Here is a 266,397-nt window from a genome sequence, read left to right as displayed (position 1 = left end):
GCTGGCTTGACCGTTAAAGGGTGCTGTAACCCCCAAAGTACACTCCAGTCCAAACCAAAAAAAAAATGATTTTCTGTGTTTGTGAATTGTGTGCGCAGTAGCCGCACGTGCATCAACAAAGTAGTGCCAAGTGTGCGCCTGTGTCATAAGTAAAGGGCCGGCTGGCTTGACCGTTAAAGGGTGCTGTAACCCCCAAAGTACACTCCAGTCCAAACCAAAAAAAAAATTATTTTCTGTGTTTGTGAATTGTGTGCGCAGTAGCCGCACGTGCATCAACAAAGTAGTGCCAAGCGTGCGCCTGTGTCATAAGTAAAGGGCCGGCTGGCTTGACCGTTAAGGGTGCTGTAACCCCCGAAAGTACACTCCAAACCAAAAAAATATATATTTTCTGTGTTTGTGACTTGTGTGCACTGTGGCTGCACGTGCATCAACAAAGGAGCAGCGCCAAGCGTGCGCCTGTGTCCCATAAGTAAAGAGCCGGCTGGCTCATTTCTTAAAGGGTGGTGTAACCCACAAAGTGCACTACTCTCCAGCAAAAATAAAAAAATATTTTCTGTGTTTGTGTGCGCTTTAGCCGCACGTATATATATCAATATAACATAAATGGAGGACCAAACTTTCTCCGATAAAAATAAAATAGGGAAAGATCAAGAACCACTTCCTCCTAGTGCTGTTGCTGCTGCTGGGAGTTGTTCATCATCCCAGAGAGGAAGTAGGAACATCACTACTTTTACTAAACAATTGACCCTCCAACAGTCCCTAGCGATGAGGATGAAGTACGACAGCAGTCATCCTGAAGCAAAACGTATAACTGAGGCCTTGACTGCTATGTTGGTGCTAGACGTGCGTCCGGTATCTGACATTAGTGCAGTGGGATTTAGACAATTGATGGAGGTAGTGTGTCCTCGGTTCCAAATCCCGTCTAGATTCCACCTGCATCCTCAAAGCAGCAGCGACAAGCGTGCGTCTGTCTGTTAAAGGGTGGTGACACCCTCAAAGTGTGCTACACAAACAATTAAAATATTGTTCTTTTTTTTTCTGTCTTTGTGAATTGTGTGGGCTGTAGCCGCACCTGCATCCTTAAAGCAGCAGCGACAAGCGTGCGTCTGTCTGTTAAAGGGTGGTGACACCCTCAAAGTGTGCTACACAAACAATTAAAATATTGTTATTTTTTCTGTCTTTGTGAATTGTGTGGGCTGTAGCCGCACCTGCATCCTTAAAGCAGCAGCGACAAGCGTGCGTCTGTCTGTTAAAGGGTGGTGACACCCTCAAAGTGTGCTACACAAACAATTAAAATATTGTTCTTTTTTTTTTGGTCTTTGTGAAATGTGTGGGCTGTAGCCGCACCTGCATCCTTAAAGCAGCAGCGACAAGCGTGCGTCTGTCTGTTAAAGGGTGGTGACACCATCAAAGTGTGCTACACAAACAATAAAAATATTCTTCTTCTTTTTTCTGTCTATGTGAATTGTGTGGGCTGTAGCCGCACCTGCATCCTTAAAGCAGCAGCGACAAGCGTGCGTCTGTCTGTTAAAGGGTGGTGACACATTCAAAGTGTGCTACACAAACAATAAAAATATTCTTCTTCTTTTTTCTGTCTATGTGAATTGTGTGGGCTGTAGCCGCACCTGCATCCTTAAAGCAGCAGCGACAAGCGTGCGTCTGTCTGTTAAAGGGTGGTGACACCTCAAAGTGTTCTACACAAACAATTAAAATATTGTTCTTTTTTTTTCGGTCTTTGTGAAATGTGTGGGCTGTAGCCGCACCTGCATCCTTAAAGCAGCAGCGACAAGCGTGCGTCTGTCTGTTAAAGGGTGGTGTAACTCTCAAAGTGCTCCAAAAAATAAAAAACTATTTTTTTAATGTGTTTGTGACTTGTGTGCGATGTAGCCGCACTTGCATCCTCAAAGCAGCAGCGACAAGCGTGCGTCTGTCTGTTAAAGGGTGGTGACACCCTCAAAGTGTGCTACACAAACAATAAAAATATTCTTCTTTTTTCTGTCTTTGTGAATTGTGTGGGCTGTAGCCGCACCTGCATCCTTAAAGCAGCAGCGACAAGCGTGCGTCTGTCTGTTAAAGGGTGGTGACACCCTCAAAGTGTGCTACACAAACAATTAAAATATTGTTCTTTTTTTTTCGGTCTTTGTGAAATGTGTGGGCTGTAGCCGCACCTGCATCCTTAAAGCAGCAGCGACAAGCGTGCGTCTGTCTGTTAAGGGTGGTGACACCCTCAAAGTGTGCTACACAAACAATAAAAATATTCTTCTTCTTTTTTCTGTCTTTGTGAATTGTGTGGGCTGTAGCCGCACTTGCATACTCAAAGCAGCAGCGACAAGCGTGCGTCTGTCTGTTAAAGGGTGGTGTAACCCTCAAAGTGTGCTCCACAAACAATAAAAATATTCTTTTTTTTTTTCTGTCTTTGTGAATTGTGTGGGCTGTAGCCGCACTTGAATCCTCAAAGCAGCAGCGACAAGCGTGCGTCTGTCTGTTAAAGGATTACATCGGTGACAGCATCCAAGTAGGCATGTCAGACAGTCCGTACCTGTACTGGCAGGAAAAAGAAGCAATTTGGAGGTCCCTGTACAAACTGGCTCTATTTTACCTGAGTTGCCCCCCCTCCAGTGTGTACTCCGAAAGAGTGTTTAGTGCAGCCGGGAACCTTGTCAGCGAAAGGCGTAGGAGGTTGCTTCCACAAAATGTGGAGAAGATGATGTTCATAAAATGAATTATCAACTCTTCCAGGGAGACCAGCCTCCAGAACGTACAGAGGGACCTGTGGTTCCAGCAGGGACGAATTAATACTCTGTGAGGATGAGGATGTACACACTGAAGAGGGTGAGGAATCGGTGGATGAGGAGGATGAGGATGACATCTTGCCTCCGTAGAGCCAGTTTGTGCAGGGACAGATAAATTGCCAGCTTGTTTTGTGGGGGCCCAAACGAACCAATCATTTCAGCCACAGTTGTGTGGCAGACCCTGGTGCTGAAATGATTGGTTTGTTAAAGTGTGCATGTCCTGTTTATACAACATAAGGGTGGGTGGGAGGGCCCAAGGACAATTCCATCTTGCACTTCTTTTTTTTCTTTGCATTATGTACAGTTTGGGGCCTAGTTTTTCAATGCCATCCTGTCTGCCACTGCAGTTTCATGCCTAGATGGGTCACGTGTTTGTGCCGCCCACTCGTGTCACTTAGCATAGTCATCCAGCTACCTCGGTGCAACCTTTTGGACATAAAAACACTATTGTGAGGTGTGAGGTATTCAGAATAGACTGGAAATGAGTGGAAATTAAGGTTATTGAGGTTAATAATAGCATAGGAGCAGAAAAACCTACAAATTCTGTGATTTTAGCTGTTTTTATGCTTTTTAAAAAAAAAATACAGATCCAAAACACAAAACCCAGAACCCAAAACACGGAAGGGTGGTTTTGGCAAAACCAATCCAGATCCAAAACACGAAGAAAGATCCAGATCCAAAACCAAAACACAAAACACGAAAAGTGGCCGGTGCACACCCCTAATATATATATATATATATATAATGTGTGTGTGTAACTGTGTATATATATGAATACACACACATGCGTTCATATATACACACACACACACATATATGTATATATATATATATATATATAGACACATACATACATACACAAATATATGTATATCTTTACATACATATGTGTGTGTATAAATATATATATATATATATATATATTATATAAAAATTGCGCGGCACACTCCTTCCCATATAATCACAGGCTGCCGCGGTGCACGCTGTAGTATCCACATACATAAACTCCATAGAGCAGCACTCAGGCTGCATACGTTGATATGTATGCACCCTGACGAAGGGCATTAAAGCCTGAAACGTTGTTTCAGTAAAGCCTTTGAGGAGTCGTTTTTCATCAGACCGCTGAGTGCTGCTCTTTGGAGTTTATGCGTGTATGTATATAATACCCCAAAAATAAAGGCGGCACTCAGAGGCTTCAGTAACAGGTGAACCAAACACCCACTCCGGGGTGACTTCAATGAAACATCAGACAAAGGTCAACGTTTCGGGGACCGTATCCCCTTTCTCAAGACAACATATATAATATATGCAGGTGAAAATAATGGCGACTGTCTGAGTCTTAAGAAAAACAATACTTATATTATTAATTCATCTAGCCAGCGTTTCAAGGGTGCTGTACAGCAGCATGAATTAGGAATGAAAGTATAGTGCTATGGATTGTTTAAGAGAGGGGGCCCCTAAACCGGTATCTTGCCTAGGGCCCCATGAGGTCTAAATCCGGCTCTGTTTACATGTATGTTTTGGAGGCAAATTACGCAGACCACACAATAGGCAATGTAAGTGTGGATACTGTAGGTGTTATTGCATGCACAATGGTTATTGTATCAGTTGTTTAATAGGACACCAAAACACTAATAAATGTAAGAAATTGCAGGAAGAATTTGTCCCAATGCACAATAGTTTGCTTATGTTAAGTCATATATATTGTATTAGTGTAAAATGTTGGAGATTAAGAGCCTGATTCAGACCCGGACGCTATTTGCGGCCGCTCGCTGGCTAAAAGGGGCCGGCTATTTAAATCATGCTCTCGCACTGCATCGCGTAAAGCCGCCCACTAAGTAATAGCGAGCGGCCACACTATGCGCTCGCACCTGTATAAAGATGCCCCTTTGCCACTCGCAACACACGTAATTTCCGGCAGTTGGAGGATTAATCGGGAACATCGAGAGCCATTGGAGCTGCTCGCAGCGCTTGTGGTAGCCTTTTCCCACCACAAAATTGTGAGCAGTTCTGGCTAAAATACAACCCAGTCACGTGTGTAATGACACTACTTTGCTAATTATGCACACCCATTAAACGCCGTTCTGACAGTCGGGCACGCCTGCGTTCGCAAATCCACACCCCCGTTTACAAGCACTTTCCCCTGTTACCAACCACAAATGGCACTATCTGTCACTCAAAATAGCGGCCCGACTGCGGGCTACGGGTGAGCACTTTCCTATCGCAATGACTGGTTTGCGCACGTGCACTACGCCTCATATGCATGCGCAGATTGCAAATAATCGCTCAATGCGAGCGAGTGCAGCATAGCGTCCGGGTCTGAATCAGGCTTTTTCTGAACACAATGGTTTGGTGGTAAATGGCAATTTCCTTCTAACGGAATGTGGTCACATCCTATATGGAAATATAGTCATTATAATGTAAACTGTTTTGCAAGTTCTAGCCTGTATTTCAGCACTCGTGTCATGTGGTGCGCCTGTCATTTCCTGATCCTCCTGCACTAGTGACAGATTATTCCTGTGTAGTCAGGTGAGATGGAGAGTTAGAAGCAGGAGCATTGCAACCAGACATGAAATACCTAGGACTGTTATGGACCTAAGTGGCGCACACAATTTTATTTATTTTCCTAACACCGTTTATGTATATATTTCTCTCTAATATCATATGATGTAATGTGATGTGATGCCATTTAACCATGAGGAACCAGTTTTTAGTAAGTACTGAAATTCAGATGTGCCTGAATTTCACTATAATACATCATTAGCGGATATTTAAAAAAACAAAAATACTTAGGGGCATATTCAATTGGGCGCAAGGTTTAGCGAGGAAAAAACCTTGCGCTGCTCGTGCCCAAATTTGGATTACCCCGATACTTGCAGGGTAATCCAAATCCAAATTTCAGCTCTGAAATCCCCACGCCGTGTAAAAAAAAAAAATATATATATATTCTGCACTTACCTCCGGTGGTCTCCGCGGCTTCCGGTAGCCTCTCCTCTATCTTCCCACTGAAGAGGGAGCTGCTGGGAGGCTCCAGGGGCTGGTTGGAGGGGCAAGGGCTGCTGGGAGATGTAGTTCTCCCAGTGCCCATTCCAGAGGGCACTCTTACACTGTGGGGGCCACACACACTGGGGGTCACACACACACAACACACACACAACACTCACACACACTCACTTATACACACTTTTACCCCTTTTACACCAGAGCAAAAACTTGGGTTATTGCTGGGTCTACCTGGGTCGCAGCTCAGTGTAAAAGGGTCACTGAAAAATAACCCAGGTCAAGTGACCCAGCACCAGGTAGCTACCAGGGTCGGACCCAGGATAGACCTGGGTAATGGTGCAATGTAAACGGCACAACCTGGGTTATCCGACCTGCGTCATGCCTAAAATTAGCTGATTGGTAGTTGTGTAGCAGTCACCTCCCACTGTTTATGACCTCACAAGTTTAGCAGCAGGGCAAATCTAGGTTCAGTGTGAACAGGGCTGACCTGAGAATAACACAGATTGATGGTGCTGTGTAAACGGTGTCTGACCTGGGTTGGAACCATGTCTGAAAACCCAGGTCGGACCCCGGTTTTTGGTGGAAAAGAGGTATTACAAACACTCACACACACTGAAATGCTCACCCTGCTGCAGAAGACCTGGCTTCCGACGCTGAATGCAGTCCACAGCGGTGCAGATGGTAAGTAATTATGGACAAATTAAGCTAATTGGAAACTTCCAATTGTTTAATTAGTTCTCGGTAGGGGGGGCGGGGGGGGGCGGTGGTTGGGTGCCGCCAGGGTCCCAGAGCAAGTCCCACTGATTTTTCCTAAAATTAACGATTTCAGGAAGAATCACACTTGCTCTGGGGGTGCGAGAATAAAAACCTCCCGGCGCGTGAAAAAATAAAAAATTCCACACCTAATTGAATAGCAAAAATACTGCACCTGCAGGAAAAACCTTGCAGGTGCGGGATTTTTGCTTTTCTTGCCCACAATTGAATATGTCCCTTATGGGGGGCATCCACTAGACGATAAAGTTGAACGATAATGATAAAATCGTTCGATAATCATTCGATAATCGTTCAAACATCGTTTGAACATCGTTTGCAAATCGTGCAGTAATTGTTTCTAACGATGTACGATGCGCGCTCCCGCTGGTCGTTTCATCGTCTCCTCCATCGACTGAACATGCAGGTCAATTTCACTTGATTGCTTACAAATCGTTTCCACATCGTTTACACATCGTTCACGCTGAACGATCAAACGATGAACCACTATCTGCCCACTATAGCTGAAAGGGAGCTCCGTCGTGCGCATGCGCCAGACGCGACGAGCGAAGGAAAGTCCTTCGCTCGTTGTGTCTGATCAAAGGGGGCGTGCTGTCGATGTTGATTGACAGCACGCCCCCTTTGGTGGGCGTGCCAGGGGCGTGCCTCCCTGACGGGGGCGTTCCCACGGGAACGCCTCCCGTCAGAAGCCGGCCCACTGACATCACTAGTGATGTCAGTGGGAGTGATTTTGGCTCTGATAGAGCCAAAATCACTCCGGGGCTTGCGGTTGAAAACCTCAACCGCAGGCTCCGGCTTGCAGTTTCGATGGTCGCGATGGTCAAGACCATCGCGGCCATCAAACTGCACGCTCGTATAGGCTGTGGGTGGTTACCCACAGCTATACGAGCGTCCAGGAGGACGCTCCATTTTTATGGAGGGCGGCCCTCATTCAGAGCGTGCGCTCTGCTCAGAGCGTACGGCTCTGAATGAGGGCCATTGTTCAGAGTGTAAGATCAAATTTCAGGGGAAACTTCAAGGGAAAATCGTTAAGAGGTTGGACAGGGATAAAATCGTCTAGTGGATGCCCCCCATTAGGGTGTAATTCTGAGCTGGGAGCAAAGCCAAATAAAGCAAGTACTTTGCACCTTGGCAAAACAATGTTGCACTGCAGGTGGGGCAGATGTAAAATGTGCAGAGATTAAGAACTGGGAGGGGTGTGTCTAAGATCAAATCTAAAATGCAGTATAAAAATAAAGCTGCCTAGTATATGTGTGCTACATGCAAAAGTAATCAGTATTTACCCTGCATGCAAAAAGAATAAATGTATTTGCACCCCTTGCACTTCAACATGGTATGTTCCAGACACAAAGTGGAGCAGTTTTTCATTCTAATCATCCAACTAGTTGGCTGGTTAGAATGACAAACTGCCCCAATCAGTGACTCTGTACATCTGTGTGCTCTAGTCAGTGACTCTGGACATCTCTGTGTGCCCCAGTCTGTGACTCTGTACATCTCTCTGTGCCCCAGTCTGTGACTCTGTACATCTCTGTGTACCTCAGTCAGTGACTCTGTACATCTCTGTGTGCCCCAGTCTGTAGCCAGGGGCGTAGGGAGGGCGGTTCCACTGGAGCGCGAGCTCCAGGCGCCTTAGTTACCAAAGGGCGCCCTGCAGTCGGACTCCGAAGCAGCTGTCAAGTAGCTGACAGCCTGTGCCGGGTCCGCAGCAGCAACAGCAGCGTCCTGTCCTGCCTTCCTGCTCTAGTGAGAGACTCCCGAGTCCTGGTCACTAAAGGAGCTTGTGTTGAGCCCTGATTGGTGGAGCACATGTTCATCTAACCCCAGCAGGGGGCGGGGCTACAGCAGCATGTCGAGGAAGAACTAAGCTGCAAGGTCAACATTAAGGTAAGAGAGGTTATACCCCAGTAGTTATGTCCAGGGCCGGCTCTAGGGGTGTTCGACCTGAGCGGTCGCACAGGGGCACCACCTATAGAGGGCGCACCCCTCCCCAACATCCCGATTTCAGCGGGACATTACTATCCCGCTGTTCCACCCGTGGGCCGAAGTGGCCAGCGGGTGGTTAAATCGGGAGGTTGGGACCCCCACCGCTGCAACTCTGAATGGATGCTGTGCACATGCACGCAGCATCCATTCAGTGACAGAGGAGGGCTGGGGGAAGCCCAGCTAATGAGGCTCCCCCAAGCCTGACGTTATTTGGAGGTGGACACATCTTCTAATAACGTCACGCAGGGGGTGTGGCCTATGGTAATGAGGCCACGCCCCCATTTTTGGTCACGCGTGGAGGGGGCCAGCATGGGGTGCACCGACCCCTGGAGCCAGCCCTGGTTTTGTCTATCACCCTCCCCTGCCTGTATGTACTGTATGTGTGTCCCTTCCTGCCTGTATGTGTGTATGTATATGTGACCCTTCCTGCCTGTATGTGTGACCCTCCCTGCCTGTATGTAATGTATGTGTGTATGTGTGACCCTTCCTGCCTGTATGTACTGTGTGTGTGACCCTTCCTGCCTGTATGTACTATATGTGTGACTCTTCCTGTCTATATGTACTGTATGTGTGTATGTGTGACCCTTCCTGCCTGTATGTACTGTATGTGTGACCCTTCCTGCCTGTATGTACTGTATGTGTGTCCCTCCCTGCCTGTATGTACTGTGCTGTATGTGTGTCCCTTCCTGCCTGTATGTACTGTAAAATGTATGTGTATATGTGTCCCTCCCTGCCTGTATATACTGTATGCGTGTCCCTTTCTGCCTGTATGTACTGTATGTGTGTATGTGTGTCCCTTCCTGCCTGTATGTATGTGTGTATTGTGACACAGCCGGGATAGGGGTCCCTCTCCTGGGGTAGATGGACTCCCTCTTTACACACACTGCAGCTGTAGAGACAGGATACAAGTCAGGGGTTCTCGTACAAACTGGTCGGAGCCAGTCTTTATTGTACCAAATGAATATAAACATAAACAAAACATAAACATAAGTCCTAGCCCGGCTGGGCACTAGCTACACAGCAGATATACCCTCTCTATAATAATGGTAGGGCCTATTGCCCTCACCATCAACAAAACACGTGCACAATACTTACAAGGATTATCACCAAGTGTTTCTGAACAGGCTAGTCTGCCTGCTCTCACAGGTGTGAGACACTCAACCACAAACAAACCATGCTTATATCAGCCATTTCCAGCTAATGAGCCTGTTACCAGACTGAAAGGCCCAAAACCTGGAGTGGCCTGTGGATGGAGCCCTCCCTCTCCTCACATCCACACCCCCAGGACCCAAACCGGCTTTTCCAAAAGCCGATACTCTGGTCTGCTTACAAAACAGACTTCTCCTGGGGATTTTTAGAACACATAGGCCAAAAACCTAGGACAAATGTACCTGCTATTGACCACTTTACCAGTGCTTCTATCACAGTATGTACTGTATGTGTGACCCTTCCTGTCTGTGTATGTATGTATGTATGTATGTATGTGTGTATGTATGTATGTATGTACTGTATGTGTGACCCTTCTTGCCTGTGTGTGTATGTATGTATGTGTGTATGTATGTATGTGACCCTGCCTGTATGTGTGTGTCTATGTATGTATGAATGTGTGACCCTGCCTGCATGTGTATGTATGTCTTAGTGTATGTATGTATGTATGCATCTGTCTGTGACCCTGCCTGTATTTGTATATATTTGTATGTATGTGTGACCCTGCCATGTATGTATGTGTATATATGTAGTGGTTATATTATATAGCGTATACTCTTTTTTTTGGGGGGGGCACGGCAGCACGCTCGTGCTCTGGGCACCCTGGCCACATGCTACACCTCTGTCTGTAGCCTCTGTACATCTCTCTGTGCCCCAGTCTGTGACTCTGTACATCTCTGTGTGCCTCAGTCAGTGACTCTGTGCAGAGGCGGGCTGGGGGGCAGGGTGCCATCTGCCCCCGGGCCAGTACAATCTTGACACTTTGGGGCCACCCACAGGCAGCCAGCGGCCTCGCTCTGTCTTGCTGTCAGTCGGGAAGCATTCTCTGCCTGCTCCTCGGCCGGCGACAGCAATGATCCCACCATGTGCCTGTGTCCCGGCCACTCGCTGCAGTGAAAGGGCAGCATATCTCTGGCAGCACCAGCGGCACTGTGTGCAGCAGGGACCTGGCTGGGAGCGCGACGCTGTGTGCAGCAGGGACCCGACTGGTAGAGCGACGTTGACCTCGTGACATCATGTTACGCGCCCTGCCGCAAAGAGGACCCGCCAACCACCCGGGAGAGGACCAGCTACCAGAGGACCATTTAAATGGTAAGACTCAGAGAGGGGGACAGAGTCTGTAAAGTCAGGAGGCTGGAAAGTAAGAGGGGCAGGAGTCTGGAAAGAGGGAGGGGGGGAGGAGGCTGGAAAGAGAGGGTTAGCAGGCTGGAAATAGAGGGGGGGCAGGAGGCTGGAAAGAGGGGGGCAGGAGGCTGGAAAGAGAGGGGCAGGTGGCTGGCAAGACAAGGGTGCAGGAGGCTGGCAAGACAAGGGTACAGGAGGCTGGAAAAACAAAGGGGCAGGAGGCTAGAAAGACAAGGGGGAGGAAGGCTGTAGCATGAAGAGCTTGGCAGAGACTTGTTGGGTGAGGTGGAGGTTGGGGCACATGCGACAAGGAGAGAACGACAGGAGGGTATATGTGACATGGGGAGAATAAGTAGGGCACATGTCACAAAAATTAGGGCGCGAGCACAAGCCCTTTTACAGACGACCCAGCTGCTCTTAAGGTACCTGTACTGCCCAGTTAGCACAAATACCACTTCCACCCTTCTCAAGTGCTTCACCTATTTTACTCCTGGTACAGTCTGCAGAATGCTGGTTCTCTCCTGTTTCAGTGCTTATGTAATAACAGGCTGAGGTGTTGTTACCACAGGGCATATTACGCTCTGGAAAGAGCTCGCTCAATGTTTTTCCTGATGTTTAGGTGTCGGCAGGATGCTGGATATGTAGGGGAGCAGGAGGCTGGAAAGATAGGGGGCAGGTAGCTGGAAAGGGATGCCATCAGTATCCTGGCAGCCGTGATGCCGGCAATGATATCACCGACGCCAGAATCCTGACACATATCACAATCCCGTCACCAACATCCCAGCCGCCTGGATACCAAAGGTAAGTAGCGGGGTGGGGGGAGGGTTAGGGTGCGGGGTTAGGCACTAGGGGGAGGATTAGGGTTAGGCACCAAGGGGGGAGGGTTAGGTTTAGAGTGTGGGGAGGGGGAGGTTAGGTTCAGGCACTGGGTGGGGAGGTTAGGGCTAGGAACCAAAGAGGGAGGGTTAACATACCCCTAAACAACCCCTGTTAGTATGCTAGCCCTGTCAGGATGCCGGTGTCAGGATACTGCCCGCATCCCATACCGATTCCACTGGAAAGATAAAGGGGCAGGGGGCTGGTAAGATAAGGGGGCGGGAGGCTGGAAAGACAAGGGGGCAGGAGACTGGAGTGCCATAAGGCAGGAAGCTCAGGTGACATGGGCAGGAAGTGACACAGGCGCTTCAATGACATGGCAAGCTTGAGGTGAAACCGAGCTGGAGGCGACACAGGGCAGGGGCAGGAGAGATACAGGAGGCTAGAGGGGATATGGGGCTGGAGATGACATAGGGAGCTGAAGGTGATACCGAGCAGGAGGCTGGAGAGACACATGTGGATGGAGGGGATATGTGGCAGTAGGTGACACAGGGAACAGGAGGCTGGAAGAGATGGCAGGAAGCTGGAATGGGATCTGGAGGTGACACAGCGAGCAGGAGGATGGAGGAGACACATGGCAGGAAGCTGGAATGGGATCTGGAGGTGACACAGGGAGCAGGAGGCTGAAGATGACACGGGACATGTAGCTGGAAAGACACGGGGAGAGATGAGACATGAAGCAGGAGGCCGGAGGGGACACAGGTGGCGAATCTGATTGAACTTTTGTTGTATAATAATGACACTAGTTATATTCCTACACAAACAGGCATCTTCTGGACAATGGGATTTCCAACATGAATAGTGAAGACACCGTCTGCCCAGAGAGTATCAATTTCTTCAGAGGTTCCACGTCGCATAGAAACCACCAGATAGGTAAGGTCAGGTGTGTTTTTGTTTTGTATTCACATGCTGTGCCTGTGCCAAATATATTAGAATTGCACATAGTACATGTGCCAGGGAATTGCAGAGAGAGAGTGCAATGAGCTGCAAAACAAAAGATGTGTAAAAGCAACTCCACACATGACATCTTTTGTGTTGCAGATTATTGCTCTGTTCTCTCTCTACAATTAAAACCCCCCAGCACATGTACTATGTGCAATTCTATTTGACACAGGAACTACAGTATGCAAACAGTCCAGTCACAGTGATCCCCCCCCTCCCATGTCTTTCTCACTGCCCCCATCTCATCTTGCCCAGTGTCCCCCACCATCTCGCTGACTCCCCCATCCCAGTGTCTACCCACTTCCATCCCCAACCAGCCCACTGCCCCTCAAAAATAACCCCCCTAGCCAGTCCATTCAGTGTCCCTCCATTATTCAGCCCAGTGTACCCCTTCTTCAGCCTAGTGTTCCCCACCATCTGTGCCCTCTTTCCATCCAGCATAGTGCCCCCCATATATCACACGCTGCCCCTCCCCATTATCCTCTACCTGTCACCCACTGCCTTTCACTCTCTACCTGGCGTCTCCCACTGCTCCTCCCTGACACCCTATTTCTGGCGTCACCCACTGCCTCTCTCTGTCACATTTATGTCTGATGAGAGTATTATCATCCAAACCATAGGAATGGTTAATTGTAAAAGTCACCAAAAGCTGAAATAATACGGTCTGAATTTTATAGAAGTCACTAGAATGTTCTCTTTAATATGTATGGGTTACTCATAATACTCTCGGGGCCTGATTCAGACCCGCTCGCAAGCGTGTCGATGGTGGCCCAGTGTGCACTCGCAAGCCCCGGAGCGAGCGCAAAAAGAGTTCGCTCCGGGACTCACTACAAAAGGGGCGGCTGTCGATGTTGATCGACAGGTCGCCTCATTTTGTAGGCATGGCGGGGGGGTGGCTTCACAAACGGAGGCGTTCCTATGCGAACGCCTGCCATTTGTGGGCGGCCCCACTGACATCACCAGTGATGTCAGTGAGAGAGCTTCCGGCTCTATTTGAGCCAGAAGCTCTCTGGGGTTTGCGGCCACGAGACCATACCACAAGGGTCTCGTCGCAAGCCCAATGGTCGCGATGGTCTTGACCATCGCGACCATCATCATGGCCGCTCGCAATAGCTGTGGGTGGTGACCCACAGCTATGCGAGCGGCCAAGAGGCCGCAACTAAAAAAACCTGCGCCCGCCCTGATTCAGAGCGAGCACTCGCTTTTTGCGAGCGCCTCTGAATCAGGCCCTCTGTTCTCTCACTAGAATACTTTGTGGATTGTGTAGAGGTTATTGTAATAATATCTGTAATTTTATAGAAGTCACTGGTAGAAAGGCGGGGGCCACATGCTTATGTTTGCCCCCCCAGGTTGAAAGTTGCCAGCGAGCCCCTGCTGTGTGCCCCAGTCAGTGACTCTGTACATCTCTGTGTGCCCCAGTCTGTGACTCTGTACATCTCTGTGTACCCCGGTCAGTGACTCTGTACATCTCTGTGTACCCCGGTCAGTGACTCTGTATATCCCTGTATGTTCCAGGCAGTGACTCTGTACATCTCTGTGTGGCCTTGTCAGTGACTTTGTGAGTTTCTGTGTGCCCCAGTATGAGGCCCTGTGAGTTTCTGTGTGCTTCTATGGAGCAGATTCAGTGTGGAAGCTGCCGGGACCTGCTCTAGAGTCAGTGTAGGTACGAACATGCATAAATGTGGCAGATTGTGAGCACAGGATACTCGGTGCCTGTCCTGATCTGCCCATATTGATGCAGCCTCCGTCCCCTGATCCACATTGAGCTGTGGTATCCTGCCCATCAGACTGTCAGGTAAGGCAAACAGGTATTAATGTTAGGATACTTGGTTAGTGTAGTAGTGGTGAGTGTATACATTTCCAGGGAGCATGAAAAGTAAAGCTCTGTATATTAGCATTTAGTTACTTCCTTCCAGTCCCAAGATGAGATGAGACAGAGTTGTGTACAGGGGCAGATTGGGCCGGACAGGGGCTGGACGAATGAGGCTGAGAGACACACTGGGGCTGGGGGAATGAAGCTGAGAGACACACTGAGGCTCGGGAGTGGGGTTGAGAGACACACTAGGACTGGGGAAAGGGGCTGAGCGACACACTGGGGCTGTGGAAATGAGGCTGAGACACACTGTTGCTGGGGAATTGAGGCTGAGACAGACAAGGGCTGGGGGAATGAGGCTGAGAGACACAGGGGTTGGGGGAATGAGACTGTGTGACACACTGGGGCTGGAGTAGACTGAGAGACACACTGGGGCTGGTGGCATAAGACTGAGACACACTGGGGATTAGAGACACACTGGGGCTGGGGAAATGGGACTGAGAGACACACTGGGGCTGGGGAAGTGGGACTGAGAGACACACTGGGGCTGGAGGCATGAGGATGAGACACACTGGGACTGGGGGCATGAGGCTGAGACACACAGGGGTAGGACGAATGAGGCGGAGACACACGGGCTGGGGAAATGAGGCTGAGAGACACAGGGGCTGGGCGAATGAGAGAGAAACACACTGCAGCTGGAGGTTGAGAGATACACTAGGGCTGGGGAATGAGACTGATAGACACACGGGGTGGGGAATGGGGCTTAGAGAAACACTGGCTGGGGAATGGGGCTGAGAAACAAAATGGGGTGGGGGAATGACGCTGAGACACACTGGGGCTGAGAGACACACTTGGACTCGGCAATGACGCTGAGAGACACACTGGGGCTGGTTAATGGTACTGAGAGACACACTGTGGCTGGGGAATGGGGCTGTGAAACACACTGGGGCTGGAGAATGGGCTGGGAGACACACTGGGGCTGGAGAAATAAGGCTGAGAAACACTGGGGCTGGGAGAATGAAGTTGAGATACACATGGGCTGGAGGAATGAGGCTGAGACACGGGCTGGAGGAATGAGACTGAGACACACAGGAGCTGGGGAAATGAGGCTGAGAGGCAAAAGGTCTGGAGGAAAGAGGCTGAGAGACACAAGGGCTGGGGGAAAGAGGCTGATAGACACAGGGGCTGGGGAAAAGAGGCCGAGAGACACAGGGGTCCTGGAGAGCCACGCAGGGGGCCTGTAAAGATGAAGGGGGACCTAAAGAGACACAGGGGATCCTGAAGAAAGACAAGAGGGCCTGGAGATGGAAAGACACAGGGGAGCCTGGAGAGACACAAGGGGGCCTGGGGATGAAGAGACACAGGGTGCCAGGAGAGATGTGAGGGGCGTGGAGAATCACAAGGGGTCTGGAGAGAGCCAGGGGGGCCTGGGGACGGAGAGACATAGGGGAGTCTGGAGTAACACAGGGGGCCTGGAGAGACACAGAAATTGATCTGGGAAATTCACATTTTGCCCTGCACAAAAACTTCTGTTACTATATATTATCTGGTTAATCCTCAGTTATGATGACATAGGTTATATTTCTACGTAAACAGTCATCTTCCAGACAATGTGATATCCTACATAAATAGTGAATACTGGCTGAAGACGCTGCCCAGTGAGGCTCAAATTCTGCAGAGGTTCCCCGTTGCAGAGAAACCACCATACAGGTAAGAAAACACTTTCAATCTGACTGGCCTATACCTAGTGCAGAGGGATGGGGAATGTATCATCCACTAAGAGTTCTGTTGCCAGCCCTGATCTCCTCAGTGGCTTGCAACAGCCCCTCCTGGCCCTAAGAAGAGGGAGTATCCTCCACTCCTCCACAGACCCCACCCCCTCAACAGACCCGCCCCCATTAGAGCTGCTTCCTGAAATTTCCCAGGCTGGTTTTCCATCACAATCCACCACTTGTGATACTTCTGCATTGCATTTAGCCCCGCTGTGTTTATGTGCAGTGAGAACAGAGGCATGTGCCTTTGTGGCATAGATGTTACAGTAACATATCACCAGTATTTTGTTTTATGTGATTGTTTTTCCCCTCTGTTTCCTGTTCAGACCACCATTTCCATCACTGCTTACCTTGTCCTGTCTGGTATGTATTTCTCATTGACAGGATACTCCTTTTATAGGCTCATACATTGTGCACTGGTTGTTCTGATTTTGCAGATCAATTTTCTCATGGGGGATACTGTATTCTGGTCTTCTATGGCCTGGGGCTTTATTTTACCCAGACTCTATACTCCTTCGTTTTATGCCTCCTATATGTGCGCTCGCACAGTGGGCCTGATTCAGAGCCGCTCGTAAGCGGCCGCTCGTTCGCTGTGAGCGAAGTTCGCACAACTGCGCATGCGTATGGGTCATAATGCGCATGTGTAAACCAGTCATTAAGGTCGGAAATCGAGCACTCGCAAAACAGCGAGGGGCTGCTAATTTGATTGACAGAATGTACCGTTTGTGGGTGGTAACAGGGGAAGGTGCTTGAAAACGGGGGAGTGGAGATCCGAACGCAGGCGTGCCTAACGGTCAAAAGGGCGTTTAATGGGAGTGCATAATTAGTAAAGGAGCGTCATCGACCACGTCACTTGGTTGTCTTTTAGCCTGAACTGCTCGCAGTGATTGCGGTAGGATAAACCTACCACAAGCACTGCGAGCAGCTCAGATGCCTTTCGATGTACCCGATTAATCAAATAAATACCGGAGATGACGTGTGATGTTAACGGCAAAGGGGCGTCTTTACAAAATAGCGAGCGCATTTTTCGTTCGCTCGCTCAGACATAGAGGCGTCAACAAACCGCAATGAGTGAGCGCTCGATTTAAATAGCCGGCCCCTTTTTAGGAACGACCATCCGCAAATAGCGTCCGGCTCTGAATCAGGCCCAGTGTTATGACTTCTAACCACTGTCAGTGCTCGTATTATTTGCAGGGATCTCATTTATTATTACTATGATCACCAGTCCTGCTCTATATTTATTTTGGGTGCTGGAAAATGGTCTGTCTAGGGAATTCTCTCACAGTGTTAGTGTGTCTGGATTGGAATAGTGTGTGTATGGGGCGCCTATGTCTCCAGCCAGCTCTTAGTGAGAGGACTGCTTATTGCCTACATCTACTTGGGCCATAGTTTTCAAATCTTGAAATATGGTGACACAGGAATAGCAATGGCAGCATAAGAGACACGGGAGATAAAAGAATATGTAAAGAGCTACATCATATACAACAACAACACTAATGAAAATTGTAGTAAAAAATGTATCCTCATCCTTGTTTTCATCTCAGTCAGCCAACGGAGATCCTGGCCTCTACACTCCCCCCCAACGGCATGCCTCCTCCTACCCGCCCCAAAACAGCGGCAGACTGTCAGTGATTGACAGTCTGCTGCCGAATTTCATGTGTTATAGCAGACCTGTACTGTACATTCACAGTACAGGTCTGACGAATGAGCAGATTCCCGACTATCAGGAATCTGCATTCAGCAGTGCTCTAGCTTGCACGGCTGAATTAGGCACAATGGGCCTCATTCAGAGGCGGTCGTAGGATGCAAGCGGTCGCTCAGAAACAGGGTGGCGGCTTGCATCCTGAACGGCCGCCTCCATGTCGGTCGTTAGGCTGTGGGTTAACACCCACAGCTCTAACGACCGCTAAGGGAGATGGTCGCGATGGTCAAGACCATCGCGACCATCGGGGCTTTCGACGAGACCCTAGGGTAGGGTCTCATCAACCTTAAGCCCCAGGGAGCTTCCTGCTCTGTTTGAGCAGGAAGCTCCCCACTGACATCACTGATGATGTCAGTGGGGACGCCCACAAAACGGCAAGCGTTCCGAAAGGAACGCTTCCGTTTGGCCGGGCACGCCCCCTGCCCGCCCAGCAAACGGAGCAAGCTGTCAATCAACATCCACAGCTCGCTCCGTCTGCTTCGAGCCCGCTAACGACGGGTGATCCGTTGTTAGCGGGGGCTCACGCATGCGCACGACGGAGCCGTCTCCGTCGTGCGCATGCCCTGTGGACCAACATCGAGATGGTTGCGAGCGCTCAGCGCTCGCGACCGACTCTGAATAAGGTCCAATGTGTGAAAAGCATGTTCTTACAGATTCCCAGTAGTAGATTGTAGTACGTATTTTATGATTGTTCATAGTGTACTAAGCATTACTGAGGCCTAAAAAAGAGTGATATTAGAAAGGCCATACAGAAGGATAAAGGCATAAGTCACGAAAGCAAAGAAACAAAATCAGATGAGAGATGGTTTCAGTGACACGGGAGGGAGGGAAACATTCCCAGAGAGGGTTGGGTACGGGATGCCGATGCACACGTGACCGGTGGTCAGAATGCCGACACCGGAATCCCGACTGGTTTGCAATGCTGACACCTGGAGGTAAGTTGTCTAACCCTTCCCTCCAAACCTACCCCTAACCCCCCCCTCCTGCAGCCTAAGCCTAAACCTCCCCCCCGCAGCCTAACCCTAACTGCTTCCCCCTCCTGCATCCTAACCATAACCCTGCCCCACACGCAACCTAACCCTAACCCTCCTAGTATTTAACCATAACCTCTAACCAAAAACCCAACCCTCCTGCTGACCCGAATACTTACCGTCAGGATGTCAGTGGTCGGAATGCCGAGAACGGGTTTCTGACCCGTCGGGATTCCGGCACCTGCATTCTGAGTGCCAGTATCCTGATCCTCAGGATGCCAACTACATTCCCACAGCGGAGAACAAATTACCTTTATACTTATGAGTGTGGCAGAAGCTTAGTAATGTTCTAGCTCAGAGCTGTGTTTAGAGATTATTATTGTCAGAATTGTGTTTGTAGAGCAATGTGTTATGGAACTGAAGTTTATTATAAACTAGCGACCCACCCTGGCTTCACACGGAGCAATTTCTTCTCGCCAAAGCCCCCTGCAACTCATAACAACCTACACCATGTCACCACAATCCCCTGTATCTCACCACAACCCCATGCTTCTCACTCCTGCCCCCTACATCTCACCAGTGTCCCCACAATGCCCACTGCTGCTGCTCTGGAACTGGCTGGGGCCCTGCCACTAGGATGTGCAGGGAAGGGCAAAAGGATCAAGGATGAGAGATTTGTACTGCAGCTACCGTAAGCATATTCAGCAGAATGTCCCCGAGGCTGGAGCACCTGTGCATGTTTCCTCAGCTTCCATGCGCGCCCCTCCCCAGCTGCCAAACATGGCAATGAGCAATGTTCCCTATATATCCTGGGCTTCCTGTTGAGCTTCCTCGCTGTGGTATCCCTGTCCGAAAATAGTGCTGACTTCCATGGGAGGTGCCTTCTGTTTACAGAGTGCGTGTTGCTGAGCAGGAACATCATGCTGGAGAGGGAGCACTTTATGGTGGAGGAGTGGTGGCCGGAGTCTGCCTGTTTTTGTTCCGATGGTAGTGTTTTTACCATTTGATGGTGGCCATCTGGTGTTTGCCACTATCGAATGGAATCATTCCATGGTGTTCTGATGGTTGTTGTTTTTTTTTAAATTCCTGATAGCTATGCCTCCCCTGGCTACTCTATTTGCATCAGGGCATCTTCATGGATTTGTTGTAAGCTGTCTCTCACTCACTGTCTGCCTTAGCCATGACCCTGCTCAGTCCCTGACTCCCTCTCCTCTTTGGGCTGCTGCTATGAAACATTGCTATCTCTAATTGGCTCTCACAGTCTGTTGCTGTTTCAGCACCCTGGCCAGCTCCTTTACAGCATCTTGGTACAATATTTTTTCCCGTGACTTTGCTTCACTAACATCATCACTGCTTGGCTCCCTTTTGTCACAGATAAATGGTTCATACACCTAAACCTTCCTCGACCAATGCTGTAGAGAACAGTGAAAACCCATCAAAATCCGTGCAGTGGTTTAAGAGATTAGCCCGAACCAGCAGGTAGACCCCTAAACCGGGGACTCTATATTATATCTATATAGAGAGAGAGATTTCATTTTGTGTTCTAAACCCAGACTTTTGTTATAGTACATTATGCCCATATTGTTTTCCTTACTATACATGGGTCTGCATATGACGTGTGTAGAGTTGATGCATGTGGTAAAAGACATGTCTTGTCTTGTTATTATCTGGTTGAGTAGATGCACTCTTACCACTTTTTGTAGCTAATTTATCCATTCGGTATATACAAAATCACTTAAATTAATTGGACATGTACACTTAAATTATATACAATAGCAATTTATTGGTAAACAAATAAAGTTTGTTGTCTAAACACAACATTTTTTGGTGGTATCTACTAAAGGAAGCGACAGGAAGAAGAAAAAATAGAAAATCATATTTTTTTCAGTTTACTTAATACCACAAACTCTTTTTCCTTCCACCCCTCACTCTCTCCGTCCCCCATGTGTCCTGTATACAGCACATTCTCCCTTGTGTCTACTATACAATGAGCTACAGAAAAAAAGGGGATTTTCCCTCCAGCACACTACAGCAAAAACAAAAATACTTGAATCCTACATGATAATAGAAATTCAGAGGTATTGGTTTACATACATTTGCAAATATATGAATAAGCGCTGGGCCAAACGTCAAGGCTCCTCTATACCAGCGTCCCTAACATTATGGGGTTCACGTCCGAGACGCAGGGAACCCCAAAAGAATCCAGCCAAGGACCATCCCCAGGGCATCACACGAATAATGGAAAAAAGGGTGAAAGTGAAGTGTAAAGTATAGTTGTGTAAAGATAAATCAATAAGTGTTAATGGTAAGGGGTTAAAATGACATAAATAATAGACAAACAAATAGAAAGGTGATAAAAAAAATATCTGTGAATTAAGTGGTGATGCCCTGAAAAAAGGCCCAGCCAGAGCAACCTTGGGGGCCCCACGCCCAAACACTCACCCCAAAATAATTGTTGCTACCTAATAGTAGCACCCACTCTGGGTCATATAATTACAAATTAATGTACTGCATAATAACAGTACATGTATAAGCTGAGAGCAGACTCACCTAGAAGGTACCCCAGAAACCTCCTAATGGCACTATTCAGACCAACACATCCTCCCAATGCTGGCTCCTTTCATGCCTCACAGAACTGCAAACAAAAAGTATGGTGGTCGCTCACATCAACTTAATGACATTGCACAGGTGCTCGTAAAGGGTGGGGTTTACACTGAGCTACAGAAAAAAAAGGGGATTTTCCCTCCAGCACACTGCAGCAAAAACAAAAATACTTGAATCCTACATGATAATAGAAATTCAGAGGTATTGGTTTACATATATTTGCAAATATATGAATAAGCGCTGGGCCAAACATCAAGGCTCCTCTGTACCAGCGTCCCTAACATTATGGGGTTCACGTCCGAGATGCAGGGAACCCCAAAAGAATCCAGCCAAGGACCATCCCCAGGGCATCACACGAATAATGGAAAAAAGGGTGAAAGTGAAGTGTAAAGTATAGTTGTGTAAAGATAAATCAATAAGTGTTAATGGTAAGGGGTTAAAATGACATAAATAATAGACAAACAAATAGAAAGGTGATAAAAAAATATCTGTGAATTAAGTGGTGATGCCCTGAAAAAAGGCCCAGCCAGAGCAACCTTGGGGGCCCCACGCCCAAACGCTCACCCCAAAATAATTGTTGCTACCTAATAGTAGCACCCACTCTGGGTCATATAATTACAAATTAATGTACTGTATAATAACATAACATACACCAAAGTATGGTGGTCGCTCACATCAACTTAATGACATTGCACAGGTGCTCGTAAACCAATACCTCTGAATTTCTATTATCATGTAGGATTCAAGTATTTTTGTTTTTGCTGCAGTGTGCTGGAGGGAAAATCCCCTTTTTTTTCTGTAGCTCAGTGTAAACCCCACCCTTTACGAGCACCTGTGCAATGTCATTAAGTTGATGTGAGCGACCACCATACTTTTTGTCTACTATACAATACAGAGCACTCTCCCCCTATGTCCTTTATACAGTGCAGAGTCCCGCCCCTGAGTTCTTAAAGTCCTTATAAGCTTTTGGTCCTTGGCCATAGGTGCAGGAACGGGAAGGGGGGCAAACATTTGAGAGTCGGTATATGTGCTGGGTTGTAGGGAGCAAGGTTACCAAGGGGCCATGCATGGAGCTATTCCCCTTTCTAGCTGCTCCACCTCCTCCCTCTGAACAACCCTTCTTGGCCCGTCTCCTCCTCCCTCCACCTAGCTCTAACCCCTACAGTGTCTAGTAATTGCGAGCTGGCCCCTCTTCTGGGACCAACCCTGTGGCCTTCTCCCTCCCACTTTATATATTCCTCCCCTCTTACCCCTCAGCTCCCGCTTAAGACTTTACCTCTCCCATCTTGAACCCACATACCTCTCCCCGTTTGCGGCACCCCCCCATGTGGTGCCACTAAACCCCCCCACGACAGCCCAGACCCTCCCCCATCGTTACATATGTATGTGTGTATATATTTATATTAATATAGGGGTGCCAAAATGAAATTATATTTTGCCACCCACCCTGAAAACATTCTGTCACCCCTGGCCATAGTAATTGCTAACTTTGCCCTCCACAAATGCTGGTCCTAAGAGATATGTCCTCCAGTTTATAAATAAATGCTAATAATATTAATAATAGTAAATAAATCAGTTATGACCAAAACCAAGTGCAAAACTATATGCTGTTTATAATTTAATGATTGAATACATTTTAACCATGCATGTGGTGTAGAACTGTTATAATTGACCAGAAACACTCCTAACAATATGTAACCAATTAATGGAGTGCAGCACAACAGATCCCTGATAATGATTAGCAGATGGAATGATAGGAAGTTGAGCTCTGTCCATATGCCACCATTTCTCCCAGCAGCCATATCCTCAGATGTGATCTGCTCCACCAGTTGCTTTCGGCTTCTCTACAGCCCCTTCTCCTTTGCTCTCTCTCCGTCCCTCAGGTACCGCGTCCTCCCCATCACTATCATAGACCTGTCCCCTGTGCCTCAGGCGGAATTTATCCCGGGGACTAGAGTCTGCATCACTGAATGATTCACTGGTGCGAATGGTGGAGCTTAGCTTCAATCGACGGAACCGGGGAGAAGGCTGATTTGAAACACTGGCAGAACTTTTACTGCGACGAAGAACCACGGGGTGTGCTGAGGAGTAATATTATACATATTGATGAGATTAAAAGTAAATAATATAAATATTCCCCCAATTATGACTATCCTGTTAACACCTTAATGATTAAGGCACACTAACTGTAGAGGATTTAAGGATAGCCATACTTGAGCACAGGTTACTTAATTAGTACCTCAGTTATTTTGATTTAATCATCTGTGCTTTAGCATAGATAACATTAAAACCAAGACTGTTAGGCTGGGTACACACATAAAGATTTTCTGTCCAACCATCCAACTAGTTGATTGGTTGGAATGAAAATCTGGTAACGTATGGGAGTAACTGATGATCAGCAATTTGCTCCTAAATGCCAGAAAACAGATGAAATTGGTCGTCAGACAAGTTTGTTAAATGTTTGATCTAAACAATTTTGTTCAAACAACAGTTTTTGTCCATTTTCCGGCGTTTGGGAGCAAATTACTGATTGTCATTTGCTTTCATACCTTACCAGATTTTCATTCCAACCAATCAACTAGTTCACAGGTTCTCAAACTCGGTCCTCAGGACCCCAAACAGTGCATGTTTTCCATGTCTCCACACAAGTGACATAATTGGCTCCACCTGTGGACCTTTTAAAATGTGTCATTGAGTAATGATTACACCTGTGCACCTGCTGGGTGACCTGCAAAACGTGAACTGTGTGGGGTCCTGAGGACCGAGTTTGAGAACCACTGAACTAGTTGGATGGTTGGACAGAAAATCTTTACGTGTGTATACAGCTTAAGTGTGCCTTGAGAACCGAGGTTGGGAATCACTGATTTAACTTTTTATGCATTTACTTTTTTTTTGCTGAAAAAAAAAATCTATATATATTTTTTTGTTTTAACTGCCTTTGTTTGTATTTCGTGGGCAGGGGGGAAAGAAAATCACCAAAAAATAATATTTTTCTATTAAATACTTCACATAGTTTTTCTTACACATATATTGTAAATACAATAAATCATCGTTTTTGTTTTTGTACAGATCTGATCTACTATTGTGACAGTATTCATATGAACATGTCATTTTTTTTCACAAAATTGCAACTATCAATTTTAATAGGAACACGGTTAACTTAAGCCATTTGCTTTAAAAAGGTTGCAAACTTCCAAAGTGACTCCTAATATCTTTTCTAATTACATTAGGGAGCACATTTGTTATAAGACGTTTTCAGTTTGGAACAAAACAAGCTGCTTGTCTACAGTCACTGACTATACATTCCATTCCTAATGCTTTCAGAATAAGTCATGTCATTGTTACAAGTCGCGGTCACGACTTGTTTTCTGCTAGCAGTTTACTTCTTACTGATGCTATTGTTCCAGCGCCGTCGGTTGCTAGGCGATCGGCACGCCTCAGGAAGTGACATGCTATCCATAGCACAGCATGATTGGATGATATTCTTATTTCAACTCACTGGACTTTTGCCGCCTCGCCGACTATAGCGTATCTGTGGGTTCCCTCGGCTCGGATGCATGGTCAGCGTTCTGTACCTCCTCGTGGTGAAGATATTGGTTTTTCCGTAGTGTCTTCCATGCTATCTCCGGCTCTCCAGCTTCCCTACGGCTTCCTAGTCGCACCTATACCACCGTGCTGCATTCTGCTCTCCAAGCCGTAGCACTGACTACCTACTCCTCTACCATCGGCTTTTGCTGCACCTTTGCCGCACCAGCAGCTTCCGTGCTGTCCTCGCCTCTCCAGCTTCTCTATGGCTTCCTAGCCACACCTATACCTCCGTGCTGCCATTGGCTCTCTAAGCAGCAGCACCGACTACCTACTCCTTTACCATCGGCTCTTACCGCACCTTTGCCGCACCAGCAGCTTCCGTGCTGTCCTTGGCTCTCCAGCTTCTTCTACGGCTTCCTAGCCGCACCAATATTACCGCGCTGCCAATGGCTCTCAAAGCCGTAGCACCTACTACCAACTCTGCCATTGGCACACAAGCCGCATCGTTGGCACATTTAGCGCATCATCGGCACACTTGCCGCACCATTGGCTGCCAAAGCCGCAGAATCTACTATTAACTGTCTAACATCGGCTATTGCTGCACCATTGACACACAAGCCGCACCATTGGCACATTTGCCACATCATCAGGCACATTTGCCACACCATTGGCTCCCAAAGCCGCATAATCTACTATTAACTGTCAACCATTGGCTATTGCCACACCATTGGCACACAAGCCACACCATCTGCACTTTTGCTGCATCATCAGCACTTTTGCTGCACCATCGGCTCCCAAAGCCACAGCATCTCCTATTAACTGTCTACCATCGGCTATTGCCGCATCATCAGCACACAAGCAGCACCATCTGCACATTTGCCGCACCATCGGCTCTCAAAGCCGCAGCACTCATTATCAGCTTCCTACCATCGGCTCTTGCCGCACCATTGGCACATTTGCCACATCATCAGCACATTTGCCGCATCATTGGCACACAAGCCGCACCTTTATAAACTATACCAGTAATGCTTCCTGTACAAGACTCTTTTTCCTCTTTTCCTCATCACAGGATTCTAGTCGAAACTCCTGTACGCTGCTACTACTCTGAGCAGTAGTCCAGATGGCCGCCTAAGTACCGGTGAGCAATTCATCTCTAAGGGAACAACGGGCGGTTGTTAGTGGTGGAAAACCTCATAGCCTGATTTCTAGATGGCTTACTAGGAGTGGTCACTGGAATTCATAACATTATAGTCGGCCCAAGAAAGAATATATCAGACTGATAGCTTCGGCTAACATGGAACAGATGCAGAACCCTGCCCAGGTGCTTGCAGCTCAAATTCAAGTTCTCATCCAGAAGGTCAAGTAGCTCTCCTTATGTGTTGAAGAGAGCCGTTCTCCTGTTCTTCTAGTTCCTCTCCGAGCACCGAAAATGAACTTGCCAGATCGGTTTTCTGGGGCTCGCTGACAGTTTTTAAACTTCCACAAAATTTGCAAACTTTACTTTAGGCTTCGTACAGTCTCTTTAGGGACGTAGCTGCAATGAGTGGGACTGGTAATCTCTCTCCTTCAGGGGGATCCACAGACTTGAGCCTTCGGATTGCCCTCAACCCATGCTGCATTACAGACAGTTGATGCCTTCTTCACGGTCTAAATTGCGTTCCCTCAAACAGGGTCAGAAGTCGGCAGAAGATTACTCCTTAGAATTCCGCAGATGGGCAACAGACTTGGGTTGGAATGATCCGGCTCTATGCAGCCAATACCGCCTTTCTGAGGCCATCAAGGACATTTTCGTTCAGCATTTTCCTTCTGAGTCCTTGGATGATCTCATGCAACAGGCCATGAGGATTGACCGGCGTCTACGGGAACAAAGACGAGAACAGAACCTTTCCACCAGGTCTCCTCATTCTCTCCTTCGGACACAGAAGAGCCTATGCAGATTGGTGCATCTTGCCTATCACCTTAGGAGAGATGCAGTAGATGGTCTCTAGGCCTCTGTATGTATTGCGGAGACAAGGAGCATACATGAATAATTGTCTGCTCTAACCGGTAAAAGGCAAGGCCTAGGTGTTCGGGAGGAATTGCACTTAGGTCTGGCTCCCATTTCCTCCAAAAACTCAATGCTAGTTCCCGCAGCCATCCAACTTGCTAACTCCACTCTGACTACTTTGGCATTTTTGGATAGTGGGGCGGCAGGCAACTTCATGGATTTCCTTTTCTTCCGCAAACTGGGTGTACCAGTTATCCCTTTGGATCAGAAAATCCCTCTGGATGGAGGATTGATTTTGTCAGGTCATGTTACGTTTAAAATGCCTCCTCTCCGTTTGTCAGCTGGAATTTTGCATTCAGAGACCATGTCTTTCTATCTCCTCCATTGTCCCTTGGCCCCTGTCATTCTCGGTCTCCCCTGGCTCAGTGATCATAACCCCATAGTAGATTGGTCCTCTAGGGAAATCATAAAATGGAGCCATGCCTGTCAGACCCAATGTCTAGCACTCCCTGTTCGGACAGTTCAACCTGCAGTTGCTGAGATTTCAACGATGTTTTTTCCAAGGGTGCCAAATTACCCAAAGGCCGGTTGTATTCCCTTTCTGTTCCAGAGGATAAAGCCATGAGGGATTACATCGAGGACGCCTTGGCAAAAGGATTTATCCATCCCTCTAAGTCACCAGTGGGAGCGGGTTTCTTCTTTGTGGAGAAGAAGGACGGATCTCTCCGTCCCTGTATTGATTACAGGGGTTCAAACAATATCATCATTAAAAACTCCTACCCACTGCCTCTCATCTCGGTACTCTTTGATCAGCTGCGCCAGGCTTTTCAAACATTGACCTACGAGGAGCATACAACCTCATCCGCATCAGAAGTGGAGATGAGTGGAAGATGGCCTTTAGTACCCATTCTGGACATTATGAGTACCTGGTCATGCCGTTTGGCCTCTCCAATGCTCTGGCAGTCTTCCAGGATCTCATCAATGATGTCTTTCGGGAATTCCTAGGGATATTTGTTGTCTTGTATCTGGGTGACATACTCATTTTTTCCCAGTTGCTGGACCAACATCATCAGCATGTACGCCTAGTTCTTCAGAAATTACGGGAAAACCACCTCTATGCTAAACTGGAGAAGTGTGATTTTGATGTCACCCAGATTTCCTTCCTTGGCTATGTCATCCGATTCTCCATGGATCCAAGTAAAGTGGAGGCTATTCAAAAGTGGGTCCAGCTGCCTTCCCTCAAATCGATTCAGCGCTTTCTCCAACTATTACCGCAGATTCAGCAAATCTTTTTCCACCATCGTTGCGCCCATTGTTGAATTGACCAAAAAAGGAGCGGACACCTTTAATTGGTCAGCCAAATTAATCCATGCTTTTGTAGCTCTTAAGCTCGCATTCACTCAGGCCCCAGTGTTCGGTATCCCATTCCGGATCTTCCGTTCATCCTTGAAGTGGATGCCTCAGAAGTTGGAGCCGGAGCCATTCTGCACCTTCGGTATCCCCATTCTTTTGTGTCACAGGGCAACATCCGAGGGCAAACTCTTTCGACTCCAGTTCACCAGCTGAACCGTCTCTCTCTCGGCTCCACTATATTTGGAGTAAGGTTCATCAAAGCCTTCAGAAGGTATCTCTCTGCTCCAAAAATTCTGCTGACAAGCATCGGAGGTCATGTGAATGTAAGAAAGGCGACTTGGTTTGGCTCTCCACCAAAAACATTAAACATCCTCCAACCTACGCAGAAGTTGGGACCTTGGTTCATTGGTCTGTTTTCTATCATTTCACAGGTGAACCCGGTTGCCTTTAAACTTCAATTACCCAACTCTCTCCGTATCAACAATACCTTCCACTGTTCCTTGCTCAAGCCGGTCTTCTGTTCAGCCAAGTTAAAACCTAGGTTCTCATCCAGGCCTGCTTCAGTTATGGTCCACGGTCAACATGAGTTTGTAGTGGGGAAGATCTTGAACTCTAGAATTTCCAGGGGTCATCTGCAGTTCTTGGTCCACTGGAAGGGCTATGGTCCGGAGGAACCCTCCTGGGTTCCTGAAACTGCTCTGCATGTTGCCAGGTTAAAGAGAAATTTCCCGGACAAACCAGGTTCTGGGGGTTCTTCAACCCAGCGTCAAGTGGAGTACTGTTACAAGTTGCGGTCACAACTTGTTTTCTCTTAGCAGTTTACCTCTTACTGACGCTATTGTTCCAGCGCCGTCGGTTGCTAGGCGATCGGCACGCCTCAGAAAGTGACATGCTATTCATAGCACAGCATGATTGGATGGTATTCTTATACCCCTTTACCACCGTGCTGCCATCGGCACTCCAAGTCGCAGCACCGACTACCTACTCCTCTACCATCGGCTCTTGACGCACCTTTGGCACCTTTGCCACACCAGCAGCTTCCGTGCTGTCCCTGGCTCTCCAGCTTATTCTATGGCTCCCTAGCCGCACCAATACTACTGCGCTGCCATCGGCTCTCAAAGTCACAGCACCTACTACCGACTCTGCCATCGGCACACAAGCCATACGGTTGGCACATTTGCCACAACATCTGCACACTTGCCGCACCATCGGCTTCCAAAGCTGCAGCATCTACTATTAACTGTCTACCACCGGCTATTGCTGCACCATCGGCACACAAACCGCACCATCGCCACATTTGCTGCATCATCGGCACACTTGCCACACCATTGGCTCCCAAACCAGCAGAATCTACTATTAACTATCTACCATTGGCTATTGCCACACCATTGGCACACAAGCCGCACCATTGGCACATTTGCAGCATCATCCGCACATTTGCCGCACCATCGGCTCCCAAAGCCACAGCATCTACTATTCAACTGTCTACCATCGGCACACAAGCCGCATCATCGGCATGTTTGTCGCACCATCGACTTCCAAAGCCGCAGCATCTCATATTAACTGTCTACCATCGGTTATTGCCGCACCATCGGCTCTCAAAGCCGCAGAACTTATTATCAGCTTCCTACCATCGGCTCTTGCCGCACCATCGGCACATTTGCCGCATCATCGGCACATTGGCCTCACCATTGGCACACAAGCCGCACCTCTCTAATCTATACCATTAATTCTACCTGTAAAAGACTCTTTCCCTCATCACAGGATTCCAGTCAACACTCCTGTAAGCTGCTACTACTCCGAGCAGTAAGTCCAGGCGGCCACCTAAGTACTGGTGAGCAATTCATCTCTAAGGGAACAACGGGCGGTTGTTAGTGGCGGAAAACTAGAACTCAGGAAAAGCCTGAGGGGGTCATTCAGACCCGCGCGTGAGCAAAGGTCACTCGCAAGCGGGTCGATTTTGTGCGAATGCGCACGACGGAGGGAGCTCCGTCGTGCGCATGCGCGAGACCCGGCGAGCGACGAGAAATACGTCGCTCGGGGTCTCGCACCAAAGGGGGCGTGCTGTCAACGGTGAGTGACAGCACGCCCCCTTTGGTGGGCGTGCCGGGGGCGTGGCTGTCAGACGGAGGCATTCCCATGGGAATGCCTACTGTCTGAGTCCGGACCCACTGACATCAGTAATGATGTCAGTGGGAGTGATTTGGGCTCTGATAGAGCCAAAATCACTCCTGGGCTTGCGGCAGCGAGACCCTACCGCAGGGTCTCGTCGCAAACCCGATGGTCGTGATGGTCTTTGACCATCGCGACCATCATCATGGACGCTCGCATAAGCTGTGGGTGGTAACCCACAGCTATGCGAGCATCCAAAAGGCCGCTCCACATTTAAATAGGACGGCCCTGATTCAGAGCGAGCGCTCTGGTCAGAGCGTTCAGCTCTGAATCAGGCCCTGAGTTCTAGATGGCTTACTACGAGTGGTCACTGGAATTCATACCAGTCATAGAATTGACATCATTATCCGACTATAATATAAATGAGGATGTCAGTAATATATAAGATGTATATTAATCCTACAGCAAAGCAATTTGTGATTCAACCATGCTAATTAAAACAATAATGGCTCCATACTTTTAGTTGGGCTCTCTGGCTCCATAGTGTGCTCTTTGGGAGGGCTCAGAAAGCGAGGGGTCTCTCCAGGACCTTTTGAAGGCTTATCTTTGGTCTTTAGGAGCCTCTTCATTTTATCAGCAATCCAGTTACCTCTCCTGTGACTGCAAATAAGGAAAAAGCGTTATGTAACCACAGATTTCCTATGTATTGCTCCTACCTATCAGTAGAAAGAACCGTGCAAAACTCTAATACAATATTATACGGTAAGTATGCATATTATACTAAGCAACATAATATAATAGAAAAAATGAAAATAGTTTTAATGAATATTGTCATCAAGGTAAAGGGCCTATGTAGCAATAATCATGGCAGTGCTGTGATTATTTTCAATCTGTATTGAGGCATTTTATTTCATGTTTTACGAAAATATCCACCCTATAGGGTCTATTCATCATCACTTCATTTCTACAAAAGCAGGTGAAAATGAAAATTTTCACCTGCTTTTGTAGAAAATAAGAGTTATGGTAGACTTACCTTTTTTAATTATTTTTCTTCTAGGTCCATAGGGTCCACAGGGATACCATGGGGAAATGTGGTTTGAGTAATCCAGGCACCAAACAGTTAAGCTTTCTGCTCCCAGGATGCTTTGGGTCCTCCTCCACATATACCCCGCCCCTGGCCACAGGCATTCAGTTTTGTAAACAAGTCCAAGGCCGTAGAAGAAAAGAGGAGAAGGAAGGACAATGTACACCAGAAACACTCTCACAGAAGATGAAGGAATCCGTGACCGAGAGAAAAATTACCCAATGAAGCCAGGTGCGTCAGGGTGGGTGCCATGTGGACCTTATGAACCTTGAAGAAAAGAGTTAACAAAAGTAAGTCTACTGTAACTCTTATTTTCTTCTTCAGGGTCCATAGGGGGTCCAGAGGGATACCATGGGGATGTCCTAAAGCAGTTCCCTTAAGGGTGGGGATGCTCCTGAGCAGAAAGGATTATCCGCTGCCCAAAGGAAGCATCCTGAGAGGTAAAGGAGTCAAAGGTGTAGAACTTAAGAAAGGTGTGGACAGAAGACCACGTGGCTAGCTTGCACAATTGTTCAGCAAAGGCACCATGTCGAAACGCCAACAATGGTCCCACAGACCGAGTAGAATGTACTGTCACCGTGTTTGGAACAGGAAGATCAGCCTGCATGTAAGGCTGAGAGATAGTCATGTGCAGCCATCAAGCCAGAGTTTGTTTGTTAGCTAGCGAGCCTCATTTGTGAAAACTATACAACACAAAAAGCATGTCTGGTTTTCTAAAAGAGTTTGTATGATCCACATAGATGCGGAGAGCATGACCACATCCAGGATGGATTCACCTACAGAAGGGTCTGAAGACTGGAAGGCTGGAACCACAATCTCTTAATTCACATGAAAACAGGATACTACCTTAGGAAGACTGGTGTCCGTGGTGAGTAGCACCCAATTTGGAATCTAGAATGGGCGACCCTTGTCCAGAGGCCTGGAGTGGAACTGAGCTTATTCCACCAAGTCGAAGGTGGATAGCATTGACCCCAGGAACTGAATACCCTTCGCTTGTGAAGCAATTAGCGCACTTGCAATAATAGGGCCAAAATCTTGTCCCCTGGCAGATTCACCCTTTGTGTCTGAGAATCCAGAAGTGCCCCCAGATGTACCATACGCTGTATTGGAGAAAGGGAGGACTTCTTGCAATTGATGATCCAGCCGTGCGTCTTTAGGCAGGCAATGGTCAGTTGGAGATGGTGTTGTAAAACAACTGGAGACTGTGTCAATATCAGGAGGTCATCCGAGTATGCCAGTATTCTCACTCCCTGACGCCTGAGATGGGCTGTCATAACCGCCCGTGTCCGACTCCTTCTGCCAGACGCAGGGGCTCTTGTGCGCATGCGTGATCTGTAGGTCATGCAGGCGCACTTGCTTCACTGCTCCGAGCGCATATCGCTCGCAAGTGGGTCGATGGTCAGGGCAGTGCGTGCTCACTGCGCGTGCCCCGGAGCGAGTGAGAACTTCACTCGCTCAGGACTCGCAGCAAAACGGGGCGGCTGTCGATGTTGATCGAAAGCTCGCCCCGTTTTGTAGGCGGGTCGGGGGGGGTGGCTGCACAAACGGAGGCGTTCGTTTGTGGGCAGCCCTACTGACATCACATGTGATGTCAGTAGTGAACTTTTATTAGAGCAGGAAGCTCACTGGGGCTTGCGGTGGACGAGACCCTACCACAAGGGTCTTGTCGCAAGCCCGATGGTCGCGATAATCGCGACCATCGCCAAGCCGCCCGCTAAAGCTGTGGGTGGTCACCCACAGCTTAGCGAGCGGCCTGGAGGCCGGCTTTAAAAAAAAAAAAACGCCCTGATTCAGAGCATGCGCTCGCAAATAGCAAGCTCCTCTGAATCAGGGCCTATGGCCTCTGTGGCTGCGGCTTTGCATCTGGGAACGCTCTGACACACCCATAACAGACCCATGAGACAGACCCATGAGACGGACCACTTTTGCATTCACTTCTAGCCTTCTCCCAGTCACTGCCCAGAAACGCCCATCAGTTTTCTGCCCCATTGCTGATACCATCTCTCCAGCGCGCACCAGCACCTTTGTGTGTACACTCTGTGTAACACATGCGCCGTAGAGGTTTTCTGAGTGTTTGCACATACTCAGTAGCAAATAATTGCTTAACTCCGTGAACATGGCAGTGCGTGTGGATTGTGCTTCGGAATCAGGCCCAAAGTGATTACCACTTTTTGAAACCTGGCAGGGCTGAATTACAGACAAGGTACAGGCTGCCACCTAGGGCCCGGTGAGACCCTTTGGGCCCAATTGCCAGCAGCCGATGTTAAACATTAAAGCCCTTTCTTTCTCAATAAACTGTGCCTGGCTGGAGGGGGCTATAGAATCTTAGGCCCTCATTCAGAGCCGTACGCTCTGAGCAGAGCGCACGCTCTGAATGAGGGCCGGCCTCCATAATTATGGAGCGTCCTCCTGGACGCTCGTATAGCTGTGGGTCACCACCCACAGCCTATACGAGCGTGCAGTTTGATGGCTGCGATGGTCTTGACCATCGCGACCATCGCCACTGCGAGCCAGAGCCTGCGGTTGAGGTTTTCAACCGCAAGGCCCGGAGTGATTTTGGCTCTATCAGAGCCAAAATCACTCCCACCACTAGTGATGTCAGTGGGCCGGCTTCTGATGGTAGGCGTTCCCTTGGGAACGCCCCCGTCAGGGAGGCACGCCCCCGGCACGCCCACCAAAGGGGGCGTGCTGTCAATCAACATCGACAGCACGCCCACTTTGATCAGACACAACGAGCGAAGGAAAGTCCTTCGCTCGTCGCGTCTGGCGCATGTGCACGACGGAGCTCCCGCCGTCTTGCGCATGCGCAGTGCACAACATCGACCCACTTGCGAGCGGACAGCCGCTTGCGAGTGGGTCTGAATCAGGCCCTTAGTTATCTGTAATATGTAATCAACCAAGTACAACCTAATTTGTGTAGTAAATTAGGCAGGAGGAGCTTTACTGTTCTAAAAGAAATTCTTCCATGTTAGCGTGTGCAAGTGACATTTCTGACTGAATGCAAATTCATACAATTAGATTTATCTGTATCCTTGTTTTAGCACTTCTCTTCTAATATACAGACAGCATATTACCTAGAAAAGAAAGTATATAATAGATAGATAATTACTGTTTAATCCTTCTGTACATACAGCATCTTGTGGGGAAGCTAATTACTGATGACGGCTTAGTTGTTGGACGTATCAAATTGCTCCTAGTCTACTGTACAAAGACTGATCTCATGTAACAGGTGCAGAGGAAGAAATGTGATGTGTTCCTGCCAGCACACTCATAATAATTCTCTTACCGCAGTGTGACTGAGGTGCGGGTTCTAATATAATTGTGCTTATACCCGCATTAGTGCCAGTGAGAAGATTTATGTGTGTTTGTTTTAGGGATGTGCAGGCTCGGATAGGTTCGAATTTTCCAGCCAAGTTCGTATTTTTCCCGCCGAAAATCGGGTCTCAGAAAGAGGCAAAATTTTATCTTTTATGGACAAACATCATCATTCCCGGACAGAAGTCCATGGAAGATGATGTTTGTCCATGAAGGATGACATTTTGCCTCTTTCTGAGACCCGATTTTTGGCGGAAAAAATCTGAACTTTGCGGGAAAATTCGAACCTATCTGAGCCTGCACATCCCTAGTTTATTTATCTACAGTTTTAGTCTAAAATGATTGTGTTTAAAGACATACATCCAAATGGAATACAGTTAATATCCCAACACATGGGATGCCTGCGCTTAGAATACCGTTGCCGGAATCCCGACACCTGTCAGAATCCCAGCGCCGGCATCCGAACCGCCAGCATCCCAACTGCCGGCATGCTGACGGTAAGTAGCGGGGTTAAGGGTTAGGTACTAGGTGGAGGGTTAGGGTTAGGCACTAAGGGGGAGGGTTAGGTTTAGAGTGCGGGGAAGATGAGGTTAGGTGTAGGCACTAGGGGGGAGGTTAGGTTTAGGCACTGGGGAAGGAGGGTTAGGGGTAGGGAGAGGGGGAGGGTTAGGATAACGACCAACAGGTGTCGGTATCCTAACCCTGTCAGGATGCTGGCGTCGGGATTCTGACTGCTGGGATCCAGACCGCCAGCATCCCATACCCAACCCGTTCAAACAGTTTATATTCAAATGTTGGGGAGCGGTGTGTAGGGTAATAAATATGGTATGGATGATTTGAATGAGAAGGGCAGGGGCAAACTGATATCTTGCCTAGGGCCCCATGAGATCTTAATCCAGATCTAGAGCTTTGTACTGTACATAGCGTCAGACTGCTGTCCCCATTGATAATAATGGGGACTGCGTCTGAAGTGCTAATTAGCCTCTTGAAGGGGATCTGTGTGATATCTGTTGGATTAGGCTATTGCTACAGAGCCATGATACTTAAATCATGCAGTTTATGCATGAATTTAAGTAAGTAAAGTAAAAGAGGGCTAGATACATATGCTTCTTAATCCACAAGGAGTTGCAAATGGGAAGGGTGTCTAGTAGCCTTTCGCTTAGGACCTCTATAAAGAGACTTTACCTGTGTACGGCTGGAGCTGGTTCCAAAACTCTATACTGATCCATGATCTTGTCGAGTAGTTTTTGTTTTTCATGTTTTAGCTCTGTGAGTTTTTCTCTAAGGATGAAACAAAGGCAGTCATTGTAATATATACTGTACATGCTTTATTTCATTGTTCACAGTTTAAATGAAATGTGACAAAATCCAATAGGGCCATTTACTGCTTTTATACACAGGAGGAGGGAGCCAATGCAGGAACAGAGGAAGAATAAAGCACAATTTCCTCATAGACTAAGATTAGACAGATAATAGAAATTGTAAATTGTAAAGAATATAAATATGGCACTTTATTGGGTGTAAGTGAGCCTATATCACACTCAGGTATACCCTAAAACCAAATACAATATATGGAGGTGGTGTGATGTAGTGGCACTACCATATATAGCCAAAACAATAATCACAAGCAAATCCCAAGCATTAAAACTGTCATAAAAAGTAGACTTGGTGAAAGAGTAATAAGACACAAAGGTCCTGATTCATATTTGGGAATAGAGGGCCTGATTCAGCAAGGAATGAAAGTGTGCGCAAGCACGCACTCGGCCGCTGCGAATATATGCTAATCAATGCATACGCACGGCAACCGCAGCAGAAGACTCAGACGCCCAGCACTACACAATGCCGCCCACTTCTCTTTACTGAAAGCTTGAGTAGTCCGCAAGACAGCGGAAACATCTGTAACATGAAGAACCATCGGACCTGATCTCGTGCAGGATTTTGGCCACTTCCTGCGTACATCGAGTTGTCTGGCTGCGGATGCCGCCGCACTGCCTTAATTATGCATGCCAATATAACGGCATCCCAACGCACAGGCACGCCTGCATTCGCTCGTCCACCCCCTGTCACCACCCACAAACGGCACTTCCTGTCAATCAATATTGGAAGGGTCTGCAATGCATACACACTGCATGTAGCCTGCGTACCCTTACCCACTCACACTGGCTAGTTCACGCACGCGCAGTGCGATGCATACGCATGCGCAGTGCGACAACATCAGCTGGGTGCATGCGAATTCTCATCTGCGTTCCTTGCTGAATCAGTACGATATAGCAAGTAACTGTGTACCTGGACAAACCATATTGCAATACAAGGGGTACAAACAAATACATACATGTTTTTGCATGCAGAGTAAATACTGGCTACTTTTGCATGTAGCCCACAAATGCTGGACAGCTTTATATTAACTCTGCAATTTAGATATCAGTTTGGACACATCCCTCCCAAATCTAACTCTCTCTGCACCAGTGGCGTATCTATAATTGGTGCAGTGTGTGCGGGGCACACGGGCCCCCGGGTCCAGGGGGGCCCGGCACTGCACACCCTGCACCCATATTATTTTAAACTTACCTGTCCGTGGTCCCGCGGCAGGCGCCAGCGCTGCTCAGAACACCGGAAAATGGCCACCACGGACATTTTTCTGGTGTTCTGCGCATGTGCAATAGACTCCGGGCACACTCTTGTGCCCAGAGTCTACTAATGCTCCGGCGGCTGGCCAGCCGCGTCAGTCGGCTGCCGGCCACCGGAGAGAGATGAGGGGCCCTGCACGGGGAATGCACACGGGCCCCCTCCTCTCTTAAGATGCCCCTGCTCTGCACATTTTACACCTGCCCCACCTGCAGTGCACCATGGTTTTACCAAGATGTACAGTTACTTGCTATATCTTACTCTATTCCCAAATCTGAATCAGGCCCAAAGGTGAGATATGCTAAGGTAAAAACTGGAGTAAAGCCCCCCAAAATCCAGTTTCTAGGGGTTTACAGCATATCACATATGTACCAAATTCCAGAATACGATACATTGTGGAGTTTGGCCCTCATTCAGAGCCGTACGCTCTGAGCAGAGCGCACGCTCTGAATGAGGGCCGCCCTCGATAATTATGGAGCGTCCTCCTGGACGCTCGTATAGCTGTGGGTCACCACCCACAGCCTATACGAGCGTGCAGTTTGATGGCCGCGATGGTCTTGACCATCGCGACCATCGCCACTGCGAGCCGGAGCCTGCGGTTGAGTTTTTCAACCGCAAGGCCCGGAGTGATTTTGGCTCTATCAGAGCCAAAATCACTCCCACTGACATCACTAGTGATGTCAGTGGGCCGGCTTCTGACGGTAGGCGTTCCCTTGGGAACGCCCCCGTCAGGGAGGCACGCCCCCGGCACGCCCACCAAAGGGGGCGTGCTGTCAATCAACATCGACAGCACGCCCCCTTTGATCAGACACAACGAGCGAAGGAAAGTCCTTCGCTCGTCGCGTCTGGCGCATGCGCACGACGTAGCTCCCGCCGTCGTGCGCATGCGCAGTGCACAACATCGACCCACTTGCGAGCGGACAGCCGCTTGCGAGTGGGTCTGAATCAGGCCCTTTGTTCCCAGTGGGTAATGCCGTCTTGTGATAGCATTGCCCAATAGAAGCCTATGGGCTTCTTTTTGCGACGCATCCTTAGAGGGATCCAATCGGATCCCTCCCAACTCTCCCTGTGGAACGTGCGTTATTCTGCGCATGTGTAGAATGACAGAGGGACTTCTGGGTCATAAACCAGGAAGTCCCTCTATCGCAAAGGAGAGTTCTTACAAGGAGAGCTGTCCTTTGTCTTTTTCTAGGTATTATCACCAGTATGTACCTGATAATTAGCTGTATGTACTGCATCGGGATACGGTGCTTAGCACATCCCACTCAAAATGTTATACAGTAATAATCCAATCGACAAAAACATATCTCACAGTGAAGTGTGAGTAAATATAAGGATTTCAATTGTGTAAAGGTACGTTCTTATATCTAAAGAATTGCATCTGAAGACAGATTCTTCACTCTCTTTTGAAAAGCAAACAAGCATATATTAAATTTAAATGGTGTTTCTGTGTCTTTGTAGGTCAGACCTGACTGATTACAGCATACTGAGAAGTAGTATGTAATATGAAAAGTTGTTTGTTTATAAAATGTACATTTTGATCATTCTTAGGGGTAAATTTACTAAGATTTGAGTCTGATCGAGTTTTTTTTTTCAACTTGATTAGCATAGCAGAAACTTGGGTGATTTGAGGCTCTTGAAACTCACAAATTTACTAAGAAGTGAGTTTAGCTGAGAGTGAGTTTTCCGATGGTGAAGCAGATCGAGATATCTCCCCCGAGTAGCAAGTTTAGATGAGATTACTCACCCGATATTGCAGTGTTTTCTCTCTGCAAAACTCTCCCGAGCAAGCAGCCTGCAAATATCAGTGAGATATGTGAAAGCTGCTTGTGTGTTATACCTGTTAATAAAGGTAAATTGAATAAAAAAAATTACATAGGGCCCCTCCCCCCCAAAAAAAAAAAACATAACCAGCCCCGGACTGCTCAGCCAGTCCTGATTCCTAAATTTACGGGGAAAAATGTGTAGTGTTCCCCCATGATTTAGGAACCAGCACCTGACTGCAGGGCCAGTCCTGGTTTTAAATACAGGGGGAAAAAATGTATAGGGGTCCCCCTATATTTAAAACCAGCACTGGACCCAAACTGACCTGGATGTAATGCCACAGCCAGGAGACCCTATCACATTACAGGGGAACCCTACATGTTTTTTCCCTTAATATTAGGAACCAGGACTGGCTGAGCAGTCCTGGGCTGGTTATGCTTTTTGGGGGGGATCCTACGCCTTTTTTCTTTTAAACTTAACCCTTTTTAGACTATTTACAGGCAGAAACATACATGGATCACACTGATCTGTGTATGTTTCTGGCAAACTCGCAGCTCACAGACAGGTGAATTGATTTCACATTTTTTTTTACAAGAGTATTGCCCATTCTCATGAGAGTTTACAAACTCTCATCTTGGTAAATTCCTGAATCCTATCTTCACTAATGAAAAGTTACTAGAGTTTGGGCGATGGTGAAGTGAAGAGAGTTTGCTAACTATCCAGTATTTTCCCGTAGCAAAGGAGATTTCTCTCCCGAGTTTGTCATTAGTAAATTTGCGAGTGGAAAAAAATGCCCAAACTCTCCAGAGATTGCTAACTTGACCAAACTCGAATCTTAGTAAATGTACCCCTTAGTACCTACAAAGGTAAATGTCTCTCTTAGTAATCCATCACTAAAGTGCACTTCTTGATATAAGTGTGTTCAAAGATTCCAGTCTTTCATTTGTTCAGAGACATAGGGCCTAATTCAGACCCACTCGCGAGCGGCTGTCCTCTCGCAAGTGGATCGATGTTCTGCACTGAGCATGCGCACGACGGAGGGAGCTCTGTCGTGCGCATGTGCCAGACGCGACGAGCGAAGGACTTTCCTTCGCTCGTTGTGTCTGATCAAAGGGGGCGTGCTGTCGATGTTAATTGACAGCACGCCCCCTTTGGTGGGCGTGCTGGGGGTGTGCCTCCCTGACGGGGGCGTTCCTAAGGGAACGCCTACCGTCAGAAGCCGGCCCACTGACATCACTAGTGATGTCAGTGGGAGTGATTTTGGCTCTGATAGAGCCAAAATCACTCCGGGCCTTGCGGTTGAAAACCTCAACCGCAGGCTCCGGCTCGCAGTTTCGATGGTCGCGATGGTCAAGACCAACGCGGCCATCAAACTGCACGCTCGTATAGGCTGTGGGTGGTGACCCACAGCTATGCGAGCGTCCAGGAGGACGCTCCATAGTTATGGAGGACGGCCCTCATTCAGAGCGTGCGCTCTGCTCAGAGCGTACGGCTCTGAATGAGGGCCATGGTCTCTGCGGGTGTGTGGAATATATGATCATCTGCTTTCTGCTGTGAACACATGTTTGTATTAGGGTGTTTATAGTTTACATGAATGCCTTGGTATGTCATAACTATAGGAACCTCTGTGGGACTAGCGACATGTTGATGGTCACAATGGGACGGATTAATTCTGTGCTCTCCGAACTTTGGAGAGCTGGAACTGGCCAAATATTACATGAGGCCGGCCAATGCATGGGTGAGCATAAATATATATTGATTGGGACATTTTTTTTTATGTACTAACTTCTGTACTGACATATATGATGGGCCATTTAACCCTATTTTAGGAGGCATGTTCTACCATTCAGGATATGTTGCGTTCCTTATGAACGTTTATTACCAGTACAAAGAGGAAATCAAACTATCCCTACCATCTATAGCATACAGGAACAACAAAGTGCATTGTAATTGCCTGTTCCAATGTATTTAAAAATAATAAAAAATACTTGATACTTAAGTCCTGTATTGGGCCAAATGTAATAGGGTAAGAGATTATAAAATGTGAGAGATTAGCAGTAAACTCTCAGACTTTTAAACTTGGCCAATGTAATAAAGCCCGAAAACATGCAAAATCGCCTGTTTTTAGACTAAAAAAACCTCTCACAATTTAAACTCTCATCCAGATGTCTTCCCATTTTCAAGATAAAACTCGACAAATGTGACAGTTTACTGCTAGACTCTCACATTTTCTAAACTTCCACCCTATTACATTTGGCCCACTGTTTTAAGTATAGTGCTTACTTTTTTTCTTGTTAGTATATTTACTAAATTGTTTTAAAGAGATGTCGACATCATACCTGTCAACATTGTTACTATCGACCTTTTTACTACATCCCATAATATATGCTTCTATGAATACACAGGTTATAATTAGAGATGTGCCGTTCGGTTTTACTCGGATATGCTCGGAAAACTCAAAAACGGCATCTTATTGGCTAGCCGGCTGTCATGTGTTTTAGATAGCTGATAAGAGAAATCCGAACTAATACAAACTTGCGATAATTTGGCAATAAGAACGGAATAAAACTGAACCCGCACATCTCTAGTTATAATAAATATTTTGTTTTTATATATTCCCAATACACTATTCCCAAGTGCTGGTTCTTTTTGTGTTTCTTTGCTCTTTATTGGCAATTTAATTTGAACCTTTCCAACACACACACAGACACACACAGACACAGACACACACACACACAGACACAGACACACACACAGACACACACGCAACAGAGAACTGAAAGAAATAAAAAAATGAGGCGAGACACATCTCTCTATGTGTAAATTAGCCCTTCTATACGTAGCAGGACTCCGATGTATTTATTGTGAAGATCAATCTGGCTATAGGGTTAGAGGTTAGCCGTACCTGTAGCACCTCTCCTCCTCCTGTCTCAGAGCGCCACTCTCAAGGCTCCGCTCTAATAACTCACGATTATCTTGGCTCAGAGAATTTATCTGAGACAGCAAAAGGTTACTCTGGTCTTGAAGAGAGAGTTTCACCTGGGACAACACCTGAAAGACAAAGGGACAGTTATCTAGTGACCTGTGTAACCACAAACTCAGACAGCAGCACAGTTTCTGAAAAACCAACCTGGCACTGATCGGAAAGAGCCGTATTGCTGATCTCCAGGCGCTGCACGCTCTCTTTCAGTTCCAAGCGCTCTCTGTCTAGCTGCTCTCGCTCTCTCTGCTCAGCTCCCAGCTGTCTCTTCATTTCTCTCAGCTCTGATATTTTATCACTACAAGTCTTCTCAAATCGGGACAGCTCTTCTTGAAGCCTGCAAGAGCAAAACATGATGGCAGCACTTATTCATTGTCTGCTACATTTACCTGACCCATAAATCTAACATTTTACCTGACCTATTCAAAGAGTGTCAACAATGATTTCTGCTGGCAGAAGCCTCTGCTGATCCAATCCATGTCTAGCTATCTGCATGGCTATGTGCTCGTAAGTACATTGATTAGTCATGCAACTATAACAAAGAGATTAAGGTGATTATTTAAGAAACATGTTAGAGTCACCCTGCAGCCTGCACAATTCCACTAAGAGGCTAGGCCATTGGGGAAGCTACAGCCAAAGATTGTGAATAGCACAATAGTTTATCCTATCAATAGAAACCCAGGTTTGCCAATTCGCTCACCTCTTTTGCTCCTCCTGCAGTTTCTGGTTTTCCATCTGCAATTCTTGCATCCTTTCCATCTGCTCTTGCAGTTTTCTCTGCTGCTCCTGCTGTACCTGCTCTCCCTGTATAGAGAGCTGGGAAAACCTGGCAGAGATCCATCAACAAAGTATGTGATACAAAGCATCAACAAACCACATACATACTGTATATATAATCCACTTACAGACACCTATGAGGTGCTTTTCCTACAGCAACAATAATTTGTGCAAATACTTATGTGTATACCTAGGGGGTAAATTTACTAAGGTGAGAGTTTTTAGAAGTGGCAACCAATCAGATTCTACTTAACATTTAACTAGCACTTCTAGAAGATAATATCTAGAATCTGATTGGTTGCTATGGGCAACATCTCCACTTCCAAAAAAACTCACTTTAGTAAATGTACCCGATAGTAGGAACCATGAAAGAAAATGATATAGTTATTAGGGAGTAATGTCATTGCTACCATCCCCACCTGTCTCCATTCCTCTGCTACCAACCACTCCATTCTCTTTGTATTTACCTACTGCCCAAGTACCACACACACAGGATCTAATTAACAATGCAAATTCAATAAGTAGCACAAATCACCTTAGCTTTGCACTTTGATTTTTGCCTAGATGATCTGCCCTGTACGTATCTAGGTATGTACCTATGCTACACTCTCAGGAGATGCCTCCACAGCCTAGAAGTTCTCTCAGGTGTACAAATCTGTGGGGGGTCACTGTGCCAATGCCCAACCTCCTGCCACTTTACAACCATCCCTTTAACAAAATAAGGACCAGATTCTTAGATGGACGGTAATGCAATCGCAACTGCATTCTCTCATGGATCACAGCTGCTATGATAAATCCTTCCATAGCATAGCCGAGCATAGGGATGCCCACTGCTACCTTCTCATACCCGTTTGATAATGTGCAACAGTGTAAACATCGGAACCATTGACGCACATGAAACGGCATTCACACGGTCAGACACGCCTGCGTTTTTCTAACCACCCCCCAGTTACCTCCCACAAACGCTGACTACCTGTCACTCACTTTGTGAGTGGTTACTCTGTACGAACGTAATCGCATTGCAATCGCTGCACGTGCACAGTGCTGTGTTCACGCATGTGCAAAAGCAAACAATTCCTCATTCTGCGCAAATATTGGCATTGCGTCTGTCTTTGAATCAAGCCCCAAATCTTCAACATCTTCCTGCTTGGTTTGGTCTTATTATTGGAAAATTACACCTAGAACTATACTTCTCTGCTGAAGTATAGCAGTAAGGTGTAAAATGTGTATCATTAATAGTATAGGACAATACCCCATGTCCAGAATTCAAGTCCCTATTCAGAGCAGAAATGCCCAACCGCCCCTCTGCACAGCAATGAACACCCTAAAGGTGCACCCTTATCACCCTTCATCTAATTGCTGTACACATGAAAATCTAATGTTTACACTGCTCTTAGTACATAACTAGGAATGATGTCACTTTACCTAATACCTTCTCTTGTCTGGAAGAACCTCCCCCCTCTGTATTTGCTGCCAATCAGCTTCTAACTGTCATTTCAGAGACTGTTCTAGATAAATGACTGTCATAAGCTGATTGGTTGCTTTGACCAACTTCTCCACTTTATTTCTCTCCAAGGCTTGTTACATCTCCCCCTTATTCATTAAATATGTTCAAGCTTATGTGTTCTAAGTTAGCAGAGAACCCTGGTGAGACACTTCTGTACATGATTGCCCTACCTCTCCTGTAGTTCCCGATGTTCTTGTTTCAGTAATCTCATAGCACTCCGACCTCGACGCAGCTCTCTTTGTACTCTTTCCAATTCTCCCTCCTGCCTTTGCAAGTCCCTGAGTAGGGAGTCATGACGTCCCTGCAACTCCGATCTCTCTCTTCGTACTCCGTGTAGTTCTAGCAGAAGCAAGGATAGGGGAGATTCGGTGGCAGCAAGAGGAGAATAAGTGGATATGGACTCAGATTCATTTTTGTCGGGAGGTACAAAAACACTGTGGTCAGATGCAGGAGGCTGAGTTGATTGAGGAGGAATGACTGATTGAGGAGCAGAGGCCAACAAAGTTAATTGAGTAGATGAGGGAAGAGGGAGGACAGATGCAGTTGTCTCTAAAGAAGGAGACGCTGGAAACTTGGGGAAAGGAGAAACAGAAACATCATTTGTGGTTCCAAAGCAAAAGGGAAAACTGGCAGAATCAGATATTGTTAATGGTTTAGAATTTCTTTCATCCAGTTGTCTACTTAATTTTGGTTCCTTGCTTTCCTCAGGCACTGGTCTTATGTCTGTAGTAGTTACTTGCAGGTGTATTTTATGGGGTTCTAATTCTTTAAAATTGCTTCCTGATTTAGTGTCTTCCATTTTCCTCTTGTGACATGTTCTCCCCCCAGTTTTCTGTTCCATTTGCCTTCTGAGAGCCAGGATGTCCTCAGCACTTTCATGCAGTTGTCTCTGCAGAAGTTCTGTTACCTTATTGCCCTCATCCAGTTTAACCTTAAGAGACTGCTCATATATCTCCCTCTCTTTCAGCTGTTTTATTAGAGAATGTTCCTTTCCTGTGCATTCTTCTAGCTGTATTTTAAGTGCTTGTATGTCAACTTCTTTTTCTTTGAGTAGTTTCTGTGAAATCCCTGCTTCCTCTGCACTTGCTTGAAGTTGCTTTATGAGACTTTGTGCCTGCTCATCCTTCTGCTGATCTTGTCTATCCGGCTGCTCATTTTCTTCATGAATCAGCCTGGCCAAGGATTCTGTCTTTTTGTTCATTTCAACTAGCTGCTTCTTCAGTATTTGGATCTCTGCATTGTCATTTAGTTGTCTATCTTTGGATTGTATACTTATCTTATCTAGTTGCCTCTTCAAAGTCAGCCTCTCTCTCTCACTTCCTTCCAGCTGGATCCTCCATGAGTGTTCCTGCTCAGCACTCTGTTGTAACTGTCTCCTGAGAAATTGCAGTTCTGCACTGTTCTCCTCCAGCTGTCTCTTGAGTAACTGCTCCCTTTCTTCTAAGCGTCTGTTCAGTAAAAAGTTCTCCCCACTTCTCTCCTCTAGCTGTCTTTTCTGTGAGTCTATTTCGTCTACATTTTTTTGAAGCTGTCTCTTTAGGGATTCTATCTCCTCTGTCTTTTCTTGAATCTGTCTGTTTATTGAGTGTTCGAACGTCTCATTCTCTTTCAACTGTCTCTTCAGGGACTGTATTTCTTCAGCATTCTCTTTCAATTGCAGGTGACATGACTGTCTTTCTCTTGCATCTTCTTCCATCTGTCTCTGTTGCACCTTTCTCCGTCCTTCATTTTCCTCCAGGTGCCTTTTTAGTAGCTGCAGCTCCCAATCACTCTCTTCCAGCTTTCTGTTTAAGGACTGCTGCTTTCCATTGCTCTCATCTAAATGTCTTTTTTGGGTTAGTATCTCTTCTTCTTTTTCTTGAAGCTGTCTCTGGAGGGCTTGTTTGTCTACCTTGCTATCTTCAATATTTCTTAGTAAATTCCCTTCTTTGTCTGCACTTGCTTGGATCTGTCTAGTTAGACTTTCTATTTGGTCAGACATCTCCCGAAGCTGGTTCCTTAGTACAGTTGACTCTGCTGACAGAGTCTGCAGAGCGCTGTTCTCTACTGCGTGCTCTTGCAGTTGTTGCTGAAGGCATTTCTCATCCATGTCTTTAAGCAGTTTTTTTAATGACTGTACCACTGTATCTTTTTCTTGTAGCTGTCTCTGTAATTTCTTAATTTTTTCAGAACTTTCTTCCAGTTTCCTACCCAGGGATTGCTTTTCTCTTTCATTCTGCTCCAGTTGCCGCTTCAATAACTGTTCCTCACTGGAGGCCTCTTGTAACTGTTTTTGAAGAAACTGGATGGAGACTGTGCTCTCCTCCAGCTGCCTCTTCACTAACTGCTCTATGCCCTCTATTTTCTCCATGTTTCTCTTGAGTTGCTGCACTTCTCCTGTTCTTTCGTCCAGCTGCCTTTTCAATATCTGTTCTAATGCTTCTCTTTTTGTCAGGTTTTGCCTGAGTTCTTGTACTTCTCCTGTTCTCTCTTCCAGTTGACTTTTTGCTATTTGCTCTAGTTGTTCTTCCTTGGCCAAGTTCTGCTTGAGATCCTTGACCTCCCTCGTTCTCTCTTCCAGCTGTGTCTTCAGTAGCTGTTCTATTTCCTCTCCTTTTTCCAAGCTTCTCTTCAGCATTTTCACCTCTCCTGTCTTCTCATCCAGCTGAATTTCCACCAACTTCTGGGATTCCTCTTTTTTTTCCAAGTTTCGGGTGAGTTTATGCATCTCCTTATTCCTTCCTTCCAGCTGCCTCCTCATTAGCTGCTCTGTTTGTTCTCTTTTGTCCAGGTTTCTTTTAAGCATTTGTACCTCACCTGTCCTCTCTTCTAGCTGTTGCTTCACTAACTGCTCCAACTCTTCTCTATTTCCCAAGTTTTTTCTAAGCAACTCTATTTCCCCTGCTCTCTCTTCCAGTTGTTTTTTCCATAACAGCTCTACTTCATCTTTCTTTTCTAAGTTCATCCTGAGATTTTGTACCTCCACCGTTCTCTCTTCCTGTTGTCTTCTGAGTGACTCACTTTCCTTTGCACTCTCTTCAAACTGTTTTTTTAATGTTTGCTCCTCTTTTTCTTCAAGATGCATCTTTATGGAGTGCATGTCTCTTGTGCTGGCTGCCAGTTGTCTTTTAAGAGATTGCATTTCCTCAGAACTTTCTTGCAGGTGCTGTGTTAGAGAATGTGACTCTTTTACATCGGACAGTTGTTGTTTTATTAACTGTATTTCTACAGCTTTCTCATAAATTTGTCTCTGCTGGACTGTGTTCTCTGTTTCTTTTTCCTCTAACTGTTTCTTTAACGATTGTATTTCACAAATGCCCAATTCAAACTTTGCTTTTATTGACTGTACCTCTGCAGCACTTATTTCCAGTTGTGTCTGTAGCGATTGTAACTCTCGACCACTCAATTCTAGCTGTGCCTTCAGTGATTGTAACTCAGCAGCATTCACTTCCAATTGAGTCTTCAGTGACTGTTCATTTCCATAACTTAATTCCTGCTGTGCCTTAAGTGATTGTACGACTCCAGCATTCAATTCCAGTTGTTTTTTTAGTGATTGTTTCTCCCCAGCGCTTACTTCCAATTGTGCCTTTACTGATTGTACCTCTTCAGAACTCTGTTCCAGTTGTGTCTTCAATGACTGTTCCTTTCCAGAACTCAATTCTAGCTGTGCCTTTAGTGATTGAACCACTCCAACATTCAATTCCATTTGTGTCTTAAGTGATTGTTCATTTTCATAACTCAATTCTAGCTTCACCTTTAGTGATTGTTTTTCTTCAGCACTCAATTGCAATTGTCTCTTCAGTGATTGTACCTCCTCGGTGTTCAGTTCCAATTGTACCTTTAGTGAATGTATCTCCCCAATGCTCAATTCTAGCTGTGTCTTTAATAACTGAATTTCTGTATCATACTTTAGCTGTGCATTAATTGATTGTACATCTCCAGGACTCAAGTCCAACTGTGTCTTTAATGCTTGCTCCTTTCCATTTCTCAAGTTCAGCTGTGTCTTTAGTGACTGTACCTCTCCATCCCTACATTCTAGCTGTGTCTTTAGTGACTGTACCTCTCCATCCTTACATTCCAGATGTGTCTTTAGTGACTGTACCTCTACACTACTCGATTCCAGCCGTGTCTGCAATGACTGTAACTCTCCAGAACTCTGTTCCAAATGTCTCTGGTTCGCACTCTTAAAACTGTCTACATATTTCCCCGGTGATTGGTCCCCTTGAGAACTTTCTTCCAGTTGGTTCTGCACTAATTGCACAGCACAATGAATGTCTTCCAGCTGTTTATTCTGTATAAGATTGTCTCTTGCATTATCTTCCAACAGCACCTGCGGTTGTTCAGTGTCATTGCCTGCTTTTTTTGATACGGTGAGTAGCTGTTCACCTGTAGCCATTTTTTGGCAGTATTGTGACTGCTCCTGCACAACACTGTCTTCTGGTTTCTTCCTGTCCTTCTGGTTTCTGTCTCCATCTCCCAATAGATCTTTATCCACTAAGCTGCCCCCATCTGGCTCCTACAGAATGAAATACGAAAAACTTCAAGATAATGCCTTAGAGGAAGCCATAGTAGTTTCCCTATTCAAAGAGAACTGCAATCTCTAAAGTTATTTCATTCACACCCCTCCCTTTCCCCAAATTAGTTGAACTGAAGGGATCCATTCCTATCTCTGTTTATTAACCACCCCCAACCATTACACCAGGATAACACATTGAGCATTTGGTGGCAGTCATGTGCACTTGGCAAATGGTTGTGTTTCCCGAGGAGGAATCACACATTCAAATAGATGGGGGAACAGGGTTTGATAACATTTTATTGGAGACTGGAATTATCCTTTACATCTTATTATACTAACACTGTGATTTGATTATTTCATCCCCAAGACTACCAATCACACCTCTCACATTTACTCAGTAATTGTCACATGGTCTAGCATGTATTATCATATCTGTATTATTTCCATATGCCCACTTTCTTACTCTTTTTGATGCTGGATTTGCTCTCACCTCTCTGATACATAAATCTCGTAGCCGGTCCGAGATCTGACTTTCATGCTTCTGCCCTGTATGTCCCATGTTTTCCACTTCCACGGTCTCTCCAGTAAAGGCCTGCAGCCTTTCTCTCAGCACCTGGTTTTCTCTCTCCAAACGTAACAGAGCTTGGGACAGCTCTGAGCTTAGGTCTAAAACTGTAAAAAATAAATGAAAAGTAAATGATGGAGGTTTGCACATGAAAATAAACAACAGAAGGTTCTGATTTTGTGAAGTAAATTATTATCCTATAGTTACATAGTAAGGATAAAGACACAGGATCATGAAGTTGAATGTTGGGTATAGGGCAATTAAAACCCGACAACAACTCTTTAACCAATAAATAACAACTAGACTATGCTACAACTGACAAAGTGTTATCAAGTAATATATTTTCATTAAAGATGTGTGCAAACCCCGTATTTTGGTTTTAATTTATAGTCGTATTTTGGTTTTGCCAAAACCACACTCACATCATGTTCTGGTTTTGTATCTGGATTTTTTTGTAAAAATATTATAAAAACAGCTAAAATCATGTACGGGTTGAGTCTCCCATATCCAAAATGCTTGGGACAAGGGGTATTTTGGATATCAGAATATTCCGTATTTTGAAATAATTGCATACCGTGATGATATATCTTTTTCGATAGGACCCAAATCTAAATACAGAAAGCATTTATGTTGTATATACACCTTATACACACAGCCTGCAGGTACTGTAGTTTTATACAATATTTTCAATAATTTTGTGGCTCAAACAAAGTTTGTGTACATACATGAAATTTATTAATGTTTCATATACACCTTATACACACAGCCTGAAGGTGATGTTATACAATATGTTTAATAATTTTATGCCTTAAACAAAGTTTGTGTTCATTGATCCAACAAAAAGCAAAGGTTTCACTATCTCAGTCATTCTAAAAATATTCCGTATTTCGGAATATTTGGATATGGGAGACTCAACCTGTAATTTAATCCAGCTTTTGTTCCTACAGTATTATTAACCTCAATAATTTGAATTTCCAGTAAGCTCCTGTCAATTTTGACCACATCCCAGCTCACAATATTGTTTACCAATATTGGCCAAAGGCTGGTTAAACTAAGTAACTGAGCAGCGGCACGAACATATGTCAGTTTAAAAGAATATACCGTGTTTCCCCGATAATAAGACACTGTCTTATTTTTTTTTTTTGGTCAAAAAAACACCATAGGGCTTATTTTCGGGGTATAGCTTATTTCCAGCCCCCCTGTTGATGAATACAGCCTGTGCCTCTCTCTACCCCCCTGTTGTTGAATGCAGCCTATGCCTCTCCCTCCCCCCCTGTTGTTGAATGCAGCCTGTGCCTCTCTCTCCCCCCCTGTTGAATACAGCCTGTGCCTCTCCAGTCCCCTCCCACCCCCCCACCCCGGTTTGGAATGCAGCCTGTCCCTCTCCCTGTTGATTGCAGCCATTTCCCCACTTACCTTTACAATAAGAAGAATCCGGAGGTGGTTCCTTCCTCCACAATCCGTGGCTCCTCCGATGTCCACCTCGCAATTCAGAGTCGCGCTGTGACGTCATGACGTCACACGCGCTGACTCCAAAACAAGCTTTATTGAAAGCTTGTTTTGGAGTCTGACTACGGTACTGTAAGCTGGTGGAGGAGCGGCCCGAGGGGGCCGGGCAGCCTCCTCCAGCTCTATCATTTAGTATTTCATGCGGGGGCATTTTAGTGTAGTGCAGGGTCCGGGAAAAATTTGGATTTTATTAGGTCTTATTTTCGGGGTAGGGCTTATTTTGGACCATTCTTCAAAAGTAAGGATAGGTCTTATTTTCAGAGTAGGTCTAATTATCGGAGAAACACGGTAGCACATCTATGAAACATTGGTAGACAGGATGGCAGTTTAATAAACTACACAACCCCATAGAAAGAAAGTAGTAGATTGATTGATTGAGAAAATGTAATTTTAGAAGTGGCCTTGTGAGATTTGTTTTGCAGCAACTGAGAAGAGAAAAGGCCATAAAAGAATACAATGATGTCATTAATATAGCCAAGGATTCCTGACAAGGATAGCAAGAGAAGCTGACCATACTAGCTCCCCTCCCTCCTTCCTAATTAGGCAACAACCTCTGTAGTACATTTATGAGGTGCATCAGAGAGTCTGAGTATAAGGGGAACTAGCTCAGAGGCCCAAGGCCAGTACAGGGAAATGGATGTGATGTATGTAGTGGAAGACAGGTAATGCATTGGTTGATTGATTGATTTATTTATTAAGACAATTTAATTTGAGACGTGGCCTTGCAAGATCTGCTTTCCAGAAACTGAGAAGAGAAAAGGCCATGAAAAAATAAAATGTTGTTGTTAATATAGCCAAGGCTTTCCGACAAGGGTTGCAAAAAAAGCTGGCCATACCCCCCTCCCTCCTTCCCAATTGGGTAACAAACTCCATAGTACATTTATGATATACACCAGAGAGTCTAATTATGAGGGGAACTAGTTCAGATGCCCGAGGGCAGTACAGGGAAATGGAGGTGGAGTATGTAGTGGAAAGCAGGTAAAAAAAATTATCTATTGTTCAAGTAAAAAAATGACAATTAAGGTGTGGCCTTGTATCATTTTGTTAATTTTACTAAATAATATTAAATATGCTTCATAATTCTGTTAATTGTTTTATATTTTGCGAGGCACCACATTATTTCTGGTTAAAAATGTGTTTTAAATTAGTTATGTGTTAGAGCAATATAACCAATACAAATGTTTGTCTATGTAAAAAAGCCCATTACCAGTGCCCCCCAAAAATACAGCCCATAATGAAAAGAAAAGCTTTCCATAATGGAATTGTCCTTGGGGCCTTCCACCCACCCTTATGTTGCATACTAAAAAGGACATGCACAGTTTAACTAACCAAGCAGTTCAGCAACATGGACTGCCACTTTTGTGGGATTAAGGTGGCTAACAGCGTTGTTAATCATCTCTGCACTGGGAAGATGTCATTATCATCCTCACCCTCATGAGTGTAAACATCACACCCAATATTGGCTCATCCCCACTGGAATCCACGCTGTGTGCTGGGCTGCTGTGAGGGAGGGGGGGGGCGGCGTCGGACTCGGGCCCCCGCCGGGCCCCTCAGGAAGCCCGGGCCCGGGTAGTCTGTACCCGCTCCCCCCCCTCTCGGCGCCCCTGGTGCCGAGCGGCAGGGCCATGTATGAACGGTCATAACGCATGACCGTTCGGCCGGCTGTAGCTGTCGTTATCGACAGCTACAGCCTGGCACCAGCCTATCCCAACAGCAGGGACAGCGCTGTCCCTGCGGCGGCTGCCAGCTCCACACGTGGATCTCATGATACTTGCGAGATCCCGCGTATGCTCAGTGGAGCCGGCCGGGAAGAGACACAGCGCATCAGCACTAGGTTGATGCGCTCAGGGGCGTAGAGAGCCACGCCGGGCCCCGGTAAAGAGGGGGCGTGACCTAATTTCAGAAGGTGTGGCCACGCCCCCTTAAAAAAAAAAAGAGTTTTGCAGCGCCACGAAGCCCGGGCTCGGGTAAACTCTACCCACTCCCCCCCCTCTCGGCGCCCCTGGATGCGCTGCGGTCTCTAACAGGTAGCGCCGGAGGGGGTAGTTAACGCTCCCCCTCTCCGGCCGATGAGATGTTCTTACATCTCATCGGTAGTGCTTCCTGCTTCGCCTCGGTAAACAGGCGAAGCGGGAAGCGGTACATGCCGCTATAATACATCTACCTCCTTGGCTGATCAATTGATCAGTCAATATATCTGACAGTGTGTACCCAGCATTATAGAAGTCTCTGTACTTTGTTGCAGTTGGCGGCAAAGGTCTTCCTCAGAATTTGTAGTTCATTTTTATGATCATGAGTTTTTCCACATTATAAGGAATTAGCCTCCTATGCCGATCGCTCAGAAGGTTCCTGGCTGTGCTAACTGCTAAACACTCTTTCCGAGTATACACTGGAGGGTGGGCAGCTTAAGGACACCAACGCTAGTTTGTACAAGAGGCTCCAAATTGCATTTATTTCCTCCCCATAATCAAAAGGACTGTGAGACATGCTAAGTTGTACATTGTCATTAAAATAATCCACCACTATCCTATTAATATTTAGGGGCGTTTCAGTTCTGTGTGTTGACAGCGATTGGAGGGAGCTTACCGGAACTATTTAATTCAGTGTGCTGTTAGGGCGACTAAAGGAGGGTGCGAGGAGAAATCTGATTAAAGTGCCAGCTGCGTGGCTGTTTTCCGACTTAGCGCAGCACTAACAGGCTTGCGGCCAGCACTATAGTCAGAAATGCCGGTTCTCACGATTAAACACTCTGACCAGATATCAAAATTGTGTTTACTTTGGTGCGCTGAGTTGACACATCATCCACATCCCCAGTGGGTCTCTTGGAAAAGATCAGTTTTTTCCTGGCAGAACTTTTGCAGGAGAAACTGAAGCAGAAGACGTCATCGTGTCATGTGCAATTTGAGCTGACAACTTGCTGGCAAGGAGTTCTTTACAACTCTTAAGATCTGTGTCAGTTAGAAAAACATTTTGAATGACTTAAACCTAGGATCAAGCATGGTTGCCAAAATGTAGTGATCCAATTGCAAGATCTTAACAACTGTTTGGTCCTGGCGAAGAAAATAGAGAAGCTGATCTATAAGTCCAACATACACTATGTAGACAAACGTGACTGGACACCTCCATGCAAGTGAAATGCATGCCATGCATACCATTGCACACAAGTTTCAAATGGCCACTAATGTAGAGGTTTTGACAAGAACAATTCATAGGGAGGCCCATGCACTTGCAGTTCTATGGAAACAACTAATGTTTTCATCAGGACAACAATGCCACCTGTCATGTTTTAGGGCGACACTGGGCTGGTATACAGAAAATTCGGTAATCTGGACGGACTGGCCAGCTCAGAGTTCAGATCATAACCCCATTGAGAACCTCTGGGACGAATTGGAGCGCCAGGTGTGCTCTAGTGTCTTAGTTGGTGTGAGGATACGGGGTTCTCTCAATCACCCAGACACCGAGCAGATGAAACCAAAGTGATGGTTTATTTTTCTACAGCACACAGAAATAAATAATATATAAGGACAAGAGATAAATACAGTGAACAGACAATTTGCAGGTAGCAGTCCAGATAGGGCCAGTCTCAGCAGCGTATAGTCCCAGAACAATTCCACGAAATAGCTAGAGATGCACAGTCTCACCGGAGAAACTATTACCCAATCCACACAGCAGTAATAGCGTATTCGTCCACCCCAGCATTTCCAGGATACGACCCAGTCAAAACTATCACCAATTACACAGCAGTGAATAGCGTTTGAGTCCATCCAAGCATTTCCAGGATCCCACACAGTAGAAACTATCACAGATCACACAGCAGTGATATAGTATTCATCCACACAGAATTTCCAAATGTATACATCCACACAGGACAGGCGATGCGTTCCACTAAGCACCTTGGCAGAAAGTCCCTTCTTAGCCAAGGTCAGTGACCAACATGCGGAGCTGCCTTTGGTGACTTCTTTTGAAAGCTTCCAATTTCCCACGGTTCTTGTGACCACCCAGGGGAGTTGCACCGTTCCCTGATTGGTGTGGGTCTCTTATATCCGACCTCCCCCAGATATTACTTCCCTGACGAACACCTGCTGGGTTGGCTCTGTCCAGTCTGCCAGACTCCAGTGAGACACAAAAGGCAGGCAAATGGAAGGAGGTGTACGTCCAGAGTGTCCCCTGTGGAGGTAGAAATTAACTCAGGAGGTCTTTTGTGCTGTGAGGTGTTACATTGCTCTACTGGTTATGAATAAAACAGACATATGGACAAGGCTAAACATAAGGTCTTTTGTTCTGTGAATGAACACACATACACTAGCAGACAGGTAGGGGAACACAAAGGGCTAAAAAGTTAATTAATCACTGCAGGGACTGAGATGCTGTAAATACATTTTTAACACATATCTCATTTCCTTAACGTTGGTCACTGTACTTGAGGCGGAATGGCAAAACATACCGCCTGCTGTTGTCCAGGAACTTGTGGACAGTTTGCCAATAAGGGTGTCTGCAGTAATCACTGCACGTGGTGGACCTACAAAGTACTGATGTCAATAAAATCTCTTTGATTTATTTGCTGTCAGTGCCCAAACACTTTTGTCTACATAGTGCACTTACTGAAATATCTTTGTTTCATCTACTTCTTCAGTTTTTCTAGCTACTTTTCCAGTAGGTTTATTAAGGCAATCACCTGACTCAAGCTGGCAGTGTTTGAACTCACTTCATTTGTTACTACTTCAATTGGTTTCAGTATCTTACATAAAACAGAGGGCCTGATTCAGACCCGCTCGCGAGTGCTCGCAAGCGGGTCGATGTTGCCCAAGTGCGCATGCGCACGACGGAGGCGGCTCCGTCGTGCGCATGCACGAGACCCGAATAACGATGGCCAAGCCATCGTTATGGGTCTCGCACCAAAGGGGGCATGCTGTCGATGTTGATTGACAGCACGCCCCCTTTGGTGGGCATGGCGGGGGCGTGGCTGCCCAGATGGAGGCATTCCCATGGGAACGCCTACCGTCTGGGGCCGGCCCCACTGACATCACTAGTGATGTCAGTAGGAGTGCTTTTGGCTCTGATAGAGCCAAAAGCACTCCAGGGCTTGCGGCAGCGAGACCCTACCGCAGGGTCTCGTCACAAGCCCGATGGTCGTGATGGTCTTGACCATCGCGACCATCATTTTGGCCGCTCACTATAGCTGTGGGTGGTCACCCACAGCTATGCGAGCGGCCAGGAGGCCGCTCCAAATAATAAGAGGGCCGGCCCTGATTCAGAGCGAACGCTCTGTCAGAGCGTCCGGCTCTAAATTAGGGCCAGAGTGTTTTCTCCAGTGTGTTAGACTAAGGTACAGTACATTCTCCTTCCTCTCCCTATGTAATGGTTTGTTGTGTAGGTTTGGATGATTTGTTGCTGTTCCTCTATTCGCTAAAGCATATAAAGGATAGAATTCCATCTGGTTACTACCTCTTGCTTCAGTTGGTGGCATGGCAATTGAACTGTTCATGCGTTGCTAAATGCTGAAAATGTCCACAATATTTTCTAGACACAGAGAGCATCTTCTGCAAGCCCGTTTAAATTTTTAAAACATTTTGAACCATCAAGTTTACTTACCCAGGTGTAATTCTCTCACAATGGGCCTGATTCACTACCGTATGCAACTGCGATTATGCACACAATCGGCCGATTGTTACATTCTGCGCATGTGTATGCATCGCAGTGAGTGTGCACAAACTAGCTACTGCGATAGGGACTGCGATTGCAGTGACTAGACAGACCCATCGCAGAGTGATTGACAGGAAGTGCCGTTTGTGGTCAGACGAACGCAGGCGTGCCAGTGCGTTTCAATGCTGTCGCAAGGGCATGCATCAATTATCCACTACAATGCCCTACGCAGTCTGAGGTCTCATAGTGTGCATGGTTATTAGCAATTTTGAGTAAGGTCAGACCTTGTGAGTGTGTGCATGAGGCTGCGATGGTACTCGATTGTACCGATGGTTTCACAGTCTTGCTAAACATTACGGATGTGTGGTAAGTAAAGTGGGCGTGCTTGTGTAGTGTTGCGAGGGAATAGCGATCACAATGAATTAGCATACTATCACAGTTGAACTGCGTGCATAATAGCTATTACATTCACAGTTGCATACGGTAGTGAATCAGGACCAATGTTACATGCGTTATCAGAAATGTCAAATCCTGAGGAGAGTCCTAGCAGGGTAAGCCATTTTTATATAATATCTCTGAGTTTTACTAACAGGTTGATACCGGTATGCCTCTTAGTGAAGCCGATGATACAGAGAGTAGCCTGGCTGTGAATGAGCTGGCGTTCTGTGTTAGATGCTGCTGCTGAAGGCGATACACCCGCCCAGTGGGCTGGCACAGTCATGTAATTTTTGTTTGACCAGTAGCACTTGTCCACATATCTGTGGTTAAGTGGATAGTGGGTACAATGGCATTTTTTAGGCCAAGAACTAGTTTTCTTTTAACGTCACGGTACAGGCGAGGATCTGCTGTTCTTGTACAATGGAATTGAGATGGAATTTGTTGTTGGGGACACAGGACCTCAATTAACTATCTAAAACCACATGCATTGATGGTAGATATTGGATGCAGATCTAATGCTAGCATAGCTGCCATGGCTTCAGTGATCCGCTGAGCAACTGGATGGCTGCTTTCATACTTGCTTCCTCTTGCAAAGGATTGTTTCACAGTCAATTGTTGTTTAAAACTAATCTTCTTGGTCCCCTTTTGGGATGAAAATTCACCCCGCAGCAGCAGCAGCCCTAGCGTGCAAGGATTCTTCTGGGGAATCTTGGACAGGGGAGGAGCCCGCTAGCCTTCCTAAATTGGATGCAGGAGGACTACCTTCGATTATTAAAGCATTAATGAGGAGATTGATGATGAAGGTGTTGGCGGTGGAGATTACATGAGCTGGGATCTAGCTGAGAGCTAGGAGTTAGCTGATGCTGGACTGCTTCTTATTATTTTACCAAATTTTTTAGCTTTTTCCAAAAGTGGTGGTTGACTTTATTTGACACAAACAACATCATCAACATCCTCATCAGTGTCAGATACACAAATATCCCCCCACCCTGTCGCACTTCCACAGCAGCATCCTCAATTTCTATGTTACCATCTTTACTTGCTGCTCATTCCCACACTTGCAGAGGGTGCAGAAATGGTGGAAGGAGACTTCTCTAAGAGTAAAGGGTCAGAAATATCAGACTCACCCATATCACTCGTGGATACACTTAGGGGTATATTTACTAATGTGAGAGTTTTCAGAAGTGGGGATGTTGCCCATAGCAACCAATCAGATTCTACTTAACATTAATCTATCACCTTCTAGAAGATAATAGCTAGAATCTGATTGGTTGCTATGGGCAATATCTCCACTTTTAAAAACCCACACTTTAGTAAATATACCCCTTAGAGTGAGGTGTTTCCTGTGAGGTTTTAGAAGATGCCTGACTATATTTGGCCACAGCTTCTGCAATAGGCATTTTAGTGCATGAAACATCATTAGCAGGACCACCACCAGTGTGTGTGATTTTGTGGATGGAAAATTGCCAATTTTAAGTCTTTCAGCAGTATTTTCTCCCTTTCTTATTAGAGGTGATGTTTATTTTAACATTGAGAAATATTGTTTAGATTTCAGGTGCCCTTTCTTAAACTTTATTTCCCCTGTACCACCTTAGTAGATGTTGAAGTACTACCATGACTGCTGCCAGAGCACTAGTACTGAGTTGCTGCTCCTGCTCTTCTATCGACTGATCCATATCGACTCACAGTGTTCCTAGTATAAGAGTGGCACCTTAATGATGTTATATTTTTTAGCACACAAGTTTTATCATTTTAATTTTTGATAACAGTGCCTGAACACACAACCAGGGGCTCCGAGAGGGAGGGGAGTGAGCACTAATTACTGGAGGGGCCCGGTGAGGGACCGCGTCCGACAACACCCCCCCTCCCTTCTACCTGTCAGCAGCCCAGCACACGCTGCTGTGTGCTGGGCTGCAGTGGAAGACTGTAGCAGCAGTCTCCTTTGTCTGTGGTGGGGGAGCAATCACACTCACCGCACCCCCGCCTGGATTTGCGCCGGGCTGAGGGGGTCACAGCGCCCCCTCCCTGATGGGTAGCACCGCAAATAAATGTGTTTTCTTATTTTTATCCCGAATGGGGCATGGCCACACATCCAGTGATTAGGTCACGCCCCTTCCCCTGGGCCCAGGCTGGCTCTCTACGGCCCTGCACACAACATAGTGCCTCACAGCACCCCTAGTAATGGTGGCACCCTAATGGCATAATATTTTTTAACACACAAGTGCTATATTATTTTAAAAAATGTAACAGTGCCTGAAGGCCCTCAACAAGCTGCCTCACAGAGCCGCTAGTATAAGCTGGGTGGTACCCTAAAAATTAAGTTATATTTTTGAATGCACAAGTTTTATATTATTTTTATTATTTTTTACTGTGCAAAAACACTCAACAAACTGCCTCACAGTGCCAGAGTATAAGCCGGGTGGCACCCTAATAGTAACGATGACGTTATAATAGTCTTTTTTTTGTTTGATAAAACCGTGCCCCAGTAGACTTTTTAAGTAACACAGTGCTGCAGTCCACTCCTATGGCATTTATTTTGTGCCTCACAGAGTGCTGCAGCCAGCCCACAGTACACAGTGTTCCTGCCTTAACACAACAGTGCTCCTAATCGTTTTTGTTTTTTTGCATACAAAGTGCCCCTATACCAACACTCTATCCCTCCGGTCTCCATTGTGAAATGGCGGCTCAACACAAGGAAGGGACTTTAATATGCAATCCAAAACACGCGAGATCCCGCACCAGGAAGATGCCACTTTCCCTTGTTTTGGGATCTGAGCCTGGCATGAAGACCTGAGCCCTGGCTTGGTTCAACCCGGAACCCCTAAGTTCGGGTGTGTTCAGTTTCCACGGATTCAGTTTCCACGGAAACCGGACCGCACATCTCTAATTTTCATATTGCAATTATCAATACTTACATTCAACATCTGTCTCCTGTCTCTCCCAGCAAGTGACATGCTCTCTTTCCCATTTTGAGACCGTCTCTCCTTCGGTCTCATACACTCTTTCCCAAACTTGAGATGCCTCCTCCCTTAGTATTCGTATCTCCTCTGCTAAAGTTAGGTTATCCTGGAGCAGGCACTGCACTCTTTGCGACTCTGAGTCTCTCTCCTGCAAGACAGATTCAGTCTCATAAAGAAAAGATACAAATAACAAATAAGCAAGGCATTCCCAATAAGACATACAAGGCCTCAATCAGAGTTCAATGTAAACGAAGGTTACGCCTTTTTGCCTACTCAATTTGCTCTCTTTTTACCGGCACATATGCGTCTTTTTGTGATGTGCGTCTTTCTGTGATGTGCGTTGTTTGCCTTGGCAGCTCGGTAGCATTTTACACTAGTTACAATTCCATACGCCAAGGAGACCGGAACTGAGGTTGGAGGGGTGTATAGATGCAGCCAATTATGATAAGGGCATGTCAACATGATATGCAGCTACGATGAACAAGACACTGATGCAAATTATACTAATGCTGCAGGAGGCATCTGAGGATAAAAGACGCCCACTACAATAAGGCATCACAGATCCAAATGCTGCATCCGAAGATGCAGCATCAGATCACTGTTGCGACCATCAGTCACAACATTGGCCATCTAACTAAGCCTAAGGCTACTCAGACTGGCTGTCTCAGCTCAATAGCCGAGGCCAGCAAAACTGCATTGGAAGACTCAGACACTGGCCTCACCACTCAAAGAAAATGGGGCCGACCCGCCCTCGTTTTCAGGAACGCTGACCGATGCCATCCATTTCCCACCCCCAATCGGCAGCAGCATGTCAATTATACTGCGGTTTAAGGGCACCGTGACCGTAGTCGCAGAAAGAGACCTGCACATGCGCAGAGCAGATCCTGTGCACATGTAGATACGCCAACTATCTCTGAATCAGGCCTTGTTACTATAGTTATGTAAAGCAAGAAATCAGCTTGAGAGCTCCCCAAACACGATCAATTCTCAGAATTAAATTAAATTAATCTAAACAATTCAGAATTTCAGGAATAAAACACATTTTTGTTCAGTGTTGGCAGTGGGGTAAAATAAATAAGGATAAAGGGTACATAAAGCATTTACTGTAATATTTTGGTGGATGGGGTGCGGTATAGTAGCTACATGAGCCAGTAGTTACTTTATCGGTGTCAGGGGGTTGAGCTAGACGGAACCAATGAATCTTGGTTGATCACTCGTACACAAAAGAGCAGAAATTAGAGGGTTTCACATTGTCCAACACCCAAAATTCAATCATTCTTCTAAGCATAGTAATCTTAGCCAGGCTAGACAATGAACCTGAAGGCTCCTAAACCATTTCCATACAGAAGATAGGAAAATAGAATAATAAATCAGTATACACTGCTAACCTGCCACGTGTGGGCTAATGTGTGTTTGGAATCCAAGATGTGAGAAAACGCCAATGGTTTATAATGAATCATTCATCTAACATAAAAGTGAAGGGAATCTTTGTAGTTACATTTCCTATAATCTGCTCACAGAACCGGGGCCTATATTGCTGTTTATACGGACAAATGTCGGATGTCCAGATACAAGTTAACATAGAGCATGATGATGATACACATCTAAGCACAGAACATAGCACATCATTCTCAAAAGTTCTGGGAAAGACAATTGAGTGTCATTTCCATACTTCATCCAGTCTTGAACAGGCTTTTTAAATGACTCAAATATTCTCATGTTTAATACATGGAAATATGAGAAAGGTGATTTTATTGTGCTGGGATATTATATAATGTATGAATATTATACCATTTCAGCTCTCTTGAGTCTCTCTTCTAGCGAGTGCTTTTCCCTCTCACACATGCGCAGTTTCTCAGAACGCTCTCTTTCTGCAGAAAGCTGATGCTCTAACACTTCTTTATCTTCCAGTAGACTCCTTGTGAATTCTTTCTCCTCCTGTAAGTAGACTCCAGATTAAGGCTCTGCTTTCAAATATCACTGGCTTCCACATTTGTTATTTAGCTTAAAAATGTTTGTAAAGTGCTTTATTATAACACATTACATTCTCTCCCCAGTGATGTATCCAATATTATAATATTCAGCAACTGTATGTCTCAATATCTCAATACAGAACTAGCTTGGTGGCACAGAAATAAATATATATATATTTATATATACATATATATATAATATATATATATATATATATATATATATATATATATATATATATATATACAAAGTATAGACGGCGGCACTCACAGGTCTTTCACTTCAATTAACGTACAGGACTCCTTAGGTCATATTCCAACGTTTAAATCTCATTTATTCGAGATTTTCCCTGAGGAGTCCTGTACGTTAATTGAAGTGAAAGACCTGTGAGTGCCGCCGTCTATACTTTGTTTTATCTGCCACGGAGGATAACAACCCCCGGGGAGGGCACCAAGGCAAGGTATATAGCCAGCTAACACGGAGTGCCGGTTTGTTCTATTGTATATATATATATATAATATATATATATATATATAATATATATATATATATATATATATATAGTACTGTACATACATACATAGACACATATACATATATAAATAATTTAGGAATATATTTATGTTATTCGCCTTGACTTGGCAGACCTGCAAGGAACGCTGGTAGATGTCCATGGTGCGCAGTTTATCTGTGAGAGTGTTTACTTGGGCTTCCGAGCGTCGCGAGCGCTCTCTCAGTGCATCAGCCTCATCACGGTAACCACGAGAGAGAGCAGCCAATTGAGAGAACTCACGGACCTATGAAAGAGTAAGGAACTAAGATATCAGTGCATTGCTATGGCAATAGAAGTAACGTTAAATGTTAGAGAAAGAAAAAATTATAAAATACTTGAAACTTTATATTTTCCTAAAAATAGATTTCATGTGCAAGTAGACTAACTGAATTAGGGGCATATGTATCAAAGCTTGATGGGAGATAAAAAAAATTGTGAAATATAAATCACCAACCAATTAGCTCCAAACTATAATTTCTTAAACACAGCCTGCAAAATGTAAGTTAGAAGCTGATTGGTTGGTGATATATATCTCACATCAAGCTTTGATATATGCCCCTTAGTGTGTAGTAAATTTATATGCAAATAAGAGAGGCAACGGTTCAGCCGTATCACACGTAATCCAGTCATACTAACACTATAGAATGCGAATTGCTGCCTCTCCTGGTTACATATATATTTACTGCACTCTATTTTATGAGAACTATCAGTTTGAGCGCTTCTGTGTTATCCACTTGTGTGTTTAGTAACTCAGCTATTTAAATGACCATCATTTAGGAATGCTCCTGCACATACATTTAATATGGGGGCAATTCAATTGTTGGTTGCTCCCATCTAAACTGCACAAGAGATATTGAATTGTTTGCGTGACCAGCCCTTTTCTCATGAGAGAATGCACGGGATTAGCCGCATGAAGCAGCAATAAATGCAGCCTTGGGTCGGATCGTGCAAAGCAACTGAATGGCTCCTGTGCAGTTTAGACGGGAGCTACAGGTGCTACAGTACAAACAACTGAATCGTCCCCATGGCGTTTCTATTCTGACTCCACATCTCTCCAGTAACGTAGCTAACTATTAGCAAGGGATGTAGTCAGCATGTTGACAATCACAATTTGGACAGGTAAAGGTGCATACTGTAATAGTAAGACTATTAGAGAAAAATAAAAATGGCACCTCACACTTTTTTTTGGTTGGTATATAACCAGAGGCGTCAAAGGGTCTGGTGACACCCGGTGCGCACTCTGACTATACCTGTGCGCCGGAGGCACCCTCGCGTCTGAAAGGAGGCATGACCTAAAATAAAGGGCATGGCCTCACGGGGGATCCTGATTACTTCACTCTGGGGGCATCCCAGCATCGCCAGAGATGTTGGGCTGTAAGTACTGTCGGCTCTCCTTCTATGACAGGAGCCGGGTGCTGCAGGGGAATGTCACGCTGCAGCACCCGGCTCCTGTCATGGCATTTTGGTGTCACCCCTTCCGTGGGTGACACCCGGGTGAGGCCCACAGCCCCGCACCACCCTCATGACGCCACTGTATATAACCCCAAGGAAAAAAAGAGCGGGCACTATAATTATATGCTACAAAGGGAGGATGACACAATGAGGAAGGATTGATGAATATATAACTTACATCATCATCTAGATCAGTGGTTCTTAAACTCGGTTCTCAGGACCCCACACAGGTCATGTTTTGCAGATCACCCAGCAGGTGCACAGGTGTATTCATTACTCACTGACATGTTTTAAGAGATCCACAGGTGGAGCTAATTATTTCACTTGTGTTTCTGTGAGGAGACCTGGAAAACATGCACTGTTTGAGAACCTGTGATCTAGATATTATACTGTACCTGCTGATGCATTTTCCTTAACTCCACCTCCAGCAGCTGCACTTGCTGCTGACTGTCAAGTAATTCCTCAGACTTTTCTTCCCTTTGGAAACAGAAAGAGAGAGGTAAACATTACACAGTAATCTGCTCTATGTTATACTTACAGTGCACTAGTCACCTGAGTGATTACTAGTGATCTGATTACAATAAGTATTAGTGCAACCTGCTAAATGTTTTCCCTGTAAATGATGTACTGTGCACCTTCTTAGCCTATTGTATCATAGAACTCCACCAAGTAGCAGCTCCTTATTCACAAAAGAGAGACGTGTACTAATCCTTGGAGGGAGATAAAGTGGAGAGAGATAAAGTACCAACCAATCAGCTCATACTTGTCTTCTTTCAAACTGTGGGTGGGATGCGGCAAGGCGACAAATGCGCTCTAACCCCAAAAATGCGGGTTTGACCGCATTTCTCATATGCACCAAGCCCCAGAATGCGATGCTTGGTTGTGGTGGCAAGCTCCATCTTCCTGATGGCGTTACCCATAGAAGCCTATGGGCTTCTTTCCGCAGGGTGCTGTAAGAGGGATCCGATCGGATTCCTCCCAGCACCCCCCTGCGGCACGCGCATCCTGAGGGGCTTCTGGGTCATAGACCCGGAAGTCCCTCCATCGCAAAGGGCCGCTCTTACCGAGAGAGCGGTCCTTTATGGTGATTGTCATGCATACCGCGTTACCAATGACTGCATGCATGCGATGACCGGCGGGATGCATCACATTCTCAGTGCTATGCGTCATGCATCCCGCCCACAGCCTGTACAGTGACAGTTAGAAGCTGATTGGTCGGTGCTTTATCTCCACTTTTTCTCTCTCCAAGGTTTGATACATCTCCCCCAAACTGTATACTTGAAAGTACAATGTACAGTACCATGTCACTAGCAGTGGCTCAAATGGCTTGGGCACCCTAACAGTTTACTTTCACCCTTCTGCTGACAGCATCTCATCCCCTTGTAAATTCTGAAGAACAGAGGAATCAGCGGATTGTCAGAAATAGAGGAGAGCTAGATCTTATATAAAAGTGACCCCTCTATAATGCTACTCACAGGAAGCCATAGCTTTGAGAAGATATCTGTGAATCAACTACGGCTTTAATGTCGATTTACAAACAGTAAGTAATGAATACATTTCATAAAGTGTCTTTTCAAAAAGAGTACGGGGAGTAAATTTACTAAGAAACGCGTCTGGCCGAGATTGCATTTTCCTGTGCGAGTTTCCACCGATTTTGCAACTCAGAGATTTACTAAAGGCAAACACACTGGTGCGAAAACACAATCATAGGCAACCAAACACGCAAATAGATGTTAATAGACCGTCGAACCAACACGCGAGTACTTTCCATAGACAGGAGTACAAGTCATCTGCCTGCCTGCGAGCTGCATGTTCTGCTGAAGCACTGCACAAATAAGTCAGATCTGTGCAGTGCTTTTGTGTATATAGTGCAGGAAACCTTGTGGGTCCTGTCATACTCTGGGAAGCGCTGTATCTACACCAGGGGTAGCCAACTCTGGTCCTCAAAAGCTATCAACAGTGCATGTTTTCCAGGTCTCCTCACAGAATCACAAGTGAAATAATTAGCTCCACCTGTGGATCTTTTCAAATGTATTAGTGAGTAATGAATACGTCTGTGCACCTGCTGGGTGTCTGGAAAACGTGAACTGTTAGTAGCTCTCGAGGACCGAGGTTGGCTACCCCAAGTCTACACTATGGGCTTGATTCATTATGGATCGCAACTGCATAAACGCACACAGTTGTGTACTGCACGTGCATTGCAGTGCGCGTGAGCGAAGGCTACACTGTGATCGCACTTCGATTACGCAGAGCACAGCAAGCCATCGCAGAGTGAGTGACAGGTAGTCAGCGTTTGGGGGTGGTGACGGAGGAGTGGTTGGAGAAACGTAGGCATGCTTGTGTGTTTGAACGTCGTTACATGGGCGTGTCTAAACTAGCCATTGTGATGGCATGCGGAGCTCGAGTATTTACAGTGTGCGACAAGGTAAGCAATTTCTAAGTAAGGTCAGGGCTGCTGTAATTCTGCGTGAAGGGCCGATGGTACTCGATGTTACCGATGTGTACACAGAACTGCAAGGTATTACGGATGTGAAATAGCGGTAGTGGGAGGCAGTGGGCATCTCTATGCTGGCAGTGCAACGGCATTGCGATAGCATTCATTAGCATATTTTCACAGCAGACCTGCATGCGATTACGGAGCTGCGATCCGTAATGAATCAGGCCTTATGTACATACAGTGCTTCTATGTCTGTGGATTAAGGTATTCAGATTGTTTTTTTTGCCAAGCCCCCTGGATCCCTACCTGGAGAAGGGGACCGACCACGCCATGATGTAGGTAAATATGTAGTGTGAGTGCGCATGAGTGTGTAATAGTTAAAATATTTGGTGTGTGAGTCTTGTCTTTATTTTTTTTTTATTTAATTCACAGTGGGGATACAGATGCCTCCGGGCACTTTCTGTCAAGGCATGGTAACACTTGTGGTTCTCCAAGTGCCACCATGCTGGGGTAGGCATGCTGGGACCAGTAGTCCCACTGTAAAGAACAATAATAATGATTATCTTTCAACATTAACCCTGACCCACCGCCAGCCCTGGGGTATTCTTGTGAGGGGGGACACATTTTTGGGGGGTCCCCACTTTCCGAGGTATCCCAGGGCTGGGATGAAAAGTTTAGGGCAGGATAATGCTTTGGCAAGGAGAACTGCGTGATGTGTGTGTCCCTGCTATGGCATTACCCCCGGCTGGTTGAGCCCGGTGCTGGTTACTGGAAATACGGGGGAACCCCACACCATTTTTCCCCAGAATTTCCAGCACCAGAATGGGCTCAGAGGTCTGGGGCTGCTTATGCTTTTTGGGGGGACCCTACACCGATTTATTTTCTATTTTTTACCTTTTATTTACACTGCTCACACACAACAGCACTGCACTGATGACACTTATCTGTGCAGTGCTCAATGGAGTCTGTTGAGAAGGGGCCAATATGACTGAGTTTGTACACGATACAACACGATCAGTATCACCATCAAATCAAAATAGACAAGCAAACACAATTTTTAGTAAATCTGTGAATTTGGTCACAAAAAACTCATACGTATCCCAGCGTTGCACAGTGTGTTTAAATACGGCCAGACACGATTCTTAGTAAATTTACCCCAGGTGTGCAATATATTTAATATGCACAAATGACTAGTACATAAGTCCATGCCTACATCATGATTTTGGCAACTGCTTCCAAAAAATGGGGATGTGAATATTTTTGCATGAATGTGGATCCCACAGGCAATTATCATGGTGGAAATTACAAAAACTGTATCTTAAAGTCCTAGATTTTATTACACGGGTATTTGTACACATTTGCTGTCTTACATCATCAAATGCACCTGGCTATCATATTAATTGTAAAAGAAAACGCCTGACTACCAGTAAAAGAATACCAGTCATTTCCTAGCAGAAAATGATCTTTAGTCACCCAACAGTCAGGAAATTGCTGTAAATATGAGCTCTCCACCCCTTTAAACTTAATAAAACACTTTTTTCTATAAAACAGACAAGTCCATAATAGCAGTTGTATGCAGTGGCGTAAGTTCATCCCAGACGCCCGGAGGCAAGTTATAATTTGGTGCCCCCCCTGTCACAGCCGCTGACACTGTAATGTAGCAATTTGCATGAAGACAAGGCTCTCTAGATAGACGAAGACAGCAGCTGATGGTCTGACATGGAGCTCTCCACTAGTGTATGGTGGTTTCTCAGGTGCCGTGAAGGGCCATGATGTTACAAGGTACATAGTTACAGCCCTAAGTGGGGTGAATATGTTGTGGACAATGGAGGAGGTGCCCCCTTCAGAGCTGGAGCCCGGCGGCAGGCGCCTCCATTGTCTCCCATAGTTCTGCCCCTGGTTGTATGGCAGAATTAGCCATTAGGCGTCAGGAGAGGAAAAAGTCCAGCAGGTAGACATGGCTGCTAATTGGTTTTTATTCCCTCTCATGAGAACATGCTAATTTACATGTTGTGGGGCTGATGCATCAAGGACTACATGTGACAGAGATTACAAACCATCTAACATGACCTTCTGCAAGATGGCATTGTGATATGTGTTATTCCTATGACAAGTACAAGGTCCATGAACATCATGACTGAGCTCTTCTACCTATCCTGCTCTTGGTACAGTCACACATCACTTACAGCTCCAGGCGTACACGCCGTAGTTTACTCTGTAGGTCTGCAATGTGCAGCGAGTGATTCTGCCATGTACTGGGTTCAGAGATCACATTTTGGGATACTGCTTGCAACCTGGCATCAATGGGTCTGGCCTGCTGGTCACATCGGAGTATAGATAGCCACTGTAAAGAGATGGCGGATGTAACAAACAGTTTAATAAATTAGATTTTAGAACAAAGATGGATGAAATATTTATTTTTGATTCATCTATATATTTATGTCTATATAATATTAGTGTAACTGTTTATTTCCTATAAAATAAAATACATATACAACTTTATTGCCGTCTCATTGATCACTGCTTGTCTCTCTTGTCAAAATTAATTATACTGCCTCATGGTTCACTTGGAGACAAGGAGAATTACACTGCAAGGTTTCAGTAACTTTCCTATATACACATACATACATACTGTACACACACACACACACACACACACTTTTGTTTACAAATGTTGCCTAGGGCAGTGGTAGCCAACCCTGGTCCTCAAGAGCTACCAACGGTGCATGTTTTGCAGGTCTCCTCACAGAATCACAAGTATGATAATTACCTCCACCTGTTGATCTTTTCAAATGTTAGTTAGTAATGAATACACCTGTGCACAAGCTAGGTGGTCTGGAAAACGTGAACTGTTGGTAGCGCACGAGGACCGAGGTTGGCTACCCCTGGCCTAGAGATACCTATGCTGTTTTTCTATTGGTGATTAGAATGAACTCCCGTTATGTGTCTGTCAAACACGCATGATGTGTTATTGCCTGTCTATAGAATGAGGTGCTACAGTTGCATGCCTTTTTATGCTGTGACTGCTGTACCTTGTATTGTGGACAGATGCACTAATGTTGTTTGGCTGCATGGTATAATTGCAGTTATCATTGATGATGAGATTTCACTATGAATTGTGTTGTATGGTGATGTAGTGGGTGTCTGCCCCATGTGACCTTTACAACATGTGACTGTCCTCCTTGCTGATTTGTTGCCTGATAGTGAAGCCTGGCTGTATTCCTCCTAGGTGGGTTGGGCCAATGGGGCTTGTGTTCCAGCATGGTGTGTGTACTAGGCATTAATCACATGGCTCTCACCTGGTAAGTAGCACATTTTCTGATGGCTTGAGCATTCTGTGGCATTCTATTTACCTTGATAAAGTTCCCACATGGGATCGAAACGTCGGACATAGCCTGAATATTTTGACACTGGTGGTATGTAACAAATAAAAATAACTGTTTACCTTCTGATATGGTGAGTGCCCTCTGAATTAGAATTTTTTTGTATATATACTGTATATATATATACAACCATTACAACTTTACTGTGTATGTATGTATATATATATATATATACATACATACACAGTAAAGTTGTAATGGTTGTGTCTGTACATAAATTTTTTTGGGAGAAATGTACTCCTTGGGACTGTGCATGAACGATGGAAGCGAAAAAAAAAAAATAATTCCGAATTTTTGTTTGTCTGTTCGTTTCGCCATCAAGCGAATATATGTGTTGTATGTGCATGTATGTGTTATCAATATTGTATAGCTTAGTCACCTAGAAAGAAACTGAGGTATGTATTATCTCAATGTGACATCAGGGAGAGAAGCAATAAAGGAAAAAACAGACACTTGACTCTCGGCTCGTGCAGTGTGCAGACTCCTCAAGCCAAAAATTACTAGATGGATATAAATATAATTTGGGACAAATATACTTTTAGTGACTGTTCATAAACTATGGAGACAAAAAATTTTATATTGGAATTTGCAAAGGCCCCTCAAGTCCAAAATGAATATATGTATTTAAATTTTATAAATATATATATATATACATATATATATATAATTATATATATATATATATATATATACACATTATATAAATATATATACACAATATATAACTATTTTGCATACCCGAATGCAAACAGTTATATATGCATGCATATATAAATACATAGACATATATTTCAAGATCTATTTTGCAGGAAAATCTATATATTAATCACTACTCAGGCAGCTTATCTTGACTCATGACGTTGCAGTATACATGTCAATCTAGTAGATTGCTCACCAAAATAAATACTACATATCATAGAGCCGCTGCTCATGTTACTTGCAACCTTAAAATGTTACTGTAGGTTAAGTGGCTTGCTCACAAGTTAGTAGCCCTAAGTATCTTTTTGTGTTAATCCCTGAAAAACTGCAAATATTGTATACAAAGACATTTTGGGATCAATGTCTACAATATAAAATATACATCACAATATTAGATGACACTACTGTCTTTGTAAAATAGTTCTGCTCAGTAGCGGCTCCAGGCACGGGCAAGCCGGTCCGTCGCCCGGAGCGCAACTGTATACAGCGCTGGGCCAGCACAGCCTAGCACTGGCCCTGGTACTGCTGAGCAATAACAGATATATATATATATATATATATATATATATATATATATATATATATATATATATATATATAGGATAGAAATGGCAGCGGCACTCCCAGGACATGTAATGTTAAAGAATGACACCGCACTGGGGTAGTTCGGACTGAACTACCCCAGTGTGGTGTCATTCTTTAACATTATATGTCCTGGGAGTGCCGCTGCCATTTCTATCCTATTTAGTTTTCACAAACTACAGAGGGCACCCGGGCAAGTATACAAGTCTATGTGGAGTGCTGGCTTTGTATTTGTCTATATATATATATATATATATATATATATATATATATATATATATATATACACATAAAAATAGAAACATGAAACTCAGCACTCACCATCATAAAATCACTCATCATAGTTCATAAATAATAATGGTTTTGGTTCATGGAGTTATCAATGCATTTAAGCCTTCAGCCTACATCACGGGACCCAATTGTTCTGCAGGTTCTGCACTCCTTATATAAAATATAACTGTGTTTGGTGCCCTCGCGTAGGTAATAAACATCAACTTGCAAAGTGCGGCACTCAGAACTTAAGTAAAAAGACATGGGAGGCGTGGCCTGACCGTTAATGGAGGAAGCCGCATCTCGTTAGAGCTCCGGGCCAGCACAGAGGAAATCTAGCCTCTATAGCCCCATCCCGGACAGCGGAGACCTCCGGACCCTTGCTTACCTTCCCCTGGCTTGTCACTGGCCCAGCGGGTGAGAGCTACGGAATCGGGAGGCGCAGTAGGCGCTTCCGCGGGTTGCAGCTGGCCTGCTGCCCCTTGAGCCGGGGCCTGGAACGCACAGACTGGCGGCTGTGGACTTCTGTCGTCGTCGTCTCTGTGGTGAGCGCCTGACAGAGTCCTCCCTGCCGCACACCGCGTGACCCCTCTCCGGCCCTCTAGCCACGGCTGCCCCGCTGCTGTGTCAGGGCTGGTGTTCCTGCTTCTGGTGACTCCCGGGAGACATCTCTGGGAGGAAGCCCCAGCGTCCTGAAGCCTCCGGCAGCCATCTTTGATTTCCTCCCACGCTGCTGCTGGTTATTGCTGCTGGGATACTAGCAGTGCAACCCCGCTTGCTGACAGGAATATCTGCTATCTGCTGCCTGTGACTCCCTGGAGTAAGGGGAGGGTGGTGAGTCCCTGATGGGAGATTATATTGTATCTCTATATACCACTGCTTCACCTGCTCCATTGTCACGTGACCTGTTGGCCCTTCTCTCTATGTCTGGAGCTCCTATATGACCACCTACACATACCCAGTTTATTTTTCACTAGCCTAACAGGTTCAATCCATATCAGCTACTTGCCCTGACATTTTTTACTTTTGTGCTGGTGGATATTTGCCATTTACTCTACGCTGGCTCCCTCTTGTGGTCTTCTGTGATAATTACATCAAGTACTAATTGCAGCCACAATTAGCGAACCTCCATGTGCTATTATATTTTCTGCCAGCCTCTCACACTCTTTTTTCTGAGGCTAAAATTCTCCTGGATGGTGCTTCTCTGGAGTTAAAGATGTTCGCTTAATATTATCACCCAACTTGCCTGGATTATTATTGTAGAGCCCTGTGTCTCAATTTTTATACCGTGGGTTTTTTTTTTAATTTATTTATTTTTTATTTGTATTATTTCACTATGTCGCAGAGAGGTAAGAAACCTCCACCATCCTCTGCAAATTTTTTCGGATCTAAATCCAAGGGTTCACAGAGTTCGTCATTACCCCCAGAATCCCCCTCCTCCCCTTGCTCATCCGAAGCTGGTATTGATCCTCAAATTCAAGCGGTTATGACTGGTTTGTTGGAGGGAGTTCAATCCGCATTCAAGCAAGAACTGTCAAAAGCTATAACAGAATTTAAATCAGAATTGACATCTCTTGGCAACAGAACGGAAGCGCTGGAATCTAAATCGGACGACTTATGCCGCTCCCAAAATCGTCTTGATAAAGAACTCTCTAGACTTCATGATGAGGTGGAGACACTCAAAGAAAGACATGAGGACCAAGAGAATCGTTCTCGTCGCAACAACCTACGTATCCGTAATATAGCAGAATCAGTCCTTGGTCCCTCCTTACCGTCATTTCTAAAAGACTTTTTTCAACACTTAGTTCCAGCCCTTACAAATGAAGATTGTTTATGTGATAGAGCCCATAGAGCACTCCGATCGAAGCCCTCTCCTACTCAACCTCCTAGAGACATCATAGTTCGCCTGCACTATTTTCGTTCAAAGGAAAGGATCTTGTTAGCTACTCGAGACTCTCCAGTGATACCTTTCCAAGATATGCAGTTACAAATCTTCCAGGACCTGGCTCCTTCTACTATTCAGAAACGGCGGGATCTTCAGCCAGTCACTAAGATTCTATGGCAGCATGAAATCCGATATCGCTGGGGATTCCCCTTTATGCTTCAGGTTTCAGCAAACAACACTGTGCATAGTGTCAAGGCCCTCACTCAAGGTCAAGATTTATTAGCCAAGCTTAATCTTCTTCCGACTCCGACTTGTTTTTGTTTGTTTTGTTTTGTTTCTATATATTGACACAGGTTTATGATCCCTGTATTACAGGGATTTTTGTTTGATTTGGTTTTAGCCGATCTTATATTTAAGGGTCCAGGCAGTCCTGATTCTATTGGACGGTCCTTTCACTACCCCCCATGCTCCCTTTAATATTTTTGTTTAATGTTATGTTGATTGATATTATTGCGGTCCTTGATTGGGACCCAATTTACCAGGGTTGTTACCCAAATGGGTTCTCTGTTTCACTTTTTTTTTTTGTGTGTGTGCCTTTCTTTCTCTGTGGCTCTCTTCTGTTTTTTTCCAATTTTTTTTCCTTCTGTCCCTAAGGGTGGCTCTATTTGGGCCAAATTTTTGACTCATTATATCTGTGTGTTATGTCTGTAGCACCTCTTTATATATTTTTCCATGTCTCTTAAATTGCTATCAATTAATGTAAACGGTCTTAATTCTCCTAAGAAACGTACTGTTCTCTTGGGGGCTTGTAGGAGGGAGAAAGCCGATGTTGCATTTCTACAAGAGACGCATTTTACGGGCCCGCATTCTCAGCTCCGAGGTAGGTGGTTTGCCCAGACCTTCTTTGCTTCAGCGAATTGTAAAAAATGTGGGGTAGCCATTTTAATTAGGCGTAATATCCCTTTTGTCCACGTTAAAACTGTGAGACCCAGAGGGTAGATTTCTTATAGTGATCAGTACTCTCCGTACTGAGATTTTCACTCTGGTGTCAGTGTACGCTCCTAATCAAGACCAGCCCCAATTCTTTGATTCTCTGTTCAGGCGTATTAGCAGAGTTGCGCAGGGCCATATTATTCTGTGTGGGGATTTTAATACCATTATTGACCCCCTGTTAGACAGATCGAACCCACCTTCAAACTCCTCGGGGATGTCTCTTCCTAGAGCTTCTCGTACTCTCCTGGCCTCCCTTAAACATTATGGCCTTAGTGATATCTGGCGTCTTAAACATCCTCACAGCAAAGACTACACTCATTTTTCAGCTCCACACCAACATTATTCCTGGATAGATATGATCCACATTTCCTCCACTATTACCTCTCTGGTTACGGAAGCCGGTGTTTCCCCCTTTACATGGACAGACCATGCAGGTGTCTATATTCTTTTAGATGTACATCGCTCTCCTCGTAGGAAGCGTAACTGGCGTCTTGATGACTCCCTTTTACAACATCCCCCCGCTCTGCTAGAAATAAAATTGGCGATGACCCGCTATTTTGAGGAGAATACCTCTCCTGATATTTCCTCTAGTATCCTCTGGGAAGCCCATAAGGCTACTATACGGGGTTTTCTTATTTCTAAAACCTCAGTGGTTAGGAAAGCGGCTGCGCAAGAAATTCATTCCCTTGAGTCACAAATTTCAGTACTATTGATTCAACATAAAACATCCCCTAGCGCCTCCGTGCTAACCCAAATTGAGAAACTACGAGGTCAGCTTAATGCCCTTCTGTCTCGTCGCGCTGCGCTTATCTTGCAAAAACGTTGTCAACGCTTTTATGATAAATCTGACAAAATTGATTCTTTATTAGCCAATAAACTGCGTCGCAGACAAGCATTAGGTGCGATAGACAAATTACACTCTCCGTCTTCTGGTTCTCTAACCTATGATCCTGAGGTTATGGCTGAGGAATTTCGGACCTTTTATAGTTCCCTTTATAACTTATCAGATTCTTCTTATCCCACTTCTGCTGGAGCCGAGGGGGTGCGCTCATATTTGTCCTCTACTTTCCTTCCCAGGCTCTCAGAATCCCAATTATCTACTCTCAATGACCGTATTTCAGATGAAGAGACAATAGCTGCTATTAGATCAATGCGTTCCTCTGCCGCCCCAGGCCCTGATGGGTTCACTGCCCAATATTATAAACTGTTTACAAAGGAACTTGCCCCACATCTTACATCTCTATTTAATGATATTTTGGAGGGCGCTTCTTTTGCTCCTGATATAACTCGGGCCGACATTGTAGTGATCCCTAAACCTGATCGTGATCCTACTCATTGTATTAACTATAGACCGATTTCATTATTAAACGTCGACCTGAAAATTTATGCTAAAATCTTAGCGACTCGGTTAGCTCCTTTGCTTTCTTATTTGATACATCCGGATCAGGTTGGGTTTATACCTGGACGTCAGGCATCGGATAACACCAGACGGGCCATTGATCTGATACATTCTATTCATAAAAGGAAACTTCCTTCTCTGATTTTAGCTCTAGACGCGGAGAAGGCCTTCGACCGTATTTCCTGGCCCTTCATATTTGCTGTCCTAGACAAAATGGGATTTTCAGGCAAATTTTTAGATGGCATTGTGGCACTTTACCGTTCCTCAACAGCACGAGTTTCGGTTAATGGTGTCTACTCCTCTAGTTTTGGGATAACTAACGGTACTCGGCAGGGTTGCCCTCTCTCTCCCTTAATATTTGCTCTTATTATGGAACTCCTGGTGGCAAAGATCTGTTGTAATAGAGTTATCTCGGGAGTATCCACTGGCCCCTCGGAATGTAAAATCGCATTATATGCCGACGATATTTTAGTCTCTCTCACTGACCCAGCTCGATCCCTAAATTCACTTTTACAGGAAATAAATTCATATTCCCAACACTCGGGTTATAAAATTAATGTTACCAAGACTGAAGTTCTTGATTTCTATATCCCTGCTACCCTAAAGCAAACCCTAGAGGCCATGCTCCCTTGTACCTGGCATAAAAAAAAGATTAAATATCTTGGTGTTTTCTTAACTCATCATCATCATCATCAGCTGTTTCAGACAAATTTTCCCCACCTTCTAGATTGTATTAAGTCTGATTTGTGTGACTGGTCCAATTATTTTATTTCTTGGATAGGTAGAATACATTCAGTTAAGATGAGCGTTCTCCCTCGGCTCTTGTATCTATTTCAGACCCTTCCGATCTACATTCCTCCATACGTGTTCAAATTCCTTCAGTACCAAACCTCATATTTCATATGGAACCGGAAATGCACGGGGATCAGACTAAAGTTGCTTCAGCGGCCTTCCAGGGGTGGGGGTTTGGGTATTCCTGATTTTAAAAAATATTATTATGCTCCGCAGCTCTCTCATTGTGCTCAGTGGTGTAACTTCGGTGCGGGGAAGGTCTGGGTGGCTATCGAGGCCGAGGAGCTGGGACTGGCTACTGTATCCTCCCTCTTGTGGATACCTAAGATTCATCGTCCCCGGACAGTTTCTTCTCACCATGTAATTTCCCGTTCTTTAGCAATTTGGGATTTAACCAATAGATGTTTTAAGTTAGCTCCAGCCCCATCCCCTTTGATACCACTACTTCATAATCCATCTTTTCCCCCTGGTTTATGCAAGTCATCTTTTACTGCCTGGTCATCGAATTCCTTCAGTACCAAACCTCATATTTCATATGGAACCGGAAATGCCCGGGGATCAGACTAAAGTTGCTTCAGCGGCCTTCCAGGGGTGGGGGTTTGGGTATTCCTGATTTTAAAAAATATTATTATGCTGCGCAGCTCTCTCATTGTGCTCAGTGGTGTAACTTCGGTGCGGGGAAGGTCTGGGTGGCTATCGAGGCCGAGGAGCTGGGACTGGCTACTGTATCCTCCCTCTTGTGGATACCTAAGATTCATCGTCCCCGGACAGTTTCTTCTCACCATGTAATTTCCCGTTCTTTAGCAATTTGGGATTTAACCAATAGATGTTTTAAGTTAGCTCCAGCCCCGTCCCCTTTGATACCACTACTTCATAATCCATCTTTTCCCCCTGGTTTATGCAAGTCATCTTTTACTGCCTGGTCATCGAGCAATATCTATTATGTAAATGATATCACTATAGATACTAATTTCCCACAATTTTCTGACTTCCGGGATAGAGTGGCAGTTCCATCCAAAGATTTTTTCTGGTTCCTACAAATTAGACATTTCCACTCCAAAATTAGCTCGATTCTGATTAGCAGACCTTTGACTTCTTTTGAGTCTTTATGTTGGAGAAGACCCTCCACTAGGGGTCTTATTTCTACTATTTATTCCTTACTAGGGGAAGAAATAAGCTCCAATCGAGACCCTCATGAGTTAGCGTGGGAACGGGATTTGGGACACTCTATAGATGCTGAGGATTGGACGGAGATATGGGACAATGCTGCCACCAGCTCTATTTGCGTCAAAATTAAGGAAAATGTTTATAAATTGCTATACCGATGGTATTATGTACCCACGCGGCTACAAGTAATGCTTCCCGATGCTTCGGATAGATGTTGGAGGGATTGCGGTGGATAGGGCAGTTTTTTGCATATCTGGTGGACTTGTCCCAAACTAACTAGTATATGGCAGGAGGTTCTCGCTCTCCTCTCGCACCTCTTTGATATTACGATTCCCTCTGATCCTCGGCATTTTCTACTTCTCTTGGATCTGCCTTCTCTGTCCCGGGTTCAGAATAGGTTATTCCGACATATAGTGTCTGGTATGACCTGCCAAATTGCAGCGGATTGGAAAAACCCTCATCCCTCTCCGATGCAGGCAATATTATCACGTATCTGGTATATATACAAGATGGAATATATGACAGCTTTATTACGTAATACATCCAAAACCTTTGATAAAATATGGTCCCCTTGGCTGACATACCAAAATGTTTCCTCTCCATTTAACAATTAATTTTTCCTTTTATATTTTTTCTCTATTATGTTTAGTTTGAAAGAAAGTGATCCTATATGGAGTCCACCCATTCTTTTTTACTTTTATTCTCCTTTGTCTTTCCTAAAGTCTTTCTTTTCCTTTTTCCTCTTTATTTTTTCTCTATTTTTTAAACGGATTGCCACACCGTTGCTGCAAGATTTTTCTCTTGCTTCTATATTCCTTCTTTTCTTATAATGAGAAAATTTTCTATTATATCATATTATTATTCTGAAATAGTACAGTTCCCATTATAAAAGTATGTTATGTGTTAATCCTTATTTTTGAATATTGGAATGTACTGTTTTCTCTGTGATTTGCTCAATAAAAAGAGCTTACAAAAAAAAAAGACATTACAGACCAGGAGCTGTGGCGATCAACGTTTCAGTTGTTGAACTTTCGTCAGGATCAATTGATCCTAACAAAAGTTCAATAACTGAAACGTTGATCACCACAGCTCCTGGTCTGTAGTGTTTCTGATATACAGTATATATATATATATATATATATATATATAGTATCACCCTAAAACATGAAGTGTAGCAGCAATAAATCAAAAAACTATTTCTATATACAGTATAACACTCTCCAAATATTAATTGGTGGCAGCTCTCACCCAGCAGAGATCTGCAATGGTTAGTGCAGGTAAATTGAATAGTGAAAAGTGAAGAAAATTATGCACCTAGTAGTGAGTTACAAAGTGATTCACTTAAGTGAGTGATAAACAATAAGAAATTGGTTGCCTTTAGTTTTGTTTTTTAAGTTGATAATTTGAGGGAAATTTTTCCATAATCCAATGTAAAACCAAGAAAAGAAAAAGATTAACAACATAGGTCTGATTCAGAGACGGGCGCAATGCTAGAGATTGCACATGCGTGAATGCCGCACTGCAGGAACCTTCACCGTCTTAAGATGGTGTTTGTTCCTGCAACCCCACTGCTTCCATTTGGGAAGCATTACCGGTTGCGAAGAGAGATCCGTTCGAATCCCTTCACCACTGCTCGGCTCCTTCTGCAAGAAGTTGTGCAAGTGTGAACCCAAGTTCATGCATGCCACTAGCACTGCCGAGCCAGACAGAAAGGATTTGTGGGGACAGCTGATCTCCACACCGGACCAATGTTGAATTGCTCTGGTGCATGCAGCCATACTTAATTATAGGGGACACCTGGCCCCACATAATTAACAAAATTAATAGGCCCTTTTAATAACAGTTAATGGTAAGACAAGTATTTACAAGACCATGTATTGAACAAGAGGAAGGGTGATTGGTCCTATAACTAATATATTATATAGTGTCCTTACCTCCTGAGCGTCATCCCTCTGTCTCAGGACGTCTCTGAGGTGAGCACCTAACATGTGGACCAAGTCTTCCAGGTCAGCGTGGGAGAGGTGAGATAGCTCTGGCCCTGGTAACGATAATATCTTCTGAGAATCCTGAGTCATCTTCATAGAAGAGAAGAAAGTGGAGAAACTGCTTGTAAAAAAGAATTATTACTATAAACAATGGAAACAGAGATTAAGGCATAACAAGGAGAAGAGACGATCATTTGTAAAGAAAGTAAGCTAAGGTACAGTATACTTCAGTGTCACCTCCTGTATCTTCTCTGCCAGCTTAGTCTGGAAATCCAGGTCCAGACTCCGGATACCACCAATTATTTCTTCGCGACCATCGCCCTTACGAGATACAGATGGAAGAAGTTATTGGGGGAAGACAGTAAAAAGTCCACTTGAGCAGCGGCTAATCTCTAGTTTAATAACTAGCAATTAAAAAATATTTGGAGGTCTGTGAAAAGCGGCCCATACACGGTGCAATTTTTTTACACGATGTGCACAATTTTGTTCAATCGTAACGTTCAATCGTGCACATCGTGTGTAGTTTCTGTGTGTATACGATGCCAATGCGCATCCCTGCAGTCGTATAGTTGGATCGTACATCTTACAGCAAAACAGTAAGATCTACGATCTGGAGTACAATGTGTAATACACTTCTGTGCATCATATAGTAACAATCAATTGTACACCATTTGACCACATCGTATGAAGAATTTCAAGGGAAGAATTTCAAGGGCTATCGTACAACACATCTTACCAACTTTGAATCGCACCGTGTATGGGCCGCTAAAGAGGCCTAGGACTCACTTTGCATATAGAGATAATTATATAGTGAATGTGTATGTCAGTTTACAATGACAATTCCTTAATACTTGGACGATACTGGCTGTGTTTATGTCCCCTTAGGAGGTTGGGAAATATGTGAACTTCCATGTGGAAGTCATGGGGCCAAATGTAATAGGGTGAGAGTTTAGAAAATGTGAGAGTTTAGCAGTAAACTGTCACATTGGTTGAGTTTTATCTTCAAAATGGGAAAACATCTGAATGAGATTTTAAATCTTGAGAGTTTTTTAAGTCTAAAAAAACATGCAAGTTCGCTCTTTTACTTTGTTTTTGGACTCTATTACATTGGCAAAGTTTAAAAAGTGTCAGAAACTCTCACTTTTCTAAACTCTCACCCTATTACATTTGGCCCAAGGTCTTTACTGATTTTATATAATTATGTATATATGTAAAGTTATGTTCTTTTCTGTACCATTTTGTACTTACACACTATGTTGTAAGCTTCACCCTTATGTACAATGCTGCAGATCTTTTGTGGCACCATTTAAATAACAGATAATAATTTTAACATAGACACAAAAAAAGCCCAAATCATTTGAAAATAAAGAATTTATAATAAAAAAATAAGCCTACCCCACGGCAAAATAAATTAGATTTGAAAGGACAAAAGCTACAGTATATCTCTAACTTTAATGAAATGCCTGCAAAGATTATCAATCTTTAAGGGCTTGTACGCACATGTAGTACATTGTAGTTTACAAGTTTTTTTTTTTTTTTTGTAAACTTAACACAGTTTTACAATAATAAATGTGTCAGTGCACTGTGTTAAACATGTTTAACACAGTTTATCACAGTGTTAAGTTTCCTCTTGAAACATGTTTAGTCGAATAGGTTGAAAAGTTGGATGATGACACGGATTGTCTGAAATCTTCTTTAAAGGACAAGTGAATGCCGCGGTTTTTACACTTTCACTCTCTCTCTCTCTCTGGGGAGATGTACTAAGCCTTGAAAAGTGATAAAGTGGAGAGTGATAAAGTACCAACCAATCAGCTCCTAACTGCCATTTTTCAAACACAGCCTGTAAACTGACAGTTAGGAGCTGATTGGTTGGTACTTTATTTCTCTCCACTTTTCAAGGCTAACTACGTCTCCCCGACACTCTCTCTCCCATATATATATATATATATATATATATATATATATTCACACACACACATACACACAGTATGTCCCGAACAAACTTGCATAGATACTGACTGTTTTATAATCATGTGTCACATACAGTATATCATTAATGTCACTCTGTACTCCTTAACACTGTAATTATTTTATACTCCTTTATTCACAACCCCTACTGTATTTGTTATTTGTCATGCTTCCCGTCAATCTAATTTCTGCAATGTGCAACTAAAGTAATATTTACAAATATATTTACAAATTGTACATAAAAAGGATATAGGATAGTGTGCCTTTACCTGAACCGCGGCTCCCAGCATCAGTGACATTAGCTTCTCCATTTCCTGCATGGAGACATCTAGTGGGAGAGAGGATATTGGTGGCTATATTCTGAGAAAGTCAGTATACATAATATATTCACACTGTGTATACTACACCAGGTGTAATGTACTACTGGAAGCTGCAGTGAGGGTTTCCACCAACCACAGCGACTGCTGCCATGTACTACCAGTTTATGTGCGCCAGTGGTCACTGAGAGGATATCACATTGCATGTGGCACTCTTACAATAGTCCTGGGATTTATTTCCCCGTAACTTCAATATATAACTTATTATTGCTGAGGAACCGCTCCCTTCATCCATTTTATCTTTCCCCATCTTCTGCCAGAACACTGTGCGGGGTACATTTATGTCTTTATATGAGTGAGGGGACTTTCGGTCAGTCTTTTGTTACATATCACTTTTATGTATTTATGTATTTTATTATATTAATAGAAACACTTACAAATGTACTTTTGTGCATTGTGCACCTGTAAGATGTAAAATGTGTCTTGTACATATGGGGCGTTGGAATCTACACTATCTCAGTGCTGGTGGGAAAAAAACAGTCCTTTGTGGTGTGAAAAAGGGGAGACCCTAAACCTAACCCTCCCCCCGCAGCTATCTGCTCCCGACGTCCAGCTTACCTACGATCGGTTTGCCGGGTGTTGGGATTTTGGCATGGGGCTAATGATAGGTGTCAGTATTTAGACGCCTATTATTAATCCCATGCCGGGATTTCACTGTCGGGAAGCCAACGGTTGGCATTTCGATCGTGGGGCTTCCTGACTACATCCCGTTCTGAACACTCCACAATCAGCGCACCATTGCCAGCACCATAAACCCTTGTACCAGCCTATAGCAGATGCAGTGCCTCCTTCAGAACTCTGGCTAAACATGGCCTCTGTGGCTCCAGCTCTGCGTCTGAGAACGCAACTTGGTTCACTGACACGCCCATGAGATGGGCTTTTTTTTGCACACACTTGAGGCCACCTCTCAGTCACCACCCAGGAACGGCCATGGTTTTTTGTCTCGCTGTTCCTAATGCCAGCAATCCCATACACAACAGCGTACACTTCATGGAACACTTGCGCTATAGGGATTTTCAGGATTTTTCGCACAAGCGCAGGAGCAAACAGTCGCTCAACTTCACCAACATCAGCATCAGTGTCATCTCTGAATCAAGCCCTATGTGTGGTCATTACGCTCCTACTTCAGCACTGCAGTAACGGCGAGCAGTAAGCACTGTCTGTAGGACATACTTCATGTATAGTATAAATAAGAAATGAGATACATGAGCATGTGGGCTGACCTGACACTGGGTCCTGGGCTATAAGGTGCGTGTCTGGAAGAGGCATCAGGATCATCTGCTGGAGCTCATCCTAAAACAGGTAATAATATATAAAACATATTTCAAGCATTGTACAATATATCTATATATGCCTTAATGTGTAGACAGACGTCTAAAATAAAGTCACTATTAATGGGTGTCAAGTATGGCTGATATTCCATCTCCAATATTGTATAAGTGTTGGTCTGTAAAGCATCTTTCCATTTTACACTATAATACTATTCTTTTAGCGAAAACAGCAACTTTCATCTGACTGGATGCAGTCATGAGGTCGACACTCATTATGGCCACAGTGAGTATGTCCACATATGAGTATGAGTATGTTCACATATGAGGTCCCACTTTGAATCCAATCATTTGACCACTCCCCCTCCTCATGGACCCATGAATCGCGGGATTTTCCTATAAAGGGGGTGTGGTCTAATGATGGCTATAGTCTGGCCTTGCCCCCTGAAGCTAAGAGCAGCAGCTCCTCGGCTGCTCCCGGAAAGGATTCCAGAGAAGTCGGTAAGTATGACATGCAACATACTGTAAATATTCACATACATATGTTATTACCTGGTAATAAGAACGCAGTCTCATTTTAAGGCCATGCAGATCCACATTTCCGTGGTATGGGCGGGAGTCACTAATACAGAGAGACACATTTATTCATACACAAACAATCTTTATAGCCAACTTTACATGCAAAGTCCACAATTCCATATCAAAGAAATCTCGTTATGAGAGTATGACAAAGGAAGTTTGTAATTCATATGTCTGTTTTGCCTCTATCTCTTGACAGTCATTGGAAAAGCCATGTTGCCCTGAAGGGTGCAGTTTTGAAATGTGCAGATAGATTAAGGGGTCTTAGTACTAATAAGCGTGGACCAGCCGTGATTATTATCTATCCATATCGACAGGGATATTTTTATTTTTAGGGATCTATTCATTATTATAATTATTGGGGGCCAATAATTAACATAGTAACTCACGGCTCGCCCCGGAGCAATTCATCATTGCTCCGGCCTGGAGACAGCTCATCTGAAAATCATCTGTCTCCCCAAACTGCTTCACTGCACCTTTCAGAGCAGTGAAACTTAGCACTGCCAAGTTTGACTCCACAGTACTAGAGTTCACGCAGGTGCACAAAGCCACAGCATCCGGCGGAAAGAGCCGGCAGGGGCAGAGGGATCTGAAAGGATCCTTCTTCGCAACCCAAGACTGGGCCACCTGAAGATGGCGAATGCTCCCGCAGTCAAGCTCTGGAAATATATCCTTGCGAGTTATTTTCCTGGCATTTAGGAGAAGTCTTTCACAGAAGTTAAAGGCTTCTCCCGGAAAAGCTGACACTGCGTATGCGCAAAGTATCAGCTTCCGGAGCTGGCCGGGGGCTGCGAGAGAAAGATCGAAAGATTTCTTTCCTGCCCCTGGAGCCTTCTTAGGCTTACAGTAGTTATCATAAAAATGGTTGACAGATTAATTATTTTTTTACAGTTATGGTTAGGGTTAGGCACTTACCAAAGGGTTAGGCACTTACCCAGACAGTTAGGGTTATGCACCAGGAGGGAGAGTTAGGGTTAAGCACTTACTGGAGGGTTAGGGTTAGGCACTAAAAGGGACGGTTAGGGTTAGGCACTAAAAGGGACGGTTAGGGTTAGGCACTAAAAGGGACAGTTAGGGTTAGGCACCAAGGGGGCAGTTAGGGTTAGAGTGAAGATTAGGGTTAAAAATAAAATAAAAATGTGTCGACCATTTTCATGTCGACCTTTTGACTATGTCGCCCATTTGTACCTGTCGACCTGATCACATGTCGACCTTTTGTCCGTCGATCTTTTGTCCCAGACAACCTGTTGACTCTCTAACATGTGGCGTCTATCTAAACACTGTCGATATTGGACTGTCTACTGTTAATCCACACCCTTGTGGAGCAACATGTATTCTGAGTCAGCCTGAGCCTCTGCAGGAAACTGTGCTGCTGCCATCTACTATTATATAATATATAATGATCACATATTGTACACTGAAAATCGGAAAATGGAATATAGGCAAAATATTGTCCCATAGTCAAATATAGGATCCCTACATTTACTAACATTCGATTTGCTAATCAAACGTAATCGAACTCAAAATCAAACTTTAAATCCCCAAATGAATAGAATAATGAGAGAGTCAATTTGAGCTTCTAAACACCATTTTTTTGGCTGGAAATTGCTTGTGAAGTCTTTAAAAGTTCCCAAAAGTAGTATCAGGGGCGTAACTAGTTATTTTGGGGCCCCATAGCAAAGGTGCACACAGTCACCGCTTCATGGTGGGGTTCAGGTGACATAGCCAGGCAAACAAAAAAATGTTATATATATATATATATATATATATATATATATATATATATACATATATATTATATATATTATATACACATATTTTTAAGATGAACATATATTTATGAAGAAATTATAAATCACTTTCACTTTTCTAGAGTGTGCACAAGTGATTACAATTTTTCCCCCTGTTAATTAGTGTGCATGTGATACATTTGGCCTAACAGGAAGTAATGAGGAATTTGAGTTTGACTTTGCATTCTATTTTAATGTGGATTTGAGGTTTGATTTTGGAAGGGATTTCATAAACTGAACACAAAATCCCTTCTTAAAATCGACCAAAATCGAATTCGATTTGAAAATAGAATGCAAAATTGAATATTAGTAAATGAGGGATTTGTTAAGGGATTTTGCAGTTCGATTTAAATTCGATTTCAGTCGATTTTATAGATTCATAAAATCGAATACCAAATCGAACTTTAGTAAATTTACCCCCTGGAGCCCAATCTGTCTGACCCTGTGACTTGCGTGCGGCTGAACGTGGGACCGACCTGTTGAGCCTATCACATCGAATCCGGGTGTGCCTCCGTCCCCGGGGGCACAGTCCTGCCAGCGGCGGCCTCCTCTGTAGAGTACACAACTCCCACCGCTTCTCCTATAGCTCCCTCCTGTCTGCAGCTGCGGCGACTCATCTGGCTCCTGCATTCACGCGCCCCTTCCTCCCTGCAACCTCACCCATCTGGAGTTTGTGGCCACGGCTGGAGGTTGTCTTGAGCCCACACCTACCTCCGCTCTCCTCCATTACTCTGTGACTGGCTGATGCATGCGGCTGGACTATTGATGCTGGATCCCCTGCTGACCACATGCTGCGAGTGTGATTCACCTCTTATTCCCCTCACACTATGTGGACACTGCTCCTGACCTGGAGGTGCCGTTTTGGTGCAAGATACCAGAGATTAATGGAGATCTGCTTCCTTTCAATGGAATGGGAGAAGAACAATTGCAGACCCAGCATGTACTACAGCTAAGTGTCTACTTTTATAAATTGAATCCCTGCAAGGTTTTTTTTCACCCTCGCTCTTGGATTCATATTGTTCAGACCAGCCTGCTCTTTACTTTATTATACTCTCAATCAGTTCCTCAGCTCTTTCCACAGTTGCTGGACTGGGAAGTTTAATACATCGCGCCCTACTTTCCTGGGGGGAGAAAGGCTCTACTATCCAGCCTATTACAACTTGAATACATGTCTGCTTTATACTCCTGTTTACCTTCATTATTCCATTCACTATGTTACATGCGGTTAATGTATTTTCTAATTTTTGTTTTGTGTTGTAGCTCCATCTTGAGGCTGCTAACGGTATTTTCACCACCACCATAACTTCTAGTTTCTACTCATAATATTTTTGCTGTTGCCACTACAGTAGCCTAGATAGATATGTGTCCGTCCTGGGCTACCATGTCAAGCCAATGTTTATAGTAGTCCTATAAGCAATTTTTTTGGGGGGAAGGGGAGGCTGGATCTCCACTCCTGCTACAAATTGTGAATATGTTCTTCTCTTTATAATCACTGCAAAGCACTGGAATGTAATGAATGACGAAAGGAAGGAATTCCACGCACCGTACAACTCAAGGCAAAACTCAAGTACCCCCGTTACTTCAATCTAAATTGGAACATTTTCTCACTTCTACTAGTACACCTGTTGCTACCTGGCAAAGTCAAGACCCTGCTCCTCTGTCTGATACAGACTATTCCATGGAGTCATCACCCCACTCTCCTTCCTCATCTCCCCAGGGGGACCTGGCCAACATTCTCCAACGTTTGGACTCTCTCTCCATAAAAGAGGATTTGCTGGCCTCTGAACAACGACTCCACGATGCTTTTAATAAAGACGTCTCTGCTTTACAGATGAACATCGCTCAGGTCACTGATCGCTTGGAAGACCAGGAAAAAACACTGGCGGAGTATCACCGCTCTTTTAATTCTACAGCCATGGCTCATGCCTCCAAGTTACGGCTTAATGATATGGATAACCGTGGCAAACGCAATAACTTACGGATATGGAGGATTCCAGATGATATTCAAACTCAGGACATTATTGACGTTCTCACTAAAATATTAAATTAAGTTCTTGAGCAGGTCTCAGACACTACAATAGTAATTTGATAGAGCACACAGAGCACTTAACCCAAGGAATTTGCAACGGGAGAAACCACGTGATAATGAACTTGTTCTAAGGAAAGCTCGATCTTTACAGGGCATCGATTTCAACGGTACTCCTGTACACATCTCTCAGGATATCTCCTGGCACACCCTGCAACAACGTCGTCTCCTGGTTCCATTGACTGCTGGGCTCGAGAAACGCAGATTAAAATACCGTTGTGGTTTTCCATTAAGCATTTCTTATGCCTGTTTTGTGCTATTTGGTCTCATTCGCCCCTTGCAGCATCCTACCTGCATAACCATTTGATTCTACTATGTTCCATTGTTTTGAAGCGCATTTTAAAACTTTAATGTTCATACAGTCTTTATCTGTTTGTTTTATTGTTTAACTTGCCAACGTTGCCATATTTGTTCTTTTAGGACATTCAAATTTATCTACAAATAGCTTAAACGTCTATTAATGTTTGTCTGTTTTTTTGTTCTCCCTTCCATAGTTCATTAATAGATTTCCATGGCAAGACGCTTATTTGATCACAATGTTTTCTGTTGTTGTCTATATTACTGTGTGGCGGGTTGTGGGGTTTATGCATCTGCTGACCCCTCCATATGCTTTTTTCTATTTTTTTCTACAGTTGCTTTTTTCACCGGATTTTTTTTTGTATTTGTTTTATATGCATCTGTTTTTTATTGATGTTATGCAATGTTTTTCTTTTTTTGTTATGCGGTGTCTATGTTCCTATAGTTTTTTCCCTCATTCCTCCCTCTTAACTCCTCCTAGGTCTCCACAGGGGGTGCACTCTTCCTCTATCACCCAGGTTCTAGCCTGATCTCCTCTTATGGGCCCGAGGTATTACAAAGTAATCAATGTGTTTTTCTTTTCTTTAATTATTTATTTATTTTTTCCTCCGGTCATTTGTCCATATGGCTGCTTCTGATACATTAAAACTCTTTTCTATTAATGTGAAGGGGTTAAATATCCCCGAGAAGAGGTCCCCTGTCCTTGATGAGTTTCAAAGTGAGAAGCTTGTATATTTGTACAAGAAACTCACTTCACACAGGGAAACGTCCCTTTGTTCAACCTGGAGGGCAAAACTAAAGGTGTTGCAATTTTATTTTCTAGACTCCTTCCCTTTACGGAGGTAGCCATACACAGTGTGAATGAAGGCCGAGCCTTAGTTGCTATGGGGAAACTTTCATCAAATGTGTATGCTTCCAATAGGGGACATCCTGCCTTTTTTCTTAAAGTCCTGCAATATGTTGAATCTGTGCAATAAGGTATGGTTTTTATAGGTGGAGATTTTAACTGGACATTTGACCCTACTCTGGACACCTCTAGATCTAGCTCAAATGTATCCCATGTAGATCTGTGCAAGGTAAGGAAACTTTTTCATGATCATCAGCTGTTGGATGCCTGGAGAACACAACACCCAAAAGACAAGGACTTTATCTTTTTCGTTAATCCTCATTATGTTCAATCTTGATTAGATTTTCTTTTCATTTCCCATAAACACTTACATCTCATTACACATTCAGCAATTGGTTCTATTACATGGTCAGATCATGCCCCTGTCTCCTTACACGTTCTTGTTCTGGAGTCTGCACCTAAATGTTGGTCCTGGAAATTGAATGAAAGTCTAATTCAGCTTCCTGAATATAGAAATATTGTTAATAATACTGCTGAGTATATATCCTTCAACAATACCTCTGATGTTAGCAAATGCTCCTTATGGGAAGCTCACAATTGTGTGCTTCGAGGAAAACTTATCCAATCGGGTTCCTTAACTAATAAACAAAGGGAAGTTCAGGCAGAGGCTCTCAAAGATAAAATTTGTTCACTGGAATTATCACACAAATCTTCTCTGGATGCCACTGTGGGCATTGAGATAGCACAAGCTCAATCTGATTTAAATAACTTGTTATCCGATAAGATCAAACTAGCTTTTCGGAAGTACCGATATAAGTATTTATATAAGTAAGAAGCCTGGGAAACTCCTGGCACACTGCTTGAGAGAACAAAGGACTTTAACTTTTATCTTTAAAATGAATAACTCTCAAGGCAGTCAGTTTTCTTACGTAGCAGATTGCAGATTCTTTTCAGAGGTATTATTCTGGTCTTTACTCCCTCTCTGCCCCCTTGTCCCCAGACCAACTTTTGCTATGCACTAATGAGATAGATGATCCTTTGTCTTTTATTAATTTTCCTAGCATTTCAGATGAAGCACAACTCCTTTTAGAACAACCAACATCACTAGCCGAATTGGTGTTGGCAATTAAGTCCACTCGAGCTTGTAAGAGCCCAGGCCCTGATGGGTTTACCATATCATATTATAAATTGTTCCAACCTCATCCTGCCCCTCTTTTAACACAAGCATTCAATGATGTTGATGATGTGAAATACTTTTTTTTGCTATCCACATATTTACTAAGGCCAAAACCGCTGCAAAACTGCCGTTAAAACACATTTTAGAATAGAATAGAACATGGTTGTCATTTAAAAACTGCCGCAAAACCGCCAGTAAGCCCCCCGGGGTTTAGAACCCGCCATCAAACCGCCACCAAACCACCGGGGTTTACAACCTTCTGCTTAGTAAATTTTGCCCTTTATGTCATCTCTTGGCCCATCTCTAGATACAATAAGTCCCTCTTGCGACATATGAACAGCGCAGCTAAGGCAGTTATACCAATTAAATAGAGATCAACGTTTCACCCTACTATGAAAGAATGGTTCACCCATCTAGACATGTACATGACTATGGAAGAGATTGAATTGATTTAATGTTGCCCCTTATCGATTTAATTTGTGATTGGTATAGTTTGTAGGAGATCTAGGAGGCCCTCTTTTCCTCCCTCTCCCCCTTTTTTCCCCTCCCCATTTGTCTTGTAGTGTCTCTGTACTAGTTTTGTCATTTCTTAAAACAATTGATGCAACTGTATAAGGTGTGTTGTTGATTTTATATTTTTATTGTATGTTAATCTATCTTTTGTATCTCTAAATAAAAATGTATATATATATATATATATATATATATATATATATTAGGGGTGAGCGGGTTCGGATTTCTGAAATCCGAACCCCCCCGAGCCCCCCCGATCCGAGTCCGATCCGAGTCAGGCTCGACTTTTCCCGCCTGACTCGGATCTGAAATCGAGGCAAAACGTCATCTTCCCGCCTTCCGAGTCTCGCGGGTTTTGGATCCTATATAAGGTACACACGTCGGCGCCATTTTCTCACTCGGCTGTGGACAGTGAAGAGGGAGGGTGGGAGTTAGGGCTGTGTAGTGTAGTGTAGTGTAGTGCTGCTGTTGTCCACTACTTCAAAGTCCATAGGGGCTGGCTGTGTTGTGCTGTGCTGCTGTTGTTAATAGGGGCTGTGTCCACTACTTCAAAGTCCATAGGGGCTGGCTGGACTGTGTTGTGCAGTCAGTTCTCCATAGGGGCTGTGTCCACTCCAAAGTCCTGTGCAGTGTCCCAGTCCTAAAGGAGTGCTGTAGTGTTGTCCAGGGGGTGCTCTGTCCATCAGGGGTGCTCCCCCCAAGTGCTAAAAAAATAATATATTTTCTGTGTTTGTGAATTGTGTGCGCAGTAGCCGCACGTGCATCAACAAAGTAGTGCCAAGCGTGCGCCTGTGTCATAAGTAAAGGGCCGGCTGGCTTGACCGTTAAGGGTGCTGTAACCCCCGAAAGTACACTCCAGTCCAAACCAAAAAAAAAATTATTTTCTGTGTTTGTGAATTGTGTGCGCAGTAGCCGCACGTGCATCAACAAAGTAGTGCCAAGCGTGCGCCTGTGTCATAAGTAAAGGGCCGGCTGGCTTGACCGTTAAGGGTGCTGTAACCCCCGAAAGTACACTCCAGTCCAAACCAAAAAAAAAATTATTTTCTGTGTTTGTGAATTGTGTGCGCAGTAGCCGCACGTGCATCAACAAAGTAGTGCCAAGCGTGCGCCTGTGTCATAAGTAAAGGGCCGGCTGGCTTGACTGTTAAGGGTGCTGTAACCCCCGAAAGTACACTCCAGTCCAAACCAAAAAAAATATTATTTTCTGTGTTTGTGAATTGTGTGCGCAGTAGTCGCACGTGCATCAACAAAGTAGTGCCAAGCGTGCGCCTGTGTCATAAGTAAAGGGCCGGCTGGCTTGACCGTTAAGGGTGCTGTAACCCCCGAAAGTACACTCCAGTCCAAACCAAAAAAAAAATTATTTTCTGTGTTTGTGAATTGTGTGCGCAGTAGCCGCACGTGCATCAACAAAGTAGTGCCAAGCGTGCGCCTGTGTCATAAGTAAAGGGCCGGCTGGCTTGACCGTTAAGGGTGCTGTAACCCCCGAAAGTACACTCCAGTCCAAACCAAAAAAAATATTATTTTCTGTGTTTGTGAATTGTGTGCGCAGTAGTCGCACGTGCATCAACAAAGTAGTGCCAAGCGTGCGCCTGTGTCATAAGTAAAGGGCCGGCTGGCTTGACCGTTAAAGGGTGCTGTAACCCCCAAGTACACTCCAGTCCAAACCAAAAAAAAAATTATTTTCTGTGTTTGTGAATTGTGTGCGCAGTAGCCGCACGTGCATCAACAAAGTAGTGCCAAGCGTGCGCCTGTGTCATAAGTAAAGGGCCGGCTGGCTTGACCGTTAAGGGTGCTGTAACCCCCGAAAGTACACTCCAGTCCAAACCAAAAAAAAAATTATTTTCTGTGTTTGTGAATTGTGTGCGCAGTAGCCGCACGTGCATCAACAAAGTAGTGCCAAGCGTGCGCCTGTGTCATAAGTAAAGGGCCGGCTGGCTTGACCGTTAAAGGGTGCTGTAACCCCCGAAAGTACACTCCAGTCCTAACCAAAAAAAAATTATTTTCTGTGTTTGTGAATTGTGTGCGCAGTAGCCGCACGTGCATCAACAAAGTAGTGCCAAGCGTGCGCCTGTGTCATAAGTAAAGGGCCGGCTGGCTTGACCGTTAAGGGTGCTGTAACCCCCGAAAGTACACTCCAGTCCAAACCAAAAAAAAAATTATTTTCTGTGTTTGTGAATTGTGTGCGCAGTAGCCGCACGTGCATCAACAAAGTAGTGCCAAGCGTGCGCCTGTGTCATAAGTAAAGGGCCGGCTGGCTTGACCGTTAAGGGTGCTGTAACCCCCGAAAGTACACTCCAGTCCAAACCAAAAAAAAAATTATTTTCTGTGTTTGTGAATTGTGTGCGCAGTAGCCGCACGTGCATCAACAAAGTAGTGCCAAGCGTGCGCCTGTGTCATAAGTAAAGGGCCGGCTGGCTTGACCGTTAAGGGTGCTGTAACCCCCGAAAGTACACTCCAGTCCAAACCAAAAAAAATATTATTTTCTGTGTTTGTGAATTGTGTGCGCAGTAGTCGCACGTGCATCAACAAAGTAGTGCCAAGCGTGCGCCTGTGTCATAAGTAAAGGGCCGGCTGGCTTGACCGTTAAAGGGTGCTGTAACCCCCAAGTACACTCCAGTCCAAACCAAAAAAAAAATTATTTTCTGTGTTTGTGAATTGTGTGCGCAGTAGCCGCACGTGCATCAACAAAGTAGTGCCAAGCGTGCGCCTGTGTCATAAGTAAAGGGCCGGCTGGCTTGACCGTTAAGGGTGCTGTAACCCCCGAAAGTACACTCCAGTCCAAACCAAAAAAAAAATTATTTTCTGTGTTTGTGAATTGTGTGCGCAGTAGCCGCACGTGCATCAACAAAGTAGTGCCAAGCGTGCGCCTGTGTCATAAGTAAAGGGCCGGCTGGCTTGACTGTTAAAGGGTGCTGTAACCCCCGAAAGTACACTCCAGTCCTAACCAAAAAAAAATTATTTTCTGTGTTTGTGAATTGTGTGCGCAGTAGCCGCACGTGCATCAACAAAGTAGTGCCAAGAGTGCGCCTGTGTCATAAGTAAAGGGCCGGCTGGCTTGACCGTTAAGGGTGCTGTAACCCCCGAAAGTACACTCCAGTCCAAACCAAAAAAAAAATTATTTTCTGTGTTTGTGAATTGTGTGCGCAGTAGCCGCACGTGCATCAACAAAGTAGTGCCAAGCGTGCGCCTGTGTCATAAGTAAAGGGCCGGCTGGCTTGACCGTTAAGGGTGCTGTAACCCCCGAAAGTACACTCCAGTCCAAACCAAAAAAAAATTATTTTCTGTGTTTGTGAATTGTGTGCGCAGTAGCCGCACGTGCATCAACAAAGTAGTGCCAAGCGTGCGCCTGTGTCATAAGTAAAGGGCCGGCTGGCTTGACCGTTAAGGGTGCTGTAACCCCCGAAAGTACACTCCAGTCCAAACCAAAAAAAATATTATTTTCTGTGTTTGTGAATTGTGTGCGCAGTAGTCGCACGTGCATCAACAAAGTAGTGCCAAGCGTGCGCCTGTGTCATAAGTAAAGGGCCGGCTGGCTTGACCGTTAAGGGTGCTGTAACCCCCGAAAGTACACTCCAGTCCAAACCAAAAAAAAAAATATTTTCTGTGTTTGTGAATTGTGTGCGCAGTAGCCGCACGTGCATCAACAAAGTAGTGCCAAACGTGCGCCTGTGTCATAAGTAAAGGGCCGGCTGGCTTGACCGTTAAGGGTGCTGTAACCCCCGAAAGTACACTCCAGTCCAAACCCAAAAAAAAATTATTTTCTGTGTTTGTGAATTGTGTGCGCAGTAGCCGCACGTGCATCAACAAAGTAGTGCCAAGCGTGCGCCTGTGTCATAAGTAAAGGGCCGGCTGGCTTGACCGTTAAGGGTGCTGTAACCCCCGAAAGTACACTCCAGTCCAAACCTAAAAAAAAATTATTTTCTGTGTTTGTGAATTGTGTGCGCAGTAGCCGCACGTGCATCAACAAAGTAGTGCCAAGCGTGCGCCTGTGTCATAAGTAAAGGGCCGGCTGGCTTGACCGTTAAAGGGTGCTGTAACCCCCGAAAGTACACTCCAGTCCAAACCAAAAAAAAATTATTTTCTGTGTTTGTGAATTGTGTGCGCAGTAGCCGCACGTGCATCAACAAAGTAGTGCCAAGCGTGCGCCTGTGTCATAAGTAAAGGGCCGGCTGGCTTGACCGTTAAAGGGTGCTGTAACCCCCAAAGTACACTCCAGTCCAAACCAAAAAAAAATTATTTTCTGTGTTTGTGAATTGTGTGCGCAGTAGCCGCACGTGCATCAACAAAGTAGTGCCAAGAGTGCGCCTGTGTCATAAGTAAAGGGCCGGCTGGCTTGACCGTTAAAGGGTGCTGTAACCCACAAAGTACACTCCAGTCCAAACCAAAAAAAAAATTATTTTCTGTGTTTAGCCGCACGTATATATCAAATCGATATAACATAAATGGAGGACCAAACTTTCTCCGATAAAAATAAAATAGAGAAAGATCAAGAACCACTTCCTCCTAGTGCTGAAGCTGCTGCCACTAGTCATGACATAGACGATAACATGCCATCAACGTCGTCTGCCAAGGCCGATGCCCAATGTCATAGTAGAGGGCACATACAATCCCAAATGGCAAAGTTCAGGAAAATGACCTTGAAAAAGACATTTAAATCAGCTGAAGAGAAACGTAAACTTGCCAATATGCCATTTACGACACGGAGTGGCAAGGAACGGCTAAGGTCGATCCCTAGTATGTTCATGACTAGTGGTTCAGCTTCACATGACGATGGAAGCACTCCTCCCACTAAAAAAATCAAAAGAGTTAAGCTGGCAAAAGCACAGCGAAGAACTGTGCTTTCTAAGAAGATATCACAAATCCCCAAGGAGAGTCCAAGTGTGGTGGTGGTTGCGATGCCTGACCTTCCCAGCACTGGACGGGAAGAGGTGGCTCTTTCCACCATTTGCACGCCCCCTGCAAGTGCTGAAAGGAGCACCCACAGTCCACTTGCTGATATGCAAATTGAAGATGTCACTGTTGAAGTACAACAGGATGAGGATACTGGTGTAGCTGGCGCTGAGGAGGAAGTTGGCGAGGAGGATTCTGATGGTGATGTGGTTTGTTTAAATCAGGCTCCGGGGGAGACAGTTGTTGTCCGTGGGATGAAAAAGCCCATCACGGTCATGCCTGGGCAGAAGACCAAACATTCCACCTCTTTGGTCTGGCAATATTTCTATCCAAATCCGGACAACAACTGTCTTGCCATATGTACCATATGTAAAGGTGAAATAAGTAGGGGTAGGGACGTCAACCACCTAGGAACATCCTCCCTTATACGGCACCTGCAGCGCGTTCATAAAAAGTTACTGTCAAGTTCAGAAACTTTGGCTCAGACCGTAAGCAGTCCAGGGACACCTAAATCCCGTTGTCCTGTTGTATCCAAGCGCCTGCAAACCACACCGTCAACTCCCTCCTCGTCAATTTCCTCCTTAGTCAGGATCGGAAGTAGTCCTGCAGGCCATATCACTGGCATGACTGACTCTCCTATCCGGGATTCCTCCGGAGGATCCTGCATTGCTACGCCTACTGCTGCCGCTGCTGCTGTTGCTGCTGCTGCTGGGAGTCGTTCATCATCCCAGAGAGGAAGTAGGAACACCACTACTTTTACTAAACAATTGACCCTCCAACAGTCCTTAGCGAGGAGGATGAAGTACGACAGCAGTCATCCTGAAGCAAAACGTATAACTGAGGCCTTGACTGCTATGTTGGTGTTAGACGTGCGTCCGGTATCCGCCATTAGTGCAGTGGGATTTAGACAATTGATGGAGGTAGTGTGTCCCCGGTTCCAAATCCCGTCTAGATTCCACTTCACTAGGCAGGCGATACCGAGACTGTACAGAAACGTCAGAAAAAGTGTCCTCAGTGTCCTGAAAAATGCCGTTGTACACAATGTCCACTTAACCACGGACATGTGGACAAGTGGAACAGGGCAGACTAAGGACTATATGACTGTGACAGCCCACTGGGTAGATGTATCACCTTACGCAGCAACAGCAGCAGCGTCACCAGTAGCAGCATCTCAGAAACGCCAGCTCGTTACAAGGCAGGCTACGCTGTGTATCACCGGTTTCAGTAAGAGGCACACCGCCGACAACCTCTTAGAGAAACTGAGGGAAATCATCGCCCAGTGGCTTACCCCACTTAGACTCTCCTGGGGATTTGTGATATCTGACAACGCCACCAATATTGTGCGGGCATTACATCTGGGCAAATTCCAGCACGTCCCATGTTTTGCTCACACAATAAACTTGGTGGTGCAGAATTTTCTGAAAAGCGACAGGGGCGTGCAGGAGACGCTTTGGGTGGCCCGAAAAATTTCTGGCCACTTTCGCCATTCAGCGACTGCGTGCCGAAGACTGGAGCGCCAGCAAACACTCTTGAACCTGCCCCGCCATCACCTGAAGCAAGAGGTTGTGACGCGGTGGAACTCAACCCTCTATATGCTTCAGAGGATGGAGGAGCAGCAAAAGGCCATACAAGCCTATACATCCACCTATGACATAGGCAAAGGAGGGGGTATGCACCTGACTCAAGCGCAGTGGAGAATGATTTCCGTGTTGTGCAAGGTTCTTCAGCCCTTCGAACTTGCCACACGTGAAGTCAGTTCAGACACTGCCAGCTTGAGTCAGGTCATTCCCCTCATCAGGCTTTTGCAGAAGCAGCTGGAGAAAGTGAAGGAGGAGCTAAGACGGAGCGATTCCGCTCGGCATGTGGGACTTGTGGATGAAGCCCTTCATTCGCTTTGCCAGGATTCCAGGGTGGTCAATCTGTTGAAATCAGACCACTACATTTTGGCCACCGTGCTCGATCCTAGGTTTAAAGCCTATGTGGTGTCTCTCTTTCCGGCCGACACAAGCCTGCAGAGGTGCAAAGACCTGCTGGTGAACACACTGTCAGCTGAAGCGGAACGTGACACGTCAACGGCTCCTTCTTCATTTTCTCCCGCAACTGGGGCTGCCAGGAAAAAACTTAGGTATCCTAAGCAACCCGCTGGCGGTGATGCAGGGCAGGCAGGACCAAGTTTGGACATCTGGTCCGGACTGAAGGACCTGGCAACAATTTCTGACATGTCTACTGTCACTGCATATGATACTGTCACCATTGACAGAATGGTGGAGGATTACATCGGTGACAGCATCCAAGTAGGCATGTCAGACAGTCCATACCTGTACTGGCAGGAAAAAGAGGCAATTTGGAGGCCCCTGTACAAACTGGCTCTATTTTACCTGAGTTGCCCCCCCTCCAGTGTGTACTCCGAAAGAGTGTTTAGTGCAGCCGGGAACCTTGTCAGCGAAAGGCGTAGGAGGAGAAGATGATGTTCATCAAAATGAATTATCAGGTCTTCCAGGGAGACCAGCCTCCAGAACGTACAGAGGGACCTGTGGTGGTGGATTCAAGTGGGGACGAGTTAATACTTTGTGAGGATGAGGATGTACACACTGAAGAGGGTGAGGAATCGGTGGATGAGGAGGATGAGGATGACATCTTGCCTCCGTAGAGCCAGTTTGTGCAGGGACACATTAATTGCCAGCTTGTTTTGTGGGGGCCCAAACGAACCAATCATTTCAGCCACAGTTGTGTGGCAGACCCTGGCGCTGAAATGATTGATTTGTTAAAGTGTGCATGTCCTGTTTATACAACATAAGGGTGGGTGGGAGGGCCCAAGGACAATTCCATCTTGCACCTCTTTTTTTCTTTGCATTATGTACAGTTTGGGGCCTAGTTTTTCTAACTGCCATCCTGTCTGCCACTGCAGTGTCACTCCTAGATGGGTCACGTGTTTGTGCCGCCCACTCGTGTCGCTTAGCATAGTCATCCAGCTACCTCGGTGCAACCTTTTGGACATAAAAACACTATTGTGAGGTGTGAGGTGTTCAGAATAGACTGGAAATGAGTGGAAATTAAGGTTATTGAGGTTAATAATAGCATAGGAGCAGAAAAACCTACAAATTCTGTGATTTTAGCTGTTTTTATGCTTTTTTTCAAAAAAATACAGATCCAAAACACAAAACCCAGAACCCAAAACACGGAAGGGTGGTTTTGGCAAAACCAATCCAGATCCAAAACACGAAGAAAGATCCAGATCCAAAACCAAAACACAAAACACGAAAAGTGGCCGGTGCACACCCCTAATATATATATATAAACATTACGATGCAATATTGACTGATTTATTTTGAAAAAATTTATTGAAATTCTTGACCAATAAGCCCATAGAAACATGGGGAAAGTGGACAGATAAAGGAAACAGGTGATGGAATAGAGTATGCCCACGTGGAAGATATTAGGGGAAGGTACACAAACAAAGGGCAGACATTGGATATATTTAGACATTGAAGACCTTAAGAAAATGTAAATTAATACAGGATTTGGGTAAGAGGTGGAGGGACACCAGGGAGGTGAGATATAAAATGGTTTATATAACTACTATATACAGTATTAAAGAGCATTGAATATTTATTTCACACTCTCAAAATTCCCACTTCAACCACTAATTGCTGCAATATTCGGCAATAACAAATGTAAATGGGGTTATACATAAATAGGCCCCTTACACCTTTATGCTAACCTGCACCTTCTTGCCAACGATAGATACTTTTCGCCTGATAGTTAAAAACCATAGCCCATCAAAGGTTACCCCACTGATGGACAACCCTAATTTGACTTTAGGTTTGTGTGTGTTGTTCGTGGAGAAGTGGACAAGTGGAGAAATTGCACACAGCAACCAATCAGCTTCTACCTATCATTTTATAGACTGTACTTGGCAAATGCTTGCTAGAAGTTAATTTGTTGCTGAAGGTTTGATATATTTCCCCTTTAAACACTTTTATCGTGTGACTTACATAAAGCTCATGATATAGTGCAGGGTGCCCCCTGCTGTCAGCTGCATGTACTCTCTGAGTGGATCTTTCATTGGAGATAATGGTCCATATTCAAACCCTCGATTTTGCTCAAAGTTTCGGATCTGTGAATTGAGATAAAAGTAAAAATAATAATTATTAAATTATTTAAACTGTACTATGCTCCTTTGAGTAGGCAGAGGGGAGCAGGGCCCAAAGTAGCATGGGCAGCAGCTACATAGGCACAAGGCACCTTCCCTCAGGTAGTTACATACATGGATCGTGGTACATAGAGATATTCAAGGTAACATGAATATCCACTAAGGCAGAGTTTCCCAAACTCTGCCATTACAATGCAGATTTTAAGGATATCCATGCTTGAACACATGTTACTTGTTAATACCTTAGTAAATTTGACTTAACCATCTGGATTTAAGCATGGATATCCTTAAAGCTTGGACTGTAATGGCGGAGTTTTGGAAACTCTGCCATAAGGCATCACTTCTCAAACTGTATTGCAACACTTTAGTGTGTTGTCAGTTGGTCCCTGGAATGTCACAAACAATGATTGGTGGCAAACCAGGCAATTTAATTATAATGATCTAATTACCTGATAACTGATACAGAGTCAAGAATGATAATAAATTTTACTTGTAAATAAAAATTATGAATACACATAAAAACATGAAATATACTGAGACACATTAATAAAATCGTTCAATATAAACTTGTACCAGTGATGACACTACATATAGGTGCAATCAATAAAGGTTAACAACTTCCATCTATTAGTGGCTGATGTTATGCTCTCTGGCACTTATTCCAAAAGGAGAACAATGATATATGCATATGTTGCCAGAGGACATATGGTGTCTTTATCATGTGAGTTAAGAGTATTCCGTCCAGGCTCAATTATTAATCCAATCGCATGAATCTAATTCACATGTGAAGGTAAATAAATGTCACTAAAATATTTGGTACAGTCAATGTGTCACGGCCAGGGTATTTCAGCATGGCGCTAGGCGAGTGTTACCTGTGAGGTCATTGTGGCGCGGGCTGTCTGGTGGCGGAGCTTGTGTCTGGTGGGGGGCTTTGGCTGCGCGCGTTGTTGTGCGGGCCTGTTGTCACTCTGCGCTGGTAAGGCCTGGCGGCGTCTCCATTCCGTTTGGCATGGGCGCCGCCATCTTGCCTTCTGGCCATGTGATGCGGCTGGCCAATCCTGGTGAGTCACATGTTCCCCGGCCAGTAACAGCATGGCATGGGGTATTTAGGAAGGGTCAGTGCCTTCCTTCTTTGCCAGTGCAACATGTATCTCAGCCTAGCTGAGAGGGAGTTCTCTGTGCTTATCCTGTTCCTGTGAATTCGCTGTCTGCCAGTCTGCCTGTCAGCTCCTAGCTCCCACTGGACTACCCCGCTTCCTCCTTTACCTTTGCCCATACCTGAGTGCCTGAGCCTGCTGACATCCTGCTCATTTGCTTCAGTTCACTACCTGCATACCTGGCTTGATTATTTTCAGTTCACTACCTGCATACCTGGCTTGATTATTTTCAGTTTCACTACCTGCACACCTGGACAGCTCTAATTGTTTCTACTTGGACATTAACCCATTACTCCCACCACAGAACTCTTGTGCATATTTATATATTCCTGGACTTTTATTTTCTGACATATTTTATGTCTACTTAAGCACTTATTAAAAAAACCTAGTTTTTTATTCAAACCCGCTTCTGTGATCGCTCCTGCTACCACCCCGAGTCCACAAATAACCCAGAACATAACACAATGTATTCAAAGTCAAATTGATAAATACTTTAAAGATGAAGACTGAGCGGTGTCCTGCTTACAAGACAAAGAATTTCATGTAGGAAAGGATTTAGTTGGTGCACATGCAGCGGTAAAGGGGGGTACAAGGGGTCAGACAGCACACTTATGCCGAGGGTTGACGGTGTGGGTCTCTTCAGGGGCTCCGGACCTGGCTCAATCTACCAGTGCCAAATCACTTAGGTCCGCCTCATTACAGACGTCCCCCGGTGTTCGGCACTTTCGGACTGATGCCAGCGTCTAAGTGGGGGTAAGCCGGGTTGGGCTTGTGATGGCCGGCTGCCGGGTACCCTGCCACTACGGAGACTCACCTGTGTGTTGCTCATGCCGACTGCTCCTACGTGCTGGTGCCCGATCTCCCTGCCGTCCATCTGGCTGCTTCCTTATCTCCTCTCCTACTGCTGAGCGCTCACTGGACCACGTGATCAATGCGGTGCTGGAGCTCCCATCCGAATGGCTATGTCTTGCTCTTTTTCTTTCTCTTTGGTGTGGAAAGTTTGTATGTCTATCTACCAACGCGTTTCAACCAGATGTTGGTCTTCCTCTGGGGAATGCTGTATTTCTACTCCACCGTCTGTCTTATTTAAAGGCCTTATTGATTGATGGGGGTATTCTAATTCTCCTGTAGATGTCCTGGGTTCCGTAGGGCAGGCTCCGGCCAATTATCAGATTATAAGAGCAAGGGGAGGAGAGTGTGCTTTCCCACTCTTCTCCCTGCTCCAGGACCTGCTCTGGCCAATCAGCAGAGCAAGGGGAGGTGTGCTTTCCCACTCTTCTCCCTGCTCCAGGACCCGCTCTGGCCAATCAGCAGAGCAAGGGGAGGTGTGCAGCATGGGCTTGTCAAACAAAGTCATCAGCCCCCTGCTTCCTGCAGCATCAGAGAGGAGCAAGCAGGCAGCCGCAGCAGTGCAGACATCCCAACATCATGACGTCTGTCACGGAGAGGAGCTGGGAGCAGGCAGCCACAGACTTATACCACTTTCAGACATAAGACCCTGGAAATACATGGGTGCTTCCCAGTTCTATCCACCTTGGAAATTCCCAGGTCTTAAGGCCTGATTCAGCAAGGAACGCAATTGCTTATATTCACGCAATCGACCGATTGTTGCATACTGCGCATGCATCGCAGTGCACGTGCGCTAACTAGCAACTGCGATTGGGATGGCGATCGCAGAGGCTATGCAGCTCCATGGCAGAGTGATTGACAGGAAGTGAAGTTTGTGGGTGGTGACGGGGTGGTGGTTGCGCAAATGCAGGCGTGCCAGTGCGTTGGGACGGTGTTGCAGGGGCGTGCATAAATTATCCACAGCGATACCATATGCAGCCTGAGGCCTCATAGCATGCGCAGAAGTAAGCAATCATGAGAGAGATCTGATCTGTCTTAACTGTGCGTATGGGTCCGATGTTACTTGATGTTACCGATTGTTTTGCTATATTGCCCAAGTATACGAATGTGAGTAGGGGGAAGTGAGCGTCCTTATGTTAGGCTGCGATCGCAATGCGAATGCAAACATTTACATATCACCGCTGATATTAGCAACTGCGTTACATGCGTATAAGCAGAATAGTGATCCATGCTGAATCAGGCCCTTTGTCTGAGACACCCATTCACACTACACCAAAACCCGGGAAACTTCAGGGTGGGATATGTTCACACTGAACCTGGGTCTGCCCTGGAATTTGGAGTGGATTTAAATGGAACCCTTTTTTTTTGTTCTCAGTAATGACATAATATAAAAATTAGCATTTTTAGAGTAAAGGCCACAAAGTTTGTTTGTTTCCAATGTTTTTTTTATTGAAAACCAATAAAGTTTTACATTACAATATAAGAAAATTATGAATATAGCCTCTAGAAAGTTTTGGACTATACAAAGACAAAAGTTAAACATAAAATAATACACACTTAAATTAGTTTGCTCCCCAGTCATGTGGTCCGAGTGACGGCAGTTGATGTCATCTACAGGTGCACAGAACCAACATCAACCAATGAGAACGTTTTCTGAAAACCTGGGTCTCAAAAACCTGGGTTGGATGCATTCACACTAGAGGCTACCCGGGTTGCACCTGGGAAAAACCCTGGTACAGAGCAGGGTCGTGGACTCAGGATTTCAACGTGGGTCGTTTCTGTTCAAACATAGCAAAAACCCGGGTTGATGTACAGTAAGTTCACGGCCAAAATCCTGAGTTTTTGCTGTATGTCTAAAAAGGGGTATTATACCACTTTCAGACATACGACCCGGGAATTTCCCTGCTCCAACCCAGGTTTTTCATCTCTGCAAAATCCTGTGTTTTTGCTTGAGACCCCCTTTCACACTACACCTGAGACCCGGGAAATTCCCAGGTCAATCCCTTTCAGACATAAGCCGGGCTTTTCAGTGTTTTACACAGTTTTGCCATTTAAAGAAGACACTTTGCTGGCCCACAGTAATGGCATTTTGTGCATACAGTGAGGCTCCTAGCAAAGCAGTTTATGTAATAACCTCCAAGTTATTCATCTGACTTTATGTTGTCCAAACATGTGCATATCCAATCTGATCGGACAACGACTGACTGTGCACAAAATGGCCCCACATGGGATGGTGACATTGAACAGGACAACTGATGGAAAGAGCCGACTGGATCACAGAGGAAGATGTTGCTGCTGGATGAAGATCATGGGGATTATTTCACCAATGAAGACTTTTCAGCCCTATCTCCATATGTGGGCATGGCTAATTTATCATCATTACATGAATGTGCAGAATGAGACTAAATCATTGCCCAGGTGGAAAGATGTTTTAATCTCGACAACATCAGATAATATGACTTGAAAACACTTATGAGGAGAGGTCAAGTGCAGCAGTGATCTCTCTCTATCTCTCTCTCTCTCTCTCTCTCTCTCTCTCTCTCTCCGGCTGTCGCTGATGATGTCATCAGCATGCATCAGGCAGCCCTGGCAAGCCAAATCAGTAGCTTCCATTAACGACCTGGGAGTAAAATCCCAGGTTGCACCATTCACACATAACCCGGGTTGTCTACCCGGGACATACAGTAATTGCTAGGAAAACCCTGGCCATTTGCAAGGGTGCCAACCCAGAAATGTGTTCCCGGGTTGGTGTCTTTCAGCAGTGACGTGCGGTGAGGTAAATGGCCTGGGAGGCACTGGCTAGTATCAGAGCCAGATTTACAGATACATACAGATGTGTCCACATACATCTATCCTCCATGCGTTACAAGTCGTACCACACATAACACGGGAGCTCTGTATGTCTCGGTAGCGCCAAGCGTAGTTTGTGAGAGTTTTTACCTTCAAATGTGTCTTATTCACACAGTGATGAGAATAGCTAGCACAAGCAGCTTCTGTTGATTAAAATGATATGCAGCATGTCTATGTTCTGTTTGCGACTGCGGGTGTATCTGCATGCGTAACGCTACGTTATAGTGTCAGCGGCTGTAACATTGTAACATAGCGTTTTGCATGCAGATACACCCACAGATGCACAGAGAACATAGGCATGCTGCATATCAGTTTAATCATGTGCTAACTATTCACTAAATGTGCAAATAAGACGCATTTGAAGGTAAAAAGTCGCACAAAAAGACGCTCGGCGCTCCTGAGTCACGCCACGACATGGCGCGATTAGAATGGCTGTTTAAAGCGCAAGGAGGCCAGATGTATGTGGACACTTCTGTATATGAACCCGAGGGCTCATGTGGGCATTATACAAAGGTGCAGCAGTATATAATGCTGGAAATTTGGTGAGTTTTGATCAGGGATGTGCGGCAGCGCCTCACCTGTCATACACTTTTTACTTCAGAGTTTTGACTATAAAAATGATTAGAATAATACAAATTAGATATTTATAATATTTTCTTTAGATTTTTTTCTTATCATTTTTATAGTCAAAGCTTTGGAGTATACCTAAGTATGATAGGAAAGTTTCTGCCTCACCTCACAGCACATCACTGTCTTTCTGACATAAGCAAGACCCGGGTAGATTGGCCGCGCCCTGGGAAAAAAAACATGAATCTCGCTATGTATGAAAGGGGAATTGGTAGGACTGTAGACAAAGAGAAAATTAAGATGAAAGGAGTCCTAAGGTAAGTAAACTATAATATATGAAGTGAATAGGGAGGTATGTAAAGAACCACTGGCAGTGTGGGCTTTGGGTACAATATGGTTAATAAATGAGTGGATGTCACTCTTCATTGTGTTACTGCAGAATAAAGTTTGGGAACCTCAGTTGTAATCATTGCTAGGTCTCAGAGAATGGTCTGGTGCAGAAGACCTGTAGATGAATCCTCTTTCCTTGATGTGTACTCATGGCTTTGGGGTCTGGTAGTGATATGGAATATAGACATCATCTAGATGGGGTGCAGTCTGTAATTATATAAATGGCTGTGCTTGTGTTTATGATTTAATTGTGCAAAAATTTCTGAAAATGAGGAGTATTTCTGGGAAAGAGAAGACTGAAGGTCAGAGGTACCCAAGGGAATAGGTATTACCCAAACATGACAAGCACCATAACATGAGGATCCCCAGCAGAGATATTAGTTACAACAAGTTGATGCTGCTGGAACCAATCTACACTTAGAAGTATGTATTCAGAAATGTTGGCATGACATAAAGGGAAATGGAGTCTGATTGAATGGTGCTTCCATCAACAGCAGAAATGCACTAAGGTTTCTGTAAGGAAACAGGAATATGGTACATTCAGACCAGCGCGATGTAACCATTACCTAGGATTGAGTCTGGTTTTTATGGCAGATTCTAAAAACTAAATCTAAAATTTCCTCAACTGTAACACACTGTCCACCACTGTAACATCAACAATATCTTACGTAGCATACCTATTGTAAGCCATAAATACTCAATGAGTAGCATTATAGAGGGTTAGACCAGAGGTTCCCAAACCCGTTCCTCAAGGCTCCCCAACAGTTCAGGTTTTAGAGATATCCATGGTTGAGCACAGGTGGTTAAATCAAAATGACTAAGGTACTAATTGAGTCACCTGTGCTCAACCATGGATATCTCTAAAACCTGAACTGTTGGGGAGACTTGAGGACCACCTTCAGGAACCTTTGGGTTAGACAGTCATGTGACATGTCTTTACACTATATAGGGTGTATTGAGGTTTATGGTCCACATGAGGGTCAGGAACAAGTTTAGTGGAAAACAGTAAAATGATATCATTTTGCAGGCAGACAGATGTGAGAGCCTTGGAAGTGAAGATATCCAAAAAACAGAGTAATGGCAAAACTAAAGCTGGGTACACTACAGACTATACAATGTATTTTACGATATATCATTCAGCCCCGGATTGGAACAGTTGAGGAGTAATGTCAGGTAAATTATGCAAGGGCTACTTAATATGTAGTTAGCATATTTCAGGCACTGGTAATTATATCAGCCAAGTTAAGTTTCTATTAATAGATCCTGTTTTTCTTTAGTGCAGGCATCATATATCTTATTTTGTTCTGTAGTGCAGGGATCCTATATCTTATTTTGTTCTGTAGTGCAGGGATCCTATATCTTAATTTGTTCTGTAGTGCAGGGATCCTATATCTTATTTTGTTCTGTAGTGCAGGGATCCTATATCTTATTTTGTTCTGTAGTGCAGGGATCATATATTTTATTTTGTTCTGTAGTGCAGGGATCAGGAATAAAGAATCCTGGGCCCCATTTATTAAGAATGTATAACCCCTTTAGCACTCGCTAGCGGTGATCTAAGATTACCGCTGTTTGTCACAGCCATCTTAGATTACAGTAACAAACAGTGGTAATATAAGATTACCATCTTTAGAATGCAGTCCCCATTGATGGCAATGGGGATCTCGCGCTGCTTTCCGGCTTCAGCATAGCCTTCCAGGCACTGCAGGATTCCACACTGGGTTACAGTGCCATGCACACGCGCAGACAGACTGTTGCGAATGCTCATTACACAGGAGTCCATCGCTAACAGAGTTAGGCTGCCAGCAGGTGAGCGGAGGACCTCGCTGGACCTCGCCGGAGGGGTAAGTATTGATAAATACCAGTGGCATTTTCATTAGTATCACAGTGATACTAAATGAAAAATGCCGCTGGTATTTAGCTTTGTTAATAAATGGGGTCCCCTATCTGTTGCCGTACTGCAGGGAGTTTATATAGTGTAAGGAGCCTCTTATTTCCAAGGGGAAGGCAGTGGCAGAGGTGGGGCTGGAGTATTGTCTTTTATAGCTTTCCTTGCCACCAGGTGTGTGTGAGTCATCATCACACACAGAGATGCTTTGCATCATTGAATCATATCTGGCCATGAACCTCCATTGTGCTAACGTAAGCTGGCCTAGACAATGGAGGGACGCATGTTCAGGCTGCCAGGAACCTCTGCAGACTCACCTACTGCTGCTAATGCCCCATTATGACCTCAATCGCATGGGTATGGGAGGGGCGTGCTTACAGTAGGAGCAATTGCTCCTTAAAAGGATGGCACTGAAAGAAATTGAATTTGACGGAAAATGCAAAAAAAACAAACAAACAAACAAAACAACCACACGTCAAATAATGTTGTGTTTAGTTATTGGTTATATAATTTACACAAAATTACAGTCTATTAATTATTCTCTATTATTTAAGTTATTTCCTATTTGTGGCAACACCGTTTCTTTCATAAAACTCTCTGGATGGAAGCAGACACCCAATGTTGTACACTCATACACCGCTGCTCACCAATGGAAGCTGCACAGGATGCCAGGAGCCTAAGGCCGGTTTGTTATTGGTGGATGATAATGCTTCTGCCTTATAGGAGCCACAGGCACTTCCCTCACCAACAGCTACAATTGTTATTACACGATGATATATGTATATAGTGTTCCCTTCACCTCTGGGATCATTAGCTCATTATGCATTTGTATCATGATTATCTCAATGTGTAGAGCAGTATGTTGGTGTTTCATTATATGTATAATATTTTCTTATAATCATCATTGTATACAGACAGGTATTTTAAATCAAATGTCATCACCATAATCCTAAATGATTTCATCCATTCATCATAATATACAGCAATATTAAATGACATAGGGCCTCATTTATCAACAAGTTTTATCATACGCAACGAGTGATAAAACTTGTTGCGTGTGATAATGGTGCTCCAGCCAATCAGCTCCTAGCTGTTATCTGTTGGAAAAATGACAGTTGGAAGCTAATTGGCTGATGCACCATTCATCATATGCAACAAGATTTATTACTCATTCCATATGATAAAACTTGAATTACTAAATATAAAACTTTATTGACCCTAATCCCAAACAGTATGCCGATTGAAGCACAGTGTACAGAAGCATCCCTGAAATGCCCAGCATTGTATAACACAACAGATCCGTGACCAGTCTTCCACATACTATAGCATGAGGGGATAGCAAACCATACAAACAAAGGGACTCTCACACATTTGATAACTATTTGGTGGAAATAAAATAGCCTATCTTGGGGGCACTGGAAGTAAAGTACAGTCTGCATTAGAGTGCTAAGGTCTAGCAGCTGCACCGCAGGGATCCTTGCACATCTCTATATATAGATTATGATGATGGTGTGTACTCGACGGACCTTAAACCCCTAGGCTAGGGACAGATAGAGCTGACAATGCAGGGCTTTTAAAGGGTTAAATATCTGAACTTGACTGCAGCCAATAGCTAGTGGTATGGGCGGGCTTAAGAATGGGGTTGGGCTTTGTATACTGTACTTGTTACAGACAGGGATCTGTCTCTTTTCAGTGATTTCTACTGAGCAACCCAGTTTATTGCTGGAGTGTATTTATCCTGTCTCCTTTCTATCTTTCTTTCTCCTGCCGTTTCCATTTCCTACCTATTCTCTTTCCTCTGTCCCTCCTGCTTATTTCTCTCCCTATGTCCCGCGGGTGGTGTGCGCGCTCAGTGGTCCTTGTGCCTATGGTTATATGGTACCCCCGGGTGCGCTGGGGGATCCGGCCTGCATGTCGCCAGGCCATCTTACTAAGGAGGTGCCCGTCAGCATCTCAGTTTACAGCACAGAGCAGGAGCCCGGTGATCAGCTGACTGGAGTCACAGAGCATGAGCCCAACAATCAGCCTTCCGCAGTCACAGGGGAACGCACCGGATCACCGATCCCTGTCAGAGCAGTGAAGGACTCCGTGATACAGGGGAAAGTCCATCTCCAAGTGGCGTTATTACCGCAAGGCCTCCACCCTTATTTTTTCACAATTACATTTTAGTAAATCTGAACCGATTGCATCAAAATTATGGGAAATGCGATCTGCTCACTAAAACATACGATAATTAGAGCTTGGAGAAGAATTTAGCGAATTCTCCTACAATTGCCCTTTAGTACATTTAGGTGATATTAAAATATGTGAAAAGGGTAAAAATAATATTGATAAATATACCCTTTAGCAATTTTTTTTCATGTCTATGGGCCTGATTCATCATGGATCGCAATTGCAACAGCGTACACAAATCGGCCGATGCATGCGTATGCACCACAGTGCACGTGCGCAGGTCAGCATTGCGTACACAGATACAAAGCCATCGCAGAGTGACAGGACGTCAGCATTTGGGGGTGGTGACGGGGAGTGGTTGGAGAAACGCAGGCGTGCCTGTCCGTTTGAACGCTGTTTCCTGGGCGTGAATAAATTAGCCACTGCGATGGCATACGCAGCCTGAGTACTCGCTGCGTGCGACGAGACTTGCAATTTCTGAGACAGAGCAAGAGAAAAGAAAAAGAACTCTCTATTTGGGGTCACTCTTAAATCCAAGTAAATTAATATATAACATTTAATGGATATGCATTAAAATGGTTGCCACGTTACAGTTCCTTGATGGCAATGGACAATGACATACAGGAACGAGACAAAACAAAACATATAACAATGATATATAAAAAAGCAGGGTGAAATAATTAACAACGGGGTAATGTCAGAAAAAAAGATTTAAACATGTAATCTTGTGGTGAATACTCTGAGTTAACCCACTAAAATTGCAGTCAAATACCTTAAATGAAAAAAATTGAAAGAAATATTACTAATTATTGCTACTCTCCTATACCCCTACTGACCATAGGGCCTTGATACAATTTTTTTGATTGTGGATTTCTTCTATTACACCATATATATACAGTGTTTATATTACATTATCCTGTGCTCATCTAAACCCCTCCGTTCCCCTTCCCTTGGCATTCTTATAATTTCTGAGACAGGTCAGACCTGCTGTAATTGTGCATGAGGGGTCGATGTTACTCAATGTTACCAATGTATACACAGGTGTAATGAATGTGAGATAGCGGTAGTGGGTGTCTCTATGCTGGCTGAGCAGTTGCAGACATTAGCATATTTTCACAGCACAACTGCGTGCGTAATCGCAGCTGTGATCCGTAATGAATCAGGCCCTATGTACAGTCTTTATTATAGATAGGAACAGTCCTTGGGGTATATAACTATATATATTCTTGTGTAAGTTTACAACCTGTTTCTAATCTACTCATTGTTGATTTTGTGACTTGAATTTCAGGGTAATGTGCTTCCATTTCCATGTTTGGTTCAGTGCTTAGCACAGCACTCAGATTTAGCTGTTTAACAGCAGCATGGTTGGTGTAATGGTTAGCATTACTGCCTTCCGGCACTGGGGTTGTGGGTTTGGTTGCCTCCATGGCCCTGCCAGTGTAAATTTTGTATATCATGCTACCACATACACATACTGTTTTGAAGGAGCATTTTTCTTTATTACATTTTTATTTCAGGGAGATTTCCCTTGCCAGTGATATTACCCTGTGGCTGCCGAGTGCAGTCTCCTTTCCTTTACATTATTTATGCTGTTTTATTATTTCATTTAATTTCAAATCCCCCTCTTGCTCAGCCTGGCCGTTGGAACCAGTCTGCATCCGACATCACATACCCTGGGCTTGGCACGCCTACAAAACGAGGGTGAAATGCTGCCGTTTTGTACATTGATCCTGGTCGCCGCCCCCCAAATGCAACAGCATGTCAATCATACTGCAGCTAAGGGGGGACTGCGAGCAATCATGCGGGAAATGTTCTGCACATGCGCAGATGCACATCAATCGAATATGTAAGTAAACTATCAGGTTTATGTACATATCTGAATCAGAACCATAGTGTACAGGAGAAACGATTAATTGGATACAACCCCCCAATACAATATATTGTACCATCATTCAGAATATTGCATAGGGTGTACAGTACGATCGATATCGTGTGTTCTGGGATTTAGCCTGTATGTGAGAAAGCCCCATTACAGAAGATGCCTTCAATTTGTGTATGACTCTGCATTGCATATGCTTGTAAACAACATTATTTTTAGTCAGTTTAAAAGCAGTAAAATGAATGCTTGCTCCATACCCATAATCTGATAAAGGAGAAACAGAATTGCAGGACATGACCACTATAGCAAAGTGGTTAGATTGTGACACTTTATTCAGACTGTTTCCATCAGCTTCAATCTGATCCTTTTAGATAAAAAAGAAATTCACCTAATTCAAATGGATTTGGCCACTTACATTTGATTGTATTTAATAGATGATCACAGACATACAGCAATTTTTTAGCAACCTGATATTAAAAAAAATATTATCTGATTGAATGAATGAATGGATTGTGATGTGTGGCCACTTGCAGGTACTACCAGTCCCTTCTCTTTCTCATAATCCATTTGCATTCCCCAGAACCATCTCAATCTTACTGACAAGTGAATATTCTGTAACAATGCAATATGTTGGGAGTTTGGCCTAGCGGCAAAGGATATATGATATCATTAGGGAGGAGGCGTGATGTCATTAGGGAAGGGTGTGATGTAATTTGAGGCATGATCAGGTTCAGAAAGGACAGAGAATATGGTAGAGGTGTACTTTGTGACATATGGCATCACCACACTAATTGTACAGTAGGTACTTTCAAGCTAAAAATAAGAACTTCCAAATAACCGAATAAGTAGACTGTTGGAAGTGCTACCGCATGGGAACTTCTACGTACATAGGTTTATAAAAGAGCAAAAACAAGTCCCTGTGTGGCAGTGCATTTAATGAGCTTATTTTTTATATGCAAAATATTTCAATAAACTTAAAGTACCCAGGTTGACATACAGAATATTTGAGGAACAGGAAATACAAATAATCAGAGACATCTCTGTTTAACAGACATTATTTTTATAATGCAGATTAGTAGTGATTAACTACTACAGGATCTATATAATCCCCCTTCCTACGGCTCCCATTGCAGTGTGCAACAGCACCTTAGCTAGAGCTGACGGAGACCCTGCTGGGAATGTATCCAATAGTTAGTTTGTTATATAACGGGCATAAATTCTACCTCCACGGTTGCACACCTCGTTGCTCTTAGTGCAGCGAGAAATACATTATTGTAATTATTTTAATTATTATTAATAAACTGTATTTATAGGGCGCTACACGTGCTCCGCAGTGCTCTACAGAGGTTAAAATAATAAGACAGTACAAGGTAAAGCAGTACAGTACAATACAGTGAATAAGTAACAATTATCAACACAGACACGGATGCAAGGGGTGCTATGGAAATATTCAGTGTAAGCTGAAACCTGTAGCTATTGGCATGGGTGCATATAACGGGTCTAAGTCGTAGGAATCCAAGGGCAGAGAGCCCAAGCAGGAGGTGTAGAGTGTAGCTGGTGTGCAAGAGAAGTAGGTAATGAGAACTGGAGGGTGGAGGGCCCAGCTCATGGAGTTCACAGTCTAAAGGGAAGAGGGAGACAAATGGAAGACATAAGGAGTAAGCCAGTGTATTGGGAGCTAAGGGCAGGAGCAGAGGTGAGAGGATTGAAGAGTGCAGGAGGGTGAGGTACACTACATGGTGACATGGTCAAGTGTTGGACGGATATGCTTTTATGAACAGGTGGATTTTCAGTGCCTGCTTGAAGCAAGGCAGGTTGGGGGATAGTCTGATGAAATGAGGGAGATCATTCCAATGGTGGAGGCAGCACGGGAGAAATCTTGGATTCTGGAGTGAGATGTTCTAATCAGTGGGAATGTGAAGCAGCAGTCATTGGCCGAACAGAGAGGGTGGGAGGGAGTGTGTAAGGAGATAAGGTTGGAGATGTAGAGAGCTGTGCAGTTGGAGAGGGCCTGTATGTGATGATTAGGAGTTTGAAGAAGATTCTGTAGGGGAATGGGAGCCAGTGAAGGGATTGGCAGAGAGGGGAGGCAGATGTGGATTGGCAGGAGAGAAAGATAACTATCTGCAGTGCTGAGTAGAGATTGGAGAGGAGCAAGATGGAAGCAGGAGAGTACAGTGTGAAGGTTGAAGTAGTCAATGCGAGAGGTGATCAGTGAGCGGACAAAAGTTTTGGTGATATCCTGGAAGAGGACCGGTTTGATGCAAGCAATTTTGTGTAGCTGGTACCGACAGGATAGGGCAAGATATTGAATTGAGGGGGGAAAGTGGAGAGGGAAGAGTCAAGAATGGCCCCAGGCAGCAGAATAGGGGAACAGAGGAAATAGTGGGGTTGTTGACAGTGAAAGAGAGGTCAGAAGGGGAGAAGTTTCTAGATGGAGGGAAGACAATGAGTTCAGTTTTGGTCATGTTGAGTTTGAGAAAGCACTCGGACATCCAGGACGAGAAGACAGAGACATAACTGGACACCTGAGAGAGGAGGGAATGGAAGAGATAAGAAGAGCAGAGGTAGAGTTGAGTGTCACCAGCATAGAGGTGATACTGGAGGCAAAAGGAACTGGAGTTCACCCAGAGAGGAGGTGTACAGAGAAAAGAGAGGGCCAAGGACAGAACCATAGAGGACACCCATGGGAAGGATAAATGGGGGGGGAGGTGAAGCCAGAAGTATAGACAGAGAAGGAGCTGTCAGCAAGGTAGGAGGTAAACCAAGAAAGGACAGTGTCAGAGTGGCCATGGTCTGAAGGTTGCGTTGTAGGAAAGTATGATCCATGGTGTCAAAGGCCGCAGGGAGGTCCAAGAGGGAGAAGTGGCCCTGGATTTGGCTAAGAGAAGATCGTTGGTGACATTGGCCAGAGTAGTTAGTGGAGGGGTAGAAGCCAGATTGGAGAGGATCAAGTATAAAGTTATCTCAGAGGTAGCAGATAAGACTGTACAGATAAGACAAGCCACACAAGTATTTTAGAGATGCCAGTGGAAAGGGTGAGCAAGGTGGGAGCAAGCAGTGGGGGAGAGGGAACGAAGGAGGTCAGAGGGGCTAGGATCCGGGGGCAGGTAGAGGGAGGGTCAGGATAAAATAAGGGAATGGACTTCATCTCCCATTGTGGTGGCAATAGGGTAGGTGGCTAGAGGGAGGGAAGGACGGCGTCTATTTTGGAGGTGTAAAAGGAGGCAAAGTGAATGGCATTGTGGGAGGTGGGGAGCAAAGGAGTGAATTGAATGTGGCAAAGAGGCAGTGGGGATTGTAGGACTGAGAAGAGATGAGAGACTTAAAGAATTGCTTGGCAAGGGAGAGGGCACAGCAGTAGGAAAAGAGGATGAACTTGAAGTGGAGGAAGACTGCTAAGGAGAGATAGTTTCTCCAGTGGTGTTCGGCAGTGCATGCGCATTTTAGAAGGAACCAAGTAAATTTGGTGTGCCAAGGTTGGGCTTGGAGCAGCAAAGTGGGACAGAAGAGGTGGGGGTGAGGTTGTATAAGGAGGCTGCCTGGTTAGGGCAAGCCAGGGTGGATAGAGGGGAGAGTATAGTATCAAGCGAAGAGAGAATAGTGTGGTCAAGAGCATTGCGATTGCATCTGCTGACTGTATATTTGGGCATGAGGGGTGGTGCAGGAGATGTGGTGAGAGTGAAAGAGAGGATATGGTGGTCAGAGAGTTGGAAGGGAGAAGTCAGAGAGTGCAGAAATGGGAGAAGACAAGGTCAAGGGAGTGTCTGAGACAGTGGGTGGGGGAGGAGAGGGCAAGAAGTTTGGTGGAAGCTTAGTCAGTGGGGATGTTAAAGTCTCCTAGAGTAAGGGAGGGGGGGGGGGAAGGTTCAGAGGAGATGTAGTGGGGAAGCCAGCGAGGATAAACTGGGACAGCATACAATAGTGGAGAAAGTGATAAGTTGAAGGGAGCAAATACAGCAGAAAGTAATACAAGTCGAGTCACAGATTGTTTTTTTTGTGAATCCGGACTTGGGTCTGGACGTGACAGGGACTCTGTGGATATTGGTAGAGACTGGCAGAGTCTGTGGTTACTGGTAACAATCGATGAGCAGTGGTTACTGGTAACAACAAATGCATGAGTATCGGCAGTGCGACGGACTGTGGATTTCAACTGGAACTGATAGACTGTGGATATCGGCTGGGACCGATGGAGCCAGAGGTGCAAGGTGAACTAGTACAGGAGTGCTCTTCCCTCACGCAGCAAGGGTTGTGAATACAGTTGCACTGGCAGCTTGAGACTTCCTTGGCTGCTCCTCCTATCCCCCCTGACCAGTGGGGATTGGATGCAGAAATCAGCTGACTCAGTATCATCTTCTAATTGGCAGTGATCCGATCAGCTGATCCTGGGGAAGATGGCGACGCCCTGTCTCCTGAGCACATGGAGAATGCCAGACACGGTCACCTCAGAGAGGACCCTGTTTCCTCTGACAACGCTGCACACTGGAGCTATGCAGGGAGAACGATCAGCACTAAAGGCCACCAAAATACTCAGCACGGATCGCTGAGATCCTGTAACCCGACATCGCCGGATCGGTGAAACCCAACATGTTGGATTTCACAGATATGCCAATCACGATAAAAAATTATCGTGATTGGCACATCTATGAAATTTAACATGTAGAATTTCATCGATCCTGCGATGGATCGCAGAACATCGATGTCCACCGGTTGGCATTTCCGACCGGTGGATTGACGTTTCCGATCCCATTGCAGGATCGGACGCCTGATGTATGGGGGCCTTAACTAATCAGCTAGATTGCCAAAGTCTGCCTGTACAGTAGTCAGGAGTTTGCAGCTCTCACTGGCAGAGAGACTCACAGGTGTGCAATCAGTCCAGGAGAGGAATCCAGCAGCTAGCAAACAGAGACATGCTGTAGTCTGCAGGCAAATCTGGACACCTTAACCTGCAGAGCAGGTATCACAGGACAATTAGTAAAACATAAGTCAGGATCGTGACAGAGTACAATTAAAGTTAGTACTCAAGGGTGATATGTGAAAGTAGTGGTGCATACATTAGATAGATAAAGTGCAGTTAAATTGTCAAAAATGCAGGTCAAAGAGCAGTGCAGCTAAGATTCTAAGCACAACTACAGTAGTGTATATGTCAAGGGGAATTTTCAGGAGTTTTTAAGTGTGTAGGAAGAAACTACAAATATAACCAATGTTAAACGTGCATAGGCATGAGGGTGTGGTAAAAAAAACAAATGGAAATACAGATAATAATTTTAAGGCAATAAAGGCAAAATTATGTTGGCACTGAAATGATGTAGTCAGAGATGTTTAAAAAAATAATAAAAAGCAGTCAGTAAGAGCAGCAAGCAAGGTGATAAGTCATTGTGTGCAAGCAGGGAGGTCAGTAAGGAGTGTCCAGATTATGCAGACAGCAAGTGTTTGAGATGACTCACAGTCATTTTAATGTGAGCAGTCCTTTAGGAGCAGAGTTGATAGATAGAATGTGGATCGCCCCATCTGCTGCCCACTCACAAGCCACTCTATGCCTATACACATCCATCCCTCCTCACCTCCAGCTGCACCTGTAAATCCATCTGTCCGGCCTATCTAAGCATAGGGAGCCGCCCTAACACCATCTATCCTCACCTAGAGCTGCCCATGCCCAACCCATCTCCACCCCAACCTTGTGACTCTAGGTGACAACACCCACAGTATATAAAATGTGTGCACACTTGGCGATGGATGCCAATGTGGAGACGCATGCCCACGTGTTGATGTGCACAAGATACATGATACTGCAGCATCCATCCTCAACTCACGTGATGACACAATTCCCCCCACCCCTGTAAGTAACAAAGTCCCAGGACCGACCTTTAACCTTTATTTTTTCTCTGGCCCTGTCCCTAAATTAACCAATTGGATTAATGCTACCCATTTTAATATATTTTCTTGTGGCTGGGGTTATATATATAATTTTTTTTTAATAATTATATATATATATATTCCCCCATTTATTAATGATCGCTTTTGCAACACAATCAGGGCATGACAGTACCACCCATGATCGCATTGCAAAATGCGATCATAGCAGCCAGATGTATCATCCGGGACACGGGTTCCGATGTCTCTGGAGAGCTGCCGGCCAGTGCACAGTCTCCATAGCCGGAGAGGGTTGGTGCAGATACCTCCGCCGGCTAATTATACGGTGTGTAGCCCATAGGTTACAGCCACTAATGCCATCTTCAGATGGCGTTAGCTGAGGGGGCCAATATCGGGAATGAATCACATTCCAGATATTGGTAAATTTGCCAACATCGCATCCCCCATAGAAACCTATGGGGATGCGGCTACCAGTGGTAATGGAGCGATCACAGCAGGTATCAGAGATACAGTATAGAGGAGGGCTAAACTGGGGACCCATTGTCCCGTAGGGTGGGGGCTCTGCCACGGAGACCTGTTACCGCTAGCTGTGTGGGAGTTGATATTGCTGGTAATCTTTTGACACTGGTGGAGAGGGACTATTTTTCATGGGGGAGGGAAGTGAAATTAAAACATCCCCAAGGTGTATATATTTTGTCAATAAAATATTGAAATATATTAGTAAAAATACCTTTTAAACTTAATTAAATAAAAAATTAAAAAATTCTGTGTGGTTTTGACTAAATAAATTAGTCAGTTAAGTAACATTTCAAATGTGTTGGCATTATGCAGTCGCCATATTCACTGTCAACAGTGACTGTCAAAAATATGACCACTTACTATTACTATGTCTACACTCTCAATACTGATACAATAATTGAACACTAAACATAAGAGCGTCTTGCAGACAGTGAATTGCTGAACTTGATAAACATAACTGGGTTCAGTTACTAAAATGGTGCAATGTGTATAACTGTAACACACAGCAACCATTTCATGTTATTAAATAAATGCCAGTGACAGTTTTATGAGGTGTTAATTGATGGGAATCTGCAATGTCCTGTTTCAGAAGCCACAACTTCTGTAAGTGAACACTAGTCATCATCAGAGAGAGTTTTGCAGAACAGATACTGAATTGGTTGTATAGAGATAATATTGTGCTTCTGTCTTTATACTTCATTCTTCTATTGTGTGAGGAAACGTTACTCTCAATGTACTTTTTTATATCCATGTGAATGATAACATTTACAGAAAACATCTTGCATTGTTTTTGGTGCATATTGAAGCACCAAAAATCTTTTTAAAGCAGTTATTGGTAACTCAGTATACTAGACACACCAAAATGCCCCTGACTTGTTCCAAAATTCCATCCAGAACTTATATGCCAGTCAGACCTCCTCACATGCCCCCACCTGCCACACTGATTTTCCCACATAGTCCTCTCCACATGCCCTTACCCTGTCACATACCAATCCCCCACATGCCATTCTCACCTCCCTCACTTATCTTAAAATATGTGAATAGTCAAACACCACAGGGGAATACACTGAACTCACTTCTGCTCCTCCCAATTGGTTGAGCTGCATGACTTCCCTTCATTATGCAGCCGTTGTAATGTAATGCAGGAGCCAGTTACTCCCATTCTGTCATATTCTCTGAATTAAAAATCAGAGACTGTATAGGGCGGTGCAGTGGTTACAGTTAGTGTTCCTGTCCAAGACTCCATCTGTGTGGTGTTTGTGTGTTCTCCCCATGGCTGCGTGGGTTTCCTCTGGGTGCTCCAGATTCCTCCCACACTCCAAAAACATTATGGTAGATCAATAGACTGTAAGCTCCAATAGGGCAGGGACTGATATGAATGAGTCATTATCTGCACAGCGCTGCATAAATTAGTGGTGCTATAGTGTATAAACCATACTAAGAATAAGAAATCAGAGTAGGACATTGCCTCTGAAGAAGCTGTCAGTAGACAGGGGAATGCATTAGGCCAGGGGTGGGGAACCTTTTTTCTGCTGAGGGACATTTTGATATATATTTTATTTATTATTTATTTATTAGCAGTTTCTTATATAGCGCAGCATATTCCGTTGCGCTTTACAATTGTAAGCATTAATAGAACAAAACATGGGTAATAACAGGCAGATATATAGGTAGGAAGGCCCTGCTCGCAAGCTTACAATCTATAGGGAAATAGGCTTTGATACACAAGGATAGGTGCTATATATTGCATTTTGGTCCAGCCAGAATGCACAGTTTCTTGGTTGGCTGCATGATCCAGTCACACAGGAATGTCGACCAAATGTCATTAGGATATGAGAGAAAGACGATGTGTGAGATTGTGTGTGGACTGTAAAAGGGGATGTAATTAGATATGGAAGCTATAAAGGTTATGTGGGAGGTTCTGGAATCTGATAAGCTTGCCTGAAGAGGTGAGCTTTCAGGGAACACTTGAAGGATTGGAGACTAGAGGAAAGTCTTATTGTGCGAGGTAGTTCATTCCATAGAGTGGGTGCAGCGCGAAGAAAGTCCTGTAAGCGTGAATGGGAGCAAGTAGTGCATGGGGATGAGAGACGCAGATCTTGTGCTGAGCGGAGAGGTCGGGTTGGGAGATATTTTGAGATGAGTGAAGAGATGTATGTTGGTGTGGTTTGGTTATTAGCCTTATGTGTAAGTGAAAGTATTTTGTATTGAATACGGTAGAAAACCGGCAACCAATGGAGGGACTGACAGAGCGGGGCAGCAGAAGAAGAACGTTTCACAAGGAAGATAAGCCTTGCAGCTGCATTCATAATGGATTGTAATGGTGATAGCCTGTTTTTGGGAAGACCAGTAAGGAGGCTACCTATAATAGTCAATGCGGGAATACTAAGTGCATGGATTAGAGTTGTCTTGTGTGAGATATGGTCGAATTTTGAATGTTTTTTAAATGTATGTAACATGATTTTGAAATAGATTGAATGTGGGGAACAAAGGACAGTTCAGAGTCAAGGATGACACCAAGGCAGCGAGCTTGTGTGGTGGATGGTTGTGGTATCAACAGTGATAGAGAGATCAGGTTGGTAACTGTTATTGGCCGGTGGAAATATAATTAATTCTGTTTTAGAAATATTAAGTTTCAGGTGGCGAGATGACATCCAAGATGAAATGGCAGAAAGACATTCAGTGACATGGACCAATACAGATGGAGATATATCTGGAGAGGATAGGTAGATTTGAGTATCATCCGCATACAGATGGTACTGAAATCCAAAAGAGCCGATCAGTTTGCCAAGAGAGGTGGTATAGATTGAGAATAGCAGAGGACCTAAGACAGAGCCTTGCGGTACTCCAACTGATAGAGGTAGCGAAGAGGAGGCAGAATCAGAAAAATGAACAGTAAAAGAAGAGCGATCAGATAGGTAGGAAGAAAACCAAGAAAGAGCTGTGTCCTTAAGACCTAGGGATTGCAGTGTTTGTATGAGAAGAGTGTGGTCAACAGTGTCAAAAGCAGCAGAGAGATATAGAAGAATTAGGAGTGAGTAATGGCCTTTAGCCTTGGCAGTGACAAAATCATTTACTACCTTAGTCAGTGCTGTCTCTGTGGAGTGTTGGGAACGAAGCCGGACTGAAGTGGGTCCAATAAGTTGTGTGAGTTAAGAAAGTGTGTGAGGTGGGTGTAGACAAGTCTCTCAAGTAGCTTGGAGGGGCATGGTGGCTGGGAGATAGGACGGTAATTTGAGAGAGTATTAGGGTCAGAATTTTATTTTTCAGAATGGGAGTAATCACTGCATGCTTGTACAGTGGTGGAAAGTTGCCAGTAGAGAGAGAAAGATTACAGATTTTAGTTAGGGTTGGGATAAGCACAGGAGACAGAGCTTTACTGATTTGTGAGGGTATAGGATCTAGAGGAGAGGTAATAGAGTAGGAGGATGAGAAGTGTGTAGATACTTCATCTTCGTTTGTGAGATCAAATGAAGAGAATGTGCCAGAGGATTCAGGTAGGGAATTGAGCAGGTCTCTAGCTGAGGAACAGCCTACCATTTCATTTCGGATCTTATCAATCTTGTCCCTAAAATAGGAAGCAAGATCTTGTGCACAGATAGTAGCAGGTGGTTTGGGTGATGGAGGGGTAAGAAGCAGTTTAAATGTATTAAAAAGTTGCTTGGGGTTAGAAGCTTGAGCAGAGATTAGAGATTGGAAATATGTTTGTTTGGCAGTGTCCAGAGCAGTACGATAAGAGTTGTAGATAGTCTTATATGTGAGGAAGTCAGTTGGAGTATGAGACTTTCGCCACTGACGTTCAACTTTACGTGAGAGTTTTTGTAGATGCCTTGTTAAGCTAGAATGCCACGGTTGACGTCTAACTCTACGTGGTGTGTGATGGGTAGCTGGAGCTACTTCATTGAGGGCTTTTTCTAGAATCTGGTTTAGGTGTGATGCAGCAGTCTCAGGAGAAGTGAATGTAGAAATTGGTGAAAGTTGTTGTTGTAGAGAGGTAGATAGTTGTTGCAGGTTAATGGCATTAATATTTTTACGGGTTTTAGGTTTGGTTGATTTCAATGATGTTGATGTAATGGAGGAGAGTGTGCAGGTGATAAGGTTGTGATCTGAGAGAGGGAAAGGAGCATTAGTGAAATCAGAAACTGAGCATAGTCTGGTGAATACAAGATCAAGACAGTGGCCCTCCTGATGAGTAGAGGAGTCAGTCCATTGGGAGAGGCCAAGAGAGGATGTTAAAGAGTAGTTTGGAGGCATGAGGAGATTGTGGACTGTCAATGGGGATATTGAAATCACCCATAATGATGGTGGAGATGTCTGAGAATAGAAAGTGAGGGAGCCAGGCAGAAAAGTGTTCCAGAAATTGTTGAGGTGGCCCAGGTGGGCGATAGATAACAGAAACTCGCAGAGAGAAAGGGGTGAAAGTCCTGATAGAATGTACTTCAAATTATGTAAATGTGAGTGAAGGTACCTGTGGGAGAACTGTGTATGTGAAAGATTGGTAGAGTAATATTCCTACCCCACCTCCTGTACATTTACCAGACCTGGAGGTATGTGAGAATTGTAGGTTACCATCTGAAAGTGCAACGGGGGAGACCGTGTCTGATTGTGTAAGCCATGTTTCTGTTATTGCCAGGAGGTTGAGGTTGGTTGAAATAAAGAGGTCATGGATGGATGTTAGCTTATTGCAGACAGAGCATGCATTCCATAAGGCACATTTTAGTGACTTGGATGGTGAAGGGAGGCACGCAATGTTTATGAGGTTAGCTGGATTTATAGTTCGTTGTGAGTGTGGAATGTGGGTTGGGCCTGGATTTGGTGATATATATTTGCAGGCCACACCCCTTCCATGTGATGTCACACAGGGGCGGAGGCACAATTGCCGGTGATTACAGCAATGCCCGGAGCATCCTGAGGATGCTCTGGGGAGCTGTAAGGGCAGTGGTGTGACCGTATGTAGCGTCCTAAGTATTCTACAGGCGGCACTGCTGCTTAGATTCTGGCTACGGGGTACCATTCTAGGCACCCTGCTAGCCAGATGAGGCTAGCAGAAAAAAAGCTCAGAGGGCCAGACCAAATGATTCCAGGGGCCTTATACGGCCCCCGAGCCTGAGGTTCCCATCCTTGCATTAAGCTTTCCACACCAGCACTCCTCACTATATTGGATTTATCATCTTTCTTCACTGGAAGGACTTTAATTGTCACACCACAGACCGGAACATCAATAAGTCCACTCTTTGCCGACTGCAATTTATCAGGGGATACTCGTACTAGCAAAAGGACTGCACAGGATGCAGACTATTATACACCTGCTGAGACTGCTTATTTCACCTCCTGCATTTATCCAGTTGCACTGGTAAATACATCTGTGCTTGTATATACTAAGTGACTTTTTCCCCAGTGATGGAGCCTAACCATTCTATGTAATCTGTCTGGTGGACTGAATTACGCCACACAAGAGTGGTTTTTATCTTACTGAATCCACTTACACAAGACTAAGAGGTCTACGTACTAATAATCGTGGCACTGCAACGATTATGTATCCATCTCGCCGGGAATATTTTCATTTCTAATGAAAATATCCCCGCTATGTACCAAGGGGAACTCGCAGAGACAGCGGTTGCAGTAAACGCTGTCCCCGCAAGTTATATCTCCGGCATTTAAGCGAAGTCTACCACGTGAGACTACCCCCAGGGGAAGCTGACACTACGCATGCGCACATCGTCGGCTTCCGAGGCCAGCCAGCTGCTGCGGGGGAGAGATCGAAAGATCGCTCTCCTGCCCCTGGAGCCTCCATAGACTTACAGTAAGTTTACACATCTGAAGATAGTGTAAACTACTGGGACTAAACTCTGAAAAGCTTCACTTTTTGGAGTTTAGTACATAGGGCTCAGATCGTAGTCCCCATTAACAATAATGGGGACTGCGATCTGAAGTGCTATTTACCACTTTGCCGGAGATTTCTGTGAAATCTCCTACATTGTGCTATTGGTACATAGTATCGATACATAAAATTATGCAGAAACTGCAGTTTCTGCATAATTTTATGTAAAAATAAGCTATACATATGCCCCTATGTTCTGAATATGTATCATTCATATTTCTTTTAACTTTTTTTTTTTTATACTTGCATTATTTAATTCCTATTTAGTAAATTCACCAGGTTCTGTTACAATTTTTTAGATATTACACACCTTTACCCCCCTTTTTCCTCGTAGCGTTTATTCCAAGGAGACTATATTGGTTATATGGCAGGAACTAGATGTACATATTTATATTGACGGTCATTTTTCATATTGTGTTTCACGCAGAAGTTTATTTTGGCACTTTGAAGTGACTCCAGGCAGCGCCACCTCTTTTGATACACGTAGGTTTTGCATAATGCTATACAAAGCCAGTAGGGAAGACCCTAATTTCTTTAACCTTCCTGTATACAAACACAGGCAGCTACTTTCAAGTAAACAGCAAATGAGGAAGATGTGAGGCATTACATTATTATATTTTATGTTGTCTCATGCTATAAATCCAGTTTTATTAGTGAATGGACAACATACTGTAGATATAAAAAACTAAGTGCTGGATACACTGAGGGGCCACAAACTATTGAGGTATATATGGTACTGGATCAGGCATTCACTTACAAAAGAATAGAGGTCTACATTATGAAACCAATATGGTGAACATAGATCTAGCAATGCTTTTTTGCACTTTGCTTGAACTATTTATAGGACTTTATGCATAGCCTTGTACGTGCTTACACCTTATGGAAAGATACATCATACAGACAGAAATGTACTCACGCCTACAGTATATGTAGGATCACAAGTCTATATCCTGTACCACGCACACTGACTCATAAGGTCTAGATTTTAAAATATAAATTGAAAATGTAAATATGCAGAGCAGCCATGTTCACTCTTAGTGTAAGTATATAAAACAGTGTCACAGCAATCCTCCTTACCCATGTGATCAATGCTCCGTCCATCAGGTGTTCAATGGTTCGCACCTCACGGCTTTCCATAGCTTGTGGATTAAAGTGCTGGCAGTACAGTGTGCCCCGTCTCTTACACTACTACTCCCTCACCATGTCACACATCCCGTGCACACTTCAATCCTCCTGCTGTTTCCCCTCTGTCTACTGAGCACTCCTTTACCATGTAACACTCTGTGGTTTCTTCACATACATCAGTTCCTCTCTCATTGCCTTGTTACCTCCCTTTTCTTACCACACAGACAGAATGATGCAGGAAGCCCTTCATTGCGCAGACTCTGGTAACCAAAGTTAGCCTGGAGACACCCAGCTTGGGGTAACTGTTAGCACCTGTGTTTACATCATTCTGTTATGGAGTCAGCCTTTCTCCGCGCAGCTGTATACACTGGTCAGCTATTCCCGAGTGTGTAGTCAGCTATTGTATTGGTACATGTAATATTAACCCAGTGTGTATTCATATTATTACATATTCTGTCATGTATTGTACTTTATAGTATTGTCATTGTGTGTACTATGAAAATGCATGGCATGGGAATATAAAGTAAATAGAAATGTCCTGTATTCTGTTCACTAACGTGATTGGAAAAGATGTCATTTATGTTTTCTCATTTCTAGAATATAGTGAATTTATGGGTCCAAGATTAGCCACCTAGAAAAGGACATAATACATTGCAGTCATTTTCCTGTTCCCAGAATTTCAATTTAATGCCATTGTGCCCCTTAAAATATATATGTCATGTTTATAGCGACCATCAGGCCTGATAGAATTTTATGGTGGTTTTACTTCATATCAGGATTATTTTTTTTCTTGTTTTGTTCACTCTATTTCGGTTTATGTACTTTGTAAGGTGCTGCGGACCCTTTGTGGCACCATATAAGAGGAATAACAACAGGTTGCTAATTTAAATACAAATTCAATAATCAGAAATATGAATTTAAAACACGACAAAGAAAGGCTGAAATATGGTATTTTCCGGAATGTGAGAACAATCCAAAAGTTTTATCCAGTGGGGTCAATTAAAGTACGTGCAAGTTACCATTGCAACAGCGTAGAAATTCTGGCAACAGCAGCCGATCTCGCACCCCTTGCTGATTCCTATACACCGCACAATGGGACGGTGAACAAACTTCAGCAAACCCAAAGCTATTATAAGTGTGACACAGCCACACTTACTCCCCCGGGAACGTTAAATGAATCGACCCAATGAGTTTGGCACCTATGTCATTTGCCTTTTGCAAGCTAAAACTATATTATGGCTTATATCTCAGACTGCATCAGTGATCACCAAATAGTACTCAGAGTTCATTTATTATGATGCAATTACTACTTTTATGACCTGTTCAGACTCACAGCAAATAACTAAATCTCAGATTAAGTTATCTGTAGTCAGACCATTGAAAGCTGGTTATTAGGAGTTACAGCATGGGTTAAGCGAATCCCAATGTTTTGGCCCTCTAATTCACCAAAAATCTCATAGAGGGGCCAGGCTACAAACCAAATCCTGATCCATACACACCAAGCAAACCAGAACCATGGTTATCATAACTACAAGCACACACTGATCAGGTTCTTCTCTGGTCAAGTGAGGCATTACCCTTCAGTATAAATAGGACATTAAGCACATTACAAGTATTTAATGTATTCTTTATTACGTATTGAGGTATCTGACATAACTGATCAGGATATTATTTTAGGACGTGCTATATATCTCCAAAGAGCAAAACCTAATCCTGTTTAAGCTTCGACCCATCTCACAGCTGAGACGTTATGTTTCCAGCCAGACTACATGTTAGACCTGTTCCATCTTCTTCTATGTTAACTGCTTTAACCTTCCCATTTTCAACTACAAGAGAAAACCTGAAAAAAAGAAAAAGAAAGTTAGTTATGTGACCTTCCTTCATCAGGAGGAAAATAGCTGCTTCACTGGAAACAGAAAATAAAGTTGTGTGTGTAAAGCTGCATACACAAACACAACGATTTTGTTACCAACAATTTTATGCACGATCTTCTGTCAGATTATCTGTCAGATTTTTTAAAGTGTAATGAACGATTTTTTTAAACTACAAACGATTTTTGCATATTCCCTTACTGAAAATCGTTGAGTTGACAAGTCTGACTGAACTACAAACGTGAATGCGCATGAACTATAATCGTTCATCGTTTGAACGATTTTTTCGAACGATTATCGTTAAACAATATCGTTTAACGATAATCGTTCAAAAAATCGTTGTGTGTGTATGCAGTTTAATAGAGAAAAGACAAGTCTAGATCCTACAGGATACTAACCTTGGGTTCAGCAATTAGGCTATAGAACTAGTCCCCAATGGCTAGCATTGCAATAATATGCAAGATAGTTGCAATTATGTGTGATATGCATCTACTATATCTATCAAATATAGTTCTTAATTAATTCTGGTAAGGATTCTAAATATATACTGCTGTCTTAGCTGTCAAAACACCATTCACAACTGGGTACAAACTGGACAATGTGTGTACCCAGCGATGTCAGATGCGGCGGACCTGCTGGGGGTGCCGGCAACAACAAACGACGGTGGGGGGCGCCATGCTGCATTCGGCAGCATGGCATAGTTAGCGATATCCTCAGATTGGACTGCATGTATAGACGACTGGGGATATCAGTAACAAGCCATGGGAGCGCGCATCGTTTGTTTGTAAGTGCATACACACTAGACTATTTGAACGATACAGCGTTGAAAGATATCATTATCAAATATATCGCACAGTGTGTACGGGGCTTTAAGAGTATAAACACAAGGAAAATTTGCGTACATTAATTAGGTGTTATTTATTTTTAACACTACTACTAGTTTTTAAATATTTTGCTTTGGTTTCTAAGGAACTTGTCTTATGCTGGCCATACACGCTACAATTATCGGGACGATCCGCCCGATATTCACGGATCGCCCCGATAATTGTAGCGTGTGGGGGGGCGACCGAGGGTTAAACATTGCGATGCGATATTTCCCGGTAAACTGTCGGCCGCATCGGGCAGAGTATGCCCAGCGCAGCAGACAGACAGACAGACATTTCCTGTGTTCCTTCCTACGGAAGGAACAGGGAAATGTCTCCTCCCCCGGGGGCGGAGCGCGGATGTCGGGTCGATACACTGTGAGAGAAATCTCTCAGTGTATACCGGCGACATCTGCGGCTGGCAGGCTGCCAGATAAAATGTCTGTCGGTCTGACAGGCATTTTATCTGGCCGTGTATGCCCAGCATAACTTATATTGAAAATAATTTAATATACATTAAAGGTTTTAACCCTATTCCTAAATTAGATTAGGTTGAGTGCACGTTTACTTTTAGCAACTTCTTTTCTGTAAGAATGACACCATTACTGACAGTACAGTGGCAGTACCCCGTTCATGGACATACAGCAATAATATGGCTATAGATGACAGGGTTACTAACAGCCTAGTGCAGCATTCCTTCTTTGATGGACATTAGGTGTAAATGTACTTCCTCCTGCCCTAGGCAAGCAACATTTGGTGGTGTGCAAAGGCAATTGCCTGCTGTAATCCTCATTTGTGAATACAGAAATAAGGGGGGAAAAAAAAACAACCATTAACTTTCTCTTTATACTTCTTGTAATAATTCATCACTTAGTAGCCCACGGTTATTGGTTTTAATTCTCTTGATATATATGTACCTCTTAAAAATTCTGGGATCATGCCTGCTATCTTTTGCAATTGGTTTTTCCAGCTTCAGTCTGACAGCAGCAAATGGCTTGTGACATGGTCTCGCTAAAGGTGCTACAGCACACAGATATATATATGTTGGTGACGTACTTCCAGTACTTGCCTGGTACTCTGCTGCTCTCCCTATACATGTCTGTAAGTAGCTAGGTAGTGGCTCCAGTTCAAATGCAGTGCTACTCTCCTAAATAACTGTATGTTGCCTGGAAAAATGTGTCCCATAGCTTTGCCATAGCACGTGTGTCGCATATTAGGCATTCTAGCTGGGCTCACCTCTTACAACGCTTATTTCCAAAGAGATCTTCCAGCTCCTTTTTGTCCAGAAGTAGTCCGGCAGCCTGAGGGATAATATACAGTGAACCAATGTCTGCTTAGTGGGAGAATTCAACTAGCCATGGCACCAACAGCTTTTAGCTCCTGGCTTATGAGCTCGTAGCTATACGATTACTGCCGTGGGTGTTCGTACCTCAGAAATCTATGTTAAGTGCACCCTCTGACTTACTGCACGCAGTAATTGCATAGCTCTGGGAACTTAGGGCCTGATTCAGCTTCAGAAGGAATAGCTAAGCTGCTCGCAAGCACGCCCCTTGCTGCATTATGTACCCAAGCTGCGTTGTCCAACGCAGCATCGGATACTTTGCGGGACATCGGCCGGCTAAGGTGACCCATGGGGTCACGCAGCCGGCCGCCGCAGTTGAGAAGAAGAAGTTAGGATATCTCCTTCAGCAGATGGAGATCCTGGCTATTTCCTCCCCTCCCAGTGGCGGTGACGACTCCATTTTGGGGAATGGAGGCCATCGCACCCCCTCACCGCCCACAAACGGCAGCAGACTGGCAATCACTGACACATGCGCAGAATGGATCATGTTCCTGCGCAGATTCCCGAACAGCATGCACTGCTGAATCAGGCCCTTAATTCGGAAACTATGCCTTACCACGGGATATAATTTAGCTCCAGGCACTTAACCCAGGAAAAATCCAGCAGTAAGTCCCATGGCAAATTGAATTCCTCCTTAGACATGCTACAACCTGCCTACACACCATATAACCGAATATAAACAATACATACACAAAAGTGAAAAAGTGCTTTAGGTAATGGTAGGTGGAGTCACCGTACTGTGACATCTTAGAAATGCCCAGACCTGCATCAATTGTAATCTGACATATCGTGAGTCAGTTTGATCACCACTTAGGCTGCTCATGGCAAGGAGACATGAATTATCAGCTTTCTAACGGGGAGGATGCCCGACAGATGGGACATTCCATTTCTGAAGTTGTGCGGGCATTCAACATTCCTCGATCTACTGTGTCATGTGTGTACCGGGAATACCTCATGGAAGGCAATATCACCCACCGTGGACAACGCAGTGGCCGACCACGGGTGCTTAATGATAGTGACCAGCAGCGTCTAGCCAGAATTGTCCGTGGTAACAGACAAGTGACACTGGCTCAAATCACATCCACATTCTATGCAGGAGGTACCGGATTCATATCCAGCAGGTCAGTGCAGCGTTCTTTAGCTTCCATGGGATATGGGAGCAGAAGACCAACCAGAGTGCCTCTGTTAACACTACTACACCAGACAGTGCCTCACCTGGGCTTGCAATGTTGCTAACTGGACCTTAGAGGACTGGCCACATGTGACGTGGTCACGGTTCCGGAGTGGCGCAGACCCCATGAGGCCATGGATCCCAGTTGTCAACAAGGCACTGTGGAGGCTGGTGGCGGTTCCATAATGGTGTGGGGTGCGTTCACATGGCATAGGTTGGGTCCGCTTGAAGTCATTGACCAGTAACCGCTATGTTGCATTAGCTGATGACTATTTGCAGCCCTTAATGGGCTTCATGTACCCCCACACTAATGGAATATTCCAGCAGGATAATGCTCCAAGTTGTCCAGAATTGGTTCGAGGAGCATTCTGGAGAGTTCAGATAAATGGTGTGGCCACCAAATTCACCCAACATGAACTCAATCAAGCATTTATGGGATCTGGTGGAAAGGCCTATTTGCACCCAAGATTCTGCACCTAGGAAGCTATCAAGACGGCATGGGTCACCATCTCTCCAGGGGTCTTCCGTCCACTTGTGGAATCTATGCCACATCAAGTTGCTGCACTTCGAGGGGCTAAAGGGGGCCCTGCGCAATACCAGGATCTATCCCATGGCACTTCAGTGTATGTACACAAAATAAAATGTAGACTAACTTTAATATGCTATGCAGGATCATTTTGTAGAAAAGTCTGATTTATTTTATTTTTTTAATTGTCACATTGTGTTATTAAAAACCTTAATAGTTCTAATTTATAAGACCATGTCCTGTATCTGTGTCTATTTTCTGTATGCCTGTCTGGAAGTAAAGATCTCTTGTTACAAAATAAAAGGGACACTAAAGCTAAAATACCAATTGGTCTAATAAGAAAAAGCACTTTTTATATTCCCAAATATGTTTCCACACCCAAAATGAAGAGTATTTGACAATGTATCCCCATCACTAATGAACAGTGGTCAGCTATTAGTTGCCTATAATCTTACAGAAATGGTTTTGTGCAGCACCTTGTGGGGTCATTCAAAAATCTAACAGAGCTTTCCCTTGTGACCGTATACTGCATATCACCTCCCCTCCCGATTCCGGCAGGACCAATTTGAGGGTTCTGTCCCGCCTTCCCAATGGAGGCTGCATTGTCTGCCCAGCAGAGGTATGTCATATTCACCATTGCTCTGCATAGCCCCACACATCTGCCCCTGGTATGCACGGTAGTGATAGTGTGGCTGTAGGAGGATAGGGAGTAGTTCAGCACTTTTGAGTGCTATATAGGTCATTGGAACATGACTTATAGTACCAAGGCAGAATTTATGAAACCATGGAAATACTACTTCTCTGCCCTCATGCTGCAGAGTAAACCATCTGATTGAAACAAAAACCACAAATCAATCCACTAATGTATTATCCAGTATGTTTATGCACATTAATAAAACTATGTATAAAAGGTACTGTAATCTATGTTGGCCAATCAGTGGTTTTCTTTCATTTCTAAACTCTAGCTGAATATTCCCATAGGGCAAAGCATTTATTTAGTTATTCTGTACAAAATGTTTATAAAGCTCTCCAATATGTACATATGTAAAATGAGGTTTCCTTACTAAAGCACAGGAAATAGTCTACACAAACTCATCTTATGTAAGCTAGATGGCAAAAAAAGCTGCAGACGCTGCTATAATTATTTATAGGGTGTGACTTACATACACAGAAATTACCTTGGCAAAGGCTCCCGTTGGATCAGCTAACATACAAACCTACAGAAGGATTAGACTGTTAGACAATAGATAGAGCATAACACATTACTATTATTTATACTCTTGAAAAGCATCAAAACTCTAACCATTATTTTCTGAATGAGGATAATTATGATAATGAATGTTATACTTTTTCTGATAGGATGTACAGTGTTCAACTATGTTGCTACAATATGCAAACTTATAATAGAGGATAAATGCATCTTAAAACTTATCTTGTTGCTATTACTGTCTGTTTGATCAACTAAACATATGTTGCACTATAGATAGTTGAAGGTTCTAACATTTTGCTTAACATACTAAAAACAGTTTAAACAAGCAAAAGAGTACATGCAGTAGAAAACACACATGGTTAAAAGATATAAAATGCCAAGATAGTAGTTTACTTTTAGACAACAGTCTAAAAAAAGTTTCAAAGTTTTGATGGGACATCACAGAAAGACAGGAAGTTATTCTCGTTTCCTTGTGTCCCCTGACCAAACAGGTTCCTTTGTCTTGTCCTGTCTTCTCTATTCCTCACTTTACAAACTCTGCTTGCTCTCAAAGTAGGTTAAAACACCAAATCGAGAAACATAATACGTTAAATATGATCTTTTCATGCATTCTAAAGTCAGTGTAACCGGTTACAAATTGACAGCAGTGATAGAATAGCCGATGAATCGCCTGTTCTTTCCTTGTTCACTGAGGTTACACAACACGTTCCACAGAGGTGGAAGCAAGCCAATTTCTGGAGTTACACAACAGCCTGTCTGATCTCTATTTAACTCTTGTGCTGCCTTTCCCTCTGTTCTAAAATACTATTCAGAGTCATCTACACATTTAGGGGTTTAATTACCAAGCATCAGGTTCAAAACCCAAGAGCTTCCAGTTGAAATTTAAAAGGGCATTGATTTTACTAGCTAAATATGGCTAGTAAAAAGCATTGCTCTTTTAAATTTTGGGCATACCTCTTCATGGCCTGCATAGTGGCACCTAACACAGGAGACGCAAAAATGATCATGACATTAGGAGCTAGGTAACAAGTCGAAGCTGGGAATCCAATACTAAAAAATACATGAGCCAGCAATAAATTAGAGGTCATAAAGCTTGTTTGTTCAGTAATGTACTGTTTTGCCTAGTGAGGTTTCTGCAGTCAATTGAAAAATACTATATCAGAACATAGATATGTATAATTTAATTATCCTTGATTGTTTTCTTCCGTACAGCAGATTACATGATGAATCATTCTGGAGACTATTTCAGAAAGTTTTGTTATTGGTAGAACCACCTATGTACTTTTATACCAGTATTTACAAATAAAAAGTTATTTTTCCTTTTACCTTCCCATCTGCGCCATGCACTTTCCCCCATTCTGACACAACGAAGGGATCATTGACCGAGATGCAAGCAAGAACTTCCACCCCATGGGATTTCAGATCCTCCGCCTGACTTACGTACCCCGGCAAGTGTGTCTGAGATACAGAAAAGAACAGGTATGTTAAACCCAGCAACGATTTATTCATATTCATGATGTGCTCAAGTATTCTCCTAGCTAATGAAGACCTATGTATCACAGTTTACACCATAAAGACATAGTACTGAATGCTTAACCACACAAACGCATGCCTCATTTACGAATAGGTTTACTTCAGTGCAAAACATTTTGCTTTACAAACTGGTGCAGTTTATAGAGCAAAACATGTTTATGCAAATACATACTGTGAATACAAATCTGTGTATGTGCGCTTTGCAATTCCCTATTCTTCACTCAGCCTTCTTTTCTTTGTCCACCCCCAGCAATTGTACAAAAACCATGAAAGAAACGATTGACGATATACTGATGCAGCGTCACATGGAAAATAACAGCACTGCTAAATAAGGAACACTCTGGCAGAATTTGTGGTGATAAAACCAGCAGGATTTCAGAGTGGTCATTGAAATGTTATGCAAGAGATTCTTTAAGGTTAGTATGTTCTCCCTGCGTTTCTGTGGGTTTCCTCCAGGTGCTGCGGTTTGCTACCACACTGCTTACACAAATTGTTGGGGTAATTGGTTTCTGACAAATTGAACCGTACAATGTGTGTGTGGTAGGAAATACAGGATGTAAGCTCCTCCTACCAGCCAATGTGGAAGATTAAATATTCTCCGTTAATTGCTGCGCAATATGTTGGCGCTATATGCAATAACTGTTATTAAGGTTATAAATGACGGCATTGCATCAGAGGAATTGCAAGATAAGTGGAGAAAATGCACACAAGATCGATATTTTATCTCACCACGTCATGGCTTTGCAGTAAAGATGTCATTGTGTGGAAAATTTATTACTAGATAACCAAATGTTAACTGCCTAAATTATATTATATAAATACAGTAAATCATACACTTTGTAGTACAGTCAGACTAGAGATTATAGATAACACCAGTAAATACAGTTATCTTATGTAAAATATACATTTTAGAGTTTAAAAACAAGAAAACATACAAACATATATTTAGTTAATGGATTTTGTCCATAATTTTTTTTCTTGTTAACGCATAAAAACAGTATACCACGGGTTATGGTCAACAAGTGGATTCCCTGGTAACCGGCTTATAAAAAGTATGATCCTGTGGGCCTGCCACCTACAGACAATGGAGACATATTTTGTGGGAAGAGTCTCCATATTCATGAGAACGTCACCTTCTAAACTGGCAGCTGACAGGTTGGAAGCGGATTCAGTGCATATAATAGATGCCAGCTGGGTCTGTTACTGACAGACCCTTATTGCACAAGTTCCTTCTCAGACAGCTGCAATCACAGGACAATGATCATAATCAGGTGTTCCATCTATGACAGCAAGTACAGCGAGACGGGTGCAGCCAGAAACATGATTTTAAACAATGAATCAATATTGTTAACTAGCATTTCTTTACGTGTCATTCAATGGGTCACTACCTATTGTGCCTGTTATCACTGCAGGTTTTTTTCCTCTTTTCCCCACCTTCCCGTCTCTCTCTCCCCTTTCTCAGACACTCTGCCCCTATTATCCAGTCTCAGTCTCTCTTCCCCACCTTTCTCTCAAATGTCTGTCAGCACCTGCCACCCCTCTATCCTGTGTCTGTTTTCCTTCCCACCTACTCTCTTTTTGCCCCTTAATTTCTCTGTCTGTCCTTTTCTCTCTGTCAGACCTCTTTTCATATTTATTGCCTCTAATGCTGGGCATACACTGTACAATTATCTGTCAAATCTGTCTGGTGGGATGGAAACTCTGGTCCGTTATCTAGTGTTTGGAAGCAAATTTCTATTGTCATTTGCTCCCATACATTACCAGGCTTTCATTCCAACCAGCCAGATTGGACAGATATCTGACAGATAATTGTACAGTGTATGCCCAGCATTAGGGAGGAAGTCAATTAGAAGCAAAGGGATGTAGCTCAAGCTATTCAATTGCAAATCCAGTTAAGTCAGGAGATGCCATTTTCCTCGACATATGCCTGGGGCTTAGTCGAAGTAAACTGCATTTTAGGACATAAGTGTCAACACGAAGCGGTTACCTCATGCCGTAACATCGCGACTAACCCGAGGCACTAGTTAGTGCTGATTTCTGCTGAAACCTCACAATGTGAGCAACTGAATAGCTCCAGACACTCTGGGAGCTACATCGCCTCGCTTCTAACTGAATTCTCCCTAAGTGTGATTTAGTCCCTCTTGGTTTCTTGTACAAGTTGCTGCCTCTATTCAGGCTGTGTTTATGTATTATTTTCTGCAATTTGTAATAGGGGAAATAGGGGATGGGAGGACTCGTCGCACAGGCAAAAACGATAATATAGTAATATAATTAACGGTATAGCTTTACCTATATGTACATATATCTGTACATATTCAGAAATACCACTAATCTCACCCAATAGTACCGCTGATAAAGTGGTTTAGGTAAATGAGAAGTGGTGGTGCTCACTAGAGTCATATAGCAATCAAATGAGAAAGAAAACAGAAAAAGAAACTCTGTTGTGCGAGCACTCTTATGTTAGATTGTTGTGGACAGAACATATAAGTGTGTCCTTAAAAATTAACTTTTATTATATATATCTAAAAAGAACCAGAAAAAAAAGTATACACATACACTATACCAAGTACATAAGACAATACACATAGTATAGATACAAAGTAGATAAGAAATAGATAGCACCCTGAGACTGGCGAAATATGAGAAAAATATATACAATTTAAATAGGTACCATATCAAATACATAAGACAATACACAAAATACAAATACATAAAAAGTGAAATTGTACCCTGAGACTGGCGAAATATTGGAATAATAAATACCTTGTAATAAGGTTAGTAACTAATGACTGTTCGTATAATCTTGTAGCAGTAGTACCCGAAAATATTTTAGTTAAAAATGAATAGTGGGTATGAGAAAATTCAGTAAAGTCTAGGCATAGAGTTGCTTCTCCTCCTCGCCTATGCTATGAGCTATCTATGAGGAGTGAGAGATTACCGGAGGACAAATTGCCTGTGGAAACAACAGACTAACAGGGACGTTGCTCACATTTCATTTCTGCTTTCGAGTGTCATACTTAAAGCATCGGACACTCAATGAGAGAATTACTATAATGAGATAGCCCGCAGATAATAGAAATTTCAGAAAAGTAGATAAAGTGGGTGGGATGTCACATTAAATCATATAATTACCACTTAAAACAAGGATATCAGTCACAACCACCTTTCAGACTAATGTCTGATTATTCATATATTCCTGAAAGGACCTTCCCCATTGGCTGTATATTTTATCCACAGGTCTGCTGTATGTTAATTAATCATGGATTAGAAGATGAATAATGACAAAGACAACAAGAGTGATACATACAATTCACACATAAAGAACACAGATGCTATATACTAATCTATTGCCTCTGTTGTATTCAAAAGGCAGAAGTATCCACATCTAAAATTTATTAACACCACTATGAATCACTCATATCAGTCAAAAAGTGATTTAGGTTATATGATTGGATGAAAAATTACTGTTTCTAAACATATAGTAACTGCTTTTGTATATACATCAGCAGATGCAAAAATTAAGAAGGTATATAGCTTTATGCTCAGTGTTTATCTATGATCATAGAAAATAATACTCTGTTACCATAAATTTAATGGGGGTAACATATATTCTACAAGGGTATTAAGGAAAGATAGACACAACTACCACAAATGTTTCTGTGTACATTCAATGTAATATCATCCTCTTGAACATGAAAGGGTAACAACAGTAGATGTATATAAATTCTGTAAAATCTATGTCAGGATAGAGTATGGCTCGTAGATAGAATATGGTTTCACAAATGGTTATATCTACGAGCCATACTCTATCCTGACATAGATTTTACAGAATTTATATACATCTACTGTTGTTACCCTTTCATGTTCAAGAGGATGATATTACATTGAATGTACACAGAAACATTTGTGGTAGTTGTGTCTATCTTTCCTTAATACCCTTGTAGAATATATGTTACCCCCATTAAATTTATGGTAACAGAGTATTATTTTCTATGATCATAGATAAACACTGAGCATAAAGCTATATACCTTCTTAATTTTTGCATCTGCTGATGTATATACAAAAGCAGTTACTATATGTTTAGAAACAGTAATTTTTCATCCAATCATATAACCTAAATCACTTTTTGACTGATATGAGTGATTCATAGTGGTGTTAATAAATTTTAGATGTGGATACTTCTGCCTTTTGAATACAACAGAGGCAATAGATTAGTATATAGCATCTGTGTTCTTTATGTGTGAATTGTATGTATCACTCTTGTTGTCTTTGTCATTATTCATCTTCTAATCCATGATTAATTAACATACAGCAGACCTGTGGATAAAATATACAGCCAATGGGGAAGGTCCTTTCAGGAATATATGAATAATCAGACATTAGTCTGAAAGGTGGTTGTGACTGATATCCTTGTTTTAAGTGGTAATTATATGATTTAATGTGACATCCCACCCACTTTATCTACTTTTCTGAAATTTCTATTAACTGCGGGCTATCTCATTATAGTAATTCTCTCATTGAGTGTCCGATGCTTTAAGTATGACACTCGAAAGCAGAAATGAAATGTGAGCAACGTCCCTGTTAGTCTGTTGTTTCCACAGGCAATTTGTCCTCCGGTAATCTCTCACTCCTCATAGATAGCTCATAGCATAGGCGAGGAGGAGAAGCAACTCTATGCCTAGACTTTACTGAATTTTCTCATACCCACTATTCATTTTTAACTAAAATATTTTCGGGTACTACTGCTACAAGATTATACGAACAGTCATTAGTTATTAACCTTATTACAAGGTATTTATTATTCCAATATTTCGCCAGTCTCAGGGTACAATTTCACTTTTTATGTATTTGTATTTTGTGTATTGTCTGGTATTGTCTTATGTATTTGATATGGTACCTATTTAAATTGTATATATTTTTCTCATATTTCGCCAGTCTCAGGGTGCTATCTATTTCTTATCTACTTTGTATCTATACTATGTGTATTGTCTTATGTACTTGGTATAGTGTATGTGTATACTTTTTTCTGGTTCCTTTTAGATACATATAATAAAAGTTAATTTTTAAGGACACACTTATATGTTCTGTCCACAACAATCTAACATAAGAGTGCTCGCACAACAGAGTTTCTTTTTCTGTTTTCTTTCTCATTTGGTATTATTTTCTGCGCCAGACAGACACCATGCACAATTATGTAATAGGTTTTGAACAAACCAGATACTCTTAAACTATGGTTCTATTACCCTTCAAGTCAGGGTAAATTAATTTTAAATTTGAGAAGCAACTAAACAACTAGATTTGTCAAATAAACTGCTCATCTCATGTGTCCGTTGTTCCAGTGATTAAGAAACATGTTTCTACTTATAAGTGTGGCAATAAAAAAACCACTGGAAATCAAGTAATGCCCATTTCCTCATAGGTCTTACTGAATTAAATGCGGCTACAAGTTTTCTCTGTGACGTTCTGTGCAATCACACTAAGTACAGCGTTCCTGAAATACATTCTAATGTTAGTGTGTTGGTCAGTGGGATATGCCTCTCCTATCTTCCATTCCCAGATCACACAGTGGGAATTGTCATATGCTCAACTCTATAGCTATGACAGCATGAACTCACTTTGGAGCAGCCTGGAGTGAAAGCCCCTGGAACACCAAAGAGTACACCCTTCTTGTTACCAAACACATCCCTCATGCTGGTCTTGTTTCCTGGGCCACCATCGTACACTTGGACATCTGGAAGAGGATCTCCAACCTTAAAGAGAAAGAACAAGATGACACGGTTAATAACTGCTGATGTAGCCACATGAACAAAGAAGCTTACATTGTGCATTTATAAATATTCATGACAGTCACAAGTACCATTATGTAAAAGTGACACATGAATCACCTTAGTAGCGGCACCATACCTCCTGTTCAGGTTATGTAAAATGCCTTAGATAACTATTAGCATTACTATATAATCTGTTATTTTAAAAGACAAAACTCATTCTTTGGAACATTCACACATTTCTGCCACCCTCTTTCATATTTTTACAAATGTTATCTATAGCTTTAATGTAAAGTTACTCTATATTCTGCATTTCAGAAGGGTAACAAATATACCTTTGACAATGGAGACATTTAAAAAAAATAAAAAATTATATTATATTAATATATATATATATATACACACACACACACATTATATATATATATATATATATATATATATATATATATATATACATACACATACACACACACACACACACACACACATCCACACACACGAGTTGAGTCTCCCATATCCAAATATTCCAAAATACGGAATTATTTTGGCATGACTGAGATAATGAAACCTTTGACTTTTGATGGTTCAATGTGCACAAACTTTGTCTAAGGCACAAATTATTAAAAATATTATATACAATTACCTTCAGGCTGTGTGTATAGGGTGTATATGAAACATAAAAGAATTTCATTTCTGTACACAAACCTTGCTTTAGCCACATAATTATTGAAAATATTGTATAAAATGACCTGCAGGCTGTGTGTATAAGGTGGATATAACACATAAATGTATTCTGTGAGTATATTGGGGTCCTATTTCCAAGATATTTCATTATGGTATGCAATTATTCCAAAATACAGAATATTCCGTTATCCAAAATACCCCTAGTGCCAAGTATTTTGGATATAGGAGACTCAACACAAATATATAAAACTCTTGGTTCGTTCCCTGCTCTCGAGAGAGCCCTCAGCACATTAGAAGGGCATCTAGGTGAGCAGGGAGACTAAAAAAATCTGAAGTGGTTCACTACACTAAACTAATAATTCACATGAGGAAGGAGAGAAAACTGCAGGCTCTGGTGACGACTTGTCTTTTTGCAGAGTGATATTGGGCGTGTGCCCCATCACACATCATCAAACCGCATTTCTGGCATTTAGAAGGTGAGGCTAAAGATGAATGAACAGGGGGGCTCACTGAGGGGGAATTCAGAGCTTAGGAACGAATTCCAAAGAGGGGATGGGAAGCAAACTTCACCTCCCCATAAAGAACCTACCTTTACTGACATAGATCTCCTCACATAATGTAGTGTTTGACAGAAATGCACAATTCAAACTCCCAAGCGTTAACCAACTGATAACATAGAACGGCCTCCCTCCCTTACTCAGTCCCCCTGCAAGTCTCTTCTCTGGTGACCTGTAATTACTGTCTCACATCACAATGCTTCATATGACTTGGGATATTTACAGAATACTCATCTGTACCTAGCATTGTTGCATGCCTCATATCGGTCTCTTGCCATCAAGATGATATTACCTATATTCATATAATAGTCAATTCTTGAGGACCAACCTGCTGCAATTTTTAGAGACTTACAGAAATATATGTGGCTATACCTCACAAGGTCAAGGTTCAAGAGAAGCCAGGAACTCTAGGCCTCCCACCCTCAATGTTACCTTGGACACGTCTAACACACGGTTTCAAGTGCTTCTTTTGTTGTACTGCCACCAGATACGCCGCATGTTACCTGGCTTGGTGTTACATCCCTAGCAGGTATTAGGAACACCTAGGTACATTCTACTCAGAGTACCCAGCACCTGCACCCTCTTAATTGTGCCTTGAATTGCATTTTGCACAACGATGCACTTAGAGAGCAAGATTACGTGCAGAGGTCCCTCTGTGTAAAGGCCCCCATACATTAGCAATCTGAAAATCGCAATTTAACAATTTGAAGATATATTGCCCGATGTTAGGATTTCCCAATCTAGCAATCTGCACCCATACATTACAGATCTTTTTCAGTGGTTTGCAGATCGATTGCAGCAAACACAGATCTGCCAATCTTGATAGGCCCATCATTTTACTGGTAATGGTCTGCAAATCTGCTGATCATGGTCATACACTAGCAATTTACAGCCCCAATCGATCTGTGGATTCCAACATGTTGGACAATCTCATTTAACAATTCCAATCACTTTTTGGTTGCAATCCGCGATCTGTAAAGCCCATATATTGCAGGTTTTTAAACACAAATAGATTGCAAATTGCAGAATTGCAACAATCGATTGTTGATGTATGGGGGCCTTATGGCAGCAACATACCATATTAGCCACTATAGGTGTATATATGTACTAATCCGCTCTATACATACACTGAGGAACAAAGCCATTGCTGTCTGCCCTAGAACAGAGTTACCAGTCTTTATAAATAGTGTAATCCTGTAGATGGGTCTCTGATACTGATTTATTACATATTTCAAAATTATTTTATTAAAGGTATATTTTTCCCCGTTTTAACTATTGGGGTTACAACCTTCCAAAGTCTCATACACTGTGCTCAGCCACTATGATAAGTCACTGTCACTACAGGTACTAATGACTATGAAGCCTGACACAGACAAACTCAGGGGCACATGAGAGAGCAGTGCAGGCTGTCAGTAGATATGGGCACATGTACCATCGGAGAGCCAGGGGTAAGGGAGGCACAGACATTACCTTGATTGACATAGCGCCGCTCCAAGCCTCGCTCCTATCCCACACGAAGAAGAAGAAGAAGAGCAGTAATAGAAAGCGCCGCCGCCGGTAACTGTTACCTAATCTGTGCTAAACGAAGGAGGGGCCACAGGGGGCGGTGCTATAGCTTTCCAGAGAGGAGACACGCCCATCCAAGGTGAGCGCTCAGGCCTCTGTCACTGCGCATGCGTCTTCTGGTAAAAAAATAAAATAAAAATGTATGAGACGCATGCGTGCAAAGGTGAATTACGTCATCTATGTCCCTCCCACCAGTGACAGGGCTGGCTCTGTGATTGGCGGAGGCCAAGCATCCCGGAAGTAGTAGCCGCTGTGTAACACACGTGTCTGTGTAACTAGTTACTAAAAACCAAGGGAGGAAAATGAAGCTGCTGACACACAACATGCTGCGGAGCCACGTTACCGGCGTGACCCGGGGCTTCCCGCTCATTGTCCGGGTATGCTATGTCTCCTATGTGGCATGTTATCAGTGGGGTTGTCTGTGTGCGCAGCAGTGGCCTATGCTAATGTCACTAGTACATAGTGTTACCACCTTCATGTGTCCTCGCATTGTTACTATCCCGGATTGCAGGACTGGCCCTAAGCAGCTCTACTTTCTTACCTTATATCCCCTGCTCCTTTTTATCTGCTAAAGTTGAGTATTTAAAATGTTTTTATATGGACATGCTGTGTGTACATTATGTCCTTTGGAGCTCTTTTTTATTTTATTTTATATTTTACATATTAAGGATATGGACCACCCCAATAACATAATTGTACAACCCTAACAGACCATGCAGGACAACCTTCAGGTATATTTTAGGTTCTTCTATCCAGTCTCTTACTATTGGATATTATAGTAAACAAGGGCATGGGAAATAGGTAGTAAGGTATGTGAATCATAACATTATGCAGTTATCAAGAACGGATTGGAAAATAGAACAAATAAAAACATCCAGATTATTGTTGTTTGTTTTATGCTTTTAAATGGTAAATATTGTTATGTGATCGTTGCAAAAGTGTCGCACCCAATATTTTATGTTTTATGGATTAAAAATCATATCTAGCTCCCCTGTACATATATCATGTAGCTGTACTTATTCAGATGGCCTAGGCTGCACTACTGAAGAGATGGACAACTATTAATAATACCCCTTTTACAGTACAATGCTGGGTTGCACGTGGGACTTTGTTCACGCGTCCATCCCGGGTGCGACCCAGCTGAGACCCCTTTTGGACAGGCGGCCCGATGAGGCACCGCCATTACGTGCTGTGCTGGCGCTTGGAGATGAGAGAATCTCCAAGCGCCGGCTCTTCCTATGCAGTAAACTGGACCCAGGTCGACCTTTCTTTGCAGTTAACGGGACCTGGGTCGCATCGACCCGGGATACCCGTTCACACAGCATCGCATGCCGAGTTGAACCCGTGTTCAACCCTGGCCGTGACCAGGGTTGGAATGCCTGTTTTTTTCAACCTGGCCCTTTTACACTGTGCTGCGCATTCACGTGCAATAACCTGGGTTATTGCTGGCAGTGTGAAAGGGACATTAGGTATGGCGTTAGCTATGGCAGTTAATGCCCACAACGCTATTGTGCTTCATAATCATCATGAACTGGTTCTATGTATTAATGTCTGCTACACATGAATGCAGGTCTGTGCAGTTTGGGCCATCTCAAGTAACATAAAAATAAAACCGTGTACCATGTGGGACAAATAAGACAAAAACAGCGCAGACTTGCATCCACGTAAAGTGGGAGATATTACATAATTGGGTCACTATTGGTGCTTGTTTGAACCCAAAATGTACCACTAAACTTAAAATACAGGTTACTTGTCTAAAATAGTTGCTGGACTGCTAGTTTAGCTTTTGTTACCACATAACAAATGATGATGACAAATATTTTTATGCTGTATTGACAAAATATGCCTTTGCATTGTTCATGCAGCTTTCAGGTTTATTCTCTCCACTCCCAGGAATGTACAAAAGCATGTTGGGCCCTCTTACCTTTATGTCTGTCTTTTACAACCCAGTCTTGTTCTATTAATGTTGATTCAAATTGTAAAGCACAACGGTATATGCTGCGCTATATAAAAAACTGTTAGCAAATAACTAAATATCTTTATTATATTATTGGCCCAGATTTTTCAACAACTGATATTCTTGTCATGCGTATTCAATAATATTAATTGTGACAATGCAAGTGTGCACAATTAATATTATTGAATACGCATGTCTAGGTATTAAAGGGTGATACCATTTTGACAATATAATTGCAGCAATATTTTGCTAGGCGCCTGTAAGCACCACTCACGACTTCATTTCATTGATATTCTTGTCATGACTCGTTACTAATCTTAAATGGTGCTCCATCCAATCAGTTCCTGTCATTTTTCAAACAAGTGACGGGAGCTGATTGGTTGGAGCACCATTTAAGATTATTAACGAGTGATAACAAGAATCACTCGTTGATAAATCTGGGCCTTAACTGTTCCCTCATGCAATTCTAGATGATGTGTTATTACATATTGGCTTACCATACTATCCCTGTAAACTGGGACACTCATGGGTTAAGGCCCCCATACATCAGAGATTGATTGCAGCAATCGTGCAATTTGCAATCGATTGTGTATAAAAATCTTTCCCTTTTTCAATCGATTGCAGATTGCAGAACTGCCACAATCGATTGAAAAAGGGAAAGATTTTTATACACAATCGATTGCAAATTGCACGATTGCTGCAATCAATCTCTGATGTATGGGGGCCTTTACACAGGTTCTGTGGCTGATTAAAACCAGGTTAAATGCAGGCTTGAAGTCAGCCAGCCGCAGAATCTGTACAATTCATGAGTATCCCGGTTTAAAGGGATTGTATGGTAAACCTAATTATATACCTGGCTGAGGAATCCTGCTGCAAACTCCACATATTATAACACAGGGTTTCCCAACCACGGTCCTCAAGGCACACTTAACAGTCCAGGTTTTAAGGATAGCCACACTTGAGCACAGGTGAATTAATTAGTACTTCAATTATTTTGATTTTATCACCTTTGCTCAAGCATGGATATAATTAAACCAGGCCTGGCCACACATCTAAAGATTATCTGTCCAACCAGCCAACTAGTTGATTGGTTGGAATGAAAATCTGGTAACGTATGGGAGTAAATGATGATCAGCAATTTGCTCCTAAATGCCAGAAAACAGATGAAAATTGTCGTTTAGACAAGTTTGATAAATGTTTGATCTAAACAATTTGTTCAAACAACAGTTTATGTCCATTTTCCGGCATTTGGGAGCAAATTGCTAATTGTCATTTGCTTTTATACCTTACCAGATTTTCATTCCAACCAATCAACTAGTTCACAGGTTCTCAAACTCGGTCCTCAGTTGGCTGGCTATACACATAATCTTTAGATGTGTGGCCAGCTTTAAGGTGCCCATCCACTAGACTATTAAGTTGAGCGATTGAACGATCATTCATAAATCGTTTGCAAACATGTCTAAAACGACCAGCGATGCGCGTGCCCGCTGTTAGATATCTATCATCGTGCAAACATGCTGGTCAACCTGACAATAACGTCAGGTTGAGCATGTTTGCAGATGATTGATGAACCTGCACTGAACGACTGCTCGTTCAGGCTCATCACAGACTGACAAATGACTGCACGATTACAATGTCGTAATTGTGCAGTCGTTTTCATGTCTGTTAGTGGATGGGCACCTTAAGTGTGTCTTGAGGACTGAGGTTGGGAATTGCTGTTGATTGGTTGGTGATATACATTTCACAATTTTATCTCATATCAAGCTTTGTACATATACCCCTTAGTCTAGACGTGCTTGACTCATATACTTACATATTTTGTCGTTTTACTTTTAGGCAGATGAAGTAAAACTCCATTCTGTAGACTTCAACCGAGAGTTTGTAGCTCGTATGATTCCTAAACTGGAGTGGGAGGCATTTGTTGAAACAGCAGAGAGTGTGAGTAAGCCTCCTTGCATATTTATGGACAATCAACAAGGATCATTGACCAAGCTTGCAACAGTACTTAGAGAGTGTTGTGCTTTTCTTATTTTCTATTTTTAAATGGATCAGTGCGTGTGTCTTAAGGCTCATACATACTGGACGATATATCGTTATCGTTCATATCACTCACTTTTATCGTCCAGTGTGTACGGCCCTTTACTCTATATTCCTTCCTGCACCATGCATTCTTTTTTTTTCCCAGGGCTCTGTGTTTAGGGGGGGGGGGGGGACGATTCAATTGTTTTATCGCACCTGATCCTCCGTCTACAGTGACGGGATATCCGGGGGCTGATTTGAATTTGTTTTTGGGCGTGCATGTCATGCCCAAATAGACCAAGTTTAGCCATGTAAAACAGCTAAATCAGTCTAAAGTCCTATTTAGCGCGCCCAAACCACGGATTTACTACACCTTTCTGCTCGCCACCTCAGGAGGGTGCTAGCAGAATTGTGTCCATCCGCATCATTCACACCCGAACGGAGAAACAATGAAATCTTTGTCGGGCGCCCCTTAGTCACGGCCGCGGGTGAAAACAATTGAATTGCCCCCCATGAATTATATTACTAAAGGGTGCTAGAACAATGTTAGTAATATGTAGATTATTTGGTATATTCAGTAGATTGTTACTCTGTCCAATGCTCCTCCGTATTAACCTAAATCCAGTGTATATGACCCCTTATCTTCACAATGGAACCTTGATCACCAATGTGCACTTCATACTACAGTTTCATCTTTTCAAACATGCTTTACCCTGAAAATATTGTAGCTGTAGCTTGCAGCTGTTATACTTTATACTAAATAATTAACAATGTTAAAAAAAAAAAAAACTTTGATGCTTGGTAACATAACAACACAAAGTAGGAACATTTGCAATAACATAATCTTCCTGCTTCTTTGTCTTAAGAACATACATCAGTCCCTATAACATAATGATTCACACTTGTTCCACTTCTCCTTTTTTTGTTTTTGTCCCATTTTCTTTAAACTCTGTCTTTCGAAGTGCATACCGTCTTAATGAGCAAGCAAAGCCAATTTACACATATATATTTTATTTATCATACAGAATCTTGATAAGGAATGTAATCCTACATGGGAATCTAAAGCAGAGATCTCCCTCATATTGTGTCAAATAAAATGCTGTAGGTTTCCTAGTGTAAAATAAATGGTGGGCTTTGTTATTACAGTATTTCTACACGTTTAGCTTCAAAATCGAGATGGTGAAAATTTACAAAAAAAAACAGAAAGTATTCATCATTTCCAAGTGCAGATATTTTTGAGAACACTTGCATATAGCATCCTGCTGCCTGCAACTTGTAAATGAAAACTGAAGCAAGAACATGGAGTACTACTTGCTGTTTATGCTACCATGTCAGTTGTAAATAATACCGTGCATGCCTTAATTCCATACTAGTATATATTTTCCCTATTTTTGAATTATTATTTTTTTTTTGTCTTATCCACTGTGACAAATTTATTTCAGTGTAATATGAACAGATGTTTCATTTGAAGGCTATGGTGGGGATTGTTCACTTTTGCTACCAGCACAGCTCCGCTCACCCATCCCACGTTGAGTCCATGTCTGTCTTTTGCCAGCTCAGGGGAAAAAGTACAATTATGACAATTGCAAAGGTGGTCTGATATCGGACTTAGGGCCTGATTCAGAGCTGAACGCTCTGAATCAGGACCCTCCTACCTTTTTTTGGAGCGTCCTCATGGACGCTCGCATAGCTGTGGGTTACCACCCACAGCTATAGCGAGCGTCCATGGTGATGGTCGCGATGGTCTTGACCATCGCGATCATCGGGCTTGCGACGGAGACCCTGAGGTAGGGTTTCGCTGCCGCAAGCCCTGGAGTGATTTTGGCTCTATCAGAGCCAAAATCACTCCCACTGACATCACTAGTGATGTCAGTGGGGCCGGCTTGAGACGGTAGGCGTTCCCATGGGAACGCCTCCGTCTGGCAGGCACGCCCACCAAAGGGGGCGTGCTGTCAATCAACATCAACAGCACGCCCCCTTTGGGGCGAGACCCGGAGCGACAGCTTGGCTGTCGCAGTCCGGGTCTCGCGCATGCGCACGACGGAGCTCCCTCCGTCATGCGCAGGCTCAGTGTAGAACATCGACCCGCTTGCAGGCGTACTGCCGCTCGCGAGCGGGTCTGAATGACCCCCTTAAGCTAGCCATACACCTGCACGACCAGCATATGTTCCGATTCAGCATCCGGCTCCCTGGCAGTCCCGGCAGCATATTTGTTGATTTTCTTAGCACAGGATCTATATTTTCCCTATTTTTGAATTATTATTTTTTTTCGTATGATCGATCCTGTGCCTCACGCGCTCATCAGGGTAACAGTCATTGAAATGACTTGAATTGCTGCACGATGGATCGCATGAACAAAATAAACGGCACGATCTGCACACGATACGATGGAACATATGGGCTGTACATCTGATCATAAGATCCGATTATAGGAGCTGCGGGAGCGTGCATTGGATCGTATCTTACTAAAAACACGATTTTCACAAGATCCATCATATGACTCGTCGAAAATCGGGCAATCGGCCCGAAATCATGCAGGTGTATGGCCAGCATTACATAACAAGGACACACCCATAGTATCTCATGGAAGAAGCAGTAATGTTCAATCACAAGGGAATTCTGAAGCCAGTATAATAGTTTTTCCTAGTGCCAGTTACTTAGGTGATCTTTTTATATATATTCCAGAAAATGAAAGAGTGCAGTCCATAAAATGCGGTACAAGCCCCCAGAAAATTCTTCAGTAGAATTGTTCAATTGATTAACACTGTCACAGATGGGTTCAAAGCCTGAAAATAAGTGTATGATTAAGTGCTTGTAAATTTCACTCACCTGTATACTGATGAGGGTTAAACCTGATATATCCTACAAATTAGCTTTTTCCAAATCATGTTTGAGGTCCCTCTGCGCTAAAGTGTCATTTGAACACAACCCAATAACTCTCAAGCAGTGTGTTCCAAAGCCTTGGCCAGCTAGGACTTCATTCTTACCCGTTACACCACAGCTAAAACCCGGGTTATTGCAGGATTAACCTGTGTTGCTGCTAGGTGTAAAGGGGACATGGGTTGGATTCCCAGGTTGAGTGACCTGGCAATCCAACCCGGGTAGCTTGCAGGGTTTACAGGATAACGAACCGTGTAACCCTGCAGTGTAAACTGGTTACCCGTTTTTTTCGCCGCTTGAAGATGTCATCTACAAGCGCTGGAAGAACAGTTCCACTGCACCTGTGTGCATTGTGAACGTCTCCAACCCGGGAATAGCCTGGGTCGGCGCTGCAGTGGTAGCGGGGTCTGTCCCGGACTGGAACCTTGTTCCAAATATTGGTCAGAGTCGGGACTTTAATGTAAAAGTGGTATCAGAGTTGGACAAAAATGTAAGTCACTGCTTTTTTTTTCCCCTGCAGTATTTTTTTAAACAAAGTGGACATGTGTTATTTCATGATGCATTTCTTTTGCCCTGGATACTGGTCTCCATTTTGCACTTTTGCCTCCCTGCTCTAAGGGGGTTGGGGGTGCATGTACTTGCTCCCGAAGTAGAGTAAGGGCGTGTCATCAGGAAATGCATTCCATGCCAGTCCAAGAGATAGCTAAGCTTGGGATTTAGGTAAAGTGCAGCGAGTAAACTCGTGTGTTGCTTATAGTCCTCTATTAAGGCACTTATCCACTAGACTATTAAATTGAGCGATATAACGATATCGTTCGATACTTGTTTGAAAATCGTTTGCAGAATGGTTAAAAAATGTCTTAAACAACCAGCGATGCGGCCTCCCGCTGGACGATTAGACATCTGTCATCGTACAAATATGTTGTTGAACCTGACGATATAGTCAGCTTGTACGTTTGCAGATGATTGATGTGCCTACACTGACGACTGATCGTTCAGTGTAAGCACATCACAGACAAACAACTGCACGATTACAATGTCGTAATCGTGCAGTCTTTTGCCTGTCGTATAGTGGATGTGTGCCTTAAGTCATCACTATATTTCGATCTAGTAAATGCAGCCATGGGTATGCACCACAGATGGATATCAAACCCAGTTGCATTAAATCAGTGTTCAAGTGATCTAATCATAATGCTTCGGCTGCAGTTTTCAAGGGGAAGCAGTCGGGAAGCCAACAGACGTAATCCCGACCGCTGGCTTCCCGACTGCTTAATCCCGGCAAGGCACTAATGACAGGCGTCGAAATCCCGATGCCTGTAATTAGACCTATGCCGAGAGCCCGACACCCGGCTTAACCGATCAAAGGTAAGCCGGGCGCGGACAGCCGCGGGGGGAGGGTCTTAGGTTTAGGGTTCCCGGGGGGGATTTACAGTTAGGCACCCCCCCGGAGGTTAGGTTTAGGCTAGGGGAAGGGGTGGGTTAGGGTTGATACTGATTCCTTTTGAAGTGCTAAGCATGTCTACATTTTAATGAAAAGCAAGAAAAATGAAAATATGCCACTTGTAAGATGTGCTGGAAAACAGAACACACATTCTACGCATCTACCAGCATTGTGGCCACCGAGTTTGAGAGCAAAATAATATTCTGCCTTATATATTGTCATCTTGGATTTTTCTCACTAAAGGAATTCCATATAAAAACAATCAATGCCAATGCTTAGAGTTGGAAAACACTGATTACCAATTATTTTTAATTTTTTTTTTTAATTTGAAAGTGTTCCTACCTTTGTTCCATTTTATGATAGTTTCTACTAATGCCAGTCATTCTTGCTAGTTCTAGAAGTAATTGTTTGCATTAAATAGCGGTGAAAGTAAGGGCATGTACTTTATTCATTATGATATGTGTTTTCAGTGTTCTATAATGTGTACCTATAGCACAGATTGTCCATTATCCCTTTATCTAAATATAACATTGAATAAGCTGGTTCTGGGCACTTCTCTAGTCTTTGGTGAATGTTAGCAGTATAAGCCACATGCCGGATACTCTAAAAACAGTAACTGGGTAAAACAGACTTTCTATAAATATGTTTATGGTATAACTGTATAAGATACATAATTTCATCTACTCCTATAGTCTGTGTTTATTATTCCAGTGACATTTCTGAGAGTATTTTCTGCCTGATAAGGACAATGATTTCTGCGAATAACCCCCTCATCCCCTTCCTGTTATACATTGTCCATCTATCCCAGAAATGGTCATCTCTCTAATGAAACCTTATTTGCACTGTGCTTTCCCACGTATCTAATATGTTACTACCATCTTGTTTTCTAGCTGCTTAGAGTGTATCCTTGCAAGCTCCCATTGGGAGTATATGAATCCTGATGAGTGATGTACTGTAGCTGCCTAACCTTGGTTACTATACTCCACAGCTGGGGCACGGCTCCGGTCTCCCCCGAGAACTTCTATCTGGATATGAAAGTGATGAGGAGTTCCTGAAGAGGGTTCACCATGTACTACTGGAGGTAAGACAGCCATGAGTGGAGGCAGGTGATACATGACTGTATGACACTATTGCGATCTTCCCATTTGACCTTGTTTTTATACCTGCCAGGTTGAAGTTATAGAGGGTGCTCTGAAGTGCCCAGAATCTGGCACAGAATTTCCCATCACAAGAGGAATTCCCAATATGCTCATTAACGAGGAGGAGGCCTGACAAGCTGTTTTGTCTTCTGCCTGGCCTGTAAATATTCAATCTTTTATGTTCTGCGTGTTCTAAATAAATGCTGTTTTCCTGGATGTCTGCCCATGGTTTCTTTAGGGACAGAGCTCAGGGAATAGGAGCTGAATGTAAACAAACGATTAACACGTCATGAAATCTCCCTGATGTTTATTGCAGTGCAGGCCCTTTGGAGCCATAATTGTATACAGTGATCTGTAGCTAGGTTTATAAGCGATGAGGTATGTTACATTAACACATTATAGTATAGTTCCTATATACAGGTGTGGAGGGCACAGAGAATGATTATGGCTACAAAATCCAAATACCTAAACAGGTGCAGAGGCATAGCAATATGGGTTACAGAGAGCAGAAAACCATTTATACAGGAACCATTGAATCATAAACCCGAATGAGGGTGAGGACAGAACTACAGAGGAGCAGCATGTAGTGTAGCTACAGTAAAAGACAATGCAAAATTACAAGGTCCAGACTTCATTGTGCTCCCTGTTACAGATCTAACGACACAAGACTTCCCTCATCTCCAATGCCCATGTGGTTTGTCTTTCAAACAAGTAAAACCAGGCCGACATTAAACAAAGGACACACAAGGCAGGATTCATGTGGCAGTAAATCAGATCTGCTGTAAAATGTCCACACTGTAAAATTAATGGCTGATATAGTCTTAGTGTAGTGGTTAATGTAGTGGTTATAACGCAGCATTCATTTACATATTTGCAAAATTATCAATAATTTTTTTACCCTAATGCATGGATTTTCATTTATAACAAGTGCAATTTCAAAAATGTAACGCTAAAGGTGCATACACACGTAATGATTTTGTAACCAACGATTTTCTGTCAGCTTTTCCCTTGAAAAAATTACAGATTTTTTGAACGATGAACGAATAATGTTCCTTCCCTTAATGAAAATCGTCATGTTGGACAGTCTGAAATGAACGATAACTACAAACGGGAGTGCGCATTTGTGATTGTCGTTCATCGTTGTAACTCATAAACTGAACAATTTTTTTTAACGATAATGACAAATCGTTAAAAAAAATCGTTAGATGTGTATGCACCTTAACAGTATCTAGGTTAACAGTTTGGCTTAGTAGGATGAGATTTTCATGAGCATTGTGTAGACTGTATAACAGGCAGAGCTGGGTTGCAGGCTGTGAACAAATGTGATTTATTTTTACATACGGGTTTGGTTACATTTTTTCTCACTAGTGGCCAGATGTACGAAGCTCTGAAAAGTGATAAAGTGGCGAGTGATAAACGACCAGCCACTCAGCTCCTAACTGTCATGTTACAGGCTGTGTTTGAAAAATGAGTTAGGAGTTTGTCGCTTATCACTCTCCATTTGATCACTTTCCAGAGCTTAGTACATCTGGAGGGAAAAAGTAGAAAATGATAAGCTTGAATGCTTTCACAAAGGACTGTGCTGTTGCAGGCGACTTTGGAACATATGTAGCTTTTCAAAGCTGTATGCGGTTCCAAGCTGCATTGAAAGCTCAATCGACTCATGATTGACACAAATCATTTAAAATAAACAACTTTTTTTTTTTTTTGTTTGACCCAGGACCTCATAATTATCTTTGAAAATGTATGGCAAATCCAGCTGGCCTTATCAAAGCTACTGTATGTCTCATCGATTTGTTTTCTTTCCTTTGAATAGCAAGTTAAGTTCCATTTTTAAGCTTGCGCCTGATAGTCATTTTTCTTGGCTATGAATCATTATCTCCTTTCAAACTTTCTCTGGAGAAATGCAAATGGCTACCAGGCACAGTCAGTCTGTGGTGGCTAACGGCTCATGTTGTGTAATGGCAGAGGGGATATTCCAGTGTAGAGAGAGCTTAAAGGGGTATTCCAACACATCTCTGCTCACTGCATTTTTGTCATGTGACTGTGGTTGTTAATGATAGTCCAGAACTGAAACTCACTAATAGCAGCACAAAGAAAAAAATGGAAGATGGTAAATACAAACATTCTTCTTAGAGCTTGTCATAGGACTGCTACTTAAAAAGACATACTGTAGGTACCGCAGCTATATACCGTGCCATGCTAAACAACTGTTTAATAATTCTACTTTTTATGAGAATCTACTTATTTTAATATACTAAGTTAGTGTTCACTCTAGGTCCGGCACCAATCAGGGTGGCGCGCACATGCCTGCAAAGTGGGTGTGGCCACAAGAAAAGGGGATGTCTTTAAAACACTCTCCCTTTCAATGCTCTTGGGGGCGTGCCCAGCCCTTACGGACATGCCGGGCTGCCCCCGAGCTCTCCTGTCCCTGTGAATAGAGGCCAGACACATGCACCTGTCATCTATTCAACGGTGGTAATCACTACACGGCATCCGCGGGACACTGCGCCCCACGGGTGGGGATGGCACAAAGCAGGCTGTTTTAGCGGGAAGTCCTGAAGAGGGGTAGGGCGCATTCTGCCCTTTTGAAATCGGGCAGGGCGCGGCATCCCACTACAACAGCCTAGCTACGGAGACATAGGAATATAAATTATATATGAAGCTTTGATCTCAAAATTTTAAATCGCACTAATATAAAGTGCTAAGCCTGGTGTGCTGCTTTAAATTCAGTGGTCGAATCCGCTGCTTCATAAATATACTCCACTACCTGTTTATAGCTTGGCAAATCTAATTTTAAAATAAATTGTTTCTATTTTAAATGTATCTTTAAGAAATAGTCTTTTCATACATATGGTGAGATGATAAAAGGACATATAAATCCATGAATGTTTCTTGTGCCATACTGCTATTTCAAAAGCTAAATACATGGTCTGAAAATCACCTGGATATGAATTAGTGTGAAGGTTTTTAGCAAAATAAAACCTAGTTAATTATAGCAAATTATTGATAAATCTAACCAGCACCCTTGTGGTGACTCTTTCTAGTATTTAAATAACCCTATTGAAGACTCACTTTAAATTATGTTCATCATTCACAGGTGAGCTCATCTAGTTTTCTGGGTCATTAATAACCCCACCTGTTTCCACAAATAGAAATACTGAAAACATGACATGTTGGGGGTACTTGAGGACTAGAGTTGAGAACCGCTGGTTTTGACTTGCTTTAAAGAAGCATACGATGTGATTTACACATTTCATAAAAAAAAATTAAATGACTGAAGTACAGCTTTTTGGCCTGTGTCATGTCCATTAGATTTTAGTAATGACAAGGTGTGGTTTTATATATATATATGTATATGTATGTGTATATATATATATATATATATATATATATGTATTTTATCTCCAAGGTTCAGGTCTAAACATTTAGGTGCAGTTGTCCTTTGATATCTGATTTCAGTTTTAAAATCTGCACAGGGATCTGACTAACAGGCTTTGCGGCTGGTGGGGGGGGGGACAAATAAAACATTAAGGGGTGTATAAAAAAAATGTGGTAACTGGTTTTCTGTGTTTTTTTTTTTTAGCTCTTTTTCTCTATGAAGGACATTTTTACAGAACAAATAGATGTACAGCTGTTACATAAGACATGTTTACATTCATCCATTAGTGTTGAATAGCCCCTCTGTTCATATTTAGCTGAATTTAGGGACTTTGCAGAGATTATATTTGAAAGGATATAGCTATTATGAGACACAAATGGTGGATTTCATCGAAAAGCAGGTTGTAGAGGAGATCAACGTTTTGCCGAACTATTCATCTTGTTCCACATTTGGCTGCAACGTATTTCACATTTCACCCTCTGAGGTCAGCAGTATTCCCAGTCCTACACCATACACAGCACAATGCATTGACTGATGGTGTAGCTCTGACCATAGAGTGTATATTCCAAGAAATTCTAAATACAGTGCTGGAAAGTAGAGCTCCAATATTATCTTTACATCGTCACACATCTGTGGAAAAGGCTGGTTTGCCCATGTAATATGTTGGCACATTATGCCGTGACAGGAAAATGCATTACACATGTCAGAAACCAACTTCTGTGCCCAAGCTGTTGTTGGGATTTTGTGGGAAGGCTTACAACAGGGGTAGGCAACCTGTGGCACTCCAGCTGCTGTGGAACTACACATCCCAGCGTTTCCTGTTAGTGTTACTGTTAAGGTATGCTGGATGTGTAGTTCCACAAGAGCTGGAGAGTCACAGGTTGCCTCCCTCTGGCTTACAACACTAACTTTTTATATGGTAAATATTAGGCTAAAAAGGGTAACACTATCTAAATCTGAATCTTCAGTTGAAAGTGAATTTTTTTGAAGTGATCAAATATTACTTTTCAGAGATTCACCAGGTTATTGGTGTCTATATAAGTCCAGCCACACTTTGCTCTTTTATTCAGCCTGTTTCAGATAAGCAGTTACTGTATGTTGTCAGAGTCCCTCCTCATTAATCTTCTGACATGTGAATAATGACCAGCTCGCCAAGAAAGCAATTAGACATATTTGTCTGAAAAACAGTTCACCTCAGCAGACCTGATAAAAGAGCATCATTAGTCTCTTAAGGTGGGTGCACACCTGACAGATATATCTACAGATGATGGTTGTTCATACACACTGACCAGCCATCATCGGCTTGTGCCCTCGGGTCCCGGGGCTGTGTCCCGCCTCTCACCTCGTGGCTGCCGCTGTGTGTGTACAGGTGGTCTACTGACCGCCCGTACACACCTGCGGATGGACAGATATGTCTGCAGACATAACTGTTCATCGGCTGTGCAGCACAGCCAATGCGATATGTCGGTGAACGACGACGTTCACCGACATATCGTGGGTGCACACTGGCCGACGCGCAGCAGATACATTGGCCGATCAATTGATCGACCAATATATCTTATCAGTGTGTACCCAGCTTTACAGCCAATGGGTGATCCCAATGTAGTAAACTTTACTTTCATTATTGAACTCCCCCCAAAAATCAGGAGTTATCCTTTAAGCCCATTGCACTTAATTGTATTAGAGTCCCATGCTGAATTTCAAGGGAAAATTAAATAGAATTCAAGATACTCCAAGTAGAAGAACATTCTCTAAGGGATTGTTGAGATTGGCATATTTAGCATGAAGAGAGATCACTTATCCCTCCTTCAGCATAGTCTATTTTCTAGTTGCCAACCTAAGCATCATGTATGTGGATGGACAATCCCTACAGTGCTGATTAACGGTCGGTATAGGTTCAAATGAGGAAACCACAAGCACTAAAAAATGCTTCCGGTCTGAAAAACCCTGGAGTCACAAATGTGAGTTCTACACAACAGCAAGAAATTGTTTTTCCAAAAATAAATGTAGACGCACACCTGGAAATGCGTACTCCAAACCGCATATGCAGTCCCAACAATACGGTATTTCTCTAAACGCTTTGTAAGTTAGGAACTAATGTGTCCTTACCAGGACTGCACAACCAAAAGCAAAAGGGAAGTTTAAATACAGATCGTCACTTAATAAATGACTGAGGCAAATTTTCATTAACAATAAAATGAATGAATTAACTGGCATGAAGTCATACATAATGCAGATCAGATAAAAGGAGGGACACAAGCCACCAACTTGTATTACAGCAGTTGTGCAATGTGCCCTATTGCTTATAGGGAGTAATTTACGGCTCAAGAGTATACTTGAGGGATAGAAAGACTCGCAGATCTTCTTAGGGTTTGCTTATCCTACCATAGGATATTAATACATTGCTTAATTAAACAGGAATACAGCCAAAACTCTGATCTTGTGATGAAGGATCCAGGGAACACACCTCCTCCCACTGGTCAATGCCACATGGCTTATTGTGTACATATCGCCTAAGCTGTGCATGTCCATGACTCTACTTAGCCACAGCACTTAGCTTCATGTGCCGCCACCTGTAGTATCTTCCTCGTCAGTCTATGATCTATTCCAGGAACAAATGGTGGTTGAAAAGAAAAAAAATCACTTGATTTGCAAATTCATTAAGTAGTCCCTGCTTGCGTTACACAGATGCTATGTACTGTAGCATTAAGAGGAAGTGACATGGTTCTCCTGCCATAATAGCTTCTCCATCTCCATTTTAGTCCATCATGGCCTCCAGCATCTCCAGAAAGAGCTTGTGCATAGGGACAGTCCCTTCTTCTCGCAGGGCATGGAAGTGTTGGAGGACTCTGCCAGCAGTCTGTCGCAACAGGGGGAGTGTGAGAAGTAGTTTTCCATCACGACAGGGTTCCTCGGGGTGACGATTAGACTCATACTCGCTGAGTGCTTCCTGTAGAGCATCGCGGAGACGCAGAACTGCATCTGGATCTTCAATGTGTACAGAGTCTATGATGAGAACAAGCATGTATGAGACACTAGAACAACTGTTACCTAGCCTGCAGCTGAAGAAACTTCATTTTATGAGAATTATTTTGCTTATACTACTGGACAGTAAGTCAGGAATTTGTTTCAGTTTTTAAAATAAGTGATCATCATATGTGTATTTTGTCTTAATAAATTCTTTCATAAAATCCACTATAGACCACATCAGGATTTGCCTAATAAACACATACAAAGACATTGCAGGAAACAAGTACTACATTTGCTATAGCTAATGTCAATATAAAATATATCTTCCACCATTAATTAAACTCAATGCACTCCATCCCCTTAATTTGGCATATCGGAGATCCCAATAAACATAATTATACTTCTAGAAGAAATCCTACTACCTTGTCCATCGCTCACCTGAGTTTGTTAGGGTAAGAGCCTTCAGCATGACATATTCTTCTCTCTCCACGCGCAAGGCCCGATACTTGCGTACCAGGTGCAGGACGCAGGAGCAGAGGTCTGAGAGACGGACAGAACGAGAAGATTCCTCATCTAATACAAAATCCTCAGCAAACACAACTTCATCTTCATATGGTAATGAGCGGAAAACAACACCCAGGAGAAGCACCTCCATCCAGACACTTTGCAAGAGACTCATCTGGTCCGATAAAGAGAGAGAGGAAAAACCTGCAAAACACCAAATTTCAGTTGTGAACTTAGAAATTCAGCTTCAAGCCTGTAAAACATCCGATTGAATACAAAGGAGAAGAATCAGTGAAAGCAAAAGTTAGGTCTTACACAATTGGCAATACAAGTATGGGTAGAAAAAAAAATATCAATATATATGTTTTCCATAGACAAAAAAAATCTTACGGTTTCACATGTCCCATTAAGGCTTCTTAGACATGATCTGAAATTTCACAAAACCTATTGAATTTCTGCCACTCAGACTTCAAAAACAATGAAATTATGATCATTAAGGCTGACGCCTTAATGGACGTGTTCCTTGCGTAATACAGATATGGTATGTCATGACACCATGTGGTTAACTGCAGATTCAGCACTCTCAATATTGCTGTCACTCAGAAAATGGTGGAGCTGCTAATTCACAGAATTGTGTGCTCAATGGAATACACACATGCAGTCTATGCAACTGAGGTCTGAGCAGAACATTGAGCTGCACAGATGGGATAAGAGTATGGTGGATGGGGGAAGATTAAGCAGTACAGATGGGGGCGAGCCAAAGTGATATAGATTGGTGGAAAACAGTGGTGCACATGGGGGGGAGACCGAGTGGCACGGTTTGGGGAAACAGAACGACGAATGGGGGGTACAGAGTGGCATGGATGCAGGAAGACAGAGCAGCGCAGATGGGTAAAGACAAATTGGTGTGGATGAGGAATACAGACTAGCACAATGGGAGAACACACAACAGCAGGGATTGGGGTAGACAGAGTGGCATGGTTGGGGGGGGACAGAGTGGTGCAGAGATGAGGGGAAGAGAGTGACGTGGCTGGGGGCAAGGCAGTGGTGCAGATGGAAGGAAACAGTGACATGGATGCAGGAAGACAGGGCAGTGCACATGGGAAATATATTGGTGTGGAGGAGGGTATGCAGACTAGCACAGTTGGGAGACCACAAAGCTGTAGGGATTGGGGAAGGTATAGCCGCATGGAGGTGAAGATAGTGTACATGCATAGACAGAGTATGATAGTTTTAGCAATGAGGGAGCTGAATGTGTATAATGAATGAGATGGATGTATTGAGTGAGAAGGATGTTGGAACCCAGTGCTTGCAAACGACACCCACGTATTGAAACATGTCGGAGGAGTGACGGGGGCAACCTTCCAGTCCCAGTCATTAGCAGGATCGTGAAACATTGACAGCATAAGAGACACCCGTGTGCCATCCATCTAATTTTCCTGTACATGCAGATCCTGTTTTTCATCTTCTGGTACTCTCTGTATCCTCTCGGTTTTTTATTATTCTATTATCGCTGCTATTAAACTTGGTAGTCATTTGAGATACTACACTATGAGAAGTTTCTTTTTTCATATACCGCAGTTTCGTATGTGGGACTTTTCTTGAGAATGAAAAAATACCTTGATATGCCTGTATGAGACCATCCCATGTAAGCTGCAACGTGAGTATCTATTGTGAAATCCCGCCGCTAATCTCTCATTCGGGTAGTACTGTCCTTGTAGGACAGTAATAATGTAAGTGGGTCCACGTACCTCGTTTTTTTTGTTTGTCAAGCCCGGGGATTGCCTACTTTGGACCGAAGAGGACCGATCCACGCATAGGAGAAGGTATCTTTTATTTTTTCAGGTACCCTATGGATAATCTACTGAAGAAGGGGAACGATGGCTACAGGGATACATAGGTGAGTATGTGTACATGTGGGTATACATTTGTGAGTACATGTATGTTTAATAAACTTTTACTTTGTACGGTGTGTGCGTCCTGTGTTTATTTTAATATTGCTTTTGCTGTAGAACTACAGGTACCAGCGAGCCCGTAATGCCCTGCATGCTGGTACTTGTGGTTCTCCAAGTACCAGCATGCAGGGGAGGCTTGCTGGGAACTGTAGTTCCACAGCAAAAGACAATATTATACTTGTATTTTTTACACCACATTACACTATCAACCCGGCACCCACTGCCCCAGGGGTGCCTGGGATATCCCCGGGCTATCAGCCTAGGCCTGGGGTGCCCCGGAGAGGGGAAACCCATTATTGGCGAGGGGTCTCCAGCTCCCCAGGGATCCACGGCCTGGGCTGACTAGCAGTCAGGGTTGATGCTTCGGCTGGGGGACCCGGTGAAAGGGCTCCCCTGGCTGTGGCATCAGCCACCCGCTAGAAAAAGTCAGCTGCTGGTTCTGGAAAATACAGGGGAACCCTACTAATTTTTCCCCCCTGTATTTCCAGGACCTGATCAGAGCCCAGTGCTGGTTGCGCTGAATACAGAAGATCCCTACGTTGTTTGTCCCCCCCCCCCCCCCCCCCTGTATTTTGGTAACCAGGACTGGTGCTGATTAGCCTGGTGCTGGTTGTGCTTAAAACGTGGGACCAACTACGTCGTATGTCCTTCGTATTTTGGACAACCAGCACTGGGTCACCAAAAGCCCGGTGCAGGCTTCACGAGTCTGCATCTGCCGCTGACACAGGCTACCTCCCCCGGGTCCTACTGCCCGCCGCTCAACCCATCTAGGTTGCTAACGGCCGCCTGCTTCCTTTCCCGGGTTTCAGCTGCTGCTAACGCCCGCTACCTCCCCCCGGGTCCCGGCCACAGCAAACGCCGGCTTCCTTCCCCCCGGCCCCCGCGACCGCCCACAGAGGACAGTCATTTTGGTGCACCCAAGTGAAGCCTGCTGGAGGCTCCTACTGAGGCTGCGCAACAAGTTGAAACATCCTATCTCTATAATTGCGTATTCGTGAGGTAATTGTTTAAAAACTGTAACTTTCTTAATTACCTAAACCCCAAAAGCACCTACCCTGGAACAATAGCTACCTAATAAAACAAACCCCAAGTCTAAATTTGCCCCCTACCCTGAGTTATGCCTTCCCAAAAATCCCCAATTGAGAACAGCAGAAAAGTGGTCATGAGTGTCAGAAAAAACTGACAGTTGGAAATTTAGATTACTCCCAAATTCGAATTTTTTTATGTTTTTGCCCTGAAAATTGGAATGCAGCACCGAGCGACTGTTCTACCTGCCCGTGCCAAATTTCAGCTCGGTACCTCCAATAGCTTTAGAGGTGTAGCCCCTTAAACACCATGCCACCCCCCTCGGGAGCTCTCTACGGGAGAATTTAATTTTTTTAGATTCAGGCCTTAATATAAGGGCACGACTGTGCTCTTATAATATATAAGCAGAATGGGGACAGGAACTGAAGAAGGACCACACAACCAAGATATGCTTGGTCATAACTTGCTAAACGGTATGCGTGCAGCACAGGAGTCATCCTCTCTGGCGGATGACATGTTACTTGGCTTAGACGCTCACAAAACGTTGGGTTCGGGTCCTGGACTTGTATGAGATGCTCTTTTGTCAAAGTTTTGGCTCCGAATTTATTAACTTCGCCATCTACCTCCCTCTCCATCAATGGTTAGTTGGTCGAGCAGATTTTTATTTCTCGAGGCTAATCACTTTGCTCACTACCGTTCAGCTTGGTTCTGGACCCCATTGTGAGAGTGTTGCAAAGCTGGCAACGGTTTAAGGGGTCAATGTGGGCCACAAGTTTCTAAAAATTACCACCACTGCAGACAAAGTTATGGTCTTCATTTCTAATCGGCAGGACTCTTGGGCTCCATTATAGACCAGGGGTTGCTAACCTGGGTCCTCAAGGCACACTAAACAGTACACACTAAACAGTATAGCCATACTTGAGCACAGGTGGCTTAATTAGTATTTCAGTTATTTTGATTTAATCATCTGTGCTCAAACATGGATATCACTAAAACCTGGACTGTTAGTGTACCTTAAGGACCGTGGTTGGGAATCACTGTTATAGACTATGGCATCATCTCAGCGTTTGTTATTAACCAAGGTAAATCCATTTTTTTTTTTATATCTTAAAGTCAATATGACACATTACTTGGGCCAAATCGCTCAGCTCATCTTGAAAGTGGAATCTGAATGGAAGAGTTTCCTATATGTGCTCTCCTTGTCTGTTTAATATGATTTTTCCCCTCCAAATTTTACCTGTACTCCTTACAAGAACGGATTCACAATTTTCAAGTGGTGTTTGCTCTCGCACTCTTTCCCTATGGGAAGGAGTCTCGGGTTGTGAAGAAGGATCCTTTCGGATTCCTCTGCCCCTGTCCGGCTCCTTCCGCCGGACGCTGGGGATTTGTGCGCCTGCCTGAACTCTAGTACTGTGGAGTAAAGTTCTTAATCCTAACCCCCCGGTAACAAAAAAACAAAACAAGAAATGTGTCGACCATTTTTGTATCAACATTTTGACCCTGTCAACCTTCTTACATGTCGACCTTTTGTCCCTGTCGGCCTATTGACTGTCTAACATCTGGTGTCTATCTACATTATACATTGTCGATCTTTTTACTGTATATCTTTACACTATCCTCATGTGCCCCTAGTGGGGAAACCCCTAGTGCAATAGCTTCCTACCCCTTTATACAATGGGCTGCGATGGGCATCTGCATGAGTAGTGGGCTGGTGAACGTTTCTGCGGGAAAAAAAACACCACTGAACTTTCGCCAGTAATTGGAAACAAAGAGTATAAGTGACTCCCACAAAATGTCCTCTCTTTACCCCACATTATAATAGTGTGACACTGCAAATTTTCCCAAAACTAATGGAGTAAATTGGAAGCTGTTTCCTTTCAGCTATTTCGGTGAATTACAGATTTTTGAGAGACATTTTTTACTATGCTGCATCTGTTTTGCGCATCACCCTATGGACACAACACTTTCTGCTGCTCACTACTGATGTTGCTGCGCTCTCTGGCCATCTCGATACATCTTCTCCCTGTGACTAGTTATACTGAGCTACTTTTCAATATTTACCTCCGTACCATTCTTACCAATTCAATGTGATTAGCAACCATTCTAGCCATAAGGTCCAGGACCTCCTCTCATCTTCTCACCCATCCACATGCCCTATGGACCCTATACCCTCTTTTCTTTCACAATCTCTTCTGTTGCCTGCACCCACCTCTTCAACCTGTCCCTTTCAACTGGCTCTGTCCCCTCCTTTCTGAAATACACACGTCACACCCAGACTTAAAAACCCCTCGCTGATTTTCTCTAATTACCACTCCATCCAGGGCCGGTGCAACCCGCTCAGCAGATCCTGCACTACAGGGAGGCGCCAGGCTGGAGAGGCGCTCTCCCTGCAGCTGCTGCTGAGTCACGGGCTGCCGCTGTGCCTGTCAAACTGCATGACAAGCAGCAGCAGCTTGCTGTAGGGAAGCGCGACCGAGCCTGAGCGGCTCTTCACACAGTCCCACCACCTGATGATCGGGTCTGGGCAGGGAGCCAGATGCCCCCCAGGACCAGTACAATGTAGTTTCAGTGATGGCTACAGGAGCATGACTGACGGCCGGTTGACTGCACTCATGCACCAGTGGTTACTTCCTGTCCAGAGTCCACCCTCTATTCTGTACCTCTGCAGTTCCTGCTCGGTGTGATGCCCCAGGGAACCCTCCCTCCTGCCTGAGGTCTCCACCCTCTCCTATCCTCTACCCTGACTGTATTCTGTGCTTTTGAATTAATCTCCAGTGACTGTCTGGCTCACCGCGATTCTCCTCCCCCTCCTGACTGTCACTAATCTGACTCTATTCTACTACATCTACTCACCTCCTGTCCCTAGCCAAGACCCCGCCTCTTACACTGACTTCCCGCACCCTCATCTACCCTGTGTGACTATTCTTATCTACTCCCTCCTGGCTAAGTCCCCACCCCTCACCCGAGACCCCGCCCACTCATATACCCTGACTGACTTCTAATCTACTCCCTCCTGTTCCTTGTCAAGACCACGCCCCCTTGCCCTGAAGCTCCACCACTTTCCCAGTCTATCCTGTCTCTGAATTAATTTCATGTACCCTGGAGCTCCACAGGGACCAGACACTTCCTCCTCCTGGACAGGTACGTAATGGAGAGGTAAAAATGTTTAAATGTTATCTAGAGGGATGGTATACTTCTGCAATGAGATGGGGTGTATTTGATTTTTATTTGGGGAGTTAATACTGTCTGTGCTGGGGATGATGTATAAATGTGGGTGTGTGGGTATTATTATTGTGTTTGTGTGTGCGCGCGAGGGTTGTATTCAAATTATGGCCCCCATTTATCAACGATTGTAAACACCTGCGCAATTTTTCGTTAGTATCACTGTGATACAAATGAAAAATGTACTGGTATTTACCAATACTTACCCCACCGGTGGGGTCCTGCGTAGTCCAGCAAGGAATCAGTATTAAATACCGCCGGACGTGAGCCCGGCGGACCTAATCCCGATGCCGGAAACTAGAAGATGAAGATCCCGACAAGGTAAATTGTTTTCCTATCGCTAACCCTTTCCCTCCCCTAACCCTCTCTAGGGGTGCCTAACCCTAACCCCCCTCTAAGTGCCTAAACCTAACCCCCCCGTCCCCGCAGCCTAAATAATCCAAGTCTCCCAGCGGGGTGCAAAACCCTAACCTCCGCCCGGGGATGCCTAACCATAAGTCCCCCCCAGGAGCCCATAACCCTCCGTTTGGTATGACGGGCATCGGGCTCCCGGCGTAGGTATAATGACAGGCATCAGGTTTTCAACACCTGTCATTAGTCCCCTGTCGGGATTTGAGAAGCAGGGAGCCGGCGGTCGGCATTTCGACCGCCGACTTATTGACTGCATCCAGTCCAGCAAAGTCTTCCGCTGTTCTACTGGTAGCCTAATGCTGCCAGTGATGGGGCTCTGGTGTTATGCGCAATGGTCTGTCTGTGCATGTGCATGACACGGACACCCGATAGTCACATTCTCTATTGTTTAACACTCACATCTCAAAATACTGTCATACACGGAACTTGAACCTATCACCTTTCACATAGCAATAATACCTTACACATGGAGCGATCTGCCGGTGAATTCAGCTGTGGCAGCAAGGTACATACACGGTCCTCCACACCACTGATATTTGCTGCATATACACTACAAGTAGCAATCTTCCTATACCTTCAGTCAGTGATCTACACTGCCAGCTCTAGGTTTGTGCACAGCTGTTCTCATGGCCAAATCCTGCTGCAACTGCTGCTTCTCCAGTGCTCTACTACATTTATAGCTGGTGAGTTATACTGCATAATTATTGTGGATCATCACTGCAGCCATTGGATTCATACTGTATTCAGCAATGACACCTAGATAACACTGGAACAATGGGATCAGTATTCTTTCCCCATGGGGTAACACCCCTTTTTCAGGCTTATGTCTTATGTCCCTATTTTTTAAAAGAGGGTGGGGGTTCGCCAATGATCTTTCTGGCACAGGGCACCAAGTCTAGTTACGGCTGTGCCTGGCATTTCCTTATTAGCGAGCCCTAAAGGGGTTATGCTTCGTTGATAAATGAGGGCCTATGTGTTATATGTGGGTCAATGATGGTCTCTGCATTATCTGGTGGTCACTGTGACACTCTCTGCATTATCTGATGGTCACTGCAACTCTCTTTGCATTGTTTGGCTATTACTGCAATGCTCTGTGTTATCTGGCGATCACTACAATTCTCTCTGCATCATTTGGAGGTCACTTTTACGCTCTATGTATTATCTCTCGGTTATTGCTGCGTTCTACATTATCTGGTCACTTTGATGTTCCCTGCATTATCTGACGTTCACTGTGACACACTCTGCATTATCTGGCGGTCACTGCAATGCTCTCTGCATTATCTGGTGGTCGCTGCGGTGCTCTCTGCATTATCTGGTGGCCACTGTTACGCTTTATGCATTATTTGACGGTCATTGATACGCTCTCTGCATTATCTAGCGGTCATTACGATGTTCCCTGCATTGTGTAAGGGGCACTACTACTGTTGGCACTACAGTGGACACTGTGTATAAACGGAACTACTGTGCGTATTGTGTATAAGAGGCACTACCACTGTGGCCATTATGTGTATAAGGGGCAGTAGTGTGGGCATTTTGTAGAAGGGGCACTACTTTGTGTCGTTACATAAGGGACACTACTATGTGTATGTGGTGTAATGTGAATCAGGGGCACTATGTGCAATGTAATGTGAATAAGATTGTGTTATGTGTGGAATCATTTGAATTGGGGATACTATTGTGTAGCCACGCCCCTTCCTTGTGAGACTACGTGTCATTTTGTGGTGATCACTGAGGACGCACGTTGTCCCTTTATAAAAGCTAGGAGAAAGGGCGCAAATTTATAGTTTGCAGGGGGCGCCAAACACCCTAGCACCGGCCCTGACACCATCTCTATCCTCCCTTTTGCTTCCAATCTCCTGGAGAGGACTGTTTATCTTCAATTAACCTTCTTCCTCTCTTGCCACTCCCTTTTGAACCCTCTTCAGTCTGGTTTCAGCACAGCCCACTGTACAGAAACCATCCTGAGATCATCAATGACCTGCTTACTGCCAGAGATATATTATTATCTTTCTAAATGTATCTGCTGTCTTTGGCACTATCAATCACACACTCCTCCTTCCAACTTTTAACTCTATTGGTCTCCATGGCTCTGTCCTCTCATGGTTCACCTTCTACCTCTCTGACCATTCCTCTTTTCGGTCTCTGCCTCCAACACCACCTCCCAGCACTTCACAAGATCCTTGGTCCCCTCCTTCCTGCCTTGGTAAACTCAACAATTCTATTGGTCTTCAATTGCACCTATACGCTGACGATACTCAAGTTGACTATATTCCTCAGTCCTCGCACGGGTATCTTCTTCCCACTTGACTCTCATATCCTGGATTTCTCAGAATTTTCTCAAGTTAAACATGTCGTAAACTGAAGGTACCGTCTTTCCTAATACCAGGGCCACCTCCCACCTAGGCATCCCAGCCACCCCTCCACCTATCTGTTGTTTACCCAGCACATTCAATATATATCTCACTTTGCCACTTCCACCTCTGCAACATCTCTAAGATCAAGCTTTATTCATGCCCTGATCCCACCAAGCCTGTCATCCACATAATCATCATCATCATCATCTCCTGTCTCGCTATTGTGACCTCCCTTTTTCTGGTCTCTCCACTACAGTCCATCATGAATTGTGCTGTACATCTCATTTTCCTCTCTATAAACGCTATGTTGGCATCCCCCTCTGCAACCTGCTTCACTGGCTCATCATCCACCTCCGAATCCAGTACACTCTTAACCCTCACCTACAAAGCTTTTAATAACTCTGCACCCTCCTACGTCTCTGACCTCACATTGGTCCACACCAGATCCGCTCTTCCGCAGACTGCCGCCTCTACCCTTCCCTGTACACCTTCACTCATACCTGCCTCTGAGATTTCTCCCTATCTGCTCTCCTCCGAAACTCACTCCTACCAAGTGAGACTTTCTGCCAGTCTGCCCATCTTCAAAGGTTCAATCAGAACATACCGTTTCACCAAAGTCTACTATACCTCCTATATGTCCACTCTTCCCTCACCCACTGAACTTTTCTTCTCTTTCTTTCACCCATACCCTTACCATGTAAGCTCTCAAGAGCAGGGTCCTCCGTCCTGCATCCCCCTCACTATCCTTGTTTTCAGTGGTCCTGGTCTCCTTTAGTGACTCTGTGTGCTCGCTCTTCATTGAGTAGTCTCATTGAGTGTTGGAATGCCTTCCACTCCCCATGGCTCACCGTCTCATGCCTATCTTTATATAGTGGGGGCGATTACATTTTTTAAGCCGTGATAATTGAGCGCCCAGTGTTGCAATTCAATCGTTCTGGGCGCTCACTAATTATTGCCCTCTTCGCCCTGGGTTTAGCCATGTAAAAGTCGTCTTATGCTGAGCGTCTATTTCCCCCCAAAATGCGTCTTAGTCGCAATGCAATGAGACAAAACTGCTTAATGAGACTGCACTGATTAATTCAACATACAACAGAGGCTTTTTTTCATTCCAAATTTAGTTTTACCTGTGACTTTGTACACTAAGGGGTCTATTTACTAAGCATTGGAAGGAGATAAAGTGAACGGAGATAAAGTACCAGCCAATCAGCACCTATCATGTCACAGGCTGTGTTTAAAAAATGACAGGACCTGATTGGCTGGGACTTTATCTCTGTTCACTTTATCTCTATCCAAGGCTCAGTAAATAGACACCTAATTCCTGTGCAGTTAAAGTCGCAGCCCGGTGTCTCTGGTACAGATTGAGTAGTCTTTCGTTGTAGCTGCGGTGCGGATAAGGCTCAAAATTTAAAGAAAGTCTCTATGTTTCACCACTCGGTACTCTCGTCTTGAAGCTCTGTGTATGAGGATTGATCTGTATGTTTATTTTCACTGTTGCCTGTACGGTGCTGTGGAAATTTTCTGATGCCTGAAAAATCATCTTAAATAATGTGTATCCCCCAGGAATGACCTGGAATATTGTTTATGGGACTGTCCCCTCGTTAGGCGGTACTGGGCCCAAGTGCTGCAAGAAACTCCAGTTAGCTGTTTCGAGCTGCCTTTAACAAATGTGTTCTCCAGGTCTGGGTCAAGCGATCACCCCCTCCCTTCTCACTATTTAAAGGAGAACTATTTAATGTTTATCGCATGTACTAAATTGAACTTTGCCTTCAAAAAGACACTGGGTCAGTCCTTTTTTTGCAACTTGGAAAGCTTTATTGACTTGCTTTCCAGCTCAGATAAGCTACAGATTTTTAGATGCCTCAGCAACACCACATGCTAGGAAAGGAGAGTATATCTTCCTGACCCCTGCTGACTTTTTAATTGGTTACACTTATGCATATCTTCAGGTGTATATGATCGCTATGCTAAAGCCAACGATTGGGGCTGGATGGACTGTAGTCCTAACTTGCTTCCATTGCTGAACTATATGGACTTCTGTGACACTCAACGGCCTGCATTATTATTTATTAATGTTCTCTGCCAGAGTAAGAGCTGAAAAAAACAAACTCTCCAACAGCCAGAAACTCATACTGCTCACACACCTGGGATGTTCTTGGCCCAGCTGATGATGATGACAATCTCACGGTCAGCAAGGTCACACAAGGTGCTCATGGACTTCAGGTAGCCGTCAGGAAGTGCTGGGTCAGGCATCGCAAACAGCTTATCAGGTTCTGCCACCAGCAGATGTGAGACTACAGTGTTCATTGGAGCTAAAGAAGGAGACAAGACAAAGGTGTGATGCAGAAGACCAACAGTCAATGTATTGTATAGTATTTTCCTTTATTATTTATCTAAAGGATAACTTATTAGGAGCACTATGGGGAAGCAAGGGAGATAAAAAAACAATGAATTGGAAAGTACTGCAGAGTATGGGGATACAATATATAAGTAGATTCTCTGTGTTTGAAGTAGTCATATGGCCAGGACCAATGGTTTAATTTAGTTTGAATTAAAATTTTCCTTCCCAATGTTTTGTTTTTTTGGGTGGAGCTTATCACGGGAGTCAACTGAGACCCCAATTGATCTACCATATTTTAAGCACAAATTGAATCTAATAATACAGTAATTACCATCAGATCAGTTTTGTATGGATATGTAATACTTTGCTTCTGAGACCTGATTCATGTTTCTAATGCATTTTACAAGGAAATCTCTGCTTGTAAATCCCAGCAAGATTACAAGCTGATAACAAGGGATTTTCCAGAAGGGGCGTGGCCTGGATGAGCTAGTGCAAGGAAGCTGACTCTGTAGCTCCTAGGCCCTAATGTCCGACGCACCTATCCTGGATAATCTGCCTGGACCCTTGCATTGGGGACTTACCTCTCCGCGCTCCGAGAGTCCCTTGGCCTGCTTGTCTCCTCTGATTGCGGTGATACAGGCGCTGATAGTTTCTCCTGCTGTATCTCCTCGTTCCGGGTGCCATCTTGGATCCGTCTTTTATGGCTGCTGCAGCTTCTAACTCCAGCGCTGGCTTCTTCTGCCTCCTGGTCCGTGTCCTAGGTGGGTGGATAGGTGCTAACTCCTGTCCCTGTCGTGTCACAGCTATCTGCGGGTTCTTGCAGTCCCGCAAATACCGGCGCTGGCTGCCATCTCGAAGTGCTGCTCCGTGATAGTAACAACTTCTGGGCTGAAGTGGTTTTACCTTCTATGAATATGACGCTGTTGCTGAGTCCGAAAAGAGGCTCTTGGCTCGACTGGAGAACCTCCATGTTGTGCTGTCTCCTCCATGTTCTGACTTACCGCATGATTGGACTGGGCTCGCTGATATGGAGACATGCATTCCCACTCTGGAGGGTGGTTATACTCCTGTTATTGATAATCCGACCGTTTTAAATTGCGGAGAATGATCTATCCAATATTATCCGGCGCCATTACTGATTACTTCGTTAATATTATACATCCCTCCCTGTTCTTTGACTCTGAGGGCCTATTTTTCTCTACAAAGGATAATATGTGGTTTTATCCTCTATAAATGTTGCGATTATATGGTGGAGATTGCTCAGTCTATGGGTACTTGGATTCTGTGATGCCTCTCCAAAAAGCCCTTTTTTTTTTCTCTGCAAGGTGTGACGAGATTCGGAATTTATCATTTCTATATTAGGTTTACTTTTTTGTTTATTTTTGGATGGGCTGGTCAGAGACTTTTTTTCTCCTTATTGTTTTGCAAGAGGCTGAGGATTGGCCTGATTAGTACTCTGGAGTTCATTGTGTTAGTTACAAAATTACATAAAAGGCGGCAAAAGTGTATTTCATCACACTGATTATCATATATACAGTATATATATATATATATATCCTGATTTTTCAAATGTTCCTATTTCTCACATTACCATTGTATTGTACTGTATTTTGTTTCACTGTGGCAGGACCTTTATTCCTTGATATGCACTCTTTTTTTTTTTCTTATTATTATTTTGTAAGAACCTGCGGCTTGGTCTGATTAATACTCCGCAGTCCAATGTGTTTGTAGCACTTTTGATGCCTTTTCTGTATGTTTTTATTTTTCCGCACTGGTATAGAAGTATATATCCTGATTTTTCATAAGTCTATATTTCTTATGTCACAAATGTACCTTATTTTTACTGTGGGAGGAATTTTATTCCTTTTTATGCCTGAGAGCCGGGTTATGCCTGACTTAGTCTATTGCCCCTGTCAATTATCCTGTGCAATTATTATTATTATTTTTTTTCTATTTGGGCTGAGAGGTGGTAGGGATTTTATTTCTGATACATAGGTGCTTTTTATATTTTGCTTTTGTTTCTTTGCTGAGGGGGAAAGAGTTTTTTAAATTTAATTCATTTTGAAGGCCTGCTGCGAGCTGGTGTTAGTTTCCACTAGCTTAAGGCCATCTAGTGTATTGCCCCTGTTATATTTTTCTTTGGTATTGAGGGGGGTGGGGGAATTTAGGTATTCAGATAGGTCAGATTAGTTAGTAGTGGAATAGGGGATTAGGGGATCCAAGTATACCTAGATTGGGGTTAGGAAATAGAGGGTGGAGGGTTTATGTATTATTTATATTATGTTTAAACTTATATGTTGGCAGGCATGGAATTGTTTTTCTCTTTTCTTTTTAAAAATTATACTGTACTTATTTTATTCTGATATGTGATATTTTTGAAGACTATATGCTGTCTAGATAGTATGTCTGTTTATATAGCCTATCTCATATAGTTTTAGATCACGTGGGCCCAGATGGCACCTATGCATTAGCCTTATGGTTTGAGATAGCTATGGTCTATATTTTTGTTATTAATCATGATTTATGTTTTATCCATATGTATCACTTGATTTGATTGTCATTATGTGATTTATATTTTATGTCTGCTGATACTATATATTATATTGCAATTTTTGTTATTTTGTTTGAATGTGTCTCAAAACTCAATAAAAATTATAAGATTTATAAAAAAAAAACAAGGGATTTTCCATCCATGAATAGTGAATGCGGAATTACAGATCTTACCATGTTTTTTGACAACTGTTGCTGTACTTTGCTGGGACTGTCCCCCTGGTGTATACTGTAGATTATCTCCATCCGGTCTTCTTTTGTACTTCTGCCGACCCCCTCTTACACGGTCTAAACGCACACCTGCAGGTGAGAAAAGGACACAGAACTGAAGGATAAAGGAAGGGCAGAAAGATATATAACCAACGGCTGCTGCCTTGTGTATAGTCCAATCTTCATGTGTGGCAGGGTTTGTGTATAAGTGCTCAGGTATAATGTCAGAGGTATATCATCTACAAAATAAAGTGATATGTTTCATCAAGGGCAGATAAAGGTCATTCAAGTAGATGATCAACCCTGGTGCAGGCTATAATATGATGGGTTTGCCGGCGGCTCCGTTTCATCCGAACCATGCAGAGATCATTGTTGACACTGACCAGACTTGGAGGAGGGGGGGATAAATTAGCCATATGTCAGCGTAGTCCTTAGAAACACTGAGAAAATTGAGACCATTTTAGAGTAATTCTCAGCAACAGGTGACCACCATGTGCTTACATTAATGGCACTCTATGTGATTTGGATTCGAGCGCTTAGTACCAAACAGACAGATTTGTCCAATTTAACCACCCACATTTGGGTCACCATACTCGGGGCATCTTGTCCATGCCACAGGTCCAGTCCATGTTTGGCCAATATGAGCCTAAAACTGCTGATAAGAGAGGACAATAGCTAGGAGAGTGATAGATAAAATATATGGAAAACATTGTGTCTCCTGTCAAGGAATAGGAACTCTTACATATACATTTATTTTCCATATAAAACAGATTTGCATTTTAAGTTAATCAACTTTTTATGTGAACTACAAAAAAAAACCACAATAAAAGGGAACACCTATAAGAATCTTTAATTAGTATGTTAAAATACTGTAGATTACACAATACCTAAGCATGACATTTTCATATATGCCTATAGCAATAAATATCCAATTTGATGCTGATAAGGAAAAAGATAAAAATTAAAATCTGCTAACGATTGTGAATATTATGTACAGTCACTGGCCAACCAGGATAACTGCAACAACCAATTCAATTGTTTGGCCGGATCACCGAACATACAAATACATCCAATTTAGTTACACACATATGGATATTACTTAAGCTGGGCATCCACTATACAATATTCTGTCAGATATCTGTCCAATCTGGCTGGTTGGAATGAAAACCTGGTAATGTATGGGAGCAAATGACAATCGTCCATTTGCTCACAAACACTGGAAAATAGCCAAACATGACTGTTCAGACAAATTGGTTAAAACACACAAATGTAACCAATTTTTTTTTGTCCTTTTTTCAGTGTTTAAAACCATATGATCGACTGTCATTTGCTCCCATACATTACCAGGTTTTCATTCCAACCAGCCAGATAATTGTATAGTGGATGGCCATCTTAGAAAGGAATTACATTTTCTAAACTGTCCAATACAATATTCACCTTCTCCACAGTTCGACCTGAATTGTTTTGTGCGGAATTCCTGTCATTTCTATTCCGGGCACAGAAACAGACAAATCTCAGGTGCACAACTCCAAATTATTGATAATATATTAATGCAATAAAATTTTGCAATCAATAGAGGTTTTTAGCATAATCATGGCCAATGTTATAGGCCTACCCACCATATCCAGGTAACCTCTTTAGGGTAGGTCCCTAACAGACTAGGATTCAAATCCAGAGCGCAGGACCCCCCAAACTGGCCCAGCCAAGCTGCCCCAGGGCACCGCCATAGTAAGAAAAGTGCAGTGTAAAGAGATAGTTAAGAGCAGCCACAGCTCCATATAAAGAATGAAAATAAAAAAGTGAAGTACATGTATATTAAACAAACAGTGAATGGTTAAAATGTGTTATAAAAAAAAAATGTGTTATAATGTGGTGCCCTGAAACAGATCAACCAAAGCAATCCAGGGGGACCCACACCCCAAAAATGAACCAAAGTTGCACTAAACCAATAAGGAAGGGTGCTAATCCAGACCGAGGGCGTCTCCTTTCCCTCACATGTGCAATAAAGCACATTAAATGGAGTATATGGGAAAGATTCCTGGACTGCACACCCTGAACATATATAATGGGAGGTGCTACCTGATGAGACTAATTGCAGGCACAGAGTTGTGCACCTGAGATTTTTCTGTTTCTGTGCCTGCAATTAGTCTCATCAGGTAGCACTTCTCATTATATATTTATTCAGGGTGTGCAGTCCAGGAACCTTTCCCATATACTCCATTTAATGTGCTTTATTGCACACCTGAGGGAAAGGAGACGCCCTCAGTCTGGATTAGCACCCTTCCTTATTGGTTTAAAAGCATGGAGTCTGGTAATGTATATGCACACTGGTATTAGGCACAATTCTAGGTAAGTCCTACAAGTTACATACTGTAGTGCAACTTTGGTTCATTTTTGGGGCGTGGGTTCCCCTGGATTGCTTTGGTTGATCTGTTTCAGGGCACCGCATTATAACACATTATTCTTTTATAACACATTTTAACTCTTCACTGTTTGTTTAATAAACATGTACTTCACTTTTTTATTTTCATTCTTTATATGCAGCTGTGGCTGCTCTTAACTATCTCTTTACACTGCACTTTTCTTACTATGGTGGTGCCCTGGGGCAGCTTGGCTGGGCCAGTTTGGGGGGGATCCTGCGCTCTGGATTTAAACCCTAGTATGTTAGGGACCTACCCTAAAGAGGTTACCTGGATATGGTGGGTAGGCCCATAACCTTGGCCATGATTATGCTAAAAACCTCTATTGATTGCAAAATTTTATTGCATTTATATATTATTAGTAATTTGGAGTTGTGCACCTGAGATTTTCTGTTTCTGTGTCTGCAATTAGTCTCATCAGGTAGCATTATATATATTCAGGGTGTGCAGTCCAGGAATCTTTTCCATATACTCCATTTCTATTCCGCCTAGAATTCAAACCCCACCACAGAGCAGAATAAACTGACCATTTTTTTTTTATACTGTAAATTCCCCATTACAAGTACAGGGCATGATTCTTCGGTAGCAGTGGATCGGAGACCTGAAAAGGTATGTAAATGATGCAATGAGACTCTCATCTATGGCTTTCTCAGATCCACTGCATGCATCCAAAGACGCAGCATCGCATATCTGAGTAACCTTAAGGTTACTCAGAATGTCCACAGCACTTAAGCTGCCGAGGCCAGCGAAACTGCTTCAACACACGCGCAAAACGGAGGCAAACCCTCCGTTTTGAGCAACGGCCCTCTTCTCCCCCAAATGCCTGCAGCTGGTCAATCAAGCTGTGGCATACAGCACACTGCAACCAGGGTCACAGTAACACCGCTGCACATGCACAATTCGGCCCTGGCGCATATGAGGTCACGAAACCATCTGTAAGTTGCGAGCTAATTGGGACTGAGCTAATTCAGGCCCACAGTACGGACTACTGAAGCAATAGGGGAATATCATGATTGGGAAGTTTCACATAGTTTCTTCTGTACAGTCAGCTGTGAAATCTGGTGCTGAAAGTTCATAACTACTTTGCACTTCCATGTTTATATGTGCCATTATTCTAAGGCCAAGTGAGTACTGGGCGCACAACCAGGAACATACGATGTACCAAAAATATAGATAATAGACAACCAATAACAGACATGAGGTGTACATGAAAAAGAATACAATTCAGACTCACCTTCCTTTAGCATGCCCACCCGAAGGCATTTAGTGAAGCGACAAGCTTGGCATGCCTTCCGTCTTCTCTTTGTAATTTCACACTCATTAGTGGCAGGACAACTGTACTCAATATTACCTAAGAAAGTGTGAAGAAACATCAGTATATACACAAATGAGCTGGACTGCTACTTCCTGTAACTCCTGAGACAATTACCTGTGACATAACATGCAGTGACAGTGAGCTTTACACACAATAGGTTTAGTAGAGTGTGAAAAATGTGAGATAGTGCTTTGAATAACAGATCACAGATTTTTGCATAACTCTCAATATTTTATTACGCTGTGTCTTGTGCTATAACCTTGTATTTATACAGTGTATAGCCATCCTCATTTCACGTTACTCAGTGGACACATGACAATGCATTTTATATAGTCACTATTAGCCAGGCACCACATTGAGTGATGAGACATATAGTGACGTCACTGGTTCCAGGAGAATAGATAAGATGCATTATTGGGTCAGGCCATAGAATGGCTGCAAGCACTGTGTGTAGGCAGCAGATTTATGTTAAAGTTGAATGTGAGTATATAACTAAATAAGTATATTTTATTCAGAGGTAAATGTTACATTTATAAGCACGACTGCTGTAATACCATCACCAGTAAATGAAACTAGTGGAGATTTCTACCTGTAAAGAAATTAGTAATGGTGTAAACTGTAACTAAACTCATCATTTAATGACCAGTGTAGGAGGCATCTATTGACATAGGTGGGGAGAATATGTTCCCACAATCATGGCTTTTGCTAAGCTGTTTCTATCATGACCTTGATTTAGCGAGTTTCCTGATAACTTAGGTTAGTCACCACAGTGGTATCTGTATGTAACCTGTTCGCTTGCTCCTTAAATCGATAATTGGCTCTGAGTTCCAAGATTTTGAGTGGCAGGGAGGACTGCTGAGGAGACCAAAAGTCTTGGAAACTGGCGAAGGTTAACACCTGCATCCCTGAAAGCTGGAGAATCTGTAGTCCACACCTGCCATACGGATGGAGAAGAGTGTCTCTATCACCAGATAAAAAGGATACATTTACCACTTTGAGGAGGGCACAACTATGGGAGACAGTTTGCTGACAAAATTGCTTGAGATCTAATCCACAAGTGCAGTAGCACACTCTGTAGGGGCTCAAGTGAAACAGTGCATATGGGAATGCTTCCAAAGTGGAGACCATTTGTTCAGAGGGGACAAATTAGCCTCTGAGAGAATTTCATCCCAAGGAATGAAAAACATCTCTTGCACAGCATCTAAAAAGAGAACATTTAACATGGTGACTGACATGACCAAAGATGAACTGGACCTGGCTTTCCAGTGTCTGAATGGTCGCCTCAAAATGCTGGATCACCAGCTCCCTGGATGGTGTCTTCACTAGATTATCATCTACATACAGTTCAAAAACTACTCCCATTAAAACACAAAAGCACGGTTAGGACTTTGGTGAAGCTGACAAAGAATCCAAGAGGAGCAATGGAAACTGGAAATGTGCAAAGTGGAATGCAAAACAAAGGAAGCAAAGATGGTCCCAATGGATTTAACCAGAGATGCCACAAATTTCCATACTCTCATGGTCTGGATCAACAAGAGATTCTTGAATTTCTCCTATGGAAAGAGGGGTTTTAGGTTCACCACAGACAGAAAGTAATATTCCTCTTGTGATCCAGGAACAGAATGAAATAAAATTCCAGACCCCTATGATACCCTGCAACAGGACAGATGATCACTGCATTCAGCAATCCCTTAACTGTAGAAAGGAATGCTATCTTGCCCTTTGGGACCCTGTGAACTTGAGATAGGAAAAAAAAAACTGTTTGGGGAAGAGATTATAAAGAAAATAGTTGGCATCTCCAGGTGACAATTTTGAGCAGCAAGAGATTGGACAAGGGCCAAGAGTAAAAAAAAAAAAAAAAAACTTTACAATGCCTCTGAACCCATGTGGGGCCACTGGCAGTCTGAATGACTTGTTACGCATGTGGTGTCCATCTATTTGAAAGCCCAGTAGGACTTCTTATTGTGCATCACCTCCAAGTAAGGGGTTAAAGTAGCTGGTCCCAGAACAGTTTGTTACCAGAGGGACAGAATGAACTATTACATCACTAATTAACGTGCCCAAGTCTGTTCTGGGAAAGTAGCAAATCTTCCCATCCCTGGTATCTTGCATGCCCTTTTCAGCTCAAGCTTCTTGCAAACAGGGACTTCTTGGTTATTCTGCCCAGAGGACCAAGTATGCAACCATGTTGGTTGTGGAACTTGACACTAATCTAGCAGAATCCAAGGCTGCATCACTTTGCCAGAAAAACAGACCCCAAGGTGGAAAACAGGCTTATGACATTGTCTTCCAGCATCCAGTCCGAATGACCTTGAAAAGAGGACACGTTTGGGAAAAGGTTTTGTACTGGTCAAAGCCGGTGTGTTTGATATTTCATTTTAGTTCTAGTTTAAATTTTGAGGTGAAAGCTAACACCTGGCAAATATACTGTCAGGTCAAGCTTTGAGAAGGGATATATGTACCAGAAAAAAAAGGCAAGAGCTTTTTCTGGAGCCACCAAACTCATTAAAGAGATGGCCAGGGAGAAAGGAAGGCCAATCAACATGTTAATTTTCTCACTAGATGTTTCCTTTCCTTAAGGCCCCCATACACGGTGCAATGGCACCGTGCGAGGCGACAGGGGATCCGTTGTCCGACATATCGGGTGGTCCGCGCACACGGTGCGATCGGGTGGCCGACCGCCCAATATGCTGGCTCCCCCCTCTCTCACCTGCATAGCAATCCATGGGATCGCACATCTCATCCCCTGATCTTATGGTCCTGTAGAAAGATCAGGGGGTGCGATGTACGACCCCAAGGCAGCGCGCACGGCCCGACATCAGGGCCATACACAGTGCGATATAGCAGGCAAATCGCACCAATCAGTCGGATCGCCTGCTTTATCACCCCATGTATGGGAGCCTTTAGGATCTTGGAGGTTCAGAATGAAAAGTTACCCACTAATCAGTTGGCAGATTCAGACACTGGAAAATGGTTTGCTACAATGACACTCAGGAGTATATTTACTAAGGGAGTGGAGTGACGTGGAGATGTTGCTCATAGCAACCAATCAGATTCTAGCTATTATCTTCTAGAAGGTGCTAGTTAAATGTTAAGCAGAATCTTAGTTGCTATGGGCAACTATTTCTAAAAACTCTTACTTTAGTAAATATACCCCTCAGACTTTCCATCCCTACACTTGTCCAAAACAGTCCAACAAGAGTGCGTGTCCTGTGGACACTTGACCGCGGAACTATGGGGAGAAGAGCTGTCTATTCTGCAGTGTAAGCACCAACTTGTCACCCTCTAGTCTAAGTAACCAGTGACAAAATAGTGTATAATAAAGAAAAAAGGCGCATTTCACTGAAGGAAAGGTATTACTATAACTATTTGGGGAGAGGGATGCTGCCGGAGTGACAGTCTGTTGCTGCTGAACTGAAAGACAACAGTTGCTTCTGTCACTGAAGTGACAGGACGTTGTCGCTAAGGGAGCGTCCAAACTGCTGATTTCCCGACCTGTTGTCTTAAGAAAACCTGCATTGGCCGCCTATGTCAATTTTTCATGGGTTCAATGCCTCCAGGGACCAGAAGGAATTCAGACAGCGAACATTGCCTGAGGCTGGGGCTAGAGGTGAGGTTGACTGAACCCACACTGAGAGTGTGTGTAAAGGGGACCTGTTAAGCCCCTGCCATGCTCCAGGGAAAGGCTGAGGATGAGGAGGTGCTAGGGAGCAGAAGATTATGACAGAGCGGAGACATCTTTCGGTCAGTATCCTACCTCCAGATCTGGAATAAACACTATGCCTGTGCCCCCCAACTGCAGGTGGAAATATATATTTTAGTGCAGGTAGCAAGTTACAAAAGATGGCATTTTAATTTATCAGGATGAATTTTGATTTATGTAACTGGTCCCCTTGAGCCTCACCTTGTATGGTACGCTTGAAGAAAGCTTTACAAGCCTCACAGGAGGCCACTCCATAGTGATATCCTGAAGCCACATCGCCACACACAAGGCATAGCCTTTTCGGGATGGAGTTTAGGACGTATTTACCCCTTCCAGGGGTATCCTCTTGTTCATCATCCCCACCTCTGCAGCAACGTGGCCCCTGCTGGTCAGGCCCATGCCCACTGCTATCACTAGAGCCACTAGGACTCCGGCGCCCAATGCTCTCTGGGGTCCCTGGTTCTGCCTTGATACAGAGATCAGGGCGTCTGTCACGAGAAGACATGATACAGATGTATTCTGCAAGACAAAAAAAAAAATTATTATTATATCTATATATCTGCATGACCCTGATCAATTAAACTAAACAATACATATATTGTATATGGTGTGGGCGCATCTCTACTTATTAACCTTTGTAGAGCGTACATATTACGCACCGCTCTACAGACAACTATGCACATCGGAAAAACCTCGGTGTTGCACTCGTTTGTCTGGATGGTCTGCCCAGCGCATATTAAGGTGCATGCCTAGACCTGACCTTATGCACCTACGTGTGATGGATACAGGAAGATATCCAGAGCTGCAGTGTACAAAAGTATACCTGTCACATCAAAGGGCAAACTCCTACCACACTGTACCATCCCTTTCAATAAAATAAACAGTGTTTACCTACAACACTGCATGATGTTGCATTATTTACTGCAACAACTCAACTACTCTCTTCTGACAGTGCAAACCTCTGCTCCTCCGCGAACGCCATGTTGATCCGTAAACCCAAGCTTCGTTGTGAAAATCTATGTGCATTTGCGCAAATTAAGCCGTTCTGCTTTTTCAATGTGGAGCAAACAATTTGTGATTCATACATGACCTTTAATATGCTGTAGTAACAAATCACATGGTCGAACTTTCTGCAAACCCCTCTCCCATGCCACTTCTAGACTGCACCGCACCAGTGGCATTGACTGAGACCCCTGGGCATTAGTGCAGGCTCTGCCCTAGGGCACCCAGACATGCAGATGCACTAGTCTGGCCTGTTTAGCAGCTACTTGAGACTTTCCAATGATGAGTACTTGCAGAGTGCTGGGTAGTGATGTCATAACACAATGCTCCCAAATTAGAAAGCCTCCTATATTTGCCAACAGGGCTGTACAGGGGTTTCTGCAGTCACCAAGAGAAAGAACCAAGTATATCTGAACCCACATAACATACTGGGGTTACAACTTGAAAAAAGCTTCATGCTGATTACACCATATTGTACCGTAGTAGATATTCTTGTGTACATCTTCAAACAGAGCAGTTATTAGTACATAGGCGCAAGTCACCAACACGATACTATACCTCAGCTTAGAGACAAAACACCACTTGCAGATAATCACACAGTCATGTCAGGTCCTAGGTAACCCACAGAAAGAAAAAACAAGGGAGGAGGGATAGTGACCTTTGCTCTGTTTAAGCCTCATACACATACAGTTTAGTTAGACTGGTTTAGCAATAACCTCAGGGTGTAAAGGACAGGAGAGAAACAGTAGCACAGTTGTAGTAACACAACTATTGTTGATGGTGTACAGAAGAAAAGTGCAAGAACAGCAATGGCTGCTTTTGTTTTCAGAAAACAAGGGGTAATAAGCTCATGAAAGGAACAACAAGGAGAAGATCTGCAGACAAATCACAATGTACTGTATCATGCAGAGAGCCACAACAGAGGAGCACCCTGATACTGTATAGTGTTGTGGACACCTTATAAACCATTGGTATGCTTATAAATGCCTTATAAACCAATGGTAAAAGCATGGGCAAAATGAAACTATTTTGTAAGAATGCATTGGTGTTGGTGGCAGTGCATCAAAATTAGTATGGGAGCAGTAGCACCGTTCAGTTTATTCCTGTGGGAAGGCCGGGAGGTCATAAAATCATAAAGGTGCAGGACAGGATGGGAGTATAGAAAGTGGTCAACTGGTCAACTTAACCTTTGACCTGTCCCACCCCCCCACAGTCGCTCTAATTACACAGCTCACTGAGCATAGTTCCTGGACTGCAGGTTGTTTCATGTATAAAACCCCCATTATCCTCATGGGAGTTTAGCCCACACACTGCATCATATACCAACATTACATACACACACAATGTACATGGCATGGTAGACACTCACAAAGAGATACACATGAAGGCAACAACACTAGTCCGGTCACTGTGGGCTGAGTCAGACACCCTGTGCTGACAGGTAGTGGGATCAATGCTGTGTTTACAGTGGTTATAATCTACGTATCATCTGTAGAAAGAAAGACAGAGACATGAATATACAGATAGGAAGGAAGCAATAATATAAAACAGTTTCCATACTCTCAGTCCCACACTTACAATATTGTGTAATGAAAAGTGTGAGTGTCCCTTAGTGTTTTAACCTGACCTGTTTTACTAGGTGGCATATTTATTAAGCCAATTCTGAACTAAAAAAGGCGGACATGGCTATTTCTACATGTTTAAGGACAGAATTAAGTGTCACTAGAATTTACCAATATCTCCAGAATTCCGATTGCCATCCATCACCATAGTATTCTACGGGGAAGGCGTTAAGGGGTGTAAGTTATCATTTTACGTCTTATGCTGGGTATACACTATACAATTATCTGTCAGATATCTGTCCAATCTGGCTGGTTGGAATGAAAACCTGGTAATGTATGAGAGCAAAAGACAATTGACCATTTGCTTATAAACACTGGAAAACAGGCAAAAATGATCGTTCAGACAAATTGGTTACAACACACGAATTCAACCAATTTGAACAATCATTTTTTGGCCATTTTCCAGTGTTTAAGACCATATTATCGACTGTCATTGGCTCCCATACATTACCAGGTTTTTATTCCAGCCAGCCAGATTATACAATTATCTGTCAGATATCTGTCCAGTGTATGCCCAGCATTACACATCACCGGGATGGACACTGATCCTGGAGAGTGAAGCAAGAGACATACACTGAAACAATATTCCTTATGGCTGCAATATGCAGCCATAAAGACTTTCATTTTCAGGAGCATTTAGCTATTTAATAAATATGCCTCTAGATTTTTTTTTTGGAAATAACTCCATACAGCTATGCTGAAGCATGTAATATATAACATACAAATACCATATTTAGATCTAACAGATATTCTTAATTACAGGGCATAATTGGGGGTCACTGTCTGTTTACATCTTGCAAAAAAAAAAAAAAAAAAAAGATAAAAGATTTGTTTCTAGAAGACAAAATTATGGGTGCAAGTGGTTAACTTTATGACCTTACACAATCAAGCAGCAGTCTATGTAATGAGCAATACACTGAACTATGCCTCCAAAATCATATGACCTTGTCTCAAAGTCACTGCATTTCTTCCAAAAGTAAAGCGTAAGCTCTGTAGACAAGTAGTAATACAATAAACACGTCATTGTTTATATATTCAGAAACATACACATAGATCGTTTTTTGATATACCAGATTTTCAAAGTTTACAGTAGTCACTATCTGCAATGGGTTGGAAACTTAAGCAGTCATAAATATACATTTTCTGGGGGAAGGGGGTCTTTGATTTTTTTTTTTTGGTTTGCTTAATTTTTGTTTACACTTTAGAGACACATTGACACCAGACGGATGAAAACTAATGCAACACTAGACTGCACAAAATACAAATTGTAAGTTGCTCAATAATAATATATATAATGAATCCACCAGGACATTGACATCACATAAAATCACTTTGTAAATAATAGAGGTATGTTTATAAAAGCAGAGGGTGCCATATCTGCATATACAGACAGCATGACTTTCACATAAGACAACACATACAATTTTCACACAATGCAAGTTGTGAAAAGTATCACATAGAAAATACTGCACAACACATTATTTTCAAACTAGAGCCCCACACCTATAGTATACATAATAATAATGACTGTCTGCATGCAGATTTCCCAGCACATCCCCCACTCTCCCCCTGGAAACTCACCTCAGAGTCCTGTTGTCATTCCGCTGCTTGTGCCCAGTGGTCCCCGAGTCACCCTCACTGTCACCCTATTGATACTGCCGCAAGTGTGTGCGGGCACGGCACCCGTGTGTAACTAGGATCATGTAATCACAGGCAGGATTATTGCATGTGCAGGTTCCATGGCTTTGACAGTACTAACTTGTCCTTTAGAGTGAGTGTGAGCAGCTCTCCTCCTGTGGTGAGGCTGTGAGTGTAGGACACGGCAGAGGACACAGCTCATTCACACATACACTCACCCCGTGTCACACACTCACACACAGACACACTTCCTACACTGGCTCCTCCCCCCTCAGACCGGCGGGGAGTGGGCGTGGCTAGGTCAGCCGCATGCTCAGCAGCAGCAGCAGCAGCAGCACAGCCACACACTGACTGAGCCACGGCACAATCACACAGCAGCGAGCGGGCACGAGCAGCCATCCTCCTCACACTTCTATTATGCTTATGGCATGCCATGTATGCTCTGTCTGAGGGAGCTTCTAGCGCTGTTCTTGTCTCAATGGCTGCCATACAAACATAGCCGTACATAGGATCATTACATATGTAAATAGGCCTAATTCATATTGCTCAGCTACCACTGTCACCTGTGCAGTGTGACCTTAATGTCAGCACATACATACATGGTAAAAATCTGTGTTGACAGTTTAGCTGAAACTACGCATGCAAATAAACGTACTAAAGGTTAATATTATGTCCCGTGCAAACAGTGATACTGTATGTGTTACTGTCTGTGTGATACATTATATATTGGGTGATTTGTATGCACATCATGCCTATTTATAATACGTACCGAGTTAACTATCATGCAGCTTCCCATTGTGCAGTAGTAATAGTCTTCTGGTGCTGAATGGTGTTTGCCAGTGATGTCTGGAACAACTAGGGGCTATATCTGGATGTTGTACAGAACGACCTTGTGTGTCACCTTCAACCAGAGTTTGTGGGAAATTGTCACTTTCTTCGTGATAGGTCCCTTAACTCCTCCTGTGCCTCATATGTGTGTGATCATAGGCTTGTTGTCAATGACACAGCCAGTGACCTTGAGCAGTTCCGCCAGCTGATCCCCTGTGTCTGTCAGGCAAACATTTGGATTATGTGCAACAGACACAGCCTGACAGAGAAGTACCATGTCCTTCATCTGACCTCTACAGCAAGAAGGAAACCCCTCACATTATACACACACCATGCACATGCTTAGTTAGGACGCCTTATATTTTCAATTGACTTGTTTCCTGACAGTTCTCACATCATCTCAGTCCTTATTTACCACAACTGACTGTAAACCTGGGTATAGCATTTACACAGCAGAATGGGAGGATTCCTTATCACAAGGCTGAACTATCAAGTTTTCCTGGTTGTCACTCAGAGCAGACCAGTTGCAGTTTGAGAGAACTGGCTGAAATGTGTCTCACCACATGGTTTCATAGATTTCATAGAGGGAAATATCACTAAAAATGTAAGAATAGAGGTTGTAATAAGTAAGTGGATTTTGTGGCTTTGCAAATTCTAAATAATATACAGTAAATTCTGAATTCTAATAATAGATTCTGGTTAATACTGATTTGAAATAGGGGTGAGCGGGTTCGGATTTCTGAAATCCGAACCCCCCCGAGCCCCCCCGATCCGAGTCCGATCCGAGTCAGGCTCGACTTTTCCCGCCTGACTCGGATCCTGAAATCGAGGCAAAACGTCATCTTCCCGCCTTCCGAGTCTCGCGGGTTTTGGATCCTATATAAGGTACCCACGTCGGCGCCATTTTCTCACTCGGCTGTGGACAGTGAAGAGGGAGGGTGGGAGTTAGGGCTGTGTAGTGTAGTGTAGTGTAGTGTAGTGCTGCTGTTGTCCACTACTTCAAAGTCCATAGGGGCTGGCTGTGTTGTGCTGTGCTGCTGTTGTTAATAGGGGCTGTGTCCACTACTTCAAAGTCCATAGGGGCTGGCTGGACTGTGTTGTGCAGTCAGTTCTCCATAGGGGCTGTGTCCACTCCAAAGTCCTGTGCAGTGTCCCAGTCCTAAAGGAGTGCTGTAGTGTTGTCCAGGGGGTGCTCTGTCCATCAGGGGTGCTCCCCCCAAGTGCTAAAAAAATAATATATTTTCTGTGTTTGTGAATTGTGTGCGCAGTAGCCGCACGTGCATCAACAAAGTAGTGCCAAGCGTGCGCCTGTGTCATAAGTAAAGGGCCGGCTGGCTTGACCGTTAAAGGGTGCTGTAACCCCCGAAAGTACACTCCAGTCCAAACCAAAAAAAAATTATTTTCTGTGTTTGTGAATTGTGTGCGCAGTAGCCGCACGTGCATCAACAAAGTAGTGCCAAGCGTGCGCCTGTGTCATAAGTAAAGGGCCGGCTGGCTTGACCGTTAAAGGGTGCTGTAACCCCCAAAGTACACTCCAGTCCAAACCAAAAAAAAAATAATTTTCTGTGTTTGTGAATTGTGTGCGTAGTAGCCGCACGTGCATCAACAAAGTAGTGCCAAGCGTGCGCCTGTGTCATAAGTAAAGGGCCGGCTGGCTTGACCGTTAAAGGGTGCTGTAACCCCCAAAGTACACTCCAGTCCAAACCAAAAAAAAATGATTTTCTGTGTTTGTGAATTGTGTGCGCAGTAGCCGCACGTGCATCAACAAAGTAGTGCCAAGCGTGCACCTGTGTCATAAGTAAAGGGCCGGCTGGCTTGACCGTTAAGGGTGCTGTAACCCCCGAAAGTACACTCCAGTCCAAACCAAAAAAATAATTATTTTCTGTGTTTGTGAATTGTGTGCGCAGTAGCCGCACGTGCATCAACAAAGTAGTGCCAAGCGTGCGCCTGTGTCATAAGTAAAGGGCCGGCTGGCTTGACCGTTAAAGGGTGCTGTAACCCCCAAAGTACACTCCAGTCCAAACCAAAAAAAAAATTATTTTCTGTGTTTGTGAATTGTGTGCGCAGTAGCCGCACGTGCATCAACAAAGTAGTGCCAAGCGTGCGCCTGTGTCATAAGTAAAGGGCCGGCTGGCTTGACCGTTAAAGGGTGCTGTAACCCCCGAAAGTACACTCCAGTCCAAACCAAAAAAAAATTATTTTCTGTGTTTGTGAATTGTGTGCGCAGTAGCCGCACGTGCATCAACAAAGTAGTGCCAAGCGTGCACCTGTGTCATAAGTAAAGGGCCGGCTGGCTTGACCATTAAGGGTGCTGTAACCCCCGAAAGTACACTCCAGTCCAAACCAAAAAAAAAATTATTTTCTGTGTTTGTGAATTGTGTGCGCAGTAGCCGCACGTGCATCAACAAAGTAGTGCCAAGCGTGCGCCTGTGTCATAAGTAAAGGGCCGGCTGGCTTGACCGTTAAAGGGTGCTGTAACCCCCAAAGTACACTCCAGTCCAAACCAAAAAAAAAATTATTTTCTGTGTTTGTGAATTGTGTGCGCAGTAGCCGCACGTGCATCAACAAAGTAGTGCCAAGCGTGCGCCTGTGTCATAAGTAAAGGGCCGGCTGGCTTGACCGTTAAAGGGTGCTGTAACCCCCAAAGTACACTCCAGTCCAAACCAAAAAAAAATGATTTTCTGTGTTTGTGAATTGTGTGCGCAGTAGCCGCACGTGCATCAACAAAGTAGTGCCAAGCGTGCACCTGTGTCATAAGTAAAGGGCCGGCTGGCTTGACCGTTAAGGGTGCTGTAACCCCCGAAAGTACACTCCAGTCCAAACCAAAAAAATAATTATTTTCTGTGTTTGTGAATTGTGTGCGCAGTAGCCGCACGTGCATCAACAAAGTAGTGCCAAGCGTGCGCCTGTGTCATAAGTAAAGGGCCGGCTGGCTTGACCGTTAAAGGGTGCTGTAACCCCCAAAGTACACTCCAGTCCAAACCAAAAAAAAAATTATTTTCTGTGTTTGTGAATTGTGTGCGCAGTAGCCGCACGTGCATCAACAAAGTAGTGCCAAGCGTGCGCCTGTGTCATAAGTAAAGGGCCGGCTGGCTTGACCGTTAAAGGGTGCTGTAACCCCCGAAAGTACACTCCAGTCCAAACCAAAAAAAAATTATTTTCTGTGTTTGTGAATTGTGTGCGCAGTAGCCGCACGTGCATCAACAAAGTAGTGCCAAGCGTGCACCTGTGTCATAAGTAAAGGGCCGGCTGGCTTGACCATTAAGGGTGCTGTAACCCCCGAAAGTACACTCCAGTCCAAACCAAAAAAAAAATTATTTTCTGTGTTTGTGAATTGTGTGCGCAGTAGCCGCACGTGCATCAACAAAGTAGTGCCAAGCGTGCGCCTGTGTCATAAGTAAAGGGCCGGCTGGCTTGACCGTTAAAGGGTGCTGTAACCCCCGAAAGTACACTCCAGTCCAAACCAAAAAAAAAATTATTTTCTGTGTTTGTGAATTGTGTGCGCAGTAGCCGCACGTGCATCAACAAAGTAGTGCCAAGCGTGCGCCTGTGTCATAAGTAAAGGGCCGGCTGGCTTGACCGTTAAAGGGTGCTGTAACCCCCAAAGTACACTCCAGTCCAAACCAAAAAAAAAATTATTTTCTGTGTTTGTGAATTGTGTGCGCAGTAGCCGCACGTGCATCAACAAAGTAGTGCCAAGCGTGCGCCTGTGTCATAAGTAAAGGGCCGGCTGGCTTGACCGTTAAGGGTGCTGTAACCCCCGAAAGTACACTCCAGTCCAAACCAAAAAAAAATTATTTTCTGTGTTTGTGAATTGTGTGCGCAGTAGCCGCACGTGCATCAACAAAGTAGTGCCAAGCGTGCGCCTGTGTCATAAGTAAAGGGCCGGCTGGCTTGACCGTTAAAGGGTGCTGTAACCCTCGAAAGTACACTCCAGTCCAAACCAAAAAAAAAATTATTTTCTGTGTTTAGCCGCACGTATATATCAAATCGATATAACATAAATGGAGGACCAAACTTTCTCCGATAAAAATAAAATAGAGAAAGATCAAGAACCACTTCCTCCTAGTGCTGAAGCTGCTGCCACTAGTCATGACATAGACGATAACATGCCATCAACGTCGTCTGCCAAGGCCGATGCCCAATGTCATAGTAGAGGGCACATACAATCCCAAATGGCAAAGTTCAGGAAAATGACCTTGAAAAAGACATTTAAATCAGCTGAAGAGAAACGTAAACTTGCCAATATGCCATTTACGACACGGAGTGGCAAGGAACGGCTAAGGTCGATCCCTAGTATGTTCATGACTAGTGGTTCAGCTTCACATGACGATGGAAGCCCTCCTCCCACTAAAAAAATCAAAAGAGTTAAGCTGGCAAAAGCACAGCGAAGAACTGTGCTTTCTAAGAAGATATCACAAATCCCCAAGGAGAGTCCAAGTGTGGTGGTGGTTGCGATGCCTGACCTTCCCAGCACTGGACGGGAAGAGGTGGCTCTTTCCACCATTTGCACGCCCCCTGCAAGTGCTGAAAGGAGCACCCACAGTCCACTTGCTGATATGCAAATTGAAGATGTCACTGTTGAAGTACAACAGGATGAGGATACTGGTGTAGCTGGCGCTGAGGAGGAAGTTGGCGAGGAGGATTCTGATGGTGATGTGGTTTGTTTAAATCAGGCTCCGGGGGAGACAGTTGTTGTCCGTGGGATGAAAAAGCCCATCACGGTCATGCCTGGGCAGAAGACCAAACATTCCACCTCTTTGGTCTGGCAATATTTCTATCCAAATCCGGACAACAACTGTCTTGCCATATGTACCATATGTAAAGGTGAAATAAGTAGGGGTAGGGACGTCAACCACCTAGGAACATCCTCCCTTATACGGCACCTGCAGCGCGTTCATAAAAAGTTACTGTCAAGTTCAGAAACTTTGGCTAAGACCGTAAGCAGTCCAGGGACACCTAAATCCCGTTGTCCTGTTGTATCCAAGCGCCTGCAAACCACACCGTCAACTCCCTCCTCGTCAATTTCCTCCTTAGTCAGGATCGGAAGTAGTCCTGCAGGCCATGTCACTGGCATGACTGACTCTCCTATCCGGGATTCCTCTGGAGGATCCTGCATTGCTACGCCTACTGCTGCCGCTGCTGCTGTTGCTGCTGCTGGGAGTCGTTCATCATCCCAGAGAGGAAGTAGGAACACCACTACTTTTACTAAACAATTGACCCTCCAACAGTCCTTAGCGAGGAGGATGAAGTACGACAGCAGTCATCCTGAAGCAAAACGTATAACTGAGGCCTTGACTGCTATGTTGGTGTTAGACGTGCGTCCGGTATCCGCCATTAGTGCAGTGGGATTTAGACAATTGATGGAGGTAGTGTGTCCCCGGTTCCAAATCCCGTCTAGATTCCACTTCACTAGGCAGGCGATACCGAGACTGTACAGAAACGTCAGAAAAAGTGTCCTCAGTGTCCTGAAAAATGCCGTTGTACACAATGTCCACTTAACCACGGACATGTGGACAAGTGGAACAGGGCAGACTAAGGACTATATGACTGTGACAGCCCACTGGGTAGATGTATCACCTTACGCAGCAACAGCAGCAGCGTCACCAGTAGCAGCATCTCAGAAATGCCAGCTCGTTACAAGGCAGGCTACGCTGTGTATCACCGGTTTCAGTAAGAGGCACACCGCCGACAACCTCTTAGAGAAACTGAGGGAAATCATCGCCCAGTGGCTTACCCCACTTAGACTCTCCTGGGGATTTGTGATATCTGACAACGCCACCAATATTGTGCGGGCATTACATCTGGGCAAATTCCAGCACGTCCCATGTTTTGCTCACACAATAAATTTGGTGGTGCAGAATTTTCTGAAAAGCGACAGGGGCGTGCAGGAGACGCTTTGGGTGGCCCGAAAAATTTCTGGCCACTTTCGCCATTCAGCGACTGCGTGCCGAAGACTGGAGCGCCAGCAAACACTCTTGAACCTGCCCCGCCATCACCTGAAGCAAGAGGTTGTGACGCGGTGGAACTCAACCCTCTATATGCTTCAGAGGATGGAGGAGCAGCAAAAGGCCATACAAGCCTATACATCCACCTATGACATAGGCAAAGGAGGGGGTATGCACCTGACTCAAGCGCAGTGGAGAATGATTTCCGTGTTGTGCAAGGTTCTCCAGCCCTTCGAACTTGCCACACGTGAAGTCAGTTCAGACACTGCCAGCTTGAGTCAGGTCATTCCCCTCATCAGGCTTTTGCAGAAGCAGCTGGAGAAAGTGAAGGAGGAGCTAAGACGGAGCGATTCCGCTCGGCATGTGGGACTTGTGGATGAAGCCCTTCATTCGCTTTGCCAGGATTCCAGGGTGGTCAATCTGTTGAAATCAGACCACTACGTTTTGGCCACCGTGCTCGATCCTAGGTTTAAAGCCTATGTGGTGTCTCTCTTTCCGGCCGACACAAGCCTGCAGAGGTGCAAAGACCTGCTGGTGAACACACTGTCAGCTGAAGCGGAACGTGACACGTCAACGGCTCCTTCTTCATTTTCTCCTGCAACTGGGGCTGCCAGGAAAAAACTTAGGTATCCTAAGCAACCCGCTGGCGGTGATGCAGGGCAGGCAGGACCAAGTTTGGACATCTGGTCCGGACTGAAGGACCTGGCAACAATTTCTGACATGTCTACTGTCACTGCATATGATACTGTCACCATTGACAGAATGGTGGAGGATTACATCGGTGACAGCATCCAAGTAGGCATGGCAGACAGTCCATACCTGTACTGGCAGGAAAAAGAGGCAATTTGGAGGCCCCTGTACAAACTGGCTCTATTTTACCTGAGTTGCCCCCCCTCCAGTGTGTACTCCGAAAGAGTGTTTAGTGCAGCCGGGAACCTTGTCAGCGAAAGGCGTAGGAGGTTGCTTCCACAGAATGTGGAGAAGATGATGTTCATCAAAATGAATTATCAGCTCTTCCAGGGAGACCAGCCTCCAGAAGGTACAGAGGGACCTGTGGTGGTGGATTCAAGTGGGGACGAGTTAATACTTTGTGAGGATGAGGATGTACACACTGAAGAGGGTGAGGAATCGGTGGATGAGGAGGATGAGGATGACATCTTGCCTCCGTAGAGCCAGTTTGTGCAGGGACACATTAATTGCCAGCTTGTTTTGTGGGGGCCCAAACGAACCAATCATTTCAGCCACAGTTGTGTGGCAGACCCTGGCGCTGAAATGATTGGTTTGTTAAAGTGTGCATGTCCTGTTTATACAACATAAGGGTGAATGGGAGGGCCCAAGGACAATTCCATCTTGCACCTCTTTTTTTTCTTTGCATTATGTACAGTTTGGGGCCTAGTTTTTCAAACTGCCATCCTGTCTGCCACTGCAGTTTCACGCCTAGATGGGTCACGTGTTTGTGCCGCCCACTCGTGTCGCTTAGCATAGTCATCCAGCTACCTCGGTGCAACCTTTTGGACATAAAAACACTATTGTGAGGTGTGAGGTGTTCAGAATAGACTGGAAATGAGTGGAAATTAAGGTTATTGAGGTTAATAATAGCATAGGAGCAGAAAAACCTACAAATTCTGTGATTTTAGCTGTTTTTATGCTTTTTTTCAAAAAAATACAGATCCAAAACCCAGAACCCAAAACACGGAAGGGTGGTTTTGGCAAAACCAATCCAGATCCAAAACACGAAGAAAGATCCAGATCCAAAACCAAAACACAAAACACGAAAAGTGGCCGGTGCACACCCCTAATTTGAAAATGTCTAAACTAAACATATGTCTGAAATAAACGGATTAACAGATGCTTTGCAAGTGAAATCTGAATACAATTAATTTTAGAAGTACACAAAACTTCACCAAACAATTCCATAAAAAGGGAGATTGTTGTTCAAGTATGCTCATCATTGTATAAACGTTTATGTATTATTGTATATAGCATGTCATAAGCTCTCACATATACATACTGGTGCTTCCCAATGTCTATTAATAACTAGTGTGCTTCCATACATACATTATATAGACATGGTTGTGGAAGTGGAAGTGAAGGTTGTAGAATATATCAGTCAACCCCCAGTGTACATTACATCAAACATATTCAATTATGTAGATCAATTAGAACAAGTTGAACTGTACAGAGGACGCTTGGTTTCTTCACAGGGTCTGGCAGCATGGGATAGAAGTGAATAATGAATGTCTCTCATAAGTGGGTACAAGAAGAACTTTCACAAACAGTAGATGGACTAGACTTGTCATATTCTGTAGAACATGTCTATACAGATTCTGCTTGTATAAATCCATCAACAAGATATTGCTCACTGTTTCTATGCAGTACAAACTGAAACTAATTTGTTCTAGGGATGGCCATCGACCATCAATGTTTTCAAAACATCGATGGATCCTAGCCGTTGTCAACTAGTTTTTCCATCAATGTCAGAGAACCAATAGTTCGCTGCCATCGATGGATGACTGAGATGATTTTTTTCCCTCTGTACAGGACAGAGCTTAGCCCTGCCCCCCGGTGCCTGCTAAGCCCCGCCCCGGTGCACGCTAAGCCCCACCCCCAATATCCAGCAGCGGTGGCCATCGAGTGGGTGCAAATCATCGATGGTTCACATAGATAATTTGTGTGCCATCGATGGTTATCACTGATGGGACCATCAATGGACACCCCACCAATGGCCATCCATAATTTGATCTAAAAGTTATAAAAAGTCATAATTAGAAGAAAAAAACCCATAAGCTGTGATGTCACATTTTCTCTGTGGATTTATAGGCTAATATTGGCTCACAAAAACGTTTACCTCAACAGGCGATGGGTATACGGTAATGGCAATTCATCATTTTGTGATAACTCACAATACAAAATTAAACTTAATTATAAATGGGGTATTTGGGTTTTAGTTCAGTTTGAGATAAGCCAGGTGAACCAAGATGTACTATTTTCAGGTGGAAATGTACAGATATTGACATGCAGATACAAGCAGACACATACCAGCTTGATCTGTAGAAACAGCCCTGCTTGTAAAATTCCCTGACTTTAGAGGAAACTTAAAAGAATATGTTATTATGGTGACCTATGCCAGCTTTGCACTATTATTTATTCATTATTGTTTATTAATATAGTGCCAACATATTACAGAGTGCTATACAGAGAATATTTAATTATTCACATCAGTCCCTGCATGCAGTAAAATTTCAACAACACATACACTTATGTTATGGTCTATGGGCGGAAACCCACCAAGCACCTGATTCAGAGATGTACGCTGTTCTGATACTTATGAAGCTGAGTAATTATCTGTGTACTGCACTTGCATCACGCTCGCACTGTGCACACACCGATGCCCCTCGTAGTGAGGATTACTTTACAAAGTCATTGACAGTCAGGAACCATTTGGGGGAGGTGGTGGCAAAAATGCAGACTTGTCCCTGCCATTTTCTTGGAGTGTCGTAGCCTGCGCCTGTGATCCCGTTCACAGGTAAAGTGGTTTCAATGTCTCAGTTCAGACAGCCATTCTGCGTGACAATATGGCTACTCAGATGGCCAAATATTAAATGATCTGCGACGGCGTCTGCATGTTTGTACACACTTGCTTGGATCTGTAAAGCCACCAGTGGGCGTCTCCGTACATTTCCAGCCGGCTACAGCATTAACATATTTTGGCAGCGTGAATGCATTAGGGTATATCTCAGAATCAGGCCCACAGGGGAAACATACAAGCTCAGATAAGATCTGGTTGGAATCAAACTCATGAACCCAGCAGTGTGCGGCTGCAGTACACCTCAGTATAATATTCTGGACCAACAAAATTGTTCTGCAGTAGCTTTGTGGGCCCAGGAACCCTTAAGGACATACTGTATGCTGTAGTTAATAAAGAAATTACAAATTGGGTGCATCACATTTTATTTTGTACAAATACACTTTTTTTCCCACATAGTAAATTGATTAAACCACTCTTGTTCTGTTATTTTAATTATTCATCTCCAGAGGTGTGTTATGCAACATTTTGGGAATACCTGTACTTAGTGCTGGATTTCCCACGAGGCATGCGCCTAGGGGTGCCACTAGCTAGGGCCGGCACAATAGTCCCCCTGCATCAAAGCTTTCTGTTGGACACAGAACAAAGACTACATCCCCCAACAGGGGCGTATTAAGAGAGGAGGGGGCTTGTGCGCAGTCTCCATCTGGGACCACCTCCTGTCCGGCGGCCGGCAGCGCACTGGGCGCAGCGCCGCAGCAGTAGATTCTGGGCACTAGTCTGTGCCCAGAGTCTACTGCGCATTCACAGGTCACTGGGAAAATGTTACGGAGGTCATTTTCCCGGTGATTTCCTTACGGCACATGCGCAAAACGGCAGGAAAATGGCCGCAGCGGCCATTTTCCAGGTGATTTTTACAGCGCTGATAGCGCCGATATGGGACTGGAGAGAGGTACGTTTTAAAACCCATTATAGATACTCCCCTGTCCTCCAAGTTGCATCATGAGGAGTCTTAGAAATGGGTGCATGTACAGTCCAGGAGCCTGGAATATTAGCTTCTTGCTGGGGAGAGTCTCAGCAGCGTTCCATGTTGGGAGCCCGTAAGAAGAGGTTCTTGGCCCACGAAGATGGAAAAAAAAACAGGTAGCTGCAGGGGGCAGAGTCTCACCCGAATCCAAGGGAGGCATTAATATTCACCCATTTCTGTAGTGTAAACCTTTCTTCAAAATATTATATATTACTACATTTGAAAGAACCCTCTTTATTAAAATTGTACAGTCCCTTTTTTATCTCCTAAAATACTGCTCAATTGGCCACCCTATTTACTGACCTGTGCCCGCCTTTTAGAGACTTGACTGGCATGAGCAGCATACTTGCCAGCTTAAAACGTTTTACTCTGGCAACCCTATTACAATCTACGATCTTTACTCATATTCATTATCATATTGTTGTAACAAAGCAAAATCTCATTTTTGTCATGTCTGTGCATAAACAAAGTGCATTTCATATGTCTGGCCAGAACTACCTATCATTCAGAGCCAAAAAAATACAATATCTGCATTCAGTGTGAAAATCACTGTGCATATTCATTAACAATTGTGCCTAAGGGGTCTATTCAGCAATGATTTTTACACAACACAATTATCTTCTCCACTAATTCCCATATCGCAGAGTATTGCACTGTAGGGATCAGCCATTGCTCTCTACAGTGCTTTAACGATTTTTGAAAAGCGTTAAATTACTCGAAAAATCATTACTTTATATAACGCCATCACAGAAAGGCGTTATATGAACAAAATACTTAATTATCCCAAAAACTGCAGGGACAGAGGGGCATTTTCTCATAAGTCCCTGCATGATCTTGAAAATCCGCCCCAGTCTCTGTCCTGCTTTGCGGTGACTGCTGACTGTAAGTCCATCTCCAGCCAGTCAAACCTGCCTAAATTGATTGAAATGTGTACACAGGCCTTATATTAGTCTGTATACATTTATATTTACAGTCAGGTGCATAAATATTGGGATATTGACAGAATTTTCATATTTTGGCCTCTATTCACCACCACAATGGCTTTGAAATGAAACAAACAAGATCTGCTTTAACTGCAGACTTTCAGATTTAATTTGAGGGTAATTACATCCAAATCAGGTGAACGGTGTAGGAATTACAACGGTTTCTATATGTGCCTCCCACTTTTTAAGGGGCCAAAAGTAATGGGACTATCAAATCAAAAGCTATTTCATGGACAGGTGTGGGCTATTCCCTCAATATTTCATTATCAATTAAGTAGGTAAAAAGTCTGGAGTTGATTCTAGGTGTGACATTTGCATTTGGAATCAGTTGCTGTCGACTCTCAATATGAGATCCAAAGAGCTGTCACTATCAGTGAAGCAAGCCATCATTAGGCTGAAAAATCAAAACAAACCCATCAGAGAAATAGCAAAAACATTAGGTGTGGCCAAATCAACTGTTTGGAACATTCTTAAAAAGAAAGAATGCATCGGAGAGCTCAGCAACACCAAAAGACCCGGAAGACCACGGAAAACAACTGTGGTGGATGACAGAAGAATTATTTCCCTGGTGAAGAAAAACCCCTTCACAACAGTTGGCCAAATCAAGAACACTCTCCAGGAGGTAGGTGTATATGTGTCAAAGTCAACAATCAAAAGAAGACTTCACAAGAGTGAATATAGAGGGTTCACCACAAGATGTAAACCATTGGTGAGCCACAAAAACAGGAAGACCAGATTAGAGTTTGCCAAACAACATTTAAATAAGCCATTACAGTTCTGGAACAACATCCTATGGACAGATGAGACAAAGATCAACTTGTACCAGAGTGATGGGAAGAGAAGAGTATGGAGAAGGAAAGGAACTGCTCATGATCCAAAACATACAACCTCATCAGTGAAGCATGGTGGTGGTAGTGTCATGGTGTGGGCATGTATGGCTGCCAATGGAACTGGTTCCCTTGTATTTATTGATGATGTGACTGCTGACAAAAGCAGCAGAATGAATTCTAAAGTGTTTCGGGCAATATTATATGCTCATATTCAGTCAAATGCTTCAGAACTCATTGGACGGCGCTTCACAGTGCAGATGGACAATGACCCGAAGCATACTGCAAAAGCAACCAAAGAGTTCTTTAAGACTAAAAAGTGGAATGTTATGCAATGGCCAAGTCAATCCCCTGACCTGAATCCGATTGAGCATGCATTTCAATTGATGAAGACAAAACTGAAGGGAAAATGCCCCAAGAACAAGCAGGAACTGAAGACATTTGCAGTAGAGGCCTGGCAGAGCATCACCAGGGATGAAACCCAGCATCTGGTGATGTCTATGCATTCCAGACTTCAGGATGTAATTGCCTGCAAAGTATTTAAAAGTGAAAGTTAGATTTAGGATTGTTTAGTTTGTCCCATTACTTTTGGGCCCTTAAAAAGTGGGAGGCACATATAGAAACCGTTGTAATTCCTACAACGTTCACCTGATTTGGATGTAATTACCCTCAAATTAAATCTGAAAGTCTGCAGTTAAAGCACATCTTGTTTGTTTCATTTCAAAGCCATTGTGGTGGTGAATAGAGGCCAAAATATGAAAATTCTGTCAATGTCCCAATATTTATGCACCTGTCTGTATGTACAGCAAAGCAGGGACGGAGACTATTCGCAAGTGCATTACTGAGCATGCTCAGAAGACTCCCAAAAATCCCGAAAACAATGCATTCTGTAATATTTCGGGACAGAGTGTTAACACAACTGCTGTCCCTGCATTCAAAAATGCTGAATAGGGGCCGTAAAATGTAATCATTGATATAAAATTGTGACGATGTTAACCCTCTTAAACAGCAAAATGCTTTGTTATACAGAGTACTGACTAGCACAATGATAGGCAACATGATGCATTTCGGGGATGCATTAGTTGGTCATCTATTCTTCTAAGCAGCCGCACATTAACCAAATCTCAGTAATAAATTAAAATAATACATTTAATCAAGTAAAGAGACACTTATCTGTAATAACATAAGCAAGCCTTTTAAACAAATGCTATAAACTACAACAAATATGACAACAAAGCAGGAAGGAGCTGGGGCTGCAAGTGGATGGCAAAGCTTGTGCATCATACATAGAAAACAGGAAGGTAAGTATCCCATAAGACCTGTTGAAATAGTCTAGGCTAGAGCATAGAAGCAGCTGAATATAAAACACAGGTGTCCTGGGTAAGCATTCCAGATGGCTGTGACATGGCAGTATCAGTATAGAGGACATTTTTAATAAAATTATCTATTTGTAATTTTCCAATTTTCTGAATCATTGATATTGACATCACTTAGGCGGCCTAAGTCCTTATATCTACCCAAGCACTAGCCGTAAGCTAAGGAGGACTTGGCAAACCTGTACACCAAGCCAGGACCGAAACTAGGATATCTGTCACCCAGTGCAATGCAGCAATTTTGCGCCCCCTCCCTTCCTGTACCTGGATTTTGTCCTTGCTTATCCATAAGGCAGTGCACTAGTCAAACGTCCCTGGTATAGTGACTTACATTATTCCACACACTATAATGCCCATTACACATTATGCCACACACTGTAATGCCTATTACCAAAGTGCCACTTACATATTTGCCCAATACCATTTTTGCCCCACAGTAAGGCTTCTGATTACTTTAAAATTACCTGCTCATTGTCAGGGGTTTTATGCTCATTACCAGGGGTTCCATGCTCGTTACCAAGGGGTTTCATGCTTGTTGCCAGAGGGTTTCATGCTTGTTGCCAGGTGGTTTCATGCTCGTTGCCAGGGGGTATCATGCTCGTTGCTATGGGGTTTATGCTTGTTGCCATGGGGTTTCATGCTCATTGCCAGGAGGTTTCATGCTCATTGCCATGGGGTTACATGCTTGTTGCCAGGGGGTTACATGCCCGTTGCCAGGGGGTTACATTCTCGTTGCCAGGGGGTTTCATGCTCGTTGCCAGGGGGTTTAATGCTCATTACTATGTGGTTTATGCTCGCTGCCTGGGGGTTTCACGGGAGAAGATGCAGCTTCCAGCATCTTCTCCCGGCACTTGCGCTGGCCTAACAGACACTAGAGGTCCAATTGTCTAATTAGTCATTGGGGGGGAAGGGGGTGTCCAAGGGGTTCATCACAGTGTCCTAACATTTTAACCATAAAATACATTTTTTCCTTCCCATCTCTCACCCTCAGGGAGTTGCGAATGGGAAAATGCAAATTCAGTCTGAGTGGTTCAGTGCGAGTTGCTATGCGAATTCAAAGAGAAAATAGCAAATTGCACCTCGCAATTTGCACCTAATTGGATTGACCCCTAAGTGGTGGATGTTTCTATATATTACAAACTATTCCAAAGTCTATATAATAATTGTTGATGAAACAGTCTAAATAATTTTCCAGATTCTAAGGTGAATTAACCCTTCCAATGGTGCATCATACGAAGAACTTGAATATATACTCACCGTGTGGTAACCAGCCTCTGCTCTAGTTCAGCCTGCTGCACAGCACATACTGAGCTGGCTGACTCCAGTCCAGTCACTCCTGGAGTCACAACCACGGGGAATAAAATATGCAGAGCGGGTTTCAACAGAAAAGAGGGACGGCTAGTGATGAATTGACATTGATGTCGCCGGCAAGTGCCCAGGGATTCTCACACATTTCAAGGGCCGCATTAAGGCTTGTGGGGGCCCCACGGCAACTAAATTACGGAGCCTACAAAGCCACCCCCACCCCTTTCCCCTAGCCACACGGAGCCTACAGAGGCACACACCCCCCTTAGTCACACAGAGCCTACCCCACCTTCTCCCTAGCCGTCCTGAACCTACCGCCCTCCTACCCCCAAACCACACGGAGCCTATTGCTCCGCCGCTGATTACTCACCTGAGTGAAGGCGTGCGGGCGTGACCTCCCAGCAGAGCTGCTCCCTAGTCCTCTCATCAGCGTCACATACGTAATGTGTCACGTGGCACCGATGAGAGGACTCAGGAGCCGCTCTGCGCTGTATGCAGCAGCACTAATTGTGCTGCTGCATACAGAAACACTGGATCGCAGAAGTGAGCCTCAATTTCGGGAACAGGTGCCACTGGACACCTGTTCTCGGCAAGGTCACACTGACCCTGTGTGGGGGCCCTTCCATGTGTGGGGGCCGAGGGATGACCGCCCCTGTCACCCCCCCCTCCCCCTTAATCCGGCCCTGCACATTACCTGGCATCTCTGTCGCCTCTGCTCACCCGGGGTTTAGGAAACTGTCACCAACAGTATGTTTGGTTTTTGGGGCAAAGGAGCTATAATGTGCACCCAACGGGCACCCCTGGACAGGCCAGGTACCTGGAGCACAAGCTCCACCCATGCTGTATATGCCTCCTTCATATATACACACATATATGCTACCAGTCAAAATATGTACAACACCCCAATTTTTAAATTTTTTTTAAATTTAAATTTATGCAGCTTAATGTCTCAGTGTACTCTTTAATTAAGCATAGTACAAATAAACAACTGGAGATACAAAAGAAGTAATTGAAAAAATTTAATCTAAATGTTTGACTTCATCAATGTAGCCACCTTTTGCAGATGTAACCACCGAACACACTTGTGACGTTCTTTCTCCAATGGATTCAAGTATTGTTCAGGAAGTTCTTTACACCACTGTTGCAGAGGTACCCATAAATGTGTTGCATGTGTAATTTTCTTTGCTTTCACCCTTCTGTCCAGTTCATCCCAAACCAGCTTTATGGAGTTTAATTATGGAGACTGTGCTGGCCATTCCATTATTTGAAGTCTACCATCTTGATCTTTTCCACGAAGGTGGATCTGACCTAGCCTGTAGATATGTTTTGGGTCATTATCTTGCTGCAGGATCAACTAGGCTTAAACCAGAGGGTATTGCATGAGGTATCTGGATGGAAGATCTACAGTGTCTAGATGGAAAGTCAATAGGTCGACAGGCAATAGGTCAGCAGGGTCAAAATGTTTACAGTGTCAAATGGTCCACAGGGTCAAAATGTTAACCAGAAAAGGTCAACACATGGTTTCTCATGATTTTTAGGGTAAGAGTTAGGTAGTTGACGGAGGGTTAGTGTTAGGCTGCAGAAGGGGACGGTTAGAATTAGGCACCAGGGGAAGGGTTAAGGATAATCACTAGGGGGAGGGTTAAGGTGAAGATTAGGGCTGGAATAAAAAAAGTCAATCTTTTCTGTGCCAACCAATTGTATGTCGACCTTCTGACCATGTTGACCTTGTCAACTTTTTAACTGACGACTTTTGACGCTGTCGACCACCTGGTGTCGACCTATTGACTGTCTGTCTGACACTGTCAATCTTCTATACCACACCCACAGCCTGGCACTGCAAAATGCTGTGGTAGTCCTCTTGGTTCAGCATGCCAGTCACTCTGTGTTTGTCGCCGACTTGGGATCCAGCAAAAGAGCCCCAGGTTATCACGCTTCCTAAGGAAATCGGGTGTTTTGCTATTGCAAGAATTGCTCTTTTAAACTGTTTTCTTCTACCTCTAGCAGTGTACCACTTACCACTGTACCATTTCAGTGTATTTACTGGATTAGAATTTCTTAATTTTCAATAAAGACTGGATACATGTACACACACAGGGCCTGACATAGAGGTGCTTGCCATGTGGATGCTGTGCGCATGTGTCTGAGTTGTATTGCACATGTGCCCCAGTGGTTACCACTGAAAAGCTGCAGAAGGATTTGAATACAGAGAGAGGCAATATCAGTAAGCGCTGATGGGTGGTAACGGGGGTGGCTAGCCAGATGCTTGCGTTTCACAGGCTTGTCCCAGTCAGCAACCCAGCTTTAGCCGCAGTTGCACTGATCCTGGCAGCCATGTTCAGACAGAGATTCTGCGCCTCCATAAAGCTGGCGCAATATCCCATTAAGCGTCTAAATATGCCCAGCAGCGGATTAGCGCCGCAGCCAACGGTAGTCCCATCAGCTGCGGCATTAGCATAAAGACACAGTCGCGCTGCGGCAAAAGGCCCAGTTGCGGCTGCAATAACGCGCCCCTCTGAAACAGGCCCATAATTGGAGATTATGTTTAAAGGTAAAAGTTTTTTTAATCAAAATTCTTGGTCTGATTCAGAGCCGGATGCTATTTGCGCTCGCTCATTCAGAAAAAGGGGCTGGCTATTTAAATTGACTGTTCGCTCTTTGCGGTCTGTTGACGCCTCTATGTCTGAACGAGCGAACAAAACATGTGCTCGCTATTTTGAAAAAAACGCCCCCTGCCCGCTCGCATCATACGTCATCTCCGCTATTTATTAGATTAATCGAGTACATCGAAAGGCGTATGAACTGCTCGCTATTCTTGTGGTTGCATTTTCCTACCGCAATCATGCGAGCAGTTCTGGCTAAAAGACACCCAACTGACGTGGTCGATGACGCTGCTTTGTTAATTATGCACACCCTTAAAACGCCCGTTTTGACCGTTTGGCACGCCTGCGTTCGGATCTCCACTCCCCGTTTTCAAGCACCTTCCCCTGTTACCACCCACAAACGCCTCATCCTGTCACTCAAATTAGCAGGCACTCGCTATTTTGTGAGCACACGATTTTCGACAGCACTGACTGGTTCGCGCATGCGTATTACAACCCATACGCATGCGCAGATGTGCGAACATGGCTCGGAACGAACGAGCGGCCGCTTACTAGCGGCTCTGAATCAGGCCCTCTGTGTTTGTCCTTATTATACAGTATACACCACATCTGAGACATTATTAAGGCATCCCCAGTTAGAAAAAGCTGTGACTTGACTTTAGAATGAATGTAATTAATGAGGTAGTATCATGGATGGATCTAGGCAAATTAATTATCTGACACCATCAATGTGTGTGTAGCCATATTAAATCAGTCTAGAATATCTCACTCACTATTTCACATGTATAATTACTGTATATATACTTCTTACAAAGCTTCAAAGTGAGTTTATTTTATGATAGGCTTGTAAAATAAAGTGTAGAATTCAGTTTATATTAAGTAGTAAGTCAGCAAGGAGTGCAGTGTATAATATCCTGCGTGGTACAGTGTTGTAGGGAGGAATCATATGACACCTGTAATTACAGAGTGACCTTACAGTGTCCTTGATGGAAACACAGAAAGGAATTTTGAACCAGAGAAAGGCATAAAGAAAGTAAGGTGAGTAAAATGAGGGGTAGTTTTCACAAGATATATCTATTAACAGCGCAAAATGAAGATCCATATCACTGACATATCATATTTTATTTATTTTATTTTTGTAAATCTGTTTTATTCTATTATTTGTAAACCTATACATGTTAATTGGGCCGATTTTTTTCTTCTTATAATAATTGGAAATCAAAAGGTTAAGTGATATTCTGCAGAATTTTGATGAGACACTGGCAGGAGAGAGATTACTTATCCTCTGGTTATTGGCAGGAGATGGATTATGGAAACTATGGATATTGACTAGAGAGAGTGTGAGGAAACTAGGTATTGGCAGGAGCGGGGTACGCTAGCACTCTTGGGGAGGTAGGTGAATGGAACATTCATGCTGAATATTTCTGTTTCAGAATTTCATATCTGTCTGCTGTTTCCCATGTGAGTCTGTGATTAATTCCAAAATGGGACTTGTAATCTGAAAATGAAAAAGGCATAAATCAGAGAGCATTGAAAATATCATTATTGTTTAGGGATCGGCAATGCAACCAGGATGCATTATGAATCCGGAATGACTCATGCTTGGATGAAGTGGCAGATTTAGGGGTCAGGCCGTACCTAGGCACAATATTATTGATCACACCCTAAAGTTTAATGTATAATGGGCCTAATTCAGAGACGGACGCTAATGCCGCTGCTGCTACGAATTTGTACGCAGTGGCTGTGCGACAATATGCAAATGTCGCAGCCCCCAGGATTTGTATTGAGAAGACAAACGCCGGCTTCGCAATTCTAAACGGCTGCTTATAAAGACGCAGCATGGGTCGCAGATTCTGGGTAACCCTATGGATACTCAGCTTGGCCACCAGAACTGAGGCACCAGAGCAGTTTTTACTGCATACGTGATTGCAGTCACAGGCTGTGACATGCCCTGGAAATAATTGCAGTATGCCCACGTTTGAGTTGCTGCCCCCCATTGCCGTCCACAAACGGTCCCTGCCTGTCAATCACTTTGCGGATAAATCCTCACTACGAGCGCCAATGATAATGAGACTTGACGCATGCGCAGATTACCAATAATAGTTCAACTGTGTAAATATTGGGATTGCGTCCATCTTTGATTCAGGTCCTGTGTTCTTTTTTTTCAACAAATTTTTTGACAGATTGACAAAAATACATTATAGTAAATAGTACAATACAATGTCAGGTAATATATATCACACAACAAATAATTTATAGCAATGATACAATGACAAAATAGTTATATATATTGTGCCATATAAAATACACAAACAGAAAAATGGTAACCAATTATGCCTATTAGAAAGGCACACCAGTGGTTAACATTTTCCAAATAGTACCAGGTTGTTAAACCAAAACAGTTTCTCAAAGCATCCTTTATAACATCTGACACCATAGACAGTGGCAAACGCAGGATTTCTAGAGGGGGGTTTCCAAATGCTTGATTTTATAGTGAGTGGCCAGTCCATGAAGAGGGCATAATTAGCACTTAACCAGCTTTAATATGTGTCATACAAAGTGTATTGTGTGTCATAATTCCAGCATATACAGGACCAGAGATCACAGTAAGCCATTAGATGCGGCAGTAGGTCCATTCTGTCTGAGCAGAATGTTTTTTTTCAGATGTGTGCACCATTCCAGAGCATTGGAGCATGTCTGGGAGTCTGGGGGAGCAGCAGAAGAACCTAGCACTGCCTTGGACATATATGTACATATTGGGCTCTATAGCAGCACATCCCTAACAGTGAATGTTTTTCAGATCTCCTAGTTGGTGCACAGGTTATTTATTACTGACTGATACATGTTAAAAGATCCACAGGTGGTGCTAATTATTTCATTTGTGATACTGAGAAGAACATGCAGCACTAGTAAAATTCTATTACATTACTGTTTCTATTTTGGTCATGGTGTGGGCTGGGGAGGGGGGTTTCCAGACAGACGGAACCCCCCCCTGCGTTTGCCTATGATAGAAACATATGGGAGCCAAATATCAAAAATGTTCCTGTCATTTTCTCTTTATATAAGGAGGTTTCAGTCCAATCCATAAAGAATAAGAAAGAAAATTTGGCATTAAATAAATTTATGGGGATGCGTTCTGTTGAGATCCATTGTGACAGGATAGTTATTTTAAGTCGCAGCTGCCACAAAGAAGATTGTGTATAACTCTCCTAAAGCATATGAATAATCACAAAACTTGTATAGAAATGATACATGCACATAAACATAAAAATGATACAGGTTGAGTCTCCGATATTCAAAATGCTTGGGACCGGGGGTATTTTGGATAATGGAATATTCTGTATTATGTAATATTTGCATATCATAACGAAATATCTTGAGAATGGGACCCAAATATACACACAGAATGCATTTATGTTTTATATCCACCTTATACACACAGCCTGCAGGTGATTTTATACAATAATTTCAATAATTTTGTGGCTCAAACAAAGTTTGTATACATACATAAAATTCAGCTATGTTTCATATACACCCTATACACACAGCCTAAAGGTAATTTTATACAATATTTTTAATAATTTGTGCCTTAGACAAAGTTTGTGTACATTGAACCATGAAAAATCAAAGGTTTCATTATCTCAGTCAAGCAAAAAAAAAATCTGTATTTCGGAATATTCCGTATTTCGGAATATTTGGATATGGGAGACTCAACCTGTATACAAATATCTATAATAAGGATATTGTAAATCATATATTATGTACTAGCTGGAGTACCCGGGATTTTAAGAATGTTTGTTTACACATCATCCTCCAACCAACCTCTCCTTAGGCTGGCCTCACGAAAAGTGTGACAAACTTTCCCATCAACAGTCCTAAGGTCTTCGAAAGAAGTAGGACCTGTAATGGGGTAAAGCAAACTTTGGAGATAGAAGCATTCAAAATTTGTAGGATGTACAGTGTACAGCTTCTGTTGCTCTGATACCAGGATGACCATCTACAGCGACTCCCTGTTTTCTGCGCAGAAAAACTTTTGGAGAAGCATTCCATGTGTAATATTTTGGCAGCTCACAGTACAGCAGGGTCCTTGCAAAGTCATTATTTTGACACAGTTGGAAGAAAGAAGTGAATGTTGTTGCGTAATTTGGTATAGTCAGAGAGCTGAGAATGCTGGCAAAGCCTGCTAAAGTTCTCTTCGATAATAAACATTAAGATCATGACAAAACATGACAACACAAAACGCTTGCTCTGAGGCAATACCCATATGCCGTGAGGCCCCACAATGAGCATCTAGCAAAAATTGTGTTTTTTAATTAATTAAAAAATAACAGTAATTAATTTCCATTTAAACATTTTTTAGTTGCCTCTGCCGTGTTTTAATACGCTCGTATGTAAAATGTCACGATCTTCGCTTGTAAACTGTGGATTTTTATAGAAAGATAGAAGTACAGAAGGGCAAATTTTCGCTTTTATATAGTATAGAGAAGATAGAAAAGAAAAAATTGTAGATAAGCTAAATCCTTTTCTAATTCCGTATCTGACCTGTAGAGGCGAATGCTATGCAAAAATTGTGTTTTTTAATTAATTAAAAATTAACAGTAATTCATTTCAATTTAATAGAGAAGATAGAAAAAAAAAATAGTAGATAAGCTAAATCCTTTTGTAATTCCGTACCTGACCTGTAGAGGCGAATGCTATGCAAAAATTGTGTTTTTTAATTAATTAAAAATTAACAGTAATTCATTTCGATTTAATAGAGAAGATAGAAAAGAAAAAATAGTAGATAAGCTAAATCCTTTTGTAATTCCGTACCTGACCTGTAGAGGGCGAAAGCTATGCAAAAATTGTGTTTTTTAATTAATTAAAACTTAACAGTAATTCATTTCGATTTCACATTTTTTTAGTTGCCTTAGCCGTGTTTTAATATGCTCGTATGTAAAATTTCACGATCGTGGCTTGTAAACTGTGGATTTGTATAGAAAGATAGAAGGACAAATTTTCGCTTTTATAAAGTAGATAAAGAAAAATAAACAACAAAATAACAAAGAAATAATGAATGTATGACTAGTCACTTTCCTGATAGTAAGCTGGGAGAAAGAGCTACAAATGTTGCAGTAATAGCTGTTATCCACATGAAAAATGTGCAGACTTCACTTTGTATTTAAGTTCCACACTCTCAGTGACCAATTAGTTTTTTAAAAGAGGAACATGTTGAATGAGTTAAATATAATTCAATGTCTTGTTGTGAAAAATGATAATATTTTATGATACCTGGAATTGGTTGTCCATTGTAGCTGTGAACATATATCCCATAGCTATTGCTGCAGATATCCTTTCAGCTGTGTTGTAATCACCGGCAACTTGGTCACTTTGTGCAGATTGAATATGTGAACGTTGCCGCTGTCCGCCTGAGAATGATGGGCGACACTGAAGTCTAGATGGTATACTTCCCTGATAATGGTGCCTGGCACAGGAGCTCCTTGCTGGCTTAAAGTAGTATTTCGGAGCTCAGTGGTTATGCCATATATTTTTATGCGGCACAGATGTTCAAACTTTTGGACGCCCCCAGAGATCGCGTCTGTTTCGGAAGCTCACCGCTGCTGTAAGGTGGACAATGGAGGCTCAGCTGTTCTCATAAGTAGCCAAAAAACAGAGATCTCAACATGAAAAATAAGTAATCACCTGGCCTCCGGGAGGCCCCATCAGGCCAGTGTCCTACTAGGGCTCTGATGTAGGTGAGACTGCTGTACCACCCATTGCATGTGGCATACTTATTAATAATAATAATAATAATAATAATAATAATAATAATAATAACAACATAAACTTATATAGCACCTGCATATTTCATTGCACTTTACAACAGGAAATAAAACAGTAATAAAATAATGAGTTTAGTGTCCTGGAATAGATTTATAAACAATGTGCTATGTGTGTGGTGGGGAGATATGGAAATTCTTAAAGTCTGTGAACATTTAAATAACAATTAATATTAAACTAACTTTTTCTGTCAGCACTGCAAGTGAAGTATTTTAGATCTAACAATTTATGTACAAGAGGAAAAAATGCATACAAAGAACTTTTGTAAAGCTACAGACAGAGGGCCTGATTTAGACCCGCTAGTGAGCGCTGAGCCCTCACAAGCAGGTCGATGTTGCCCAAGTGCGCATGTGCACGACGGAGGCGGCTCCGTCGTGCGCATGTGCGGGACCCGAATAACGACGGCCAAGCCGTCGTTATGGGTCTCGCACCAAAGGGGGCGTGCTTTTGATGGTGATTGACAGCACGCCCCCTTTGGTGGGCGTGCCGGGGGCGTTCCCATGGGAACGCCTACCGTCTGGGGCCGGCCCCACTGATGTCAGTGGGAGTGCGACTCCCACTAGTGATGTCAGTGGGAGTGCTTTTGGCTCTGATAGAGCCAAAAGCACTCCAGGGCTTACGGCAGACGAGACCCTACCACAAGGGTCTCGTCGCAAGCCCGATAGTCTTGACCATCGCGACCATCATTTTGCCCGTTCGCTATAGCTGTGGGTGGTCACCCACAGCTATGCGAGCGGCCAGGAGGCCGCTCCAAAAAGTAAGAGGGACGGCCCTGATTCAGAGCGAGCACTCTGTCAGAGCCGTCGGGCTCTGAATCAGGGCCAGTAACTTTTATATAGACACATGCAGCAGCCACCATGAAATATGGCAGTCAGTTGCAATGGGTTAAAAAACAAACAAAAAAAAAAAAAACAGTTTTTAGATAAGGGATACAATCCTCCTGCTTTAGAAGCATCTTTAGATAAGAATAATAAAAAAAAAAAAACAGGGAAAGTTTACTTGTTCCTAAGTGCAGTAACAAGAAATATTTTTATGTGTGTTTACCACCCAATATAATAAAAGATATGAAGCTGCAGAACAAAAATTGGCAGTAGCACTGGAGCATTTAAAAAAATGACCCAGTGCTTAATTCACAAACCATTGACTACCTATCCTCCTGTGGTCTTCCTGGTATTGACGCGAAAGTGGCGGAAACGCTCGGACCTCCTATTACCGAGGAAGAAACACGCCTTGCCCTTAAAACCCGAAAACCTTCTAAGTCACCTGGCCCTGATGGTTACCCCATATCCTACTATAAAAAATTCCAAGACTTCTTAGTCCCACACCTAAGATGTTTAATCAAATTTTAGATGGCGAAACCTTCCACCCATCTACTACTAAAGCTACCATCACAGTTATTCCCAAACCAAATAAGGATTCTCTCATCGCTTCTAATTATCGACCTATATCACTACTTAATGCCGACTTGAAAATTTTTGAAAAGATTCTTGCAACTAGGCTTAATCCCATATTACCCGACCTTATTCACCCTGATCAGGTGGGCTTTGTCCCGTCTAGGCAAGCACTTGACAACACCAGATGAACAGTGGATATTATTCACTATATTAATACACACCAACTTCCTTCTCTTAGAGGTAAATTCTTACAAGCCATTAAAGCACGCGGCAAGGATGCCCTTTGTCGCCTCTTATTTTTGCGCTGATCATATAATCACTTGCTAGAAGGTTACGTATTAACCACGATATTACTGGTGTGACTGTTGGGAGTTCTCAATATACTCTTTCATTATTTTCTGACGATATCTTTCTTACCCTGACTAAACTGCTTATCTCACTACCAAATTTGGTTCGTGAACTATCTATATACGGAGATCTGTTGGGTTACAAAATTAATCATAGCAAATCGGAAGCTCTTCCTCTCCATCTCCCTAGAAGTCTGAAACAACTACTGCAACTGAACTTTGAATTCAATTGGAGAAAAGACTCCTTGTCATATCTTGGGGTTAATATCACTAAAACATATGATCATCTGTATAAGGCTAATTACCCTCCACTGTTTAAGTCAATTGAACATGACTTACTACAATCGAAGACCTACTTTATATCATGTGTTGGCCATATAAATGCCATTAAGATGAACGTTCTAATAAAAATTGTTGTATCTGTTTCAGACGCTCCCGGTTGCGGTACCGATCCGAGTTCTTAATCAACTCCAATCTTTGTACTGTAATTTTATCTGGAATTATAAAAAACCCTGAACAAGAAAGGAAGTTTTAGCTAGACGATCATTGGACATGGGATTAGGATTACCGATGCTACTACGGTACTATAATGCCTCTCGTTTGAGTCAAATGGTGGCTTGGCATGCCCATACTTTCACTAAACTATGGGTTGATCTAGAGGGTGCTTTAGTGGGGGTGGATTCAATTTCATACTTACCCTGGCTACCACGCAAACACCAACCTAGGACCATCCTCTCGGCCCCAGCAGTAGCTTTAACACTCTCTATATAGGACACTTAGCAAAAAATTTACTCTTTTCACATACCCCTCTCCTCAAACTCCCTTATGGCACAATCCTTCCTTTCCATCTGGGCTCTCGACTGCTATTACATCTATCTGGTTGGCGGCAGGTATCACACGCTTTCGTCATATTGTGGGACAATTTGCCCCACAATCCTTTGGTGATTTTCAGGAGAAATATAACATCCCCGACTCCTCTCACTACAAATATATACAACTCCGACAGTTTGCTGCATCAATGCTTTCTATTCTCCAACCTTGTACTCCGTCCCCAATAGAAAGACTTTGTATATACCAACCTACTGATAAGGGCACTATATCCTTTCTTTACCACTCTGTTTTGACATTGGAGTCCCCCTTACTTTCTACACACGAACTCGCATGGGAAGCAGATGTGGGACAACCATTTGGAGACAATACTTGGGAAATAATACGTCTCGCTATCTCCAAATGTTCTCTTAGCGTAGCTATCCAAGAAAACTCATATAAAGTTTTTACCAGATGGTATTTAGTCCCACAGCGCCTTCATCAAATGTTTCCTAATACTTCTGACCTGTGTTGGAGACAATGCGGCCACATTGGCACATTTTTTCACACTAGGTAGACCTGCCCAAAAATGATTCCATTCTAGAATATGGTCCGCTCCCTTATATCATCAGTTGTAACCATACCTTTCTCTCTATCACCTGTTAACCTGTTACTTTGTGCCCCGGTCGACCAGACTTCTAAAAATACTAACAAATTGATTCTTCACATCTCATGTGCAGCTAAATATCAAATAGCACGTAACTGGAAAAAAACCAATACTCCAACTCGTCAAGAACTCTCGAATAGAATTTGGTTTATATCTAAAATGGAGTACAATACCAGTCTTTTGAATAATTCAGTGGAGAGTTTTAACTCAATTTGGTCCCATGGTACTCCTCTCAGGCGGTTACCCTTCCTGGCCTCACGTGAACTGTGATCCATAATCTTGATCCTGTTTCTTTATTTTTTCTTTATTTATTATTTTTTATTTGATTTTTATTATTATGTCCCCCTGGCTCGCTTATACTTCTTCTCTCCCTTCCCCATAGTTTCCCTTTTCTTATTCACCATACTATTCTACTTTATCTCCTCTTTTTACTCTATTACAGTTATTTTACTGTAGATCTATTGAAATTTCAGAGGTTGTTCCTCTCAATTTCTATAATACAATTATTATTTTTATGTGATTAACTGTTTATCTTTAGATTTTATGTCTGTCTAGATGCTATACTGTTTTTGATGTTAAGTCCTATAAATCTAATAAATGATTTAAAAAAAAAAAAAATTACCCAGTGCTAACACATATTATACCTGAGAAACTGAATGTTATACTGTATGCAAAAAAGCACTTAACCTTAAAAATCTTTTAGTTAAAGGTGCTATTCCTCCTACAGTTAATCTGGGGATTTTAGTAAAATTAAATATAAAGGCTTCTACAGGTGTGGAATTTGCTTTGTGTTCAGAAACTGCAAAAGTAAAGAGGGAAGCAAAATGATAAATTTTGCTCCTAATATAAATATGATAGGAATATAAATAGGAATATCAAATCAAGGATTTTTTACCTTGTAGTAGCAAAAATATTATATATTTATTGCAATGTAGCTGCATGAAACAGCATATAGGGAGAACAAGTAGGCCACTTAATATTAGAGTGGGAGAGCATCTCCGGAATACAAAGAATGGTTTGAAGGATCACTCACTTTCTAATCATTTTATAACTAGAGATGTGCGTGGATCCTGTGTTTTGGTTTTGGCAAAACCACCCTCAAGAGTTTTGGTTCAGATTCAGTTTTGGTTCTCTTTAAAACTGATAAAGACAGCTAAAGTCATGTAATTTGGATCTATTTACATGCAATCCAAAACCCGAGATTCGATTTTTAAATCTGAGTTCCGAATTGACAAAAGGCCCGAGTCTGGACTCGGTTCTAATCGGAACCTCAAAAGTGATCCAAACCAGGACTCGATTTCACTTGGAACCCCAAAGTTCAGATGCAGGGCCATAAGTAGGGTTGTGCGACATGTGCCATGGCACAGGGCAGGGGGCGCAGTTTGGGTCTGTCAATTTTCCTGTTTATTATCATTCTCACTTGTAGCTTCCTCTTCTTTTATCCCCAGCATCTCCTGGCCTCCCCTATCTCTTCCCTGGTCCTTCTATACGTGCACTATCTTATGTCCCTATTTAAAAAATGAAGGGGGGGAGGGAGCACCAATGCTCTCTCTGGCACCGGGCACCAAAAAGTCTAGTTACGGCTCTGTTCAGGTGTGTTCAGTTTTCAGGAAAACTAAACCGCACATTTCTATTTAAAACACAACATGCATGCTCAGTGGAAGACCTAATTCATATCATATTGAAGCTGCTTTACCAATGGCAGAGATGCGGTGGATTTATGAGCTTGAAACTCTGGCCTCAAAAGGTTTGAATTCAGACTTTGAGTCAAAGTAGTTCCTATTGATAATATATACCTGAATAAATACACTTTTACATGTTTTTGTACATTACATATCCCTGCTTAATCTTGCTGTATGGTTTGGGTATGGGATGCTGGCGCTCATGATTCCGGCATTCAGAATCCCGACGCCAGCATCCCGACAGGGTTAAGATAGCGTCAGATTCGGTCAGTATCATAACCCTCCCTGATGCCTAAACCTAACCTCCCCCCTAATACCTAACCCTAACCCTCCCATTACCATCGGGATGCCTGCGCCGGGCTTCTGAAAGGTGTCTGATATATAGGTTTCTCCATAGAATTAATGTTATAGGTTTACATTTTATTATAAAAGTAACAATTGTGTTTATTGAAGGTGTTGTTCATTTGTAAAACTCATGCAAATGCATGTCAGGATTCTGTTACATACAAATGAGAGTAATCCATCCTCTCTCACCTGTGCCTTACAGAGACCTAGGATGGGATGTACTAAGCACTGCATCCACGATGCGGTACATCCCGCCTCTCATTGGGTACATACCGCGGTTGATTAGAAATGCGATGAAAATCGCAAAGGACTGCTCTCCCAATAAGAGCTGTACTTTGTGATGCCCTTGCATAGAGGTACTTCTGGATTTAACACCCCAAAGTCCCTCTGGCGTGGGCTACGGCGGGAGATGGGAGGGATCCGATTTTATCCCTCTCAGGGGAGGTGCTCAAAAAAGAAGCCTATATACTGGGTAATGCCATGTGAAGATCATCGCAGTCCGGTACTTTGTTCATATGGAAAATGCGGTAAAACCCCCGAAAACAGCATTTTCAGGGGTTTTACAGCATTTTTCACTTTAGTACATCCCGTCCCTATAGAGTTGGAAAGCTGTTGAGAGTAGTCCATCGATTCACAGTATCTCCCAGAGGGGCGGCCAGAGAGAGGCGCAGTGCTGAACCTGGCCCCGGGTGTATAAATAAATTCTGCCGGGTTATGCACTATATGCTCATTCAGACTCGTGCTAATCTGGTAGGCAGACTTGCACAAGTCTTTTTTTTATTGATGTTCCTTTGGATTAATATTTTTTATTGTTATTTTATCTATCACTTGGGTGAGAGTAAATTGATTTTAAATAATAAAGAGGAAAATGCACAATTAGTGCGTTTTTCTTGTTTCATTTATCCAATTCTCTGAAAAGTGAAGAAAGAAAATGGAAAACAGAAGTTATAATAACAAAGACAGAACAATCACAGATATTTTATAGAATGCTGACTTCATCTATGTAATTAGTAAGTGCCTTGCCATTAGGGCGTGAAAAGACGCTACAAGCAACTTTATCAAAACCAAAATTTTGGATGGATTTTCTTATATGAAAAATGAGTAGCAGTTAAGAGGAAAGTAGTTGAAACTTTAAAGTTGATATTGCTGAAAGTTCCCTGGACAAAATCGAGACACACTCAGCACTATTTTTGATATAATTTTGTTTATTACTATAACTATTTTTGGATGTGGTGAAACCCCTTTTATAAGATAATCAGTAGGGTGATTTTAAGCACCAGAGCAAACTTTTATTTTAATTTTAGTAATAAAATAAGACTGGATTTAAAGCGATAGACAAAGAGGTACGGGGGCCCTGATCGCAAGCTTCCAATTTATAGGGAAATAGGCATTTGTCAGATGAGGATAAGTGCTACTTATTGCATATTGGTCCAGGCAGATTGCAGAGGTTCTCCGTGGGCTGAATCATCCAGTCACACATAAATATTGGCCTGGGGTCAGTGGGATGTGTGAGTGTAGAAAGAGATTACCTATACATATATTTGTGGGCTTTGTAGGGTGTAAAAGGGTGGTGAATTCCTTCTTTTGTTTGTTTGTACCTACAGTTGCCGGTTTTAATCTCATATGTCTAAAGCAATATTCTATTTTTATTCTTTATTATCAGACTATAATTAATATCTTAACTTGCAAAAGTTATATATCTTTGAAACATTAGGATAATTTCAATTCAATAAGACATTGCACATCAGATGTACTAAGGTAAAAGTGTATTTATATCAAACAAATTGATGCATTGATGCTCATAAAGTTCACATACAGTATATCATAAAACAGTAAGATATACAGAGATAATTACAGATAAAGAGAAAAGACAGAGAGAGATACAGTAGGGCACTATTTACTACAATCCGCATTTATAATCCAGATTGTAGTGTGATATTATCGACTGAATTCGCATTGCGAATTCAGGCAATATCACAGGGAATTACTACAAATCCCTTGCAGGGACAGAGCTTGCAAGAAAGCTCTGTCCTTGCGAATCCCCTCCGCACTCTAGTCACGATATTTTTGCAAAAAAATACCTTGACTAGTGCCCCGCACATGCGCCGTTCGACAAACCCTGATATCCCCCAGATGCTAAGCCCCGCCCCGACACTAAGCCCTGCCCCCCACAATCGCAGACCCCCCAGCGACCCCCCCTCCCTTAATAGCACTTACCTGCAGTAATCGGTGCTCCGGTGACGTCTTCCATGCCTCCGGTCAGCTGATATCCCATACTGCACTGGGACCCGATCACCTGATGACCGGCCCGCAGTGCAGCATGGGAGACCAGCTGACCAGAGGGGAGTCATCACCGGAGCCCCGACCACCAGTCCCTGGAGTCAGGTAAGTGAATTTTTTTTTTACTATTTTTTTTTAGCAGTGTATCAGCTTGCGGTCTGTTTAGACCACACAGCTGATCACTGGGACCAGCTTCGGGCTCTGCTCTGCCTTTTAGAGCAGAGTAGGAGTCCGGTAACCGGGGGAGACCCTAGATAACACCACCTCCACGTGGCGTTATTATCACAGGGCTTTCCCCGATATTTTTTACAATTTATTTTTAGTAACTTTGGTCGGATCACATTTCCCATTACAATTATGGGAAATGCGATCTGCTTACTAAAAATTCTACTCCAATTGCCCTGTAATAACTATAGGTGATACTAAAATAATGTGAAAAGGGTGTGAAAACACCATTTTTCACTTTATTTTAGTAAAAATAATGTTAATAAATAGAGCCCATAGAGAGAGAGAGAGAGAGAGAGAGAGAGAGCAAAGATAATTTAAGATGGTTGCTATAGTGGGAGGTGTGTGTGTATGTTGTGCTTTGATTATGTATGTTTATAGGGGATAAGAGTTATTTCCGCATTACCGCAGATACTATTAGGGGTATTCATCAATATGGGTGCGATAACATCGTTTTTTGCGTTAATATCGCACTTTTTAACTTTTTTGCGTTAATATCACTGGTTTTAGTTTTACACCGTATTCAATTTCAAAGACTTATCGCAGTTTTGAAAAGTCTTTGATAAAAACGGTGATAACTTTTCACCATTGAATAGGTGTCGAAGAAAAGTGCAGAATTGGGGTTTAGGGGTGCAGGCTTAAAAAAAATAGCCTGCACCCCTGAGATTGACATTTAAAAAATAGGGACACCCCAAAAAATTAATTTAAAAATTGGGGTGCAAAAAAAAAAAAATGGGAAAAAATTATTAAACAATAGGGAAATAGGTTCAGGGCTATTCTGCAAGTATGCGGCAGATGTTTTCTAGAATAGAATTATAGCGGCAGGTGCACAAATGCAGAATTTTAAAAAACTTACTTTAGGGAGACCAAAATGTGCTAGTACCCATTTTCATGTACCCCAAATTTGATGGGACCACTTAAAAAAATGAAAAAAATAACCTAAGTGCTCTTCTGCATCACTTCTTCAATGTCGGGAAAATCCCCGACTTTCAATTAAAGGCTAAAACGGGGGTATCCATAGTGTTCCCCCATGTTTTTACAACTTTAGGGGGGTCTTACAATTATTTTAAGGAAAAATTTGTAACTTTATGCAAATCCAACTTCGGAGTTTCCCGTTTTCGTTAATTTTATTTTGAATACAGGGATAAGCGGGAGCGCGCACCATACCTTTACGCAGAAAAAAACTCCGATATGAAACGTTAACGTCGCCAGGGAAGTTAACCTTTCATATTGAATACCCCTCTATATCTATAAATTACTGTTGGGGCACATTCATCTAAAATAACACTTAAGGGTGTATGTATACAGATATGCAGAGAAATGCAAGGGGGATGGGAGACCACATGGCACGTTGTCGGCAATCTTTAGTATTCACAAGCCTATACTTCCTAGGCCGTGCTATTGTTTAGCACATGATTCAATGGGGGGAGGAGGATAGCATGAATTCTATTGTTTAAACCACATAGCAAACTACCGACGCCATTCCAAATTCAGCGCTCTGTGCTGCACTGCCGCCGCTCTCGCTCCCCCCCCGCCCCCTCCTCCCTGTAAGCGCATAACTTTTCAATCTGGGGATGGGTGGAGGGTGGGGATTTTCATCATCGTTGCTATGCGAGAGCCACGCAGCACTGCAGGAGGTCTCTTCATGCAGACCTTCGGAGTTGGGCAGGTGACCTTGGAGGATTCCGCCCTGTGCAGAGGCACCGGCTGCACCACCCTCCCCATGGCCCTGATCCCTAGTATCACATTATACACACAACCCTTATTGAATGAGGTGACCTTAGAGGATTCCACCCTGTGCAGAGGCACCCGCTGCACCACTCTCCCTACGGCCCTGATCCCTAGTATCACATTATACACACAACCCTTATTGAATCAAGCACATGGTTCAAGTCCTAAGGTATAGTTATCAAACAATATACAGTATTTGAGCCTATTACAATATAATGATTCCATCTTAATATCTCCTAAATATCACCACATTACAGCTAAACCACAAGAATATAACACCTCTATGCATCCCAGCTAATACTATTGTTCCAAGCACATGGTTCAATGGGGGGAGGGTGAAGGATCACATGCGGTCGGCCATATTAACAAACTGCAGCCTCCATTCCACACAAGGTTATTAATTATAATAAGCCTATTTGAACTATACAAATCTATTACACCAATTAAAGTCTGGATTATAACTACGATCACAATATTAGTAAATCACAACCCTTATTGAATCAAGTACATGGTTCAAGGCCTTATCACCAAAGGAAAAAGCACATGGCAGCCACCATTCTCCTTCAACAAACCACATTCACCAGTTGACATCAAACTGAAATATACACATTCTACAGATTCCATTATATTTATAATATTTCAGAAGGTATAAACTATCAAACAGTTCCATCTTAATTTTAACCACACAATCCTTTTAGAATACAGCCAGCATTCATAAACCTAACTTTCCCAGACCATACTATTGTTCCAATTACATGGTTCAATAGGGGGTGGGTGAAGAAGCACATGGAACCTATTGTTTAAACCACATGGTGAACCATATAATCGAGTATATCAAACAGTGCATAGTACTTATAAGCCTATTACAATATAATTGACCACTTCAGAACTTCACAATAAACAGCATATCTTGCTGTTTATTTACAAATCACCATAGTGCTGTTTCACAGAATAACCATCACTCTTAACTCATAGCCAAAGCATTACAGCTTGATAACCGTGCTGTATATACAAACAAAAATTCCACTATGAACCACTTTACCAAATTACTACAGACTTGCTACATACAATCTACCACATAAAAACTAACTACACAGGTCTGCGACATTTTAGGTACTGAAAGCTTTTTTTAATAATACTTTTATATTCCTAATTATACTCCTGTATACATCAAGAAATAGTATATTAAAAAAAATTACCACATTACATTTACCTATAATGTTACATACATTTTTAAGAAAAAACAAGAAGTTTAATTGTTTTTGACATATTTATTGTGAAATACGAAGTGTAGATGATATCACAGTGTATTTGTCTGAATTACATAATAACATGACAATAAAATCAAACAATAATAGAAACAAAACCATAATTATTGAAAAAAATCGTTAATATCTTGTTTCTTTTGTCTTCAAACTTCGTTTTGTCACTTTTCGTTTATAAGCTTTTTCTGTGTTGTCTCTGTGTATCATCCAGCAGTAGTTAGCCATCATGCTGACGTCCCAACGACCCTGATATCTTCTTTCTACATCTTTAATGTCTTGGTGGAACCGTTAACACTATTCTTCACTGTAGTCTCTGAGATTATTCTGGAAATGCTCAATATGGGAATTAAAAAAATGTACCTTTAAACTCATATTGCAGCCAAGGTTTCTGTAACTATTAAGCATTTCCCTGACAATTTCTTTGTAGTTTGGATCCTTGACATTGCGTAAAAATTTTGAAATCACTTGTTTGAACGAAGTCCACGCCCAAGGTTCCACAATATTCATTACACACCCGAAATGTTAATCTATTATTAACTCTCTAATGTCAGGGCCTGTAAAAATGCCTTCCTTCAGTTTAACATCGGATAGGTTAGGGAATTTGGTGCAAAGATATTTGAAAGTTTCTCCCTCTTTAGGCAGTGATTTTACAAATTGTTTCATCAGTCCTAATTTTATATGTAAAGGTGGAAGTAAAACTTTATTTGGATTTGATTACATTATTTTTTCCAATTTCTAAACTTTTTTGAGCTGGCCAATTGCTGCTGCATGAAGCCTGGTACTGTAATTTGTTCTATGATGGTTACTTGATGAGTAGCATCAATTAGTGTGTATACTGTACTGTATGAGTGGTGTGTACTGTATATGTACTGTGTGTGTGTGTAGTACTGTGTGTGTGTATGTGGTGGTAGGCAAGGGATAAATGAGCCGGCACAGGTCAAAACTGTGTTGCATCTGTTGTATTTGGTTCCACCTTCGCCAGCTGACCTTGTAGTTGTAGTTGTTGTGTGTGTGCAATGTTCCTTTAGACAGTATGGGGTTTAGGCCCTTTGTAAATTTAAGCTCCAGGCCCATGTGGACCTTAATCTGGCACTGGACGGGGGAAAGTTTTATGGCGAGAACTGAATTGCAACGTTCTATACAACCGACTGAATTCATTTAAGACAATGTTTTATAATAAATGTAGGCAGAATACATTTATTACTTTAAAGAATAGAAAAAAAAAGTCTTATTTATAAATACACGTTTTGCAGAAAAACGTGATGTGATATGCAAAATCTATCTATCGCATAAATTTAATAAAAAAGCTTTTTCATCGCTGACCTGTGCTATTGTTTAGAACCATTAACCATGCCATTATCGAAGTCCATATAAGCCAAATTACACATATTTAACCAACGCTTTGCCATTAATCCAATTTCTATCCATTAGTATGTTAATACTTAGCCATCTCTCCTGGTGTACCCAGGCCCATCCTTGTGCTGGTCTCGCTGTAGCAGAGTGAGTGTCTGCTCTATCCTTGTGCTAGAGTCTCTGAGCTCAGTGTGTAACCTAACCCCCGTCTCACCTGATAGGTGCGGCCAGAAAAGGGGTGTTTCAGACCTTCTTGTGAAGCTCATTACAGAGAGCTCTTGGCTACATGTATTAGGATGTTAATTAGCTTGCCTTAAGCAGAATGTGTTTTGTGTGTAAGAGTTGGCTATATGACTTCAAATGCTAATTGACCAACCAAGCTAGTTTCTGGGTTTTGGAATAAGTAATTTATATTATGTGACTATAAGCTGTATAAGAATGTAATATTCATGTATATATAAATAAATACACAAGAACCAGTGCTAAATAAGATGGACGGTGTGATGAAAAACACAATGATTTATTTAAAAAGCATCAATATATAAATGTCTCAAGACAAACGTTATAAAAAGTTCCTATTAGAACCAAAACAAATATCTGCTTCTGTCTAGTTAGACAGTTGGACCTAGGACAACCTCCAATACGTCCCAAACAGATGAAGTGATTTCTGAAGGCAACACTTATTTACCATGAAGTGGTGTAGCAGTCACCAACACAGTCCTTAGCATCCTAGACGCCACACTTTGTAGGCTGTGATATAGATCCACATGGAAGGTTCCAGTATTTGCCAAAGGGTCCCAGGAGGAGTATAACAAAGTCCAAATGATAGTCCAGCAGTTGTACAGGGGTGTATATATAATAATTGATTAATAATTAGTCTACAAACGGTGATATTAATATACACATTCTGTAACATGGGGGATCAGGGGTGGGCTGACAGGGCCGTTGCCCGGAGTGCTGTAGCCTGGAAGAATGAAAGAAAGAAGAGGAAAGCCAAGCAACATTGGGCATTACACCTATAGTCTGTGTGTGTGTGTATATACTGTGTGTATAATATATATATATATATATATATATATGTATATATATATATATAAATATATACATAAACATGTATATATATATATATATATATATATATATATATATACACTTATGTTTAAAGTGGACTTCAAGAAGTCTGGGAGACAGATGAAACACGTTGGGTAGCTCCATACCTGCTTTACATGAACCTGCCTGAATAAGATCTATCTATTTAAAAGATAAGTACTTGGCACTTTCTATCACTCATTGATTTTAATACATAATTTAATATTTATTTTATGTATTGTGCTGATTATGAAATATTTTTTTATAATATCCTGCTATATATTTATGTGTATATATTGCTATGTATATTTTGTATTTTTTATTTTATTAAATAATATTTTCCTTTTAAACTGGTCATAATACATGTTATCTAAGTTGGCTATATACTGAGATATATAAGAGAATTTACATCTATCCCAGAAGCTGTACTATTTAGCACGGTTTAATACATTTCTGCTCTGGCACTTTATTATATAAACTTTAAGCATTACTATATTTCTCCTTCTTTGGGAATTAATTCATCACTTTTTTACAAAATCCTTCTTTTATTCACCTAAAATTGTTTTATTCATTTGTATATTTATTTATATAATAATTTATGTATTGTACCTGAGCACGATTGTCGCCTTGCACCAAGTCCACTTTAAACTTAACTTTTCCTTTATAATAGCAGATTACCACTGCTATTTAAATATTCTTGTGTTGGCTGACACCCATAACCGAGTGGGAGAGTGAATATAGGTATATAAATATAATTACTTACCATTATATAAATATTATCCAGGTGGCGTTGTATTATCTTCAACTTTTCCTTATACATACACTAATATATATGGAAAATCATGGTTGTGGTTGGTCAGCCTGACAAATTAGTGCAGTATTTTGGAACTAACATCCCCTGAATTTAAATGTATTACAGTTTGGAATATAAGCAGGTGAATGCAGAGTTTGTATGATTTTTTTGTTTAAATAGTGTGGTCACATAACAAAGGCACCACAGATGCTTGAGTGCAGTGCATTGAAGCCAATTGTTTTTATAAATATATATACTGTATATTGTGGAAAAGAGGGTTCTTTGCCCTGTTCTGCTATAAAGAACATTACTCATTCCCTGGGTAAAGATGTTCCCTGCTGGATAACTTTAAAACACAGCTGCTCCACATGGGACTGATTGGTGTGTGGCTGTGTGAAGCATAAAGCATTCTGGGATTCAAGAGGAATGTGCTCCCGATGCTGAATTAGTTGGCCAGGTGATAGAGAGCTGGTAATGTTAGCTTAGTGTCAGGGAGCAATTTACTGTTTGAAAAATGTGAAGATGTAACATTTCACCAGTAAAATGCCATCTGACAAGGACAACTGATGTCAAGAGTGGTTCTTTGTAAGGAGAATCTTACAAAATGGTGTCATTCGTGTAATAATTCTGCTAGCAGTGATTCCAGAGGGCTGTCTTGTTGAGTTGGTGAGTGAGGTTAAATGGCCTGCAAATATCGGTTTATTTGCACATGTGGAAAAGTTGTGCTGGGTGCAAATGTATAAAGGTTATGCTGTATTATTTGTGAAGAGAAACAAGTGTATACACAGTGTGATTATTTCCAAACAAACTCAACTGATTCTGAGATTTGTTGCAGCAGAGAAAAAGGTTTTTATCTGGCTGAATAGCACCAACTGTGCTTCTCTGTTTGTTTTTCCTGGTCTTGTTAAGTTTGGGTGTGGTCAGTAGCGGCTCCAGGCACGGGCAAGCCGGTCCGTCGCCCGTAGCGCTACTGTTTCCAGAGGGCGCAGGAAACGTCCACCTCCCACCCAGCGCTATAGGATATATTTAAGCTCAGGGGGGAGGGAGCGGAGGAGGGAAGGGGCGGCAACACAGTACGGCGCTGGGCTTTTTTTATGGGAGGACAGTATATGTACAGTCTCCTTCTGTTGGGGATTGTTTCTTCACTGCACACTGTATAGTACTATCTTTAGCGCGGGTGCAGGTTTTCAGATTTACCTGACTATTTGCTCATACACGCTGCTCTATTCCTGGTTTGCCTGCATTATACTTCCTGTTTTGGTATACTTGTATTTTAGCAACAGTTTCCCCTATATCTGCACTTGTAGGAGATCACATGGTGTGACCTCCGTGACGCCGTGACGCTGATTACATCACCACGCCTGTCGGGACCCGCCAGCCTCTCGGCGCCATAGACAGTCCACAAGGGGATTTAAGCTGGTAAGTTTATGTTTGTAATGTCTTGCACCCTGACGAAAATACAACTGGTATTGAAACGTTGATAATTAACCTGCCTGCAGAATCTTCTTTTTTTGCACTGAGTGCCACCATCCCGTCATAGTTTGTATCTGGCTGCCTGATTGAGTTCTGGCTGCACCGGTGGACACCTGCGATTATTTGCTGATACTATTGCATGTGAATGAGTGCTACCTGTTCCAACCATGTTATATATATATATATATATATATATATATATGTATAAAGGACAGAATTGCGACGGCACTCATTTGTAAGTACAAGTGACCTGCTCCTGTGCCTTTCTAGAGGGACGGCACCCTCAATATCCACCAAACAGAACCAAAGGCGGCACTCAGAGACAGTAAACGGTGAAATTCCCTCACCTGGGGTGCTTTATTGAGACATTTCAAGGATCAAATTCCCTCAGGACAAAGCACCCCAGGTGGGGGAATTTCACCATTTACTGAGTCTCCAAGTGCCAGAGCAGTTCTGTCCTTTATATTACGCTGCTCCCTGTGATCAGGTAGAACTGCTGTAGCTCATGGCACCTTAAGTATTTTCTCTACCTCAAAGACTTCCTTCAACATTGTAATATTTTTTTACTTTTTTTCTACACAAGTGGTTTTGGATTACAACAAGAATCTTTAAGAATATTGAATCTGCACTCAGCACTTTTTTGCATCTGCAAAATATATTAGCACTGTTTTTGGATATTTTTTGCACATTCTTAGAGTCGCCTTTTTGCACATTCATTACAGCGCTTTAACATGGCTGCCTCAGCATGGGATGGCGACTTCAATGTGTTTTTATTAGAATGTGATAATTATGAGACTTTAAGCTTCTCAGATCTTGATCCCGAGAGCATAATGCATAACGATCCAGCAATAATTGATGATTGTATTGACACTAATGATGAGAAAGTCAGAGAACTGTTTAAACTAAAGAAGAGGGAGTTGGATTTTCTGCTACATAGCAGAACACTCTATGATTATTATTGTGCGAAACAGATTCCTCGAGGATTCCGGGTCCACAATATACCCACTATCGGGAGATACAATATGGTATTTTGTCAGAGGTGGATCTCGATCCTAAACAAATGTGCAATGGACCCGATACTATTAATGATTGAGGAAGATACAAGGGAACTCAATTTGTCTAAAGAAAAGCTTCAAGTGTGTGAAACGGAACATACATCCAGCCTTGCTACTGATCTTACAACAGATTGGACGACTAAACTGAAAGAACAGGTGGATAATTATAAAACTGAGCTACTGAACTATAACAAAGAGAAATTTAGGAAGGTACAGCAGGATTACGCCGAGCACCTGGTTTACACATGGCTGAGCAGTAAACAGTATATGCCCCAAAAAGGACGAGGCTTGCCATATAGAAAATGGTTCACCCGTGTAAGGTTTTCTAGTACATCGGTGAGTGAATCTGAGGACCTACAGGCAGGTCCATCAAAAAGTACTCCATCTTCGACCCCTTTAGGGATGAATACTTGAGCTGGGGGAGCAGCTCGAGGAAGAAATTTACCAGAAGAGGGGGGCAAAAAAGGAGGAAAGGTAAAAAAGCCCCCAAGGCCACCTGATTTTCAATCTCTCATCAGCCTAGCTTACATCTGCAGAACAAAGTGTTCTAGGCAGGGGGCTATCATTTGTTCCCACTAATAGAAATAATTAATTTAAGTGGAAAACTGAGATGCAGGGCCGTAGCTAGGGAAGTGCGGCCAGTGCCATCGCACAGGGCACCACAGGTCAGGGGGCACTGTTTGGGCCTGTCCAATTTCTGTTTATTATCATTCTTGCTTGTAGCTTCCTCTTATTTCATCCCCAGCGTCTCCTGGCCTCCCCTATCTCTTCCCTGGCCCTTCCCCATGAGGCCATGACCCTTTTTCGGGTGCATTATGTCCCTTTGAAAAATGAGGGGGGCACCAATGCTCTTTCTGGCACAGGGCACCAAAAAGTCTAGTTACGGCTCTGCTGAGATGTACAGACTGCACAGATCACTACAACTAAGAGAACATTTTTCCAAAGTGGCACCTTCTATTAAAATCAGTGAACTTCCACCTAGGATTAAGAAACTGGCTGCTAATTCAAGATTGGACCCTTCATCGACCAATGCATAAATTAAAACCTTTCACAGATCACTAGAAGATTAGTGCAAACTGGATACAGGGCCGATACACTATAATCTGACTTATGAGGAGGAATTGGCTTTGGAATCACTCAGCAAGCGCAAAGATATATTATCAGGGGCGCAGACAAGGGGGTTCCATAGCTATACAGGATACCCCCCAATACATTTTAGAATGTGAGAGACTATTGAGTGATGTGGAGACATATGAACACACTGATAAGGACCCAACAACCAAATGCAAAAAAGAAATAGATGAGATTCTTCAACAAGCTGTTGAGAAAAGTCTCCTTACTCCTGAAATCAGATATAAATTGAGTGTTCCCTGTCCTGTGGTACCCATATTCTATACTTTACCCAAGGTTCATAAAAACGCACAGAGACATCATGGGAGACCCATCATTTCAGCCATGGACTCTCTGTGCGAACCTATTGCTATTTGTTTGGATACCTACTTGCAACCATGTATCCAGAATACATTTACCTAAATGAAAGACTCTAGCACTTTACTACGCATTTTGCACAATATGAAAACTGTCCCTGAAAATACGAAACTTGCAACTTTGGATGTCACAAGTTTATATACCTGCATCCCACACTCTGCAGGCTTAGTAGCCGTAACACAACTGTTGTCGGGCAACGTGCATTATTATGGACCAGACTTGAATCTCTTTCCCAAACTGTTGGATTTTTACTCTACAACATAACTTCTTTTTGTTTAATGGTACATTTTTTAGACAAAAGACTGGCTGTGCCACGGGCTCTAAGGTAGCTCCAGCCTTTGCGAACAGCTTTATGTGGAGCATTGAGAGAGAATTGTTTTTTGAAGATGCTGAGGTTTCAAGCAACATAGTCCTATATTTCAGATATATAGACGACTTAACATTGTTTTGGCAAGGGGATGTACAAGCACTTATTGATTTGGTACAAAAACAGAACCATTCAACAAGTCCCATCAAAATGACATTATCACATAGCAGCAGCCAGATTTGTTTCATGGATATTCTTATTAAGGTGCAAAGTGGCAACATTGTGACTTCACTATACTCTAAACCTACAGATCGGAATATGATACTTCACCACAAGAGCTTCAACCCCATAGCTACAGTGAAAGGATTACCCTATTCACAATTTCTACATATATGCTGTTGTAATAGTGATAAAGAAGACACATTTAGACAAATTGATCAGATGATTGTGAAATTGTTAGAGATATCCCATTTAAGAATTACATTTGGCTAAAACTAAAGCTCTATCCTGTCCACATGATAATTTACTTGGTGTACAACAGACTAACAAATGACCTAAGAAAGAAAAATTCCCTTGGGTAAATGAATACTCCACTAAAAGTGTATCTACGCGAAAAGAAGCACGAAAACTATGGAGTATTGTTGCATCAGATGCTGAATTGAAATGTTTAAGGACATGAAGTTGATGCCTAGTTACACTAGGGGCAGAAACATCAAAGACTATGTAGTCAAAGCTGACATAACAGATGGTCTAAAATTGCGAAACCAAATTTCTTGAGTAAAGGAAACGGGTGAATGGTTGCCATAAATGTCTTGGCTGTACGACCTACTCATACATGAGTGTAGGAGAATTTATTTCACACCCGCACTCAGGCAAAAAAATTTCAATTAGATGGCCTCTCACATGTAGCTTGAATTATGGTATCTGTGTTATTATCTGCCCATGTGGACTCTATTACGTGAGAAAAACAGAGTGCCAATTTAAAACCCACATGGCCCAGCACCGTTCAGCGATAAGGGCAGCCTGGCACTCTGGCATGAGTGAGAAACCCGTTGCAAAGCACTTTGTAACTTTTCAACATACTTTGGCCACCTTGAAATACGAAGTGATAGACCACGTCCCCATTTCACTCAGGGGTGGTGACAGAGCAAAAAACTTTTACAACTCTAATCTAAATGGATATTTCGTCTCCTCGAGGCTTATATGAATCTTTAGTGCTAAGTAAATTCATTTAGAGTGTATTATGGTTTATAATATTATCTCATTTAGAATGTATCATGATTTATTGTATTGACTCATTGGTTGCCATTTCTCCATATGCCCAGTAGATGGGAGTAGATTTATGCTTTTCATGTTATAATTTTTTTGAGAAATATCAGTTATTAGCTATATCTTGGAATTTTTACCGATTTTACTATGAATGGGCCATAAATATTTTTTCATTGTTCACATATTTAAGGATCTATTAATATTATTCTGGATGGCATCTTTTATCAATTTTTTTATTTATACATTTTTATGCACTTTGATGTTTTTACTCATTTTTGATGTTCCACGTATTTATATATTGCTGTGTTTATGTTACATACCATCTACCTTTTAAGATTCATGCATGGAGTGATATCTATACCTACATTGCTTGTTTTACTCTTGTTTTGTTTTGTTCATGTTTTGTTTACAGCCGTTGGTTGCGTTGGTCATAGGACTGTGGTGGGTGATGTCGTTCCCGACGAGACAGAGGCGCCCCTGCCGGGGAGATGCTGCTCAGACGTTATAGCTGATGGGACGTGGAAACCGCAAGGAAGGGGGTAAGTGTATTTAAGCACAGTTATGCACACATTGTTCATATTGATTGTCCTGAGGAAGGGGATTCGGTCCCCAAAACGTTGTCTCAATAAAGCACCCCATGTGGGGGAATTTCACCATTTACTGAGTGTAACCCCCCTTTTATCACTAAAGGGTCACCAGGCTAATACCACCTTTGTTACTCCTAATGTACCCACCCTTAGCATTCCTCTAAGCGGTGTACATCCCCATTGTCAGTGCCTCCACCCAGGTTAATTATTTTACATGTCAAAAGGGCTTACCTGGGAAAACCCAGTGATAGAATATATAGTATCAGTATAAGCTTTCTCTGACTACAATGTATGCTGCGTGTATATATATATATATATTTGAATATATATATATATATATATATATATAATATGTGTGTACATACAAATATTCAACCACCTGTTATTTCTTTTTTTTTCAGGTCTCTCAATTCTCCACTGGTGACGCTGTTCCAGTTCCTAAAAGGTAAGTACTATGCACCACTCTTGAATAGGTTAACACTTTGTATTATGTAATTCATGAAGCAAAATAACTCATATCTTGACATGTTGCATCACAAACACCATACACTTTGTTTACAAATGCAAATGGAATATTCAATTACAATATAATCACTTAACTCTGAATAATATGCCCAACACTTAGCCTTTGCCTACAAGTCTGTTAGCGTAGAGAATACTGAGTGCTTAAAGGTCCAGAACCCTAGAGCATAAGTCCTGTTGCACTTAACAAAGTAAAAGGAAGTTCATATATTTATTCCAGTTCAAGGCTGTATTCTCTAAGTGCTGGGGTGAATAAGTATTGTATATTGACACTGACAAGTATTATATCAACTTATTTGTGAGTCTTAAAAAATGGAACCAATGCCTCATCCATACAGCTAGAAATTGCTGTTTTCAGATAGTTGTAGTAAGAATATATATCCAATATCTATATCATATACTGTAATCCTCAGGTATAAGTTAAATTGCAGTATTACGTATTTAATTGTATCCTTCCCTCTCTTCTTTCCCTTCTGCTGAAAGCTATCTCCTTTGGATATAATAAAATGTCTCATATAGACACTATGAATTCCTCTCTTTTTCCTTTTCTGTTCTTCCCCGAATGTAATGTAAAGATTACTGTAATGTTCCCTGAATGGCATATACTTCTTATTACCACTGCCACTATTTAGAGCATCATCCATACAGCTAACATGCACTGAAACTCTCTCTCCATATGAGTGTCAGTACCACAACCAAGTATGTACTCCATGTGGACAGAGTATATGGGATATTACTGCTCTTCTGTCCTCAACAGCGGTCTCTATATATGGGCAATATGTAGCTGTGTAGGTGCCAAGTACTAATCACTCACAGTCCCCTCAACGTTGCTGCTTGTATAAGCGCTGCTCCTTCTTTCTCCTTGTCACCGCTACTACCTCAACACTGATCCCCCTGTCAGTGCTGCTGCTGCCGTCCTTTACACTGAAACAGCCCCGCCTCCTGGCTCTCTTTCTCCTATTGGCTGCCGGCCGAGCTCCTATGAGCCAAAGGAAGAGGCTTGTCACTGACAGCCTCCCCGTAACTACGGAGGTGCTGCCCAGCACAGCGGGGACTCTCCAGGCACTCACACCCACACTGGCCACGCCCTGATCAGCGTGGATCCCTCCGCTCCTCTACGCCGCCGGGACCACCTCGCGCGATGCCGCCTCTCCTGCAAGACAGGGTGAGTAACCCTGTCTCGCCGTCTTCCCCAGCTCCGGCAGGGCTCCCTCTCCGGCTCTGCCCCCCTGTGCCCGGCAACATATCGCTGCTCACTGGCTGCCCGGGTCACAGGAGAGCAGGCACTGGAGGGAGGGATCAGTAGACTGCCGGCTGCTCTATTTATACTCCTGGCTATAGAGGCACGCGACCCTTACTTTGGCCGCGAGCCTCTCTCCTTCCCGCCTGCAGCGCGAGCCACTGAGTTCGCGCTGCTTCTAGAACTCTCTCCCCTCTTCTGCTAGAGCTCGCGCCTATTTACCTCAGACAGTGTACACAAGTAATACACACATTTCAGTGAACCACATACAGGCAAATTAATCCTTACTGTACAGTGACATGCCCTACACATTATACATTCCCCCAAATACACAAATGTTTTAAATATTTTATACATGAATTGCAACATACATATGGATTATATTTATATACATATTACATGTTGCCGTAACCCCTTTACCAGGGTTACATGAGTCTCCGAGTGCCGCCTTGGGTTCTGTTTGGTGGTATATATATATATATATATATATATATATATAAATAAATGTAGGTGGCACTCCCATGAAATATGGCAAAAGACCAGGAGCCCTCCGATGATGATGTATTTACATCAAAACTTTGATTGCAAATACCCTGCTGCCATAGTGATTATTTCTACAGAGTGCCGCCGGATCGTATATACGAGGGTTCTTCAAAAAGTAATGCCTAAATGCTCACAACTCAAATTTTATTATAGATATAGATTTGAAAATTTGCAGTAAAATACTTTGAAGTCTTATAGGGGTATTCAATATGGGTGCGATAACATCGTTTTTTGCGTTAATATCGCACTTTTTAACTTTTTTGCGTTAAAATCACTGGTTTTAGTTTTACACCGTATTCAATTTCAAAGACTTATCGCAGTTTTGAAAAGTCTTTGATAAAAAACGGTGATAACTTTTCACCATTGAATAGGTGTTGAAAAAAAGTGCAGAATTGGGGTTTATGGGTGCAGGCTTAAAAAAAATAGCCTGCACCCCTGAGATTGACATTTAAAAAAGAACTGTGTCAAAAAAAGTTAAAAAAAAAATAGGGACACCCCAAAAAATTAATTTAAAAATTGGGGTGCAAAAAAAAAAAATGGGAAAAAATTGTTAAACAATAGGGAAATGGGTTCAGGGCAATTCTGCAAGTATGCGGCAGATGTTTTCTAGAATAGAATTATAGCGGCAGGTGCACAAATGCTGAATTTTTAAAAACTGACTTTAGGGACTTAAAAATATGCTAGTACCCATTTTCATGTAACCCAAATTTGATGGGACCACTTAAAAAAACCGAAAAAAATAACCTAAGTGCTCTTCTGCATCACTTCTTCAATGTCGGAAAAAAAACACCTGCTGCGGCTATTTAAATCCCCGACTTTCAATTAAAGGCTAAAACGGGGGTACCCATAGTGTTCCCCCATGTTTTTACAACTTTAGGGGGGTCTTACAATTATTTTAAGGAAAAATTTGTAACTTTACGCAAATCCAACTTCGGAGTTTCCCGTATTCGTTAATTTTATTTTGAATACGGGGATAAGCTGGAGCGCGCACCATACCTTTACGCAGAAAAAAACTCCGATATGAAACGTTAACTTCGCCATGGAAGTTAACCTTTCATATTGAATAACCCTCTTAGTAACAGAATGACTCTACTCAAAAAATTCACCATCTGCCCTCAAACATTTTCTCCACCTCTCAACCCAAGCTGTGAATCCACTTTGGAAAAATTCCAGTGGTTGGTGTTTGACCCAGGAACGTATGGCGTTTTTAACAACCTCTATGTCTTAAAAATGTTGACCACGGAGACAGTATTTGAGAGGGCCAAACAGATGAAAGTCAGAAGAGGCCAAATCAGGGCTGTATGGTGGATGTGGCATTATTGCCCACCCCATTTTGGCAATGGCCACAGATGTTGCCATTGAAGTGTGAGGTCTGGCATTGTCGTGGTGTAAGATGACATTTGACTGTCGAATTGTTGACCTTTTTTTGCGGATGGCTTCTTTCAGCTTCTTAAGTGTAATAATGTATCAATCACTGTTGATTGATTGGTTTTGTTCCGAGTAATCGATGAGAATAACACCTCGGCAATCCCAGAAGAATGTGGCCATGACTTTGTTTACAGATTGCTGTGATTTAAACTTTTTTGGCCTAGGTGAACTTGGGTGTTTCCATTGCTTTGATTGGCCTTTATTTCTGGGTCATAAAGTAATACCCAGGTCTCATCTCCTGTAATGACATTTTCCAAAAACGTCTCAGGGTTTGCTTCGAAGTTGGTCAAAAGGTCATTGCACACTTCCACCCTCTGCGCCTTATGATCCATGGTTAATTGCTTTGGAACCCATTTAGCACACACTTTACAATATCCCAAATTATTGATTAGTGTTTCTACAGTGCCATGGCTACATTCCAGTTCATCACTGATATCTCTGATGGTCACACGACGGTCTTTCTGAATCATGGCGTCAACTTTATGTCGGTTCTCTGCTGTCACTGCAGTTGATGGTCTGCCACCATGAGGTTTGTTGCACACGGACGATTCTCCCAATTGAAAATGCTTCATCCACCTTCTGACATTGCTATAGTCAATTGTACGCTCACCATACACTTTTTTCAGTCTTCTGTGAATTTCTGTAGCACTGCAGCCTTCTTTTTCCAGAAATTCAATGACGGCTCTTTGTTTCATCTTGGATTCCATGGTATTTCTTGGACTACCTAAACAAAACTACATATATAGTTAGCAGACATATGAAAGTACAAACTGACAAAATTTCAAATAAATGTGTATTATTTCAGAGTAATGAGCATTTAGACATTACTTCTTGGACAACCCTCGTGTATGTGTATGTATGTATATACAGTCAGGTGCATAAATATTGGGACATTGACAGAATTTTCATATTTTGGCCTATATTCATCACCACAATGGCTTTGAAATGAAACAAACAAGATGTGCTTTAACTGCAGACTTTCAGATTTAATTTGAGGGTAATTACATCCAAATCAGGTGAACGGTGTAGGAATTACAACGGTTTCTATATGTGCCTCCCACTTTTTAAGGGGCCAAAAGTAATGGGACTATCAACTCAAAAGCTATTTCATGGACAGGTGTGGGCTATTCCCTCGTTATTTCATTATAAATTAAGCAGATAAAAGGTCTGGAGTTGATTCTAGCTGTCACATTTGCATTTGGAATCAGTTGCTGTCGACTCTTAATATGAGCTCCAAAGAGCTGTCACTATCAGTGAAGCAAGCCATCATTAGGCTGAAAAATCAAAACAAACCCATCAGAGAGATAGCAAAAACATTAGGTGTGGCCAAATCAACTGTTTGGAACATTCTTAAAAAGAAAGAACGCACCGGAGAGCTCATCAACACCAAAAGACCCGGAAGACCACGGAAAACAACTGTGGTGGATGACAGAAGAATTATTTCCCTGGTGAAGAAAAACCCCTTCACAACAGTTGGCCAAATCAAGAACACTCTCCAGGAGGTAGGTGTATATGTTTCAAAGTCAACAATCAGGAGAAGACTTCACAAGAGTGAATATAGAGGGTTCACCACAAGATGTAAACCATTGGTGAGCCACAAAAACAGGAAGACCCGATTAGAGTTTGCCAAACAACATCTAAAAAAGTCATTACAGTTCTGGAACCCCATCCTATGGACAGATGAGACAAAGATCAACTTGTACCAGAGTGATGGGAAGAGAAGAGTATGGAGAAGGAAAGGAACTGCTCATGACCCAAAACATACCACCTCATCAGTGAAGCATGATGGTGGCAGTGTCATGGCGTGGGCATGTATGGCTGCAAATGGAACTGGTTCCCTTGTATTTATTGATGATGTTACTGTTGACAAAAGCAGCAGAATGAATTCTGAAGTGTTTCGGGCAATATTATATGCTCATATTCAGTCAAATGCTTCAGAACTCATTGGACAGCGCTTCACAGTGCAGATGGACAATGACCCGAAGCATACTGCAAAAGCAACCAAACAGTTTTTTAAGGCTAAAAAGTGGAATGTTATTCAATGGCCAAGTCAATCCCCTGACCTGAATCCAATTGAGCATGCATTTCACTTGATGAAGACAAAACTGAAGGGAAAATGTCCCAAGAACAAGCAGGAACTGAAGACATTTGCAGTAGAGGCCTGGCAGAGCATCACCAGGGATGAAACCCAGTGTCTGGTGATGTCTATGCGTTCCAGACTTCAGGCTGTAATTGCCTGCAAAGGATTTGCAACAAAGTATTAAAAAGTGAAAGTTAGATTTAGGATTGTTTAGTTTGTCCCATTACTTTTGGCCCCTTAAAAAGTGGGAGGCACATATAGAAACTGTTATAATTCCTACACCATTCACCTGATTTGGATGTAATTACCCTCAAATTAAATCTGAAAGTCTGCAGTTAAAGCACATCTTGTTTGTTTCATTTCAAAGCCATTGTGGTGGTGAATAGAGGCCAAAATATGAAAATTCTGTCAATGTCCCAATATTTATGCACCTGACTGTATATATATGTAGGTGTGTAGCTATGCTTCATGGTACAGACCACACCCCCACATCACTGGTCACACCCCCATATCAGTAATCACACCTTCTCAGGCTTGCCTACCCTCCCGATTTGGCCGGGAGCCTCCCGATTTTCGGGGGCCGCTCCCGGCCCCCCGGAAAGGCAGGCAAGCATCCCGACATCCCCCAGCCCTCCTGACCACCCCCCCAGAATAAACCTGAAACCCTAGCAGCAGGGGGGCTGGTGATGCAATTCACGCTGAATCGCGTAATTGTGGCCAAACCCCCTGCTTCACAATGCCGAAAATAACGGCATTGTGAAGAGGGGGCGGGGCCACGATGATGCTATCACACGGCCCCGCCCCTGGCTCTGCCCCCAAAGTGATGTCAGTGACCGGCCACGCCCCTCGCTGTTAGCCGACAATCTGCTCCCTCCCGGAAGGAGGGAGCTGATTGTCAGCAAGTATGCACGTTCTGCGGCAGCATGCAATAGGCCCTTCATAAATTTCAGCTCCAGGCCCACGAGGACCTTAATCTGGCACTAAGTATGTCTATGCTATGTTATTCCATGGCTCTGCATGGTTTTTCCTGTCTCAATTGGTGGAGCTGTTGGAGAATTACACACTGGTTTATACATATTCTTGCTACAGCCATACTACACTGGACATGCCTTATACCGTTTGATCTTTGAAGCTAAGCAGTGTAGGCCAGGCCAGTACTTGGGTGGGAGACCCCCTTGGAATACCTGGTGCTGTAACTTGTTAGTATCCTTGGTTGCGCCTGATCTGACATGCCCACCCTTTCCATTTCTGTCAACTCTTGCTACCTATATTAATATATTATCTATGCATTCTCTGTATTTACCTTTTCTGTCTCTTTACATTAGGTGGTGCATGATACCATGGGCACAATTTGCCTGTTTCTATATTGCATTCTTTCATACTCACATGACGGGGTATGATCCATGGCACAGTTTGCCTGCATGACTGTCCAACCCTTTCACCCTACTTGTGGCCTCATTTAATTTTATTTTCATAGTATTATCTTACTTTCTCTCACATCTCTGTCTGAGTATTTATTTACATGAGCCAGCCATTCATGAATCTGGCCATATACACTCCATTTTCTATTTGTAGTCGCAGTATGTTTATTATAAAGCCCAACTTCTTTTTTCATCCTGTTATTCTATTGTTTAACACATTTGTGTTTGTTTATCTCTGTTATCTCTTTATTTCTCCCACTATTTCGGTATTTTTGTCCCAGATGTCCATTATATCATTCTGCCAGTTACCACACGTACTAGCCTGCACGCATATTTTTTGCAGTGCTCGTTGACACTTATGCATGTTTAATGTCTGCTAATAACTTGTTTCATATTATGTTTGTCAATATGTCAACACTTCCACAGCGCACACTTAGTCCACTACTTCGGGAGTGTTGTTCACGGAGTGTGTGTAGACTAACAGCCGTGTCAGATATGCGTATGTATGATTGAGCCGGGTTGCCATGGTAGATCACCATGATGACGATGCTCCTAACAGCCGCATCATGACGGGCAAGTCGGTCCCGTTCCTGTGACGTCACTCACTCGGCGGACGACGCTGGGCAGACTGCACGCTTGTACTATGGAATGTCACTCGGTATATAGGTATGTACTGTATCACCTTTCTTGCTGTTCTTGATCCAGCAGAGTGAGTGACAGGAGAGGCCTGTGCGAATGAAGGCGTGCTTGAGTATTTCAACGCCATTTCAGAAGCGTGCATAATTAAAAGGCAGCGTCATAGTGCACGTCACTTGGTGGGATTTCACTCTGAAGTGCTCGCAGTGCTTGGCGCAGGGTATAGTCAACCTTAAGCGCTGCGATCGCATCTGATGGTGCTCGATGTACCAAATGGTTTAAAGCACTTCCGGGAGATGACGTGCGCAAGTGGGCGTCTTATGAATGGCTGATGGGCATCTGCATACTCTAAGTGATTGCACACCAAGACATACGGGTCTATTTACTAAGCAGTGTTAGGAGACACAGTGAAAAGTGATAAGTCTGTGATAAGTGCCAGCCAATCAGCTCCCAACTGTCATCTCACAGGCTGTGTTTGAAAAATGACAGTTGGGAGCTGATTGGCAGGCACCTTATCACTGACTTATCACTTTTCACTCTGTCTCCTAACACTGCTTAGTAACTAAACCCCATAGTGGGCGTGCTAATGCCTTGCCATGCGGTCGTCTGCCTTGCTGGGCGTGCACTGGATTTGCATACGCAGGGAGCGAGCGAACGGGTCTGAATGAGCTCCCCTGTGTGGTACATAGGGGCCCTTACAAACCTTTTCTATGGGGCCTTTAACTGCCTAGTTACGCCCCTGCTCACTGGTAACAGAGCAAAACTGCACAGAGCTATATAATATTGCCCGAAACACTTCAGAATTCATTCTGCTGCTTTTATCAGCAGTCACATCATCAATAAATACAAGGGAACCAGTTCCATTGGCAGCCATACATGTCCATGCCATGACACTACCACCACCATGCTTCAATGATGAAGTGGTATGTTTTGGATCATGAGCAGTTCCTTTCCTTCTCCATACTCTTCTCTTCCCATCACTCTGGTACAAGTTGATCTTTGTCTCATCTGTCCATAGGATGATGTTCCAGAACTGTAATGGCTTTTTTAGATGTTGTTTGGCAAACTCTAATCTGGTCTTCCTGTTTTTGTGGCTCACCAATGGTTTACATCTTGTGGTGAACCCTCTATATTTACTCTTGTGAAGTCTTCTCTTGATTGTTGACTCTGACACATATACACCTACCTCCTGGAGAGTGTTCTTGATTTGGCCAGCTGTTGTGAAGGGGTTTTTCTTCACCAGGGAAATAATTCTTCTGTCATCCACCACAGTTGTTTTCCGTGGTCTTCCGGGTCTTCGGTGTGTTCTTCATAGTTGATTTGGCCACACCTAATGTTTTTGCTATCTCTCTGATGGGTTTGTTTTGATTTTTCAGCCTAATGATGGCTTGCTTCACTGATAGTGACAGCTCTTTGGATCTCATATTGAGAGTCGACAGCAACTGATTCCAAATGCAAATGTCACACCTAGAATCAACTCCAGACCTTTTACCTGCTTAATTGATAATGAAATAACTAGGGAATAGCCCACACCTGTCCATGAAATAGCTTTTGAGTTGATAGTCCCATTACTTTTGGCTCCTTAAAAAGTGCGAGGCACATATAGAAACCATTGTAATTCCTACACCATTCATCTGATTTGGATGTAATTACCCTCAAATTAAATCTGAAAGTCTGCATTTAAAGCACATCTTGTTTGTTTCATTTCAAAGCCATTGTGGTGGTTAATAGAGGCCAAAATATGAAAATTCTGTCAATGTCCCAATATTTATGCACCTGACTGTATATCGTTTGTCCAGGAGTTCCAGGTAGATCAGGGAAAATCGGTAACGACATTGCATCATTTGAAAGTCGTTTAATGTGTACCCAGCTTTAGTGTTGTACTATCTATCTATTATACACAATGAAACACAAGTTGTCAATTGGTCAATGTCTGTTTATGAATTGTAATACAGACATGCTATATGCTAACCAAATCCTCTCTGCTGTGATACATTGTACCTCACATTGTATTCCAGCTGGCCTCAGATCAATGAATTTATTAATGTTATTTCAGGATTACTGATATAAAGTGGTTACTATGATGTTACATATTTAAACCTAATCCAATCTGCTGCAATACACTGTTTATTACAAGGAGAATTATTAGTAATATGCACTCCCTGTATTCTACTTTCATTAGTGAATTTATTTTGAAAATATTTTTTTTCGCCGCTGGAAGATTTTTCATCCTCCAGATAATTTCACCTTAATGCCAAGTATATAGCATACGTTATGTTGTTTGGGGCAGACTAACCATTTAAAAAGTCTGTATACCCTGTTACTTTAAAGGTGAAATACAGTATTTGTTTTATCATTATAATCAATTCTATACTAATACATACAAGAATGCCCCTAAAAGGAATCAGTCACATTATTAGCCCAGGCTAATATCTGCTTTTCAGGAGCTACCTGGGGGCTCTTATAAAGGGTTTTTCCCTATGTGTTAATGCTCAATATAGATGACAATTGCATAATAAAATATGTAGCAATTCAAGATAGTTACAAATAGTTCAGTATAATAACAGTGTTCAGAGAATGGAAAATGCCAAATTGTAGAAAATGCCCCCCCCCCCCCCCGCACATGCAGACACACACTTGAAAAATGACCCCAGCCAGACACACACACAGAAAACATTAAATGACCTCCCCATAGAAAATGTTAAATTACCCCTCCCCCCCACAGAAGGTGTTATGCTCTAAATACCAGACCCACAATAAAATAATAACAACCACACAGATTATGGTGATACTCCCTTCAGGATTTATTGGCAGTCTAGGACCAGAGCCGGGATGTACTAAGGTTGCGGTGACCATTCCACCAGTCAATGCAACCTTACTAATCGCATATGTACTAACATATGCGATTAGTATCGCAAAGGACCGCTCTTGCGATAAGAGCTGCCCTTTGTGAAGCAGCAGTTGCCTGGTGACGGGGTCTCCGTGGGACCCCGTCCCCTCCAAGCCCCGGGCGCTTCCTGCTGGTCACATGTGCAGGAAGCCCCGGGCTCCTCCTCCCTGCACCCGGAAGAATATTAGGAGGAGGAAAAGAAGACGGAGGACCCAGGAGGAGCGCGGTCCGGCGACAATGGAGTACAGGTGAGTGGGGGCCAGCGCTGGGCGACGGCGAAGCGTCGGGTGCAGGGTCCGGTAAGAAGCCCATAGGCTGCTATAGGGTAATGCCAGGTTTTTCTGGCGTTACACTCCACGACGAAAAAAGGGTGGGCGGGGCTTAGTACATTTGGAAATGAGGTAACAACCCCGAAAATGGGGTTTTTACCGAATTTTTCCTTTAGTACATCCCGCTTCAGGTGTTATGTCAGTAAGAGGGGAAGATGATAGGTGTATTACACATAACTGTTATTGCTGGCATGATGATATTAAGTTCCCACAAAAATTAAAGTAACAAACACATAAAGTGGTGAATAATTGGGTAATGTACAGAAGTGTGCAAAGGAAGTAATAGTGTTAAATATAAACAGGGAAAACCCTGTTTGCATTCAGCTCTATTACTTCCTTTTACATTCTGTATATTACCCAATATTACCAGGGCCATCTCTTCCTCTCTTCCATTGGCCTTAATGGGCAGTTTCCCAAGGGCCCCAAGCTTCAAGGGGCCAGCTATCCCCCCTGCTGCCACGGCCACTTGGTAAATGATTTTTTTAAGCACTGTGTCCCGATCCGCCAGCTCCCCCCAACCTCCCCTCCGTGATGAGTGACACCACAACCCCCCTGCCCGCGGTTGACGAGTACTCACCCCCAGGGGCGGATTGGGTCCCCTGTGTGGCCTCCCTTCATTCCCCACTGCTCTTCTCCGCCAGCCTGACTGGCTGCTGCTGCGATCAGAGCTTAGCTCCGATCGAGCAGCGTACTGTAGTTGAAGAAAAATGGCCGACGGGGGAGCTGCTGCGCATTGCCACCCGCAGCAGCCCCTCCAATAAGCCCTTGCGGAGTCGTCAGTCACCACTGACGGCTCCGCCTCCAGTCCATCTGCGGCCCGCCTCCATCACCCTCTTCGTCTGCAGTGCAGCCCAGCCTTCCCTGAGCGCACAGCAGCAGCGGTAGTAGGCAGCCCACGGTGTACACAGAAGGAGTAGCAGGAGCCAGCGCCGGCCAGTAAGTAAACTTTATTAAATCTGCCTGTCCGATAGTGTCATAGGGGGGGAGGGGGGGTGTTGGATACACAGGGGGCTAGGGGAATCTGGGGAATGGTGAGGATGGGGAATGGAGAGGCTGAGAGACAGGGGCTGGGGAATGGTGATGCTAAGAGACACGGGGCTGCAGAAGGTCCTGAGGGAAGGTGCTGAGGGGCTGAAGATGGTGCTGAGGGGGGGAGGATGGTGGTGTGTTTTTTTTCCCCATGGGGCCAATCTTTTTTTCTTGTCGAGGCCAATGTGTTTTATTTTTTCCTAAGGGGGAATGGATGTTACATTCTCCACTCCCACTATATATAAAAAAAAAAAGTGCAATAAATACCACCAGGCTAGAATAGAATAGGTGGGCAGGGGCCCCAGTGCATTGCTTTGCCCAGGGCCCACACTGCTGTTAAGACAGCCCTGAATATTACACCACTTTATGTGTTTATTACTTGTCTTTTTTGGGGAGATTTGCTGGTAGTAAGTTATGTGCTCCCCTTCTTCTGTCCGAGTCTACACACCAGTAGTTTTTCTCAGTCCATATATTCCCAACAGGCCATGTATCAGACATCCTATGCCAATGCCAGGGCTGGATCCTCCTTTCAGTGCCATGATGATAATAGGTGTTATTGGCACAGCCACAGAAAGCAGATTGTTACATTGCTGGCTCAGGTATGCAGTCACTTTGCCCCATGAATTATTGCTGGCTCAGGTATGCAGTCACTTTGCCCCATGAATTATCCCTCTCAGCCACTTTGTTATTTAATGTCTCCAAATTTCTCTTCAGGTGTTTTATTTCTTTGTGGGCTTCATTGAGGGATATCTGGGCCTCGACCAAGCGGCACTCCTCCTCTAAACAAGCCTCTATGTTTTGGGCAAGTTGGGTTTTCAGAAGGGCTATTTCAGCTTCCCTGCAATATCAGAAAGAATGGTTATAGCCTGAAAATACAACTTTAAATGACAATTAAAAATTACTCTTGGTACTCAAACTAGAACTTCTGAAAGGAATCATCCGTTTAAAATACAGTAACACACTGTTGTTGCAATTAGATAGTTAAAGATTGTTACCACGGTTACAGACATTGCCAAGGTGGATCACTCTGCGGACCGCACTAATTATTTCCATGGCTGCAGAGATGGCTTGTGAGGGTCAGTCATTATTTTACTAATGAAAATAAAAATGTTTGACCAGAGTAGAAGTTGCCAGAATGTGATGGGGTCAGCAGGGAAGAAAAATTCCATATGTAGCAATATTGTAAGGGTTCATGTTAGGATACTGGGAGGTAGCATTAATGCATACTTGCCAACTTTCCCTGATTGTCAGGGAGACTCCCTGAAACAGAAGCAATCTCCCTGTCTCTCTGAAGAGCCTAGCAATCTCCCTGATTCTACCTTACCCCCATTATGAATATATTATATATAAAAATAAACAGATATTTACATTCAAATGGGATCATTAGTATCATTTCCCTGCATTGGTTATAAGGCACAATGATCCCTATGGCTACATGCATTTTCTGTCATGTATCAGTGTTTTCATAAAAAAATAGATCTTACTAACTGATTTTGGGCTCGTATACATGTGGATATAAGTAAATTTTATGACTCGCCTCTCAGATGTAGCAGTACACGCCCACTTTACCGCCGCACTCATAGGTGCTGCTTTCACAGTCTCCCTGAAATGCTTCTTCAAAAGTAGGCAAGCATGCCTTAATGTAATGCATTGGTGCCACATTAGTACAATGCACCTCTGTGTAAGGGCCTCCACAGCACCTGCCCCTGGGTCAGTGATATCACCCATGTAACAATGTAGTTCAGGTCTGGCCAGCCTGTGGTTTTCCAGCTGTTGTGACACTACAAGTCCTGCACTGGTCTAACTGATCATAGAATAATTGTCTTCAATAAATTCACCCAAAGCCCATATATAACTCCTACCCCCTTCCTTTTAGAGACAACTTTGTATTAGTAGCAAACATCAACTATACTCCCCTTACATCCGCTGTGCCCCTGATTTTCCCATGTCGGGCCATGGCTGTGAGCTGCTCTTACAGTATATAATGAAGCATTTGGGTTGTGACTTTTTCTTCTCACCTGACTGATTAGAACGAGTGCTGTAATGCACAGTGTAATGGGATATACTGTATGTGTCTAAGCTGAATGGACAAGCTCCGGACTGGTGACAGCTGAAACACAGGAAGCCCCACTTGCTTTTTGGGATTCAGAAAATGGAGAGAGTGGTTATGGGCTCCCATATTTTTAAGTGAAAGGCTGATAGCACCACAGTGGTTAGTTAGTTTGATAACTGACCTGGCAGCTATATGTTTGGAGTTTGTATGTTCTCTCCATGCTTCTGTGAGTTTCCACTAGGTACACTCCAAAAATCACACTGGTGGGATAATTAGCTGCAGACTATACATGGGCCATAGCGTGTGATTTTGTGTTATGGTATTTAGACTGTAAGCTCCATGAACCAGTTATTCTGTGAATTTGGGTGCACAAGGAGAATTTAAGGAAAATGAGCCCTATCCGATAGACATTTCTTGTGTAAAAATGGGGACTGTTGGGACACATAGGAACTCTATGATTGGTGCAGGTACAGTGCAAACAAGTGTCCCCGTAGATGGATTTTAGTTAAAATCTTACTGGAGTTTTCTTTTAAGCAGAGAAACACTTAAAGTGAAGGCAAGATGCATTATCCCACAGCTAATATGTCACTAGGAGCAGATACCTTTGCAGGAGTGTGTCCATGCATGCTTTCAGTGTGGGGCTCATGTCCCTGATGTCCTCTGTACGCCTATGCTTGTCACAGTGAGCACGCTCCATCTGTGTATACCTGCAGCAGTTTCATCATGCAGAGTGCAGGCAGGTATAGCAGTAACAAAAGTGAGCACATCTGTGTATACCTGCAGCGGTATCATCATGCAGAGTGCAGGCAGGTATGGCAGTAACATAAGTGAGCACATCTGTGTATACCTGCAGTGGTATCATCATGCAGAGTGCAGGCAGGTATAGCAGTAACACAAGTGAGCACATCTGTGTATACCTGCAACGGTATCATCATACAGAGTGCAGGCAGGTATTGCAGTAACATAAGTGAGCACATTATTATTATTACCAGTTATTTATATAGCGCACACATATTCTGCAGCGCTTTACAGAGAATATCTTACCATTCACATCTATCCCTGCCCCAGTGGAGTTAATCTATATTCCCTACCACATGCTCGCAAACATACACACTATGGTCAATTTTGTGGGGAGCCAATTAACCTACCAGTATATTTTTGGAGTGTGAGAGGTTAACGGAGTACCCGGAGGAAACCCACACAAGCACAGGGAGAATATACAAACTCCACACAGTTTAGGGCTGTAGGAATCGAACCCATGACCTCAGTGCTGTGAGGCAGTAATGCTAACCATTACACCGTCTGTGCTGCCCATCTGAATGTATACCTGCAGCAGTATCATCATGCAGAGTGCAGACAGGTATGGCAGTAACATAAGTGAGCACTCTCCATCTGTGTATACCTGCAGCAGTATCATCGTGCAGAGTGCAGGTAGGTATGGCAGTAACTACAGAAAAAAAGGAATTTGCCCTCTAGCACACTGCAGCTAAATCAAAAATGCTTGAATCCTACATGATAATAGAAATTCAGAGGTATTGGTTACATACATTTGCAAATATGCATTAAGGGGTTCATGTCCAAGAAGCAAGGCACCATAAAAAATTCCAGCCAAGGACCATCCCCAGGGCATCACATGAAAAGGGGAAAAAAAAGGTGATAGTGAAGTGGGCCCCACTCCCAAATGCTCACCCCAAAATAATTATTGCTACATAATAGTAGCACCCACTCTGGGTCATATAATAACAAATTGATGTACTGCATGATAACAGTACATGTATGAGCTGAGAGCTAACTTACCTTGGAGGTACCCCAAAAAACCTCCACATGGCACTATAAGGATCAGCACCTCCTCCTAATGCTGACTCCCTTCATGCCTCCAAACTGCAAGCAAAAAATATGGTAGTTGCTCAATCAGCTTAATGATATACTACAGGTGCTTGTAAAGGGTGGGGTTTACACTGAACTACAGAAAAAAAAGGAATTTGCCCTCCAGCACACTGCAGCTAAATAAAAAATACTTGAATCCTACATGATAATGTAGTGCACCCCAAAATATTAGTTAGCGCTCAGCTATTCATGCAGTACACCAATTTGTAATTATATGACCCAGAGTGGGTGCTACTATTATGTAGCAATAATTATTTTGGGGTGAGCGTTTGGGAGTGGGGCCCCCGGGGTTGTTCTGGCTGGACCTTTCTCATGGCATCACCACTTAATTCACATAGAATATTTTTTAACTTCTCTAATCGTTTGTATATTATTTATGTCATTTTAATTATTTTACATTTCATGAACACTTATTGATCTATCTTTACACATCTATCCTTTCCACTTCACTATCACCTTTTTTCCCCTTTTCGTGTGATGCCCTGGGGATGGTCCTTGGCTGGAATTTTTTGGGGTGCCTTGCTTCTCGGACGTGAATCCCTTAATGTTAGGGACGCTGGTATAGAGGACCCTTGACGTTGGCCCAGCGCTTATTCATATATTTGCAAATGTATGTAACCAATACCTCTGAATTTCTATTATCATGTAGGATTTAAGTATTTTTGATTTAGCTGCAGTGTGCTGGAGGGCAAATTCCTTTTTTTCTGTAGTTCAGTGTAAACCCCGCCCTTTTCAAGCACCTGTAGTATATCATTAAGCTGATTGAGCAACTACCATATTTTTTGCTTGCAGGTATGGCAGTAACATAAGTGAGCACATCTGTGTATACCTGCAGCAGTATCATCATGCAGAGTGCAGGCAGGTATGGCAGTAACAGAAGTGAGCACATCTGTGTATACCTGCAGCGGTATCATCATGCAGAGTGCAGGCAGGAATGGCAGTAACATAAGTGAGCACATATGTGTATACCTGCAGCAGTATCATCATGCAGAGTACAGGCAGGTTTGGCAGCAGCATGAAACAAGTTATTAAAAGTGTAAGAAAATGCTCTATATTTTACTGATGAAAACATGACAGAACATGCCAGTAGTACTCAGTGCAGTTCAGAGTAATGCAGAAATTAAGGATGAATGTGCAGGACAACAAAGTTACCAGTAGTGGGCAGTATGAAACCACAAAGGAAAGGGCTTCAGTATATTTTCTGTAGGATATAAGATCATATTTTGCAGATGACTATGTCCCCAGGCGAGACCCTGGTACTTAAAATACCGGCACCAGAATCCTGACACCTGTCAGAATCCCAGCGCCGGCATCCTGATCGCCAGCATCCCGAAGGTAAGTAGCGAGGTCAGTGTTAGGCACTAGGGCAGTGATTCCCAACCTCGGTACTCAAGGCACACTAACAGTACTGGTTTTAGTGATATCCATGATTGTGCACAGATGGTCTAATCAAAATAACTGAGGCACTAATTAAGTCACCTGTGCTCAAGTATGGCTATCCCTAAAACCTGGACCATTAGTGTGCCTTGAGGACCATGGTTGGGAACCCCTGCACTAGGGCCAAGGTTAGGTTTAGGCACCAGGGAGGGAGGGTTAGGGGTAGAGAGAGTGGGAGGGTTAGGATATAAACCGACAGGTGTCGGTATCTTAACCCTGTCAGGATGCTGGCATCAGGATTTTGACCACCGGAATCCTGAGCGTCGGCATCCCATACCCATCCTTACTGATCATTCCAACGAAACACAACTACACAAACACAAACATAAAATATCAGGCCTATTTTGTGTAGGATCTGTGGTGGGTGGGGGTTGTGGTCGGTGATTGCGCTGTGGTCATATTCTAAGACCCTTCTTAAGGTGGCTACACACTGGATGATGTACTCACGATGAGATATAGTGAACGATTTCCCATGAACTCTCCCTGGCAGCTCCCAGGCTCTCCTGGACACGATATGGTGCTAATCTGACCAACGACCTAGTGTGCACTAAATCGTGTATGAGATTGGCAAATCTTACCTGCAGTAGGCAAGATCTGAAGATGCGATGTACGTCCCATGGGTACGCGCATTGGCATCGTGATCGTGGACACTCACGATTTGGACATGTTTTACACGATTTGTCGTTCCAAAGTGTGGATATCGGGCAAATCCTGTAAAATATCATCTAGTGTGTTGGCAGCTTAAGACTTTTCTAAAGACCCAGAATGGTGTTGGTACAAGGGTACTGTGAGCCTTTGTGGCTGGTCTTATTGCTGGGAAGCGTATTCCCCAGTCATGTGTCGTTGGTTCAGTATATTTGGTTTGTTAAAGTCCTAGAGCTGTCAGGGAGAATGGATGTAATGTGCTGGGATCACACTAAGCGGCGGATTGTTACTTTCATAGCCTTCCCCATACAGCATCTCGGGGAACACTATCTACAGGTGCACCAGTGTGACCTCTTACCTGGTAGGGAAAGGCGTCTTGTGGCCTCTGGGCCTGGCAGGGATGTCTATAGATGAAATTGTGCTTATACTGTTTGGTGTTGATGTATCACTTCCTAAATTGTAAAAAGAAAAGAAAGACACAAAGGGTTCTATTTATTAACATTATATTGACTAAAATAAAGTGAAAAGGGGTGTTTTCACACCCTTTTCACATTATTTTAGTATCACCTATAGTTATTACAGGGCAATTGGAATAGAATTCGTAAAATTCTACTCCAACCCCTAAGTATCACTTAATTTTAGTAATCAGATCGCATTTCCCATAATTGTAATCGGAAATGTGATCTGTCTGGTAGTTACTAAAAATAAATTGTGAAAAAAATACCTAGGGAGGCGCTGTGATAATAACGCCACCTGGAGGTGGCGTTATCCAGGGTCTCCCCCGATTACCGGACTCCTGCTCCGCTCTAATGGGGAGAGCAGAGCCGGGAGTCGGTCCCAGTAATCAGCTGTGTGGTCTAAACAGACCGCAAGATGATTCACTGCAAAAAAAAAATAGTAAAAAAAAAAATTAACTTACCTGACTCCAGGGACTGGTGGTCGGGGGCTCCAGGTGATGTCCTCGCGGGCACTTTTTCACGGTATTTTTTCCAAAAATACTGTGACTAGTGTGCGGATGGGATTTGCAGGGACAGAGCTTTATCGCAAGCTCTGTCCCTGCAAGGGATTTGTAGTAAATCCCTGTGATATTGCCTGAGTTCGCAATGCGAATTCAGTCGTTAATATCACACTACAATCTGCATTCAATATGCGGATTGTAGTAAATAGAGCCCAAAGTGATTAAGCTGCCATACACCTGCCAGATAAACACAATAGAATGATACACCCTGTGCCCAAAACTCACTTAACCCACAGCCATGTGGTACCTCGTTTCGCACAAGGATGAGTGACTATTTATACCTGGCCCTCATCACAGACGGTATTATAAGTTAGAAGTTTATTATATAGTATAGTTATATTGTATCCGTTATAATTGGAATATTTAGTTTATTTTGTTATTGTGTGTGTGTCCCATAACACCAGCCATCCTCATTATGGCACAGCGGTACTGCATGAGCAGCTCAGAGATCTGTGCGTGTCCACTGCCTGGCACCGCTTGCTGCATGTAATACATTTTGTGGCAATATCTAAACGTGGGGTGTGGACTGAAAGATCGACAGTATTTAAGTAGATAGTCAATAAGTCAACACTGAATGGTCGGCATGCATTAGGTCGACAGGGTCAAACAGTCGACTGGGAAATGCATGACATGGACTAAGGTCAGCACGTTCAAATAGTTGACACGGTCAAAGAGTCAACACACACATGGTTGACATAGAAAAGGTTGACACTTTGGTTATTTTAACCCTAATCCTCACTCTAACCTATTGACTGTCTATCTAGACACTGGGGATCTTGCATCCGTGTTCCCTAATATGTTGCATGATCTAAGACTATGAGCTGTATTCAATTAGAGCGGATCCGCAATACTTTTCCGCCTCCCAAACTTTTTGCCAACATCGCGTCTTTTGTAGGTGGAAAAGTATCACGGCCGTGCCGGCTTTACCCTGTATTCAATATGGAAGTATGCGAAAATGGGACCCGGCAAAACTTGAACAGGCGGAAAGTGCTGCCAGATTTGGGGAAATCAGCCTGACACCCCCCAAAAGTTGCTCTGACATGGGGGTTAGCTATGGTTATCCCCAATTTGGCTTGCTGAAGGTATTTGGTGTTTTTAACGGGCTGAATTGCTGCTAAATAGCATTTTTCTATACGTGGTGCAGAATAGTATTCAGGAGTATTTTTTCCAGAAAATAACTTATCCCAGCAAATTTGGGGTACTTAAAAATGGGGGCCAGCATATTTAAAAGTTGCTAAAGTGATGTTAAAAAAATCGTGAAAAATCCACCTTCCGCAAGCACCTACAATCAAATAAACACCTGGGGCATACTTGGAACCCCCCCAGAGTCAAGTTCGCAAGTTTTTAACTTTGTACCCCAACATTTTTTTTGTACGCCCCCAAATTCAAAGTCATTTTTTGGGGTGTTCTTGAGTGTTTTTTAAAACATTTTTGACACAGTTTACCTTTGGGAGACTGTCTGAAGGCTGCATGGGGGTTCCCGCAACGTTGCACCCCAAAACCCCAATTCTGCACTTTTTTCCGCCTCCCATTCATAGGCGAAACTTTACCGCCTATTATATTGCATTTTCAAATAGAATATGGAGTCAAATCAAACCAGGCGAAAATTACGTCATCTGCGAAAAGTTTCCGCCAAAACCACGCGGAAATGGGATTTCGCCTCAAATTGAATAGAGGCCTATGTGGGAAAATTTTTAAAGCAGCAATAATTCAAAAGGCAAAACCAACCTGCGCCAATGCCTTGTATTCTCCAAACACTGACATTAAGTTAAGGTTAAATGAACCTGTCAATTATGGAGGCTGAGGTGTAACAAGGGGACGATTACGTTATAATTGGAGGGATGAACAGAAGCGAAGACATTAGTCAATATTTGGACACATTATAGAAAAGAAATAAGCCTGTGCTGAGTTAATAACATACTGCACCTTGCGGCATTAGCTGCCATCCAGCCTATTATGGCTGTTTGGGTTTAGCCTATGTCAGTTCTTTGTTGCAGGTTAGACTCCGTGCCGTAGGTGTGAGTGCGATTTATGTGACCTGCATGCCAGTGCTGCGTGAATATATATATATATATATATATATAAGACATAGGGGCAGAACTATGGGAGACAATGGAGGCGCCTGCCGTCGGGCTCCGAAGGGACACCTCCTCCATCATCCACAACATATTCACCCTACTTAGGGCTGTAACTATGTACCCGGAGTGTAGCGTCACGGCCGCCCAATACATGGCACCCCCAGTGTCGGACTGGGGCATAAAGGGCCCACCAGGTGAATGCAGTAGTAAGGGCCCATGCTAAAGGTGTATAACCAGTCACCCGAGAGGGTATGGCAAGCCACCACAGGGCCTTGGCTAACCATTAGAGAGTGCATGGTGTGGGCCCCTTTATAAATATATAGTTTTTAAAGTAGTAAATACAGAATTTGTGATAATGTGCCAGATTGATAACAACAATCCATTGTAGTGAATACACCATAATCCTGGGAATTCAGTATAATGTAACTTATAAACAGGCTGGAACTTGACCCCTAGAGGAGGGAGAGGGGCCCTCAAGCAGTGGGGTCCACCGGGGATTTCCCCTGTACCCCTGTGGGCCAGTCCGACCCTGGGCACCCCTTCCCGGCACCTGAGAAGCCACCATACACTAGTGGACAGGTCCATCTCAGACCAACAGCTGCTTATTTTGTCTATCTATAGCCTGTCTGCATGCGAATTGCTACATTACAGTGTAAGCGGCTGTGACTAGGGGGGGGGGGGACGGTTTGGCACCAAATTACAACTTGCCTCCGGGCATCTGGGATGAACTTACACCACTGATACGCCACTACCCCAGTAAGAAAACATACAGTCAGGTTAGCGTATACTGTATATATATATATATATATATATATATATATATATATATATATATGTTAGTGGAGGACTTGCAGGCAGACCCTTGATGTTATGTTGTGAACTTGAATGTTTTCAATTAATATATAAACATATATCTCAAAGTATTATTTTACACCCTATAGGGTATATATACTAAAGTGTGAGTTTTTAAAAGTGGAGATATTGCCCATAGCAACCAAATAGATTCTATTTATCATTTATCTAGCACTTTCTATAAGATAATAGCTAGAATCTAATTGGTTGCAACATCTCCACTTCTAAAACCCTGCACTTTAGTAAATATACTCCTATGCAACCAACCAGGTAAGTGACCCTACTGGGGAAGTGGGAGGACTCAATAAGGTCCGTGGGAAGTGGCAGCTTGTATATAAAAGCTCTTCTGGAAATGCTGTCTGCCAATAACACACCTGCATTATAAAGAGATGTAGCCAAGATAACAAGTTTATTACCTGTGGAGAAGGAACTCAGGGCCTGATTCAGACCCGCACGCGAGCGCTGAGCGCTCGCAAGCGGGTCGATTGATGCCCTAGTGCGCATGGCGGAGGGATCTCCGTCGTGCGCATGTGCGAGACCCGAATAACGATGGGGTAGCCGTCGTTATGGGTCTCGCACCAAAGGGGGTGTGCTGTCGATGGTGAGTGACAGCACGCCCCCTTTGGTGGGCGTGCCGGGGGCGTGGCTGCCAGACGGAGGCGTTCCCATGGGAACGCCTACTGTCTGGGTCCGGCCCCACTGACATCACTAGTGATGTCAGTGGGAGTGATTTTGGCTCTGATAGAGCCAAAATCACTCCAGGGCTTGCGGCCACCGAGACCCTGCCGCAGGGTCTCGTCGCAAGCCCGATGGTCGCGATGGTCTTGACCATCGCGACCATCATCATGGACGCTCGCATAAGCTGTGGGTGGTAACCCACAGCTATGCGAGCGTCCAAAAGGCCGGATGAAAAAAAAAAAAAAAAAACACGCACTGGTTCAGAGCGGGCGCTCGTTCTGAGCGTCCGGCTCTGAATCAGGCCCTCAGAGTCCGGCATGTTGAGATGTCATAGAAGCCTTCCTCCTCTGAGCTCAGGCTGCCCGTAAAATCCATTCCTTTTGTTTTCTGAATATAAAAAAAGTCAGTTTAGCGTCTTCTATACAGCGCACGTCAGTCAGAACAGAAAATCCTACAGCAGACAGATATACTGGAGGCAGTCTCATATCAGTGGTATCCTGACAGTCAGAATCCTGACTCAAGCAGGTAAGTGTCCTAACCCTCCCCCCACAGCATAAGCCTAAGCTCCCTGCAGCCTAACCCTAACAGTCTAACCCCCTGCAGCCTAACCTTAATGACCCCCGGCAGCCTACCCCCCCCACAGCCTAACCCCCCATGCAGCCTAACCCTAACCCCTCCAGTGCCTAACCCTCCCCTCCCACAGCCTAACACTCCCCTCCCGCAGCCTAACCCTAACCCTGCTTTTTTTTCGGCCGCAAATACGTCTTATTCACAATGTGACTAGGACTCACCAGGAGGCTGCTCTGATTAATTTGATATATCGTCACTTATGTGCGACTACGTCTGTATCTGTATACTAAGTGCTAAGATGCAGGAGTCGCAGCTTTTTTTCACGTCAAGTTCTCAATCGCACACAGATAGACAAGTGTCACATATGAAATAAATCAGTGCAGTTGTCACATATTACGACTAATACAATTATCAGCTGAGAAAGTTGCAAAAAACATGCCCAGCGCAAAATTGGGACCTGGCAGCTCACTCGCTCCAGGCGTCACGCGCCTCGTGGCGTACTGATGCTAGGGGTATGGGGACACATCTGTATTAGCACTATACATCTCTATTCATTTTAATAAATATTTAGCTGTAATTTATTCTATTAGTTAAAATTATGTTTTTATAATGAATTAATAACAGTTAAATGTTATTGATTATTTGTGCGCCCTATACAGACTTCTCTTTCTCTACAAATGGGTTATACCTCAGTCTGTGGTTGCACCCCCTACATTTCTGATAAGATATTTGTAGCAAATACATATATACATTATATTTACTAAACACCACTAGAGTATTATTTCCCAGTGCAGTAGATATACTTCTGTCTCTCTTCTACTTACCGTCCCAGCAGATAGAATTGGGGTCCCACAAGATGGTACGGTCTTATGTCTGGGGACCAGCCGGGGAATTCGGCTCTGCGTATTATAATTACTAGGTATGTGGCTGCCTGTAAAATCCATTCCTTTTGTTTTCTGAATATAAAAAAAGCAATTTAGACAGTTTAGTGCTTTCCATACAGCGCACGTATAGACAATCTCTGCCATTTCCCAGGCATTAAACAGATCCAAAGTTACAGGTGAACATGTGTACGGTGCTGCGAACCGCATGTGGCACCCTATAAATAATGCTTTATAATAATTATACAGAGATCAAAAGGTACATATTATACAATCTCATGAAAAGAATTAGTGATAAAATGTTGCAATTATAACAGTGATGACAGTATTATTCCTACTACTACTACTAATAATAATGATAACTGTTGCGTCACTGGGTGGGTGCAGTGGCGTAACTTCATCCCAGGTGCCCAGAGGCAAGATAAATTTTGGTGCCCCCCCAAATTAAATTTTACCCCCCCAGCTTCCGCCGCCCACCTATGCAATCCCTTTTATACAATGCCCCCAGTAGTGGTCCCCTCAGTAGAAGTCCCCCTATGCAGTGCCCGCCTATGTAGTACCCCCCAGTAATGGTCCCCCTATGCAGTTCCTCCAGTAGTGTTTCCCCTATGCAGTACCTCCAGTAGTGGTCCCCCTATGCAGTGCCCCCAGTAGTAAGGCCCCTGTAGTGCTCCCAATAGTAAGGTCCGCCCCTGTAGTGCCCCCAATAGTAAGGCCCCTCTAGTGCCCCCAGTAGTAAGGCCCCTAGTAGTAATGCCACTGTAGTGCCCCCATATGATGCCCCCAGTAGTAAGGCCCCTGTAGTGCCCCCAGCAGTAGGCCCCTGTAATGCCCCCTTTAGTGCCCCCATATGATGCCACCAGTAGTAAGGCCCTTGTAGTGCCCCCAGTAGTAAGCCCCCTGTAGTGCCCCTAGTAGTAAGCCCCCAGTATTGAGCCCCCAGTAGTAAGCCCCCTGTAATGCCCCCAGTATTAAGCCCCCAGTAATAAGCCCCCTGTAGTGCCCCCAGTAGTAATCCCCCTGTAATGCCCCCAGTATTAAGCCCCCTGTAGTGACCCCAGTAGTAACCTCCAGTATTAAGCCCCAAGTAGTAAGCCCCTTGTAATGCCCCCAGTAATGCCCCCAGTATTAAGCCCCCAGTAGTAAGCCCCCTGTAATGCCCCCAGTAGTAAGCCCCTGTAATTCCCCCAGTAGTGCCCCCAGTATTAAGCCCCCTGTAGTACCCCCAGTAGTAAGCCCCCTGTAATGCCCCCAGTAGTAAGCCCCCTTTAGTGCCCCCTGTAGTGCTCCCAGTAGTAAGCCCCCTGTAGTGCCCCCAGTAGTAAGCCCCCTGTACAGCCCCTAGTATTAAGCCCCATGTAGTGCCCCCAGTAGTAAGCCCCCTGTAATGCCCCCTGTATTAAGCCCCCCGTAGTGCCCCCAGTATTAAGCCCCAGTAGTAAGCCCCCTGTAATGCCCCCAGTATTAATACCCCTGTACTGCCCCCAGTATTGTGCCCTCTGTAATGCCCCCAGTATTAAGCCCCCAATAGTGCCCCCCCACACGCACACACACACACATATACAAAAAGAAAAACTTACCTTCAGCCCCACTCCAGTGCCTGCTGCCGTCCGTCCCCAGTGCCCGCTCCTCGGAACTATGGGAGTGATGTCATGACGTCACTCCCATAGTGCACTGCGGGACCCGGAGCTCAGTAGTGAGCTCCTGCTGCCGCTGGCGCCAGGGGGGAGGAGAGAAGGAGCGAGCGCCCGCTGGTAACACACTCAGCAGGCGCCTAGCAAATGGAGGGTGCAGGGGGTGCGGCCGACCAAGCACTTCAGCGACAGGGACTGCCACTTTGTGGCTGAAGTGCTTGGTTTGTTTGGGCACCCACAAAAAAGCTACAAATCGGCAACAGCTCTATAGTGGCAAGATGCCATCCTCACCCTAATCAGTGTGTACATCAACAGATTCCTCACACAATATTAATTCATCCCTACTGGAATCCACCATTACAGAAGTATCTGTACTGTGACGTGATTGGCAGGAAAGGATTTCCTCATTAAATTTCCAGTTCATTTTAATGAACATCATTTTTTCTACATTTTGTGGAAGTAGCCTCCTACGTCGTTCGCTCACAAGGTTCCCGGCTGTACTGAAAACTCTCTCTGAGTACACACTGGAGGGTGGGCAGCTTAAGTAATGTAAAGCCAGTTTATACAAGGGTCTCCAAATTGCCTTTTTTCCTTCCAATATTTCGAAGGGACTCTGTGACATGTCTACTTGTACGGTGTCCTGAAAATAATCCTCCACCATTCTTTGGATGGTAATCGTATTAGATGGGGTTACGGTAGAGGTGTCACTGGTGTTGGGCAATTCTTTTAGACCAACCAGATGTCAAAATGTTGACTTGACTTATCTGCATCACCACTGGGTTTTTTGGGAAATGTGAATGTTTTTCTGGCTGCTGCTGGAGAAACCGAAGGAGGAGACGTCATTGTAGTGCCATGTGTCACTTCAGCTGCCAACTTGCTTACCAGGAGTGCTTTGGATCTTTTAAGATCTGGGTCAGTTGTAAAGAAAGACACAGCATATGACTTAAACCTAGGATCAAGCATGGTTGCTAAAATATAATGATCAGATTTCAAGATCTTGGCTACCAGTGGATCCTGGCGAAGCGAATAAAGGACTTGATCTAACAGTCCAGCATACTTTGCGGAATCACTTTGTTTAATCTCCTTCAATTTCTCCAGCTGATTTTCCAAAAGCCTAATCAGGGGAATCACCTTAGTCATGCTAACAGTGTAAGCACTCACTTCACATGTGGCAACTTCAAATGGTTTGAGCACCTTGTACAAGATACATTCCACCTCCTCTCCCAATGTCATGGCTTGACGTATAGCTATGGATGGCTTTTTGCTGCTCCTCCATCCGCTGAAGCACATAAAGGGTGGCGTTCTACCTCGTAACCACCTCTTGCTTCAGTTGATGGCAGGGCAAATTATACTGCTTTTGCAGGTGCTGCAATCTCCTGCACGCTGTTGCTGAATGCTGAAAATGTCCCAAAATTTTTCGGGCCACAGACAGCATCTCCTGCACGCCCCTGTTGTTTTTGAAAAAACTCTGCACTACTAAGTTGATTGTGTGAGCAAAACAGGGGATGTGTTGGAATTCACCCAGCTGTAATGCTTTCACAATACTTGGAGCGTTGTCAGAAATCACAAATCCTGAGTAGGAGTAAGCCATGTTTCTATGTCATCTCTTCGTTTTTCTAAGAGGTTGTCAGTGGTATGCCTCTTATTAAATCCGGTGATACACAGAGTAGCCTGCCTCTGAATGAGCTGGTGTTGTTTGTTAGATACTGCTTCTGCTGCTGCTGAAGGCGATTCACCCACCCAGTGGGCTGTCACAATCATATAATCTTTAGTTTGCCACTACCGCTTGTCCACATATCTGTGGTTAAGTGGACAGTGGGTACAATAGCATTTTGCAGGCCAATAATTAGGTTCTGTTTAACGTCCTGTATAGCCGAGGAATGGCTTTTCAGGTAAAATGAAACAGAGATGGAATTTGGTACCGGGGACACAGGACCTCAATTAACGGTGTAAATCCCACTGCATTAATTGTGGATATTAGACGCAGATCTAATACTATCATAGCCTTCATGATCCGCTGTGCGACAGGGTGAGAGCTGTCATACTTGCTTCCCCTTGCAAGAGATTCTTTAACAGTCAATTTTTTTTTTGTTAAACTACTACTAGTAGTCTTCTTGGTCCATTTCTAGGATGAAGATCCACCCCCAGCAGCAGCAGCAGGCCTCAAAGATTCAATTTCTTCTAAGGTGTCCTAGAAAGAGGAATAGTCACTGTGACTTAGCATTAAAAATTTGGATGCTGGACTACCACTGATCATTCCTGAGGATATTGAGGTTGAAGGTGTTGTCGGTGGAGATTGTAGGTGCGGGGATTTAGTAGAGAGAAGGCATCTAGCTAATGCTGGACTGCTTGTTATTTTTTTAGCAGTAGTTTCTGATGTTATCAAACACTTGTCATGAGCTCGCTGCAGATGATGTACTAGCGTGGAGGTTCCTAGATGCTTAACAGATTTGGGTAAAAATAATTCCACACAAAAGATGTGGATTTGTTGGTTCTATACCCAGGCATGGCAATGGCCTTCTTATCTTGGCCAAGAGCTGCTTCCTCTGGTGCCTGACTTATACAAACAAGATCCTCATTCTCAACATCCTCATTTGTGCCAGCGTCAGCTGCACATTTAGGCCCTGATTCAGAGCCGGACGCTCTGACCAGAGCGCTTGCTCTGAATCAGGGCCCACCTCCATTAAATTGGAGTGTCCTCCTGGACGCTCGTATAGCTGTGGGTCACCACCCACAGCATATACGAGTGCGCAACAAGATGGTCGCGATGGTCTTGACCATCGCGACCATCGGACTTGCAAGTGAAACCCTGTGGTCGGGTTTCTCAACCGCAAGCCCTGGAGTGATTTTGGCTCTATCAGAGCCAAAATCACTCCCACTGACATCACTAGTGATGTCAGTGGGGCCGGCTTCAGATGGTAGGCGTTCCCATAGGAACTCCTCCGTCTGGCAGGCATGCCCCCGGCACGCCCACCAAAGGGGGCGTGCTGTCAATAAACATCGACAGCACGCCCCCTTTGATGCGAGACTCCGAGAGAAGGAAAGTCCTTCGCTGGCCGGGTCTCGCGCATGCGCACGACGGAGCTCCCTCCATCGTGCGCATGCGCAGTGGGGAACATCGACCCACTTGCGAGCGTACTGCCGCTCGCGAGTGGGTCTGAATGACCCCCTTATTCCCCTAATCCTCTTGCAATTCCACGGTGGCATCCTCACTTTCTATGTCCTCGGCAATACTGCTTATCCCCACAAATACAGATGGAACAGAAACTGTGGAGGGCGGTTTCTCTGAAAGGTCAGGCTTACACATAGCAATACCACTCGTCGACCCACTTAGACTCTCCTCAGGGATTTCTGACATTTTTGTTTCTGAAAACATAGTTTGATCTACTGCCTTAGTTGTCTTAAATTTTTTTACACTTCTTCTATAGTCAGATTGAAAAGGTCTTTCATTGTTATGAGACACAAGATGCCTCACTGACAGTTGCAGAACCACCACTCAGAAATAAAGGCCAAGGCCTGAGCCTTTCCTTGCCACTACGTGTGGTGAATGGTATGTTGCCAATTTTCTGTTTTCCTGCACTAGCCTTTAGAGATTTTTTTTTTTGTCTTTACCTCTGTGAAAACCAGATTTTTTTATTTCAGATACCCTAATTTTTTAAAGCCTCTACGCCCTTGAGCATCAGCTTTAGATGATAGTGATGGACTTCCGGCAGCTACAGTGCTAGCATTTGCTTGCTGCTTCTGCTCTTCTCTCGGTTCGTTGTCGTGATCCATATTAATGAAATCACTAAATTGTACAAAAACTACTTCGTAATAGTATTATGTATTTATTTGTAATATTTATTTATTACCACTCACTGTGAACTGGAGACACAGAGCTTGTATACACAGTGGGCTTATGCCCAGTCACAGAGCTTGTATACACAGTGGGCTTATGCCCATTCACAGAGTTTGTTTGTATACACAGTGGGTTTAAGCCCAGTCACGGAGCTTGTATACACAATGGGATTATGCACAGTAAAGTCACGGAGTTTGAATACACAGTGGGCTTATGCCTAGTAAAGTCACGGAGGTTGTATACACAGTGGGCTTATGCCCAGTAAAGTCACAGAGCTTGTATACACAGTGGCAGGGCCGCCATCAAGGGGGGACTGCCGGGACTTTAGTACCGGGCCCAGAGACAGAGGGGGTCCAGCTGACAGCGACAAAGAATGCACCGGGCGGCTGGCAGGGGCCAGGGAGAAAGCATCAGCGCTGTGGCATTTCAACTATGTAGTACGTACTGGAGCCGTGAGATGTGATTGGCTCGCGGAACGGCAGCCAAACAGGAGCAGTTTCTTATCAGCCAATCAGGAACAGCCGCTCCTGATTGGCTGCCATTCCGCGAGCTGTGATTGGCTCGGGGCCGGCTGCGTAGTTCAAAAGCTGCAGCGGCGCGGATGCTGGCGGACTCCTCCAGTCCGGCTCCATAGTTGAATTCCACAGTAGGGATGGGTAGAACGATTCACTGCACTGAGTTGAGCCACATGACTCAACTCAGTGAAGTGTCGCGAGACAGTGTCTTGGGACACGGCTCTTTAGAGCTGTAGGAAGCAGAGGTGCCAGCGACTCTGAGTGAGTCGCTGACAGCTCCACCCCCTGCAGCTCAGCACTACAGCTCATGGTACTGAACTGACTCTCTTGAGTCAGAGCAGTGTCCCAAGCCTTGCCCCGAGCCTTGGCACTAGCTTCGAGACTCAGAGTGAGTCGCTGACAGCTCCACCCCCTACACTGCTGATCTGACTCAGTGGAGACGTATAATCAGGTCGTATCAGCTGTGTAGGGGGCGGAGCTGCTACTCACTCTAGCTCCCACTGACAGAGAGGCTAGGGAGGTGGGTACCTCAACACACTGAACGCCGAGTGACTCGAATCATTCGAATATCTGAATGATTCGAGTCAGTGTGTTGAGACACTCACTCACTAGCCATCTCTATTCCATAGCGCTGATGCTCTGTCTTTCTCCCTGCCTGCTGCCCGATGCATTTCTTGCTGCAGCTAGCCGGGCCCAATCTCTCTCAGGACAGGAGATCGCAGGTATGTTGACCTTGCCCTGTGCCCTCCTTCTCTTGGCCAGCCAGTGCTGTTCCCCCCAGTCCAGCCAGTCTTTCCTGCACCCAACCCCCCATTCAGCCAGCCTGTCTTCCCTGCCTTGCCCCTCCCCCAGTCCAGCTAGTCTTCCCTGCTGCCCCCCTCCTAGTCCAGCCAACCAGCATGTCTTCCCTGTGCCACCTCCTCATGTCCAGCCAGCCTGCCTGTCTTCTCTGCCTCTCCCCTACTGCTCTTTGCCCCCCTAGACCAACCAGCCTTCCCTGCCCTTTGCCACCCCAGTCCACCCTTCCCAGCCCAGTGCCCCCCCTTGTCCAGTGTTCCCTGCCCTTTGTGATCCCCCACTCCCTCCCCCATACCTAGTCATCCCTGGTTTTTGCACCAATTGAGGCAAAACCCATGCTATAGCTCCACCCACATTATCCACCACTCTGCCCAACTCTGCCTTATACCTGGGGGGGGTGGGTGGCCCTGCCTATTTTGTTAGTACCAGGCCCCAGAATTTCTGATGGCAGCCCTCCCAGTCACAGAGCTTGTATACACAGTGGGCTTATGCCCAGTAAAGTCATGGAGTTTGTACACACAGTGGGTTTATGCCCAGTAATGGAGTTTGTATACACAGTGGGCTTATGTCCAGTCACGGAGTTTGTATACACAGTAGGCTTATGCCCAGTCACAGAGCTTGTATACACAGTGGGCTCATGCCCAGTAAAGTTACGGAGCTTGTATACAGTGGGCTTATGCCCAGTCACAGAGCTTGTATACACAGTGGGCTTATGCCCAGTCATGGAGCTTGTATACACAGTGGGCTTATGCCCAGTCACGGAGCTTGTACACACAGTGGGCTTATGCCCAGTAAAGTCACAGAGCTTGTATACTCAGTGGGCTTATGCCCAGTAAAGTCACGGAGTTTGTATACACAGTGGGCTTATGCCCAGTCACAGAGTTTGTATACACAGTGGGCTTATACCCAGTCACAGAGCTTGTATACACAGTGGGCTTATGCCCAGTAAAGTCATGGAGCTTATATACACAGTGGTGTTATGCCCAGTAAAGTCACAGAGTTTGTATACACAGTGGGCTTATGCCCAGTCACGGAGCTTGTATACACAGTGGACTTATGCCCAGTAAAGTGAAGTCACGGAGTTTAGGTTATATACACAGAGGGCTAATGCTCTCGAAAATAACATCCAGCGGCAGGAAGGAACAAATTCGTACTCTCTCAACAGACAGCAGAAATGGCGCAGAGCCTTTTATAGAGGCCGAACGTCACCCGAGTCTCGCGAGAATCCGACGTCGCCCAGGTTACGTTCAACCTTGAGGTGGAATCCGAGGCAGGCGGGAACACCAGAACTTGCGTTCGGGTGGACTCGGATTCCACCTGTTTGGAGCGGTTCAGATTCCTCATCTCTAGTCCAAATACCTATTGGGCAGTATCTGGGTGCTGTTAAGAATAAAATGTGGTTCAAAAAGCAATTGGGCAGTATGTAGGCACTGGTAGAAATAAAAAAAATGTGTGTTCCCAAAAAGCAATTGAGCAGTATCTGGGTGCAGTTAAAAAAAAATTGTGTCCAAAAAGTAACATTTGTACAAAAAAACATTAATAAGAATTCAGCATGGGCTGATACTGGAGGAGTTCCATTGAGGTGACACCATGAGTTACCGCACCAGGTGACAACAACCCTGGTGACGCCTCTGAATATAAACCCAATTGCTCTGCAAAAGCCTGTCTCAACGAGCCTGCAGATAGCAAAAAGTATATCTTATATTGGCAATATCATCAGCAAAAAGGAGAGGGGGGGGAGGAGCAGGTGCACACTATAAGCACTAAGAATACAAATGATCAAAATATCTATAATAGGCTAAAATAATTAACATGGTTTTAAATGTAAGGTTTCTTAGTACTTGTTTGGCCAAAGATGTTTGCCCACCTACCACGTCACGGTGAACCTTATACAGGTGGGTCCCTAACATCTCTAATACTAACACACTAATTAATTTATCTAGGTCTTACCTATCATAGAGCCCTTTAGATGTGTGTACTGCAATGCAAGGACCCATACCAGTTAAAATCACCTGGGGCAGGCAGGAAGAGTGCTAGCCCAAAGAAGGGGTCTCACCTTCAGAATGTACCTTAAATACACACACACAGGAAATGGGAGGGGCTGGGCTGCACATCCTAATATTAAACATGATAATAGGTGCTATCATGTTGAGACCAGTAGTTCTACAGCAAAAAGGAGAGGGGGGGGGGAGGAGCAGGTGCACACTATAAGCACTAAGAATACAAATGATCAAAATATCTATAATAGACTGCAATAATTAACATGGTTTCAAATGTAAGGTTTTTTAGTACATGTTTGGCCAAAGATGTTTGCCCACCTACCACGTCACGGTGAACCTTATACAGGTGGGTCCCTAACATCTCTAATACTAACACACTAATTAATTTATCTAGGTCTTACCTATCATAGAGCCCATTAGATGTGTGTACTGCAATGCAAGGACCCATACCAGTTAAAATCACCTGGGGCAGGCAGGAAGAGTGCTAGCCCAAAGAAGGGGTCTCACCTTCAGAATGTACCTTAAATACACACACAGGAAATGGGAGGGGCGGGGCTGCATATCCTAATATTAAACATGATAATAGGTGCTACCATGCTGAGACCAGTAGTTCTACAGCAAAAAGGAGAGGGAGAGGGGGGGGGGGGGGGGAGGAGCAGGTGCACACTATAAGCACTAAGAATACAAATGATCAAAATATCTATAATAGACTGCAATAATTAACATGGTTTTAAATGTAAGGTTTCTTAGTACATGTTTGGCCAAAGATGTTTGCCCACCTACCACATCACGGTGAATCTTATACAGGTGGGTCCCTAACATCTCTAATACTAATGCACTAATTAATTTATCTAGGTCTTACCTATCATAGAGGCCATTAGATGTGTGTACTGCAATGCAAGGACCCATACCAGTTAAAATCACCTGGGGCAGGCAGGAAGAGTGCTAGCCCAAAGAAGGGGTCTCACCTTCAGAATGTACCTCCCATTGGCAATATCATGTAAGCCAGTGGTTCCCAAACGCCGCCATTATAATCCATATTTTAAGGATATCCAAGCTTAAGCATAGATGACTTAATTAGATATCCTTAAAACCTGGCCTGTAATAGCAAAGTTTGGGAACGTCTGATGTAAGCCATTGCACAGCAGCCATAGACACACAATAGCACAGCCAGCATAGTGGAAGCCTCACCTCGCTGTCTTGCAGGGGTCCTTGGTCCACACTCCAGATGAGAAAGGGGGGAGGGATAGCACGTCCTGTGGGTACAGAGATCATGGACAGAAGAAAGAAGATGGCAGCAATGATCCTCTCTCCCTGAGCTGCCTCCTAGAAATATCCCCTGACACCTCCATGATGAATTGGGCGTGTACCTCTCTCCCCTCCCAAGTAGTAGCGTAAAGGTGCCTACACACTTGGCGATTTTTTACACGATTTGCCCAATTTTGATGAATCGTGACGACAAATCGTAAAATATGCCCAAATCGTAAGTTTCCACTCACGATCATGTTGCCGATGCACGTACCCGCAGGTCAGACATCGCATCTTCAGATCTGCCGTGCTTAAGGAACGCCTCCGTTTGTGAAACCACCCCCCGTCACGCCAACAAAACGGGTCGACAGCCGGCCCTTTTGTAGTGAGCTCCGGGGCTTGCGCACGTGCAGTTTGGCCACTGCATGTCCTCAGTGCTTGCGACTGGGTCTGAATGAGGTCCACAGTTCATACACCAAAACTTTTTTTTTTAACAAAACATTTTAGAATAATCCCAAATGTCCACTTTAGTCAGTTATCTCACAGACAGTCCTCCTGCCATGGCACCACACCTGGTCCATTGAAATAGGCCATATACTCCTCCCTCACTTCCTTGGCACATGCTGTCACTGTTGTTTGAATTGGAGGTGCAGACACTGATGTAAACTGGGCAATCTCCTCCGGATGTCCTGCATCTTCTGGTCTAGCTGTGACTGGTTCTCGTTGTGTAGTTTTCCTTCACAAAAAGTTCTCCAGCACACAGCATGCCATCACGACCCAGTCTATCTTGTCCACACGAAGGTTTATGGTGGTGTGGAAAATGCGAAACCGGTTATTCAGTATTCCAAACGCATTTTCCACAATGCGCCGTGCCCGGGATAGACTATAGTTGTAGATCCTCTTCTCTCTGGTCAGGCTAATTGGTGGCTCCTACACCCTCAGCACCTCATTGCGTTGCACAGGGCACGCAAATGGTGGAAGGAGGCTCCTCTTTGAGAACAGTACTGGAAAGGTCAGGCTCACACATTGCACCTGCGGACACACTTAGACTCTCCTCAGAGATTTGTGATGTTTCTGAACACACAGTTGGTGTTATGAATCTCTGGGAAGATTCACAATGGAACCATTACTAGGAATATGAAACTCAATATAGTATAGTGAGTTGATTGATTATGAAGCTTAGGTGAGTCCATTGATTGATTAAAAGTCGATTGATAAAAGATGCTTGAAGAGTCAATTGATAACGAGTCGATTGATAAGGAGTTGTGAGGATAAGATGGGTCCTATATGAAATGTGGCCTTGAGGACTGATATGTACTTGGCAAGTTGGAGCCTTGAGGACTGATAAATACTTGGAAGGTTCCAACCTTGAGGACTGATAACACTTGGCGGGCAGGGCTGGATCAAGCCTTCGGGGCGCCCGGGGCACTAAAGACAGGGGGGACCTCTCTCTCTTGTCAGCAACGCCACCGTCTGGCTGTGCTCACTGTGTCTGTCCCCCAGCACCTCCATGACTTAGCAGCTCAGGTCCTACTTGCACTCCTACACCGGGGGCAGACTCTGGAGCCTCCTCTCGGTATGGATGGATCTAGACTTTCCTGTTATAGGGAAGGGTGGTTTAAAAATTAAATTTGCCTACTCCCACTTTCAGTCCCAACTCTTTTGGGCCTTGCACCTCTCTACACCGCATTTGGACACAGGCTGAGCACATCTACTGAGTGGGATGCAGGTCTGTGTATTATACGTTACACTGTGTGGCCAGGTATTGCCGTCACCGTTGCTGCAGTTACTGGCACTATACGGTGTGTCTGCAGCACGTCTGGTCAGTAATGTGTGAGGAGAACTGTAGCACAGACCGTGTTATGCATGGTGTGCAGGGAGACTGGCTGTGAGCTACACACTGGTCTGCAGTAGGAGATGGGCACACATCTAGGTAATCTGACTGTCCTGGAAAATAGTATGTTTTGTATATATTCTATCAGCGGCTGTTGCACCTCAGTGGTTAGATCTCTGTGTGCCATACCATAACTCTATGTATTACACCAGGCCTGCCTTATGGATATCTTCTGGTCTGGGCTGTTTACTGAACAATGCATGCACCTTCAGGCTCTCTCTCTCCTCCTACTGGCTCTGCACCCATTACTGCTCTTCACTACTGTGCTGGGGGTGGCGGGTCTCAACACTAGGGTGGAGCGGACTGTGGACACCACAGCACAGACAATGTAGAATCCCAAGCACTGTCTGCAGACAGCCAGGTGAATGCAGAGGCACCCTGTCACCCCTCCTCGCCAGACGTGACATGCACGGAGCAGGGCAGATCAATGTACTAGTAGGGTCTGCCTCCTAGAGTATCGGGAAGAGGAGCTGTACCACTCGCAAGCCCCTCTTCCGGCCGCTGTATGACATTACGTGTGCGGCTGTGCGCATGCCCACCCCTCCCTTGGATCTGTCCTTGCTTATCTGGCAGCACAGGGACTGATTCTTCTCATCTCCAGCCTCTGCCGATGCTGCTGACTGCAGAGGCTGGAGATAGCAGCACCAGAGCTGGGGCAGAGCAGCTCTGGCTGGGGGGCCCCCTGAGAGAGGGGGGCCCAGGGTACTCACCCCCTATGCCCCCCCTTAATCCGGCTCTGTTGGCGGGTAGCAACCTTGAGGGTTGGTATGTGCTTGGCTGGTTGCAGCCTTGAGAGCTGGTATGCACTTGGCTAGTTGCAGCCCTGAGAGCTGGTATGCACTTGGCTAGTTGCAGTCTTGAGAGCTGGTATGCACTTGGCTAGTTGCAGCCTTGAGAGCTGGTATGCACTTGGCTAGTTGCAGCCTTGAGAGCTGGTATGCACTTGGCTAGTTGCAGCCTTGAGAGCTGGTATGCACTGAGGTATATCAGAAACTGCTGTAAATGTTTATTGTTTGCTTGTATATACAAACAACGAAATGCAACTGAAACTGAGGTGTTCTAAATAGCAGACAGTACACATAAACACTGCCTGGCGCCAGCCCTGAAGAAGGCACCTGGCTCCATTGCCACCCAGCCGTTCCTGCTGAGGAGCTGCATGGAGAAGGAGTGCCACTGATAGGCACTCCTTCTCTCCGCTCTCCCCACCCCCCCCCCCGGCGCCAGCGGTTGCCGGAAGACGGAGCTCACTCCTGATCTCCAGCTTCCGGGTTCCACAGTGCACTGTGGGAGTGACGTCATAACATCACTCCCATAGTTCCGAGGATCGGGAGCCAGGGACAGATGAAAGCAGGCACTGGAGCGGGGTTTAAGGTAAGTGTTGTGTGTGTGTCTGCATGCGCGTGTGGGGGGGCTTACTACTGATGGCATTACTGGGGCCTTACTACTGGGGGCATCCTATGGGGTCACTACAACAGCCTTACTACTGGGGGCATCAAATGGGTGGTCTACTGGGGGCACTATTGGGAGCACTACAACTGGGGGCACTACAGGAGCCCTTACTACTCGGGCACTGCAGGGAGCATTACTACTGGGGGCACTACAAGGGCATTACTACTGGGGGCACTACAAGGACCCTTACTACTGGGAGCACTGCAGGGCATTACTACTGGGGGCACCACTACAGGGGGCATTACTTTTAGGGGCATTATTACAGGGGGCATTATTACTACTGGGGGCACTGCATAGGGGGACCACAACTGTGGGCACTGCATAGGGGGACCACTACTGGGGCACTGCATAGGGGGACCACTACTGGGGGCACTGCATAGGGGGACCACTA

General features: G+C 43.7%; 4 protein-coding genes and 1 pseudogene across 4 annotated transcripts; 2 read left to right on the top strand and 3 right to left on the bottom strand.

The window, feature by feature from the left end:
* Nucleotides 1-22,953: 22,953 nt before the first annotated feature.
* On the bottom strand, nt 22,954-124,973 carry CCDC88B (coiled-coil and HOOK domain protein 88B). Its single transcript, XM_088480095.1, has 20 exons — nt 124,819-124,973; nt 99,561-99,682; nt 83,939-84,008; nt 83,342-83,411; nt 82,011-82,069; nt 80,011-80,094; nt 79,723-79,863; nt 68,805-68,962; nt 64,577-64,658; nt 62,824-62,973; nt 61,994-62,140; nt 60,158-60,350; nt 49,578-49,759; nt 44,763-49,087; nt 43,009-43,134; nt 42,459-42,645; nt 42,234-42,379; nt 36,125-36,220; nt 31,058-31,200; nt 22,954-23,641 (listed from the first exon to the last, which is right to left on the bottom strand). The coding sequence occupies exons 1-20, from the start codon at nt 124,876-124,878 to the stop codon at nt 23,367-23,369; spliced, it is 6,816 nt and encodes a 2,271-aa protein (XP_088336221.1). The 5' UTR covers nt 124,879-124,973; the 3' UTR covers nt 22,954-23,366.
* A 1,499-nt stretch (nt 124,974-126,472) lies between these two features.
* Nucleotides 126,473-142,022, bottom strand: PRDX5 (peroxiredoxin 5). The gene is made up of 6 exons (XM_088480093.1): nt 141,863-142,022; nt 138,999-139,133; nt 133,176-133,307; nt 131,818-131,856; nt 128,837-128,901; nt 126,473-126,706 (listed from the first exon to the last, which is right to left on the bottom strand). Exons 1-6 carry the CDS (start codon nt 141,872-141,874, stop codon nt 126,601-126,603), a joined length of 489 nt encoding a protein of 162 aa, XP_088336219.1. The 5' UTR covers nt 141,875-142,022; the 3' UTR covers nt 126,473-126,600.
* A 125-nt stretch (nt 142,023-142,147) lies between these two features.
* Nucleotides 142,148-151,610, top strand: TRMT112 (tRNA methyltransferase activator subunit 11-2). The gene is made up of 4 exons (XM_088480092.1): nt 142,148-142,335; nt 145,752-145,853; nt 151,244-151,336; nt 151,426-151,610. Exons 1-4 carry the CDS (start codon nt 142,261-142,263, stop codon nt 151,525-151,527), a joined length of 372 nt encoding a protein of 123 aa, XP_088336218.1. The 5' UTR covers nt 142,148-142,260; the 3' UTR covers nt 151,528-151,610.
* Nucleotides 151,611-156,956: 5,346 nt separating this feature from the next.
* ESRRA (estrogen related receptor alpha) lies at nt 156,957-184,285 on the bottom strand. Its single transcript, XM_088480091.1, has 8 exons — nt 183,960-184,285; nt 182,126-182,245; nt 179,956-180,273; nt 175,971-176,087; nt 172,281-172,406; nt 169,360-169,527; nt 158,185-158,454; nt 156,957-157,782 (listed from the first exon to the last, which is right to left on the bottom strand). Exons 3-8 carry the CDS (start codon nt 180,257-180,259, stop codon nt 157,535-157,537), a joined length of 1,233 nt encoding a protein of 410 aa, XP_088336217.1. The 5' UTR covers nt 180,260-180,273; nt 182,126-182,245; nt 183,960-184,285; the 3' UTR covers nt 156,957-157,534.
* Nucleotides 184,286-235,307: 51,022 nt separating this feature from the next.
* Nucleotides 235,308-235,425, top strand: LOC148515395 (5S ribosomal RNA; annotated as a pseudogene).
* Nucleotides 235,426-266,397: the final 30,972 nt, after the last annotated feature.

This window comes from Taudactylus pleione, unplaced genomic scaffold (genome assembly GCF_031769625.1).
Source record: "Taudactylus pleione unplaced genomic scaffold, aTauple2 ptg000250l, whole genome shotgun sequence".
Taxonomy (NCBI): domain Eukaryota; kingdom Metazoa; phylum Chordata; class Amphibia; order Anura; family Myobatrachidae; genus Taudactylus; species Taudactylus pleione.
This window is presented reverse-complemented; position numbering and strand designations above follow the sequence as displayed.

What these genes read in the sequence shown, in the direction of transcription:
- TRMT112 (XM_088480092.1), top strand. Translation starts at nt 142,261, where the DNA reads ATGAAGCTGCTGACACACAACATGCTGCGGAGCCACGTTACCGGCGTG. An exon ending in GCTTCCCGCTCATTGTCCGG is followed by an intron (nt 142,336 to 145,751) that starts GTATGCTATGTC and finishes TTTTACTTTTAG; the next exon opens with GCAGATGAAGTAAAACTCCA. An exon ending in TTGTTGAAACAGCAGAGAGT is followed by an intron (nt 145,854 to 151,243) that starts GTGAGTAAGCCT and finishes TATACTCCACAG; the next exon opens with CTGGGGCACGGCTCCGGTCT.
- CCDC88B (XM_088480095.1), bottom strand. Translation starts at nt 124,878, where the DNA reads ATGGAAAGCCGTGAGGTGCGAACCATTGAACACCTGATGGACGGAGCA. An exon ending in CACTATATCATGAGCTTTAT is followed by an intron (nt 84,009 to 99,560) that starts GTAAGTCACACG and finishes TCTCTGTATTAG; the next exon opens with TGACTCCCGCCCATACCACG. An exon ending in AGCCCAGGACCCAGTGTCAG is followed by an intron (nt 82,070 to 83,341) that starts GTCAGCCCACAT and finishes CTCTCCCACTAG; the next exon opens with ATGTCTCCATGCAGGAAATG.
- PRDX5 (XM_088480093.1), bottom strand. An exon ending in TCACTCCAGGCTGCTCCAAA is followed by an intron (nt 133,308 to 138,998) that starts GTGAGTTCATGC and finishes TCTGTATCTCAG; the next exon opens with ACACACTTGCCGGGGTACGT. An exon ending in CAACGGGAGCCTTTGCCAAG is followed by an intron (nt 128,902 to 131,817) that starts GTAATTTCTGTG and finishes ATTATCCCTCAG; the next exon opens with GCTGCCGGACTACTTCTGGA.
- ESRRA (XM_088480091.1), bottom strand. Translation starts at nt 180,259, where the DNA reads ATGTCTTCTCGTGACAGACGCCCTGATCTCTGTATCAAGGCAGAACCA. An exon ending in GGTGGGCATGCTAAAGGAAG is followed by an intron (nt 172,407 to 175,970) that starts GTGAGTCTGAAT and finishes TCTCACCTGCAG; the next exon opens with GTGTGCGTTTAGACCGTGTA. An exon ending in AACAGTTGTCAAAAAACATG is followed by an intron (nt 169,528 to 172,280) that starts GTAAGATCTGTA and finishes CTCCTTCTTTAG; the next exon opens with CTCCAATGAACACTGTAGTC.